Raw genomic sequence first — 288,358 nt, forward strand, 5'->3', positions numbered from 1 at the left:
GGAGAGAGAGAGAGAGCTTTTCTCACTGCTGCCTCTCCTTAAAGCTATTTTACAGACAGTTTAGACGCCATAAGAGTCGAACTGAATAGAAATTAAGAGCGGCCTGGCACGGTGAAGAGCTTTGCTTGACATACCAATTGGTTTTATACAACCGCTCTCAACACTGGAGCAGACTTCCTCGTTGGTTTGGGGTCGAATTCAGGCATAACAGTGGCCTCTCACAGAAGTCCTCCACCTGCGAATCCAAGACCATTATTTTTTCCCTTTGTGGGTGTGGTTCTAAACTATTGGGAAGTCGGAAATCTCTGACTTCCGACTTCAGTGCGTTCAAGACAATTGTGAACCCCCCCGTCTTTCTAGAACTCCCGACATTCCGACCCGAAGATCACTAACGTCATGATTTGACCTCGTTTTTTAAATTGAGTTCTCACCTTTCGATCTTTCTCACCAAGGCCAATCACATCGCACCGAATGTGGATCTAGCGTTCGTCTGCCGATCGTTAAGCGCGCTGTAGACCCCTGAATGCTGACATTTTTCACGCGATTCTATGTATAAAAATCGGTGCTCAAATTACATTCTGAGGTGCTAAGTACTCTCGGACAGCAAACGCTATTGTTGTGTCTAGGCTGATGCCCCCAATGAATCAGTATTTATTGTACTCAAGTCATTATTCTTCCAATTCTATTTTGATGAACAACAATGATATATGAGTGTTCTTCCTGTAGCAGTAATAATGCATTTTAATAATGCCATTTAAATTATTGTATTTGATGATTATTGATAATTGGGTGATGGAAGGCCTTTGCTGCTATAACAGCCAAACTCTTCTGGGAAGGCTTTCCACTAGATGTTGAAACATTGCTGCGGGGACTTGATTCCATTCATCCTCAAGAGCATTAGTGAGGTCGGGTACTGCTGTTGGCGATTAGGCTTGGCTCGCAGTTGGCGTTCCAATTCATCCCAAAGGTGTTCCATGGAGTTTAGGTCAGGGCTCTGTGCAGGTCAGTCAAGTTCTTCCTCAGCGATCATGACAAACCATTTCCATCTGGACCTCGCTCTGGGCATGAGGGCATTGTCATGCAACAAAATTGGAACCACAGAATCGTCTAGAATGTCATTGTATGCTGTAGCGTTAAGATTTATCTTCACTGGAACTAAGGGGCCTAGCCCGAACTGTGAAAAACAGCCCTAGACCATTATTCCTCCTCCACGAAACTTTACAGTTGGCACTGCATTGGGGCAGGTAGCTTCCAGAGGCAGTTTGAAACTCGATAGTGAGTGTTGCAACCAAGGACAGACGATTTTTACGAGCTTCAGCACTCGGGGGTCGCGTTCTGTGAGCTTGTGTAGCTTACCACTTTGCAGCTGAGACGACGTTGCACCTAGACGTTTCCACTTCACAAGAACAGCATTTACAGTTGACCGGGGCAGCTCTAGTAGGGCAGAAATTTGATGAACTGACGTGTTGGAAAGGTGGCATCCTGTTGTATGACGGTGCCACGTTGAAAGTCACTGAGCTCTTCGGTAAGGTCATTCTTCTGCCAGTGTTTGTCTATGGAGATCACATGGCTGTGTGCTCAATTTTATACACCTGTCATACCCAAATTTACTCATTTGAAGGGATGTCCACATACTTGTGTGTGTGTATATATACAGTTGAAGTCAGAAGTTTACATACACCGTAGCCAAATAGATTTAAACTCATTTTTTCACAATTCCTGACATTTAATCATAGTACAAATTCCCTGTCTTAGGTCAGTTAGGATCACCACTTTATTTTAAGAATGTGAAATGTCAGAATAATAGTAGAGAATGATTTATTTCAGCTTTTATTTCTTTCAACACATTCCCAGTGGATCAGAAGTTTACATACACTCAATTAGTATTTGGTAGCATTGCCTTTCAATTGTTTAACTTGGGTGAAACGTTTCTGGTAGCCTTCCACAAGCTTCCCACAATAAGTTGTGTGAATTTTGTCCCATTGATCCTGACAGAGCTGGTGTAACTGAGTCAGGTTTGTAGGCCTTCTTGCTTGCACACACTTTTTCAGTTCTGCCCACATATTTTCTATAGGATTGAGGTCAGGGCTTTGTGATGTCCACTCCAATACATTGACTTTGTTGTCCTTAAGCCATTTTGCCACAACTTTGAAAGTATGCTTGGGGTCATTGTCCATTTAGAAGACCCATTTGCAACCAAACTTTAAACTGATGTCTTGAGATGTTGCTTCAATATATCCATATAATCTTCCTCCCTCATGATGCCATCTATTTTGTAAAGTGCACCAGTCCCTCCAGCAGAAAAGCACACCCACAACATGATGCTGAAACCTCCGTGCTTTACGGTTGGGATGATGTTCTTCGACTTGGAAGCCTCTCCCTTTTTCCTCCAAACATAACGATGGTCATTATGGCCAAACAGTTCCATTTTTTTTCATCAGACCAGAGGACATTTCTCCAAAAAGTACGATCTTTGTCCCATGTGCAGTTGCAAACCATAGTCTGTTTTTTTATGGCGGTTTTGGAACAGTGGCTTCTCCCTTGCTGAGCGGCCTTTCAGGTTATGTCAATATAGGACTCGTTTTACTGTGGCTATAGATACTTTTGTACCTTTTTCCTCCAGCATCTTCACAAGGTCCTTTGTTGTTGTTGTTCGGGATTGATTTGCAGTTTTCGCACCAAAGTACGTTCATCTCGAGGAGACAGAATGCATCTCCTTCCTGAGCGGTATGGCGGCTGTGTGGTCCCATGGTGTTTATACTTGCGTGCTATTGTTTGTACAGATGAACGTGGTACCTTCAGGCGTTTGGAAATTGCTCCTAAGGATTAACCAGATTTGTGGAGGTCTACAAAAAAAATTCTGAGGTGTTGGCTGAATTCTTTTGATGTTCCTATGATGTCAAGCAAAGAGGCAGTGAGTTTGAAGGTAGGCCTTGAAATACATCCACAGGTACACCTCAAATTGACTCAAATTATGTTAATTAACCTATCAGAAGCTTCTAAAGCCATGACATCATTTTCTGGAATTTTCCATGCTTTTTAAAGGCAGTCAACTTCGTGTGTTTAAACTTTTGACCCACTGGAATTGTGATACAATGAATTATAAGTGAAATAATCTGTATGTAAACAATTGTTGGAAAACTTACTTGTGTCATGCACAAAGTAGATGCCCTACCTGACTTGCCAAAACTTTGGTTTGTTAACAAGAAATTTGTGGAGTGGTTGAAAAACAAAACAAGTTTTAATGACTCCAACCTAAGTGTATGTAAACAGGTTAGTGACACAATTTTCCAGTTCAATAATTCCTGCTTGTTTATCATCCCCGGGGCGCTGGCTTCTGAATGAAAACAGACAAGCATATTGCCACAGACAATTCACTGTTGGAATGTGACATGGCGGCGGGGTAGAACATGGAACGTCATGAAAGGTGCCCTAGAATTGTTGTTGAATCGTTTCGTGTTTGACGGTCTTCAAATTCCAACAGGACCGTTTGGCGTACCGATCATCCTCTCTTGGATTCCAGACACAACCTGCTTAACTAGCCTACTGCTTCTGGCATCTACTGTATGGAGAGCAGTGGCAGTTGCCGCTGCTGTTGAAAACTTTGGAATGGTTCTGGACACTGGCTTCCTCCACAGCAGATGGCCCTCATCTCGAAGAGGAGGAGAGAAGTTATTGTGCTTCTATTTGATTAAAAAATCTATTGAGGAGGAAGTCAGGAAGACAATGAGATTTTTCCATCTATCTGCTGTATTGCTCTCCAAGAATAGGCTGAAGGTAATTTCCTCGCTTTCTGTTCCCTGTCCATAAGTCTTAGGGCAGTGTGTCAGCATTTAAAATTATGTAGGCTATGAAGATTTACAATTATGTAGGCCATCAAGAAAGTAAGATTTCATTTTGGATTTGGGAAGAAAGTTTAAAGTTGGTGGCTTGATTTTTGTAGCCAGTGTGTTTGTCATAAGTTTGTACTCTTTCTCCCTCTGACCCCTCTTCTTCCTCCTCTCCTTTTGAGTGCTCTGTAATTCACACGTTGGTGGAGTAGCAGGAAACCAAGAGGGGAGAAGACTGAGAAACAGGGTTAATTCTCTCCCCACCACCCTCCTCTTAAAGGAATATACCACCCAAAACGATCGTTTGGTATTTGTTTCATTAGTCCATTGTTGACATAGTCCCAAAATGTTTTGCTTGTCAGCAATCAAGTTTTCAAAATACGGGGACAATTTCTGTATTTTGAAAGTTACATATCTTGAACACTTGATTGCTGACAAGCAAAACATTTTGGGACGACACTCTTAAAAGAAAAGGTGCTATCTAGAACCTAAAAGTGTTCTTCGGCTGTCCCCATAGGAGAACCATTTGAACAACTCTTTTTTTGGTTCCATGTAGAACCCTTTACATGGAACCCAGAAGAGTTCTACTTGGAACCAAAAAGGGTTCTCATATGGGGACAGCTGAAGAACCCTTTTGGAACCCTTCTTTCTAAGAGTATATGTCTCTCACCGTTGCCACCTGTTATAGACCACCCTCTGCCCCCAGCTGTGCTCTGGATACCATATGTGAAATGATTGCCCCCCATCTATCTTCAGAGCTCATGCTGCTAGGTGACCTGAAATGTGACATGCTTAACACCCCGGCCATCCTATAATCTAAGCTTGATGCCCTCAATCTCACACAAATTATCAATGAACCTACCACGTACAACCCCAAAGCTGTAAACACGGGCACCCTCATAGATATCATCCTAACCAACTTTCCCTCTAAATACACCTCTGCTGTTTGCAACCAAGATCTCAGTGATCATTGCCTGCATCCGTAATGGGTCAGCGGTCAAACGACCTCCACTCATCACTATCAAACGCTCCCTGAAACACTTCAGCGAGCAGGCAGGCCTTTCTAATCGACCTGGCCTGGGTATCCTGGAAGGATATTGACCTCATCCCGTCAGTAGAGGATGCCTGGTTATTCTTTAAAAGTGCCTTCCTCACCATCTTAAATAAGCATGCCTCATTCAAAACATGTAAAACCAGGAACCAATATAGCCCTTGGTTCTCTCCAGACCTGACTGCCCTTTCCCAACACAAAAACATCCTGTGGCGTTCTGCATTAGCATCGAACAGCCCCCGTGAAATGCAACTTTTCAGGGAAGTTAGAAACCAATATACACAGGCAGTTAGAAAAGCCAAGGCTAGCTTTTTCAAGCTGAAATTTGCTTCCTGCAACACAAACTCAAAAAAGTTCTGGGACACTGTAAAGTCCATGGAGATTAAGAGAACCTCCTCCCAGCTGCACACTGCACTGAGGATAGGAAACTCTGTCACCACCAATAAATCCACTATAATTGAGAATTTCAATAAGCATTTTTCTACGGCTGGCCATGCTTTCCACCTGGCTACCCCTACCCCGGTCAACAGCACTGTACCCCCCCCACAGCCCAATCCTTCCCCATTTCTCCTTCTCCCAAATCCAGTCAGCTGATGTTCTGAAAGAGCTGCAAAATCTGGACCCCTACAAATCAACCTGGCTAAACAATCTGGACCCTTTCTAAAATTATCTGTCGAAATTGTTGCAACCCCTATTACTAGCCTGTTCAACCTCTCTTTCGTGTCATCTGAGATTCCCAAAGATTGGAAAGCAGTTGCGGTCATCCCCCTCTTCAAAGGGGGGGACACTCTTGACCCAAACTGCTACAGACCGATATCTATCCTACCCTGCCTTTTCTAAGGTCTTCGAAAGCCAAGTTAACAAACAGATCACGACCATTTCGAATCCTACCGTACCTTCTCCGCTATGCAATCTGGTTTCAGAGCTGGTCATGGGTGCACCTCAGCCACGCTCAAGGTACTAAACGATATCTTAACCGCCATCGCTAAGAAACAATACTGTGCAGCTGTATTCATTGACCTGGTCAAGGCTTTCGACTCTGTCAATCACCACATCCTCATCGGCAGACTAAACAGCCTTGGTTTCTCAAATGATTGCCTCACCTGGTTCACCAACTACTTCTCCAACAGAGTTCAGTGTGTCAAATCTGAGGGCCTGTTGTCCGGGCCTCTGGCAGTCTCTATGGGGGTAATCTAGAAGAAAAAGAAACGCACACCTATTTAGGCGAGGTGCTGGCTAGCGGAGTAGAAAACTTGAAAATAAAAGAGAGCCGCACACAAATTTAATTACCAATGTTTCGACAGCCAAGCTGCCACAGGGTTCAATTCTTGGGCCAACTCTCTTCTCTGTATACATCAATGATGTCGCTCTTGCTGCTGGTGAATCTCTGATCCACCTCTACGCAGACGACACCATTCTGTATACTTCTGGCCCTTCTTTGGACCCTGTGTTAACAACCCTCCAGGCAAGCTTCAATGCCATACAACTCTCCTTCTATGGCCTCCAATTGCTCTTAAATACAAGTAAAACTAAATGCATGCTCTTCAATCGATCGCTGCCTGCACCTGCCCGGCCGTCCAACATTACTACTCTACAAATACCTAGGTGTCTGGTTAGACTGTAAACTCTCCTTCCAGACTCGCATAAAACATCTCCAATCCAAAGTTAAATCTAGAATTGGCTTCCTATTTCGTAACAAGGCATCCTTCACTCATGCTGCCTAACATACCCTTGTAAAACTGACCATCTTTCCGATCCTCGACTTCGGCGATGTCATTTACAAAATCGCCTCCAACACCCTACTCAACAAATTGGATCTAGTCTATCACATTGCCATCAGTTTTGTCACCAAAGCCCCATATACTACCCACCACTGCGACCTGTACGCTCTCGTTGGCTGGCCCTCGCTTCATACTCGTCGCCAAACCCACTGGCTCCAGGTCATCTACAAGACCCTGCTAGGTAAAGTCCCGCCTTATCTCTGCTCGTTGGTCACCATAGCAGCACCCACCCATAGCAATCCAGCAGGTTTATCTCACTTGTCACCCCCAATGCCAATTCCTACTTTTGGAGCAGACCCCATCTACCTAAATCAACAACCTCTTCAATGTTTGTCCTCCCTCATCTGAATGGTTATACTGAAATGAGAATACTTGAAAGGTTATACTTTATTAGTTCATTTCATCTTCAGACACTCTGCACAAGTTTTATGTCGACTTAATTGGTTGTTTTGCCTCACTTTGAAGAGTTTTCTTTCTCCATTATCACAATCTGGTGGTTAGGTGTTTTCTTTCGCCTCGAGGGGTTAACTGTTGTTTTTTACAGCCGTTTTCAATACATTGAAGTGAAGCACCTGTTTTCATTAATTAGGCGCTAACCCTCTATCTTCTGAGGCGTTGGCTAAATGAGCAAAATGTAATGGTCTACTGTCTCTCCTCTGTGACTGTCAATCAAATATGTATCCTTTCACTTTGCCTGACTATATTCCCTTACTGTATCTCAATGAGAGAGATTTATACTGTATATTTACTATTTCTTTACTAAAGCCTGTTGTAACATATTCTGCATTATGAGAGAATCATTGACTTTCTGTGGGAGTGGAAAACAAATGAAGATGATTGTCATCACGCTGTTAATTCTGACTCCCCACGTGAAGGTGAACATTTGAAATGTACTGCCTTTATCCAAAGTGAGTTTTCCTTCCCTTTTATTTAGAATACAAATATTGATAGCAGTTGGCCAATGTTGTTGACCTCCAGGTTATTGCGCTCGAGTTGATATCATTATGAAGTATGCGTAGGTGATTGATAGCTGGTGTATTTGCACTGTGTTCCTATGAAAGTCAAAGGTCATAAAACGGTCCTCAGGTGTTGTGCACTTAAGATTATCTGAGTACTACAGTAATTATGGGTGCAAAAATATTTGCAGCCGCCACACTGGAAAGGGGAGATGTATTGCATTATATAATATGGTGGTGTGTACAATAATACATTTTTGTAAAACTGATAATCCAGATGGTTTAGCTTTCTCAGTGGTTTGATTTCCATTTTGGCTGCTGCTTTTCTGTTAGCTCGAGGTTGTATTGTATTTCCCAATCAATCAACTGTCTAAGAGACACATCAGTGCTGTAAACTGTAAATGGCCATTTGTGTGGAGCCTTGTTTTCAGCTGAGCCAACTCTCTGCAGGTCTCCTAGGACGATTCAGTTGGACTAGTTTGTCAGTGCCCTGGACAGCCAGTTTATCTGGGCTTCCCCTCATAGCCCACCCTTTCTATTTCAGTCGGACCAACACTATAACAATGATCTCTGCTCTGCTGCAGTACAGAGAGTCTGTCAGGCCACACCATGGACAGGAGAGGAGAGAGAGAGAGAACTCTCCCTCTGAGCCTCATTAGGGCTAGATTATGTAAAATACAGGGGAGCTAACTGTGCTTCACTGCAGCCGAGCCTGATTGCTGGAAGAAGAAAAGGGCCCCAGCAGTACTAGAGTGGATATGGTCTGCAGTGCAGCACATGAGATTAAGTTTCTCAGCAATTAAAACCAAAGACAATGTCCCACTCCTTTGAAATACGGCTAAGAGGTTACCGTTTCCACATTCCCTTACCATCTTATCCATGTTGGGATGGCATGTAGCCTAGTGATTAGAGCATTGGATTTGGAACCGAAAAGTTGCAAGATCGAATCCCCGAGCCGACAAGGTAAAAATCTGTCGTTCTGCCGCTGAACAAGGCAGTTAACCCACAGTTCCTAGGCCGTCATTGAAAATAAGAATTTGTTCTTAACTGACTTGCCTAGTTAAATAAAGGTAAAATACATTTAAAAAATGTTTAACATGCAATCAAGACAGAGGTAAGTAGATGGAGCATTCCCACTCGGCACACACTGGTTGTTTCAATATCAATCAAATTTCAAACAAATGTATTTATAAAGCCCTTCTTACATCAGCTGATGTCATAAAGTGCTGTACAGAAACCCAGCCTAAGCAATTGAATTGACGTTTGTGCTCAGTAGGTTGTGACAGTTGTAAATGTATCTAGGCGCTAGGCTCATCAACATCACCCTCAAACCGCTGTCGAGTGCTGTTGGGCTGTGTGTTTAGTGGGGTTATACACTGCTCAAAAAAATAAAGGGAACACTTAAACAACACAATGTAACTCCAAGTCAATCACACTTCTGTGAAATCAAAATGTCCACTTAGGAAGCAACACTGATTGACAATAAGTTTCACATGCTGTTGTTCAAATGGAATAGACAACAGGTGGAAATTAAAAGCAATTAGCAAGACACCCCCAATAAAGGAGTGGTTCTGCAGGTGATAACCACAGACCACTTCTCAGTTCCTATGCTTCCTGGCTGATGTTTTGTCACTTCTGAATGCTGGCGGTGCTTTCACTCTAGTGGTAGCATGAGACGGAGTCTACAACCCACACAAGTGGCTCAGGTAGTGCAGCTCATCCAGGATGGAACATCAATGCGAGCTGTGGCAAGAAGGTTTGCTGTGTCTGTCAGCGTAGTGTCCAGAGCATGGAGGCGCTACCAGGAGACAGTCTAGTACATCAGGAGATATGGAGGAGGCCGTAGGAGGGCAACAATCCAGCAGCAGGACCGCTACCTCCGCCTTTGTGCAAGGAGGAGCAGGAGGAGCACTGCCAGAGCCCTGCAAAATGACCTCCAGCAGGCCATAAATGTGCATGTGTCTGCTCAAATGGTCAGAAACAGACTCCATGAGGGTGGTATGAGGGCCCGACGTCCACAGGTGGGGGTTGTGCTTACAGCCCAACACCGTGCAGGACGTTTGGCATTTGCCAGAGAACACCAAGATTGGCAAATTCGCCACTGGCGCCCTGTGCTCTTCACAGATGAAAGCAGGTTCACACTGAGCACATGTGACAGTCTGGAGACGCCGTGGAGAACGTTCTGCTGCCTGCAACATCCTCCAGCATGACCGTTTTGGCGGTGGGTCAGTCATGGTGTGGGGTGGCATTTCTTTGGGGGGCTGCACAGCCCTCCATGTGCTCGCCAGAGGTAGCCTGACTGCCATTAGGTACCGAGATGAGATCCTCAGACCCCTTGTGAGACCATATGCTGGTAAGGTTGGCCCTGGGTTCCTCCTAATGCAAGACAATGCTAGACCTCATGTGGCTGGAGTGTGTCAGCAGTTCCTGCAAGAGGAAGGCATTGATGCTATGGACTGGCCCGCCCGTTCCCCAGACCTGAATCCAATTGAGCACATTTGGGACATCTGTTGTACCACAGACTGTCCGCCACCTCATCAGGAGTATGTCCAGGCATTGTAGGGAGGTCATACAGGCACGTGGAGGCCACACACACTACTGAGCCTCATTTTGACTTGTTTTAAGGACATTACATCAAAGTTGGATCAGCCTGTAGTGTGGTTTTCCACTTTAATGTTGAGTGTGACTCCAAATCCAGACCTCCATGGGTTGATAAATTTGATTTCCATTAATAATATTTGTGTGATTTTGTTGTCAGCACATTCAACTATGTAAAGAAAAAAGTATTTAATACGAATATTTCATTCATTTAGATCTAGGAAGTGTTATTTTAGTGTTCCCTTTATTTTTTTGAGCAGTGTATATCACTCTCCCTGTTTCCTTTCATGTTAGGGATCATATTAACACACTTATTACCACTGCATGCAATTACCCGGCCGTCAGCGAGGAACATTAAAAAAACACAGCTGTCGAGTTTGCAGCCAACCTCTTCATAAACATGATCCACAGGAGTCTAATTAATCAGCTAATTACACGATCTCTGTCTGAGAGAGAGAGGTGCCATTCATGTGTGACAATCTTTCTGCTTTTTACCCAAGCTGCCTACACTCACTCTGGTAGATCTGAAATAATAATGGATTGCCCTCATCTTTAAAGCGTGGTTTTATATCCTGTTAATTAATGTGTTATCATCACCCTTCACCCGCTCATCCAGCGCCCCTCCCACCACGAGTTACTAATGGTCCCGAATCATTACTCCTTTTTAACCTCCTCCTCCACTCATCTTCTCCACTCACCTTATCTATCTTTTAGAGGCCATAAGTGACTGATGGAAAGGGAGACTAATTGAAGGGATAGACATTCGGGATGTTTCCCTGGGTATTCAGAGGGGAATATGGGGAAAAGATATGGACAGTTTCAATGAGACGGCCTACCACTCACCCTAGCCAACAGCCCCCATCAGGACTCATGGAGTTTAACACTGGTGTGGAGGTGAAGACCGTGATACCATACATTACTAACTCACTATCTCTCCTGTATGTCCTTTGAATCAGGATTCTGCCTGTAAGAGGGTCTATTGTGTGTGTGTGTGGCAGCGGTACTCAAGTACTATTTGAGAAGGTCTGGTCACACAAATGTCCTAAGTGGCAAAGATCCAAATGGATAGTCATTTATCAGCATAGTAACAAGCCCCCACCTCAAAACCCATGCAACCTCAAATTGTTCACACCCACTTGTTGGCATAGAGAAATTGTTGCCGTTTAAAAGCACATTTCCTACAATTCTACACATTTTGCCATTCCTTATGTGTGTTTATATACCAGGAGTCGAAGCTCAACTGAGTTCCCCAAAAAATGACAAAAGTGTCCGCAGTCCACCTGTTGAGCATGGCTGTAATGGTCTTCATGTAAGACTCCATGGACTGTAGAGTAGTGCTTTTAACAGCCATATAATAACTCCAGCCGTGTGGTTGGAATATAGGAGCAGCTAGGACATCAATAGCAGGCATTATATTTAATGAGTGGTGTATGTTTCTCACTTTAAATGAATCCTGAGACCCTGAGTATCCTACGTAATGCTGCTGTGGTAATCTCGCTCCACACCGTACCAAATGGAAACTGTACTGAGTGTACAAAACATTAGGAACACCGTCCTAATATTGAGTTGCACCCCATTTTGCCCTCAGAACAGCCTCAATTTGTCAGGGCATGGACTCTACAAGGTGTCACAAGCGTTCCACAGGGAAGCTGGCCCATGTTTACTCCAATGCTTCCCACAGTTGTGTCAAGTTGGCTGGATGTCCTTTGGGTGGTGGATCATTCTTGATACACACAGGAAACTGTTGAGTGTGAAAAACCCAGCCGCATTGCAGTTCTTGACACACGCAAACCGGTGCACCTTGCACCTACTATCATACCCCGTTCAAAGGCACATAAATGTTTTGTCTTGCCCATTCACTCTCTGAATGGCACACATACACAATCCATCCAAATATTTTGTTAACCTGTCTCTTTCCCTTCATCTATACTGATTGAAGTGGATTTAACATGTGACATCAATAACGGATCATAGCTTTCACCTTGATTCACCTGGTCAGTCTGTCATGAAAAGAGGTGTTCCTAAATGTTTTGTACACTCGATGCATATGACTGTGGGAAATGGATTTAGGTATACGTACACACACACCAACACACACAGGTATACAGACACAGACACACAAAGGTGTACGCACAGACACTATGCAGACACACACATGGTATGCTTAATTCCCTGTTGGATCCACCAAATGCTGTAGATTTCATTCTTTTCATTTTGAACTACAGCAGAATTGTTTCAAGTCACCCACTTGAGCACTGCATTATATTACTATGGGATTAAACATTTATTACGTTTTCTTGCAATGTTAACTCAAAAGTCAGAAAGGGTCCAATTTAAATGCTGTTTTGTATTTTCCTCAAACTGGACCGTCCCAAACATGACTACATCAAACAGCCTCTGTGAGTTGAAGCAGTGACTAGCTTTCAAGTCTTTGAAGATATTTCTGAAAATACTCTCCTAAATCTGTATCTCCTGAGAAGCTGTGCTAGCAGTGGGTTTTCTGTTGACTTTGTGCTTAGCCTGGAGTCTTTAAGTGCAGTGCTGCGGCTGCCTCCCCCAACCTCTCCTTAAGCCCTTCTGTGGCTTCAATTCAGTTCCTGTCTGGCTTGCGGGTGAGGTTAAAATGGCTATTCTTAATCTTTAAGTACCTCTGATATCAGCCAGGGATTTTTTATGAAACTCACTTTGACCTAAAGGCTTTATATAACACCCACTTTTTCTGTTTTCATAAAGTGCCTTGCGAAAGTATTCGGCCCCCTTGAACTTTGCGACCTTTTGCCACATTTCAGGCTTCAAACATAAAGATATAAAACTGTATTTTTTTGTGAAGAATCAACAACAAGTGGGACACAATCATGAAGTGGAACGACATTTATTGGATATTTCAAACTTTTTTAACAAATCAAAAACGGAAAAATTGGCCGTGCAAAATTATTCAGCCCCTTTACTTTCAGTGCAGCAAACTCTCTCCAGAAGTTCAGTGAGGATCTCTGAATGATCCAATGTTGACCTAAATGACTAATGATGATAAATACAATCCACCTGTGTGTAATCAAGTCTCCGTATAAATGCACCTGCACTGTGATAGTCTCAGAGGTCCGTTAAAAGCGCAGAGAGCATCATGAAGAACAAGGAACACACCAGGCAGGTCCGAGATACTGTTGTGAAGAAGTTTAAAGCCGGATTTGGATACGAAAAGATTTCCCAAGCTTTAAACATCCCAAGGAGCAATGTGCAAGCGATAATATTGAAATGGAAGGAGTATCAGACCACTGCAAATCTACCAAGACCTGGCCGTCCCTCTAAACTTTCAGCTCATACAAGGAGAAGACTGATCAGAGATGCAGCCAAGAGGCCCATGATCACTCTGGATGAACTGCAGAGATCTACAGCAGCTGAGGTGGGAGACTCTGTCCATAGGACAACAATCAGTCGTATATTGCACAAATCTGGCCTTTATGGAAGAGTGGCAAGAAGAAAGCCATTTCTTAAAGATATCCATAAAAAGTGTTGTTTAAAGTTTGCCACAAGCCACCTGGGAGACACACCAAACATGTGGAAGAAGGTGCTCTGGTCAGATGAAACCAAAATTGAACTTTTTGGCAACAATGCAAAACATTATGTTTGGCGTAAGAGCAACACAGCTCATCACCCTGAACACACCATCCCCACTGTCAAACATGGTGGTGGCAGCATCATGGTTTGGGCCTGCTTTTCTTCAGCAGGGACAGGGAAGATGGTTAAAATTGATGGGAAGATGGATGGAGCCAAATACAGGACCATTCTGGAAGAAAACCTGATGGAGTCTGCAAAAGACCTGAGACTGGGACGGAGATTTGTCTTCCAACAAGACAATGATCCAAAACATAAAGCAAAATCTACAATGGAATGGTTCAAAAATAAACATATCCAGGTGTTAGAATGGCCAAGTCAAAGTCCAGACCTGAATCCAATCGAGAATCTGTGGAAAGAACTGAAAACTGCTGTTCACAAATGCTCTCCATCCAACCTCACTGAGCTCGAGCTGTTTTGCAAGGAGGAATGGGAAAAAATGTCAGTCTCTCGATGTGCAAAACTGATAGAAACATACCCCAAGCGACTTACAGCTGTAATCGCAGCAAAAGGTGGCGCTACAAAGTATTAACTTAAGGGGGCTGAATAATTTTGCACACCCAATTTTTCAGTTTTTGATTTGTTAAAAAAGTTTGAAATATCCAATAAATGTCGTTCCACTTCATGATTGTGTCCCACTTGTTGTTGATTCTTCACAAAAAAATACAGTTTTATATCTTTATGTTTGAAGCCTGAAATGTGGCAAAAGGTCGCAAAGTTCAAGGGGGCCGAATACTTTCGCAAGGCACTGTATCTGGCCATTCTAGTTTCATTACTTAATTCAAAGTATTATAATGGGGTAAAGTAAGGCCAAACCAAGCCTCCTGATGATCTCTTCTACTGTCTCATTTGTTTGAATGAAATGTTGCCCTGTGGGTGTTTTCATTCGGTGTAATTACTTTGTAAAATTGTTAGGAGTATGAATTGTTATAAACATAAGACGTGTTATATTATGGTCTGTATCTTTTGCCATGGATGGCATTTTCTGAGGAGGCATTCATGGATGAAGTGTAGTAACAGTACAGCATGTTGCCAGCCTGCCTGCTTCCTTAGAGAGCTGGAGTTGCTTAACATCTATCCACGTCCTTAGCCAAATCATGAGGAGGACTTGGGCCTCACCAAAGCCCCTCTTCAAATACATTTAACTATGTACCCATGTGCAAAGTAACAAACTGGAGAGGTTGTCAGGGGTTTATGTGAATTCCTTTGTGTCCTGTTGGCTTTCAGACCAATGGCTCAATTTCATGGCCTCATGTTTTGTTTAACCTGCACTCAATCTGTCTGTTTTACAAATATATCTAAAGAGTTTGCAGTGTGTGACAGTGGGGTGATGTTAAATCACATATATTACTTGGACTTGTAATCAGCTAAGGGGATCCGAAAGAATCAGAAATGGGAGGGGGGGCAGAAACTCAAGGGGAGAAATGTTTGCATAATTTGCCACTAGTCTGTCATTGATTTCAAGATTAAACATTTGAGGGGCATTGACAAGAATAAATAGCAGCTCTTTCCCTGGTAATCACTGGTCATTGGCATTTACACTTCACTGGGTCTCTCTGAAGTGACTGGCAATAAACTGGCAATAAACAAGACCGCAGAGACCTTTACTGCTCTCTCACTGGTCACGTCAGGAGTCTATTGAGAAGACTGAGAGGGTAGGAGAGGATGGATGTGAGAGAAATTTAAATCTAATCAGAGAGGGTCCGTATGAGGTCCTGAGAGAGGCATTGATTTAACACCAGTAGCAACACCAGGACAGTGTTTTTCCTAGTAAGAACCATTGACTGTAGGGTATACGTGTCTAAGTAAAATAAAGGTTAGATTACTTCTTCTTTTTTATACGGAAGGACATACTATCTGAGAATGCCTTTTCACATCAGTCCAGGTGGTAATGTCCATTATTAGATGACTCCTGGGTTTAACTCCTGTGCTATTTCATACAACCATCTGGACTCTTGGTATGAACCATTCCCTTAGCTGCAATTGGATGTTTGCTCTTCATTTCCAAAGGTTAAAGTATTCAGTAATGTTAGTAACAGTGTTTAGATCCCATCTTTCCACCCACACTGTTGTCAACTTGATTAACAAGGCTGATGAACGTCATGCCTTTTACTAAGAAATAGTAATCCACCTGGTATGAAGTGTATCTTCCTACAGACCTGAATGTATCACCCAATTAGATAAGTGCATCGCTGCATGAATCCCATGTTCCAAACAGCTTGTTAGTAAGCAGGTGCACAGAGACACAGAAACATTCTGAAGAGGGATTTTCTGAAATAATTCCCTTATTTGTCAAATGCTTTAGTAATTCTGTGTGTGTTTGTGCGACTGCCTGCCTATAGGTTCTGAGTCAGTAGTTTGCTTGCAACATACCGAAGAAGTAGATTCTCAGATCCATGTGAAAGGGGAGAGTTGTTTCGATTGTGTGCCACGGTGTATTCATAATCGCCTAATTAAACTGGTCTAAAATTGGAAGTAATTGGACCGCTTCCAACTCTCATCAGGACTGTTTCCAATTCTTGAAACGCTTCCCTGCATGTGGTATTCTAAACATCTGATCTCTGTCAAATAGCAACTAGTACCTCTATCTCCACAAGCCAAAATATTTGTCTTTATATTTGGTTTAATAAACACACACACAATCGGCTTCAGATATGTTTTATGATTTATGAAAGAATAAATCCCATCTACCACAATCCAGGGAGATTTGCATGAGTCTCTCACTGCTGGGGCTCTGAGTCCATCAGCTCCTAGGGGTATTTCTCCACATTAGGCCTGTAAATGTACAACGTGTTGGTGTTGTACTATTTTTGCAAACATCCTTCATCATAGGATTACACATTACCCCTTTTTCTCCACGATTTCATGGTATCCAATTGTTTTTTAGTAGCTACTATCTTGTCTCATCGCTACAACTCCCATACGGGCTCGGGAGAGACGAAGGTTGAAAGTCATGCATTCACAACCAAACCAAGCCGCACTGCTTCTTAACACAGTGTGCATCCAACCCGGAAGCCGGACGGACCAATGTGTCGGAGGAAACACCGTGCACCTGGACGACGCTAGGCCAATTGTGCGTCGCCCCACGGACCTCCCGGTCGCGGCCGGTTACGACAGAGCCTGGGCGCGAACCCAGAGTCTCTGGTGGCACAGCTAGCGCTGCATTACAGCGCCCTTAACCACTGCACCACCCGGGAGGCCCGGTATTAATTTTTAATGATTTCTGTGAGAGAACGATGAGGAGTCTCTGAATGTGCTCTCATGAGAATTGAGATACAGGGGAGGGGAAGTTGAATAAGGGATGGGAAGAGGGGGAATGGTAAGGAGAAGGAAAGGGGAAAATGGAGGGAAAGATGGAGGGAAAGACCCCTCCTGTCTCAGCCTCCAGTATTTATGCTGCAGTAGTTTATGTGTCGGGGGGCTGGGGTCAGTTTGTTATATCTGGAGTACTTCTCCTGTCCTATTCGGTGTCCTGTGTGAATCTAAGTGTGCGTTCTCTAATTCTCTCCTTCTCTCTTTCTTTCTCTCTCTCGGAGGACCTGAGCCCTAGGACCATGCCCCAGGACTACCTGACATGATGACTCCTTGCTGTCCCCAGTCCACCTGGCCATGCTGCTGTTCCAGTTTCAACTGACCTGAGCCCTAGGACCATGCCCCAGGACTACCTGACATGATGACTCCTTGCTGTCCCCAGTCCACCTGGCCATGCTGCTGCTCCAGTTTCAACTTCCACCTGACTGTGCTGCTGCTCCAGTTTCAACTGTTCTGCCTTATTATTATTCGACCATGCTGGTCATTTATGAACATTTGAACATCTTGGCCATGTTCTGTTATAATCTCCACCCGGCACAGCCAGAAGAGGACTGGCCACCCCACATAGCCTGGTTCCTCTCTAGGTTTCTTCCTAGGTATTGGCCTATCTAGGGAGGTGCTTCTACACCTGCATTGCTTGCTGTTTGGGATTTTAGGCTGGGTTTCTGTACAGCACTTTGAGATATCAGCTGATGTACGAAGGGCTATATAAATAAATTTGATTTTGATTTGATTTGAAAGATAAAATAAAATATCAGTGGAGTGTTTGTGTGCACTGCACTAAGCAGACTGTCTGGGTTCAGTGGCAGTGAAGTGTGTGAAACAGAGAGAGGGACCGGTACAAGCTGAATAATGTTTTGGCAAAGAGATGTAAACAAGAACAGTGGTGTCTCCAGTCCTGAGTGTGCAAGGTAAATGCTCTGAAGCTTAAGTGCATATAGCCAACCTGTAACGGCTTTCCTCCGTTGAAGGAGAGTCGGACCAAAATGCAGCGTGGTTAGTTCGATACATGTTTAATGAATGAAAATACGAACTAAATACAAAAACAACCAACGGAAATGTGAAAACCTAATACAACCTGTCTGGTGAAAACAAACACACTGAGACAGGAACAATCACCCACGAAAACACTCACAGAATATGGCTGCCTAAATATGGTTCCCAATCAGAGACAACGATAATCACCTGACTCTGATTGAGAACCGCCTCAGGCAGCCATAGACTACGTAGACACCCCACAAAACCCCTAAGACAAAAACACACCACAATAACCCATGTCACACCCTGGCCTGACCAAATAATTAAAGAAAACACAAAATACTAAGACCAAGGCGTGACACAACCACACAAAATTAAACATATGTCTCATATCAGCTCGCTATTTGCATATAAGCAGGACAAGAAATAAAAATGAATTATCAGGGTTGTGTGGAGGAAGGAAAAACACTAATTCTACCCCAACGGATTGTTCTTTCAAATTTAATAAATGTGCTTAATGCAAGCAAACATGCAAATGCAAATTAGAGTGTAGACAGTTTGTTTGTGTGGGGGATCTTAGGACTGAGATGTCATTTTGTAGCTCCCCATTAGCTTCCAGTGAACAGTACAGAACAACAGCATTGTGGCATGAGGTGGCAGCTCGGTCTCTGAATGTACAAACACATCCTGCCAGCGCCCCTCTGATCCCTACTCGAGTAAATGGAGAGTGGGCAATTTCCCACCCGTGTGTGTGCATGTTAGATGTTTTCTTTTTTTTCCAGAGCATAAAAACACAGCACAAATGGAGACCAATCCTGCACTGGGAATTTATGGAGTGCTTTTAACATGGCTGGTTTTCAGGCATTTAGAAGGACCAAGTGAGACAAACCAGAGGGTAGGAGGATGAGGGGTGGAGAGAGAGTTGGGAGGTAGTGGTGAAAATCAAATCAAATTTTATTGGTCACATACACATGGTTACCAGATGTTAATGCGAGTGTAACGAAATGCTTATGCTTCTAGTTCCAACAGTGCAGTAATATCTAACAAGTAATCTAACAATTCCCCAACAACTAACTAATACACACAAATCTAAAGGGAAGGAATAAGAATATGTACATATAAATATATGGATGAGCGATGACCGAGTGGCATAGGCAAGATGCAATAGATGGTATAAGATACAGTATATACATATGAGATGAGTAATGTAAGATATGTAAACATTATTAAAGTGGCATTATTTAATGTGACGAGTGATCCATTTATTCAAGTGGCCAATGATTTGAGTCTATGTAGGCATCAGCCTCTCTGAGGTAGTGATTTCTGTTTAGCAGTCTGATGACCTTGAGATAGAAGTTGTTTTTCAGTCTCTCGGGCCCAGCTTTGATGAACCTGTATTGACCTTGCCTTCTGGATGGTAGCGGGGTGAACATGCAGTGGCTCGGGTGGTTGTTGTCCTTGATGATCTTTTTGGACTTCCTGTGACATCAGGTGTTCTAGGTGTCCTGGAGGGCTGGCAGTTTGCCCCTGGTGATGCGTTGTGCAGACCGCACCACCCTCTGGAGAGCCTTGCAGTTGAGGGCGGTGCAGTTGCCGTACCAGGCGATGATACAGCCTGACAGGATGCTCTCATTGTGCAACTGTAAAAGTTTGTCAGGGTTTTAGGTGACAAGCCTAAAGAATAGGAGAGGGGAGGATAATTGAGCTGTACATCATATCTACTGTATTTGCAGTGTAAAACTAGCTCTCTGGCTTCCTGGAAGAGTTGAAGGTGCTTTAAACCTAGAATCTGCAGTTGAAACAATAACAAAGCTACCACCCCACCTTGGTTTTGGTAAAAATTGAAGGATGGTCTTGGAGAAGTGTAACCACTCTCAAATTCATAGACAGAGCTTTGGATGCAAGGACTGATTAACCATGGTATAAAAATTATATTTTCAACCATGTTTGAGGCTATACAGTGTTAGTTATTTACAAACATTGGAGTAAAAAAAAGCTTATATTGTAGGTTCTGATGGGGTTCGACAGTTGAACTAAGCTCATGAGGCATGTACAAGTTATATTCTTGATGAATCAATGGGTATACAGTATATAATTAATTTAGAAGTAAAAAAATGGATGTAGCAACTAAGGATTCTAGCTTGAAATGAAACAAATAACAGCTGCAGAGTGAGCAGGAGAACAGAGAGAGGAGAGGGGGTGGGAGGATGGGACAGTGGAGGTCAGTGCTGTAGTGCTAACATATCATATATTACAAGGTTGTCATGGAAGGTAAATCAATGGTATACTAGAGCCTATTGTAAGACTGTTTGTGTCTGGGACATTTGTGTTCCAAGGGAAGTTTGTCTGTGTTGCTAGTACCAATACTTTTTTGCAGAGCAATATACTGTGTTTCTCTATACATGGCTCTAAAATTTTTGGTATTTGATGTTGTCACTGCCATAGTTAATTTTGTGCAGCACTGTTGACATTAGTTATTTAATTCAAACACTCTGACTCTCTCTCTCGCTCCCTCCCCCCTTCTCTTTCTCTCTCCCTCTCATCTCTATTGCATTGCTCTGTCCTGCCCCGCCTGTCTTCTGTTCATCTTGTCTTTTCCTCCCCTCCTCTTCCCCTTTTCACTCTGTAATTTTAAAGGTGCAATTCCACACATACACCAGCGCTGGCAAGATTTCTTCCCATTTCCACCATTTCGGCATTGTACAGTCATTGTGATGGGTAATTTGGTGGTAATTTACGCTGGGATGTGGCCCCTGAAGGAATCACATTTCACAGTGATGAAGGCTGTCTCCGGGATGACTGTGTGCCTCGCTGAGCCGCAGAATGGGCTACCCCCCCCCCCCCCGCCTTGCATTTTAGCAGGGATAATTGGCAGTAGCCAAGGCTTTTCCACTGGCCTTGAAAACAAAGTAGAGCAGAGGGTTATACCTACAGTACTATATGTAGCGTTAGTGTGTAACTCTGGAGGACATTCTCAGCACAACTGTCTCAGTCCATCAGATGGAGATATTAAGAATGGATTGTGGTCATGGATCATACCCTGCAGACAGGCATCCTAGCTAAGTGAGCCTGCTGGTATTATAGTTCCTCTGTGTGTGGAGCTGGTCTCTAATAATGACATCCATGGAGAATTGTAGTTAATGGCCACATCATTGACTGTGAGTTGAGTGTTTGGCTCAGTAACAGGGAGGCAGAAGCAGGTGTATATTCTGTAAACCACGTTAAGATGCCATTTTCATAATTATTCTCAGGTTGGGTGCAGTTACATGTAATGTTGTGTGGAGCCGGAGCGGGCAGAGGGCCCTCTTAGTGCTCTTCAAAAGGCCCTCGTCACTCATAATTAGGGGAGACATTTGAAGACGCGCTGAGAAGAAGAAACAGCACCACAAGCTCCTCAAGGGGGACGGCCTCAGACAGACAGACAGACAGACAGACAGATAGTACTTTTTCCCCCACTGCCCCCATAGCTCTCTCTTCGACCCCCTTGCCATCTCTTCCTTCATCTCTCTCTGGCTTGATTCAGTGAGGTTATCATTTACCAACTATATGAGTTCTACTAGCTGCTCATCTCTGGTCTCCTGAGGATGTGCTTGTGCTGAAGGGAGTGATAATGACCACACCACACTACACTACCTTTTCCCGGAGCGCCACAGGATTTACCATCCTCCTCTCCTCCCCTGGCTGTCACTCTCGCCCTCTCTCCCCTCAGCCAGGTGATGTATAAATAAAGCCATGGATCAGTACCGACCAATGGGAGAAATGTATCTCGCCCCCCGTAACCTCTTTGACCTTTAGAAGATCAGTTCAGCGTACTTCTCTACACCCAAGCTCCACTCTGTACCCTACTGAGGACATGGTCTATACTGTGTATCTAGTACTGTGAACAGCCCTCTGAGGACATGGGTCTATACTGTGTATCTAGTACTGTGAACAGCCCTCTGAGGACATGGTCTTACTGTGTATCTACTACTGTGAACAGCCCTCTGAGGACATGGGTCTATAATGTGTATCTAGTACTGTGAACAGCCCTCTGAGGACATGGTCTATACTGTGTATCTACTACTGTGAACAGCCCTTTGAGGACATGGGTCTATACTGTGTATCTAGTACTGTGAACAGCCCTCTGAGGACATGGTCTATACTGTGTATCTACTACTGTGAACAGCCCCCTGAGGACATGGGTCTATACTGTGTATCTAGTACTGTGAACAGCCCTCTGAGGACATGGTCTATACTGTGTATCTACTACTGTGAACAGCCCTCTGAGGACATGGGTCTATACTGTGTATCTACTACTGTGAACAGCCCTCTGAGGACATGGGTCTATACTGTGTATCTACTACTGTGAACAGCCCTCTGAGGACATGGTCTATACTGTGTATCTACTACTGTGAACAGCCCTCTGAGGACATGGTCTATACTGTGTATCTACTACTGTGAACAGCCCTCTGAGGTATGTGCGAATTGAATGTGAGGCTGAGCTGTCTGAGGACATGGTCTATACTGTGTATCTACTACTGTGAACAGCCCCCTGAGGACATGGGTCTATACTGTGTATCTAGTACTGTGAACAGCCCTCTGAGGACATGGTCTATACTGTGTATCTACTACTGTGAACAGCCCTCTGAGGACATGGGTCTACACTGTGTATCTACTACTGTGAACAGCCCTCTGAGGACATGGGTCTATACTGTGTATCTACTACTGTGAACAGCCCTCTGAGGACATGGTCTATACTGTGTATCTACTACTGTGAACAGCCCTCTGAGGACATGGTCTATACTGTGTATCTACTACTGTGAACAGCCCTCTGAGGTATGTGCGAATTGAATGTGAGGCTGAGCTGTCTGAGGACATGGTCTATACTGTGTATCTACTACTGTGAACAGCCCTCTGAGGACAGGGGTCTATACTACTGTATGTATCTACTACTGTGAACAGCCCTCTGAGGACAGGGGTCTATACTACTGTACGTATCTACTACTGTGAACAGCCCTCTGAGGACATGGGTCTATACTGTGTATCTACTACTGTGAACAGCCCTCTGAGGACATGGGTCTATACTGTGTATCTACTACTGTGAACAGCCCTCTGAGGACATGGTCTATACTGTGTATCTACTACTGTGAACAGCCCCCTGAGGACATGGGTCTATACTGTGTATCTAGTACTGTGAACAGCCCTCTGAGGACATGGTCTATACTGTGTATCTACTACTGTGAACAGCCCTCTGAGGACATGGTCTATACTGTGTATCTACTACTGTGAACAGCCCCCTGAGGACATGGGTCTATACTGTGTATCTAGTACTGTGAACAGCCCTCTGAGGACATGGTCTATACTGTGTATCTACTACTGTGAACAGCCCTCTGAGGACATGGGTCTATACTGTGTATCTACTACTGTGAACAGCCCTCTGAGGACATGGGTCTATACTGTGTATCTACTACTGTGAACAGCCCTCTGAGGACATGGGTCTATACTGTGTATCTACTACTGTGAACAGCCCTCTGAGGACATGGTCTATACTGTGTATCTACTACTGTGAACAGCCCCCTGAGGACATGGGTCTATACTGTGTATCTAGTACTGTGAACAGCCCTCTGAGGACATGGTCTATACTGTGTATCTACTACTGTGAACAGCCCTCTGAGGACATGGGTCTATACTGTGTATCTAGTACTGTGAACAGCCCTCTGAGGACATGGTCTATACTGTGTATCTACTACTGTGAACAGCCCTCTGAGGACATGGTCTATACTGTGTATCTACTACTGTGAACAGCCCCCTGAGGACATGGGTCTATACTGTGTATCTAGTACTGTGAACAGCCCTCTGAGGACATGGTCTATACTGTGTATCTACTACTGTGAACAGCCCTCTGAGGACATGGGTCTATACTGTGTATCTACTACTGTGAACAGCCCTCTGAGGACATGGGTCTATACTGTGTATCTACTACTGTGAACAGCCCTCTGAGGACATGGGTCTATACTGTGTATCTACTACTGTGAACAGCCCTCTGAGGACATGGTCTATACTGTGTATCTACTACTGTGAACAGCCCCCTGAGGACATGGGTCTATACTGTGTATCTAGTACTGTGAACAGCCCTCTGAGGACATGGTCTATACTGTGTATCTACTACTGTGAACAGCCCTCTGAGGACATGGGTCTATACTGTGTATCTAGTACTGTGAACAGCCCTCTGAGGACATGGTCTATACTGTGTATCTACTACTGTGAACAGCCCTCTGAGGACATGGTCTATACTGTGTATCTACTACTGTGAACAGCCCCCTGAGGACATGGGTCTATACTGTGTATCTAGTACTGTGAACAGCCCTCTGAGGACATGGTCTATACTGTGTATCTACTACTGTGAACAGCCCTCTGAGGACATGGGTCTATACTGTGTATCTACTACTGTGAACAGCCCTCTGAGGACATGGGTCTATACTGTGTATCTACTACTGTGAACAGCCCTCTGAGGACATGGTCTATACTGTGTATCTACTACTGTGAACAGCCCTCTGAGGACATGGTCTATACTGTGTATCTACTACTGTGAACAGCCCTCTGAGGTATGTGCGAATTGAATGTGAGGCTGAGCTGTCTGAGGACATGGTCTATACTGTGTATCTACTACTGTGAACAGCCCTCTGAGGACATGGTCTATACTGTGTATCTACTACTGTGAACAGCCCTCTGAGGTATGTGCGAATTGAATGTGAGGCTGAGCTGTCTGAGGACATGGTCTATACTGTGTATCTACTACTGTGAACAGCCCTCTGAGGACATGGGTCTATACTACTGTATGTAGCTACTACTGTGTTTCCCTCTCTGAGGACATGGGTCTATACTACTGTATGTAGCTACTACTGTGTTTCCCTCTCTGAGGACATGGGTCTATACTACTGTATGTAGCTACTACTGTGTTTCCCTCTCTGAGGACATGGGTCTATACTACTGTATGTAGCTACTACTGTGTTTCCCTCTCTGAGGACATGGGTCTATACTACTGTATGTAGCTACTACTGTGTTTCCCTCTCTGATGATATGGGTCTATACAGATGAAGGATCTCAATTTGAGCCAGTTTGCTACAGCAGCAAAATAATTATGCAGCAACAGGAAATGTGAATTATCATATGGATTATAATTAATGGCCATTTTTGTCAGGGTTGATACCTTTTTTGTAAGGGAAATTACAAACTTCAGAAGCCTTTTTAAAACCTCAAATACACTACACATTTAACATTTCCTGCATATACTCTGTAGCTAATACTGTGAACAGATTAGGAGCCCTAAATTAGCCTTTCCACACTGCTTTCACCCAGTGTGATGGAATGGAGTCATTAAACAGATTGTGACAGTGCTTTGGGGACTCGTGTGCTGCACGACTTCAACTGGGAATGGAAAAGACGGTAAGCCTTGAGTGAGCAAGATCACTGATTTACTCTTGTGGGTATTAGGAGGACTGATGGTATTCAACTTCAACACTTGTTTGGGAGTGTACAATTGGATAGATAGGCTTAATACTGTCTGTGTACAGCATTGCGAGGCTGAATAAACATTAAAGCCCTCTGAATCCTCTGTGAGAGTCTAATTCCATATTCCATATCTGCAGCAGGCATATATCTCTTCCATAGAATTATCATGAAATCTATATTCTGTCAGCTCCCTGGTGCTATAATTTGGTTCTGAAGTATATTCACAAATAAGGTGCATGTAGATTTGAAGATGTAATTTTTTTTTACTGGGGAAAAATAATAATTCAGTCACTACATAAAAAATAGATGTGATAGTCAGTGAAAGCCCCGCGAGCCAACTAGCAACGGTAGTTTGAACGGGAGAGTGGGTCGATTGCTCACAGAGAAATGTGTGGGAGGGGTTGGGGGCATTCATATACAGAGAGAAGTGTAATTTCCAGAAAATAAAATTATGTTCCAACCTTGATTCATTGTCAATAGTTACTTGTCTGCACCTGTGATTCAAGATGGAATTGGAAAGTGGCATCTCTTTCTTTCTCTCTAAATCATTAGGCTACACAGGAAGAGACTTCCATTGTTTTCTTTCTCTCTAAATCATTAGGCTACACAAGAAGACACTGGCATCTCTTTCTTTCTCTCTAAATCATTAGGCTACACAAGAAGAGACTGGCATTGTTTTCTTTCTCTCTAAATCATTAGGCTACACAGGAAGAGACTGACATTGTTTTCTTTCTCTCTATATCATTAGGCTACACAAGAAGAGACTGGCATCTCTTTCTTTCTCTCTAAATCATTAGGCTACACAAGAAGAGACTGGCATTGTTTTCTTTCTCTCTAAATCATTAGGCTACACAGGAAGAGACTGGCATTGTTGTCTTTCTCTCTAAATCATTAGGCTACACAAGAAGAGACTGGCATTGTTTTCTTTCTCTCTAAATCATTAGGCTACACAGGAAGAGACTGGCATTGTTGTCTTTCTCTCTAAATCATTAGGCTACACAAGAAGAGACTGGCATCTCTTTCTTTCTCTCTAAATCATTAGGCTACACACGAAGAGACTGACATTGTTTTCTTTCTCTCTATATCATTAGGCTACACAAGAAGAGACTGGCATCTCTTTCTTTCTCTCTAAATCATTAGGCTACACAAGAAGAGACTGGCATTGTTTTCTTTCTCTAAATCATTAGGCTACACAGGAAGAGACTGACATTGTTTTCTTTCTCTCTATATCATTAGGCTACACAAGAAGAGACTGGCATCTCTTTCTTTCTCTCTAAATCATTAGGCTACACAAGAAGAGACTGGCATTGTTTTCTTTCTCTCTAAATCATTAGGCTACACAGGAAGAGACTGGCATTGTTGTCTTTCTCTCTAAATCATTAGGCTACACAGGAAGAGACTGACATCTCTTTCTTTCTCTCTAAATCATTAGGCTACACAGGAAGAGACTGGCATTGTTTTCTTTCTCTCTAAATCATTAGGCTACACAGGAAGAGACTGACATTGTTTTCTTTCTCTCTAAATCATTAGGCTACACAGGAAGAGACTGACATTGTTTTCTTTCTCTCTAAATCATTAGGCTACACAGGAAGAGACTGACATCTCTTTCTTTCTCTCTAAATCATTAGGCTACACAGGAAGAGACTGGCATTGTTTTCTTTCTCTCTAAATCATTAGGCTACACAGGAAGAGACTGACATTGTTTTCTTTCTCTCTAAATCATTAGGCTACACAGGAAGAGACTGGCATTGTTGTCTTTCTCTCTAAATCATTAGGCTACACAGGAAGAGACTGACATCTCTTTCTTTCTCTCTAAATCATTAGGCTACACAGGAAGAGACTGACATTGTTTTCTTTCTCTCTAAATCATTAGGCTACACAGGAAGAGACTGGCATTGTTGTCTTTCTCTCTAAATCATTAGGCTACACAGGAAGAGACTGACATCTCTTTCTTTCTCTCTAAATCATTAGGCTACACAGGAAGAGACTGACATTGTTTTCTTTCTCTCTAAATCATTAGGCTACACAGGAAGAGACTGACATTGTTTTCTTTCTCTCTAAATCATTAGGCTACACAGGAAGAGACTGACATCTCTTTCTTTCTCTCTAAATCATTAGGCTACACAGGAAGAGACTGACATTGTTTTCTTTCTCTCTAAATCATTAGGCTACACAGGAAGAGACTGACATTGTTTTCTTTCTTTCCCCAGCCACTTACTCATTTTTTACATAATAGTTTAAATACAGTATGTTCCATGTTTTACATGATAGACAGGTGAATCTGACAGTATTGACCCAGGGTGTCTGTGCAACTTCAGAGACTATTTGAGCTCAGTTAACTAAAGCCCAAGGCATCCGCTCAGGGAGCTAAAATTAACTTTGAGATTTTAGATATAGTTATGTGACAATGTAGTCAAGCAAACTTCCTACACTCCCCTTAACCCCCCTTGAACCACCTCCTCTCCACAGTCATCGCAGGCCATCTGTGTGTCAGAAGACGGGTTAGCCCACTGAACTATAGCCGTACCCACTGGGCAAAAACTGGTTGAATCAACATTGTTTCCACTTCATTTCAACAGACAAATTCTATGTGATTACGGTGAATAATGTGGAAAACTGAATGGATTTGAAAAAGGTAATCAAAGTAAGGGAATTTCTTAATTTTTTCACCCAACGTTTAACACAAATCTAATGACATGGTGACCTTTTTTTGTTGACTTCAAGTTGAATTCAGGTTAGTTGACAGCTCAACCAAATGTAAATCAAAACTAGAAGTTGAACTGAGGTCTGTGCTGTGCCCAGTGGATAGTCATTAGCTTGGGGAGTTAAAGCAAGTTTTTGGTCTCAGCCAAGGTTTTTCATCATGCAAGAGTGCCTCACACTCGGAGTGCCTCACACCTCTGCATTAATGGCTGATACATTACATTGTATCTTATAATGACTCATAGATAGGTCATGCAGTCACCTACCTCTGCATTTCTTATTGTCTACCATTTTTCAGAAGGTAATCTTAGCATTCCCGCTGAGAAAAAAATGATTACTCTTATTAATGAAAGTAGATCAGAGGGAATGATTTGCACGGAATCAAATGGGACTACTGATGCCACTGCAGAGAGCAGTCAAAGCCGACTAGTAATGTTATCATACTGAGCACTGAACACAGCACGGAAGCACATATATTAGATCGTACATAATGAGAAAAGCTTAGTAGTCTGTAAAGTACAGGGGGCGGATGAGGGGGAGGGGAGTTTTGCATTACGCGTAGGAGTGGCAAGTCTAGTCCGTTCCTTGGCGCACAATGAACTGTAGGCTACAGCTGGCTGTTACGTCTAGTCTATGAGACCAGGCGGGGCTACAGGAGGAACAAAACAAGTGGCAGTTTACTGTAGTGGTCTTACCTACTGTTTTAAAACCGCCACCTGATCTGCTATGGCAGCGATCATGGGACTCTCAAATCCAGTTCGGAAAGAAGGTAAGCACAACGCAAACAGAGGATGCCTTGCCCCACTCATGGATAACCACCGAGCCAAAATAACCAGACGTGTTCATTCCAAACTACTATAGCGATAGTAAATGCAACTTATTATTTGTATCAATTCCGTTTTCTGTCAATTTACAGGAATAAGATGTGTTGATATGTGGACACGCACTGGCGACGCGCTCGGTGGTCGTGTTTGATGTAACCTACCTTTAACAGGTACTGGTCAGAGCTCGTGCAGACGTGTCGAACCAAGCACTGTTGTAGAACCGAGGTGAGGTATTTTATTAACTACATAATTATTAAATGCTTAATACAGTAGTAACCCTGCCAACGCTGTATATATGTCCGTAGTAGCCTATATGACTGAATAGACAAGGCTATTAGGCAACCAAACTGGGTTCATGTATGCTCGGGTCTGTTAGGGGTTGCAAACTTTATTTGCTTCAGTTTTGCGTAGCCTTTATGACGCCGAGTTGTTAAGCTATGTGTCTATTAAACTAGATAAATTCAACATGCGGACAAATTCGTTTATTGAGGTTTCCATTTTTTGTGGTTTTAATTCAAATCAGCGGGTAATGTGAGCTAACCTAACCATGTCAATCAGTTAGGCTCTTAAAATGAATACATTTGAACAGTAACTAGTAGGCAACTAGAAGCATAAAACATTTTAACAAATTATTGCGAAAGAAATCCACTTAAATTTGGGTATAAAATTTGACTAATTACAGATGCAATGTTGACGCCAATGAACAATTTAAAACATTGTAATACATTGTTCATTTATAGTGTATTTATTTTCTTATCCTCATTCATCCATCCCCAATTTGTCTACGCTCTTTCTTTCACTCTCTTCCCCGCTCTCTCTCTCGTCTCCGGTCTCCCCTCCCGTTTTTATTCTCTCGGCGGCTTTTGGTGTGTTGCGTTATCGCCCTGTTTTCATGTTGTCTTTCTGCAAGTGAGTGAAAACGTGCCCATATGTTCCTCTTATGCTCCAACGCGTTTCACGCTCGACTAGAATTTTGACAGCTTGTCCAATTCTTTAGCCTACCCAGTACCCACTTGTAAGCTACAATTTTAAACAGCCCCACTCTTCCCAACTGCACAGCATGAAGTATTCGTGCATTATTTCTTACCCCATTATTAACGCGCCTTGCTGCTGTTCGTCATCAACGATTCACATTCTGAATAAATAATCATTCCAGAACTAACAGTCAACTGCGACTATGCCCTGGGCGCTGTGTGTTCAATGTTCTGGCCAATGCAGAAATAGCCTCTGTTTTATTCTAGGGAGGTATACCTTTCCAATCAATTTGTTTTGTGTCTTTGTTTTACAGCATTGTGATTTGTATTCTATTGCTAATTTAATTAAATTACTTGGCATGCATGCCTACACCTAAGGGGTAATCAATTGAGGGGCTATGCGTTCTATGGAAAATAATGAAGGATGTGGAAAGTGGAACTGACCTTCTGTGGAGTTGGATTATTTTCAGAGTTTATTATCCCTTCACCATCCACTGAAGTAGCTAGCAAGTTTACTAGATAGCTACAGTAGTTGCCATGGTGACCAAACAAACAGACTTGCTAGTTTAGCTAACCCTAGCTTGCCATTATGAAAATCCAATTCAACAATGTCAATAATGTTTTCGTTTCATCCTTTGCTTTCAAAGCAGCTCAAACATAGAATATGTAAGAATGAACTATAGCCATTGAATTCTACCGTAGAAATGTACTGTGCGTTATAGGGAAATAATGCACGCTCTAGGATGCCCTTCAAGCCAATCAGAAACAAGTATTCAACAATGCCATGGTATAATTAAGCAATAAGGCATGAGGGTGTGTGGTATATGGCCAATATACCATGGCTAAGGGCTGTTCTTACGCATGACGCAATGCGGAGTTGCCATATACCACAAACCCTGAGGTGCCTTATTACTATTAGAAACTGGTTACCAACGTTATTAGAACAGTAAAAATACATTTTTTGTCATACCACTTTCAGCCAATCAGCATCCTGGAGCCAAACTATCCGGTTTATAATATTATGTTAACACCAGTTGGAGAATTTTTCATTTTTCAAACACCTAAACCAGCTTTTTCCTGCAATCTAGAGTCATAATCATTATGCTTAATTCTATTTTAAATACATTTTCCTGCATATTCTAAGCATATGTCTTAAACTGTATCTTCCTGACTGGGGGTTATTTTTTTAAAGAAACAAAATATGCTTCTCTGCGTCTCTGCTAAAATCTGGGTAAAAGATTGAAAAGAATGTGATCCGAGGGCCACGTGCCACTGTGTCCACTATGGGCATGACTCCTCTGACTATTACCATGTCAGGGGCATGAAGCATCTGACTCTAACCATGTCAGCCTGCCAGGTTTGGCTTTGGACATGGTTCAGTACACCAACAGCCGTAACCTCATAATATATTTTTCATATTTACTTTCCCATAAATGCTGTTAACTACAAATCTCGGCATACATTTTTTGTGATTCTAAACTTAACCTATACGGTTCACAGAGAGAACATTTGTTCCGTTCAAGGTTTAAACATTCTCTCTCTCCCACCTCCTTATCCCATCATCATTCAACCTATCGCTGGCTGGCATTCTATTTCCCTAACATAAATTAAAGGGTTTGCTTGTATCCCTCATCTGCCTGAACTTGTCAATGTGAGTTCATTGTGGTGGAAACGAGGCAGTGAGGGAGAAAGATGGGGAGAATATTAGGGGCTATAAGTGTTGGCAATGACAGTGATTTGATTAAGAATACAGAGGTGCTGCTCCAGCTTACTGCTCACGCTCAGCCACCACAGCCCATTATCAGCCGCACTCAGCAGAGTACCGTGCGTTGGCGGAGGAGAGGATCACGTATTGAGTTGTCCTTTTCACTTTCAAATTGCCCTCAAATGAATGTCAGAAGTGGTTTACGACACAATCGCTGTGAAGAGCAAATAAGTTTATACCATTTAATTCTGTCAATTTGTATTCTGTGTGCGGAGGAAGTGTAGACTAAAACAGGACAGAACCTAACCTGAGGCTTTGATTAAAGATACTAAACGCGGGAAGCGGCAGGACCTCCCACGGTACCGTGCTTATTTACCCAAGGGAACACCAGGATTGTTTATTGTAAAAGAAGCTCCCGTAGTGGGTTTGAAACAAGTGCCAATTCTAGAGCAGTAAATCACTCTCAGGTATCAACCATCTTCCTGAACAAAAAAAAACATCCCTTATTAGTATTCTCTGCAGTGCATTTGTAGCCGACCATTACATCCCATGCCCTGGGACAATAACAAGGGGGCGTGCGGTATATTTGAGGAGGCCAAAGATGTTGAGCAAAGCCCCTGGAGACCCGCTGCACGGAACCTGACTCCCTCTGCCCCTCAGTCCAAACTAAAGCCAATCTACCATGATGTGACTGTGACTAGGGTTGCAAAATTCTGGGAACTTTCAATAAATTCCCTAGTTTTCCAGAAATCCATGTTGGAGGATTTTGGATTTCCTGTTTATTCTTTCCTGATTCCGGGAATCCTCCGACCAAGATTTCGGGAAAACCAGGGAATTTATTGAAAGTTCCAGGACTTTTGTAACCCTAAATTTGTCAGTGTGTCACGCACTACTGTCAATGGCAGATGTATGGAGCGGGTTGAATCATGGTCTGTTGGCCTTTTATGGAGAAGCAAATGTATGTTGCAGTATGTATATTTGAAATATGTAACACCCAGGGGGGCTTTACTGTCAGTATTCATCAGTAATGATGTACAGCACCTGTCACGTTCTGACCATAGTTATTTTGTGTTTTCCTTGTTTTAGTTGGTCAGGACGTGAGCTGGGTGGGCATTCTATGTTTTGTGTGTCTAGATTGTTTTTCTGTGTTCGGCCTAGTATGGTTCTCAATCAGAGGCAGGTGTCGTTAGTTGTCTCTGATTGAGAATCATACTTAGGTAGCCTGGGTTTCACTGTGTTTTTGTGAGTGATTGTTTCCGTGTCTGTGTTTTACACCACACGGTACTGTTTTCGGTTTTGGTTATTCACGTTACGTTTATTGTTTTTGTATGGAGTGTTCAGTTTATGTGTTTAAATAAATACCATGGACACTTACCACGCTGCGCTTTGGTCCTCTCCTTCAAAGGAAGAAAATCATTACAGCACCAGTTAAAAGTTTGGACACACGTACTTATTCCAGGGTTTTTCTTTATTTTTCTTTTCTATATTGTAGAATAATAGCGAAGACATCAAAACTATGAAATAACACATATGGAATCATGTAGTAACCAAAAAGTCAGGAAAATTTAAAGAACTTTGAAAGTTTCTTGAAGTGCAGTTGCAAAAACCATCAAGCGCTATGATTAAACTGGCTCTCATGAGGACCGCCACAGAAAAGGAAGACCCCAAGTTACCTCTGCTGCAGAGGATAAGTTCATTAGAGTTAACTGCATCTCAGATTGCAGTCCAAATAAATGCTTCATAGAGTTCAAGTAACAGACACATCTCAACATCAACTGTGCCGAGGAGACTGCTTGAATCAGGCCTTCATGGTCGAATTGCTGCAAATAAACCACTACTACTAAAGGACAGCAATAGTAAGAAGAGACTTGCTTGTCCAAGAAACACGTGCAATGGACATTAGACCTGTGGAAATCTGTCCTTTGTTCTGATGAGTCCAAATTTGTGATTTTTGGTTCCAACTGCTGTCTCTTTGTGAGACACAGAATAGGTGAACGGATGAGCTCCGCATGTGTGGTTCCCACCGTGAAGCATGGAGGAGGAGGTGTGAGGGTGCTTTGCTGGTGACACAATCTGTGATTTATTTAGAATTCAAGTCACACTTAACCAGCATCGCTACTACAGCATTCTGCAGCGATACGCCATCCCATCTAGTTTGCGCTTAGCGGGACTATCATTTGTTTTTCAACAGGACAATGACTGAAAACACACCTCCAGACTGTATAAGGACTATTTGATCAAGCAAAGTAATGGAGTGCTGCATCAGATGACCTGGCCTCCACAATCACCTGACCTCAACCCAATTGAGATGGTTTGGAATGAGTTGGACCACAGAGTGAAGGAAAAGCAACTAACAAGTGCTCAGCATATGTGGGAACTCCTTCAAGACTGTTGGAAAAACATTCCTCATAAAGCTGGTTGAGAGAATGCCAAGAGTGTGAAAAGCTGTCATTAAGGCAAAGGTGGCTCCTTTAAGATTCTAAAATATATTTAGATTTCTTTAACACTTTTTTTGGTTACTACATGATTCCATGTGTTATTTCATAATTTTGATGTCTTCACTATTATTCTACAATGTAGAAAATAGTCAAAAATAAAGAAAAACCATTGAGTGAGTAGGTGTCCAAACTTTTGACTGGTACTGTATATGAGACAAAGGCTTAATGTGATACATGCTTAAATCATAGCCAGAAAGTCTCATTAAAGGCCCAGTGCAGTCAAAACTGTACTTTCCTGTGTTTTATATATATTTCCACACTAAGAGGTTGGAATAATACTGAAATTGTGAAAATAATGATCATGCACATTCAGCTTAACAGCTGTTTGAATAGACAGCCTGAAATGTCAGCCTGTTTTGGTGGGAGGGAGTTTTGGTGTGCCTGGTGGCATCACCAGGCAGTCAATAACAGCTGGTGCGCGATGTCTAATATTAAGGTAGTCTCGAGGTGTTGCTCGCCTGAGGTATAGTACCTCATGATAAGCTGTAGAGCACACTATCTACCAAGAGAGTTTTCATCTATATTTCGTAGCTTTTCGTAGCTGTCTATTTACCACCACAAACCGGCATTAGCACTCAATGAGCTGTAAGGCCAATAGCAAACAAGAAAATTCTCATCCAGAAGCGGCGCTCGTAGTGGCTGATGATTTAAATGCCGGCAAGCTTAAATCCATTTCACCTCATTTCTACCAACATGTCACATGTGCAAACATAGGGAAAAAAACTGTAGACCAGCTTTACTCCACACAGAGTACAAAGCTCTCCCTCGCCCTCCATTTGGAAAATCTGACCATAATTCTATCCTCCTGATTCCTGCTTACAAGCAAAACCTAAAGCAAGAAGTACCAGTGACTCGCTCAATACGGAAGTGATCAGATGACGCGGATGCTATTGTACAGGACTGTTTTGCTAGCACAGATTGGAATATGTTCATCCAATGGCATTGAGGAGTATACCGCCTCAGTCACCGGCTTCATCAATAAGTGCATCGACAACGTCGTCCCTACAGTGACCGCATGTACATATGTACATATCCCAATCAGCAGCTATGGTTTACAGGCAACATCCGCACCAAGCTAAAGGCTAAAGCTGACACTTTCAAGGAGTGGGACACTAATCCGAACGCTTAAAGAAATCCCGCTATGCCCTCAGGCGAACCATCAAACAGGCAAAGCATCAATACAGGACTAAGATTGACTCCTATGACACCGGCTCTGATGCTCGTACGATGTGGCAGGACTACAAGGGAAACCCAGCCTTGAACTGCCCAGTGAGGGGAGCCTACCAGACGGGCTAAATGCTTTTTATGCTCACTTCGAGGAAAGCAACACTGAAGCACCCATGAGAGCACCAGCTGTTCCGGGTGACTTTGTGATCAAGATCTCCGTAACTGATGTCACCAAGACCTTTAAACAGGTCAACATTCACAAGGCCACCGTGCCAGAGGGATTACCAGGATGTGTACTCAGAGCATGCACGGACCAACTGGCAAGTGTCTTCACTGACATTTTCAACCTCTCTCTGACTGAGTCAGTAATATCTACATGTTTCAAGTCGACCACCATAGTTGCTGTGCCCAAGAAAGCGAAGGTAATCTGCCTAAATGACTACCACCCCGTAGCACACACGTCTATAGCCATAAAGTGCTTTGAAAGGCTGGTCATGGCTCACATCAATACCATCATCCTGAAAACCGTAGACCGACTCCAAATCGCATACCGCCCCAATAGATCCACAGATGACCCAATCTCAATCACACTCCACACTGCCCTTTCCCACCTGGACAAAATGTTCACCTATGTGAGAATACTATTCATTGACTACAGCTCAGTGTTCAACACCATAGTGCCCACAAAGCTCATCACTAAGCTAAGGACCCTGGTACTAAACACATCCCTCTGCAACTGGATCCTGGACTTCCTGACGACCCACCCTCCAGGTGGTAAGAGTAGGCAACAACACATCTGCCACGCTGATCCTCAACACGGGGGCCCCTCAGGGGTGCGTGCTTAGTCCCCTCCTGTACTCCCTGTTCACCCACGACTGCGTGGCCAAGCATGACTCCAACACCGTCATCATATTTGCTGATGACACAACGGTGGTAGGCCTGATTACCGACAACGATGAGACAGCCTATAGGGAGGAGGTCAGAGACCTGGCAGTGTGGTGCCAGGACAACAACCTCTCCCTCAACGTGAGCAAAACAAAGGAGATGATTGTGGACTACAAGAAAAGGAGGGTCTAGCATGCCCCCATTCACATCGACAGGGCTGTAGTGGAGTGGGTCGAGAGTTTCAAATTCCTTGGTGTCCACATCACCAACAAACTATCATGGTCCAAACATACCAAAAAAGTTGTGAAGAGGGCACGACAACAACCTTTCACCCTCATGAGACTTAAAAACTTTGGCATGGGTCCCCAGATCTACAAAAAGTTTGACAGCTGCACCATCGAGAGCATCTGGTTGTATCACCGCCTTGTATGGCAACTGCTCGGCATCTGTCCGTAAGGAGCTACAGAAGGTAGTGCGTACAGCTCAGTACCTCACTGGGGCCAAACTTCCTGCCATCCAGGACGTATATACTAGGCGGTGTCAGAGGAAGGCCCAAAAAATGGTTAAAGACTCCAGTCACCCAAGTCATAGAGTGGCGCAGCGGTCTAAGGCGCTGCATCTCAGTGCAAGAGGTGTCACTGCAGTCCCTGGTTCAAATCCAGGCTGCATCACATCCGGCTATGATTGGGAGTCCCATAGGGCAGCACAATTGGCCGAGCGTCGTCCAGGTTTTGCTGGGGTAGGCCGTCATTGTAAACAAGAATTTGTTCTTAACTGTCTTGCCTGGTAAATATTTTTAAATATATACCTATGAAAAAAATAGGCTGTTCTTCTCTACCGCACGGCAGAGAGAACAGCAGACTGTTTGCTTTGACCCCCCTTTGTTTTTATGCTACTGCTACTCACGGTTTATTATCTATTCATGGTCACTTTACCCCTACTGTACAAATTACCTCGACTAACCTGTACCCCCCCCCGCACATTGACTCGGCACCGGTACCACCTGTATATAGCCGCGTTATTGTTATATATATTTTTTTACTTTAGTTTATTTAATAAATATTTTCTTAATTCTATTTTCTTAAAACTGTATTGTTGGTTAATAGCTTGTAAGTAAGCATTTCACGGTAGGGTCTACACCTGTTGTAGTCGGCGCATGTGACAAATCTAATTGGATTTGATTTAAAATTAGTTAAAGACGTCCTCCAGCTAACTTTAACTGTTGAAAAATCTCAAGTATAAAAACTGTAAAGTACACACACTAAGGGGTAAAAGAATTGTGTTTTTTAGACAAAACTGCAAACTTCAAGGAGTAGGGCATTCAAGGAGTTGGTCTAATGGGAATCTGTGATGTCATCGGCCTCCCCTCTTGCTTGAGGAATAATAGAGGAGCAATAGAGAACCAAATAGGGACATTTAAGATCATGTCTAGCCATGTAAATCATTATGCTCATATCTAATGATGCTACCTACAGAAGCTGTTTTAAAATAAAAATAGCCATTACAACTAATTCTCTGCCCTCCTAAGAGGAAGTTCTCTCAAGGGCAGAGTGTTTAAGTGTGGTACAAAGCCTTTAAAGATGGTGTGTAGACTACAGTGTGAAGTGGGAATGCAGTGAGTCTGCCTGGCTCTCGTTTCAGCCTCACCACTTCCTAATTATCTCCACTCCATTCTCTTTCTTTTCACATCTTATTTCTGGTAGTATTCTTTAATTCCCGTCTACCCATTCTCTCTCCCAACCGCTGTTCTCTTTGGCTATGTAATTTAATGGCTGAGGGGAGTGAGCTCAAGCATCCTCTCTCTGTCCTGGCAAGTCTGTCGGTCTCTCTGTCTGTCTGTGGCTCTCAGTTTGTGCTGGACAGGTCATTTCATCATTATAAAGCATTAGTCTTCAATGAGGCCATTATACCCTCATCATCCTGAGCCAAAATGGGAACCCAGATGAAATGAGAAAAGTGACTAGGGAAAGAGACTGAGGAGCAGGGGAGAGTGATAAATGGAGTGCGAAAATAATAAGAAAAAAGTAGAGAATCACTGGTGCTCATGACAAGATTCTCACATAGGCGACACAGAGAATGAGACTTCATCTTTTCCTCATACTGGTGACATGACATTTCATCCCAGAAGGCTGGCCTCCATCCCTTATCCCTGACAGAACTATTCTTTATTCTGGGTGGCATTAGTGCTGTAACATGCTGTGCCAGTGGAGCTGTGCTGAGGAAGCAGATGCTGCCTGGCTACTCTGAACTGAGGTCAGTCCTGTCTTTAGGATTAAGCCATGTTGGTTGACTGAGCCTCTGGGGAATCTACTGTGATCAGAATGCAAACTTGGAGAGAAGCCTGTAAAAACACACACACTGCTACTAGCAGTAGTGGTACTGGTGTCAACACTAGGCCTAGCACTCACCGATTCACTTCACACCTGGCTGCTCCAGCCTCTACAACCAGTCATCATCTTCCCTCTAGCCTCTCTTCTCTGACCTTTCCAACCACACCTGTCATTTCCTTTCAAACCATTAACCCCTTCTCTCAATCTCTCTTTCTGGCCCTATTAAACTATTCTTTACTGTCTCTCTCATTATCTCCCTTCCTGAAACCCTCTACTCGACTGATCTGCTCGCCAATCAACACTATCATCCTTGCCTTTTGCCCTGTCCAACACTACTCCTTACTCTCTTTCCTTCTCATTTTCACTCCTCATTTGTTTTTCTTCCTATATCTCTTTATCTACTTCGTTCTCTCTGTTTGTTTTCTTGTCCCCCTCCCTCATTCCCTTGCTCTCCCTCCCCTGCCAGTCCTTGGCTAATGTGTCTCTTGCTGTCCTCCCCCCACGTACCCCACAGAGACCTGCATCATTAATATGGCTTTCAGCTTTCACACATTTGCTGCTGACTAACAGGCAACTCCTCATCACACCCACACCTACTGCCAGTGTTCTACCACTGGACAGAGCATGGGGAATGGAGGCTGATCATTTTAAGCGTATAACTTCAAAGAGGTTTAATCGGGAGTGTGTGTGTGGCAGAGAATGTTTTCATCTCAACATCTAAACTCAGGGACTTAATGAATCTCGGCTGTCAAATAGGGGTCATAGGGGGAAATATGCTGAGAGTAGGTGGTGTTGGTAATGATGAATTATTTGTCAATTATAAATGCTGGCTGGTAGTTTATAGAACGGGGGCAGTCTGGCTCAAAAGAAAGATGACTTGAGCATTCACCTTCAATGTGACCATTACTTTGCCACTCTACTCTATAATTAAGATCTATTTATTTCAAGTGTTGGGTGTTTGTTCCAGAAGCTCTGTGCCCTGTAAAAATGTTTTAAGCTACGACACTGCTGAACTGAGAGAGAACAATTGAGAAAGGTGGGAATGAGAGGGCTACTTCCACTCTGTTGGAAAGTGATCACAGCAGTGATTGAATGAGTGTATGAGGCATGAGTTGATCAGAGGCTTGACTTCAGTGCAGGACAGGGGTTGAGGTGTTCATAGACTCAGTGCCGGACAGGGGTTGATGTGTTCATAGCCTTCAGTGCCGGACAGGGGTTGAGGTGTTCAGAGGCTTGACTTCAGTGCAGGACAGGGGTTGAGGTGTTCATAGCCTTCAGTGCAGGACAGGGGTTGAGGTGTTCATAGCCTTCAGTGCAGGACAGGGGTTGAGGTGTTCAGAGGCTTGACTTCAGTGCAGGACAGGGGTTGAGGTGTTCATAGCCTTCAGTGCAGGACAGGCTCATCATGGATGGATGGTGTTGGAGAAGAGCTCAACTCTTCCACTCAGGGCAGGACAGGATTTGACTGGGAAGTCAAAAAAACACAATACACTACACAGTTAGACAAAATAGCTAAGAATGAGATAGTCCATGCAATGAGTAAAATCATTGATGTTTAATAATGTGATTGTTTTTGTGTATGTGATTGACTCTACATACAGTAATGAGAGAAAATTGACAGGGCTACTCAGTGCTTGGAGAGAAAACATTCAATGTGCCAGTGGATGAGTGGGCACATGAGACGTGGCTTCAGTTCATGTCAGGAAAGAGTTGGCAATGTTAGTGGAGAGGTCATCACCTCTTAATCAGGGTACAGGAGGGGACTTAGCTGTAAATAGCATATACATTCCATTACAGCTGCGCCATCGTAGGTTTGGACAACAAGTTTCTACATGAATTCACAAAGTCAAACACAGACTGTGCATCTCGCCCATTTGACACAAAGTAGCCCAAGAAACATTCCTGAATAAAGCCCTTGTAAAAATTGTTCTCCCTGGGGCCTGGACCCTATAGGGTATGACAGTGATTACATCTGGTCTATGAGACCAGGCTGAGCTACAGGACTATTGTAAAAAGGTTTTATATGGGCTATGATAGGACCAGTTTTTCTAATCAGGTCACATGGTTTTTTTAAAAACTCATGAAGAAAACCCTGTCAAACTGCAGCAACCTTATACTTGTTCATATTAATTATACTTAGACTAGACACAGAAACAACAACTGATAGACAATAGAACTCACAGGGCTGATGTAACGGTTGTCGTTGGTGGAAGAAGGAGAGGACCAGGGTGCAGCGTGGTACGTGTTCATGATCTTTTAATTACACTAGCACAAACGAAACAGTCCTGTCTGGTACAGAGACAGAAAGCAACTACCCACAACTCAAGGGTGAAAAAGGCTGCCTAAGTATGGTTCTCAATCAGAGACAATGATTGACAGCTGCCTCTTATTGGGAACCATACCAGGCCATACACATGGAAATACAAACATAGAACAAAAGATAGAATGTCCACCCCAACTCACGCCCTGACCAACCTAAAATAGAGACATAAAAAAAGGAACTAAGGTCAGGACGTGACAGCTGACCTTTTCTTTATGCATGTTTGCAACTGTAGGCCTAATTTTTTGGTTAATTAAAAATTAACTCACAGTCTATGTCATCACTATTATGTTGATTGATTAATTCCAGTTAATCATTTTGGATTGAAAAGGTATAGGCAGCATAGCCAGCCCAAGTTTGAATATAAATCAAATTTGATCACATTCACATTTTCTTCTGACAAACAAATAGGCTATATATACATAACATTACCAATTTGTTAACCCTGACCAGATGGACAGGGCGCATAAGGCTGTATGCACCTGCTATTATTAGTAGCCTACAGTTGATCAGACTGAAAAAAAATCAAATTTTCATCCCATACAGCATGTAAAATCTCTAATGTTTAGGTGTAGCCTAGGCTGCTGAAACATTTATGTAATGAGTTTTTGCTTGTGCCTGTCCGGAGTGATTATGTGTATTCTTTGATAAATAGCCTAAATACCGGATCAGAGTATTTTCATTAAAAAAAGATATATATATATTTCACCTTTTTTTAACTAGGCAAATTAATTAAGAACAATTCATATTTACAATGACGGCCTACCGGGGAACAGTGGTTTAACTGCCTTGTTCAGGGGCAGATTTTTTTCTTGTCAGCTCGGGGATTTGATCCAGCAACCTTTCAATCCCTGGCCCAACACAATGACGGTCTACCCCGGCCAAATCTAACCCAGACAACGCTGGGACAATTGTGCGCCGCCATATGACCCCCTGAATCACGGCCGGTTGTGATACAGCCCAGTATCGAACCAGGGTCTGTAGTGACGCCTCTAGCACTGACATGCCTTAGACCACTGCACCACTCGGGAGCGATGTTAGTACTTGCTACTAAAGTTAGCAAGGCAAATTGAAATAAATTGCACTAACTCCACACAAAAATAAAGTTCTAAAACCAAGAAAACAACATATTATCTACCTCCTCTATCTCCTGTAGTTTGAAAAAACGAATTTGAATGGAATAATATCCTAAAAATGCTCAACTATTACTCTTCACTGTCAATCTCTATCCAATATGTCACCAACTCACCAAGATTCTCAACACATAGAACCCCCATAATGCTCTGTGGCACAACCCCGATACAACACACTAGGTTCGTTCTCTGATCCTAATCCTATGATTTGATGGACAACATGTCTGTTCATATTGCAAAAGTGTTGATTGGTTGGAGGATGTCCTCCGGAAGTGGTCATAATTACCATGTAGGTCTATGGAAGGGGGGTGAGGCCTTTGAGCCTCCTAGGTTTTGTATTGAAGTCAATGTTGCCAGAGGAAGATGGGGAATAGCTGTCCTCTGGCTACAACATAGTAATAGCCTAAAGTGTGTTGTTGAGACAACTGTAGCCCTTCATTGCAAAATAGTGTGTTTTAATCAGGTATTTGGTGACGTGAATATATTTAGAATAGTTTTGTCTAAAAGGATACCTTTTTTAATGTTTCATTATTTAAAATTTTTCTGAAATTCACTTAGTAAGATGCTCCTCCCCTTCCTCCTCTGAGGAGCCTACAATGGTACACACATACGTACACACACGGACACGCATACTCACTCTTGTCATTAGTTTATCTTAAACGCTGCTTGTAGACCTTTATAACAACAGCAGTGCAACGAGCTGACATGAGGTCAGTGAGATTGTGAGAGTGTTGCTGAGGGAGAGAGAGTGTGGCTTTCTGCCCTGTCCCCTCCCCTGCCCCCCCACACTGACCACAGGAGACTGGAACTAGGAGTTTTGAACTCCTGTCAATACAAAGGAGCACATGGCCATGGAGCAGTATCCTTGGACTATCTGAGTAACCCTGAAGCTCACTCCCTCTCACATTACATCTGTTATACTCCCTCAAATCTACATAACGACAAATGAGGAAGCTGAGTTGTTTTGTTTTGCTGGTGGCAGACATTGCAAGTCGCAGTGCAACTAACTGAGATAAGTCTTAGGTTGCTGATCATGCAATCTACATCTCCAGTAGGCTACAACCCATCTGAAGTTCAGTCGTTGTGTGCGTGTGTGCGTGCCAGTGTTTGTGCCCCAGTGTGCATGTAGGAAGATGGGAATTAAAACTGTGAAGTGGTTCTGAGCATAATGAATTACTGGCGTGTTCTCTATTTGGCTTGAGGGTGTCTGCTGTTGCCGATCAATGGCAGAAAGGAACCATGTCTCTGAACCTTGCCTGTCCAGGCTGACAGAGGTGAACAGCAATAATGAGTTGATATGGAGAGCTGTTCATAAAAGCTTGCGTTGGCTCTTTTATATTTTATGATGGATTTCTGGTGTTACTAAAAAAACACCACACCTCATTTCAGTTTGACGTGAAATGTCACAGGTTTGTTGCTAGTCCGCTACACAGTGGACTTTGAATAATCTTTCATGTAAATATGCTTTTATGTTTTCCAGCTAGAAAGCGTACTGTTTGGGGCCAGAAACAGCGACTGTGGCCCATCGCTTCGAGGCCATGAATTGCTTCAAAGGGCGTTTTGGACAGGATGTGGAGAAACAGGACCAAAAGCTGTCAAAACCAAGATGGGATAATACCAAAAACAAGGTGACGGAAGTTTTGATGGAACTGATCAATTTAGCAATAACTTACTTTGTTAAATCACACAGTCATTAACCCTCTTCTTTCTTTCTTTCTTTCTTCCTTCCTTTCTCTCACACGAACAACACACAGGTGCCCACCGACCGGACCATGGTGGTGGGTGGCAGGCAAGGTGGGGGCTGTAAAGGTTCCAACCGTTCAGGAGTTACCCTGAGAAAACAGCGCCAGCGCTACGTGGAGAAGGACGGCAAGTGCAACGTGCATCACGGCAACGTGCGCGAGAAATACCGCTACATGACAGACATCTTCACTACCCTGGTGGACCTGAAGTGGCGCTTTAACCTGCTGGTGTTCACCCTGGTCTACACAACCACCTGGGTGTTCTTCGGTCTCATCTGGTGGCTCATCGCCTACATCCGCGGAGACCTGGACCACACCGACGATGGAGACTGGATCCCCTGCGTCAACAACCTCAACGGCTTCGTCTCCGCCTTTCTCTTCTCCATCGAAACGGAGACCACCATCGGCTACGGCTACCGGGTCATCACTGATAAATGCCCAGAGGGGATTCTCCTGCTTTTAGTCCAGGCCATCCTGGGCTCCATCGTCAATGCCTTCATGGTGGGATGCATGTTCGTCAAGATCTCCCAGCCCAAGCAGCGAGCCGAGACGCTCATGTTCTCCCACAAGGCAGTGATCTCTGTGAGGGACAGCAAGCTGTGTCTGATGTTCAGGGTAGGAGACCTGAGGAACTCACACATTGTGGAGGCCTCCATCCGGGCCAAGCTGATCCACTCCAAGCAGACCAAGGAAGGGGAGTTTATCCCTCTCAATCAGACGGATATCAATGTGGGCTTCGATACGGGGGACGACAGGCTCTTCCTGGTGTCGCCGCTCATCATCTGTCACGAGTTCAACGAGGGCAGTCCCTTCTGGGAAATCTCACAGGAACAGCTGGAGAGAGAGGAGTTTGAGGTAGTGGTCATCCTGGAGGGCATGGTGGAAGCCACAGGTGGGTTCTTCTAATTTAAGGTCAGATTTGCATTTCCTGCCTAATGATGAAGATTCATTCTGGTGGAGGGTAAGCTGATCCTAGATCTGTTGCCCGACAAACTTCTACCTGGAGAGATTTTTATTGTAATCATAATGATGTAGAAAATGATTATTAAAATAACATTAATAACACTATAATTACAGGTACTTTAACATATAATATGAGAATCTAATGCAGGTTTGTGTGACCCTGTTTATAAGCATTCATTCACTTGGTGGGATGAAGAGGATGCAGTTGTCAGGAATCACTTGAGACTTGCAGGGTATCACCAATTAACGTTGGCTGTGAATGCACTTGACCATTATTGCCATTACACTGTCCTAAATGGCCACAGCATTGTCCTGTATGCTAATATCCTCTATTAGGGTCTTCTGGCAGCTGTGAGAAGCAGGAGGGACTCCAGGGAAGCCCGTCTGTGTGTTTGTGAGAGAATCCCAGACCTGTCAATAGTACAGCCTCTGGGAAATTAAACGAGTAGAAGACGTTGAGGGAATTCAGGTTGGAATGGTGATTGAATTGGGTCATTCTACCAATTTGGTGCCCTTTGTGAAGTGTAACTTGGTCAAAAGAAATGTTTGATTTAACCTAATTCTGTCATAAAGAACACATTTTCAATTGAATAAAAACTTGTTTTCCCATCTCAAGGGGATAAAGAAATATATATATACACTATAGTAAGTGCCTATTAAGTGCAAAATAAAGTAACAGAGTTGAACGTAACAGGGTTGTGTCATGGATCCCTCTGGAACTTTCATTGCACACACCTGGTCCCTATTCCCACTGATTGTATTTGTATATATGTGCCCTTTGTTCACCATGGTGGGGTTGATTATTGTTACCATGTCCGTTGTTGCGTGTGAGTATCTGTGCTGTGTGTTTTGGGCTTTCGTGCCCTTGTGGATTGCACAGATGATTACAGGTCTCGTCCCGTGTGTTAAATCATTGTTTGAGTGTGCTATTTATTCGAGGTACTCCTCACTCTTTTGTTTTGGGATTCTACCCTGTGTTTTGTGACGTGTTTATTTGGTCTCCCCCCGTGCCTTTACACGGCACACCGTAATTTGGGTAAAATAAAAAACCCTATTACACATTCCTGCGTCTGTCTCCTGAATCTCTTTATACCAACGTGACAGGTTGACGATTTCTTCTTAAATCAGCCATAAATCCCCCTGTGACAGGGGGAATGAAGCTTGTTGTGTGCAACAGGGAGTGGCAATTGAATGCAAGCTATACAAAAAAATGGTTTTGTGAAAACATTTCTAGCCTGCCTATCTATGGGTAACAGGGTTGACGTGTTATGATCGACCCTTTTAGTTTTCCACCACAAAACACCAGAAAGTGGCTAAGAAGATTAGAACTAGCTCACCTGCTTTTACTCTAGGATTTGACTATTAGATGTTCAATGTTTCTGTTTAAAAGGGAATAGTTTCACCATATTAAAATGAGAGTTCAGTTCACGTAACAGGGTTGACCTTAAAATGCAGGACAGACGTAAATGAATCACTAATCATATGAAATAAATAATAATCTTCAGAAATGACTAGGGCTTTATAATGACGATGAAACTTGGAGACATTTTGGGGATAAGTGGGTTAAAATCTTCCTAGAAGTGACAGGGTTGACAGATTTTGGATTTTGGCACATTAGCAAGCCTTTACTCATTTTAAAATATGGATTAATTGAATTATCCATATGGTCTATATTAAAGGGCACTTCATTTAATATAACATGCTTTTAAAATTCAATATTGATGCACAATTTCTACTTAAAATATCAACGGGACGCAAAAGGCACTCTTCATGGAATGACCCAATTCCCTTTTCCCATCCCACCCACTGTCAATGATTCTCGGTCCAGGAGTGGGCGGTGGCAGTGAACTGAACTACTGCTCAAAGACATACTGCTTTTTATACTGTTCAACATACCTTGTGTCAATTGAAGCTTATCCTCAATACTGACAAAGCTAAACTAATGGTGTTTTCTAATGCAAGAAATAGACCTCTGAACCTTTCACCTATTACTACCTGTCAGGTCAAGGAGATTGAGGTTGTAACCTCATATAAATATCTTGGAATTTTAATTGATGACGGCCTCTCTTTTAAATTGCATATTCAACCACTTACAAAAAAATTGAAGCTGAAATTGGGATTATATTTTAGGAATAAGGCCAGTTTTTCTTTTGAAGCCAGAAGGAGGCTAGTATCAGCTACATTTATGCCTTTACTAGACTATGGGGATATTTTATATATGAATGCTTCTGCTCAGTGTTTGAGATCAATTGACACTCTTTACCATGGCACTTTGAGATTTATTTTAAACTGCAAAACCCTTACACATCACTGCACTTTGTATACCAGGGTTGGCTGGCCTTCTCTAGTCACTCGTAGGCTCAGTCACTGGTATACTTTTATTTACAAAGCCATTTTGGGTTTACTACCTTTTTATTTGTGGATTTTTATTGTTCAGAAATGTGGTGGGTACTCTCTTCGTTCGCTGGACTTTATCCTGTTAACTGTTCCAAATGTCTGAACTGAATTTGGTAAAAGGGCTTTTATGTACTCTGCGCCACCGTCTTGGAACGCCTTACAAAATACTTTTAGACTGGAAGAACTTGTCCCGATTGGTGTTTTTAAATCACTGATGAAGGATTTTGAGGCTGATTCCCTGACTTGTCAATGTTTTTAATTTGCTGTTTTATACTCTTGTGAATTCAATGGTTTTTACTAGATTACTTGTAGTTTTTCATGTTGTCTGTCTGTCATTTTTTTGTAATGATTTAGTGCTGCCTATCTTGGCCAGGGCGCTCTTGAAAAGGAGATTTTAATCTCAATGAGCCCTTCCTGGTTAAATAAAGGTTAAATAACTAAAATAATACTGCAGGCAATTTAGTTTCGATTTTGTTTATGAGGACGCAGACCGTGTGGGTGTTATTGCATCAGATTTGGTTTTGATATTCTACTCAATATATAGACTTATGAGAATGTTTGATCCATCGCACAGAAGGGCTGTTGTTTCCTCAGTATCCCATGTCAATATTGACGGTTTAGTCAAAGGACAAGCTAAAAGCTGATGCTTTATTGAATTTTTTTAATCTATCGACAACAGTTTGTTGTTTTGCTCTTTTCCCTCGGGGATCAAACCCAATCAGGCCTTGAAGTGGGATTTGCCTGAAGTAGGAAAGAGTTTACTGGTTTGCTGTTAATCTTGTAACTACCCATCCCGGATCCGGGAGCGTAATCATCAACTGACACTAAATAGCATAACGCAACAGACATAAATATTACTAGAAAATACTCATATTCATGAAATCACAAGTGAAATATATTGAAACACAGCTTAGCCTTGTCACGCCTTGGTCTTAGTATTTTGTGTTTTCTTTAATTATTTGTTCAGGCCAGGGTGTGACATGGGTTTGTGTGTTGTGTTTCGTATTGGGGTTTGTAGTATTTGGGATCGCGGCTGATTAGGGGTGTTGTATAGGCTTGGCTGCCTGAGGCGGTTCTCAATCAGCAGTCAGGTGCTTCTCGTTGCCTCTGATTGGGAACCGTATTTAGGTAGCCTGAGTTCGCTTTGTCTTTCGTGGGTGATTGTTCCTGTCTCTGTGTAGTTTCACCAGATAGGCTGTAATAAGTTTCACGTTCCGTTTGTTGTTTTTGTATTTATTAGTTATTTCATGTATCGTCACCATTTCCTCATTAAAGATCATGATTAACCACCACGCTGCATTTCGGTCCGACTCTCTTTCGACAAACGAAGAACGCCGTTACAAGCCTTTTGTTAATCACCCTGTCATCTCAGATTTTGAAAATATGCTTTACAACCAAAGCAAGACAAGCATTTGTGTAAGTTTATTGATAGCCTAGCATAGCATTATGCCTAGCTAGCAGCAGGCAACCTGGTCACGAAAATCAAATTAAATCGTTTACCTTTGATGAGTCTCGGATGTTTTCACTCACAAGATTCCCAGTTAGATAGCAAATGTTCCTTTTTTTCCAAAAATATTATTTTTGTAGCCGAAATAACTCTGTTAGTTCTTCACGTTTGGCTGAGAATTAGACCGGAAATTGCGGTCACGACAACGCCGAAAAATATTCCAAATTAGCTCCATAATATCGACAAGAAACATGGCAAACGTTGTTTATAATCAATCCTCAAGGTGTTTTTCAAATATCTATTTGATAATATATCAACTGGGACAGATGGCTTCTTAGTAGGAAAGAGAGAAACAATGGCCGCATGTGTCCCTTACGCACAAAACACTCTGAGAGACTCCAGCTGACCACTGACGCAATGTTGACGTTCAGGCTCATTTTGCAAAATAAAAGCCTGAAACTATGTATTGTGACACTAGACACAGTAGGGAAGCCATAGAAAAGGGAATCTGGTTGATATCTCATTCACTGCTCAATAGGGACGCATAGGAACGCAGAGGTTTCTAAATAAGAGTCACTTCCTGATTGGATTTTTCTCAGGCTTTCGCCTGCAATATCAATTCTGTTATACTCACAGATAATATTTTTACAGTTTTGGAAACTTTAGAGTGTTTTCTATCCTAAGCTGTTAATTATATGCATATTCTAGCATCTTGTCCTGACAAAATAGCCCGTTTACTTTGGGAATGTTATTTTTCCAAAAATGAAAATAGTGCCCCCTAGATTCAAGAGCTTTTAATCTCTCAGGTGCTTAAAGAATGGGAGCAGGGAGTCAGGAAACAAGTGCAGTTGGTGAGTTTAATAAGGAAGAACATGACGATATACAAAACAAGAGTAGCGTACTGGGCATGAAAACCAAGACTGCCTGAAGACTGAGCGCTAAATAAAAGGGAAGTAATCAAAGTACTGAAGTCCAGGTGTACATAACGATGGGGAGCAGGTGTGCGTAATGATGGTTGTCAGGTGTGCATAATGTGGGTTGCCAGGACCGGTGGTTAGTAGACTGGCGACGTCGAACGCCGGGCCGGCAGAAGGGTTGACAGCTGCTTTTATCTCTTATTCACACGATGCTCAAAGGCTTTGTTTCGTTTTTCTAAATGCTTCATGAAAATACGTAGGCTAATTGGTATGTTAATTGTATATTAATATCATCATCAGGCACAGTATGTAGGTATCCCACTGTATACATGATACCATTGAATTACCAGTATTTTTTTTATTCATTTAGTGTGCTGTTTACATTCAAAGAATTACAGCTATATCATTATAATTTAATACATTTGCTGCAGGTGAAATGCAAATTAAGATATACAGTGGGGCAAAAAAGTATTTAGTCAGCCACCAATTGTGCCAGTTCTCCCACTTAAAAAGATGAGAGAGGCCTGTAATTTTCATCATAGGTACACTTCAACTATGACAGACAAAAAGAGAAAGAAAATCCAGAAAATCACATTGTAGGATTTTTTATGAATTTATTTGCAAATTATGGTGGAAAATAAGTATTTGGTCAATAACAAAAGTTTATCTCAATTCTTTGTTATATACCCTTTGTTGGCAATGACAGAGGTCAAATGTTTTCTGTAAGTCTTCACAAGGTTTCCACACACTGTTGCTGGTATTTTGGTCCATTCCTCCATGCAGATCTCCTCTAGAGCAGTGATGTTTTGGGGCTGTTGCTGGGCAACACGGACTTTCAACTCCCTCCAAAGATTTTCTATGGGGTTGAGATCTGGAGACTGGCTAGGCCACTCCAGGACCTTGAAATGCTTCTTACGAAGCCACTCCTTTGTTGCCCGGGCGGTGTGTTTGGGATCATTGTCATGCTGAAAGACCCAGCCACGTTTCATCTTCAATGCCCTTGCTGATGGAAGGAGGTTTTCACTCAAAATCTCACGATACATGGCCCGATTCATTCTTTCCTTTACACGGATCAGTCGTCCTTGTCCCTTTGCAGAAAAACAGCCCCAAAGCATGTTTCCACCCCCATGCTTCACAGTAGGTATGGTGTTCTTTGGATGCAACTGAGCATTCCTTGTCCTCCAAACATGATGAGTTGAGTTTTTACCAAAATGTTATATTTTGGTTTCATCTGACCATATGACATTCTCCCAATCTTCTTCTGGATCATCCAAATGCTCTCTAGCAAACTTCAGATGGGCCTGCACATGTACTGGCTTAAGCAGGGGGACACGTCTGGCACTGCAGGATTTGAGTCCCTGGCGGCGTAGTGTGTTACTGATGGTAGGCTTTGTTACTTTGGTCCCAGCTCTCTGCAGGTCATTCACTAGGTCCCCCCGTGTGGTTCTGGGATTTTTGCTCACCGTTCTTGTGATCATTTTGACCCCACGTGGTGAGATCTTGCGTGGAGCCCCAGATCGAGGGAGATTATCAGTGGTCTTGTATGTCTTCCATTTCCTAATAATTGCTCCCACAGTTGATTTCTTCAAACCAAGCTGCTTACCTATTGCAGATTCAGTCTTCCCAGCCTGGTGCAGGTCTAAAATTTTGTTTCTGGTGTCCTTTGACAGCTCTTTGGTCTTGGCCATAGTGGAGTTTGGAGTGTGACTGTTTGAGGTTGTGGACAGGTGTCTTTTATACTGATAACAAGTTCAAACAGGTGCCATTAATACAGGTAACGAGTGGAGGACAGAGGAGCATCTTAAAGAAGAAGTTACAGGTCTGTGAGAGCCAGAAATTTTGCTTGTTTGTAGGTGACCAAATACTTATTTTCCACCATAATTTGCAAATAAATTCATAAAAAATCCTACAATGTGATTTTCTGGATTTTTTTTCCTCATTTTGTCTGTCATAGTTGAAGTTTACCTATGATGAAAATTACAGGCCTCTCTCATCTTTTTAAGTGGGAGAACTTGCACAATTGGTGGCTGACTTCCGGCGCCGACAGAGATGGCCGCCTCGCTGTGTTATTTCTTACATTAGTACCCCAGGTCATCTTAGGTTTCATTACATACAGTCGAGAAGAACTACTGAATATAAGATCAGCGTCAACTCACCATCAGTACGACCAAGAATATGTTTTTCGCGACGCGGATCCTGTGTTCTGCCTTACAAACAGTACAACGGAGCGGATCCTATGCAGCGACCCAAAAAAACGACTCCGAAAGAGAGGGAAACGAGGCGGTCTTCTGGTCAGACTCCGGAGACGGGCACACCGTGCACCACTCCCTAGCATTCTTCTTGCCAATGTCCAGTCTCTTGACAACAAGGTTGATGAAATCCGAGCAAGGGTAGCATTCCATAGGGACATCAGAGACTGTAATGTTCTTTGCTTCACGGAAACGTGGCTCACCGGAGAGACGCTATCCGAAGTGGTGCAGCCAACGGGTTTCTCCACGTATCGCGCCGACAGAAACAAACATCTTTCTGGTAAGAAGAGGGGTGGGGGCGTATGCCTTATGGCCAACGTGACATGGTGTGATGAAAGAAACATACAGGAACTCAAATCCTTCTGTTCACCTGATTTAGAATTCCTCACAATCAAATGTAGACCGCATTATCTGCCAAGAGAATTCTCTTCGATTATAATCACAGCCGTATATATCCCCCCCCAAGCAGACACATTGATGGCTCTGAACTAACTTTATTTAACTCTCTGCAAACTGGAAACAATTTATCCGGAGGCTGCATTCATTGTAGCTGGGGATTTTAACAAGGCTAATTTGAAAACAAGACTCCCTAAATTTTATCAGCATATCGATTGCACAACCAGGGGTGGAAAGACCTTGGATCATTGTTACTCTAACTTCCGCGACGCATATAAGGCCCTGCCCCGCCCCCCTTTCGGAAAAGCTGACCACGACTCCATTTTGTTGATCCCTGCCTACAGACAGAAACTAAAACAAGAGGCTCCCACGCTGAGGTCTGTCCAACGCTGGTCCGACCAAGCTGACTCCACACTCCAAGACTGCTTCCATCACGTGGACTGGGAGATGTTTCGTATTGCGTCAGATAACAACATTGACGAATACGCTGATTCGGTGTGCGAGTTCATTAGAACGTGCGTTGAAGATGTCGTTCCCATAGCAACGATTAAAACATTCCCTAACCAGAAACCGTGGATTGATGGCAGCATTCGTGTGAAACTGAAAGCGCGAACCACTGCTTTTAATCAGGGCAAGGTGTCTGGTAACATGACCGAATACAAACAGTGCAGCTATTCCCTCCGCAAGGCTATCAAACAAGCTAAGCGCCAGTATAGAGACAAAGTAGAATCTCAATTCAACGGCTCAGACACAAGAGGCATGTGGCAGGGTCTACAGTCAATCACGGACTACAGGAAGAAATCCAGCCCAGTCACGGACCAGGATGTCTTGCTCCCAGGCAGACTAAATAACTTTTTTGCCCGCTTTGAGGACAATACTGTGCCACTGACACGGCCTGCAACGAAAACATGCGGTCTCTCCTTCACTGCAGCCGAGGTGAGTAAGACATTTAAACGTGTTAACCCTCGCAAGGCTGCAGGCCCAGACGGCATCCCCAGCCGCGCCCTCAGAGCATGCGCAGACCAGCTGGCCGGTGTGTTTACGGACATATTCAATCAATCCCTATACCAGTCTGCTGTTCCCACATGCTTCAAGAGGGCCACCATTGTTCCTGTTCCCAAGAAAGCTAAGGTAACTGAGCTAAACGACTACCGCCCCGTAGCACTCACATCCGTCATCATGAAGTGCTTTGAGAGACTAGTCAAGGACCATATCACCTCCACCCTACCTGACACCCTAGACCCACTCCAATTTGCTTACCGCCCAAATAGGTCCACAGACGATGCAATCTCAACCACACTGCACACTGCCCTAACCCATCTGGACAAGAGGAATACCTATGTGAGAATGCTGTTCATCGACTACAGCTCGGCATTCAACACCATAGTACCCTCCAAGCTCGTCATCAAGCTCGAGACCCTGGGTCTCGACCCCGCCCTGTGCAACTGGGTACTGGACTTCCTGACGGGCCGCCCCCAGGTGGTGAGGGTAGGCAACAACATCTCCACCCCTCTGATCCTCAACACTGGGGCCCCACAAGGGTGCGTTCTGAGCCCTCTCCTGTACTCCCTGTTTACCCACGACTGCGTGGCCACGCACGCCTCCAACTCAATCATCAAGTTTGCGGACGACACAACAGTGGTAGGCTTGATTACCAACAACGACGAGACGGCCTACAGGGAGGAGGTGAGGGCCCTCGGAGTGTGGTGTCAGGAAAATAACCTCACACTCAACGTCAACAAAACTAAGGAGGTGATTGTGGACTTCAGGAAACAGCAGAGGGAACACCCCCCTATCCACATCGATGGAACAGTAGTGGAGAGGGTAGCAAGTTTTAAGTTCCTTGGCATACACATCACAGACAAACTGAATTGGTCCACTCACACAGACAGCATCGTGAAGAAGGCGCAGCAGCGCCTCTTCAACCTCAGGAGGCTGAAGAAATTCGGCTTGTCACCAAAAGCACTCACAAACTTCTACAGATGCACAATCGAGAGCATCCTGGCGGGGTGTATCACCGCCTGGTATGGCAACTGCACCGCCCTCAACCGTAAGGCTATCCAGAGGGTAGTGAGGTCTGCACAACGCATCACCGGGGGCAAACTACCTGCCCTCCAGGACACCTACACCACCCGATGCTACAGGAAGGCCATAAAGATCATCAAGGACATCAACCACCCGAGCCACTGCCTGTTCACCCCGCTGTCATCCAGAAGGCGAGGTCAGTACAGGTGCATCAAAGCTGGGACCGAGAGACTGAAAAACAGCTTCTATCTCAAGGCCATCAGACTGTTAAACAGCCACCACTAACATTGAGTGGCTGCTGCCAACACACTGTCAATGACACTGACTCAACTCTAGCCACTTTAATAATGGGAATTGATGGGAAATTATGTAAATATATCACTAGCCACTTTAAACAATGCTACCTTATATAATGTTACTTACCCTACATTATTAATCTCATATGCATATGTATATACTGTACTCTATATCATCGACTGCATCCTTATGTAATACATGTATCACTAGCCACTTTAACTATGCCACTTTGTTTACATACTCATCTCATATGTTATACTGTACTCGATATCATCTACTGTATCTTGCCTATGCTGCTTTGTACCATCACTCATTCATATATCCTTATGTACATATTCCTTATCCCCTTACACTGTGTATAAGACAGTAGTTTTTTTGGAATTGTTAGTTAGATTACTTGTTCGTTATTACTGCATTGTCGGAACTAGAAGCACAAGCATTTCGCTACACTCGCATTAACATCTGCTAACCATGTGTATGTGACAAATAAAATTTGATTTGATTTGATTTGACCAAATACTTTTTTCCCCACTGTATATATTTACATTATGGCTGCTGAAAAAAAGAACTGTTGATACATCACAAGGTTGTGAATCATCCAACCCGGAACCCCTTACTTCTCTTAGTGTGTGTGTGTGTGTGTGTGTGTGTGTGTGTTTGTACATTGGTCTGTCTGCTTTGATATACCCCTGGTGCTGGCTGTGCATAGTCAGTTGGTTTGTTTCAGCATTCCTGTGGATAATATGTACTGTAATTGATGTGGCTCTTCAAGGTTGACTTGAGCATCGGATGAAAATGCTCTCAAGCTTTTTATAGGCAATCCACATATATATATATATTCAGAAAGGTGTGTGTGTGTGTTTGTGTGTGTGTATCTATCTATCTGTATGTGTTTCTGCATCTGTGTGTTTGATGTGTGTACATGTGTGTGATTGAAAGAGAAGATGCACATCTCTGTATTAGAACCACTCTTCAGCCTATTTCCAAAAATGTTTGTTCAATGAAAGGAGTACAGCTCATTTAAAGTAGAGGAGACAAAGCATAGTGAATCTTAATTAGATCCACAAATCACAACGACGCAGCTTGAGTCCAGGTCTTAGTATAGTTCCATGACAAGGGCTTTAAAAATAAACATTTAGATCATACCCAATCACACAGTCATTTAAAGTTCCTATCCTCTATTTCATGTCGGTAATGTCTGTCTCCCTCCCCCTTCTCTCTCCCGCCAGGAATGACATGCCAGGCGCGCAGCTCCTACCTAGACTCAGAGGTCATGTGGGGGGAGCGCTTCACCCCTGTGCTCTCCCTAGAGGAGGGCTTCTACGAGGTGGACTATGAATCCTTCCACCACACCTACCCTACCCCGACCCCCACCTCCTCTGCCCGAGAGCTAGTCGAGCTGGCCAAGAAGGGAGAGGCTATCCCCCTACCTCCCCAGTCCCCACCTCCAGTCCTGGAGCCGCCCCCACCACATCCAGAGAAGGAGGAAGACAGTGGGGAGGAAGAGGTGGAGGCGATAGGGCATGGAGAGGGGGATAATGTTAGCAGTGGGGATGCTAACAGGATGGATGATGGGCATGAATGAGTGTGCATTGGTGAAAACACAGACCGTGTCATCGGATGATGCTGCTCACTGGTTTAAAACAAGCTCATACATGGAACAGAGGCTACAAGAGGCAAGATTTCAAAACCTCAACATCATGAAGTACTTGTGCAAGAAGTACTTGTGCAAGTGACTCAATGTCTCAAATGGCTTTGATATCAAACTTCATCAACTGATGAAGTGTCGAACATAAACTATGATATCCTATAGTTTTTGACTGCTTAATAGCAGGACCAAAAGTAAGTCTTCACTCTGACTCATAATTTCTTTAATACAGCATTTAGTGCCAATATTCTGATCTAAAACAACTTGGATAACTGGGTGAATATGATTTTAAAAGTTTCAAGTAATGGTATGTAAATGATTGACTACTTTGTACTAGACTAGAGCAATGTGTGTAAGAATGAAAGTGAAAGAGGATGAATTAAAGGAGGCCTGGCCAAATGCCCATCCATTTCAAGTATTTTGATACACACATTTTTCTTACATGTGTACATTTTCATGAATGAATATTTACCTTGTATTCAAATCTTAAATCACTAAGTATGAAAGGCCTTTGCCTTTGAATGAATTGTTAAAAGTTATGGTTTGGATTTCTTGCACCATTTTGTTGGCTTCACAAATGGTTCTGTTCAAGGCATTTTGGAAATGTTTGCTATTAGTGGGCATTGCCAACAACCTAATAAATAATTGAGCGCTTATCATGGAAATTGAAATGATTGAAGCCTTTTTTGTTTATTTTTTCATTTTACATATCGACACAGATAGGTTTTTAGAGGTTGATAGGTGTTTAGAGGAAGTTCTGCCATATTGAGTCTTACCTTGGTGAAGATTTCCCTCTACTGGCTGTAGAACGTCATGACAAGCACAACCTGGTCCTCTTGGGTCTCTCTCCAACTTCTTCCAAGCCTGATGAGAAAAATATGAAGGGAAGGAATAATCAGTCTAAATTGTTATGTAATCATATATGTCAGTCATTAATCATCAGACAAGGCGTAAAACCCCCAAACACAAGCATATTGTGATATTGTCAAGTATGGTGAAAGGTGTGTTTATCATAATGAAGCAGCAGGGGTCCCTTAAAACTGCACCCATTCTAATTGTAAACAAGGAATACTGCACTGCCACTGAAAGCAAAATTACATAATACCGTCAAATCACATAGAAATCAAATTATACATAAATCAAATCATACACAATCAAAGTCCTACATGTGATCGCTAAGGTGACAGGCATACTACATGTTATACAAATTGTTGTCATGTAGTCCAGGGCAGAGGTAGCTCTAGAAAACCCAAGGGACCATACCCAGCCCTCTTGGGTTCTCATTTGAACCATTGACCACATTGCGGTCAATGTGTACGAGGCGAAGCCGAGTGGCGTAGACCACCACAGCCATGATAATGCCATTTATTTGGATACATCCATAACAAGGAGCTAATGGTGTGCGATTTCACCTGACATAGAAAATGTGCTCTCTCATCAGGACACTGTTGTTCAGAGGAGCTAGCCAACAACACAGCTAACACAATCTCTTCAAACTGAAGCTGGACAGACTGCAACCGAGCTGCACTTCAGTTCGTTTGACCTGTTTTCTATTGATATTTATTTGTATACATCCATAAAACATTATGCTGATTCATGATTTCGACTGGCTGAGAAAAGCTGCCTGCCTGTCTCATCCCAACACGTTCATTACTGTGCATGCTACATCGAATGGGAATATTGAAACAATGTTGCAAATGTCAGACAGCAATGTTAATACAAATCTCTGCTGTTGAAAACTAAATGTTAGTCTAAAAGAAATGTGAGATAATGTCTAGATGCTTTTTATAGTGGAGAGTTTATAAATTGCCTGGCTGGGTTGATGAGACAGTGGATTGCGCAGTTAGAGAGAGGAACGGAGTAAATAGCCATTTTAAAGTCATAGATTTAGCTGGTGGTATTTGTGGAATAGACACCGGCTGGAATGAGGTTTTAACCAATCAGCATTCAGTATTAGACCCACCTATTGTATAACCTTTATTATAAACTAAGTGATTCGATCCCTGTGGTATACCACGGTCTGACAGTGTCACGACTTCCGCCGAAGTCGGTCCCTTTCCTTGTTCGGGCGGTCGCCGACGTCCACAGACCTTCTAGTCATCACATCATTTTTCAGTTTCCATTGGTTTTGTCTTTGTACCCACTTATATATATATATTTTGGTTTTATGAGCACTTAAACGACTCCGTTTATACCAAGTTCGTTTTCCTGCGCCTGACTTCCCTTCCACTGACATGCACCCATTACAGACAGCTGTGGTATACCACGGGTATGACCAAATATTTATTTTTACTGCGGGGGTGATAAATAAGTTGAGTGTTCAAGGTTTCCAAAACCGTATCAGAATCAAGGATCAGTTGTTTAAGGTAGAGCGTTTCACACTTTGATCAGTTCCCCTCAGCTAAATCAAAAGAACGATTCAATAACTCTAATGCATTGTAGTCAGAAGGGTAAAGCCGAGGATAGGCTCCTTCACACAGAGCTAAATCAGAAGCCAATGGCCTACGTGTAGTGTCTAAAAACGCATATAATCTTAAAGAGAAAATTCTGTTGGATCGTTAGAATTTACACTAAATGCAATTGAATATCCATGGAGAACAACTTTTCGATATCTTGTATGTTGTCACCATAGTCCCTATGGCAGGGGTCATCAACTACATTCAGCCGCGAGATGATTTGAGTGGATGGTCGCAAGAAGTTCAAACAATTATAGTATTTGACAAAAACATAATTTAAAATGATCACATTGTCACACAAAACGGCAGGTGTCACTGGCACAGGGAATTTTCAATATCAGTTGCTCCACAACACTTAACATCACCCCAGTAATCACTCTTTTCAAAGGTGCACTGCTCTGGAGAGCAAAGCAAGTCACAGATCTTGTCCCTAGTCACGTGATGCTCCCTCTGGATAGAAGAAATACAGAAAGTAATCAGAAGTCCACTTCGAGCTACCTTCACCAATTTAACAGTACCCAACCTATTTTCTACCCAGCCTGAGACAACTGTCAGCCAAAAGGCAGGGATCCACTTTCTCCAAAAATGTCTCTCCTTCTGGGCCCAAATCATCATTTGGATGACCATTGGGGTGAGACTCTGAGGTCTTCATCACACCTGCCACCACAGGTAATTCATCCTCACGCTCCTCAGGTTCAATTTCTGAGCCATCAGAGTCAGTCGAATAGGGTTTGTACTTGGCCCAATTCTTAATAACACACATCTTCCCACTACACTCGGCTCTTCTTCTTCCTCGCTGTACATAACCCTGTCTATATTTTCACCACGCACACTCTTGCCACGCTTTCTTTGCTTGCAGAGCATACACTGATGCCATTTCTCCAAAGCCCAACTTCTGTTCCTTAGCCCAAATTACTAGTCTGGCTATCTCTGGCTATCTCTGGCCTCTCCATGATTCCATTTCCAAACCTTCATTACATTGGGATAAAATCAGTAGTGGGGTGTGGGTAAAATCCCTGGGGAAGACCCATAAAAAAGGCATATTACATGTGTTGTGATAATTGCATTGTTTGCTCTATAACCAGCTAATTAATATGCCTTGTGACCAGTATATATAGGCCTAAAGGCAGAGACAATAAGAAGGCACAGTGGCTGAATAAATTAAACCACACATTTGTTTTATTACAAAACCGGAGAGCAACCTCTGCTCGGTGAAGTACACAAAGCACGTAACAGACAGTATGGTCATGCAAGTTAATGTTTACAACATTTTTGGACCACTAAACAACTATTGATTCAGAACCAAAGAGGGTTACTGCAAGTCACAAAGAAAACAGGAGCTGCCTCCACTATACCAGCACCATTTAAACTTAAACATTTCAAAATCATCAAATCACCTCTGCTTAGTCTAATAAAGTGACAACTAAAAGATACCAAAAACAATTTAATCCAAATCAACACAAGCTACATATGAATTGGCTGTCAATGGTTCTGATTTCTGTGTGCGTGTGTAGGTACAGTGCCTTGCGAAAGTAGTCGGCCCCCTTGAACTTTGCGACCTTTTGCCACATTTCAGGCTTCAAACATAAAGATATAAAACTGTATTTTTTTGTGAAGAATCAACAACAAGTGGGACACAATCATGAAGTGGAACGACATTTATTGGATATTTCAAACTTTTTTAACAAATTAAAAACTGAAAAATTGGGCGTGCAAAATTATTCAGCCCCTTTACTTTCAGTGCAGCAAACTCTCTCCAGAAGTTCAGTGAGGATCTCTGAATGATCCAATGTTGACCTAAAGGACTAATGATGATAAATACAATCCACCTGTGTTTAATCAAGTCTCCGTATAAATGCACCTGCACTGTGATAGTCTCAGAGGTCCGTTAAAAGCGCAGAGAGCATCATGAAGAACAAGGAATATTATTGTAATGTTCTGCCCCTAAACAAGTCCACATATGTTTTGTCCGGACCAGACCAAATCTGAAACAATCATAGATTCCTATGCTTCGCAAGTTTGGACATTACAGTACAGCAAACGAGAGCACACTAGAGTACAGCACAGTAGAGTTTGTGCTCTACTGTACTCTACTGTATTTCTAAAAACATGTTTTTGCTTTGTCATTATGGGGTATTGTGTGTAGATTGATGAGGGAAAAAATATTTAGTCAATTTTAGAATAAGGCTGTAACGTAATAAGGCTGTAATGTGGAAAAAGTCAAAAGGTCTGAATACTTTCCGAATGCACTGTATGCATTTCTGTATACATCTGTCCCTTCTTTGGGACAGAACAAACCTCCAAACGAGATTCAATGCCATACAACACTCCTTCTGTGGCCTCCAATTGCTATTAAATGCAAGTAATACTAAATGTATGCTCTTCAACCGATTGCTACCTGCACCCGCCCGACTAGCGTCACTACTCTGGATGGTTCTGACTTGGAATATGTGGACAACTACAAATACGTAGGTGTCTGGTTAGACTGTAAACTCTCCTTCCAGACTCACAGTAAGCATCTCCAATCCAAAATGAAATCTAGAATTGACTTCCTATTTCGCAACAAAGCCTCCTTCACTCATGTTGCCAAACATACCCTCGTAAAACTGACTATCCTACCGATCCTTGACTTTGGCGATGTCATTTACAAAATATCCTCCAACACTATACTCAGCAAACTGGATGTAGTCTTTCACAGTGCCATCCGTTTTGTCACCAAAGCTCCATATACTACCCACCACTGCGACCTGTATTCTCTCGTTGGCTGGTCCTCGCTACATATTCAATGCCAAACCCACTGGATCCAGGTCATCTATAAGTCTTTGCTAGGTAAAACTCTGCCTTATCTCAGATCACTGGTCACCATAGCAACACCCACCCGTAGCACGCGCTCCAGCAGGTATATCTCACTGGTCATCCCCAAAGCCAACACCTCCTTTGGAGGCCTTTCCTTCCAGTTCTCTGCTGTCAATGACTGGAATGAATTGCAAAGAAAAAGCACCACAGACTATCCAGGAGTTGGCGGATGCTTTAGTCCAGGTCTGGGAGGAGATCCCTCAGGAGATCATCTCAATAGGAGCATGCCCAGGTGTTGTAGGGAGGTCATACAGGCACGTGGAGGCCACACACACTACTGAGGCTCATTTTGACTTGTTTTAAGGACATTACATCAAAGTTGGATCAGCCTGTAGTGTGGTTTTCCACTTTAATTTTGAGTGTCACTCCAAATCCAGACCTCCATGGGTTGCTAAATTTGATTTCCATTGATAATTTTTGTGTGATTTTGTGTGATAATTTTTGTGTGACATTCAACTATGTAAAGAAAAAAATATTTAATAAGAATATTTCATTCATTCAGATCTAGGATGTGTTATTTTAGTGTTCCTTTATTTTTTTGAGCAGTGTATTTAGAAATCAAGTTATTACACAGGCAGAATCTATGGACAAACTTAAAGAAGATTTCCTTTTGAGGGGCGCAGGTAGCCTAGTGGTTAGAGCGCTTGGCCAGTAATCGGAAGGTTGCTGGATGGAATCCCCGAGCTGACAAGGTAAACATCTGTTGTTCTGCCCCTGAGCAAGACAGGTAACCCACTGTTCCCCGGGCGTCATGGATGTCGATTCGGAGGGGTTGGGTTAAATGCGGAAGACCCATTTCATTTGAAACCAATTTGTGTGGAGTGAGCCAAGCACGGGGCCAGTTTACATCAAACAATGAAGCCCAACAAAATATAGCAGAAGGAATAGAATTCCTGTAGAAAATATCCCTTAATAAATGAGTGCTGAATTTCTTATCTAGTAAACCTATGCCATTCACCTGGATATCACTTACAATAGATGTTCCAAAATATGCATTATTCTGAAGTAAAGATTTTATCCCACTTTTCCATATGAAGTTGTACAATAGCCTATCTAAGGTGGATTTGGGAAAAAAGATAGCCCCTCAGCTTTGGGTAGAAGCACTCTCCCCCGAAGATTTAAATCCCTCCCTAACCACGAGGAGAATTTATTTCTGATAGATTCAGTTACAGGATTCAAATGAAGTGTTTCTGATGTTTCACCTCTCCACCCCCCTCCAGGTGTCGCCCATCTTCTCCATTTCCCCCCGTGTATATATACCTGTGTTCTCTGTTGCTAGTTTGTTTTGTTCTTTATGTCTACCAGTTTTTTCCCCTTGCGCCTGTCTTTTTCTAGTTCCCGTTTTCCCCTATTTTGCCTGCTGTTCTGTACCTTGTCACACCACTCTGGATTATTGACCTCTGCCTGCCCTGACCTGAGACTGCCTACCTTTCTGTACCTCATGGACTCTGATCTGGATTACTGACCTCTGCCTCCCCTTGACCTGTCATTTTGCCTGATATTAAGATCCTTCACAGCCTTAAGATTTTTGGTGATCATTACACTGAGGTAGGTTATAGTTTATTTTTCAGAGATGTTAATCTGCTGGATTGACAGCTCCTTTCAGAACAAACATCTCACATTTGGAAAGATATAATACCAAACAACCTCTCTCTCTGTGAGCAAGACAAAGGAGCTGATTGTGGACGATAGGAAAAGGAGGGCCAAACAGGCCGCCTTTAATATCGACGGGACTGAAGTGGAGCGGGTCGAAAGTTCCTTGGCGTCCACATCACCAACAAACTATCATGCTCCAAACACACCAAGACAGTTGTGAAGAGGGCACGGCAACACTTTTTCCACCTCAGGAGACTGAAAAGATTTTGCATGGGTCCCCAGATCCACAAAAGGTTTTACAGCTGCACCATCGAGAGCATCCTGACCGGTTGCATCCCCGCCTGGTATGGCAACTGCTCGGCATCTGACCATAAGGCGCTACAGAGGGTAGTGTGTACGGCCCAGTACATCACTGGGGCCAAGCTTCCTGATATCCACCTATATACGAGGCGGTGTCAGAGGAAAGTGTAACGGATGTGAAACAGCTAGCTAGTCAGCGGTGGTGTGTGCTAAATTGCGTTTTAATCGGTGACGTCACTTGCTCTGAGACCTTGAAGTAGTGGTTCCCCTTGCTCTGCAAGGGCCACGGCTTTTGTGGAGCGATGGGTAACGATGCTTTGTGGGTGACTGTTATTGATGTGTGCAGAGTGACGTCACTTGCTCTGAGACCTTGAAGTAGTAGTTCCCCTTGCACGGCTTTTGTGGAGCGATGGGTAACGATGCTTCAAGGGTGACTGTTGTTGATGTGTGCAGAGGGTCCCTGGTTCGCGCCCGGGTATGGACGAGGGGACGGTCTAAAGTTATACTGTTACAAAGGCAAAAAATTGTCGGAACTAGAAGCACAAGCATTTCGCTACACTCGGATTAACATCTGCTAACCATGTGTATGTGACAAATAAAATTGTCAGACTCCAGTCACCCAAGTCATAGACTGTTCTCTCTGCTACCACACGGCAAGTGGAACCAGAGCGCCAAGTCCAGGACAAAAGACTCCGTAACAGCTTCTTCCCCCAAGCCACAAAACTGCTGAACAACTAATCAAATGGCCACCCGGACTATTTACATTTTAAAGAACTGCTTCACAATATAATCTAGTTTGTGACACATTTTTTCCCAAAAAAGTGAGGTGTCATGTGCCAGTTGGGAATATCTTGATCTCTGGCCTAGAATGTCATTCCTTCAAATTGACTTTGATAAACTAAAGAGCATAATGTTTGAGATACTAACAAAAAAGGTGAGATTGGACAACTTTGTATTCCTTTGTAAATGTTAAAACCTTAGTGCACTCTCCTCAAACTATAGCATGGTATTCTTTCACTGTAATAGTTACTGTAAATTGGACAGTGCCGTTAGATTAACAAGAATTTAAGCTTTCTGCCAATATCAGATATGTCTGTCCTGGGAAATGTTCTTGTTACTTACACCTCATGCTAATCGCATTAGCCTACGTTAGCTCAACCGTCCGGCAGGGGACCCACCAATCCTGAAGGTTTACCTTGATGATGTTCCATGACAGTTTGATACAGCTATTGCCACCATTATAAAGTTATAATAGCATCAACAAAAAAATTACCAAACTTAATGCTTAAGATAATCAAAGATAAAATTGTGACTTACGGTATCAAATGCTTTCAGACAATCCAACAGGGAAGTCATCCACTAGATCACAGTACTCAACCAAATCTAACACCAGCCTCAGATTATTAGATATATGGGGCCCTTTCATAAACCCTGATTGACATTCAGCAAACACGATTTTAACATTTTCGCAAAGATTGAGGCTATACTTTTGTATTCGTTATCTAGGAGTGTGATTGGACACCAATAATTAAGAGATCCTTGTGTGGTTTAGGTATAAGACTAATAACCCATTGCTTCAGAGGCAGGTTTATAACCTCATTGTTCAAGTAAAAATGGTGCTATTTTGTCAGAGAAAGTTTTGTAAAATTCAGAGGTTAATCCATCTCAATCTGGAGATTTTTTAATTGAGCAACCCCATATTGGATGTCCATAATGGATAAATCTTGACATCAAGACCGATTGGATTCTTCACTGAGTTAACATTCTCTATAAAATCAAGGAGATCCTTAGTCACTCAAACTGTTCCCTCTCCTCTTTTCCAAATGAAAGTATCTGCTGTTCTTTTCAAGCCATTATTTTCTGGATCTTATAGAGGCTCCTCTAGCTTTTTCCTCATAAAATATATCTAGTTGATTCTGTAAATCATTCAATTTAGCTTTCTAATTAAGATCAAGCTTCTTAGAGAGCTCAGCTACCTCACATCTTCTTAAACCAAGCCGTTTCCCTTAAGTAGTACAGGCTGAGCAGATTTTAAATTTAAGCAGTTCCCAATCGAGTATTTCGTATCATCATTACTGCACATTCTTAGTCAGCCATATGACAGTCATATGACTTTATGATCCGTCAGGCAGTATTTTTGTATTTTTTAAACTCTGGTCTTGGGCTCAAGACTAGAAAGTCCGTAATTATTGACACCCTTGAAAAAGATGAGCGTCCAGACCGTGATGTATCATGGGAAGGAGGAGTCTGATGACGCATGGCCACATTGCTAGGTAGTGTGTGCTGCGTGTTCAGAAGAGGAAGATAGAGAAGACCGAGCAAAACAATTTCGAGCTGTTTTAGATTGAGAGCACAGCAATTTACCAAATATGACACCAGGTAAGTTTATTTGACCAATTGAGTAGACGGGGATACATAATGTTAATACCCGTAAGTCTTACTATTGTGAAGGCCAAATTGTATTGTGAAGTTTCATCTTCCGGCCTGGTGTTGCGAGCAGTAACGTTAGCCATGATTTCTCTCACACAACTTGGACAAGTAAATAGTGCATGTAGCTAACTATACAGTTACACATACGACGTGTTTGTGTTCAATTTCATTATTGATCGTCAATATTAAAGTGTTTGGACTGTCTTTGCTGCTTCTGTGATTTAATGCACATTTTTCGCAATGGTGCAGCCCGCATGGCACAAACTAAACACGTGTTCATACGCACTAACGTTAGTTAATTAGCTTTCAAGCAATCTATGTGGTTATTGTTCGCACACAACACACCTATTCTTATTATTTTGCCTGAACGTGATTTTGATTTGAGTGCCTAGGCAAATATCGGTCAAACGTTATTGGCACATGTGCTCGCAACATGCTAGCATTGGAAACCAGGTCACTAACTAGCCCATTGCATTATCTATATTCATTGCCGGCCGTGTCATGCTGTTTACCCATTATCTTTGGTTTACCACTCAAGCTCAAATGCAGTCTTCTGGTTTGCTGGCAAACTTAACTCCAAGTTCTTTTAGGGTATCAATTCCACCATGCATTAGTTGTTGGCATCTATGATTCTAGAAGTAATCTATACTATAACATGTACCATCAATCTGAAGCATCTCATTCGTTTGTTGCGCCATGTCATGTGCCATACATTTGAAGGTTAATCAAAAAAAAATTCATTCTTTAAGGATTCAGCCCCCGGGGTGGTGATCGAGGAGGCAGAGGAGGCTTCCGGGGAAGAGGGAGCTTTGGAGACAGAGGTGGTGGACGGGGGGGTTTTGGAGATAGAGGTGGACGAGGAGGATTCAGAGGCAGAGGTGGTGGTGGTAAGTCAAACATAGCTAGATTTGATTTGACATGTTTTAGGTTATACGTACATGCCTGTTCCGTCTTGTGTAAGTTTACCTGTCTGATGAGCATTATCACATATTTGAGGTCACAAGACAACCTAATGTGACTTAACACATCAAGTTTTGTGCAATTGCCATGGATGAAAGTTGTTTACTGCACGTGGTTAATTTGTGCACGAACTGGACATTACTTGTTATTTCCCTGTTACAGGAGGTGGATTTAGGTCTCCAAGCGGCGAGGGTGGCTTCAGAGGCCGTGGAGGTGGCCGTGGCACCCCCAGGGGTAGAGGTGGACGTGGCGGCTTCGGGGCTGGCAGGAAAGTCACTGTGGAGCCTCATAGACATGAAGGTGAGTGGAAAAATTGGAGCTGTGCAATACAAGCTGTCTCCAGCAGAGGCCTGTAGTTGCACTATTGTTTGTGTTCAGCAGCAGCAGCCACTCTGTGCAAAATGTTTCTTCTGAACTGTAAACTTCCCAATATATTGGAGTGTTGTAATATCATACGTCTCCATTTTTCCGCCCTCAGGAGTGTTCATCTGCCGTGGTAAGGAAGATGCCCTGGTGACAAAGAACATGGTGATTGGGGAGTCCGTGTATGGTGAAAAAAGGATGAATGTCGAGGAAGGAGAAACTAAGATTGAGTACAGAGCGTGGAACCCTTTCCGGTCAAAGCTGGCAGCAGCCATCTTGGGAGGAGTTGATCAGATCCACATCAAACCTGGCTCGAAGGTCATGTACCTGGGTGCCGCATCAGGGACAACAGTGTCCCATGTGTCAGACATCGTTGGACCTGTGAGTATATTTCCCCCCCCCCACATAATCAGAACTGTCATTGGTTTAGTTGGGCTACTCGATAATGGTCTTGTTTAGAACAATTAACTTCTATCACAATGAAGTGTGGTCCTTCACCCCTGTACATGTAATGAGACTTTTCCTCTGTTTTGCAGGAGGGTCTTGTGTATGCTGTGGAGTTCTCTCACAGGTCAGGACGTGATCTGCTCAATGTTGCCAAAAAGAGAACCAACATCATTCCCATCATTGAGGATGCCCGGCATCCACACAAATACCGCATGCTTGTTGGTAAGTCATCAAAATCATACACTGATGCGAAAATACTGGAAGTTTATGTATATTTTACAAGCTCTGGCTGTACCCTTTTTGTGCAGGCATGGTAGATGTCATCTTCGCTGATGTGGCCCAGCCTGATCAGACCAGAATTGTTGCACTCAATGCTCACAATTTCCTTAAGAACGGAGGTCACTTTGTCATCTCAATCAAGGTAAAACATTGAGACTGTTCAAAAACGGTGTTAATTCAGAGTTAGTGGTGCCATCTTCTGGAATACTATTCTTAAGCAGGCAAACTAAGATATTAGACGTTGAACATTTTGCATTGAACTGCAAAGCTTTTGATTTTAGAAGCAACCTAGATTGCTGTTACTGGGGGCCAGTGCCTCAGTTGCAGTGGGGTTAAAGTACGTTTGTCTCGTCTCCCTCCAGGCAAACTGCATTGATTCAACGGCAGCACCGGAGGCTGTGTTTGCTGCGGAGGTGAAGAAGATGGGCTCAGAAAACATGAAGCCCCAGGAGCAGCTGACATTGGAACCTTATGAGAGAGATCACGCCATCGTAGTAGGAATCTACAGGTGAGGAAATGCTTGTTTCTAAATATACACAGGTCACGTTAATGAAATAACGCGTAACAAGTAGCTTGCTGCGTTTTGTAAATACTGCTTATTGCAATTTTCTGCTCAGACTAATTTTGTTTCAGTTGCACTTTTCCACTCGGGATGGCATATTCAGACAGCGTTCTGGCTGATGTGTAGCTACTTTTCTGCGGTACTTTTCTTGGCGTAACCTACCTTTCTCTGGTAAAATGCAAGATAAACGTCAAGCAAAACATTAGGAAATGTAGCTGGCTAAGTTATTTCTATGATAAACATAGCCAAAAATACCTTGCCTTTTCATTGTAAGCACATTTACTTGTGTGACTGCTAGCCAAATAGCATTGCACTTCTGTTGTCTGATAAATTAAGCTATTTTGTGCCGAGTGTGTTGCTTTAATATATTTTCTGTGATGGAAAACTATAGTTGCATGCCCCTAGTCACTATTGAAGCAACAAACAAAACTCACTAAATTTAAAATGCAGATATTTGTATATGGTCTGCATTTTGATAATTCTGAATTCTGACATGACCAACATGTGGAATGTATTTTGTCGTTATAGTATGAATTCATCAAATATTCCTTCCTACAGACCTGCTCCCAAGAATAAGAAGTGAACTGGCCCTTAGCAGCTGTGGCATAGTGACTTTTTCTGTGGATCCACCTCTGCCATGGGGGGTGCTCAGCACTGGGATTTAGCAAGGCACTGATTGGACCCCCACATGCTTACACCCATATCCAAACTGACCATTTTAGTATTCCTGTCTCCAGAGCTTGGACGGTTTAGAAGTACATACGTTTTTTGGGGGGGTCTGGGGAGAGGGTGTCGGGGTGGAATTCACGTCGCTAATTAACTCTGTAGTGCCATGTAAAGTAGTGTACAGAGGGAAAGCCTGATATATTGATTTTAAAACTTTGTTTGTTTATTCATGTTCATTTGAAATCTAATGCTTTTAAAGAACTGTTTCAGTTTATCATTGAGGTCAAATAATTATTTTCCCCGTGATGTTAAAACAAGACTGGCTTACACCTATGTATGTTTCACTTTGACCTAAATGTGATTTTGTACCTTGAGTTTTTTATTAAAACAGTATGTGATTGTATCTTTATTTAGTTCTGCGCTTTTAAGACATAGTCAGAGGAACAATATGTTTTCATGACATAAGTAATGGTCACTGAGAACTATACTGAACAGAAATCTAAGCACAAGTTGAGGGAGTGTGCAATTGGCATGCTGACTGCAGGAATGTCCACCAGCTCTTGCCAGGGTATTGTCATTCTCTACCATAAACTGACTTAATGTTTTAGAGAATTGAGCAAGTATGTCCGGTCTCACAACTGTAGACCACGTGTACCCAGGACCTCTACACCTGGCTTCCTCACCTGCGGGATCAGCTGAGGAGCATAGCTGTCTGTAATAAAGCCCCTTTGTTGGGGAAACATGTTCTGATTGGCTGGGCCTGGCTCTCTAATGAGTGGGCCTAAACCCAACTAACTCACTAAAATTGACTAGCGTTTATTTTTGTTCAGTGTAGTTTGATATGGGTAAACTTCATGCGAATGCGTTTCTGAATAATATCAACTGTATTCGCCGTTACCAAATGTCGGTTTCTAACTGCTATAGTAGTACTTAAAACGGAACCGACACGCCGATTGTCAGCTCGTGCGACAAAATACAATTTTCATCCCAGTGGTGACCGCCGCCATTTTGAGTGAGTGAATGACCATACAGATTGGTCAATGGTTTTCGTCAACGCGCGAAAGAGGCGGGTAATTTGAACATGATTGGCGGTTAGCCGATGCGATATGATTAACTGATAACTAGTTAGGTGCCGATAGTTCATCGGAAAATTTGGTAGCGTTATACTGTCATGCGAGTTAAGCAACATGTTTGAATTAGGTGCTATTTCTAATTTACCTATATTAAGAGCATATGTAACGGCATGTCCGTGAATCTAAATGTATTCATTTAGCTTGTTACGGTGCTAACCGTATTGGTGGTAACGTCAAGGTTGGCTGTTGTTCAGGAGACATGCACGAGCTTGCTAGCTATGTTACGGCTAGCTAGCAACGTTGGCTTGGTTAACTACCTTAGCTAACTTACCCTTTAAACCCAGTTTAAATGCCGAGGTAGTTTGTATAAAAATGTATTACCGCTGCGTTAGATTATGAACAGGCTTTCCATGTGATGTTTAAATTCGCACCAAGGGTAGTAGATCGTTTGACTGTCGCAGGTTTGTTTTGGCGGCCATTTTGTAGGGGGAATGCAACTCAAACAGGCGGGAACGAGCTTCGTGTCGAGGGCGCGCTTTTCGTGCAGACCCTCATCTAAGCGATAGCTAGTGCAGTCTGGTGTGATCGAGATTAACGGCCAGAGAGGGGGGGTCCCTTGCGAATGCACATCGCTAGTTATAGCGGTGCACCGGAAATACCCCAAATTTATTTTAATCGTTTATTTTTTTATTTAAACACTCATCCCCTCCATCTTTCCGTTCACCACAACATGCAACACGTAGTTGGATATTAGTAGTAACTGTTACAGTGAAAGCTAGTTAGTTAGCCAGCTAACGTTAGCTAGCCTCCCAGACTCAGCAGCTACGATAAACCCAACGTTGCCAGTTTGCTACATGGTTTCCTGAGTGAAAATAGAGGCCACGAAAGAATCAACCATCAACGGCGAGATACGGTCTATTTTGGATGACAACCTAGCCATTGCCATGATACCCTAAGCGGTACCACATATGTTACCTGTGAACTGTTCAATTAGCTAGCTTGCACTGCGCCGGGCGGACGGTGCCGAACCTCCGAGTTCATCCTGCGCTCTTGCTGGACTGCGCTTTGGAGACTAACCTCACTGAAGACCCGTGTTTTGACGGGGATTTATTGCAAAAACGACACTACCCTCTCGTTATTAGGATATCTCACCCATCAGAGGGGTGACAGTTTGGGGGTGGGGGGGGAATTGGTTTGCCGGTTGTTATTTTGCCCGGTACCTGTGGTGGAGGCTAGGACGGAGGGAGAGAGGGAATGCTGATAATGGCTGCTCCGGGAAGCTGGAAACGAACCGCCGCCTGAGGTAAGAGATAAGCTTGGTTTATTCACTCACTGGGTTTTAACTCATTTGTTGTGAAGATGCCGTTTTTGTCATCAGTCGATATGTGTTTGAAGAAGACCATGATGATAAATTGACATCCATACAAACAGCACCTTCTGTACCCTCCCATGTCCTCCAACCTCAGCATCAATATGCCATTTTCAATCACAATGGTGCTAGTTAATTGTACAGGACATTCACTTGGCTTGTAACATTATTTATCGATTCGTACACGTTGTGGACAATTTAGCTAGTAGCTACATTTTCCCCGTAGTGATGCCTTGCAATGTAGATCATCAACGTTGGTTGTGATTCGCCATGATGTAAAACTGCGATAGACAGCTACAATGTATCCGAGGCTAGTTCAGACTATCCTTTAACATCTTTTAGAAATCACATTCTCAGTTGCAATGTAGGAATGACGTAGGATTATCAGAAGTCACCCTGCCCAGTAGTCTCAATATTAGTATGGGCAGTGTTGGCCATGTAAGCTGTCGATGAGCATGCCTCATCATGGATTTATTACGATTTGATGTATGACTGGGATATCCTCCCTTTTCAATGCATCACACAGCCACTGTTCCTACTCGTGGTAAAATTGAGAAATGATGGATGCCATATTCTAAATCACTCCGGCCTAATTTTATCTGCAGTGTTTTCTTTTAACTAGCCAATGCAAATATTTTGAAGAGAATGCCCAAAAGCCACTGCATCGCTGCATTTTAGAATTCACAGCAAGACAGTGAGGAAGGGTAATTGTAATCTCTGATGAAGGCTGTGGATGGTGATTCAAGAAAAAACAATACATTAAAGAATGTCATAATTATATATGTTTCGATTTCGGTATGAAGGATGACATTACAACCCTTGGATCTTCATATGTTCACACGTGTGTGAATTGGGAGTGACATGCAGTTTCTGATGAAATTGCCACCGAAGACTATGAAAAGCAGTCTGTTATAGTGCATTTGTTGGAGTATATTTTCCATTTTGAATAACCTTTGTCGCAAAGTCATACCCTGGATAAATCTCAGTGCCTACACCCTTGATTTCCATGTAGCATTATGAGCAAGCCCTTGCTGTGGTGCTGAAGTAGAAATGCCGGTTCAAAATGGATTCACTTTCCCCTGTCCTTACCATGTTGTCTTCATTCTCTTACTGTTACCACTGTACCGAAGTGAAACAGTTATTACACGTTAATGCATATGTCGTTAAGATTTGTACGCCATTAGAATTTGATGTATTTTGATCTTAATGAATGTATCCCTCATCCACGTCCATCATGTTTGTTAACCCTAACCAGAAAAATCATTCCCTCGTTAGTTTTTAGGTGAAAGGTTGGGTGCAGTTTGACATTGTCTCTAAGCTACTGAGTCATGATTCTTTCTTGTAGTTTTGCATGTCCTCATACATTTGGAGCATTAAAATGGATGATTCTCAGTAAATGCTGTATTTCCAAGTTGCATGGATGATTTCCATTTATCATTCTGAACCACATTATGAGCATTTGATTGCATGTGACAATGACACATTTAATTGGTCAAAAGCTTTGCTGAATACACAGTTGTGATACATTCTCTTACCAAGATATTGAAATACCAATTTGAGTGTGCATTACATCCCTCCATACCATAGCTTCATGTTGTAGGCCTGTACACCCCCCTCTCTAGTTCTCTTTCCCTCTCAATTTGGGGTGAGAGAAAAGCTCTGTTCAAGATTTATTTTGGTACCGGTAGCAGAGTGACACGCTGTTGTGAATGGACTGACTGACTGACTAACTTCATTGTATCGAACCTTGACATAACTGAAGTGCAGCAAGTTGGTGTTGACTGGTCACCAAAATACTGACTGTGTGAAGAGGTGCTGTTTTATGTGTCAGTCAAGCTGAGTGTTTGTGGGAGTGAGATTCCGGGATTATGAGATGCTCGCCTACAAGGATGACTTTCCGGTCATGTTGCAAATATGTATTAGAGCTCATGAGCACTTGGTCCAGTCAAAGGGCATGCCGCTGTTTTACCGGTGAGCATGTGTGTGAAGTTTGTGCTGGCATTTGCAGGTGCAAGTCAGTGAGTGTGCGTGTCTTGAAGCCTAGTAGGGATCATTATGATGGTGGTTGTCTGTCATTTGGACTCTTACTTGAATCTAGTAACTTTAACCTAGGTGGTAGCTTGGCCCCCCACTCCCTTCCCATGCTCTTTTTCTGGTGACCCTGGCACTGGTGAGGTAACCTATCGCTTATTTGTCTTTGGAGAGACCACTTGAGGGGGCCTTCCCCATTCATCTATTGATTTACACCTGAGTTTGATAGCTTAGGGAGGGGAAGCAGGGGATACCCACTCGCACACAAGTTCATAGTTCCCCACCTCCCACGCCTAGCGTTTACACGGTGGAAAACTTGATTTACAGCGTAAGCAGTGTCTTGCCTGTTACAGAGAAGGCAGAGTCCATAGCCCACGGTTTTCGAGGCAGTCCTCTTTGAGCACATGCCCTTAAAGTGTGTTAGAGTGGGACTGGAAGGAAACAGGTTCAGTGAGTTTACTCTAGAGTGAAAGTTTGCTCGTGGGCTTTAGTAGGGCCTGGAACGCTACTCGGACCGGGGTTGATTGAACTGCAGCCTGTCAGTCCCTTATTAAACCTGCCCAACACGCCTTTCCCCCTCCCTATTCTATTCCTGTCCAGCAGTCCCAATGTGACTTTGTCCTCAGTGTCTCTATCTCTCTCTGAGAGGACAACCCCACCCCACTTCTCAGCCCTCTAAAAGTACATTTGATTTTGATCTGGCTCTGAATGAACCCATTTCCTGATGCACAGCAACTTCACTACCTCATCAGTACTCAAGTTGCCCACGTGCAAATTTTTCCCCTAATATCACCCTCATCTCAGCCTAGATATGTTGCCCTGTATCTTATCTTCAATTAGTTTCTATCAAAAATGTTGTTTTTAGGTGCCAATGGATACTGATTTTGGGGCCTTCAGTGTCCATCTGAAGATACAACCTGGGGGACACACTGAGTGTACCAGTACGTTCAATGATGCTCTCTTGGTTACAGACTATATGCTTGCAACCTTTGGTTCATTACCACCCCACCTTGACTGGCACGTGTCTCAGCGAAGTTTGAGTTTCAAGACTGGGCTACCTGCACAATGTAACCACATAGTTGGCTACTAAACCTCTCCTTCAGCCAATTCAACATCTGATCATGTCTGATCAGCTTTGTGTTCTTAGAATTGTGTTTATAACTCTCAGAACCTCTAAGGTAATGTTATGGAAACTGGAAAATGTTGAATGTGAGAGAAGGCAAAGGACATTCCATATGCTAGGTCAGTCAGTAAAATCTGCATCAAGTGAATCAAGTGGCTAGATCAATTTGCAATGGAGGAATGCTTGGAATGGATTCGATCAATGGCATCGCATGTACATTTGTCATCAGTCATTTAAGTGAGCGAGCATAGCGATCATAATTACATGTAACGATTCAAAGAGGAATCAACTCATGTATTAACTACAGTGATTAGCATACTAATACATCTTTTTCATCTAGTTTTGAACGATAACTATTGGGGAAAGCACAGCATCTAAAAAACCGAAGGACACAACTGTAATCCCACAGTTCCAATTTCTCCCCTGCTGTAGCCAGAAGCAACCAGGCAAGCTTCAAGAAACCGACAACCTTTCCTCTCTCCCCCCATTCTCTCCTTCCATTTAACCCATATCCTCCTTTTCAGGATACCTTTTTTTCTTGAACAGATGTGAATCAAAGTATATTTCATGAACTGAGGTGAGGGTTGTCATCTATAAATCAATCATGATACCCACCAAGTCAGAATTAAAGCCCAGCCTTGTGGTACAGACCAGTAACTGAAGTGGAAATGCTGAGTCTGTTTGAAAACGTCTCTTCTAAGTTAATTGACAGCTGCAGACAAGACCACTGAGTAGTTGATTGGTGGTTACTATACAGTACCTGTCAAAAGTTTGGACACATCTACTCATTCCAAGGTTTTTATTTATTTATTTACTATTTTCTACATTGTAGAATGATAGTGAAGACATCAAAACTATGAATTAACACATATGGAATCATATAAACTCAGCAAAAAAAGAAAGTCCTCTCTCTGTCAACTGCATTTATTCTCAGCAAACTTAACATGTACATAGTTGTATGAACATAATATTCAACAACTGAGACATAAACTGAACAAGTTCCCCAGACATGGAACTAACAGAAATGGAATAATGTGTCCCTGAACAAAGGGTGGTCAAAATCAAAAGTAACAGTCCGTATCTGGTGTGGCCACCAGCTGCATTAAGTACTGCAGTGCATCTCCTCATGGACAAGCACGAGATTTGCCAGTTTTTGCTGTGAGATGTTACCCCACTCTTCCACCAAGGCACCTGCAAGTTCCCAGACATTTCTGGGTGGAATGGCCCTAGCCCTCATCCTGCGATCCAACAGGTCCCAGACGTGCTCAATGTGATTGAGATGCGGGCTATTCGCTGGCCATGGCAGAACCCTGACATTCCTGTCTTGCAGGAAATCACGCACAGAACGAGCAGTATTGCTGGTGGCATGTCAGGATGAGCCTGCAGGAAGGGCACCACATGAAGGAGGAGGATGTCTTCCTTGTAACGACTGTGTTGAGATTGCCTGCAATGACAACAAGCTCAGTCCGATGAAGCTGTGACACTACGCCCCAGATCACCGCCAAATCGATCCCGCTCCAGAGTACAGGCCTCGGTTTAACGCTAATTTCTTAGACAATAAACGCGAATCCGACCATCACCCCTGGTGAGACAAAACCACGGCTCGTCAGTGAAGAGCACTTTTTGGTCCAGCGATGGTGGGTTTGTGCCCATAGGCGACGTTGTTGCCGGTGATGTCTGGTGAGGACCTGCCTTACAACAGGCCTACAAGCCCTCAGTCCAGCCTCTCTCAGCCTATTGTGGACAGTCTGAGCACTGATGGAGGGATTGTGCGTTCCTGGTGTATCTTGTGCAGTTGTTGTTGCCATCCTGTATCTGTCCCGCAAGTGTGCTGTTCGGATGTTCTGATCCTGTCCAGGTGTTGTTACACGTGGTCTGCCACTGCGAGGACGATCGGCTGTCCATCCTATCGCGCTGTCTTAAGCGTCTCACAGTACAGACATTGCAATTTATTGCCCTGGCCACATCTGCAGTCCTCATGCCTCCTTGCAGCATGCCTAAGGCACATTCACACAGATTGGCAGGGACCCTGGGCATCTTTCTTTTGGTGTTTTTCAGAGCCCGTAAAAAGGTCACTTTGGTGTCCTAAGTTTCCATAACTGTGACCTTAATTGCCTACCGTCTGTAAGCTGTTAGTGTCTTAATGACCGTTCCACAGGTGCATGGTTCATTAATTGTTAATGGTTCATTGAACAAGAATGGGAAACTGTGTTTAAACCCTTTGCAGTGAAGATCTGTGAAGTTATTTAGATTGTTATTTGGATTTTTACAAATAATCTTTGAAAGACAGGGTCCTGAAAAAGGTACATGTCTTTTTTTTGCCGAGTTTAGTAACCAAAAAAGTGTTAAACAATTCAAAATGTATTTTATTTTTGAGATTCTTCAAAGTAGCCACCCTTTGCCTTGATGACAGCTTTGCACACTCTGGTAAAATAGTTTACCATGGTCCCCAGCCATCAATCTGTATGTCTCTGCTCTCTTTGCTTTGTGGTTATGTTTTAGCTGTGGTGTTCTAGCTTGCTGACCATAACCGTGGTGGTTGGCTAGGCTAATAGCTAGCTAGCCAGCCAGCTAATGTTATATGTTTAGCTAAGATTACTCTATATATCTAATCTTCTTTGATAATAATTAGATGGTGTTCTGTATTGGTTAGATGGTGTTATGTATTTCCAAAACTTTGGTTTACTTTAATGTAGCTGTAAGCTAGGTGTTACTATCAACTGGCAGACTAATGTAGTGCTAACGTAATGTTAGCAGGCATGTAGGCATAACGTTATCAGGCTAGTAGAGCTAACATTAGCAGGCTAGTTGGCTAGCAACCTTGCATGTTGATTTGTAACAATACATTCATAAAGTATTTGGTTGTAAATTGGCTGAACATGTAATTGAAACCAAAAGTCATGAGTGCAAATGATTGGTAGGGAATAGGCTGGCTTGCCGGGTCCTACGTATTACATCACCACCCCGGAAAAAATATTTTTCCGACATGACTTGGACATTCTTCGGAATTCTGATCGGTTTTATAGAATAAATAACTAATGCAAATCCATATGTTACATGTGGTTGCGTTTGTTACTTACCCTTTTTAAAACGGAATTCAACAATATTAAAACATTTATTGAACTTAGTAGGGAATCAACACAAATGTATTAATCAGCCCAAGTTTATCATAAGACAAACCGAATGCAATAGTGATTCGTATTTCCTGCAACTTTCTAAGGCGGCAACAAGAATTCCCAGTTTGTGTATGTGCGCCACATTGTGTAGCCGTTAGCGATGATGCTAATGAAAAGTCTTCTGGTAGATAAAGGTTTCCCAAAAACCTTCTCAATTAAATGTTAACTACAAAGTAGCCTATGCTTATCTGGCAGAATAAGATCATGATTATTTGCATCAATCGAGTGGGTTTTTGTTTTTGCAAACTTCACCATCACGTGTGCTACAAAACACACTAAACAGCCTCATTCTAGGTGTGCACTGGAATTAAATAAACATTTCTCAAACTTTTCCTGTGATTTTCATGTAATTTAAGCATTTTTGTGTACATAGAAAATCCAATTTAGTAGTTTTTCTATTAAAAAAAGGTGATTTTGATAGTAAAAACCTGAAAATATTGGGGAAACGGAAACCTTGAAAAACAAAACGGAGAAAGGGGATTTTGGGGAGAGAACCAAAATGTAATCAGGCAAAATATATAACTGATTTTTATAGGGCCCTACTTTAGGCGCAGATCTAGGATCAGTTTACCCTGCCCAAGCTAACCTTAAAATGCAGAGCTGCTTTTGTACTTCATTCATTCACTCATTCACCGATCTCCCTACATGTCTGTCCGCCATCCTCTTTCATTCATCTGTACCGAAGGAAAGCCACCTGTTTACTGATCAGTTTGGTAGAATCGTACCAGATGTGTTTGTGCAGTTTGAGGAATAAGACACCTGACCCCAGATCAGTGTTTTTGATTAGTAACTTCAAGAAATGACCACGCCAGGCTAATTCTCACTTTCTCTTGCCCTGCCCCTGTTAGTTTCCTGTCCCCTTTAATGCACCTTTCCCTGCTTTTCGAATGGCTCATAAATTACTAATGAAAGGCAACACACTACACTGGTTCCTTCACCACTGGCTGGCAGGTAGAGGAGTGCTCAGCCCTGGCTCCTGACTAGGGGATGGAGAGGGGAGCCTTTAACCATCATCATTCAGGTGACCTGCCAGCCAGGGATATAAGGTGAAATGGTTAGTGGTTGTAATCTTAAACTTGTCCCGTAATGAACAGTTTTGATTTATATTATAGCTCCTTGAGAACTGTATGTAGGCCTACTACTGTGGATTGTTGCAGATCTGTTGATTGTCTTCATGAATCCTGAATAAATTCCAGAAAGCTTACCTCCCTCCACAATTTCAGAATTTTGGCTCTTGAGGAGGCGCTGGGTCAGTAGGTGTATTTACACTATATATTAGAGGTCGACCAATTTTCTTGTTTTCATAACAATATTTTTGGGCGCCGATTTGCCGATTCTTTATTTATTTCCCCCCCACCTTTTATTTAACTAGGCAAGTCAGTTAAGAACATATTCTTATTTTCAATGATGGCCTAGGAACGGTGGGTTAACAGAACGACAGATTTTCACCTTGTCAGGTCGGGGGATCCAATCTTGGAAACTTACAGTTAACTAGTCCAACGCAATAACGACCTGCCTCTCTCTCGTTGCACTCCACAAGGAGACTACCTGTTACGCGAATGCAGTAAGCCACGGTAAGTTGCTAGCTAGCATTAAACGTATCTAATAAAAAACAATCAATCATAATCACTAGTTAACTACACATGGTTGATGATATTACTAGATATTATCTAGCGTGTCCTGCGTTGCATATAATCTGACTGAGCATACAAGTATCTAAGTATCTGACTGAGCGGTGGTAGGCAGAAGCAGGAGCGTAAACATTAATTCAAACAGCACTTTCGTGCGTTTTGCCAGCAGCTCTTCGTTGTGCGTCAAGGATTGCGCTGTTTATGACTTCAAGCCTATCAACTCCCGAGATGAGGCTGGTGTAACCGATGTGAAATGGCTAGCTAATAGCGTTTCAAACGTCACTCGCTCTGAGCCTTCTAGTAGTTGTTCCCCTTGCACTGCATGGGTAACGCTGCTTTGATGGTGGCTGTTGTCGTTGTGTTGCTGGTTCGAGCCCAGGGAGGAGCGAGGAGAGGGACGGAAGCTATACTGTTACACTGGCAATACTAAAGTGACTATAAGAACATCCAATAGTCAAAGGTTAATGAAATACAAATGGTATAGAGGGAAATAGTCCTAGAATTCCTATAACTACAACCTGAAACTTCTTACCTGGGAATATTGAAGACTCATGTTAAAAGGAACCAACAACTTTCATATGTTCTCATGTTCTGAGCAAGGAAATTAAATGTTAGCTTTCTTACATATTGCACTTTTACTTTCTTCTCCAACACTTTATTTTTGCATTATTTAAACCAAATTGAACATGTTTCATGATTTACTTGAGGCTAAATTGATTTTATTGATGTATTATATTAAGTTAAAATAAGTGTTCATTCAGTATTGTTATAATTGTCATTGTTACAAATACATAAAAATAAAGAAAATCGGCCGATTAATTGGTATCGGCTTTTTTGGTCCTCCAATAATCTGTATCGGCGTTGAAAAATCATAATCGGTCGACCTCTACTATATATGGGTGTACATGGGGTCATTGGGGTGGTTGATTTAGTGTGTTTTATTTATGAGCGGTTTATTAGGCATGATGCCACGTTCCCCTGCCCTTGTTTGTGTAGTGGTAGGCACAGTGGCCTTTCTGAACAGTGCTGGGCCTGTTGGAGAGCTGACGGTGTGGTGGACAGGGCCCTGGGTGTGTGCCCTCCCTGAGGTGAGTCACTGCTGGGCTAAGCCTGGCTGGTCTGGGGCTCCAGTCTGTCCATTTACCTTTACTGGAGGTAGTGGACTGGAGAAATTAAATGTTGTTCAATCCTGGGTCTGAAGACTCACAGAATGTGAAAGGCAGACTTTTGCTAAAGCCCAGCACTAACACACCTGACTCAACTAATCAATATATCACCAAAACCTTTAATTTTATTTTAATGTGTTAGCACTCGTCTGGAACAAAAGCCTGCACACCTTTGGTTCCTACTAACCAGGATGGAAGAACTCTGGACTTGAGGGAGCAACTCCACTCATCACAGTCAACATCTCACTGTCACTCTGAGAGGGCCAGACTTTTATGTTGTTGCCAGAGCAGTCCATAATCACTCTAAGTGTAAGGTGGACTCTGTAATCATTGTATCTTGTGGACAACCACAGATGCTAGTTGTTCTGTAGCACAGCTCCCTCCCAACTGAACAGGTATATTATGGCTGGTTAGTTTATAGGTTAGTATTCACTTTGAATGTTGATCAGCTTTATGGTTAGAAAACGTTTGACATCACTATGACTAGGGCCAGTACATGTGTCCGCCTGGCTAGGGCCCTAATCATGCCACCTTTCAGTCCGTAACGGGTGCTTGTTTACTTATGGTATAACCAACTTTGTCAGTGGCTCTGTGGTCTACTTCCATGTTACTGAAAAACCATCCTGTGGAAAAAGCCACAGGATGGTTTTTTTCAATACCATTAACTATTTATTTATTTATATGTTTTTAAGTAAATACCTGCAGTCAACTTGTGCAATACATTAGGAGAGAAAGAACATTGCGTTCTTCATTTCACCTGTCATGTTATTATGAAGATTATGGTAGTCCCCAGTCACGTGTTACGTGGTGTTTGTTTACAAGCACACAACAACTAGAGACTGAATCCTTGTGAGTCACTCACTGTTGTGCAGCATGCACCAGGTGATCTAATTACAGTATGGAATTCACAACTAAATGTTTGCTAGCCAGATATCTTTTAACTATTAAGCTCACTGTCTAAAATGTGCTAAATGCTCTGCAGTTCTGCATTTGGTTTGCTATTTAGTAGCTAGTTAGTGTCTTCCAAAATCAAGCATTTGCTTGGTAACAGCAGAGAATCCCCTTCTGGTTTAAGAGCCTTGCTGGCTAAAATTTGATTTGTGCTTTCAGAAAACGGTGACTATAATTTTTAGTTACTTGTATAGTTTAGGTCAGAAACTGTACAAAATGTTCACAATGCGCTCGATGGCATTCTCTATGGGATTTTACATGTTAGTCTGTAATCCGAAGGTTAGCAATGCTATCAGTGGGGTTTGAAAACAGCGGCCTTTGTGTTCAGTGCCGGTATTTCCGAATATCTCGACATGGCACAAGGTCAGTATGAAGGTACACTATATATACAAAAGTATGTGGACAACCCTTCAAATTAGTGGATTTGGGCTATTTCAGCCACACCCATTGCTGACAGGTCTATAAAATAGAGCACACAGCCATGCAATTGCCATAGACAAACAGTAGTAGAATGGCCAGTACTGAAGAGCTCCGTGACTTTCAATGTGGTACCGTCAAAGGATGACATATTTCCAACAAGTCAGTTGGTCAAATTTCTGCCCTGCTAAAGCTGCCCCGGTCAACTGTAAGTGCTGTTATTGTGAAGTGGAAACGTCTAGGAGCAACAGCGGCTCAGCCGCGAAGTGGTAGGCCACAAAAGCCCACAGAACGGGACTGCCAAGTGCTGAAGCACATAGCTCGTAAAAATCGTCTGACCTTGGTTGCAACTCTCACTACCGAGTTCCAAACTGCCTCTGGAAGCAACGTCAGCATAATAACTGTTCGTCGGGAGCTTCAAGAAATGGTTTTCTATGGCCGTGCAGCCTCAGAGAAGCCTAAAACCACTGCAATGCCAAGCGTCGGCTGGAGTGGTGTAAAGCTCGCCGCCATTGGACTCTGGAGCAGTAGAAATGTGTTCTCTGGAGGCATGAATCGCGCTTCACCATCTGGCAGTCCAATGGGCAAATCTGGGTTTGGGGGATGCCAGATGAACGCTACCTGACACAATGCATAGTGCCAACTGTAAAGTTTGGTGGGTCTGAGATTTGAACCAGCAACCTTTCAGTTACAGGCCCAAAGCTCTAACCACTAGGCTAACTGCCACCCTGGGATGATTTGGAACGCCGACTGTGAGCCAGGCCTAATCGCCCAACATCTGTGCCCCACCTCACTAATACTTTTGTGGATGAATGGAATCAAGTCCCTGCAGCAATGTTCCAACATCTAGTGGAAAGCCTTCCCAGAAAAGTGGAGGCTGTTATAGCAGCAACTCCATATTAATGCCCATGATTTTGGAATAAGGTGTTGGACAAGCAGACGTCCACATACTTTTGGTCATGTAGTGTATGACAATCTGGATTTCGCCAAAGCCTAGTGAACATGTTATTGATGCACCAGGAAGATGCAGAACGGTGTGAGAGAGGTGGGTGGGTGGGTGTGTGTGTGTGAGAGAAATGCATGTTTGTGTGAGTGTGTTTGCAGTGAGCGGCTGCTCTCCTTGGTGCTGCTTTTTCCTCGGCAGCCTGCTGACCTGCTTAACTCAGCTGAGAGGGAGGTGATGGAGAATGAGACAGAGACACTGAAAAGCAAGGTAACAGAGGAAGAAAATAAATAAGGAGACGAATCAAGTTAAGTGGAAAGGTGTTTTCAAGGAGAAAGAGGGAGAAAGATGACAACATTATAGCATGTCAAGATAAAGTGTAGGTAGCTACACTATGTCAGTGTAGGTGAGGGGAGGGAAGAGGGACATCAGCTCTTAAAATAGACCTTACTACTTCATCACTTAAGCAAGCCTTGATCCATGCCTGTACTGTACTAGATTATCCTCCTATGAATAAAAACATCTCTTCATTATGCATATTTTATATATGATGAGCGTTATAGATTTGTCTTATGACGGGGAGGGGAGAGCGTACAGAGACACACAACTTGACTGATGGATTGGTTAATGACTGTTCTGCTGTAGCTTTTGTACATTTCCATGTGACCCAAGGCTTGGAATTCAATCAAACCCACCAAAGCAATGTTTACATTGTTTGTTTACAAACGACTATCCCTGTACTCACCTAAACTGAAAGCATATGGTCATTTCCAAATAAAAGGACCCATGACCATCAACATGTGAAGTTCATAGGAGCATTTCAAATGAAAGCCGAGTCTATTTTTTAGAAAGTAAGGCATATATACATTTTTCAACCATATTCCACCCTAAAAATTAGGGATACGCAAAGGCTTTGTTTTCTGGTCAAATAGACGGAAAATGGGTCTTGGACAATATCTATCAGAAAGTCTTAAAAGGTATTGGAAATGCATCAAAACACAATGTGAAAGTAAAGACCCCTGCCAACTTATATTTTATTTAACTAATTAACATCAGCACTTATATTTTGTTTTCGAGAAATTATTTGCCTTGCAAGGCACCTTGCCTTGTGCGTTTTTGGAAACGGAATTACTTTGGTGTAAGGTATTTTAACATTTCTCTCCCTTTTGAGGGAGGATAATGAAAGTTCACAGAAGTAACAAGTAAAGGTAGACATACCAATTCATTAGTGTTACTGATATCAAGTTTGATTATGAATTATCATGTGACTAAAACTCTTAACTCTGTTACAAAATTGTGGTCACCAAACCACAGTTGGGTCACCTGCTACTGTTCTCCCTTCCACTGGCATACTGTTATTCAGCTCAGCTCAGAACAGTTATTTGATCTTTCTGTCTGGTGATCAAAGCAAGACTGTGAAAACAGTCTGGACAACCCTTCCCTTGCACTCTCTGTCTCTCCAGATGTCACCTCTCCCAGCCCTTACTGACACCTACCCTGTGTTTCCATCTACTGTAACAAGCATTCTCGCCCACTCATCACCGACAAATACCGGATGTCCATGGACGTTGAAATTTGGTCAGTCCGCCCTGGCCAGACCAAATCTGAGTTTGGACTGTACAGCACAGTAGAAAACAGTAAATAAAAGTACACTACTGTACAGTAGCTCACACTGCTATAAACTCTACTGTGCTGTACTCTAGTGTGCTCTCGTTTGCTGTACTGTAATGTCCAAACTTGCGAAGCATAGAAATCTATGATTGTTTCAGATTTGGTCTGGTCCGGACAAAACATATGTGGCCTTGTTTAGGGGCGGAACTCATTACAATAATATGCAAAATAAGGATATTGCATATTTCTACCTTTGTGTACCTATTCAGGATACATCCCCATGCAGGGGTTCAGCGTCAACTCTGAATTCTGGTTTTTCACGAACAAAAATAATCTTGCTGCGTTTATAAACACAGATCTAATATGCTTATTGTCATTTTTGCTCAGCATCAGATTAATTTTGTGCTTCAGTTGCACTTCTCCACTCGGATGTGAATTCACGAACAGGCTTTCAATCAGCAGACTGCGCTCTAGCTGGTGTGTAGCAACTTTTCTCTGGTACTTTTCTCGGTGTAGTCTACATTTCTCCAGCAAAATGCAAGATTAACTTTAAAAAAACATAACAATGTATCTGGCTACATTATTTCTATGATTAACATTATAAATATTATGGCCATGCATAGGTTTTGCAAAAGAAACCTTGCTTTATCATTGTATGCTCATTTACTTTTGTGGCTGCTATCCTAACACCATACCCAAACCGGCCGCGTGCAAATTAATTTTGCGCACACCAAACACGATTACGACACACAGGTTAAAATATCAAAACAAACTCTGAACCAATTGGATTAATTTGGGGACAGGTCTAAAAGCATTAAACATTTATGGCAATTTAGCTAGCTAGCTTGCAGTTACTAGCTAATTTGACCTATTTAGCAAGCTTACTGTTGCTAGCTAATTTGTCCTGGGATATAAACGTTGAGTTGTTACTTTACATGAAATGCACAAGGTCCTCTACGCCGACAATTGATCCACACATAAAACGTTCCAACTGAATTGTTTCTAGTCATCTCTCCTCCTTCCAGGCCTTTTCTTCTTTGGACTTTATATAGCGATTGGTATCTAACTTTCATAGTTACCATGACGACCGACCGAACTCAGATCTTTCAATCACCCACGTGGGTATAACCAATGAGGAGATGGCACGTGGGTATCTGCTTCTATAAACCGAGGAGATTCACTGCGTTCAGAGTCACAAATAGAAGAAAGTTCTATTTTAGCGCTTGGCAACGCAGACGCTCGTTGGCGCACCCAAGCAGTCTGGGTGCAATAATTGAATAACGTATGTTTAAATTTATTTTGCAGCGCACGCGACGTGAGCGGTGTGGTCAGAATGTAATAGCGTTGCACTTCTGTTGTCATCTGAAGAAAATAGCTTAATTTTCAGCGGAATGTATTTTTGTGAAGAGAAACTATAGGAAAACACACCCCTGATCACTCTGTTGAAGCAAAAAAAATACACTGACTTTCAATATAAAACATTGTTTTTACCAGCAGCATACCACTGCTGGCTTGCTTCTGAAGCTAAGCAGTGTTGGTCCTGGTCAGTTCCTGGATGGGAGACCAGATGCGGCTGGAAGTGGTGTTGAAGGGCCAGTAGGAGGCACTCTTTCCTCTGGTCTAAAAAAAATATCCCAATGCCCCAGGGCAGTGATTGGCACTGCCCTGTGTAGGGTGCCGTCTTTCGGATGGGACGTTAAATGGGTGTCCTGACTCTCTGAGGTCATTAAAGATCCCATGGCACTTATTGTAAGAGTAGGGGTGGTAACCCCGGTGTCCTGGCTAAATTCCCAATCTGGCCCTCAAACCATCACGGTCACCTAATAATCCCCAGTTTACAATTGGCCTCTCCTCTCCCCTGTAACTATTCCCCAGGTCGTTGCTGCAAATGAGAACGTGTTCGCAGTCAACTTGCAAATGAGAACGTGTTCGCAGTCAACTTACCTGGTAAAATAACGGATAAATAAATAAAATGGTCTGCGTTTTGAAAATGCTTATTTCTGAACTATAACGTGACCCCTGCCATGAATAGAATGATATTCATATCCATAATTATGCATTTCTGAATATTACAGGTCAATGACCCATGATGTAAATCAACTTTACCCACTGTATTTCAATAACCAAAATGTGTTTGTTTTTTTCAAACACAAGGGGTCATGTCATAGCTGACACCCATTCTTTCTGCAGACATCATTGGTTCTTAATTCTGAGTTTCTGGGAAACATAGTCACACAAAAACAGAAAGGTAAAAAAATAAATAGAAAATTGCATCTGCACGGTTCTTCCAGTAAATGTGTTTTAGTGATATTTTATTTTAAATTGTTCGAAGTAGTCCTTATGCATAGTTGTATGGTTTGTTAATCTTTGAAATGTTTTTTTATTTTATTTTTTTAGCATACATTTTAGAATTAAACATCTGAGTCAGTGTAATTCCTTTAACTGTGGTAATTCCCATCTACAAAAAAGCTGTGTCTACAAAAAAGCTAATGTGTAGGCTAAATACACCATTGTAGATTTTATTGAATTGATCCATAACTTCTTTACTTTAATGGTTTACCTGGAATGTATTGCTGCTGTGGATGACTTGGCACTTGTGGAATGCACTGTACTGTATTAGTTAATGATAGGTTGGTGTATGAAGGACAGGATTGTGACCTCTTACCCCGGCAGGTTCAAATATTACTCTTACAGTGCATTCGGAAAGTATTCAGACCCCTTTACCTTTCCCGAATTTTGTTATGTTACAGCCTTGTTCTAAAATGGATTACATAAAAATGTTCCTTATCAATCTACATACAAAGATACCTTATTTACATACGTATTCAGACCCTTTGCTATGAGACATGAAATTAAGCACAGTTGCATCTTGTTTCCATTGATCATCCTTGAGATCTTTCTACAACTTGATTGGAGTCCACCTGTGGTAAATTCGATTGAATATGATTTGGAAAGGCACACACCTGTCTATATAAGTTCCCACAGGTGACTGCACGTCAGAGCAAAAAACAAGCCATGAGGTTGATGGAATTGTCTGTAGAAGCTTGTGTCGAGGCACAGATCTGGGGAAGGGTATCAAAAACTTTCTGCAGCACTGTAGGTGCCCAAGAATACAGTGGTCTCCATCATTCTTAAATGGAAGAAGTTTGGAACCACCAAGACTCTTCCTAGAGCTGGCCGCCCGGCCAAACTGAGCAATCGGGGGAGAAGCGCCTTGTTCAGGGAGGTGACCAAGAACCCGATGGTCACTCTGACAGAGCCCCAGAGTTACTCTGTGGAGATGGGAGAACCTTCCAGAAGGACAACCATCTCTGCAGCACTCCATCAATCAGGCCTTTATGGTAGAGTGGACAGACGAAAGCCAAAAGGCACCTAAAGAACTCTCGGACCATCAAACAAGATCCTCTGGTCTGATGAAACCAAGATTGAACTCTTTGTCCTGAATGTCAAGTCTGGAGGAAATCAGGCATTGCGCATCACCTGGTCAATACCATCCTTACGGTGAAGCATGGTGGTGGCAGCACCATGCTGTGAGGATGTTTTTCAGTGGCAGGGAGACTAGTCAGGATCGAGGGAAAGATTAACAGAGCAAATTACAGGGGGCTCCTTGATGAAAACCTGATCCAGAGCACTCAGGACCTCAGACTGGGGCAAAGGTTCACCTTCCAACAAGACAATGACCCTAAGCACACAGCCAATGCAGGAGTGGCTTTGGGACAAGTCTCTGAATGTCCTTGAGTGGCCCAGCCAGAGCCCGAACTTGAACCTGATCGGACATCTCTGGAGAGACCTGAAAATGGCTGTGCAGCAACGCTCCCCATCCAACCTGACAGAGCTTGAGAGGATCTGCAGAGAAGAATGGGAGAAATACAGGTGTGCCAAGCTTGTAGCATCACACCGAATAATACTTGAGGTTAGTAAAGTAAAGTGGGTCTGAATTGTTATGTAATTGAGATATTATATACACTGCTCAAAAAAATAAAGGGAACACTTAAACAACACAATGTAACTCCAAGTTAATCACACTTCTGTGAAATCAAACTGTCCACTTAGGAAGCAACACTGATTGACAATAAGTTTCACATGCTGTTGTGCAAATGGAATAGACAACAGGTGGAAATTATAGGCAATTAGCAAGACACCCCCAATAAAGGAGTGGTTCTGCAAGTGGTAACCACAGACCACTTCTCAGTTCCTATGCCTCCTGGCTGATGTTTTGGTCACTTTTGAATGCTGGCGGTGCTTTCACTCTAGTGGTAGCATGAGACGGAGTCTACAACCCACACAAGTGGTGGCTCAGGTAGTGGCTCAGGTAGTGCAGCTCATCCAGGATGGCACATCAATGCGAGATGTGGCAAGAAGTTTTGCTGTGTCTGTCAGCGTAGTGTCCAGAGCATGGAGGCGCTACCAGGAGACAGGCCAGTACATCAGGAGACGTGGAGGAGGGCAACGACCCAGCAGCAGGACCCGCTACCTCTGCCTTTGTGCAAGGAGGAGCAGGAGGAGCACTGCCAGAGCCCTGCAAAAGGACCTCCAGCAGGCCACAAATGTGCATGTGTCTGCTCAAACGGTCAGAAACAGACTCCATGAGGGTGGTATGAGGGCACGACTTCCACAGGTGGGGGTTGTGCTTACAGCCCAACACCGTGCAGGACGTTTGGCATTTGCCAGAGAACACCAAGATTGGCAAATTCGCCATTGGTGCTCTGTGCTCTTCACAGATGAAAACAGGTTCACACTGAGCACATGTGACAGACGTGACAGAGTCTGGAGACGCCGTGGAGAACGTTCTGCTGCCTGCAACATCCTCCAGCATGACCGGTTTGGCGGTGGGTCAGTCATAGTGTGGGGTGGCATTTATTTGGGGGGCCGCACAGTCCTCCATGTGCTCACCAGAGGTAGCCTGACTGCCATTAGGTACCGAGATGAGATCCTCAGACCCATATGCTGGTGCGGTTGGCCCTGGGTTCCTCCTAATGCAAGACAATGCTAGACCTCATGTGGCTGGAGTGTGTCAGCAGTTCCTGCAAGAGGAAGGCATTGATGCTATGGACTTGCCCGCCCGTTCCCCAGACCTGAATCCAATTGAGCACATCTGGGACATCATGTCTCGCTCCATCCACCAACGCCACGTTGCACCACAGACTGTCCAGGAGTTGGCGGATGCTTTAGTCCAGGTCTGGGAGGAGATCCCTCAGGAGACCATCTCATCAGGAGCATGCCCAGGCATTGTAGGGAGGTCATACAGGCACGTGGAGGCCACACACACTACTGAGCCTAATTTTGACTTGTTTTAAGGACATTACATCAAAGTTGGATCAGCCTGTAGTGTGGTTTTCCACTTTAATTTTGAGTGTCACTCCAAATCCAGACCTCCATGGGTTGATAAATTTGATTTACATTGATCATTTTTGCGTGATTTTGTTGTCAGCACATTCAACTATGTAAAGAAAAAAGTAGTTAAGAAGAATATTTCATTCATTCAGATCTAGGATGTGTTATTTTAGTGTTCCCTTTATTTTTTTGAGCAGTGTATATTTTTTATTTTTTTTAATACATTTGCAAATAAAAATAACCAGTCTTTGCTTTGTTATTATAGTGTATTGTATGTACATTGGTGAGGAAAATAATACATTTAATCCATTTTAGAATAAGGCTGTAACATAACAAAATGTCGGAAAAGTGCAGGGGTCTGAATACTTTCTGAATGCACTGTGTTTGAATGCCCAGGTCCTTGCTATCCAGAATTGGAATATTACAGACCAGCCTTCTGAATAATGAGACCCATAAGTTATAGCTAGAGTTAAAGCTCCCAAATCCAGTGTCCTCCTTTCAGCATGCAACAAACACATCTTTCATCAGAGATGACCCTCGAGGCACCGTCAGTGTACCACTATCACAGTGTCTATGGGGAAAGTTTACGAGAGAGGAAGGGGTATCAGGTGGTCCGTTTGACTATAGGTAGTAGGCCTACTTGTTTGTTACTATCACTTTAAAGCTGTTGCTATGGCAGTATCCATCCACACAGTCACTTGCTTGTTGTGAATATTGTCCATTCACATCTCCCACAGCAGGGTGTTTCACTGATGCAGGTCATGTCCTGTTTAAGGGCAAACTCCACAAGTGAACCTTCTTCATTCTATGGAGTATCTCTTACCTCTTACTCTCTCTTAACGTCTCTCCTTGTGCCATTCTCTCCCACTCTCTATATCTACCTCATCTCACTCACCCTCTTTTCCTTTCTCCCCTACCTTCTTCAGCTTGCTCTCGTTTCCACCTCCCTCCACCTTTCTACCTCTTCCTTTCTTATTCCACCCTCAGCTCTGTTTCTCCACCCCTCTCTCTTAGTTTTCATTCAGCCTCAAATTTTAAGAATTGATTCGGCACACTGGGTTTCGGGCTTGCCATGCTGTGTAAAATAAAACATTTCAATAATAATTCTGTGTGTCTGCATACCTTTTACTACTGCGCTCTCTCAGCAGCTGCAGCCACTAGCGGCACCAGGATTCCAATATTGTCTGGCCTAGAGTAATTTGTGGCCATGATGAAACAAATTTTTCTGGGGATTTCAATGTTTCATTACGAATATGCTGGAGTGTACTCGGGAGAATGATAATCCACAAGACCATAACTGGCAGCGCATCACAGAATTAGGAGAAACCCCTATTCCAATGGCATCATCTGTTAACACCGATACATCCTAAGAAATTACACCCTATGACTGCCCTGCTACTGTTCCTTGGACCTTGTAAACTATCAAAAGTAGACCCAATACTGATAAATGTTTTCCTAATCAGGCATAGGCTTCATGCAGTTATTTTGGAATAAAACATGCATTGATGTTTGGCAGAAAATCTATTTATTGTTTAATTATTAAAAGCTCACGTTTTTATTTTCAAAAGAAAATGGTTAATACACTTGATTTATGCTACATAATTGAATACTAAATATTTCTGATCAGTGATAGATGACCAAATGAAAAAATTAGCTACCACCTCCACTTGTTTGCCCAGCCATGTAGAGATAAATTAGTTAAGCCAAATCACATTGATTGTCAGACAAGTCGCAGGCTTTTGTTTGGGTGTAGGACAGGCTGCTACTATGCGAGTGAAGAACAAAATCTACTTAAGCTACATAAAATGAGGGATGCACGATATATCGGTGAGCATATCGGAATCGGCCGATATTAACTAAAAATGCCAGCATCGGCTCAATCTCTGTCTAGGGTTAACGCTGATGTGCAAAACCGATGTCAAAGCTGACGTGGATACCTATATAACAAGTAGATGACGTAATAACGCCACAAAAAATACAGCGCTACACAGAACAAAATCAGAAAAATACTAAGTACACTAACACCAACTAAACAAGTTCAAGTCGAGCAGTCATATGAAAGAGTCAACTCAAATGCGAAATCCATTAACGCCAATATAACGGAATTCATTGCCCTTGACAATCGACCGTCCTCTGTCGTGGATGATGTTGGCTTTTGCCGACTGGTCGAGTCCCTGTACACACTATTTTTCAGATGTTGCCCTACCGGAGTTACACAGTATTGTTGAAACGTACATCTATGAGCTACTTGCTATGGGCGTCACTGCTATTAGCTTCACGGCTTGGACCAGCGACGTCAGCCCCATGAGCATGCTGAGTCTGACGGCACAGTGGGTCGATGAGGATTTCGTACTGAGGAAAGCCGTATTGCATGCTCAAGAATGTGCTGGTTCTCATACTGCTGCCATTTCAATGGCATTTGAGAACATGTTTGTAACTTGGAAACATGAACACACTCCTAGCACCATTTGAACAACTGACTCAAGAAATAAGCTAATCAACTGCGTCTGCATCAGACGTGATACCCTCTGTCATGGCATTGAAACGCCTACTCAACAGAACCGCCGACACAGACCGGGGAGTTAAAACGTACAAAAGTACTCAAGGCTGTGAAGTGATTAGGTGACATTCACTCTCAGCCTCTTTACTGTATCGCCACCATGCTTGATGCTAGGTACAAGGACCGCTACTTCGATGCAGACCAGAAACACGGTTTACGTGAAATGTTACATACACAGCTGGACAAGATGGAAACGGACACCGTGGAAGAGGCCACGGACAGACCGATTTGACACTTCACTGCTTGTCATGTATGATGAAATCCTGGTTGAGAATGAACAAATGAACAACGAAACAGCACAGCAAGTAAGTGAAATAAATAGGTTTTGAATATGTTTTACTGGTAATGGGGACATGCGTAAATGCCAACAAAATAACTATGTGTGTGTAACCTTTTAACTAGGCAAGTCAGTTAAGAACAAATTCTTATTTACAATGACGGCCTACCCCGGCCAGACCCGGACGACGCTGGGCCAATTGTGCGCCTCCCTATGGGACTTCCAATCACGGCCGGATGTGATACAGCCTGGATTCGAACCAGGGACTGTAGTGACGGCTCTTGCACTGAGATGCAAATCAAAGTTTATTTGTCACTTCCCGAATACAACTGAAATGCTTACTTACAGGCTCTAACCAATAGTGCAAAAAATGTATTAGGTGAACAATAGGTAAGTAAAGAAATAAAAAAACAACCGTCAAAAGACAGTGAAAAATAACATTAGCGTAACAGTAGCGAGGCTATAAAAGTAGCGCGACTACATACAGACACCAGTTAGTCGGGCTGATTGAGGTAGTATGTACATGTAGATATGGTTAAAGTGACTATGCGTATATGAAAAACAGAGAGCATCAGCAGCGTAAAAGAGGGGTTGGGGGGGGCACACAGTGCAAATAGTCCGGGTAGCCATTTGATTACCTGTTCAGGAGTCTTATGGCTTAGGGGTAAAAACTGTTGAGAAGCTTTTTTGTCCTAGACTTGGCACTCTGGTACCGCTTGCCATGCGGTAGTAGAGAGAACAGTCTATGGCTGGGGTCTTTGAAAATTTTTAGGGCCTTCGTCAGAGGAATCGATGCATCCTCTACTAGAGGTCGACCGATTAATCAGACTGGCTGATTAATTAGGGCCGATTTCAAGTTTTCATAACAATCGGAAATCTGTATTTTTGGTCACTGATTTGGCGGATTTTTAAAATGTATATATATTTTATTTATTTTACTAGACAAGTCGGTTAAGAACACATTCTTATTTTCAATGACGGCCTAGGAACGGTGGGTTAACTGCCTTGTTCAGGGGCAGAACGTCAGCTCGGGGATTCAATCTTGCAACCTTACGGTTAACTAGTCCAACGCTCTAACCCCTTGCTTTACATTGCACTCCACGAGGAGCCTGCCTGTTATGTGAATGCAGTAAGGAGCCAAGGTAAGTTGCTAGCTAGCATTTAAACGTATCTTATAAAAAACAATCAATCAATCATAATCACTAGTTAACTACACATGGTTGATGATTTTTTTGTTTTGTTTATCTAGCGTGTCCTGCGGTGCACATTCGCGAAAAAGGACTGTGTACCTAACCATAAACATCAATGCTGTTCTTAAAATCAATACACAAGTATATATTTTTAAACCTGCATATTTAGTTAATATTGCCTGCTAACATGAATTTCTTTTAACTTCTCTTGCAACAGAGTCGGGGTATATGCAGCAGTTTGGGCCGCCTGGCTCGTTGCGAACTGTGTGAAGACTTTTTCTTCCAAACAAAGACAGCCAACTTTGCCAAACGGGGGATGATTTAACAAAAGCGCATTTGTGAAAAAAGCACAATCGTTGCACGAATGTACCTAACCATAAACATCAATGCCTTTCTTAAAATCAATACACAAGTATATATTTTTAAACCTGCATATTTAGCTAAAAGAAATCCAGGTTAGCTGGCAATATTAACCAGGTGAAATTGTCACTTCTGTTGCGTTCATTGCACGCAGAGTCAGGGTATATGCAACAGTTTGGGCCGCCTGGCTCGTTGCGAACTAATTTGCCAGAATTTTACGTAATTATGACATAACATTGAAGGTTGTGCAATGTAACAGGAATATTTAGACTTATTGGTGCCACCCGTTGGATAAAATACGGAACGGTTCCGTATTTCACTGAAAGAATAAACGTTTTGTTTTCGAGATGATAGTTTCCCGGATTCGACCATATTAATGACCTAAGGCTTGTATTTCTGTGTGTTATTATGTTATAATTAAGTCTATGATTTGATAGAGCAGTCTGACTGAGCGATGGTAGGCACCAGCAGGCTCATAAGCATTCATTCAAACAGCACTTTTGTGCATTTTGCCAGCAGCTCTTCGCAATGCTTCAAGCATTGCACTGTTTATGACTCCAAGCCTATCAACTCCCGAGATTAGGCTGGTGTAACCGATGTGAAATGGTTAGCGATGGGTAACGCTGCTTCGAGGGTGGCAGTTGTCAATATGTTCCTGGTTCGAGCCCAGGTAGTAGCGAGGAGAGGGATGGAAGCTATACTGTTACACTGGCAGTACTAAAGTGCATATAAGAACATCAAATAGTCAAAGGTATATGGAATAAAATCGTATAGAGAGAGTCCTATAATTCCTATAATAACTACAACCTAAAACTTCTTACCTGGGAATATTGAAGACTCATGTTAAAAGGAACCACCAGCTTTCATATGTTCTCATGTTCTGAGACATCCAACCAGAACCAGAACAAATAGCAGGCCAAACTATCCCTCTCAGCACTGCCTGGACTGCGCAATTATGCAAATGCTTTCCGTTTGAGTTATATTAGGTTTTATTTTCATCGTTAGCTTTCTTACATGGCACATATTGCACTTTTACTTTCTTCTCCAACACTTTGTTTTTGCATTATTTAAACCAAATGGAACATGTTTCATTATTTATTTGAGGCTAAATTCATTTTATTGATGTATTATATTAAGTTAAAATAAGTGTTAATTCAGTATTGTTGTAATTGTCATTATTACAAATACATTTTAAAAAATCGCCAGATTAATCGGTATCAGCTTTTTTTGGGGGGGGGGGGGGTCGTCTTCCAATAATCGGTATCGGCGTTGGAAAAAATCATAATCGGTCGACTTCTAATCCCTACATAAAATGCTATCAAAATGTTCTGATCAGTGATAGGCCTATATGAGCAAACTAGAATCAAGATCATCATGAGCAAACATTTTCCCAGCCTAATTGTAACCAGATATCCAAAGATTCAGTGAAAAGATAAGTCTGACATTGATTTATCGAGACGAGTCCCCACGCTTGTCTCAAAGCTGCGTGATGGCACTGTCCCAATCAAAACAGTGTAGAAATGATCATCTTGTTGACCACACACAGCTATTACTTAAAAATTTGTGTAATGGTTGGATATGACTTTGGGAGTTTCTGAATAAGAAACAATTTGATACATGCATTGTCCTCAATTGCATTAGCCTACTTTATTCCAATATTTTCCATCATTCAGTTGCTCATAACTACAGTGAGTTTTCCTTTCCTCGCTTTTCTAAGATGCGGGCTGTTTCATCTCCTCACTCAGCTGCTTCCCGCCTCCGCTGCATTGTTCTCAACACCAGTTTTAAATCAATATACAGTTCTATAAATCAGGGCCTGGGTTCAGGTTTCAGTTCACCAGGCTGGGGTAAGACCGGGCTCTACTCTCTATACCCCTCACTCTGTCTTTTACCCATCCCCCTAACATCCCAACTCATGCTTCCCAATGTTTGTGACTTATGCAACTCATCCCTCTCCCCTTCCAGTCTGCAGATCCCTTCCTGCATGATGTTGGGACACTAATGCTACGGTGGTGGACAGCAGGGGGGGGTTGTGCTGTTGCTAGGGCTCCCTCCCAGCCCTCTTATGGAGAGAAAAGAGAAAAGTAGAATGGATTGATTTCTGTGGACACACTGTACCCTTCTGTGTATCGGAAAAATGTCAGTGTTAGGACTCAGGAAAAGCAAGCATCCCATTTAAATTGGAACGAGGGGGTTTGAAAAAATTGAATGGTGTAACTGTATATGTAATGTGTCTTCTCTTAGCAGGACGTTTACAGAGCGGTTGTGCATGGTGCCACTGACATGTGTGGCATTGTGACCTTTCTGAGATGAACTGATTCCTGCACTGAGGGGTCTTACATCACTGTGAAGGTAAATCATTGAGGCCATCCCCTCGCATGTAAAGTAGCATTGCTCATTTCCCCCCAAATGAGGACTGTATTGTCAGCATAAGTATCGTAATCTACATAGTAAAAATGTTGCGTCTCCCTGGCCACGCAATAGTTGTAAGAGAGGGGGAAGCTATTTAGTGTGACACCTGCTTATTCCTCAATAGCTCTAAATGGGATGTTGCTGATGGTGACTGTGTGGTTCCTGGGCTTCACTTTAGCTCTAGTGGGTGGTGTTGGGGATGTATCAGTGACCATTGACAAGTCTGCAGTTTCTCTCTCCGTCTCTCTCTTTCTCTCTCTCTCTTTGCCTCGCCCTCTCTGTCTCGCTCTCTCTGTTTCTCTCTCTCACAGCCTGGCTCTTCAGGCGCTGAAGAAATTACTGTGATGTAATTTGACTTATGGAACAGGGTGGCAATGTGTGTCTGTCTATAAGGGCTGTTTGCTGTGCCATAGGATAGGATGTGCACTGTGAGTAGTCCGGATAGTGTATAGGATCTGTATCAGGGACGATGCTGGCTGGGTCACTCTCCTCACAGGGAGCAGAAAGTGGGTCAGCACTGGGGGAAGAGAAGCTTTACACTGAAAACATGCCACACAGAGACAGCCACAGATGGAGTGGGCCTCTATTATTTCATCATGATGCTCTCAAACACAGACGTGACCAGTGTGGTCACCTTTCCACACCCAGGTTGACATGTGAGAAGACCCAGTCGAGGAACAGAAAGATACCCTGATCCCTTTCAGGCCAACCCAGGGGCTGTGTCCCCAAACTGATAAATTGTCTGCTTGCCTCAGCCTTTGATCCCTGAAATAAAAGCATCAGGCTACAGTTATGGGCTTTAATCATAATTGAAAAGGGTTCGATAGAACGGATACGAGGAAAGGATACCAACTTTTTTCAGGGACAAAGTAAAAGGGGCTTAGGAGAGGGTAGAAGAGCCTATGATGTGTGTGAACCTGTGTGACATATGGCCTATTCAAACATTTGACCAATGACGTATACACTGCTCAAAAAAATAAAGGGAACACTAAAATAACACATCCTAGATCTGAATGAATGAAATATTCTTATTAAATACTTTTTTCTTTACATAGTTGAATGTGCTGACAACAAAATCACACAAAAATATCAATGGAAATCAAATTTATCAACTGGATTTGGGTCTGGATCTGGATTTGGAGTCACACTCAAAATTAAAGTGGAAAACCACACTACAGGCTGATCCAACTTTGATGTAATGTCCTTAAAACAAGTCGAAATGAGGCTCAGTAGTGTGTGTGGCCTCCACGTGCCTGTATGACCAACCTACAACGCCTGGGCATGCTCCTGATGAGGTGGCGGATGGTCTCCTGAGGGATCTCCTCCCAGACCTGGACTAAAGCATCCGCCAACTCCTGGACAGTCTGTGGTGCAACGTGGTGTTGGTGAATGGAGCGAGACATGATGTCCCAGATGTGCTCAATTGGATTCAGGTCCGGGGAACGGGCGGGCCAGTCCATAGCATCAATGCCTTCCTCTTGCAGGAACTGCTGACACACTCCAGCCACATTGTCTTGCATTAGGAGGAACCCAGGGCCAACCGCACCAGCATATGGTCTCACAAGGGGTCTGAGGATCTCATCTCGGTACCTGGCAGTCAGGCTACCTCTGGCGAGCACATGGAGGGCTGTGTGGCCCCCCAAAGAAATGCCACCCCACACTATGACGGACCCACCGCCAAACCGGTCATGCTGGAGGATGTTGCAGGCAGCAGAACGTTCTCCACGGCGTCTCCAGACTGTCACGTCTGTCACATGTGCTCAGTGTGAACCTGCTTTTATCTGTGAAGAGCACAGGGCGCCAGTGGCGAATTTGCCAATCTTAGTGTTCTCTGGCAAATGCCAAACGTCCTGCACGGTGTTGGGCTGTAAGCACAACCCCCACCTGTGGACGTCGGGCCGCTCTCATGGAGTCTGTTTCTGACCGTTTGAGCAGACACATGCACATTTGTGGCCTGCCGGAGGTCATTTTGCAGGGCTCTGGCAGTGCTCCTCCTGCTCTTCCTTGCACAAAAGCGGAGGTAGCGGTCCTGCTGCTGGGTTGTTGCCCTCCTACGGCCTCCTCCACGTCTCCTGATGTACTGGCATGTCTCCTGGTAGCGCCTCCATGCTCTGGACACTACGCTGACAGACACAGCAAACCTTCTTGCCACATCTCGCATTGATGTGCCATCCTGGATGAGCTGCATTACCTGAGCCACTTGTGTGGGTTGTAGACTCCGTCTCATGCTACCACTAGAGTGAAAGCACCGCCAGCATTCAAAAGTGACCAAAACATCAGCCAGGAAGCATAGGAACTGAGAAGTGGTCTGTGGTCCCCACCTGCAGAACCACTCCTTTATTGGGGGTGTCTTGCTAAATGCCTATAATTTCCACCTGTTGTCTATTCCATTTGCACAACAGCATGTGACATTTATTGTCAATCAGTGTTGCTTCCTAAGTGGACAGTTTGATTTTACAGAAGTGTGATTGACTTGGAGTTACAATGTGTTGTTTAAGTGTTCCCTTTATTTTTTTGAGCAGTGTATAAACCCTGGATAGTCGACGTTATGTCTTGGCCAATAAGAGCCTTTGAAGCCACCAGGTCGCCATATTCATACTCCTCCTTTCGAGGCTTTGCGTAATGGGAGTGAATCGGGGAAAAACGATATCTCCACATTTAAAATACCCAACTTGTCAAAAACCCCACGATGTACGGCATATGGATGCAGCCAGCCCCAATTCAAGGTATGTGAGAAGACCTTTCATATGTAAGTATTGGAATTATTAGTGTAGAAAATGTAATTGTTGGTCTACTTTGAGAGACTACTCCTGACAGCTTGTGGTCCTGTGTAACCATAGTAACGCATGTGTTCGTGGTTTAGCTAAATTACATTAGCTAGCTAGTATGCTAGCTAGTTTACAAAGCAATAACCCATTGTTGATGTTATTAAGCATTGATAAAGTGGTGATACATGTGTACAATTTAACTGCTGTTATTGAACAAAAATTGTGACAATGGATGTAGTTAATGTTAGCAGCCAGTCTAGTAAGGCCACCAGTGAACCAGTTCCTAGGTTTATTACACTAAGAGTAATTTATTGATCTTGACTCTATTGCGATTTCTTTTTACTGCCTCCGTGGGGGAGTAAATTTACATCAGATTGATCTTAAATTGGTCAACAATATTTAAAACATTTTATGGGATCCTGCATTATGGGATCCTGCATTAACTTCTCCAGCTTTACATTCTAGTAATTAACATTGTGTTGCTTTGTAGGGTAGAAGGGTGAGCTACATGTATTCACTTTAATCAACTTTTTCCATCATTACAAACACTGTAATGCATACTTTTTTAAACGATACATAATATTGTATGAACTGAACAGAAGTCAATCATTTCTCAATAAATATTTTGTGAGTTTGTATGTTGCCGACCCCACTACAACAAATAAATACTTAAATTCATGTATTTCTGTCCTTGAAAAATTGCATTGAAGTACTGTGAATTCCTACGGAGTCTGTGCCTTTATGAGGAGTATCCATATGGCGGAACAACCTCTAATTCATCAGAACAAACTCTAAGTCATCTAATGAATACATATAGAGTACCAGTCAAAAGTTTGGACACACCTACTCATTCAAGGGTTTTTCTTTCACTTTACTATTTTCTACATTGTAGAACTATGAAATAACACATACTACATCATGTAGTAACCAAAAAAGTGTTAAACAAATAAAAAATATAAATTTGATTCTTCAAAGTAGCCACCCTTTGCGATCTCTCAACCAGCTTCACTTGTAATGCTTTTCCAACAGTCTTGAAGGAGTTGCCACATGCTGAGCACTTGTTGGCTGCTTTTCCTTCACTCTGCTGTCCAACTCATCCCAAACCTTCTCAATTGGGTTGAGGTCAGGTAATTGTGGAGGCCAGGTCATCTGACGCAGCACTCTGTCACTCTCCTTCTTGGTCAAATAGCCCTTACACAGCCTGGAGGTGTGTGTTGGGTCATTTTCTTGTTAGTCCCCTTAAGTGCAAACCAGATGGGATGGAGTATCGCTGTATAATGCTATGGTAGCCATGCTTGTTAAGTGTGCCTTGAATTCTAAATAAATCACTGACAGTGTCACCAGCAAAGGACCATCACACCTCCTCCATGCTTCACGGTGGGAACCACACATGCAGAAATCATCCTTTCACCTATTCTGTGTCTCACAAAGAAAATCTCCAATTTGGGCTCATCAGACCAAAGGACAGATTTACACCGGTCGAATGTCCATTGCTCGTGTTTCTTGGCCCAAGCAAGTCTCTTCTTATTTGTGTCTTATTATTTAGTAGTGGTTTCTTTGTAGCAATTCGACCATCAAGGCCTGATTCACGCAGTCTCTTCTGAACAGTTGATGTTGTGTGTTACTTTAACTCTGAAGCATTTATTTGGGCTGCAATCTGAGGTACAGTTAACTCTAATGAACTTATCCTCTACCACTCTGGGTCTTCCTTTCCTGTGGCGGTCCTCATGAGAGCCAGTTTCATCATAGCGCTTGATGGTTTTTGCGACTGCATTTGAAGTTCTTGAAATGCTCCGTATTGACTGACCTTCATGTCTTAAAGTAATGATGGACTGTTGTTTCTCTTTGCTTGTTTGAGCTGGTCTTGCCATAATATGGACTTGGTCTTTTACCAAATAGGGCTATTTTTTGTATACCACCCCTGCCTTGTCACAACACAACTGATTGGCTCAAACACATTAAGAAGGAAAGAAATTCCACAAATGAACTTTTAACAAGGCACACCTGTTAATTGAAATGCATTCCATTCATGACTACCTCATGAAGCTGGTTGAGAGAATGCCAAGAGTGTGCAAAGCTGTCAAGGCAAAGGGTGGCTACTTTGAAGAATCAAAAATATTTTGATTTGATTAACACTTTTTTGGTTACTTCATGATTCCATATGTGTTATTTCATAGTTCTGATGTCTTCACCATTATTCTACAATAGTAGAAATAAAGAAAAACCCTTGAATGAGTTGGTTTATCCAAACTTTTGACTGGTACTGTGTGTCATTGCATTTGACCATGTTTGACCCAAAAAAGTAGCAGGAAAGACATGTATTTTTTCCATGTCATTTCAGCAAGCCATGACACCCACCATCCCAGATTGTTCTGGAATTGTGGAGAACTAGTTGTTGGGGTGGAATTAGTGTGGGGGGGTCCGCCGGTGGCTTTTGATAATTTTATTGGATTCCTCATGTCTTACTCATTATTAGGAAGAATTATGGTCCAAATCAAATGTTTGGTACTATATTTATTGAAGATATTAATCCTATGAATTAAAATGGCCAATTTGGATGCAATCTATATATTTAATTTCTCAAATCAAATTATATTTCAACAAATTTTTCAGGAATGCTAATTTAATCTGTTTCTAATTACATAAACAATTTCAGCAAAATCTGAGATGGTGGGTGTCAAAATTATCTTTCTTGTGCTTTTTTAGGTGGGACGACCCTATTACAATTCATAAATCGGACACCATCAATGCGGAGTAGAGTAGTGTTGTCAAGATACTAGAATTTTGACTTCGATACCAGGTTTAGTATCACGATACTCGATACCAAAACAATACCACAGCATAAAAAGAAAGCATATTATCCAAAGTCGCAAAATAGCACTTGATCCAGACACACTCAGCTACTTCTTTATTCAATCGTTAGGCATCTTTTGAGTTCAATATCAGTACATTTGCATTTTTTTACATCAACGTATGTATTAATTAATCAATTATACAATCATACAATTTTACTTTGTTTTTACTAATCTCATTTCATAATGGTAATCACTTATTTGAATGGTAAATCTCTATTGATAAACTGGATAAATCAATATGTAGCCTAGGCCTATCCACAATACAGGTGAATGCATATTCAATAGTAGTGTGCATGCATTGAATTATTCATTAGGCTACAAAATAAACTTTCCAGTGACACACCCAAAGATGAAGCATAGGCAACTCACCGGGGATGGCCGATGCACTTGTGCCAATATCTCAAGATAAGCTACTTTGAAAGACAGTGCTGTTCGCTCTGACTCACTCAAAAGTTGTTGAGAAAAAAATGGTTAGCTTCCACAGACAGATTAGTCTTCTCTTTTCAGCAGTATCAAATCAAATCAAATTTATTTATATAGCCCTTCGTACATCAGCTGATATCTCAAAGTGCTGTACAGAAACCCAGCCTAAAACCCCAAACAGCAAGCAATGCAGGTGTAGAAGCACGGTGGCTAGGAAAAACTCCCTAGAAAGGCCAAAACCTAGGAAGAAACCTAGAGAGGAACCAGGCTATGTGGGGTGGCCAGTCCTCTTCTGGCTGTGCCGGGTGGAGATTATAACAGAACATGGCCAAGATGTTCATAAATGACCAGCATGGTCGTATAATAATAAGGCAGAACAGTTGAAACTGGAGCAGCAGCACAGTCAGATGGACTGGGGACAGCAAGGAGTCATCATGTCAGGTAGTCCTGGGGCATGGTCCTAGGGCTCAGGTCCTCCGAGAGAGAGAGCATATGTGGGGTGGCCAGTCCTCTTCTGGCTGTGCCGGGTGGAGATTAAAACAACATGGCCAAGATGTTCAAATGTTCATAAATGATCAGCATGTTCGAATAATAAGAAGGCAGAACAGTTAAAACTGGAGCAGCAGCACGGCCAGGTGGACTGGGGACAGCAAGGAGTCATCATGTCAGGTAATCCTGGGGCATGGTCCTAGGGCTCATGTCCTCCTCCGAGAGAAGGAGAGAATTAGAGAACGGACACTTAGATTCACATAGGACACCGAATAGGACAGGAGAAGTACTCCAGATATAACACACTGACCCTAGCCCCCCGACAAACTACTGCAGCATAAATACTGGAGGCTGAGACAGGAGGGGTCAGGAGACACTGTGGACCCATCCGAGGACACCCCCGGACAGGGCCAAACAGGAACGATATAACCCCACCCACTTTGCCAAAGCACAGCCCCCACACCACTAGAGGGATATCTTCAACCACCAACTTACCATCCTGAGACAGGGCCGAGTATAGCCCACAAAGATCTCCGCCACGGCACAACCCAAGGGGGGGCGCCAACCCAGACAGGATGACCACATCAGTGAATCAACCCACTCAGGTGACGCACCCCTTCCAGGGACGGCATGAGAGGGCCCCAGTAAGCCAGTGACTCAGCCCCTGTAATAGGGTTAGAGGCAGAGAATCCCAGTGGAAAGAGGGGAACCGGCCAGGCAGAGACAGCAAGGGCGGTTCGTTTCTCCAGAGCCTTTCCGTTCACCTTCCCACTCCTGGGCCAGACTACACTCAATCATATGACCCACTGAAGAGATGAGTCTTCAGTAAAGACTTAAAGGTTGAGACCGGGTTTGCGTCTCTGACATGGGTAGGCAGACCGTTCCATAAAAATGGAGCTCTATAGGAGAAAGCCCTGCCTCCAGCTGTTTGCTTAGAAATTCTAGGGACAATTAGGAGGCCTGCGTCTTGTGACCGCAGCGTACGTGTAGGTATGTACGGCAGGAACAAATCAGAGGGATAGGTAGGAGCAAGCCCATGTAATGCTTTGTAGGTTAGCAGTAAAACCTTGAAATCAGCCCTTGCTTTGACAGGAAGCCAGTGTAGAGAGGCTAGCACTGGAGTAATATGATCAAATTTTTTGGTTCTAGTCAGGATTCGAGCAGCCGTATTTAGCACCAACTGAAGTTTATTTAGTGCTTTATCCGGGTAGCCGGAAAGTAGAGCATTGCAGTAGTCTAACCTAGAAGTGACAAAAGCATGGATTAATTTTTCTGCATAATTTTTGGACAGAAAGTTTCTGATTTTTGCAATGTTACGTAGATGGAAAAAAGCTGTCCTTGAAATGGTCTTGATATGTTCTTCAAAAAAGAGATCAGGGTCCAGAGTAATGCCGAGGTCCTTCACAGTTTTATTTGAGACGACTGTACAACCATTAAGATGAATTGTCAGATTCAACAGAAGATCTCTTTGTTTCTTGGGAACTAGAACAAGCATCTCTGTTTTGTCCGAGTTTAAAAGTAGAAAGTTTGCAGCCATCCACTTCCTTATGTCTGAAACACATGCTTCTAGCAAGGGCAATTTTGGGGCTTCACCATGTTTCATTGAAATGTACAGCTGTGTGTCATCCGCATAGCAGTGAAAGTTAACATTATGTTTTCGAATAACATCCCCAAGAGGTAAAATATATAGTGAAAACAATAGTGGTCCTAAAACAGAACCTTGAGGAACACCGAAATGTACAGTTGATTTGTCAGAGGACAAACCATTCACAGAGACAAACTGATATCTTTCCGACAGATAAGATCTAAACCAGGCCAGAACTTGTCCGTGTAGACCAATTTGGGTTTCCAATCTCTCCAAAAGAATGTGGTGATCGATGGTATCAAAAGCAGCACTAAGGTCTAGGAGCACGAGGACAGATGCAGAGCCTCGGTCCGATGCCATTAAAATGTCATTTACCACCTTCACAAGTGCCGTCTCAGTGCTATGATGGGGTCTAAAACCAGACTGAAGCATTTCGTATACATTGTCTTCAGGAAGGCAGTAAGTTGCTGCGCAGCAGTAGGCATTTGCTTTACAAACGGTAGGCCTAATGTTTTTAGTAATTGGTCTTTCGACCAATCACATCAAATCTTTTCACCTTAGCTCTTTTTCCGGGCTGATTTGATTGGTCAAAAAGACCAATTAGCGAAAAAATATCAGAATTGGGCTCGATGTGTGAACACAGCCATAGAGATCCACTCACAATTATCCATACCAAAAAGATGTTCAGACACCTGAGGAACCACATTACCCTTGAGCATACTGAGCCCATGTCCATGCATGCGCTGAGCCCATGACAAGCAGACACATGCCAACCTGCCTTGACATATGTCCACCTCCCGCACACACCTCCATGTGCCCACATACCCGAATGCATCCATATGACACTTGCATACAGTGGCAGGGTCCAAATCTTGCCGCCTGCCACAAAGATCCCTTGTTTGGACACAGGAGTGACCAGTAGATCAGCCAGACCACTCAGATCCGGTTTGATTACGGACATAGAGCACCATTCCTTAATCTCTTCCTTGAATTAAACACAGATCAACGATTGTATGGAGTGGTGAAAGCTCTCTCATCCAATCACATATAGATCTGTGATTACCTCTAGGAATAAGGGGGCTGCATCTCAATAACCTTAATAGAGCTCCATTTAATTAATCAGCTCATCTGCAGAGACACGATACCTGCAGCTGAGCCGATACCTGCAGCTGAACTATTGGAACAGGGCCCTAAGAGGTAGCGTTATGTGGGAGTGTCAGGAAGCAGTGTTTGGAATTTCCAGGTGTGGGGGGTAGGGGGGGAAAGGGTGGATGGTGGATGTGCTCCCTCCGGTTGGTCTGCCCCAATGCAACACCCAGCACTTTACCGAGGATTGTCCTAGAGATAAACCCCTACTACAGAAATGGGTTCCACAAAATGTAAGTGGCTTTGGATTAAAAGTGTCATCCAAATAAATACATTTGTTAGCTCGTCAGTCTGCCCAGTAGACTCTAGGCAATGGCTATCCATCTGTGTTAATGATTGTGAATATTTACATATTTTGTCCCTTTTGACGACGTCCTGCGCTAGTACATCTTTTGTGTGCTCCCGTGACAAGGCCATTTGTGCTTGCATACGTGTGTTTGTATGTGCATGTGTATGCTTGTAAGTGAAAGGCCCTGTTGTCTCTGTGAAAGTGTGAGACTGCTCCCAGCTTCAACAATGACAGCCAAAGTGACTGTCTGTGTGCCTGCATGCCTGCACATACCCTTTGCCAGCCACCATGCCAGCTCTAAACTGGCACAGCAAGAATTAAATAGCCAGAGCTTCTAGAGATTATGGCTGGCTTAACAGAAGCTTAATCACATCATATGTGCAGTATAGGGTGAATAGGAAAGGAACAGTGACCAAGAGGGGGAGGGATGTATATATTTTACAGTGAAGACTGGGAGGGGACTTTAAAAGGAGTTGGGAAATTGTTATTTTAGGTACTTTGCAGGCTACAGCTCTACCACTGTGGATTTGAGTAGAATTAATGGTAGGTGTAGGTTCCCCTAATAAAAGCCTGTTTTACCCTTAAGCCAACATTAACTACATTCTGTTTTTAGGGTTTTCAACTCTGGTGCTCTTTGGGCTGTAACACATCTCACAAAGTGTTTTTCACTGCTGCTAGCCGAGTAACTGAAGTCAGAACTCTTCAGATAAACTTGATGACAGCACTCTTCACTCATAACGCAAAGCCAAATGTGCTTTTGTGAGGCAAACCAGTAACCACAGGAGCAACGTGGTCCTTGTTATCGACGGACTGTCAAGCATGATCCTTTAAATTACAGTCAGATTATCTCTTGGACTTCCCTTTATTCCTAAAGTGTCAGTTGGAATTAAAATTGTGCAGCTATTTATAAACCGTGATCCATCTTTACCCATTTTCTCTGTGTAAGTAGTCTCATGTCCGGTGCTGTGTCAGTTACAGGGCAACCTGGTATCCTAGTGCCGACGCAGCGCTGGGCTGGCTGGATCCTTCTAAGTGAGGCAATTATTACCCAATGAATGTGATGATAAGTAGTTAGTATTGATTGGATTTGTATTTGACTACATCCCCCACAACCCCTCTCTCTACAGGAAGAGGCCACATCTGTGAAAGTTACATGTCAATTAACCCACACTGGCCTGTTACCCCGTGTGCCTGAAGTTAATGAAACGTTATTCAATACTCAGATGTGCCTGGTGTGAAACACTGGACATGAGAGGAAGACCCTAATGAAATGCTCCTGCACAGGGTTGGGCTCCTGTGAGGAAAAGACCACCACATTTGAGACTGTACTTCTAGGGCCTTAAGAGGGCTTCTGCCCTCCAGTGCATTTTTGTCATCAGTTTAAAGGTGCAATGTGAAGACATCGCTCTGCTATTTCCTGGTCGTTAAAATTCTAATAGTTTGCCTAATTTCAGTTTGTGACCCAAACAAGTGTAGAGAATCATTGTACCATCTAAACTGCTGTGAAATATATTTTTAATAACCAAAAATATTGTATTTTCAGCTGTTCACTCGTATTTCATATGCCATGATTCATCGATACGTATGCTATGATGTTGGTAAAGTTGGCTCGCGCACCTACAGTGCTGGTCATAAAAAAGCTAGCTAGCTCATGGATGCAAACAATTTTCATCCCCAGCAAAACAACATCTGTTTCAATAGCAATAGTCAGAACCATCCAGAGTAGAGGTCGACCGATTATGATTTTTCAACGCCGATACCGTTTATTGGAGGACCAAAAAGAGCCGATACCGATTAATCGGACTATTTTTTTAAACAATATTTGTAATAATGACAATTACAACAATACTGAATGACATGCAAAGACCCAAACGGCGTTCCATAGAAATCCTGGTTGAGAATGAAACGACTGAACAAATGAACAACGAAACAGCACAGCAAGTAAGTGAAGAAAATAGGTTTTGACTATGTTTTACTGGTAATGGGGACATATGTAAATGCCAACAAAATAACTTTTTGGTGAGTGTGGTGTGTGTGAACTTTCTTTAACTTGGCAAGTCAGTTAAGAACCAACTCTTATTTACAATGACTGCCTACCCCTTCCAAACCCAGACGACGCTGAGCCAATTGTGCGCCACCCTATGGGACTCCCAATCACGGCCAGATGTGATGCAGCCTGGATTCGAACCAGGGACTGTAGTGATGCCTCTTGCACTGAGATGCAGTGCCTTAGACCGCTGCATCCATATGTATGTGTTAACTATAACTGTAATAAAATGCTTAAAAAGGCCGCAAAGATGTTAAATATCGGATATCAGTATCGGCCAAAAATGTAATATCGATGCATCACTAGTTTCCATGTAGTATTTAATTGCAATTTGCACTGGAGTCAGTTGCTCCCCTATAACACAGTGCAGTTGATTGGTGCTACTCAGAAAAGACATCACTCTTCCTCTGGCAGTACCGAGCCAGTGGTTTGTTGTAATAGATAAGGTTGGCCACTGGGGGCAGCAAAGGAGGGACCACCAGACCCTCCTCAATTATCACAACATTTGGCCTGCATCACACCCCTTAATCTACTTCTGGATGTTTATCCTGGTCCTAGAGTCAGCCCGGTGCTGTCACAAAGCCTCAGTTCCAATTCCTCTTACTACCATCAGTTGATTAAAAAATATTTTGTTTTCTCTCTGTATTTGAATGCGAAATGTATGCTGTTAATTTAAATGGAAGAGCAGGAGGGATTTTTTTTGCACACAGACAGACTGTCACAACTGGAACTGTGCCATTGCCTCTTATGGGTATATCCCAAACAGAAACCTGATCTCAAAATAAACTCTCCCTGACCCCTTAAGAAAAAAATAACACTTCATCTTGGCATTGTAAACCATGACATAGTGCAACATTGGAAATGTCCACACGCATGCAGAGGCAACATTGTGTTATGTACAATAGATGCGCATCCTGTCTAACGCTTTTGGGTCTCTGTGTGACACAGTTTCTTGGTATGTGCGATTAGCCCCGTGTGTCTGTGTCCCTGTGTCCGTGCTGGAATGAATGTGTGCTTTTCAGGTGAAAGGTCGAGCAGGGGGAGGGGAGCCTCATCAGGGATTAACAGTGGGGATTCTCTACTGTCTCTCTCCAGAAAAGGGTCAGGCATAAGTGCAAAGACACGTGCATAGTGATGCCGCGTAAGCCCTCTCTCTGTGCCATTATCCCTCCCCCTTTAATACAGACACAGTAATGCACACAAATGAGGGTGGACATGCTCCTGCATGAGAACAGGTTACAAGTTTCTGGCAAAACATTTTTTTCTCAATAATTATTAATGAAATTGGGATAAAATTAGAATTGGTTGTAGAATGCTTTCCTGAATTTTATTAGAATTGATGGTAACTGAGCAGAACACATTTATACCTCAGTCATGTTCAGCGGTTTCATACAGGAAAATGGGGACCTCTAGGTGTCATTAGGAGACATTGAAGGAGATGTTTGACGAGAGATTTTCCTTTTTTTTTGTGATCATGCAAAAAAAAGTTATTTCCTTTTCTATTCAACCGTTATCATTTAGAAGCATCACATAACAAAAACATAACATACCCACATGGTATGGCAAATGCTCGGCATCTGACCGTGAGGTGCTACAGAGGGTAGTGCCAAAGGCCCAGTACACCACTAGAGCCAAACCTTCTGCCATCCAGGACCTATATAATAGGCAGTGTCAGAGGAAAGCCCATAAAATTGTCAGACTCCAGTCACCCAAGTTATAGACTGTTTTCTCTGCTACTGCACGGCAAGCGGTAGCGGAGCGCAAGTCTAGGACCAAAAGCCTCCTCAACAGCTTCTACCCCCAAGCCACAAGACTGCTGAACAATTACTAAAATCGCCACTGGACTGTTTTACATTTGCCCCCTCCCACCTTTTGTACACTGCTGCTACTCATTGTTTATTATATATGCATAGTCACTTCACCCCTACCTACATGTACAAATTACCTCATCTAACCTGTACCCCCGCATTTTTTTTTCATTATTTTTTACTTTTAGTCTATTTGGTAAATATTTTCTTAATTCTTCTTGAACTGCACTGTTGGTTAACGGCTTGTAAGTAAGCATTTCACGGTAAAGTCTACACTTGTTGTATTCGGTGCATGTGACAAATAAAATTTGATTCGATGAGATTATTGGACTTATTGGACAGAAATTCTTTCTGTATTGAATTTCATATTTAACCTCATGGTTACTTGCAAGGAAAAAAATGTCATAACTTTATGACACTAATATTGACTAGATTGCTTAATCTGTTTGTCCAGTATTCCCGGCATGGCCCGAGTATTTGCCTCCCCTTTGCTACACTCCTACACCTGTCCTTGCAGGGACCTCCCAGGTCCTATTTATGGAGGAAGTGCCTCAAACTTCTTTCAGTGTTCAACTTGACTCTCTGCCTGCTCTTGGGTTTCTTGGCAGAACTCTCATGGCAGTAGCAACATTGGGCCATTTTTGTCACATGTAACTCCAACCTTTCCTGTACACTATATAGCCCACTGGGAAACATAACACATGCTCATGCTCATCACCTATGACATGCCTTGCGTCTGTTTTGTAAACGCCTGAGTTGCCGGGTGGATTTATGGGTCATGGCTAGAAAGGATCCAGCTTTTGTCAAATTAATGTAAGAAAGTATATATTTTTTTGCATTTTAGTTAACCCTAAACATTTTCCTAACCTTAACCTAATTCTCATAACCTGCTATGAAAAGTCAAATCTGATGTTAATTTGACAAAAGCTGGATCCCTTCTAGCGATGAACAGAAATGATGCCACATTTCCCATTCCTCCCAGAGGTCCTTGAGCTGTTGTGATGATCAGAGGGGCATGTTGTAACAGGATGAGGCATATATGTATATTTGGATTAACTTTGTTTCACTCAAGTCAAAGTTTGATATTTGAAACTGTTTGTCAGTGTGTTACTTTTAGCAGTTGCAGCTTGATGTAACAACTGAAACATACTGCAAGTTCTAGATAACTTTAATAAATCAAGCATTTTACATCACTTTCTGTTGCATAATTTTCAATGTTTTTACAAAGTAAATTGTATTATTGGCTAATTTTGTTCCATTTCAAAGGTTAGTAAAAGGGTTGGTGCCTATTTTAAAAAGGTGGAGACCTTGGCGTCACAAGGCTCCTTGTAACCTTATTTAGTTGTTAGGATTTCACTGGTCGGCCATGAGAGCTATGATATATATTTGGATATTCTGCCTGTAGATATGGAGGTTGAAAATACAGCAGTGAAGCATGTGATTCGTTGTTGGTAAGGATTCCATCCATCCCTGCGCTAGGTGAGAATGAGTAATGGTTATGATGGGTGAAATCAGTGCTTGTCTCTGGGTCTACTTATCGCTGAAATTAAAGGACATTTAGTTCTACAGTATACACACACCTTATAAAACATCTTCCCAAGCTTTAGCAGAGCTGAAACGCAACCCCGGCAACCTCCCCGCAGTGTAATTGTAATTCGCTGCTGTGTTACCCCTCCGTTCCTCTGGCGCTCGTAGCTTCTTCTGTAGAGTTCGACTACCGTATCTTCCCACTGCATCATGTTTACCTAGCAACACGCATCACCCGCTGCCGGCCCTCCCATTGGTCATTTCAAAACGCACCCGGGACCAATGGCAGGGCTGTTACCATGGTATAGTGTGTAGTTGCCGGGTGGAATTTTGCTGCAAGGCACGTGAGTCCCGGAGTCTTCGCCTTGCGTTTTTAATCTCGGGTGTCTGGGAGCTTTGCAAACGTGATTTATTGGAACCGAGTCACACTCACTCCCGAGAATCAGCTCACATAATACACGTACACATTTATCTACACATTTGTGCTTATATAATCAAAATAGTGTTAATGATACAAGGAGGCTGCACCAGTTCGGTTTGGACTGTATGTGCCTTGCTGTGCCTCTGTTCGGCGCTAAGGAGAAAGGAGGGGGGGGGGGGGGGGGGGGGTTTAATTTGCTGGCTAATTGCTCAACCAAGTTTAGTATAACGTTGCTATTCATATTTGTTGTGTCATATTTTGGAACAAAGATGGAGAGGCTGTGGTGTCTCCAGATCAGATTAGACTGTCAAAGTCCCTGGCATTTTTTTATTTAGTTGTATTGCAGTTTACACATACATTTGGGGACATAATTGTTATTTATTCTAATATATATTAAATGTATTGTTAAGGCTACCTATTTTTATCATTTATATGTTTCTGGTAACACAGGTTTTTTAAATGTTCAGAACATTGAATAATTGTTGTTGGTGACTGTTTACATCCTAATTTGTGGTCGAGAGAACATTCATAATTGAGAAATATAGCAATACCCTGCGACTTTTTAAATTGCCTGTTTTACCAGAACATAGGAAATGCATACACAGTGCAACTGCAGAGCAACCCCAGGTGCTATTGCAAAAGTCATTCTAATGACCTTGTCCTGCATGCAAATTGTACATTTATTTTGGGTGTGAGCACCCACATCCCCCTTCCCATGTCACCCACCACCTTAGTAACACCGCTAACCTATAACCTGTAATTGGGGTTTAGTATTTGTATCAACAGTGCTCTCTAATGGAAGTGACATGTGCTGCATAGCTATTTCAAATATCTCCAGCTCGCAGTTTGATAAAGTTGTGTGCTGAAATCTATCCCAATCCTTGCATGACGACAGTAGCTGTCTGCAGTGAAGTTCAAGTTTTTCTGAAGGGGAAACACGCACATTCACTGGCTACCGTGGAGGATGAATGACGGCATGGTTAACCTCGTTTTGTACATCCCCTCCCATCTCTCCAGTTGCTGTTATTTTGGGGGAGAATATGGAAACGAATACCCAACATGAACACGCAAGGATTCACAACATTCAATCTCCTTGAGAACAGACAATGCTGTTTCGGTTCCACATGTCACAGGGAATTATTTTCAGAGCTTTCAAAAATACCAAGGCTAAATGATCACAACATTACTTAACCTGCCCTTTGTGTTTTACTGGATTGAGATACATATACATTTTTGAAGTCATCTGTTATGTCATATAGATAATAATTTACCCCATTGCCATTTATTGGTGTCACAAGGGTTTAAAATAGTTTTATTTTCTTCCTGTGTTTGATCAGAAGAAGAAATAAAGTATATTTTGTTGATGTTCCAAAAAAGTAACTCAGTTTGATCAGATTGCCAGTGTTTTCAGATATCCTAAATCATGTTATTGCCTGTTTTGCTTACATTATCCTAGTTTGTGTGACTTGCAGGCAAGGACAGAATATTTTAATTAGATGTGAACGGTCACCTGGCCCTATGCTGGCATTCGATATTCTCGTTTAGTTTTTTTGTGCCCTATTCCAGTTATGCATGCTATTTATGGGAAGTTTAAAGTATTGCTTGAACTTTTCTATAGGAAACTATTCTGTAGGAAACTGTTATAGCTTCCTTTTTTTGCATGACTTCGTGAGCTACACCTTTGGTCGCATTTCCAGTGGTCTTACCCCCTTTCCCTGTCTGTCTACCTGAGGTCTTTAACTGTTTCAGCGGGCACGTCTTTCTGCCTCCGCGATGCGTTTGGCGACGACGAGGAGGCAAGAGGACAGGGCAGCCTCATTTTCTATCTCCGCCCAGATATCCAAGTTGACCAATTCAAGCAGCTGAAGGGACGTCGTCTGACCAATCACGCTCGAGCTGCCGTGGCGTCGGATAGCAACAGAGCCTGCGAACGCGCACACACTGGGGGTGGGGAGTAATGGTGCTCACGATCGGGGAAGGCGCGTCAGGGAGAGCGGAGAGTAGTGGCGGTGGAAAGCAATAAGAGAAGGGGAAGGGTTTTGCCAGTATGCGTGCTTTAGTATAGAAAAGGTGAAATCATTCTCAAGGACTGGTAGAACGAAATGAAGCTTGCAGAAATAGACATGGTGAAGGACAGCAAACAAATAGCTGTCTTAGTAATTTTTTTTTTTATAAACTTGAGGAACAGGAAGCCATTTTTGTCATTCATGACATGTAATAAACTTCTGAAAGATAGTCATAAATAGGCTACAGATTCAAGTTGACTCAAATATAGTGTCACAAAATGCTTGCTTTACTTAACTGATTACATTATTCTAAGGTAACTTGTTTGACTCTATCCAATACTTTAATAATTAGTTATAACTCACTTGTATATTTTCCTTATGCTCCATTGGACTCATTATTTTGTTATAGATTGAGATGAGTTGGCAAGTTTTTTCCACAGCATGTATACTAGTATCTCGTTCAGGAATATTGTTGCGGTTATTTTCAGATATTGTGTGAATAGTGGTAAAGGCTTTTGTTTGGGCACGCGCACCCAGTGTTGCCCCATCATTGTAGTCTTTGTCTCTCTGTCTTTCTCTGTGTGTAGATATATATATATATATCTACACACAGTTATTTAAACATGATTTAACTAGGCAAGTCCGTTAAGAAAAAATTCATATTTACAATGACGGCCTAGGAACAGTGGGCAGAATGACAGATTATTACCTTGTCAACTCAGAGATTTGATCTAGCAACCTTTCGGTTACTGGCTCAACGCTCTAACCACTAGGCTACCTGCCCCCTCGAAATATTGAAATATTGTAACACACAGCTACATGATGTCAACCCTGAGACTTTTCACATCCCCCCTTTTCGAGAGTAGTTGCACCCACCAAGTTGCTCCTCTCCATTTATAGTAACAGGCAGATAGATATATATACACTGTATGTATGTGTGTATATATATATGTATATGTGTGTGTGTGTATATATATATATTTATATATAAATATGTGTGTATGTATATATATATATATGTGTGTGTGTGTGTGTGTGTATATAGTGTGTGTGTATATATATATATATATAAATATGTATATATATATATATATATATATAAATATGTATATATATATATATATATATATATAAATATATATAAATATGTATATATATATATATATATAAATATATATATATATATATAAATATGTATATATATATATATATATATATATAAATATGTATATATATATATATATATATAAATATGTGTGTATGTATGTGTGTATATGTATGTATGTGTGTGTATATAAAAATATATATGTGTGTGTATATGTATGTATGTATGTATGTGTGTGTATATAAAAATAATAAAATATGTATGCGTGTATATATACATGTTTATGTATGCGTGTATATATACATGTTTATGTATGCGTGTATATATACATGTTTATGTATGCGTGTATATATACATGTTTATGTATGCGTGTATATATACATGTATATGTATGCGTGTATATATACATGTATATGTATGCGTGTATATATACATGTATATGTATGCGTGTATATATACATGTATATGTATGCGTGTATATATACATGTATATGTATGCGTGTATATATACATGTATATGTATGCGTGTATATGTATATGTATGCATGTATATGTATGCGTGTATATGTATATGTATGCGTGTATATATATATGTATGCGTGTGTATATATACATGTATATGTATGCGTGTGTATATATACATGTATATGTATGCGTGTGTATATATACATGTATATGTATGCGTGTGTATATATATATGTATGCGTGTATATATACATGTTTATGTATATGTGTGTATATATATATGTGTATATATATGTATACGTGTATATATACGTGTATATGTATACGTGTGTATATATATGTATACGTGTATATATATATATGTATACATTTGTGTGTATATGTATGTGTGTATATATACATGTATGTGTGTATATATACATGTATATGTATGTGTGTATATATATATATATCTGCCTGTTACTATAAATGGAGAGGAGCAATTGGTGGCGCAACTACTCTCAAAAAGGGGGATGCGAAAAGTCTCAGGGTTACAATATTTCAAGTACCCCGCGTGTAATGTCACATAAACAGGGAAATTAAAACTATGCTTAATGTCTCCTTGCTGTACTGTGACTCTAGGTAGCCCCGATAATTTAAGAGTTTTAAACATTAATGTGCATGGAGCTGCGTCAACTCCGCTGCTATCGGAGTGTATCTCCACAGCCCCCCTGCGCTCTAAAAGCTGTTGGAACAATCCGCATCGCAGGGTGTGGATCCGGAGCGGTCCAGAAAGGGTAGCCAGCACAGGGAGTAATAACGGGAGAGGGGCGAATATGAGTTAATGCTACCCGGGAAGAACACCACCTCGGAGGTGAATATCCTGCGAGAAAAATCAGAGGATTGAATGAAAATATAGTTAATTGTTTGACCTGGAGAAATCAAAGGCGACAGGAGCGTGAGGAGAGAACATCGAGATACATACAGAAGCTCCGAATTGACTGCCAGCGAACGACTGCGTAGAAGACAGTATGAGAGGGAGGTGACAGTGTTGAAAAGTCTATTGCTTTTGATCATTTGGATCTACGGAGTAAAGTGTTTTGTTTTCAATGCACGTTTTTATTTTACTTTCGCGGGGATCAAGACTCACTTCCGGAAACCCACTTAATTTTTTGTTGAGCTGTCGCTACAGTTTTTGAATCAAAACTGACGAACAGACTCCAAAACCGGACTATTGTACTGTCGTCAATGTCTTGTCAGACGAGATACGTCAATTAAAATAATTAAAATATTATCTGGGAGAGTGCGGACCGGATCTATTGCTATAAATATTATATTCAAGAATTTGACATTCTGTAGTTAACAAATAGCCTTTCCCACCCAAGTGAACTGGCGAGAGAGAAGGATACATTGTTGCTGCGTATGAGGACGCGTCTCTGGCACATCAAATCAAAATAGAATATTCACTTTTTTTCATCATCAAGAGATTCGCATTGACTCTACCTAGATCAGAGGCTTTGGAATAGAGAGCAAGAAACTGAAACTGACACTAAAAACGGTTTTGACTTTTGTTGTGCCTTGGAATACACTTACTTGCACATGAGCACTTTGCTTTGTCATATTTATTTTTGCATGCACGTGTTTATTTCTTCTTCCTGCACACGATAACATTTTTTCACAAGCTAAAGGTTGTTGTCACTCGTGTTTTTAGTTCCGTGTCCCTCTCCTCCCACCTCTCGACCTGGCAGCGCTTATTAAGGGCACCAGTTAACTGTGGACTTCGCTAGTTCCTTCAAGGGGGAAGGGTAGATTTTCATGTTTGTGCATCTGGTGGAGGAGACAAAGACAAAAAGCTTTTACTGTGGATGATTTATCTCTCTGAACTGTACCATTTGTGTCACTGGATTAAACCACCAGGTTGAAGTCTGGGAAAGAAAACAGCACAGATGTTTTGGATTGCTTTCACCTGTTTGTTTTTTGACTGATTAGTTCACAATAGGATACTTACACGGAATCTAAGAGGCAAAGGCTATTTTTAGAGTGATGGGGTAAATGGTGGTAGTTGGAAATTGAGACCCCCACACTCAGCTCACCAACACTTCCAGCTTTAGCTCTGGTTCCATTGTCAGCTGCTGAATTATCAAAACTGGAAATTCGAGTGGGGGTCCTGTCTCAGTCAAGCTCCCAGATATTACATCTCACCCTGCTCAACTTCTTTTTATCTTTGACTGGAAGTAAACTTTTCTTTCAGCACGGAACAAGGAACAATGCATGAGAAACTGCACTTATAAGAAGCAAACTTGAGTAACCAAATATTTTCTTCCCCATATACACAGAGAAGCATATATATATATTAAATAAGAAATAGCTATGAATTATATAAGAATATAGTTTAAATAATTATATTATATTTTTACGTCAGAAATAAGCATTGTTGCCTGAAACCCAGTTCATTGCCTTAGAGAAACATAGTAATAAAGAATACAGAGGAAAGATGACGTGAAACTTTTTTGGAAACAAGTTAATGGTGCCTTTTTAGTTTCGTTGGTTCCTAATGTCTCCACCACTTCAGGATTGAATTGTTGACAAAGAAATATTTTTGTGTGAAACCCTTATATACCTGCCTTTCCGGTTCAAACCTGAGTTTTATTGTTGTTGGATGTATATTGCTGGATTGCAGAGATTTCTGAAGAGTTCTGAGCCGAGGATTACCCCTTCACTCTACACTTGATGCATCCTCATAGTTTTCCAAAGTAATTTTTGGAATCCCCAAATTATAAACTTTGACTTGATTTCTGGGATACAGCAGCCCAACACACAAGAGTTTCAGATGGTGATCACTTCGTCAGTGGAGGAGAAGTCGCAGCCTTCTAACAGAATGGTCGCAAATCTGCCGACCGAATCCTGGATCAACAACCCAGAGCAAAGTCGCTACTTACCAACTCAGTCACACCTACTCCGGAAACCGACAAAAAGTTAGTACAAATATTGTTGGTTTGTGAATGAGTATACACACTCACAGTTGAACAAACAGACACACACTCTCACTCACTCTCTCACTAAGCATGTGTTGTAAACTTTTAGTGGATCAATCTAAGCAAAGATAGTTATTTGTCATACTTGAATAATGAGTGTGGAATTATATGTGGAAAAGTACGTTGTTATTCCATCACCTGTGTAGTTCTCTGTGAGACCCCCTCCTCTCTTCCAAAAGGTTCACCACCTCTGTGGAATGTTGTCATGGAACTTTTGTAGCATGTGAAATCCTCAATGCTTTTAGTTGAGATATGAGTATTGTGTATCCTTACATGTTCATCCTGTATGACGCAAACTGATAAGACCGATGTTCATTATAGCATGAGTTGGATCAAGATGTGTCTGCCTATGGCACCAACTACCTGGTTTCTCTTGGTTGGTTCAATGCTTGTAAATGTTCGATGTTGTGAGCTGAAGCAGTGTGTGGTCTCTGACTTGAGGATTGTTCATGCATAGTTTTGACTTGAGCGCTGTTTTTGCGTAGTTGTCACTTTAGCGTTATTCATGCATAGTTTCTGCGATCTGTGGAGTTGATGACACTGGTGCTTATCATCCTCCTCAAAGTCATGAACAACCACAGAACTGCGTGCCATTGTAATGGTAAAAAGAAAAGAAAAAAAGAAGCAAGCATTATAGTGATGACGTAATGAGAGGAGGGCGAGAGAATGGGGGAAAGACCTATCCATTATTTCCATAAGAGTCGGAGGATTACACTTGAAGCTGCAGAGTTCCATTGGTCGGTGTCCTACTACTGTTCTCATGGATGCATCAAGTACAGTTTTCATCACTGTTGTAGAGCACTTCGGTGGAATAGCATACACATGTTTTAACGTAGTAGAATGGAACTAATACAAATATTGTAATGTTTTGTTACTGGCATAACAATGATGTAATTACAGAATCAACCTGTTCATATTGTTCTGAGTTCATTTTTGAACTCAGGTTGGATAAAACCATTTTTTAACACCTACCTCAACAATAGCCGTGTTAAACCTTTATGCTCTAAGGTTTATTTTAATAGGGCCAGGTATTCCCAGAAATGCTCATCACAAAAACTCAAGCAAACCCCACCTAGAGAAGTTCCATCTCGGAGACCCTAACCCCCTTTCCCCTTCTCCTTTCCCACAATTGTCTCCAGCCACTTGTTCAAACAATTGTGGGAATAAATTCATTCCTTTCAAGGGTACTGTTGCCCAGGTGTTACTACTGCAGTCCATTGATCTTTTAGTCCTAGTGTTTCCATGGATGGACACATGCCTTTTATGTTCTGCACAGCTGTGCTCTACTTGTAAGAGTCATGTGGTTCACACTTCAGCGTGTTTTACCATGGCAGCTGGGAAATCCTAGCAAAGCTGGGAGTTCCACTGTGTGTGTGTGTGTGTGTGTGTGTGTGTGTGTGAGGTTGCAAAACAACTTTATTGATCTGAGTGTTAAACCTCAAAGCCTGTGATGGGGCCCCTCCACCTCCATGTGTCCTATCCTTTTCTAGGGGCCTGATGCATATTGTTTTTAATTCTCAGGTTACGTTTGTATCACCTCTGTTGTGGAGATTCCCTTAAAGTTTCACAGGGTTACATAATATTTGACATTTGGGCAATTCACAGTTTATTTTACGAGTAGCATGACAGATTTATGTTGTTGCTGTTGTAAGTCAAGTGCTTCACGGAATCCCTGCCCCTGGGGAATTGCACATCTTATGTTCTGTCACGTTTCACAGTATCTGACTGTTGTAGATAGATTCTCACTGTCTGGACCTGCTGGTTCAATACAGGTCAATCAAAAGCAACACCTGGACCTACAGGTGTAGGGGTTTGAACTACTTTTGAACACCAGGCATATTGTTGTGTTATTACAAAGGATGTAGCCTGTTTTATTAATGACAAAGATACCTTAGTGTGGTGACATTCAGGCAGTGAACAGCCAGGTCTGTGTTAGTACAGGAAGCAGCTAGTGGAGATGGTGATGCCTATTCAATGGACGGAAGAATACATGTGGAAGTAGAGGGAGAGTTGGGGATGGGGGTAGATGAAGGCATGAATGAATACTGAGTTAGGGAGACAATTGTCCAGTTTTTGTAATGCTCTTCTGTTTATACTTTCATTTGATTATTTATTTGTGTAAGGGTTTCCCATTCTTGCCCAGTTCTGGCATTGGCTCAAGAAGGGAATTCAATTATCTGTCAATCGTTTATCCACTTAATGCCCTTTAGAGATAAATGACTTAATTGGCCCATTTAAAAAAAAGTTTTCAAACAAACAATCTAAAGCTTCTGTGAGGACGACCACACCAGCCACCATCCCCCACTGATCCCAGTCTGACCAGCTGGTCCAGCATGGTAGCAGGGAAGCACTGACACCGCCATTGGTCAGACACTCAATCAGTCAGTCATGCACTTTGTCCATGGCTGTGCCCTTGATGCTTGACATTGTAGCACTTATTTTAAGGTCACAGCTTTCCATGGTGCCATTTATCTCAGGAGTTTCCCATCAAACGTAAGCGAGTTATCGACATGTGGCTGAGAGGCCAGGAGAGGTTGGGTTGAAAAGTGAAGCACGAGGAGAACACTTGTTGAATAGCTGATGGGATTCACCTTGTAGACTGCTTAGTCTACAGTAGTTTAATGCAGATTCGCCCCCATAAGCCTTAAATTGGATTGCAGCTTGGCTCAGGAAAGGGCTGTCTGTGTCCCTCACTGGCCTGTCGTTCCCATCCCCCTGCTGAGAGACTCCCACTCATGACACAGTGAGCCGCCACTGAAGTGGGCACGGTGTCTGGGGGTTACATTGAAACTTAGCTCACCTACTGTTGTCTGTCATAGCATGGCTGCTAGAAGTCTAGTAAATATTAAACAAGGCTTCTGCTTGATCAGAAAAAAAACTTATCATGCACTGAAATAACTTGACTTGGTGAAGTTGGTGGCCATAACATTTTGGCAGTTGGAAAGTTATTTAGTCGCCCCGCCTCCCCTCAACCATAAGTATTTCTCACTGGCCAGACCTCACTCCTAATATTGCTATCTCTATTGGTGGGGGGTAGGGAGATGGTGACACTCCACGTTTACAGCTGAGTGCATAACTTTTATTGTTGCCATTATCACTTCCTAGTAACAGCGATTTAGCAGGCTAATTGTAAATCAACGCACAGCTGTAGTTGTCAATTGTAACTCGAAGCTCCTCTCTGGACTTTAAGAGGTATCAGACTCTGTGAGACATGAGGGGAAAGTGCAGTCTTTATACCCACATATCTGGGTGACTTTTTAGCTATATCCCCCTTTAATTTAAGTTATTTTTATCTCAGTATCCAACTGACTCGTTCTCTGCTGCCTATTTTCGTCCTCACAGTGTGGTGCGGGCTGAGCGGCCATGTGTAGGTTACTGACTTAGTTTTAGGGCCCTGAGTAACTGGGTAAGTATTTCCCTGTTAGTCTACACCTGTTGATTACGAAGCATGTGACAAATAACATTTGATTTAACTGTCTGAAAGATGCTGGAGAGAAATGTATGTAACATGCTTGAGGAAGAGTGTGACTTTCTGTCTGGTTCATTTATTTTCTGTCTGGAAATGTTGAAGATATGATAATAGTTAGGCCTAAGGCCAAAGGTAAAGGCATGGTGGGAGCTTCTTTTCCTGAAGTAGAAGAACAAGAGGGAGAAGATGAGGGCCATATTAGAGCTGGGGAAAGAAAAATAATCTCAGGTTAGGCCCTCTGTTAGTGGAGTTTGGACTGTGAGACTGAAAGCAGCGGTATCTGAAGCAGTCACACAAACACCACGTCCCCACCGCTGCCCTTTGCTCCTTTCCCCCCCTTCATCTTGTTTGATTCCTGCACTAATTTATGGTCTAAAGGTGAAACGTCTTGTCCCCTTGCTTACTGTGGTTGAGTCATGTTTATCTTTCTGACTTTCCAGTAAACAAGATACTGAAGTTATCATTCATTCCACCACTCCAAGAATGTGACTGAAGTGATGCAATCAATGCTCTTGATTGCTGTGTTTTTAACAAGATCCCCAGACAGTATTGCCTGTTGGACTGTGTTGTGTTTGGTGTGGTTACAGTTAGTGGCAGGTGCCTGTTACAATGAGCCTGTCCTCCTATAGCTCCTCCCACCAGCCTCCTCTGGTGTAGAGGAGGTGGTGGGTGGAGTGGTGCTCTATAAGCTGCTGTCCCTTGAGATTGTCCCCCTCTGTGGAATGTGATTCATGTGGAAGTTGGTGTCATGTGGAGGTAAACAAATGCGCCATCCAATAAATCAGTCTGGATTGAGTATCCTTGTTGTTGTAGTTTAGCTGGGAGGAGCTGGTATACAGGGTTAGGAGGGGGGAGACCTCTGCAACGCTCCCAAGTCTGTCAAAATGGCCCTTTAGGCTTCACCCCTCCATCTCCCTCAGACTGTCGCTAAGAGGGAAAGTAATTTTGTTATTTTCTGTGGCTGTGACTTTTAGACTGTGGTGATGAAGCAATAGGGATGTGTGGACTAGAGATTGTTAGGGAGGCGAGTACATAGGCTAAGTGTTTGTGTGTGTGTGTGTGTGGGGGGGGTTGTTGAGGTGATTTGAGGTGATTTGTGTTGTGGTGGTGTTTCGCTTCACACTAGTTAAATACGTTAAAGGGTAGGAAGCATGAGTTTTTACTCACCAATGTAACACAGTGTGGTCAAAGATATAGTAATTTAGTTGGAGTCATGGTTACCTACAAGTACAAACATAGTTATGTTTTTGGGTTATTACGTATGTATAACCTTATTCCTGGATAGCTTCTAAACTACCCAGAATGCACTATTTCTCAGTCATTTGGAGGATCTATGCTGTGCTACTGAGTTGGTATGCTTGCTCAGTAGCTATCTTAAACTGGCTAATGTTAGCCAGTAGCCATGCTAGCATTTAATTCAATTCCAGACCATGTGTTGGCGGTGGTGACCTACAATCCACCAATCACAGGAAGTATGATGTAAACAAGAAGTAGATGGGGCATGTACGGCAATGGACACTGCAGGCTCTAGTGCCTTCATGCAGTGGGCTTGTCTGTTCTCCTTTTTGTTTTTGTCAACTTTTCGGCATGTTCTCTAACGTTAGCTGCCCAGTTAGCTTGCTGGATAAGATAACTGCAAATAGCTAGCATTCTTTAATAACTGGTTAGATGGCGTTATGTGTTTATAAAACGTTGGTTTACTTTAATGTAGCTATAAGCCAGTTGTTATTAGCAACTGGCTGACTCGTAGTGCTAAGATAACGTTAGCAGCCTGGTAGGGCTAACGTTAGCAGGCTAGTTGGTTAGCAACCTAGCAGGTTGATTTGTAACAATACAATACATTCATGAAGTATTTGCTTTGCTTCTAAGTTGTCTGAAAATGTAATTGAATGCAATAGTCATGAGTGCAAACAATTTGGTTTAATTTTAAGTTATACATTGTGTTAGTTTACCACCCCTTCGACCTCCTCTCACCCCCCCCCCCCCCCTTGATGACGCAAGCTTGAAAGGAAAACATGTTATTGTGCAGCAGAAGCAGAGCTCAGTGTGCATGTAGCCTGTACCAGCAGCCCCAGCCGTCCCACATCTTCTGACAGACAACCCCCACCCCCTACACTCTGCACCCCTCCTCCCCTGGCCTCTCCCCTGCTGCGCATCACTCACAGTATCCACGCTGACACAGCCACTTCCATCACTGAAAGCACATAAAACATTTAGCAAGCAAACTCTCCCCTGCTTCTCTGACTCTCTCTCTGACTCTCTCCTCCTCTCTTTCTCTTGTTCTTTCATATGTAAAATAGGCAGTTTGCGAAGCTGTATGTAAGTTCACACTTCAGTGGTGAGTTGTAACTCTTCCCCCTCTGCTTCCTCCACCTGAAGAATCAGACTGACCTCTCCCGTTGGCAGGCAGGACTAGATGGATAGCTGCTGTGTTTACAGGAGCTGACATGCCCAGGCTGCTGCCCACCAAAGGAGCTTGATCACACTGAGATCGATTAGAGCTGGTCAGTCTAATGAGTTAGTCCAGAGCTGAGGAGAACCTGCAGCCGTCCTAAGATGTGAACAAGCCCTTCTAAAAGGGGGATGAGAACCTTTGGGTCACATTTGAAACTTGTTGGTTAAGGGAGTGGTTTAGATGCTGTAAGTTGCTACGTTTTTGGCAACGATGCCAAACATGCCCGTCTGACCTGAGAGGAATGGGAAAGCTTGCACAACATTGTGTGTGTGTTTGATACCTCCTGTTGTGCCATCGGGGGTTTCAGGCAGCAGATTAGCTTCAGTCGTTGCTGACAAGATGGGCATTTGGATTGGCCAGCAGGAAGAGAAACATATTTAAAACAATACATCAAACGCTGGGTACTAAGCACATCCTCATCCATACCAGCTCTCTCTCTGTAGTAGAAGTTGTCAAGCCAGAGCCCAGAAAGTACCACGGCCACAAATCGTCCTGTACCAGGGCTGTTGTCGGCCTTCCTCTCCCAATACATTTGGGAGAGGATTTAGTTATATTTGTATGTACTGTGTGAGCGCTCAATTTACCAGTGTCACTGTTTGATGAGAGAGGTTGACTCAGATGGTTGTTATTTATAGCTTTCAGTCTGACTCAGCTTTGGGGGGCTGACTGTCTATAAAGTTCATTGGGGGTGTAGCGGGTGGTGTTGGGATAGAGGGGTCGGTACGAGGGGGTGACCAGGTATGGGGAAGCTGGCATGGAAACTCTAGTTTGATGACACTGAGAAATTACACCTCATGGGGACTTTTGAGTCACGTACCTGTTACTTGAAGCAGTAGAGGATTTATCATTGTATTTTATGTAGTGTTCTGTTTGACACTGTGGCTGGTCTTCAGAGACCTTTTGGGTGGCTGCATGTTGGACCCCACTGCTACACCCAAACACAGACGCTTCACTGGGGCGTGTGGGGTGGGACATCACTCCCGCTCCTGTTCTGATGAATAATCTTGTTTCCTCCTCCTCCACTTTGACTCACACTGCTAGACACAGGGATGACATCTCTCACTTCCTGAGAATCCTACCAGCCCCCCTTCCCCCCTCCGCTCCATTCCTTGCTGCTAGACATGTTAGGCACAGTCAGTGTGTGGGTGGTCAAGAGGAAATGAGGAAGAGCATTGGCTGCTCTCAAATAAATAAAGCACTCTGTTGCTGCCCGCCAGCCGGCGCTGTGAGCAGGCCAGTGATATGAGGAGGTTTAGCTGGTGTCTGGGCATTGGCAGGTGGAGATTGTCACCAGGAGGACAAGGAGTTTTTCCTGACCTGGACTCAGTTTATAAGCCTAATCTGCAGTCAGTTCACTCCATAGGATGGCTCACACTTCCAGTGAATGCCCAGAACTTCCTCCTTTATCAAACTACTGTGATACTGTGGTCATATGATGATAGGTACTTCCCTCTGGCCTGTCTTCATCCTGTTTGATTGTATCCGAAGCCAAGGTGGTTGTATTTTCAGTCCAGTGATTGACAATGACCAGATGTACAAGCCAGTCATGTCATGACAATGATCTGATGCACCAATCATGTCGGGCAGTGCAGGCTGGAAGTGGACATTACCGCTGTGTCCTGATTGGATTGTTGCCTGGCATGTGGAAGCAAGAGTATGACATTTGACCTTTGAGAAGTAGCTAATGGTCCGGGTCAGTACAGTAAGGGTCCAGAGCCTTTACACTGAGGGACATACTGAGATTCTGGACAACTAGAGAGGTTTCATGTGGAGGGACACACAGGTACATTATGACATAGAATTTGACAGATGGAATGTCATATTCATGATGTACAAGCAGCCAGTCTTGCATACACACATTCTGTCTCTCCCTCACTCTCTCACCCCCTCTTTCACAGTCTGGGCTTGAAAGCGCCGTGTCAGAGTGCGCAGTATTTGTGTCTCAGCTGTGCCTGTCCCTCAGTGCCAGCGAGCCGGCTGTGCCGGGAAAGAGGAGCATGAGTGTCCGCAGTGACCTGACCTGGCCCAGACACAGTGGGCACCACGAGGGCATGGGCTTAGCTTCCCCTGCCACACTCCCTCGCCCTCGCTGGGTCTGCACCCTGCACGAGGTCAGCTCAGAGACAGTTCTAGAAGAAGATTTAGCTTTTGGAACTTTCTATTGACAGTGGTGCCTTCTCTTGTGACCACTGACAATGGACAAGGTTAGTCAGGAAAGTAGTCTGGCTGTCGTAAGCGTGACGACAGGGAAGTGTTCTATTTACTGTTGTTCTAAACACAGAAGTAACTTGTTGGCAGCATTGAGTTGCTGTCTTCAAAGTTCAAGGTGATTTTACCATTCACAGAGGGAGCTCTAACGGTACTGGGTTACCTGCCTGTTACCTGCCTGTTACCTGCCTGTTACCTGGCTCTGTCAGGTGTGCCTGTATGAGAGCTTGGAGATCCTGACCGGACATTGGAGAGGTTGACAACACGGTGGTCCTCCTTGCCCGTGTTGTGGCGGCGAGTGTGTTAATGTGTGTAGTTAGAATGTCAGTGTACCAGTCAGGCAACCACAGTGTCGTTGCATGAGTGGGAGGATAATGGACACCAGTGACTTGAACAGTGGGAAACCGGTGGCCAAAAAGCTTCCTTCCTTCTGCTTTGAAGCATACAGACCTAGCTCTTTACCCACACTCTATCCCTTCTCTCCTTCCATCACCCCCCCCCCCCCCCCCCCCTACCACCTCTTGCCTTTTGCCCTGTGTCCAACTTTGGCTTGGTGGCACCACTACTCCCGTTACCCTAACAGGGTATAAGAGGGGCCAACACGGACAGGGGCGGGGGGAGGGGCGGTGGGTTCAGCTGTTGGCCTTACACCCCCCCCCCCCCCCCCCCCCACACACACACACACACACCATTTCCTTCCTGTTCCTTAGAGACAGATAGTGGGATGGTCTGTTGCTATGGTGACACACTGATTGTCAGCTGTAGAGGGGTGTGGTGGGATACCTCACGGTCCATGCACAGTTAATTGGTGCAAATTATTACTTCAGACACCCCTGTCTGTATATATTTAACCCAGTCCGATTTGACACTTGCATAAGTGAGGATGAATTCTACCCTGTGCAGTACACCTGTGTGTCTGTATATAGATGGCTGTGTGCCCTTACCTACTATATTTTATTAATATCCAGCCCCATTAGAGAAAACATTTGTGTGAGTGCTTTGGCCGGTTGGGGGAGAGAGAAAGAGGTAACAGGCAGAGAGAAATAGAGGAGGAAGAGGGAGGGTGAGAGCGGCATTGTGGGAAGGGTTGCTGATACAGCACAAGCTACCAGGTTTATTTATAGAGACCTCGCCGCCCAGCCCTTGGATACTAGCAGCCAATGAGCAGCCAGAGAGGAAGGGGGTGTCACACTCAGGAAGTTCTCAATGTGTTCACTTCAGCATTTAAAGGCACAGTGTGACATTTCTCAGTGCTCTGCAGATAGCCCTCATAACTATCGTCATATCCCTCCCAACTGAGGCCAGGGCAGAACAAGGCCTCTCATAACAACAGCAGTTTCCGTGCGTTATGAAATTTCTCTTCTGTTTTTTGTAGACCGGTTTTCTACAGTTTTCTTCGCAATTCTTATCCCAGTGCATCTACAGTCATTACTGTAGCATAAAATCACAACATTGCAGGTGCAGCTGTCCTATTTAGTTTAACCATTTAAACTGTGTTGTATTGTTAACCTCTCACAATGCATGGCCAATGCTGATGGAGATTTATTAAACAGTCTTTGCTGTAGAACATGGTCGTATTGATCTGAAAGGCTGATTAACTGTAACACTGTAAGCTCTGGATACAGGTCTGGTGTGAGTGTGGTTACCTGCTCACAATAATGCGATTATTGTGGATAGTCAGATTAATATAATAGTTTGATTAAACTGTTTACATGCTTTGCAAGAAGAAGGATTTCCATAATAATCCTGTTTACATGGACACATCTGAGATCAGGCTTCCTGGAAATAAATCTTATACCACAGCGAGCATATCACATTTAGAGTTTGGACAAAGTTTGTATGTGAAAACGACTTCTAAAACGCATATATTGTTGTTCCAAACACACTTCACTCGGGCTAAAGAGGGAGGCCCGCTCTGCTGGTGCTAGCACATGCGCAGAAGACACCGCTGGAATGTCGGTGTTCACATGTCCTAATAATTCAAAAGATTGCTCAGAAAACCGGGTGTTTTAAGATGAGCAGAGTAAGGTGTTTACATGACAATTGCATTATCCGCCTACTGCCATAATCAGTTTAATATTGAATTATTAGTGTACCGGAGACATACTGTGTGTGTGTTTCAAGTTTTATTAGTCGTATGTACAGGATACACATGACGTACATTGTTCAATAAGGTGCTTACTTGCAGGTTCCTTCTCGACAATGCAACAGCAATAAGAAATATTATAAATATTTGTGTCTGTGTTTCTCTCTGTATCTGTGCTGAGACAGAAAGCAGTTTGAGATGAGTCTGCGTATGTAATGTTTCCTCCTACCTTCTCAGCCCGCTCTTGATGTCGGTGTTGGGACTCATCCTATAATAGGAGGGAATGCGTGCAGTCACCCCTCAGGATTGATGGTGCTCAGACGTGCTGTTTTGCACTTGGTTTAAACTACGGCCATTGATCGGCGGGCTATTTCAAGTTGTAATGTGTCGTTGATAAATTTCACCCCCGTTATTCCTCACTTTAAAAGCCAGTGATAAAAGCATTGGCTGTGAAATATCTCATCACTTTTATATACCCCCTTTTTTCATATTCTTCTTTCTGCACTTTACCGGAGACATGCAATTAATCTGTTGTTCTGGCAGGACACTAGCAAGGTGGTCAATGTTTTCATCAGCAATTTAGGACGTTGCACTGTAAGGGTTGTGTTGAAAGGGTTTTTCACTATAAGTAACCAAACCATTGAACAGGACATGCTGTTGGTACTGTTCAGTAGTGTAAGGTAATTGGTGCCCCATGTCCTCTTTTTAATATTCCTCATGTAACGGATGTGAAACGGTTAGCTTAGTTAGCGGTGCGCGCTAAATAGCGTTTCAATCGGTGACGTCAATTGCTCTGAGACCTTGAAGTAGCAGGGCCGCGGCTTTTGTGGAGCGATGGGTGACGATGCTTCGTGGGTGACTGTTGTTGATGTGTGCAGAGGGTCCCTGGTTCGCGCACGGGTATGGGCGAGGGGACGGTCTAAAGTTATACTGTTACACTCACATCTGGAGGGAAGAACAGAGTTGGAGACGGACAGACTGTATAAATTAAGGGACATCATTACGATGTTTTTTGAGCGTCAGAATTTTATATTAACTCGGTATTTGAGAGATTTACCGGACCCATGTGTATTGGATGCATAACCTGATTAGGGCATCCACCCACAGTGCTCAGAATGACAGAATTCACATTTTACATTATGGTAATTCATATTAACAGAACATATAAGTTGAGGATACAACGATGTGCGTCCTTACTGAATTCTGACGTGCACTTTGAAGATGTTAGAATAACTGCACGTTTATTTGTCCTCAGCCAACAAGAAGAGTAACGAGCAGCAACATCACTAGCCTGTCAATCTACTATCCCCATAGTGGAAAAGTTTACATGTTCTATTGGTCAGCTTGTCGAGAAAGAAATAGCCAATTCCAAACAGACTCTGGGACAGTTGTGGAACGAAAGATCCCAAATTCACACCAGTAGGTTTAGGCTACATGAAAATGAGTGATGCAACCGATCAAAACGCTTAGCTTCAAATGTTGATCAAATATTAGTTCACATTTTAAGCCCAGCAATGCACACAAGGTAATAGGCTTCGCGTGAATGTTCGTTCCGTAATGCAATTCATGGGAAAACACCGTTAGCAAAGCGGTACGCACATGCGAGTGGTTTCGTGTGACAGAGATGGAAATATCTGTTAGAAATGTAGAAAGAGGGATATCTATTGTGTAACAACTAGCGCAGGTTGCTAATAGGACTAGTATTGTGCTTTGGCTACTGGACAATGAAAGAAAAGTTGCTATAAATAATTATCTCGAATATGGTCTGATTTTGGCTAGGCTACTTTGAGGCAAGGTAAGACATGCCTCATATGTAGTAAAATGTTCATGTTTCAAACAATTAAGTATATGTTTTGAAAATGCGTACTTTCTCCAGCTCATTGCAAAATGGTGTGTGACACGCTGATGAAGCCTTCTTTTCGTTTCCTATGCATTTTCTGTTTGAGGCGGTGTCTGACAGATTTTCCACTCTGTATCTGTAAGCTGTACGTGTGATAAATATGACACATAACGAATATACTGTATATGCGCCAATTTAATTCCACTAAATTATGCAAATTAACCAATAGACCGATAAGTATGACCAGTCAAGTGCATTTCCATCAATGAATAGGCAAAAAATCATTATTTTGCATTGTTTTGGCTGGCGCCAATTTTATTCACCGGCTTTAAAAAAATATATATAGCCGTCTACAGGTTAACGGAAACCCTGGTCTAAACGTAAATTTTTTATTCAAACGTTAACCTAGAACAACCAGGATGAACGTCTTGTCTTAAATATTCTACCATCCACAACTAGGTCAAAGTGTAGTCTGACTTCGAATGTGTTTAATGCCAGTGGAACGAGTTTCCTGGTCGGTTTGCTGAGCCACTGGCGGATGTTTTTGTACAAGCGACCAGCCCCCCTCTAGCAAAGTTAGTGAGAGAGGTCAAAATTCTGCGGAGGCCAGGGTTTACCCAGGAGCCAGCGGTCCAAACTGCTGTGTCTTGGCATTGGTGGAAATCAGGCTTGAGCTTGCGGCACAGTCAATACCACCCTCGACTGCTCTTACCAAGCCTGCTGTGTTCCAGCCATTTTAGCTCGACTGCAGTCAAACTGCAGGCAAAGCAAAGTCTCAAGACTGCAGAGAATCTCAGTCAAGTTGAACCTGGGATTCTGACAGAAAAACAAGTCTGGTGGAACTTAATGACGAAGCAAAGCAGCACATTAAACAGTGACTCGTCATTTTTTTGGGAAGGATGATGCAACAGTCTTGTCACACAGTGGTTTGTCCCATTGAAGCTCTAACCCACATTTTCCATATTTGCTAGCTACCTTGATGGAATCAGAAGATTTTAGTGTTCACAACATTCAGCAACAAAAATGGTTTGGTTAAGTTCCATCTTCTATATTTTGTGAGAAGCCACCTCTCCTTTTGTCTTTTCATATAAAAGCAGGAGTTGGAGAGAAAGTTCTGTTTGGAAATGACCTGGTTTTGAGGCGTGTCAATGTGGACTACTGACAAAGGTCTCATATCTTTCTCTCCGTCACACACATGCACAATCTCACTTACAGACAGACACACTGGCTTTGTCAGGTTGACCTGCGCTAATGCTGATTCTTCTGAAATGGGACACCCTCTTGCATAGAGATATTTCACTCCACCATTATTTGTGTGGTCTTTCTGGCAGGGAGCTAAATGGCCCTGTGGAGTGGTACCCTACTAAGTAGCCACCCCACCCTCTTGCTCTACATCCTTGATAGGGTGTATGTGTGTGACTTCAAAGAACAGCCAAGAAGGGTGTGTGAGAGAGCACATGTGTGCTTTTCCTCTGCAGTGCAGTGCTCGTGCCCACACCTACGGCAGTGCTCGTGTATGTATGATGAGTTAGGAAGCTTCATGTCGATGTATTGCTTCTAAAAACCTTTCCCTCTCTCTCGTCCTTTCTCCCCCTTCCCTCCATCTCTCTGTCTATCCTGCGAAGGTGGAAGCAGCTCAGGATGCAAGCCCCCCTCCTCTACCCTCTGCCAGCCTGCCGCCTTGGGCTTCTCCCCCGCTGAGCCAACCATGTCGAGCCAGCACAGCCACCCCTCCTTCAGCAACATCCACTCCATGGCTGAACAGCAGCAGGTACCCAGCTGCTAACGCCCTCACAGGACACTCCTTAATGCTCTGTTTAGAATAATACTCTGTTTAGGAACAGACCTTTATACTGACTCTATATATACACACACACACACCCAATGCTATACACACACACCCTTATACTGACGCTATACACACCCACAACTCATCACGTGCACGGAGGTCACATACTGAATCACATCACATACTGAATGGACATAATGATATACATCCACAACCTCAAACACTTCAGCATCACGTACAATACCGGTCAAAAGTTTGGACACACACTCATTCAAAGATTTTTCTTTATTTTTACTATTTTCAGCATTGTAGAACAATAGTGGAAACATCAAACTATGAAATAACACATGGAATCATGTAGTAACCAAAAAATGTGTTAAACAAATCAAAATATGTTTGAGATTCTTCAAAGTAGACACCCTTTGCCATAATGACCGCTTTGCACACTCTTAGCATTCATTCTCTCAACCAGCTTCATGAGGAATGCTTTTCCAACAGTCTTGAAGGAGTTCCCACATATGCTGAGCACTTGTTGGCTGCTTTTCCTTCACTCTGCGGTCCAACTCATCCCAAATCATTTCAACTGGGTTGAGGTTGGGTGATTGTGGAGGCCAGGTCATCTGATGCAGCACTCCATCACTCTCCTTCTTGGTCAAATAGCCCTTACACAGCCAGGAGGTGTGTTTTGGGTCATTGTTCTGTTGAAAAACAAACGATAGTCCCACTAAGCGCAAACCAGATGGGATGGCGTATCGCTGCAGAATGCTTTGGTAGACATGCTGGTTAATGGTGCCTTGAATTCTAAATAAATCATCAACAGTGTTACCAGCAAAGCACCCCCACACCTTCACACTATCTCCTCCATGCTTCACGGTGGGAACCACACATGCGGAGATCATCCGTTCACCTACTCTGCGTCTCACAAAGACACAGCAGTTGAAACCAAAAATCTCAAACTTGGACTCATCAGACCAAATTTGACCTTCATGTCTTAAAGGAATGATGGACTGTCGTTTCTCTTTGCTTATTTGAGCTGTTCTTGCCATTTTATGGTCTTGGTCTTTTACCAAATAGGGCTATCTTCTGTATACCACCCCTACCTTGTCACAACACAACTGATTGGCTCAAACGCATAATGAAGGAAAGAAATTCCATTATGAACTTTTAACAGGGTACACCTGTTAATTGAAATGCATTCCAGGTGAGTACCTCATGAAGCTGGTTGAGAGAATGCCAAGAGTGTGCAAAGCTGTCATCAAGGCAAAGGATGGCTACTTTGAAGAATCTCAAATATAAAATATATTTTGATTTGTTGAACACTTTTTTGGTTACTATATGATTCCATATGTGTTATTTCATAGTTTGGATGTCTTCACTATTATTCTACAATGTAGAAAATAGTAAAAAATAAAGAAAACCCCTTGAATGAGTTGGTGTGTCCAAACGTTGACTGGTACTGTACTCTATTGACAAGCAACTACAACCACCATCACTGATAGACTGTTCTGTGGCTAAGCAACAGTGTTGCCTGTATACATAGGTTAACTCAAACATCCACAGTTATGTCATTGGAAGTTACTCCTTCCACTCACATTGTATAGTGACCTTTATTTACTTTAGTTCTAATTACCGCTAGTTAGAATACTGCAGGGTTGTCTTGGCCAGTTTTGGGGCTCCCCTCACCACCTGTCCCTTCCAGGTGCTGTCTGATGCGACCATACTGCAGAGGAGGATCCCCCCAAGTTTTAGAGATCCCGCCAGCGCACCGCTGAGAAAACTCTCTGTCGATCTGATCAAGACTTACAAGCACATCAATGAGGTGAGTGGAGTGTGTGTGTCAGCCAGCCATCAGGTCCTACAGGACTCTGCTGCTGCTGTTAGGTGATGTTTCCTGGAGATCACCTCACAGCTTATCCAGTTCGCGGGTGGTTTGAGTAAAATATATATGTTTTTATTTGTATTTATTGTTTCAATATTTTTGTGGGGAGGACTCAATATACTTTCAAATGAAAAACAAACAAATCAAAACTGTGTAGAAATGATATGACCTACATTCATATCGTTTCTTGACTGTCCAGCTCGCTTATCGCTTAAATAAAAGCTAGCAAGTCAGGGAACATCAGAATTCCCAAAACGATGGATAGAGGATTTTTTTTTGCAAAATGGACCGCGAGGAAGTATAACCAATTTTCAGTGCAGCCTTCTGGACCTCGTTGAAGACCAAATGAGGCCTCCAGGGCAAAATTAGTTTTACACCCCTTGTATAAACATTAGATGTACGGTTGTACATTTCTGGTTGCTTTCCCAAATGTCGCTGGTTTTCCAGAAATCCCGGTTGGAAAGTTACCAGAGTTTTGCAACCCTAGGTATATGTAACTGCATTAGCATAAACTGATGTACTAGTGAAGGATATCAGTTTTATCATTGGTTTGGTCCGCCGAGATCTATCCAAACAGTAGTGTGGCAAAATAAGAAACATTAGTGACTTACCCCTCTTTCTCTTTTCCCGCCCATCCCTTCCTCTCTCCATCTCCTCTCTCCATCTCCTCTCTTCATCTCCTCTCCTCTGTGTCCAGGTGTACTACACGAAGAAGAAGCGGCGTGCCCAGCAGGTGCCCCCAGAGGACTCGAGCACTAAGAAGGAGCGGAAGGTGTACAACGATGGCTACGACGACGACAACTACGACTACATCGTCAAGAACGGGGAGAAGTGGCTGGACCGCTACGAGATTGACTCGCTCATCGGCAAGGGCTCCTTCGGGCAGGTCAGTGGGGAGAGGGTATAGGGGAGGATAGGTCAGGGTGGAGGATAGGTCAGGGGGTAGGGGGAGGATAGGTCAGGGTGGAGGATAGGTCAGGGGGTGGGGGAGGATAGATCAGGGGGTAGGGGGAGGATAGGTCAGGGGGTGTGGGGAGGATAGGTCAGGGTGGAGGATAGGTCAGGGGGTGTGGGGAGGATAGGTCAGGGTGGAGGATAGGTCAGGGGGTGGGGGGACGATAGGTCAGGGTGGAGGATAGGTCAGGGGGTGGGGGGACGATAGGTCAGGGTGGAGGATAGGTCAGGGGGTGTGGGGAGGATAGGTCAGGGTGGAGGATAGGTCAGGGGGTGTGGGGAGGATATGTCAGGGTGGAGGATAGGTCAGGGGGTGTGGGGAGGATAGGTCAGGGTGAAGGATAGGTCAGTGGGTGTGGGGAGGATAGGTCAGGGTGGAGGATGGGTCAGGGGGTGTGGGGAGGATAGGTCAGGGGGTGTGGGGAGGATAAGTCAGGAGGTAGGGGGGGGATAGGTCAGGGTGGAGGATAAGTCAGGGGGTGGGGGGAGGATAGGTCAGGGTGGAGGATAGGTCAGGGGGTGTGGGGAGGATAGGTCAGGGTGGAGGAGGGAGAAAGAAGAGGATGGAAGAAAAGAGAAGCACTTTCAAAGTTTAAGGTGAAGAGTTGCATGGGGTGAATGAAGTATGTCTACAGACGTGAGGAGAATAAATGGGTAAGAGGAAAGAGGAGAGGGATAATGACTATTTTTTGTTTGGTGAAGGAGCTTTGCCTTGGCCCCTACCACCTGCAAATGCTACAATCAACATGGCTGCCTGTCTGATCTGTGACCTTTGCCATCCCGCAGGTGGTGAAAGCCTATGACCACCACGAGCAGGAGTGGGTGGCCATCAAGATCATCAAGAACAAGAAAGCCTTCCTGAACCAGGCCCAGATAGAGCTGCGACTGCTGGAGCTCATGAACAAACACGACACCGAGATGAAGTACTACATAGGTGAGGACACACACACACACATACACACACACACACAGCTTTAAGCCCCACTTATGATCTAACGCTATTGCATTATTGCATGTATACCATCTACTAAAATTAATTGATACTGTGCCTCTGACGTCACATGCAACCTGCTCCACATTTAACGTCTCAATTGAAATATAGACCAATGCCCTACTTCTCATATATCCCTATGTATAAGTATCATGCTACATATATATCAATCCAGTAGCCTTTGCAATGATAAACCTGTCACAGAATCACCTCTACCTCACTAAGCTCCTATAGCGCTGAGCGAGGTGATTGACACACAATAATATAATAATAGATGGCGTTTATATGGCCGAGCTGTTTTCCATGTGGTCAAAGCACCTTGCTCTCCACTCCAAGGGCACACTGTCACTCTGGAAGTCACCTCAACCACTACCCATGTAGAGCAGAGCACCCAGATCGGTTACTGCAGTATACTGCTTCCCCTACTAACCTCCCCCCTCTTCCCTCCTCTCCCACTCTAGTCCACCTGAAGAGGCACTTCATGTTCCGGAACCACCTGTGCCTGGTGTTCGAGCTTCTCTCCTACAACCTGTACGACCTCCTGCGCAACACCAACTTCCGCGGCGTCTCTCTCAACCTGACCAGAAAGTTTGCCCAGCAGCTGTGCACGGCGCTGCTGTTCCTGGCCACGCCCGAGCTTAGCATCATCCACTGCGACCTCAAGCCCGAGAACATCCTGCTGTGCAACCCCAAGCGCAGCGCCATCAAGATCGTGGACTTTGGCAGCTCTTGTCAACTAGGCCAGAGGGTGAGGAGACTAGCTGACTAACTAAGCACAGAGATATAGAAGACCCTAATGAACCAAATGCATGTGCTGGGTGGGGGTCAGGGGAGGGGTGTTGAGGAGAGAACACCATTGGGTTAGGAGAGAGGGAGAAGCAAGGGGAGGGAGGACTACACCTTACCAAGCACATCAATATACACAGTCTACTCCTGAAATCAGTGCATTGCAGTTCACCACTCCCAATGGATCCTTTGTGAATTTTTCTGGGTATCTGCGTGCTTCTGTGTATTATATTTAAGATCGACCTAAACCAATGCATGCATCAGCAGTCGACTGTGGTTTAATATAGTAGGCCCTTAATGCGTGCTATATCCCCTCTAGATGCTGGGGGGGGTTGTTGGGTGGAGAAGAAAATTGGAGCAGGGAGGGAGGAGGGAGCTATTGGGGGGGATAGAGACGCAGGGGAAGGGAGAGAATGGTAGAGGTAGAATCAATAAGAGACAGCTTTTTGTAAACCAGATAAATGTTCAATGTATACTAACCTTTTCTAAAAATGTATCATTTGTGTGCTAATGCCTCTGGATATCTCAGGAAGAGGGAGAAGAGAAGGGTGGGGTAGATGGATGGATGGATGAGGGACAGAGCAGGAATAGCCCACAGTTGATTCCATCTCTCCCGTTTCAAAAGAGAATGAGCTCAGTTTTCTGCAGAGGGTAAATAGACATGGAGAGGGAAGCTATGGAGGGAGGCCGTTGCCAGGTTGAATAGGAACTGGCATTCACAGCACGTCTTTGAGGACTCTTGGGAAGATGAGGAAATGGGCCTCACTACAGTACTCAAGTATAGAATCCCAGCGGCTCTGCTGCACCCAGTTTAGATATTTCTACTCAGTTTGGCCTGCCCCGTGTGGATAAACGGTGTCACTGCACCTCTTCCACCACCATCCTGTCTCCCTCCACCAGTGAGTGTGCTCTAATTTAGATTAGAAATGTTATTAAAGGGCCACAGCTCTGTTCTGCTGTAACCAACATACTGGAGCTAATACCTCTCTTTTCTCATCACATTTTCTCCCCTCGTCTCTCTTCTTTTTTTTCAACCTATTTTTGTTTCTTATATCACCTCATTCTGTCCCTCCGTCCTCTCCTCCACCACAGATCTACCAGTACATCCAGAGTCGGTTCTACAGATCTCCGGAGGTGTTGCTGGGCATGCCCTATGACCTGGCCATTGACATGTGGTCCCTGGGCTGCATCCTGGTGGAGATGCACACGGGAGAACCCCTCTTCAGCGGCTCCAACGAGGTAGGCTGTGAGAACACACACAGCATTGGGTGTTGATGCCGAATCTGCCCCTGACCTGTCCTGTTGTTTCTCTCTCTCCAGGTGGATCAGATGAATAAGATAGTGGAGGTGCTGGGGGTCCCTCCCAACCACATGCTGGATCAGGCTCCCAAAGCACGGAAGTACTTTGACAAGCTATCCGACGGCCTGTGGACCGTCAAGAAGAACAAGGACATAAAGAAGGTACTTTACCCCTCGGCCTCCGTGAGTAAAACTCTGCTCTTACTTAATCTTCTCATCTCATCTCCGAACCACATCCGTCCTGTCACTCACAACGCAGTAGGTTCAAGTTCTCCTGTCACCCACAACGCAGTAGGTTCAAGTTCTCCTGTCACTCACAACGCAGTAGGTTCAAGTTCCCCGGTCACACCACAGATCTTGAATCAGATTACCTTGCTCTTACCCCCAAACCTAAACTTAACTGCTAAGGGGATTGAAAGATATTTGACCCAAGTGTCAGTGGTTAGAGGCAAATTCTCAACGAACCTACTTGTATTAACCATTCACCCGTAGATAGAGAATTAGAGATGGGTAGAAAATCCGAGGTGGAGAAGGAAGGGGAGGAGGGTTAGCTTGATATTGGAAAGTAGTTTGTGCAGAAGAGGTATTTTCTCCCTTTTCTCATTTCTAACCTAAACTCCCACTCTTAGGAAGGAGATCTCAGCATCTTCCTCCAGTCATCATCATCTAAACCGTAAACCCCTCGTCACATAAGCTTTCTCTAATTGTCTAGAAAGGTCCTTATCGTTCCATTATTCTGTGTGTATCAGAAGCATTACATAGCCCTTAATAAGATAGAGGGATGAGGTGAAGGAGCAGCGGAGGCAGGTGGAAGGTGGAGGTTGAACAAAGGGAGAGGCCTGGGTTACGTTGGAGGTAAGAGAAAGATTTGGATCAGAGGTTAATTAACTTTGTCCAAAAGGGATTGGAGATGGTGGGGGATCAACCATCTCACCCCAGAGGCAGGCACACCTGGGTGGGTGTGTGAACACGGGTTTACACCTATGGGTGTTGGCATGTATTTTTACTAGACGATTAGGAGTTAAGTGAATGATATAGTGCAGGATAAGACAACTTATTGTTAGTTTTAGGACTAAGAGCTGATGGTCTTTAGACCGGAGAGCATGTAAGGATACATGTTGGTCTCATTCATTACAGCTTCTCATCACTGGCTTGGTGTTATGTAAATAAAGTAGATCTAATAGTGAGTCTATCCATTCATAATATGCATTCTACTGACCATCTACCATTTCACCGTCATAACAACAGGCATGCTTGCATGTGTGAAATTCAACCATAATAATAACTAAGTCGCTAAAACTGCCTCGAAGAAAATGAGAATTCAACAGTGTTTCTCTGCACCTCCCCACATCCATATTCTCCATTCTCCCCCTTCTCTCACTCCCTCTATCTCCCTATTCAGGAGTACAAGCCTCCTGCGACGCGGCGGCTCCATGAGATCTTGGGGGTGGAGACCGGAGGTCCTGGCGGGAGGCGGGGCGGAGAGCAGGGGCACGCTCCCTGCGATTACCTGAAGTTCAAGGACCTGATCCTGCGCATGCTGGACTACGACCCCAAGACACGCATCACGCCCTTCTATGCGCTGCAGCACAACTTCTTCAAGAAGACGACGGACGAGGGCACCAACACCAGCAGTTCCACCTCCACCAGCCCGGCCATGGACCACAGCCACTCCACCTCCACCACCAGCTCCGTCTCCAGCTCCGGTACGGGACACAGCAGTTAGTATACAGTATACCCTTACCATAAGTCACAGTCCACTGCATGGGGAAACATCTGCAGAGGTCAAACCTCAAAAGAGCAAACTAAACATGGGCAGCTTGTTTGATCCCATATTTCCCCCAGATAATTCTCCCCTATGTTTGTAAAAAACACCAAGATTCCTTAGATTGAGAGCTATTGAAAGTCCATTGAAACCGTGTTGGTTAGTACAGTACTGTAAAGGATCTTGTCTGGGAGATCCCTCCCACCTACATAGTCTTCGGGGGAACACTGCAGTCTACTGCGTCATAGTGATGGTGGTTCAATGTTACATCTCAGCCAGCCCCCACAGCCCATCACTCTCTCAACAGCTACACAGTCTCCGTAGAAACAAGCTCCTAGTCACTTCAGCCGCAGCTCAGTCCCTACAGCCTGCAGCACACCGTCACCATAGCAACAGCTCAGCCTCAGCGGCCTCTCCTCTGCCACAGCTACAGCTCCCATTCACCATGGCAACAGCTAGTCATCTTAGCTACAGCACCATGTTCAGCAGCTCAGCAACAGGTTATGGTCCCAGTAGTGATGGACTGTCCGTATGACGTAACAAAACTATTGTGTATTCTGACCGACCGAGTGTCTTTTCCCCCTCTCCTTCCTTACTCCCCCTCTCCCTACTCTCCCTCTCTTCCTCTACTCCCCCTCTACTCTCCCTCTCCTCCTCTACTCCCCCTCCCCTCCTCTACTCTCCCTCCCCTCCCCTCCTCTACTCTCCCTCCCCAACTCTCCCTCTCCTCCTCTCCCCAACTCTCCCTCTCCTCCTCTCTCCTACTCTCCCTCTCCTCCTCTCCCCTACTCTCCCTCTCCTCCTCTCCCCTACTCACCCTCTCCTCCCCTCCCATACTCTCCCTCTCCTTCCCCTCTCCTCCCCTACTCTCCCTCTCCTCCCCTACTCTCCCTCTCCTTCCCCTCTCCTCCCCTACTCTCCCTCTCCTCCCCTACTCTCCCTCTCCTCCCCTACTCTCCCTCTCCTTCCCCTCTCCTCCCCTACTCTTCCCCTACTCCCTCTCTCTTCCCCTACTCCCTCTCTCTTCCCCTACTCCCTCTCTCTTCCCCTACTCCCTCTCTCTTCCCCTACTCTCTCTCTTCCCCTACTCCCTCTCTTCCCCTACTCTCCCTCTCTTCCCCTACTCTCCCTCTCCTCCCCTACTCTCCCTCTCCTTCCCCTCTCCTCCCCTACTCTTCCCCTACTCCCTCTCTCTTCCCCTACTCCCTCTCTTCCCCTACTCTCCCTCTCTTCCCCTACTCTCCCTCTCTTCCCCTACTCTCCCTCTCCTCCCCTACTCTCCCTCTCCTTCCCCTCTCCTCCCCTACTCTCCCTCTCCTCCCCTACTCTCCCTCTCCTCCCCTACTCTCCCTCTCCTTCCCCTCTCCTCCCCTACTCTTCCCCTACTCCCTCTCTCTTCCCCTACTCTCCCTCTCCTCCCCTACTCTCCCTCTCCTTCCCCTCTCCTCCCCTACTCTTCCCCTACTCCCTCTCTCTTCCCCTACTCCCTCTCTCTTCCCCTACTCCCTCTCTCTTCCCCTACTCCCTCTCTTCCCCTACTCCCTCTCTTCCCCTACTCCCTCTCTTCCCCTACTCTCCCTCTCTTCCCCTACTCTCCCTCTCCTCCCCTACTCTCCCTCCCCTACTCCCTCTCCCCCTACTCTCCCTTCCCCTCCCCTACTCTCCCTCTCCTCTCCTCCCCTCCCTTACTCTCCCTCCCCTACTCTCCCTCTCCTTCCCCTCTCCTCCCCTACTCCCTCTCTCTTCCCCTACTCCCCCTGTCCAGGTGGATCTAGCGGTTCTTCCAATGACAACCGGAATTACCGGTACAGTAACCGGTACTACAACAGTGCAGTTACTCACTCAGACTACGAGATGCAGAGTCCACAGGTGAGCAGAGGTTTAAACCTGACCTCACTCTGATGTCTCAGATCTCATCACATGGAACAAGAGGTTATTCCTCTATACATGATATACTGTAGATTCTGCATTCTCTGTTTCTAACGATGACCTCCTCCCCCCCACTGCCAAGGCTCCATCTCAGCAGCAGCTGCGCCTCTGGCCGGGGGGAGAGGGGGGCATGGGTCCCCTGTCCAACAGCGGCAGTAGCGTTGGCGACCCCCCATACCCCCAGCTGCTGCTGCACAAGCCGGCGGCCACCCAGCACTCACGCCACTTCCTGGGAGGCGGTGGCGTCGGGGGCATGATGGAACCCCACCACCCGCACCCCATCTACGGCGGTCACCACGGCAATGGGCGGGGCCTGCGGCAGACTGGGCAGGGGAACCAGCCCCAGGGCCAGGCTTCACAGGGCCAGCAGGGCCAGCCTCTGATGCCCATCTCCTCCCCACAGATGCCGGATAGCATCGAGCTCAGCCTCACACACCACCACCATCTGGGTCAGTCTTCCATCATGCCGCCCCCATCCAGCTTGGACTCCAGCCAGTACGGCTCCTCCAACCTCCACCTGGGCCTCTCTGCCTTTCGGACTAGGACGGTCATGGCCCCCCAGCCGCCCCCCGCCGGCTCCCAGCAACAGTTGGCTCAGCCCCCAGCCTCTCAGGACAGCTTGGTCGCTGCCTCCGGGCTTGGATACATCCCCCCATGCTACCCGGGAAGTAACAACAATAACAACCCTCCCCAGGGTAGCGTGGTCGGGGGCGGGATGCTCACCGGGGGGCCCCCACCCAGGGGAGTAGGGGGCGGTGGGGGGAGGCCGGACTCTGAGGAGTCCACCATGATGGGTGTGTGCGGCAATGGAGGAGGCGGTGGTCAGAACACGGCCAACTCTTGATAAATCTTGAACAAATTCCAAAAGCCATACAATTTTAACAACGACAACATTACAATTTCAACACGCATACATACACTGTATACACACTTGAGTTTGAAACAAATACGGCCACACATACAGTTACAGAGACAAACTTGTGAAATATCAAAGGAGTTTTGTTTTGCATGGGAGAAGGTCGAGGGAGAATAAGAGAGGGAGAGTAAGAGAGGGAGAGAGTGAGAGAGGGAGAGTGAGAGAGGGAGAGTGAGAGAGGGAGAGTGAGAGAGGGAGAGTGAGAGAGGGAGAGTGAGAGAGGGAGAGTGAGAGAAAGAGAGAGAGGGAGAGTAAGAGAGAGAGGGAGAGTAAGAGAGGGAGAGTGAGAGAGGGAGAGTAAGAGAGGGAGGGAGAGGGAGAGTAAGGAGGGAGAGTAGGAGAGGGAGAGTAAGAGAGAGAGAGGGAGAGTAAGAGAGAGAGAGGGAGAGTAAGAGAGGGAGAGTAAGAGAGGGAGAGTGAGAGAGGGAGAGTGAGAGAGGGAGAGTAAGAGAGGGAGAGTAAGAGAGGGAGAGTAGGAGAGGGAGAGTAAGAGAGGGAGAGTAAGAGAGGGAGAGTGAGAGAGGGAGAGTAAGAGAGGGAGAGTAAGAGAGGGAGAGTGAGAGAGGGAGAGTAAGAGAGGGAGAGTAAGAGAGGGAGAGTAAGAGAGGGAGAGTAAGAGAGGGAGAGTAAGAGAGGGAGAGTAAGAGAGGGAAGGCTTTGAAACCATTTTTATCCTTTTTTCAGTTTCTTTATTTTTCTTTTGTTGAAGGAAAGAAACGGGGCTCAGTAGTTGGAATGGAAAGTTTCAGATAAGTTTGTTTTTATTGTTATTATTATTATTATATTATTTGATTTTATGTGATTTAAGGAAAGGTTTGCAGCGAGATTTTTGTTGTTTGGGTTGTTTTTTGGAATGAAGGTAAAAAAGGTAAATGAATGGTTTGAAAAGTGGTAATTGTTGGTTTAGAAGAGGGAGGCACGAGAGAGTACCCTTATGCTATTTTTAAATTCTTATTTATTTTCTTTGTTTTTGTTTAGTTTTTCTGAAGTCTAGGTTTAATTGTACATGTTTTATTTATTAAACATCACTACATGAGGAGGAGGGTAAGTGGGGAGATCGGAAGAGCGCTAAATTGAGAGGTGGTTTATTTATTCATTTTTATTTTTATTTATACAGGTTTAGTTTTATTTGCTGATGGACAGAATACACTTGCGCATACACAGAGAAACAAACAAACTAGGGTCTTTTTAGTTTGTTTTTCAGTTCAGTATATCTCACCCCCGAAACACACACACACACTTTTGTTACATTTTTTTTCTTCTCTCGCTTGACACTGGCTTATATATCTGAAACTACGAAACAGATCATAGAAATAAAATGAAGCAAATGACAAAAACCGTAGTCACCACACAGTGAGAAACTATACGATGAGGAGGCTGAAACATTTGACGAAGTGAGACGCTTTCAAGAGGAGAGGGGGAACAGAACTTCTTCACAAAAGGAGGAAGTGATTCAAGAAGAACAAAAAACAACAAAACATTTTGCCACAAGGAAAACCAAAATGCTTCCCTGTTGTTTCAAAAAAAATAGTCTGCCTTCTACTTCAACATCTAACCAGAATCTTTCACCCTCTTTCTCTCTCTCTTTTCTTACTCACTTTTGTTTTGGACCGTAAACTACAGAAACGTAACACACATTTTGGGTTGGAGTAACTCTGGATATGCTAAGCCAAATCTTGCTCACTCTCTCTGTCTCGATCTCTCGCTCTCTTCTCCTCTCTGCCCCATTTTTCTGTTGGAAGGGAGGGGGGCAATATATAGCAGGAGGGAGGAGTACATACTTATGAGGGGACACTTTCATGCCCTCCTTACCCCCTACAGCCCCAGTGAACTTCTCTGGCCTCTTTTCTTACTCCTGTCTTTTGTTCTCCCCTTCCCTCCCTCCTTCACGACACTCTGTGAGTGCTGTTTGCCATCAAGTTTAAAAAAAAAAGTGAACTACTTCTCTCTCGGCTGCTATCTCCACTTTCAACCATGTTCGGATTGCTGCTAAAGAAAACAAACAGACAGATAAATAAATAAAAATACACTTTTTAACCCTCCTGCTTCAGAAAAAAATGGAAAAATAAACCACTGCATCTCATGTATTTATTACTATTTAACAAGAAAAAGAAAAGGTAAAAATGAACCTGTTTTCTTCTGTTTTTTGTTTGGTTGCCTTCTTCCTGCTGGTGAAAGTTGGGCAGTGACTAAATGTAACAGTTAAAGGTGGTATTAAAACACGGACTTAGTTTAAGTCAGCCACTGGGCGGGGCCTGAATGGGGGAAACTGGGTAAGAATAAAGTTGGATATATAAGAATAAAGAGTATACTTTTGCACACAAAGGTCAAATGCAAATCACAGCTTTCTGCTTTTTTCAGCTTTCAGTCGACAGACCCTCATCTGAGCAATGTGCATACAGTAGCAGGCCTACCACAAAGACAAACTGTTGATGTGGCAAGCTAAGTGATCACTGACATGGCATAATAAATCTGAGATTTGCGTTTGACCTCAAGTTATTTCATCCATTTTTTGTACCTGAGTGTAACTGGTGTTGGGTGTGGTGGGGATGATGTCCATGAAGAACCACAAAGTTGGTGTAGCTACTAATTAACTTATTAGGAATCAGTCTCATTGTTTGGATAGTCTTGTGACAATATTTTATTGTTGCCCATATACAGTAGCAGGCAGCTCTGAGTAAAGTGTAAACATAGCATTACAGCTAGATACATTGATTGCTGGTTTACTATCAATGTGAAAAGGTGCTACTGGAAGTGTTAAAGACAGGTTCTTGTTACCCTGATGGCCTACACTATACCCCTAGCTGTATCTTTGGTCTCAGTTTACGGTGGCACGATCCTCCATTCATCTATTCCGTTGTCAATGGAAATGCTGTTTAGTTCAACATGTTGTCTCTGTGTGTGTGTGTGGGGGAGGGGGGGGGGGGGGGCAGTATGGACACCTATACCATAAAACTACATGCAATTAGAACCAATTTAGGACCGTTTGACTCATGTTCATCAACACATTTGCGCTCTTCCTAGTTGAGAGTTATTGAATATGAATATAACAGGTGAAGGTCAAGTTTTGTTTTCACCCAAGTCACTGAGTAAAATTGAGAGCACAGTTTATACTGGCATCTGGTGGATGGATAAGTGAATTACATACTCAAAGTTTACATTGTAACATAGTAGGCAATGCAAAATACGTTTTCATATGTCATTGCAAATATAATTAATCGAATCATTAATTGATCATCTACGCTCAGTAGCCTACATGCAACGAACGTCGCCGTGTGTTCCAAGTGCGTAATTGTTGCGCCAAAACCAGGTGAGCGCAATTAACACGCGCCTACAACATTCATCTTTAAATGGTCAGTCTAGTTTGCTAACAACAGTGTGTCCACGAGGCGCTCTGGACTACAGAGTTTTATTATTTTTATTTCTGCGGTCACGTTGAACATGGTGCAAGTTGCGTGGATGTTTTGTCTGTTTGCATGTTTTTTTTCTGCCTTTCCATTCACACAAGTATCAGCGGAAGCTGATTTTAATGTTGACCGATGGGAGGGTCAAGTGCATCAAGACTACCAATTCGCGGAGCGGCACCTCCTGGGCAATGTACCAGTGCGTGAGGTGATCAGGCCTCGGATAGGGGAAGACGATGCCATCGGTGCCCAGCGGTCAGAACCACCATACTACTTCCTTCCCATGTTCCAGCACTCGGCGGTTCCCGTCGTCGATAGGGACTTGTTCAGACCAGTCGTCGGGAAAATACGTTTCCCCAGTATCTTGACCACCCTTTTGTTTCCGCCACAAAATAGTCCAGAGCGCAACCACTTCTCTCCCGTGCGTAATCCGCATGGAGTGGAGGTGTGGTGCGGGTACAACCAGATCTCCGTGCGCATCAACAGAAGTCAGCTCAGGTTTAGGTGTCTGGCCTCCATGCTCTTCCTGGGCACTTGCCCCGTCACCCGGGTCACCCCACTTTTCTTTTACTTCCATTATGACTTGAATGACTGTGGCAGTACTCAAACGGTAAGATGTGTTGGGATGCATTTTGCCCTCACTATCCATTAGGAGCAGACTCTTAAACTGACCCTAAAATATGTACTCTTTTTATTCTGTTAATGACTTCCAGACCATGAATGGCCAGCTGGTGTACACCAGCTCACTTCGCTTTTCTCCAGAACCACAAGGGCCAGTGATAAGAGCCATACCTCTCAACCTCCCCATTCAGTGCATATATAACCGGTATAGTGCCCAATAGACTAGTCTACAGTAGGCATTTATACTTCAGTCTTACTACTGTGTGATGAGTGGTTTTTGCTGTTTTTACCATCCATTTCCTTAACAGATTCCACTACTCCTACAAAGTTGGCTATGTACCTGAGGTGCATGACCGCAATCTCTTGAAGAGTATGAATGGCAAACACATCTTTAGGCTCACTGCATGCAATGGTAAGTAAACATGTCCCATTACAAGAGTTTGCAAGTTGATTTAAGGGGCAGAGAATGAGGGGAAAATCTTTCTCTCCAAATGCAGAGCAATGGGAACAATTGTCATCAGAAGAGGGCTATATGCTTGGGGAGCCAATGTACTTCAAAGCCTACGCTGCTTTTGTCCCCAAAGATGAGAGTGTGTTTGTTGATTCCTGCTTTGTTACGACATCCAATGACCCAAATGCCACACCTCGCCTTGAAGTCATTCACAACTTTGGGTAATCAAACACTTAAATTCTCACACACTGATGTAGATATAACATTTGTATCAATCAATTCTAGTGGTGGGTATATATGCGTGTATGTGTTTTTAGATGTATGGTGGACAGCAAGCGGAAAGGCAGTCAGTCCCAGTTCTTCTCCAGAGAGTCAAATGTCCTGCGCTTCACTGTGGATGCTTTCCTGTTTCCCCAAATCACTGCCAAGGTTAGGCTATATCCTTTTATGGCACACAAATGTTTCCACAACACCAGTGAATAAGGGGGTGTGTGTATATATCTCTCATACTCTGTTCCACAGCATCTCTACCTGCACTGTACTATGACTGTCATGAAATCCACTTCTAAGTGGAGCGCCAAGTCCTGCACGTACAATAGCACAGTGGGAAGGTAAACTGTCTTTTTGGAATCTCAACAGTAACCTCGACCGATCTGATGTATTTCTATATCCAGTGGTGGGGAAAAGTACACAATTGTCATACTTGATTAAAAGTAAAGATACTTTTACTTGAGTATTAAGGTAAGTCACCCAGTAAAATACTACTTAAAAATCTAAGTATTTTATTTGAAATCTACGTAAGTATCAAAAGTAAATGCTATAAATCCCCTCAAATTCCTTGTATATGCAAACCAGACGGCACTATTTTAAAATGTATTTATGAGTAGCCAGGGGCACACCAATACTCAGATATTTACAAATGAAGCATTTGCGTTAGTAAGTCTGCAAGATCGGAGACAGTAGTGATGACCGGGAGTTCTCTTGATAAGTCTGAATTGGAACGTTTTCTGTCCTGCTAAGCATTTGAAATGTAACCAGTACTTTTGGGTGTCAGGGAACATGTATGTAAAGTGTAAAGTACATTTTCTTTAGGAATAACTAGTCAAATAAAACATGTATATAAATAGTAATGTACAGATCTCCCCAAAAGGGTTGTACTTCAAAGTGTTTTTTACTTTACACCACTGTCGCTCACAATCATTTACTCAAGAATTACATCACAAGTTACATAGACTGGTCATGATCAATGTGTAGGACACTGATGACAACATAAGTAATTCAGTTATTTCATGCTACATTGTTTTTTGCACTGGTTAACCAGGGGTTTATTCACTAGAAAGCCAACGAAACAGTGAGTGACCTACCTGAATTTGTCCAATAGAAACTCGTTTTTGTTGCAAAATGTTTTTGACTAATGATTACACCCCTGGTTGTTATTTCTTGTTAGGTGGGAGGAGCTGTATGGCCCTCCCTCTGTGTGCTCCTGCTGTGATTCTGTCTGTGAAGTGTCAGAGTTCTGTAAGTATACAACACAGTCAATGCTGGACCACCTCTTTTTTTCTCTCTAATTCATCTTACATTGTTTTGAAGAATTCATCTATGTTGATCTGTAACTTGTGGTTCTGCCTGATGTAACCAGGGCCAGCCTTGACATCTCCTTCAGTGAAAAGCCTGATCACCAGTAAACCCTGGAGAGTGTTGGAGGACAGGGAGAAGAGTTTGCCCGTTCAGGCTGAGGAGAGACAGCCAGATGGTGAGGAAAGGGTGGAGGAGACCTTGGCAGTCACTTATAGAGTGGAGAAGGTGAAGTTTAAAAGCTTGGCAGTGGCTCCTTGGGAGGAGGAGAAAAACATGTCTGTTGCTGTTATGAATAAGGTAGAGGAGGTGCAGGAAGGGACAGTTCTAGGAGAGGAGGGGGTGGTAGCCAGAAAGGAAGGGAGTGTGGAGGAGCCGATTGAGGACAAATGGGCTGAGAAGGAGATGATTGAGGTGGCAGCTGAAGAGATTGGCACAGACCAAGTGACATCAAGTGTAACTTTGGAACATGTACCTGAGGAGAATACTGTGACGGTTAAGGAGGTAGCTCAGTGGAACATGTCGAGTGTCACCATGAATGCTAAGGTGTCAAAGAAAGCTAAGGAGCAGGTTGCTGGGATAGAAGGGTCAACGGTTGAGAGAGTGGGGGTTGGACAGATGCCTTTGGTGGACGAAGCGGCAGCATTTCTGCAGGGGTACATGGAGCCTGCCGAGTGGAGAGAAGATTACCAAGGACCAGCCCTAGAGGAGGAGCTGGGGAGGTTTTGGAAACCATCCACAAAGGTTAGTTTTCATATAGTCTAGTGACTGTTTCAATGCTGCTGCCTTGAGTTTTAATGTCAGTTTAAGTTGCAATCATTTGAAGTTTGTCATACCAGCTGTTTTAAAATGTATCTATTTCTTTTCAGGACAAGCTTGCTGTGCTGGAAACTTCTGTCCCTATTGGAACATTAACTTTAAATTAAATATTTCATAAGAAGAATTACACTTAAGTGTCCTTGTATGATTGCATATTAAATTACCCTTGATATAAGCAATGAACAATGCTCTGAATGTTTATGGTAGCTGGGCATTTGAGGGATGTATATTTGTGGGGGTGTATATTGAAGATGTAAACCTATGGCATTCTCTGAAGGGTACAACTATTTTACACACAAAAATGACAGGGAGCTCAGAGGGAGACTGCAGAACTAGGGTTGCAAAGCCACTGGTAATTTACCAAAGTTCATGGAACATTCTGTAATTTTGTTAACTAAAAGCTAATCTATGCCAACTTTGGTCATTTATACTTGAATATTTATTTTATTTAGCCTTTATTTAATCAGGAAGGTCTCATTGAGATTTAAAATCTATTTTTCAAGAGCGTCCTGGCCAAGATAGGCAGCACCAAGTCATAAAAAAAATGACAAACTTGGAAAAACTACAAATAATCTAGTAAAAACCATAGAATTCACAAGAGTATAACAAAATACCAATCGGGACAGGTTTTTCCAGTTTAAAAGTATTTTGTAAGGTGTGCCAAGACGATGGCGCAGAGTACATAAAAGCCCTTTTACCAAATTCAGTTCGGACATTTGGAACAGTTAGCAGGATAAGGTCCAGAGAACGAAGAGAGTACCCACCACATTTCTGAACAATAAGGTAGTAAACCCAAAATGGCTTTGTAAATAAAAGTATACTAGTGCCTGAGTCTACGAGTGACTAGAGAAGGCCAGCCAACCCTGGTATACAAAGTGCAGTGGTGTGTAAGGGTTTTGCAGTTTAAAATAAATCTCAAAGTGCCATGGTAAAGAGTGTCAATTGATCTCAAACACTGAGTGGAAGCATTCATATATAAAATATCCCCATAGTCTAAAGGTGTAAATGTAGCTGATTTTACTAGCCTCCTTCTGGCTTCAAAAGAAAAACAGGCCTTTATTCCTAAAATAAAATCTCAATTTCAGCATCAATTTTTTTGTAAGTTGTTGAATATGCAATTAACGTTTTTTAATGCATTTGTAGTATTTTTTTAAAATCTATATTTGGGTCCATGAGTGTCTAGTGGATGGACCATATGGTTAATTAGAAAATAACCTAATTAATGAAACAATCTAAAAGATGGCATTATTTTTCAAACTCTGCAACTCTTCCAACTTGACTTTTCACAACTGCCACCAGTCGGGTGCGAACACATTAACAAAGACAAGTTTAAAAAATAAAGTGTATTTAATGCTGAAATCCTCATATTAAGACATGGTATTCTCTAAGTTGATGGTTTATATTTAGGATCATGTTATGATTAATTCATATATTTTGCATGCTAAATAAGGCCATGCAGAGGGCCAGAGATAATTAGACATCTGTGATAATCTGAAGTATCACTATGTCCTGTGATAAAAAATAAAAAAAACTTTAAATTACCCAAATGCTGGTAGTTTACTGGTAAACTTTGAAAGTTACCAGTAATATACCCTCCCGTTCAAATTGTATTGGCCGCATACACATATTTAGCATTAGGAGCTAGAAACAGAGCTGCCATGTCTATCAGAGCCACCTTGGTCACTACATGCAACCTTAGGCAGGACTGATGTAAAACTCTGTTTCAAGCTATTTTGTGGGGATGGTAACAAGTGGTGCATGAACAGTGTCTTTCAGATGCAAATGATGAACATATGTAAATTGCATAGTGCTGTCTGGTTCCAAAGAATATGACATTGATGCCACCAGTAGCATTGAATGCAAGGTGAGCCTTTTGTATAAAATAATAGCCAATCAGTGTAGATCAACTGTGAATGGTCCTGGCACCCACAAAAAAGTGTCAATGGAAGTCAGTTTGGATTTGGCTTCACTCCAATCACATTGCATCGAGAGCAAATATTGACAAACTGGTTGTGCATCTCATTGTATTGTTGTCCTCTGGTGGTTAGCTAGTTATCTAAATTTGTCCCTTTCCTAAATTAGCCATGGATAATAGAGATTTGGACTTGTGGTTTACTTAATTCTCTGTACTGGCCAATGATTATAATGGCGATTCTGATCCAACCATAAATTCATACATTGTGCCCCTGGCCAGAGAGGATGGAAGTTCAATATGTAGCTAGATGTAGAAGGCTAATGTTAACTAGCCTACATTGCCCATGACATGAAATTAGGCTAGCGGGCAAGCATTTTAGCCAGGTAGCCTAGGACAAAAAATGAAAGTGTGTACTGTATGACAGAGTGATAGACCGTTTCGTAAATGTGAAAGAGAGGAGGATGGCATTGGCATTCTCTACAAGTATGGTGAGTCAACATGTTTTTTCTATTTTTACAAACACGAATGACTACATCATATTTATCTTATGTTTATTGGACTAAATAGTTTTTGGTACCTTTTGGTTGTCACTTTATTAGACTAAGCAGAGGTGATTTGATGATGTTGAAGGTGAAATTGTGCTGGAATAGTGGAGGCAGCTCATGTTTTCTTTGCGGCTTGCGGTAACTCACCATGATTCTAAATCAATAGTTCTTTAGTGGTCTTAAAATGTTGGAAACATGAACTTGCTTGACCATGCTGTAGGTCATGTAACTGATTGGTACATGCAATATGCTTTGTGGACTTTACCAGACAGGTTGCTCTCTGTTTTTGTGAAGAAACAAAGGCATGGTTGAATTTATTCTGCCACTGTGTCTTCTTATTGTTTCAGCCTTAGGCCTATGTATCACGGTGTCAAGGCATATGAACTAACACATTATAGAGTAAACAACACAATTATCACAACACATAGGTTGTAATATGGCTTTTTATTCTGGCTTGGCTTCCCCAGTGATTTTACCCACACACCGCTACTGTGTATTCCATTCCATCCATTAATGCGCCCGTCCTCCTATAGCTCCTCCCACCAGCCTCCTCTGGTGGAAATGTCTAATTATTTTCTATAAAGGGATGTGTGAAAGACCTGACAGATATTTTCATAAACCTCAAGACATGTTTCCATAATAGCCTGACCATGGAAAGGTGGTTGTAGTTATCCTGGTATCTGAAGCACGGAACAAAAACAAGGAAGTAGCACAATGTGAAATAGTGAAAGATGATTGGTATCAGTCACCTCGGTAGATGGAGAGCATTTCAGCCTCTGCTCTAACAACTCAGTCTTACTTCGAAATCTACAATGTTGTTTCTTGTGGTGATGGTGTCATTTCACCTGGTGAAACAAAGTGACACATGCTCCTCTTTACCACGACTGAGCCTGGATGAAAAAGTCTGCTTTCACCACTGGGGGGAAAAAAATATACTGTAAATGTCAAACTTTTTTGTTGCACACGTTGACAGTAAAACCATGCAACCTTCTACATCCCAGGTTGACATTTTCCTCAGCAAGCTACCAGCAGATTCAAGTCATGAGGTTTGCTATTGAAGAGATCAACAACTCCACATTGCTGTTGCCTGGTGTCAGCTTGGGCTATGAGATTTTTGACTACTGCTCTGACTTGCTCAGTTATGGGGCTGCTCTGGACTTTCTGACCCAAAAGGGAAGAGGAGGCATCCCCGTGTGGAACGGTACAAACTACAGACCTAAAGTCATCTCAGTCACTGGCCCATTTGGAAGCAGCCAAACCATCAGTGTCACCCCTCTGTACATGTCTGAGATGATTCCAATGGTAAGTAGTATTTTATGGCACAATATAACCTCATGATGGTGCTATTTATACAGTATCTGCCTTGTGTTTGTACTCTTCAGGAATGGGTCTGTAGAACACTGCAATATAACCTCATGATGGTGCTATTTATACAGTAGCTGCCTTGTGTTTGTACTCTTCAGGAAGGGGTCTGTAGAACACTGCAATATAACCTCATGATGGTGCTATTTATACAGTATCTGCCTTGTGTTTGTACTCTTCAGGAATGGGTCTGTAGAACACTGCAATATAACCTCATGATGGTGCTATTTATACAGTAGCTGCCTTGTGTTTGTACTCTTCAGGAAGGGGTCTGTAGAACACTGCAATATAACCTCATGATGGTGCTATTTATACAGTAGCTGCCTTGTGTTTGTACTCTTCAGGAAGGGGTCTGTAGAACACTGCAATATAACCTCATGATGGTGCTATTTATACAGTATCTGCCTTGTGTTTGTACTCTTCAGGAAGGGGTATGTAGAACACTGCAATATAACCTCATGATGGTGCTATTTATACAGTAGCTGCCTTGTGTTTGTACTCTTCAGGAAGGGGTATGTAGAACACTGCAATATAACCTCATGATGGTGCTATTTATACAGTAGCTGCCTTGTGTTTGTACTCTTCAGGAAGGGGTCTGTAGAACACTGCAATATAACCTCATGATGGTGCTATTTATACAGTAGCTGCCTTGTGTTTGTACTCTTCAGGAAGGGGTATGTAGAACACTGCAATATAACCTCATGATGGTGCTATTTATACAGTAGCTGCCTTGTGTTTGTACTCTTCAGGAAGGGGTATGTAGAACACTGCAATATAACCTCATGATGGTGCTATTTATACAGTAGCTGCCTTGTGTTTGTACTCTTCAGGAAGGGGTATGTAGAACACTGCAATTTAAATGTACCTGTACTGTAAAAATCCTTGTTCTCACAAAAGCATTATCGTTTTGTGTTTTACTTCAACAGGTGACTCATGGGGCATCAAGTGTCTAACAGAGCTCCAAAAACAGATTTCCCTCCTTTTTCCGAACCATTCCCAGCGACAAATATCAGGTGGAGTCTATAGTCCGTATACTCCGACAGTTTAACTGGAACTGGGTGGCTTTCATCGGTGGTGACAATGACTACAGCAGAGATGCCTTGACAGTTTTTCAGGATAAGATTAGACCAGCTAATAGCTGTTTGGCGTACCAAGACACCGTTCCCCAAAACCAATCCTTAATAGGGCGTCTATTCAACAACATAGCTATGTTCAATGTCCAGGTTATTGTAGTCTTTGCCAATGTGGAGTTTGTCATTCCTTTCATCCAAAAGGCCATAGATCTCAGAGTGAAGGAGAAGATATGGATCGCTCGTGAGACATGGTCCATGAACCAAGAGTTGATCAAGAAGAGTCAGATTGAGAGGATAGGGACGGTCTTAGGTGTCACTGTACAGAGGCACAAGGACCTGAGAGGATTTGATGAGTTCATTAACAACACAGTAAAATCCAGACATGAGAATGCATGCACTGACATGGACTTAAAAGATGTGGTCAGATTTGCTCTGACTGCAACTCCACCAGTGCCCAGACAATTATTGGAGAGGACCCGACATATATCTTTGTCATCTACTCTGCAGTGTATGCTGTGGCTCATGCACTCCACAGTGCTTTGCGGTGTGGGACGGGGAACTGTGCCAACTCAGAAATCATTGCTTATCCTTACATGGTAAGTGAGCTGCATCTCCTTCAACATGAAGCCTTATGGTCAACCACATCACCAAAAATATGGTTATTAATTGATGCCATCTTTTATTTGACCATTTTGTCTTGCATTCCCAGGCCACGGAGGCACTAAAACAGGTCAAATTCAAATTGGACAATCAAAGTATAGAGTTTGATGAGAACGGGGACCCACCGACTCATTACGACATTGTACACTGGGACTGCAAAAATAAAACATGTTCTAATGTGGACATTGGCTCATACCTTACCAACCCCACACCAAGCCTCCATATTAATCAAACTCTCATACATTGGTTTGAGGGCACAAAGGTTAGTACTAAATTCTTCAAAAGCATGCAAATATACATTACACACCATCAAAACACTGCGTGGTATTCAAATTAGTGATAACTGATGCTGGTCTTTTCCACAGTGATATTTTAAGCTGTTCCTACTTCTTGCAGGCTCCAGTTCTGCAGTGTTCTAGTGAGTGTAAATCTGGCTCCAGAAGAGTTCAAACTGGATTCCACACCTGCTGTTTTGAGTGTGAGATCTGCTCTGATGGAAAGTACATCAACCACACAGGTACTGAGCAACATTGTTTTTGCCTGGAGTTTTTCCTTGACAGGTCAATCCGTCAGAAAGAACACCTGGCACCATTTATTACCTATGAATCACATGACAAAAATGGTTATCTGTACACATCTGTCACCCAGACGTTCTCTTCCCTTCCTCTCCCTACAGCATGACACCCCTGTGGTAAAGTCAGCTGGTGGGAGGCTCTGCTTCTTCATGTGGTGTTGCTTGTCCATGTCCTCCTCCAGTGTCTTCCTCTACATCGGCAAACCCAGAGGCCATCTGCACCTTATGCAATTCTGTGTTTAGTCTTCTATGTGGCCTGCCTGTCCTGTCTTGCTGTTCGCTCCTTCCAGATTGTCTGTATCTTCAAAATGGCCGCCAAACTGCCCAAAGCGTATGATTTCTGGGTCAAGCATGGTGGTCAGTGGATCACTATTATCACAACCACTGTCATAATGCTGTTTCTGTGCATTTTGTGGATAGCCATTGAAGGACCCAAGCCCAATCAGATAACATTGTATAGCGAGGTAATTTTGGATTGCACATATGGAGTCATCCCCATCTTTTATGTGATAGTACTGTTTGCCGTTTTGCTGGGTATTGCATGCTTTAATTTTGCCTACATGGGAACTGACCTGCCCAAAAACTACGAGGGTAAATCTATCACTTTCAGCTTGCTTATCTTCTTCATCTCTTGGGTCATCTCTCTGACGGTGCACCTGTCTACCAAAGGAAAGCACACACTCTCCGTCAATCTGTTCTCTGTGGTGTGCAGTCTGTATGGTATACTCTTACCTAAATGTTTGGTTACTTCTTCCCTAAATGCTATATCATTATCGTTACACCTGAGCATAATACAGTAGCCTATTTTCAAACTGTAATCCAGAGTTACACACTTCAACCTAGATAATGTACAGATGTTGAGACATATGACTTGTGTTGTGTGGCACTAGAACTGCCACGACTGTGTTTTGTTTCTTTTCAGTCTATATCTATATTTTGTAATCCCATACGGTTTTCCTCCTTAAAAGCATTTTAATTGTTTGCCTATTAATAAAACACTTTTGCAATTGTTTGTCCAATCAGATGACAGCAGGTTCAAAGCAAGTAATAGCGTGTATCAAGTGCATTTATTATCCAAAATCCTTTCAAAGTTCACCCTTTCACTCTACAAGAGTACAAAACTACTCTGCATTGTAGCAGGGATTCACCATATTAAAGTCCAACTGAATAACTGAGGACTCTGTGATGAACAAAATAAAGGCTGATTTAGTTCCATAGAGCCTTCCTGTGGTCAGTTAGTTTCCTTGATTGGAGGCAGAGTTCTGACATCTTTACGAGTTTTTCTGAGGGACCTTGATTGTTACCTGAGGTAAAGAATAAAATATGTTTTGAAGCTTTGACATGAACACATTTTGTGAACATACATACAGCTGCTTGTGAGATGTTGCTGTTTATTACGTATGTAACGTGTGGCAACAGCGTTCATACATTTACGTATGTGACCCACTGGGGCCTGAACATTTTCTCCTACAGTATTGTGGTTATGGGGTCCTTACTGTTTTCACTTCAGTGTAGTTGTCCAGGCCATACTCTCCCAGCTCACGACCGTTACCAGAATATTTGTAGCCACCGAAGGGGGCTTGTGCTCCAAACACATCATAGCAGTTAATCCTTAGGAGAAAGAAATGGACAAACCAGATACACAATTAGCTGATTATAAATGGGTCAACTTCAGCCAACCTCTGGACCTTAATACTACGGAAAGAAATGGACAATTTGATGGACATATTGTAAAATAAAGCTACAAATCAGCGTACCAGACAGTGCCGGCGCGAAGTCCGCTAGAGATGTAGTGGGCCTTGTCGATGTCTTTGGTGAAGACAGCAGCTGCCAGGCCGTACTTTGTGTCATTGGCTCTCTCAACCACCTCCTCCAGAGTCTTAAACTTCAGGATCTGCATCACCGGCCCAAAGATCTGAACACAGACAAAGGCAGTGTTATAGAGGAGAAATTCATTTAAAGAATCTAACCTAAAGAGATCGGTTCTCTGAAGAGAACATGTATGATCTTGTCTGGCTACTTTCCTTAGAGCTAGAATACTTAATTGAAACAAAAGTGTTCTCCTCGCCACAGTTTCGCTAAAAAGCTAAGGGATGGAAAAATGTAACCACTCAAATTCATAGACCGTACATAGACGGAAAGGACTGACCATCCGTGATATCCAATGTATAGGTTTAACGATGTTTTGAGGCTATACATTGTTTGTTTACATTTGTTGTTTTCAAACACTGAGGTAAAACAAGCTTATATTGTAAAGTTCTGATGGGGTATGACAGGATATGAACTAAGCTCATGAGCCACACAAATATACTTTAGACAACCAAAATATACAGGCTTTTCATTTTCATGGGTATAGCCAGTAGGGGGATTCTGTCAAGGCAGCCCCAGGAGCCAAAATGGTGAAACTTGACAGACAGTTTCATGAAGAGTGAGTTGTTAATAATGACAATGCATTGCTGTACCTCCTCACGGGCGATGGTCATGCCGTCCTGGACATCTCCAAAGATGGTTGGTTGGATGAAGTAGCCACGGTCTGCAGCCACCCCTCCCCCGCACATCAGCTTGGCCCCCTCACGCTTCCCACTGCTGATGTAGCCCAGAATCTTCTTGAACTGTTCCTCATCCACCTAGATAGGGAACCGTTTTACAGTGGGTGCCTTATTAATGTGTTAGGGAGAGAGCTATAAACCAAACCAGACTACATGTGCTTGTGTATATGCATGCAATGCAAGTGCGTTCTTGTTTTCTGATAAAGGCTCTGCATTTGGAAATGCTGGTACCACAGTTATTTCAGTACAATAGAGTGTGCAGCTCTTCTATTTTTATCCAGTGTCTTATGTTTGGGTGTGCGTCTTCAACTCCTACTCTACTCGTCTGGGTGTGCGTCTTCAACTCCTACTCTCCTCGTCTGGGTGTGCGTCTTCAACTCCTACTCTCCTCGTCTGGGTGTGCGTCTTCAACTCCTACTCTACTCGTCTGGGTGTGCGTCTTCAACTCCTACTCTACTCGTCTGAGTGTGCGTCTTCAACTCCTACTCTACTCGTCTGGGTGTGCGTCTTCAACTCCTACTCTACTCGTCTGGGTGTGCGTCTTCAACTCCTACTCTACTCGTCTGGGTGTGCGTCTTCAACTCCTACTCTACTCGTCTGGGTGTGCATCTTCAACTCCTACTCTACTCATCTGGGTGTGCGTCCTCAACTCCTACTCTACTCGTCTGGGCGTGTCTTCAACTCCTACTCTACTCGTCTGGGTGTGCGTCTTCAACTCCTACTCTACTCGTCTGGGTGTGCATCTTCAACTCCTACTCTACTCATCTGGGTGTTGGTCCTCAACTCCTACTCTACTCGTCTGGGCGTGTCTTCAACTCCTACTCTACTCGTCTGGGTGTGTGTTTGTGCACCATGCAGTATTTCTAACCTGCGGTCCCTGCTCAGTCTTCATGTTGAAGGGGTCTCCCACCACCCTGCTCTTGGCCCGCTCCACACTGCGCTCCATAAACTCATCATAGATGGTGTCCTGCACGTATGTACGGGAGCCGGCACAGCAGCATTGGCCCTGGTTAAAGAACAGGGCAAAGTGGGACTGTTCCACCGCCTCCGCCACTGCAGAAAGAGAGAGAACACAGTCATACATAGCCGATATGTTTCCACTTGACGTTTTGCAGCATTGGACTCCATGAAATTGACACCTGGCCTTGGGGTGAGTAGCTGCCGGAAGAGTTGTGGAATCCAATGGGCTGCTTTAGCATTAGCTAGCCTAGCATGCTGATGAAAAAGGCAGTTAAAAAAACTAGCAGTATTTCGATTTTCCATGTCGGATAATGGGATAATTAGGAATACAGGGACATCTTCCATCCCTGGATTGAGGTACGTGTGACTATCGGCCTTCGTCGATTCCGGAGCAAACATCAATTATTCCGGAGCTAGCAAGCTCCGTCAATCACTCCTGAGTTCCATCAATCACACCTGGGCTGCAGTCACCTATCCGGACCCGTTTTACTGCCTTCGCGGAGCCCCACCGGGCCTTCACAACTGGACTGCCGACGTTATCTACCCGAAGGAGTTATTCGGCTGGCTCCTCCGTCGCGACGTTACCTGAACGCACATCTGCGGCCTGCTAACCGTTAGCTGTCTTACCGGCTGCTATCTGAATAGACAATCGGACAATTTTTTATTATTATTATTATGTTTTCTTCTTGGGCCTCTATAACTATATCTATTGTTTTTATTTTTGTTGTTGTTGTGTGATTTGGATTAATCCCCTCTACCACACGGAACCCCACTAATCTACTGACGGAACGCAAGAGGTGGCTAACAACAGACCTCCATCCTATGCTAGCTTGCTACCGATGCCCTGGCTAGCTGTCTAAATCACCAACCAACCTCTCCACTCACCGGACCCTTTTGATCACTCGACTAAGCATGCCTCTCCTTAATGTCAATATGTCTTGTCCATTGCTGTTCTGGTTAGTGTTTATTGGCTTATTTCACTGTAGAGCCTCTAGTCCTGCTCACTATACCTTATCCAACCTATTAGTTCCACCACCCACACATGCAATGACATCTCCTGGTTTCAACGATGTTTCTAGAGACAATATCTCTCTCTTCATCACTCAATACCTAGGTTTACCTCCACTGTATTCACATCCTACCATACATTTGTCTGTACATTATACCTTGATGCTATTTTATCGCCCCCAGAAACCTCCTTTTACTCTATGTTCCAGACGTCCTAGACGACCAATTCTCATAGCTTTTAGCCGTACCCTTATTCTACTCCTCCTATGTTCCTCTGGCGATGTAGAGGTGAATCCAGGCCCTGCAGTGCCTAGCTCCACTCCTATTCCCCAGGCGCTCTCTTTTGACGACTTCTGTAACCGTAATAGCCTTGGTTTCATGCATGTTAACATTAGAAGCCTCCTCCCTAAGTTTGTTCTATTCACTGCTTTAGCACACTCTGCCAACCCGGATGTTCTAGCTGTGTCTGAATCCTGGCTTAGGAAGACCACCAAAAATTCAGACATTTTAATTCCAAACTACAACATTTTCAGACAAGATAGAACTGCCAAAGGGGGCGGTGTTGCAATCTACTGCAAAGATAGCCTGCAGAGTTCTGTCCTACTATCCAGGTCTGTACCCAAACAATTTGAACTTCTACTTTTAAAAATCCACCTCTCTAAAAACAAGTCTCTCACCGTTGCCGCCTGCTATAGACCACCCTCTGCCCCCAGCTGTGCTCTGGACACCATATGTGAACTGATTGCCCCCCATCTATCTTCAGAGTTCGTGCTGCTAGGCGACCTAAACTGGAACATGCTTAACACCCCAGCCATCCTACAATCTAAACTTGATGCCCTCAATCTCACACAAATTATCAATGAACCTACCAGGTACCTCCCCAAAGCCTTAAACACGGGCACCCTCATAGATATCATCCTAACCAACTTCCCCTCTAAATACACCTCTGCTGTCTTCAACCAAGATCTCAGCGATCACTGCCTCATTGCCTGCATCCGTAATGGGTCAGCGGTCAAACGACCTCCACTCATCACTGTAAAACGCTCCCTGAAACACTTCTGCGAGCAGGCCTTTCTAATCGACCTGGCCGGGGTATCGTGGAAGGATATTGATCTCATCCCGTCAGTAGAGGATGCCTGGATATTTTTTTTAAATGCCTTCCTAACCATCTTAAATAAACATGCCCCATTCAAGAAATTTAGAACCAGGAACAGATATAGCCCTTGGTTCTCCCCAGACCTGACTGCCCTTAACCAACACAAAAACATCCTATGGCGTTCTGCATTAGCATCGAACAGCCCCCGTGATATGCAGCTGTTCAGGGAAGCTAGAAACCATTATACACAGGCAGTTAGAAAAGCCAAGGCTAGCTTTTTCAAGCAGAAATTTGCTTCCTGCAACACTAACTCAAAAAAGTTCTGGGACACTGTAAAGTCCATGGAGAATAAGAACACCTCCTCCCAGCTGCCCACTGCACTGAAGATAGGAAACACTGTCACCACTGATAAATCCACCATAATTGAGAATTTCAATAAGCATTTTTCTACGGCTGGCCATGCTTTCCACCTGGCTACTCCTACCCCGGACAACAGCACTGCACCCCCAACAGCAACTCGCCCAAGCCTTCCCCATTTCTCCTTCTCCCAAATCCATTCAGCTGATGTTCTGAAAGAGCTGCAAAATCTGGACCCCTACAAATCAGCCGGGCTAGACAATCTGGACCCTTTCTTTCTAAAATTATCTGCCGAAATTGTTGCCACCCCTATTACTAGCCTGTTCAACCTCTCTTTCGTGTCGTCTGAGATTCCCAAAGATTGGAAAGCAGCTGCGGTCATCCCCCTCTTCAAAGGGGGGGACACTCTTGACCCAAACTGCTACAGACCTATATCTATCCTACCGTGCCTTTCTAAGGTCTTCGAAAGCCAAGTCAACAAACAGATTACCGACCATTTCGAATCTCACCATACCTTCTCTGCTATGCAATCTGGTTTCAGAGCTGGTCATGGGTGCACCTCAGCCACGCTCAAGGTCCTAAACGATATGTTAACCGCCATCGATAAGAAACATTACTGTGCAGCCGTATTCATTGATCTGGCCAAGGCTTTCGACTCTGTCAATCACCATATCCTCATCGGCAGACTCGACAGCCTTGGTTTCTCAAATGATTGCCTCGCCTGGTTCACCAACTACTTCTCTGATAGAGTTCAGTGTGTCAAATCGGAGGGTCTGCTGTCCGGACCTCTGGCAGTCTCTATGGGGGTGCCACAGGGTTCAATTCTTGGACCGACTCTCTTCTCTGTATACATCAATGAGGTCGCTCTTGCTGCTGGTGAGTCCCTGATCCACCTCTACGCAGACGACACCATTCTGTATACTTCCGGCCCTTCTTTGGACACTGTGTTAACAACCCTCCAGGCAAGCTTCAATGCCATACAACTCTCCTTCCGTGGCCTCCAATTGCTCTTAAATACAAGTAAAACTAAATGCATGCTCTTCAACCGATCGCTACCTGCACCTACCCGCCTGTCCAACATCACTACTCTGGACGGCTCTGACTTAGAATACGTGGACAACTACAAATACTTAGGTGTCTGGTTAGACTGTAAACTCTCCTTCCAGACCCATATCAAACATCTCCAATCCAAAGTTAAATCTAGAATTGGCTTCCTATTTCGCAACAAAGCATCCTTCACTCATGCTGCCAAACATACCCTTGTAAAACTGACCATCCTACCAATCCTCGACTTTGGCGATGTCATTTACAAAATAGCCTCCAATACCCTACTCAACAAATTGGATGCAGTCTATCACAGTGCAATCCGTTTTATCACCAAAGCCCCATATACTACCCACCATTGTGACCTGTACGCTCTCGTTGGCTGGCCCTCGCTTCATACTCGTCGCCAAACCCACTGGCTCCATGTCATCTACAAGACCCTGCTAGGTAAAGTCCCCCCTTATCTCAGCTCGCTGGTCACCATAGCATCTCCCACCTGTAGCACACGCTCCAGCAGGTATATCTCTCTAGTCACCCCCAAAACCAATTCTTTCTTTGGCCGCCTCTCCTTCCAGTTCTCTGCTGCCAATGACTGGAACGAACTACAAAAATCTCTGAAACTGGAAACACTTATCTCCCTCACTAGCTTTAAGCACCAACTGTCAGAGCAGCTCACAGATTACTGCACCTGTACATAGCCCACCTATAATTTAGCCCAAACAACTACCTCTTTCCCAACTGTATTTAATTTTAATTTATTTATTTATTTTGCTCCTTTGCACCCCATTATTTTTATTTCTACTTTGCACATTCTTCCATTGCAAAACTACCATTCCAGTATTTTACTTGCTATATTGTATTTACTTTGCCATCATGGCCTTTTTTGCCTTTACCTCCCTTCTCACCTCATTTGCTCACATTGTATATAGACTTGTTTATACTGCATTATTGACTGTATGTTTGTTTTTACTCCATGTGTAACTCTGTGTCGTTTTATCTGTCGAACTGCTTTGCTTTATCTTGGCCAGGTCGCAATTGTAAATGAGAACTTGTTCTCAACTTGCCTACCTGGTTAAATAAAGGTCAAATAAAAATAAATAAATAAAGGTATGTTTTCTGGCCATATCCTGCATTTGTCACTGCAGTGCAAACATTATAGCTGAGCAAGGTTTTGACCTGAAGCCGAAGGTGTATTTACTGCTGAACCTCAAGTCGAAACATATCGGCCAAGTCAGACACAGCAATCGCAATCAAACAAATAAAGACACACAGGCAAACATGCACACGCCGTAGTAGATTTCAGAGGAGGTACTATAGGAGGACGGGCTCATTGTAATGCTGGAATGAAATAAACAGAACAGTATCAAACATATGGAAACCATTTTTGACACCGTTCCATTGATTCCATTCCAGTCATTACAATGAGCCCGTCCTCCTATAGCTCATCCCATCAGCCTCCTCTGGTAGATGTCCAAGGTAAAAGTAGCAGATGCCTGCTGCAATTGATACTTCATAAATAAAAACAGACACCACACTTTGCTTAAGATATTGCTAAATGATCTGTAACTGACTATCCAAATGAAGTGTTCCCATTTTTAACATATTTCTAACTGGATGCCCATCCCAAAAGTAGAGTCGCCTCGAGCCTTACTCACTGTTGGCATCAGACATGATTATGTTGGGGCTCTTTCCTCCCAGCTCCAGAGTGACCTTCTTCAGGTTGCTGGAGCCAGATGCCTGCTGGATCAGGTGACCTACCTGGACACATAGAGCTGCTTAGACAGTACAGGGTTCATTCTCATACACACACACAAATACACCAAAACACATTGGCCCTTTGAAAGCAGTGACTCAGTTCTTTGAGATGCCTGAGGTATGGGCGGTCTGTCTTACCTCAGTAGATCCTGTGAAAGCCACCTTATCCACATCCATGTGGGAGGCGATGGCAGAACCAGCAGATGGACCCATACCAGGCAGGATGTTCACCACACCTGGAGGGAAACCAACCTGAGAGGAGAGAGAGAGGAGAGGGAGAGAGAGCTTAAGAAGTGTGGTAAGGAGGGTGTGTGTGAGTGTATTAGTGTACCAACCTCCTTGATGAGACTGGCCACATACAGGGCAGTGAGGGGGGTCTGCTCAGCCACCTTCATCACCACAGTGTTGCCTGTAGCCAGAGCTGGCCCCAGCTTCCATGCCTGCATCAGCAGAGGGAAGTTCCACTGAGGGAAGATAGAGGAAGACAGTGAATGGTAGAGTGAAGACAGACCATGTCAAACATGTGCAAAGTACACAGACATAAATCCATGCATGCACTCAACCCATTAAAGTCCAGGCTGCCACTATATTTACACAACACAGCATTGCAGCCCTACCAGGTTTTGGAGGCAGGGTGTCACCTTATATTACCCCTCTCCCTCCTCCCAGTCTCTTTCACCATGAGACTGGTGGGACTGAAGCCAGCTCACTGAAACTGCTCTGCCTGCTCTTAATTCCTCTCCACTCCCAGTCTATTTCACCATGACAAACAGAGCAAACAAACCTGCTCTCACAGGCAAGAGGAAAGGGGCCACAAAATGGCAACGCTGGTCATTCCCCTGAACAGCTTAAGATTCATCAAGGAGGTCCATTCCTAACCCCTGAACAGTTTAAGATTCATCAAGGAGGTCCATCTCTAACCCCTGAACAGCTTAAGATTCATCAAGGAGGTCCATTCCTAACCCCTGAATAGTTTAAGATTCATCAAGGAGGTCCATTCCTAACCCCTGAACGGCTTAAGATTCATCAAGGAGGTCCATTCCTAACCCCTGAACGGTTTAAGATTCATCAAGGTCCATCGCTAACCACTGAACAGTTCCTTCACTCACCGGGATGATCTGGCCACACACGCCGATGGGCTCATGACGGGTGTAGCAGAAGAAGTCTCCATCAATGGGAATGGTCTTCCCCTCCCACTTATCTGCCCAGCCTGCATAGTACCTGTGCAAACACATGCACACACAGACAGACAGTAAACACTTGGACTCAAGAATCCTCCAAAATATTACACCTTTCAAATACATCAAAAGGGATATGGGGGGTGTCAATATTTCTCAACTGCTTTACGTACTCACTACATTCCATACTCAGTAAATACCAGGACACTAGACTCCGTAGGGTTACCATGTATAAATGTTTATTATGAAGTAGAACTGCAGAAACTCTAGTTTCAGATATCAAGAGTAGAGGGAAATTCAGTTATTTATTTTTTCAAAGAAGGAAACTGTAAATGAGTCTATTTCCAATCTATTAAAAGGTAAACAAGCAGACAGTAGATTGAGATAGTGATCGGATCCACAGTGAGTATACAGTAAGCAGTCTAGGTCATGGTGCTGGGTGCCAGCCAATCAAATACAAATAAGGGAGGTTTGGCAGTCTGCAGTCACATTCTTCAGTCACATTCTTCTAAGAACTAATTCACAGTCAGTCTCTTTTCCCCCCCTCTCTTTCCCATCACAGTCAGTCTCACCCTCTTTTCCCCCCTCTCTTTCCCATCACAGTCAGTCTCACCCTCTTTCCCCCCCTCTCTTTCCCATCACAGTCAGTCTCACCCTCTTTCCCCCCCTCTCTTTCCCATCACAGTCAGTCTCACCCTCTTTCCCCCCCTCTCTTTCCCATCACAGTCAGTCTCACCCTCTTTCCCCCCCTCTCTTTCCCATCACAGTCAGTCTCACCCTCTTTCCCCCCCTCTCTTTCCCATCACAGTCAGTCTCACCCTCTTTCCCCCCCTCTCTTTCCCATCACAGTCAGTCTCACCCTCTTTCCCCAGCTCTCTTTCCCATCACAGTCAGTCTCACCCTCTTTTCCCATCACAGTCAGTCTCACCCTCTTTTCCCCCCTCTCTTTCCCATCACAGTCAGTCTCACCCTCTTTTCCCCCCTCTCTTTCCCATCACAGTCAGTCTCACCCTCTTTCCCCCCTTCTCTTTCCCACCATTCTGTCTCTACCTCACCCTACAAACATTCAACCATATAGCATAATGCCACATCTGGCACTTATGATTTATGACAACTTATACATTTTGGTTTGCAGAAAGTAATAATAATAATGTATTACATTTGTAAAGCTTTTCATTATACAGAATAATATCAAAGTGCATAAAAATTTTAAAAATAGAACGTTAGAATGCAACTGACACACAAAGAACACAGCTGACACTACAAGGGTCACCAAGGAGCACAGCTATCAACCGAAAGCCTTCCTAAAGAGAAAGGTTTTTAGGAATGTTTTAAAGGATCCCAGAGTCTGTGGTGCCTTCAGGTGATCCGGGAGGGCATTCCAAAGGCCGCCGGCAGTCGAGCTGAAAGCCTGATCCCCCAAGGACTTAATGCATGCATTTATTTCACTGCTCTCACACATACACACTGCAATGTATATTACTGTGACTGACCTGAGGCACTTGACCACCATGGGCACATCCACGCTGTAGGATACGGCATAGGGCTTCCCATTGTCCAGGGTCTCTAGTTCCTATGGCAAAATAAGGTCAAAGTGTCAGAGTTCCGCCATGGCCTAACTGATGTAGTTTGATTGAGGACAGATAGTAGCAAGGCTGTATTCTGTATTACGAAACATTGTCAAACAAAAAAGGTGTCATTGTACACTGATGATTCATGTTTTCTTTTAAAACCACCATTAGAATCCCTTCACAGCCTCAGAGGATCTAGATACTTTTGCTAACCTCTCTGAATTAAAACCAAATGATGATAAGTGTAATTACTATATTACGTATTGGATCACTAAAAAAATACAACTTTTACATTACCGTGTAGTTTACCAATAAAATAGTCTGATGGTGATGTGGAAATACTCGGTATTCATATCCCGAAAGAAAAAAATGATCTCACTACAATATATTTTAACAGAAAGTTTGCAAAAATAGATTAGATCGTGCTACCACGGAGAGGAAAATACCTGTCAGTTGAAGTCGGAAGTTTACATACACCTTAGCCAAATACATTTAAACTCAGTATTTCACAATTCCTGATATTTAATCCAAGTACAAATTCAGTCTTTGGTCAGTTTGGGTCACCACTTTATTTTTAGAATGTGAAATGTCAGAATAATAGTGGAGAGAATGATTTATTTCAGCTTTTATTTCTTTCGTCACATTCCCAGTGGATCAGAAGTTTACATACACTCAATTAGTATTTGGTAGCATTGCCTTTAAATTGTTTAACTTGGGTCAAATGTTTCGGGTAGCCTTCCACAAGCTTCCCACAATAAGTTGGGTGAATTTTGGCCCATTCCTCCTGACAGAGCTGGTGTAACTGAGTTAGGTTTGTAGGCCTCCTTGCTCACACACACTTTTTTTTAGTTCTGCCCACAAAGTTTCTATAGGATTGAGGTCAGGACTTTGTGATGGCCACTCCAATACCTTGACTTTGTTGTCCTTAAGCCATTTTGCCACAACTTTGGAAGTATGCTTGGGGTCATTGTCCATTTGGAAGACCCATTTGCGACAAAGCTTTAACTTGACTTGACTGATGTCTTGAGATGCTTCAATATATCCACATAATTTTCCGCCCTCATGATGCCATCTATTTTGTGAAGTGCACCAGTCCCTCCTGCAGCAAAGCACCCCCACAACATGATGCTGCCACCCCCGTACTTCACGGTTGGGATGGTGTTCTTTCAGCTTGCAAGCCTCCCCCCTTTTCCTCCAAACACAACGATGGTCATTATGGCCAAACAGTTCTATTTTTGTTTCATCAGACCAGAGGACATTTCTCCATGTGCAGTTGCAAGCCGTAGTCTGGCTTTTTTTATGGCGGTTTTGGAGCAGTGGCTTCTTCCTTGCTGAGTGGTCTTTCAGGTTGTCGATATAGGCCTTGTTTTACTGTGGATATAGATACTTTTGTATCTGTTTCCTCCAGCATCTTCACAAGGTAATTAGCTGTTGTTCTGGGATTGATTTGCACTTTTGTACCAAAGTACGTTCATCTCTAGGAGACAGAACACATCTCCTTCCTGAGCGGTATGACGGCTGCATGGTCCCATGGTGTTTATACTTGTGTACTATTGTTTGTACATAATGAACGTGGTACCTTCAGGTGTTTGGAAATTGCTCCCAAGGATGAACCAGACTTGTGCAGGTCAACAGTTTTTTCTGTGAAGTCTTGGCTAATTTCTTTTAATTTTCCCATGATGCCAAGCAAATAGGCACTGAGTTTGAAGGTAGGACTTGAAATACATCCACAGGTACACCTCCAATTGACTCAAATGATGTCAATTAGCCTATCAGAAGCTTCTATAGCTATGACATAATTTTCTGGAATTTTCCAAGCTGTTTAAAGGCACAGTCTATATAAATGTGTGACCCACTGGAATTGTGATACAGTGAATTATAAGTGAAATAATCTGTCTGTAAACAATTGTTGGAAAAATGACTTGTGTCATGCACAAAGTAGATGTCCTAACCAACTTGCCAAAACTATAGTTTGTTAACAAGAAATTTGTGGAATGGTTGAAAAAAACAAGTTTTAATGACTCCAACCAAAGTGTGTGTAAACTTCTGACTTCAACTTGGGGCGGCAGGGTAGCCTAGTGGTTAGAGCGTTGGACTAGTAACCGGAAGGTTGCAAGTTCAAACCCCCGAGCTGACATGGTACAAATCTGTCGTTCTGCCCCTGAACAGGCAGTTAACCCAGGCCGTCATTGAAAATAAGAATTTGTTCTTAACTGAGTTGCCTGGTTAAATAAAGATAAAATAGACAAAATTAAAAGAGCCTATTTATATAATGAATTCGAAGGGTAGAAATGATTCAATATCAAAGCATTAGACCTCTCACTAAAGACTACATTCATACAAGAGTTAAACTTAATACGAACTGGTTCTCTAGCAGATTAGTAAGAATGTCTCACCACATGTTCAAGAAGGCCCTTTTCCCCTTTATTCAGATTAGAACCTCTCACTTTCGGTTATTTGAAAATGAAATCATCTCCAAAATAATGCTTTTTTTTCAAACAAGCCATAGAAACTTGGTTGCAATTTCAGTTGAATCCACCAGAAAATACAGTAAATAATATTATGGTTAAACTCAAATATACTAATTGATAATATATAAATATATTGAATATATATTAAAAACAATAGGAATAATCTTTGTAAATTATATCATAAATAGGACTGGTGGAGTTGTCACACATGCAGCTAACAAAAATATATAGAAATGTCTACTCTACACAAAATTACAACCAACTAATTGCAGCATTACTGCAAAAATGGAAGAGGCAAGTGGGGAAAAATAAGGAACTTGTCTGTCGGCATATGACAGCTCGCTTGGAGTTCTCCAAAAGGCACCTAAAGGACTCTCAGACCATTAGAAATAACATTATCTGGTCTGATGAAACCAAGATGGAACTCTTTGGCCTGAATGCCAAGCGTCACATCTGGAGGAAACCTGACACCATCCCTACGGTGAAGCATGGTGGTGGTAGCATCATGCTGTGGGGATGTTTTTCAGCAGCGGGGACTGGGAGACTAATCAGGATCGAGGGAAAGATGAACAGAGCAAAGTACAGAGATATCTCCTGAGAGTGTCTCCTGACCCCTCCTGTCTCAGCCTCCAGTATTTATGCTGCAGTAGTTTTTGTGTCAGGGGGCTAGGGTCAGTTTGTTATATCTGGAGTACTTCTCCGGTCCTATTCGGTGTCCTATGTGAATCTAAGTGTGCGTTCTCTAATTCTCTTCTCCTCTCTCTCGGAGGACCTGAGCCCTAGGACCATGCCCCAGGATTACCTGACATGATGACTCCTTGCTGTCCCCAGTCCACCTGGCCGTGCTAGTGCTCCAGTTTCAACTGTTCTGCCTTCTTATTATTCGAACATGCTGATCATTTATGAACATTTGAACATCTTGGCCATGTTCTGTTTTAATCTCCACCCGGCACAGCCAGAAGAGGACTGGCCACCCCACATATGCTCTCTCTAATTCTCTCTTTTTTTTTTCTATCTCTCAGAGGACCTGAGCCCTAGGACCATGCCCCAGGACTACCTGACATGATGACTCCTTGCTGTCCCCAGTCCATCTGACTGTGCTGCTGCTCCAGTTTCAACTGTTCTGCCTTATTATTATTATACGACCATGCTGGTCATTTATGAACATTTGAACATCTTGGCCATGTTCTGTTATAATCTCCACCCGGCACAGCCAGAAGAGGACTGGCCACCCCACATAGCCTGGTTCCTCTCTAGGTTTCTTCCTAGGTTTTGGCCTTTCTAGGGAGTTTTTCCTAGCCACCGTGCTTCTACACCTGCATTGCTTGCTGTTTGGGGTTTTAGGCTGGGTTTCTGTACAGCACTTTGAGATATCAGCTGATGTACGAAGGGCTATATAAATAAATTTGATTTGAGATATCCTTGATGAAAATCTGCTCCAGAGCGCTCAGGACCTCAGACTGGGGCGAAGGTTCACCTTCCAACAGGACAACGACCCTAAGCACACAGCCAAGACAACACAGGAGTGGCTTTGGCACAAGTCTCTGAATTTCCTTGAGTGGCCAAGCCAGAGCCCGAACTTGAACCCAATCTAACAAATAACCTGAAAATAACTGTGCAGTGACGCACCCCATCCAACCTGACAGAGCTTGAGATGATTGCAGGGAAGAATGGGAGAAACTCCCCAAATACAGGTGTGCCAAGCTTATAGCGTCATACACAAAAAGACTTGAGGCTGTAATCGCTGCCGAAGGTGCTTCAACAAAGTACTGAGTAAAGGGTCTGACTACTTATGCAAATGTAATATTTCATTTTTTTATTGTTAATATATTTGCAAACATTTCAAAAAATCTGTTTTTGCTTTTTCATTGTGGAGTACTGTGTGTAGATTGGAGAGATCAGTTTTAAAAATAAATTTTTTGAATAAGTCTGTAATGTAACAAAATGTGTGTATATATATATATATATATATATATATATATATATTTTGGTTTATATGGGGGATTGGAAACCATGCAGACAATTACATTGCTGGAAGCCATCTGCAATGTTAAAGCTGATCTTACCCCATAAAAAATGTTGAATTTAAGAAAAATGCCAGTTTGCTATATACCTTCCTAGAAAAAGCTAATGGATAATCAGTGTTGTACACAGAAGCATACAGTATGTATTTCGAGGTAGGCTCTGTAACATGCTGCTAATGGGCCAAACAGATGTTATACTATAACATTGTCATATCAAATTACAGGGACTATTTGCTGCTACAGGGTGTTAATCAGTTCAGAGTCCAGTTAAACACCAGTAACCCTCACTTTAGTTAGGTCACATTAGAATCCAATATTTTGAAAAACAGAGACCGTTGCACAAGCAAGGCAAACCCCAGGGAATTCATTGGCTCATCGTCAAGAGTGAATCAAAGATTATCGTTGTCCACGCACCATTTATTTGGCTTGGCAAATGGGAACACAAGAGTACATGTGGTCAACATAACACACACTGCAAAATGTATCTATATACAACATTTACAGGCACATACAGTTCATGTTGAGCACATTGGACTGTACATACTTGAACAGATTAGCCAGTCTTACAAGTACTAATGAGTCACTGGAGTTGGCTCTGGACAGACTCCCTCTCACATACACACCATATCCATATTTAACATGTAGGTGGAGCAAGTTCAGTGGAGAGAATCAGTGCTATTTCCAGGCCTGATGGACCTTGGACCCCTGATAAGCCAATCTGACAGGAGTAAATCAAGTCCAACCTAAATACTGTTCTAACAATCCTACTCTCTTATAATACACCTCCCCCCCCCCCCCCCACACACACACTAAGCAGCTTTTTTTCTCTCTCCAAGAACCAATCCTTGCAATTTTAGCAGGGCCTCATTTACCAAGCAAAGTAGGGCAGAGTCCTGTGCGGAGGCCGTTAATTCTTTTATCAAAACAAGCCCAGAGAAACCCTTTCACCACTATAGCCTTTCCCCTATTACTTTCACCAAACAAGCAAAACCTGTAACATAACATCAACAAATATGCTTTGTGTATGTCTTGGAAGAGCAGCACTAAGGAATTATTTTACACCACTTCCACTGCAGATTCTCAGTGTTGATCATGTGACCTAGCCATGACCCTGCGTCTCTATCTCTACCATGTGACTTCAGTGCGGGTGTTGCTTAGGTCAGCAACCTGTGGAATACAGGATTAACAGTGACTCGGCAAAATATGGTGCTGCTGTTTACAAGCCAAATAAATCTATATGAACATACATTTTTTGAAGATAATATTTCTGGGTAAAACGTTTCCACCACTGGAAGGTAACATTTGTCATCAGACAAAGCACTGTGCCACACATGTAAACTCTAATACAACCCAAACAACTGCTTTCTTTGGCATGAGTGCCAGACCAGGAATGTTGTGCATCTAATTAGCCGCTCATAACACCACTTCAGGTTAATCATTTCCATTGACCAGCAGTAATGGGACGGCGTCACTGACCGCTAGGTAGGCTGTGTCCCTCTCGATTGCGTCTGCCAGCCGGCTCAGGAGCAGCCCGCGGTCCGATGCGTCCATGCGTCGCCATGGTGACCCAAACCGGAAGGCCTCCCTGGCAGCCTTCACAGCCTTGTCCACATCTGCCTGGAAAGACGGAGAAGGAGGCCAGAGGGAAAACCGAGGGAGATGAAAATAAATATTAGATAATATAATAAAATAAAAAAATGGAAAATAGAAATGACAACGCCTCACACTGCTGCTCATGCCCGTAGGTGATATTAATTTACAACAACGTTTCAACCCTTCGATCATCAGGCATCATTTAAAAAATTACTTATCAAGTAATTCAATTACAACAGTGTAAAAACACAAAAAAGATGGTCACACACCTGGCCCCTACAAGATTGTGCTCTAATTACACCTGTTGTTTAGGTTAACTTTTCCCCTAGTTATTTCACCCTCTCGTCCTCCTACCACACGTCATGTTTCTGCTTCAGGCAACTTGTTGTTGTCTTAGCATGCCAAGGATGTAGTGTTGTTGTCTTAGCATGCCAAGGATGTAGTGTTGTTGTCTTAGCATGCCAAGGATGTAGTGTTGTTGTCTTAGCATGCCAAGGATGTAGTGTTGTTGTCTTAGCATGCCAAGGATGTAGTGTTGTTGTCTTAGCATGCCAAGGATGTAGTGTTGTTGTCTTAGCATGCCAAGGATGTAGTGTTGTTGTCTTAGCATGCCAAGGATGTAGTGTTGTTGAATACAGAAACAGTGAGGGGCCTGTTCAAATGCTTTGAAAATGCCGCCTTCCTTCCTCCCTTCCTTGAGACAGTCATTACGACTGCATAGGTCCAAGCTATGTAGGCTAGTGGAACCCCTGCTTTCACCAATCCAATTATATTGGATCAGTGATTACTCCAAGGAACCAAGGATGTAAGTCTTGTAATTAGACAGAACAGGGCCAGGTTTCAAGGCAGTTCCAGCCACTGACCTTGTCTGCCTCAGCCACCTGACAGATGACCTCTCCTGTGGCTGGGTTGATGGTGGGGAAGGACCTCTTGCTGACGGCATCCTGCCACTCGTTATTGATGAACAGCTGTAATGAGACAGAGGAGATTTGATTAGGCTCTATGTTTAGATTACAGATGTTATCACAACTCTATCATCCAACAGACCGAAAATAAATTGGGAGCAAGTATAAACACTGTATTGTCCAGTTACATCCCATTACGTCCCTTCAGTTTTTATTTGTGCAGTATTGTAAGATACTGTCTCTGACATAATATTGCAGTGGTATAGAAGTCTCTTTATAAATTCCCCCAAAACAATTTAACAGAAACACATGCATGTACATTATGTGTTGTGGCTGTCTATGTACTAGCTGGTCTTTCAACTCTAGCAAACGTTTTATTAATGCAACCCAGGAAGGTTTCTGGCTGTCTGCCACATTACAGTTTTGCATAACACCATCATACCAACAATTATCTAGTGTATATGGAATTCAGTTGACCCAATGTATCAGATAAGTACGTTCTCACAAGGTTCAATCAGGTCAAGCGTTTTAATGTCAACAAGAGTTATAAACAAGTAGGCTAGCTAGTCAAGCAAAAATAAAATAAATGCATCTAGTCCAAAAGATATTGCAATTCTCACGTAAGCCTAGTTGCCTTGCAATGAATAGCACATGGCAGAAATACACTAAACCGATCATTTCAGTCGTGTGCAACAATGATAATAGCTACTCAACATGTCACTTACATGTTGTGAAATGCTTATCGCTTACCTTGTTGTAATGGACTTCGGGCTGGGCGCTTGGTACCGGGATGGCGGCTGCAGAATACTGACAATTCGAAATGCCAGAGATTCGAGGCAAAGTTCGGGATAACACAATTCGGAGCATCGTGCTTCTTCAACACAAACGTGTGTGTCAACCAGGAGAGCGGGCTTTCACAAAGTATTGTACAGTGAAGTCGATCGTCATCTGTCACCCGCCCCCAAGAGCATGCGCAGTAGAGCCTTCCTTAGATTACGTTTACAAAGTGAAATGTAGGCTATAGCGCCTGCATCAATACCGTTCAATTTCATAAAGAGGAAAACAGTGGTGGAAAACATTACATAAATAAAATAAAAAATAGCAAATGAGACCTCAAAAACACATTTTGTTACAATACTTCACATCATCTTTGCAACAGCCTACCCAACACCCACATTAATTGAGAATAAACTATTCAACCAAGGTAAGGGAAACATTTACAAAGCAATATTGTAAATGAGGGCACATTTTCAACACAATAAATCATGACCAAAAACAAGCAGACAGGTTATGCACACCCCCATTTCTAGTGGTGTAAAGTACCTAAGTAAAAATACTTTAAAGTGCTACTTAAGTATAATTATGTATTTTTGTTGCCGTCGGGGGGGGGGCTGTACTTTACTGTTTATATTTTTGACAATTTTACTTTTACTTCAATACATTCCTAAAGAAAATAATATACTTTTTACTCCATACATTTTAGCTGACACCCAAAAGTACTCGTTACATTTTGAATACTTAGCAGGACATGAAAATGGTCCATTTTACACACTTATCAAGAGATCATCCCTAAAACATTCCTAGAACATGCTCTAGATACTCAACTAGTCTAAAGAAGGCCATTTTGATTGCTTCTATAATCAGGACAACAGTTTTCATCTGTGCTAACATAATTGCAGAAGGGTTTTCTAATGATCAATTAGCCTTTTAAAAGTATAAACTTGGATTAGCTAACACAACGTGCCATTGGAACACAGGAGTGATGGTTGCTGAAAATGGGGCTATGTACGCCTATGTAGATATCCCATTAACATTTCTAAGTGACCCCAAACTTTTGAACGGTAGTGTATGTTTTGAGAGACAAATAGTGCTCATTGTGCAAATGTATGCCTATTTGTTTTCAATAAAAATTTATGCCCAAAATGTGTTTACATGCTGTGAAAATTCTAAGCCAACCCCATCTTTTTTGTCCCATAGTTGGGCACACGTCAGTTTTGTTGCTAAACAACCAACCCACCGATTAGTGAATATGAACCATGTGAACCATGACTAGAGAACTGTGCAGCCATATTTCAGAAGCAGTGCCTTTTTAATAATGGGGTATAACGTCAGACTGTTCAAAAGAGACAAATGTTTACCCATGAAACAGGATCTGGCCTGCCAGCCCAATAAAGTGAGTTAGATAAGGATAGATAAGACAGGTGTGTCTGCCCATGTTTTATCAGCTTCCTGAAAAAAACCTGCAAAGCTCTATTGAGACTCATTGTGTGGCTGTGTGATCAGCAAGGCCTTAGTAGACAATGATGTGTATAAACCCTGAATTGCTAATGATATGCAGTGGCCAGTGAGAGGCTTTGAAGCTACTGGCTGCCATATTGGTACTCCCCAGAAGGAGCCGTTCTCCATAGGAATTAACGGAATTGTACTTTATTTTTAAAAAATGTTCAAAGGACAAAATTACATGTAGTTAAATATTTCTTTGTTGTAGTGGGGACAGCAACATTTGTAAAAAAAAAAAAAATCCTTGAGGCATAGTAATCCTCTATCTGCTGTATCTACGGCCAGGAACAAGTTGTTTCACCCCACCTCAGACAAGGGTGCTGGTTCTAGGCTGAAGCAGTAGCCCAGGGTGCCCAAGGTTCCTATGTGGGAAGGTGGGACAGAGGTGTGGAACTGTAACTGAACTTGAACTAGGAGGACCATGGACGGGACCTCAAGAGATATTTCAGCTTCTGCTAATGTGATGCCTAGTCACTCTACCCCTGCCTTTATGTACATATATGCAAATACCTCATACCCATGCACAGTTTATATTTCTGGTACTGCCTGTATATAGCTTCATTATTTTGTATTTTATTGCTCTTATGACATGTATAATTAGATTCGATTGATTTGACTGGATATTGACAGCAGTGCTCTGCAGAGTGGGGCAACTACACTGAGTGTACAAACATTAGGAACACCTTTCTAATATTGAGTTACACCCCCTTTTGCCCTCAGAACAGCCTCAATTCGTCAAGGCATGGACTCTATAAGGTGTTGAAAGCGTTCCACGGGGATGCAGGCCCATGTTGACTCCAATGTTTCCCACAGTTGTGTCAAGCTGGCTGGATGTCCTTTGGGTGGTGGACCATTCTTGATACACACAGGAAACTGTTGAGCGTGAAAAACCCAGCAGTGTACTACCATACCCAGTTTAAATGCACTGAAATATTTTGTCTTGCCCTTTCACCCTCTGAATCACACATACACAATCCATGTCTCAATTGTCTTAAGGCTTAAACATTCTTATTTAACCTGTTTCCTCACTTTCATCTAAACGGATTGAAGTTGATTTATCAACTGACATCAATAACGGATCATAGCTGTCACCTCGATTCACCTGGTCAGTCTGTCATGGAAAGAGCAGGTGTTCCTACTGTTTTGTACACTCAGTGTATACTGTGTGACACCAAGCTGTTTTTCTGTAGTAACTGTATGTTCATGATGCCACCTTGTGGCATAGATGTTTAACTGTATTATCAAATACAACATTACCACAGAAATGAATTAGTATAGAGTACCACAGTATGAGTCATAATACCCATACAACCCAGTGGTCAAAAAGGGAAATGGTTCCAATAGTTTTTCCACCATTCATTTTCCCCGTAGGGGATTTAGAAACACTTCAAATAAGGGCTTTGTGTAGGCATACGTGACATTTTAACAACTGTGTAAAGGTGACTTTTATGTGCTAATGCTAATTATCTGCTAATGTGGCTACCATATAGAACTACAAATACCATGATAATTTGGATGAGCCTGAAGATTTGAGGCAAAGGTAATATTCTCTGGATTAACTATCTAATGTTAGCTAAATGTAGTAATTAATAAATTGGCTACATTTCTTTAAATTGACAATTCTGTCAACTGTCTTGGGCAAGTTTTAAATTGGCACAATACCTGTTAGAAAAGGTGTCAGCTAGATATGACCTGCAGGAGCTTGCAGGGATTTGCAGTCTTGCATGATGTCTACTTTGATGATAATTAGTATTTTCGAAACTGAGAGTAAATAATGGTGAATATATTGATGAAAGTCAACTTGTCCAAGAGATATTTACATGGTTTTCAAAATGTCTTGCCAGGGTAAGCTTACATGAAACACAGCCCATATTTCCATATGGGAAAAATGGTGGAAAAACGATTGGAACCATTTCCCTGTTTGACCACTATGTTTTATGGGTATTATAACACCTCCACGGTGGGGCTCTATTACACAGAACCTTTAGAATTTTGTTACTGATGTCAACTATAGGCAAGTCTGTCTGTGAATGAAATTAAATAAACACACCTGTGAAAATACATACTGAATGGGTGGGGGATGAGATCCCATAAATAAATCCTTTGTTTGGATAAATTTTTATAATTTGATGTATTTGTTACATTACAGATCACATCACAGTACACCAGTCAAAATGTTACATGTAGGTATAGGAAAGGCATTTTCATTTCCATCTTGATGCTTCACCACTAGATGGAGACATTAGCTTCTGTTTCCTTGTATCGCAGCACCAGCTAATGTCCATGACAATACCTTATTAAGAGGTCCTACATGAGGTTTGCCAATAAAAAACTTTCCTAGGTTGAATATACTGACCATGATATGTATGATACTGATCAAGAAAATGTTGTCAATTCACTTTATCCTTTCCACATGTTAACAGCTCCCTCAACATAACTTTCACAGCCAGAATTATGTTAAAAGTCTCTTTATAAAGAAATTAATAATTCCCTTCACCTTTCCCTTTGCCCATTTACACATTGCTGATATAATTTCCTCTGATTTGACCTCCAACGTCCTGCATTCATTCTTCCTTTTCAACCCCTGAAGGATGTGAAAAGTCACATGTTGGGGATATAAGACTAGATGCCCTGAAGTTAACACGGATAGGTTGGGAGACTTTAGGCAAGTCCTTAGTGATTTAAAAAATCTCCTGTTTATCTGAACATACTCCTTTGGCGATCGTCTCAAACTCCATGATAGACTTGTACTCTGATGGAGAGGGAGATCTGTACAGGTCTTTGGATGGGACGGCTTTGCTGGGAGTGAAGATGGGCACACGGAGGGCGTTCTTGTACGGCAGCTGGTACTCCTTCAGCATCCCACCCCTTGTGCCCATCTTGATCCTCTGACTGGGGTTTCTCTGGACCAAGAAAATAACCACCTGTTTCTGCTTGTAGGTCACCTTTCTCGAGGAGTCATTTTCAAATAATGTGGTCCTGGAGTCGAGCAATAGTGTTTTTTAAAGAGCCGTTTGAAAGTGTCCTGCTGTTCTTAGACACATGATTAGTAAGACCAATATAATCTTTGTGAAAATATGTTAAATTAGTGAATGATGATAATGAATTTGTGGCACACATTGAACATGACCACCAGCACTCGGCTGGAACAGTGATTAAAAGCTAAATTTGATGAAACTATCGATCATGCTAATGTACATACTGTTGTTCTGGTCTTGTTTCCATCACCAAGTCCAGTCAAGTGGCCTGGTAGGACTCCTTCTTCTCCTGGTCCTTCTCCTTTACATCACAACGGAGGTTGTGTGTGAGGTTGTGTGTTGTACTGTGGTTCTCCAGAGCCTCTTATAATGTTAAGGTTCTATTTTTACCCTACTACATCATACCATTGCCAATGCTGTCACTGTGGTTGGCTCAGGTTGGTTGGTGTTTCAGGTTGGTTCACAGCTGTCCTGTGAGGATGGTAACCAGTTGAAAGAGTGACTAACACCAATTTAATTTAATTGAGTTGGATTAGCATTGTATTAACCACACAAACAGGTTAAAGGTCAGTCATGCGCCTCAGACTTCTCAGATACCTCATAGGCTAAATGCTTCAGGATATTTCTCAAGGTAATATGACCTCTGGTACCAGAGTTGAGCACATAGTATACATTGTATTTAATCTTTCACCCAAATGTCAGAGCCAAAGTACAGGGAACATTTTGATCTTCATCTGAATGTATTTAACATTCATTCATCATTCAGAGTCCATTGTTCTTGTATCATGCGTCAAAGTTTTCATCATCAGTGCATGTATTAGTGGACAGATTACCCAGGTATTCCTCAGTAAGGGTTGCCCTGTAGTTATATCGGTACAATAATTCCATGTGATGATGTAGAGGTATAGATCCTGGAAATGCTAGCATGCTATCTGGAAGTTTTGCAATAGATGGACCTCTCTTTACATTGTCCTTTAACAATACTGATTTTGTCACTGAACAGATTGACCAGATTTGAGTAGTAAATAATATATTTAAGATATTTTCGACATCAAGGCCTTTTTAGCGATGCCATACATGCTATCTAGATAATTTTCTAAAGAAAACAGAGAATTGTACAAGTTTATGTGTGCCTTTACTGATCACCAATCATCACTTTGGACAAACAATATGTTATGCCACATTTGTCATAGACCAACTGTGGGTCTCACAAGCAAGTTGTTGTGTATATAGTTCCTTTCTGTTAAACGTGATCTTTGCTTAACACCATTTTAATAACAACATGGTAGATTAATCATCGAAACTAAGAACTGACTATTTAGATGTGATCATTTTCTTCTGATTATAGTTTTAGGGAGGAATACAAACACCAAACTACACTGAACAAAAATATACAGGTACAGCTCATATAGGGAAATCAGTCCATTTAAATAAATAAATTAGGCCCTATTCTATGGATTTCACATGACTGGGCAGGGGTGCAAACCGGATGTGGAGGTCCTGGGTTGGTGTGATTACACGTGGTCTGTGGTTGTGAGGCCGGTTGGACGTACTGCCAAATTCTCAAAACCGACATTGGAGGTGGCTTATGGTCGAGAAATTAACATTACATTTTCTGGAAACAGCTTTGGTAGATATTACTGGAGTCAGTATGCCAATTGCACGCTCCCTCAAAACTTCAGACATCTGTGGCATTGTGTTGTGTGACAAAACTGCACATTTGTTTGTGGCCTTTTATTGTCCCCAGGATAAGGTGCACATGTATAATGATCATGTAGTTTAATCAGCTTATTGACATGCGGTGGATGGATTATCTTTCAAAGGAGAAATGCAAGGATGTAAACAAATTTGTGCATAGACTTTGAGAAAAATAAACTTTTTGTGCATATTTTTTATTTAATCTCATGAAACATGGGACCAACACTTTACATGTTGCGTATATATTTTTGTTCAGTATACATTGATAAATCATGGCTGATGGGTCTATGAGACAGTATAACGGCCTCTGATCGAGGAACATCAAGTGCCCGCTGGGGAAATGATTTGGGGTCATTCTGTAAGGTGCATGGGCAGATTTCAGAGTCATTGCCAGATCAACACAGCCTCAGAAACAGACACCCTGGCTGTCAACCTCGGCAGCTATTCCCCAGCCCCAGCCACTTTCTGAAGCTATGTCCCAGCCAGCCCCTGCGCTATTCCCTTTCTGTCCCACTGAAAAGGACACTATGATGAAACAGCTTTATGCCATGAGTTCAGCAGGTAGGCATGTGAGCAATGATTGATGCAGTGATGGAAGATTGAAAATGTCTCCCTGAACTGACATTCTCTGCATACAGTGCCTTGCAAAAGTACTCATCCCCCTTGGCGTTTTTCCTATTTTGTTGCATTACAACCTGTCATTTAAATTGACTTTTATTTGGATTTCATGTAATGAACATAAACAAAATAGTCCAAATTGGTGAAGTGAAATGAAAAAAGAACTGCATACAGTATGTATTCACCCCTTTGGTATGAAGCCCCCAAATGAAATCTGCTGCAACCAATTACCTTCAGAAGTTACATAATTAGTTAAATAAAGTCCACCTGTGTGAAATCTAAGTGTCACATGATCTCAGTAGACCTGTTCTGAAAGGTCCCAGAGTCTGCAACACCACTAAACAACACCATGAAGACCAAGGAGCTCTCCAAACATGTCAGGGACAAAGTTGTTGAGAAGTACAGATCAGGGTTGGGTTATAAAAAAATTATCAGAAACTTTGAACATCCCACGGAGCACCATTAAATCCATTATTAAAAAATACGGCACCACAACAAACCTGCCAAGAGAGGACCTGGCAAAACTCATGGACCTGGTAAGAAGGGCATTAATCAGAGGCAACAAAGAGACCAAAGATAACTCTAAAGGAGCTGCAAAGCTCCACAGCGGAGATTGGAGTATCTGTACATAGGATCACTTTAAGCCGTATACTCCACAGAGCTGGGCTTTACGACAGAGTGGCCATAAAAAAGACATTGCTTAAAGAAATAAATAAGCAAACACATTTGGCGTTTGCCAAAAGGCATGTGGGAGGCTCCCCAAACATATAGAAGAAGGTACTCTGGTCAGATTAGGCTAAAATTGAGCTTTTTGGCCATCAAGGAAAATGCTATGTTTGGTGCAAACCCAACACCTCTCATCACCCCGAGAACACTACCCCACAGTGAAGCATGGTGGCAGTGTCATGTTGTGGGGATGTTTTTTATCTGCAGGGACTAGGAAACTGGTCAGAATTGAAGGAATGATGGATGGTGCTAAATAAATGTAAATTCTTGAGGGAAAACAGTTTTAGTCTTCAGAGATTTGAGACTGGGATGGAGATTCACATTCCAGCAGGACAATGACCCTAATTATACTGCTGAAGCAACAGTTGAGTGGTTTAAGGAGAAACATTTAAATGTCTTGGAATGGTCTAGTCAAAGTCCAGATCTCAATCCAATTGAAAATGTGTGGTATGTCTTGCTGTACACCAGCAGAACCCATCCAACTTGAAGGAGCTGGAGCAGTTTTGCTTTGAAGAATGGGCAAAAATTCCAGTGGCTAGATGTGCCAAGTGTATAGAGACATACCCCAAGAGACATGCAGCTGTAATTGCTGCAAAAGGTGTCATTTTGGGGGGTGAATAGTTGTGCACGCTCAAGTTTTCTGTTTTCTTGTGTTGTTTCTTGTTTGTTTCACAATAAAAAATATGTTGCATCTTCAAAGTGCTAGGCATGTTGTGTAAATCAAATGATACAACCCCCCCAAAAATCTATTTTAATTCCAGGTTGTAAGGTAACAAAATAGGAAACATGCCAAGACTTTCGCAAGCCACTGTACCTCATACAAACGTTCCCTCTTTCCAGCATTGAAAATGTACTGTCGATGATTCAGGAACAGAACAGTCAAAGTTGATTATGTCACAATTCAGTGCCACATACCATTGTCAGCAATAGGTGCTGCAGCTGTTATCATGCATTGCTCCAGGAAGCTACATTGGTGTCACAAAGCTTAGTACTTCAAATACATCAGCAATTCTTCAGCCCAACTTCACATGGAAAATTAAATGAACAAGCTGTCACAGGCTATGGCGTGGGTTCTTGGCATTACCCTCTAGCCGTGAGGCTGAAACTTAGTAAGCTGGTATTGGGCAATGACAGTTATCTTGGATTCATCCCAATGAGAACAGCCTGTTCTGTTGAATCCATCAGTTCCCAAGGAAAATATGTATGATGCAGAGTTATCATGGCACTGAAAGTAAATGAGCAAAGGTTCATTTCAAACAACAACAACAGAGCATAATGTTACTTCTGATTAAATCTAAAATATTGGTTATCTGTTTCCTCGGATAATGCTTTTTATAACTTTATAACATATAAAATATGATTAATCACCCTCCGGGTATGGTATCAAGACTAATTCAAGGTTGAGTAGGCTAAGTAAGAAGTGTGTCCACAAATGTACTGAAATTTCTATTATATGTAAATGGTTTATGATTGGTGAAAGCCATAATGTAGTTATTTTGCTAGATACTTCACCCTATTAGCAGAAATCGTATTTTTTTCTAAGTAATTTTAGCTGTCGGCTGTGGCGTTAGCTGTTCGGTCTGAACTGATTCAAACTGATTCACAAATCATGGGAATGTATCGTGCTATGCAGACTGACTCCCAGAGGCCGGTGTTGCTAGGAAACCCCCTGCACTTGCGGGGCAGGTGGCCTGCTCCCTTCGTGGCTAAAGCCAATATGAGAAACGTACCATTAAACATTTGTGCTATGAAACAACATAAATACGTGACTCTACCCCACAACAATTATTGGCTAGATTAGTGTTGTTCGACAAAGCAAGGAAAGTAAACTTCAAAACGTTATGTTTTATTGGAATTTGCAGCTGTTGTTGGTAAGTAATGCATCTGCTAGCTTCTGACATGACTTTCTATATCTTTACGTGTCTGATATCGCTCATTAAGACATTTCAATTAGGTCTGAATGGTGAGGAAACATGATAGGGTTGATGGACATAGACGGGGAAAACATGACATAAAGTCCAAGACACGATCCAGTGGGATAATCAGAAGAGGGAAATTAATGTCAAATCAAATCAAATGTTATTTGTCACATACACATGGTTAGCAGATGTTAATGTGTGTGTGTAGCGAAATGCTTGTGCTTCTAGTTCCGACAATGCAGTAATAACCAACAAGTAATCTAGCTAACAATTCCAAAACGACTACCTTATAGACACAAGTGTAAGGGGATAAAGAATATGTACATAAAGATATATGAATGAGTGATGGGACAGAGCGGCATAGGCAAGATACAGTAGATGGTATTGAGTACAGTATATACATATGAGATGAGTATGTAAACAAAGTGGCATAGTTAAAGTGGCTATGTATTACATAAAGATGCAGTAGATGATATAGAGTACAGTATATACGTATACATATGAGATGAATAATGTAGGGTATGTAAACATTATATTAGGTAGCATTGTTTAAAGTGGCTAGTGATATATTTTACATCATTTCCCATCAATTCCCATTATTAAAGTGTCTGGAGTTGAGTCAGTGTGTTGGCAGCAGCCACTCAATGTTAGTGGTGGCTGTTTAACAGTCTGATGGCCTTGAGATAGAAGCTGTTTTTCAGTCTCTCGGTCCCAGCTTTGATGCACCTGTACTGACCTCGCCTTCTGGATGATAGCGGGGTGAACAGGCAGTGGCTCGGGTGGTTGTTGTCCTTGATGATCTTTATGGCCTTCCTGTGACATAGGGTGGTGTAGGTGTCCTGGAGGGCAGGTAGTTTGCCCCCGGTGATGTGTTGTGCAGACCTCACTACCCTCTGGAGAGCCTTACGGTTGTGGGCGGAGCAGTTGCCGTACCAGGCGGTGATACAGCCCGACAGGATGCTCTCGATTGTGCATCTGTAGAAGTTTGTGAGTGCTTTTGGTGACAAGCCGAATTTCTTCAGCCTCCTGAGGTTGAAGAGGCTGCTGCTGCGCCTTCTTCACGATGCTGTCTGTGTGGGTGGACCAATTCAGTTTGTCTGTGATGTGTACGCCGAGGAACTTAAAACTTACTACCCTCTCCACTACTGTTCCATCTATGTGGATAGGGGGGTGTTCCCTCTGCTGTTTCCTGAAGTCCACAATCATCTCGTTAGTTTTGTTGACGTTGAGTGTGAAGTTATTTTCCTGACACCACACTCCGAGGGCCCTCACCTGCTCCCTGTAGGCCGTCTCGTCGTTGTTGGTAATTAAGTTAAAGATGCAGTCCGGGATCTTAAGCACAACACATTTGTAACATATTGTACGAAGTGGATTCATAACATTTCATAAAAATTGCAAAAATGTAACATATCTTACGAAATGAATGACAAAGTACACCATTGGATTACATAGTAAACAAAAAAATGTGTACCCGTTTTGGCTTGTGAGCACTACATTCAAAACTGCTGTCTGAAATTATCCAAAAGTTCTGGAGCATCACTGTCTGATGACAAACTGAATTATTCAGCTCCATTGCTCCTACAAACCAACGTTAGTGGGCGTGGCGTATCGTTTCGCCGGAGCAAGGAGTTTGAGTAGCTAGGCATCTTTAATTCTGCACCATCAGGATGCAGTGGTCGTCCACTTATGGGTACATGATGGAGGTTACTTGTGTGGAAGAAACAGCTGCTGATGGGACAGCGTGAATATAAGTGTTTTTCAAGTTACAGGCAAGTCAAGTGCTATGCTGCCAGACCCAATCCCCCCAGTTGAGAAAAGAGGAATGGGCAGCACATTTGACCAAAATTAGATGGTATAAAATGCAGCCGAGATTGTATGCTATTATTGTGTTGATGACATGTGACCCCCTAAACACAACTTCTCAAACTGTATGTGTCAAGATGTTTCCAGACATCAAGATGAAGATGATGGCTAAGTCCTATGCATGACATTTAGATTTTTGTTTCCGATTTTTGTCCCCAAAATTGGCTACAATATGATACACTGTAGGCCTATGCTTCGTATAACCATTCCTGCCATCTGCTGGTGAACCCAGTCAGTCACATAATACAACCATGATCTGCATTTCCTTGTGTCATTTCATCTGCGGCCTTTTTATGTGAATGTTGTATGTTTAATGTTCAACTTGAATTCTCCCCTTACAGTGAAAAATATAATAATTTAAGAAAAACCATAATTTAATTGTACAAAATTGATACAGTGTTATGATGCATGTATTATCTGAGCTCGAGGACTATCCATCTTGGAATAGTACCACTATAAAATACATAATGTTTGTGGCTACACTGTCTACGCTTGATAATAGCACCTGCATATAACAACGGCCAGTATTTTCCAGGATTGTTACTGTAATGGGTGTTGTATCGAACACCGAGACAGACAGGATGTGGAGCTGAAAAAAAGAAGGCGGAGAATAGTTCAAAGTCGCTGGAAACATTGTCGCAAAATCCGAAAGGATTGCAATGGAACGATTACCTTTATTTAGAATAAACTAATAACGAAAGGGTGAGTGTAATTGTGACTTTTCTGTCCTTGTCTAAATAAATGTTACATTCGAAACTTATCGAGGCCCTTTCCAAGGCACTGAAACAGGGATATTTACTAGTCGCACTTCCCGAAGTTGGCTGCCAGACACGGGGAACAAATGGAGATTCCGAATGCCAATTTGGGTAAAACATGAAGGAACTGTATATTCCCATTCTATTCCATGTAACTGCAGTGTCATTTTCTTAAACCTTTGATAATAGGGTTTATTCTGAAGTAGTTGTTTTTTACTTTAAAAATGAAAAATGAGTGTACGTGATTTGTAACCAAGTCAAAACATTTTACTATTCAATAGCCTTTTCTCAGTGCTATTTTTGTTAGTAGCCTAATTTGGGAATCGAATATGTTTTTTGTTGGCTAAACTATTCCAAATTTACTGAACATGATAGAAACAGTCACGTGGTTCACTATATGCCAATCGATACAGTAGCAAAACATTAGATTGTTTGGTAAAATCATAATAATAATCATTAAATCAGTTTTGATTGATTTGTTTATTGTTAAAGCAATTCTCTCCACAAATCAAACATGTAAACATAAACAAAACAACCATACAAAAGTGCATAGGACTATTGCAGCAGATTAAAAAGTGAAATAAGTGATTTATGTTCTGCAGTACAGCAAATTATACACTTATTGAATGCAAACTGCATGCATTCCAGACGGTGCTTTCTGTGAATGATTACCTGTGTGAGATTAGATGGCGTGGCATGCTCCAATCAGACATTGTTACATACCAGACTTCACAAGACACTTAAAGCTTTAAGCCTGTATCAACAAGCTGATGCTGTTATTGAATTAGTCTGCAATTCAGTGTGCAATTCCACCACATAATCTATTCTCCACTGCAGAAGAGACTGGACAGATGTATTTCTCACTAGCAATAATCCACTCAGATCAATATGAATTATCTGTGTGTAACCTTTATTTAACTAGGACAAATTATTATTTACAATTACTTTGTAAAGTTTATCAGTAAGGTGTTATAAATAGCCTCCGCAGTGAAAAAACATGATATCCTGTGTTTTATACATATTTCCACGCAATGAGATTGGAATAATACTGTGAAATTGTGAAAATTATGATAATGCCCTTTTAATGTAAGAGCTGTTTGAAAACACCACCTGAAAATTCAACCTGTTATTCTGGGATGGTGTTTTTGCCTGCCTGGTGATATCAATTAGTTAATAGAACAATAAGAAAGAGTTCAAAACCTCTCTGCCAATAACAGCTAGTTTTCAGTTTTCCTCTCCCGAATGAGACCACTCCCAGACAGTCCTAGCAAATATCTTTGCTAAGAAGCTACTCATTTTTTTTGGGACCACTTTAATTGAAAACAATCACATTAAGGTACTTAATTGTAACCAGAAATGATTTGAAATTGAGAAAAAAATGCTGCATTGGACCTTTAATGCTTTGGACCCAAACTCCATAATAGCCCTTCAAACACACCAGATAAATTATACTCTGTTCTTTTTTAAAGCTTGGGATTTCCAAACATGCCACCGTGCTGATGCCGTGGTGGCAGATGGGAATGTTTTACCTGTCGTTACTCCTTTTGTCTCCATGGATAGGACCCCAGCAAGCCTAGAGGAATGTAGATGAAGAGTGATTCGGCCTCCAACATAAAGTTATCCCTCCACTGAACAAATTGGGCTGTTTATACACAAAGAGTTTAGCCTAGCAACCGGCTGCCACCGTGATGATATCCAGGCTGGTCTGGGTGTGCCTGGCACTGCTAGGGGCGAGGAGCTGCCACGCCCACAGTCTATTCACCTGTGAACCCATCAAGGTGCATCGCTGCCTGGGGATGCTCTACAACATGACTTTCTTCCCCAACATGATGGAGCACTATGACCAGGACATAGCAGCCAGCAGGATGGAGGTGAGTGTTTTTCACTGTGATAAAACCCTTAGATTTCAGAAACGTCCAGAGTAGTGATGCTGGGCGGGCGGGCAGGTGAGGGCAGCGATCGGTTGAAGAACATGCATTTAGTTTTACTTGCATTTAAGAGCAGTTGGAGGCCACGGAAGGAGAGTTGTATGGCATTGAAGCTCGTCTGGAGGTTAGTTAACACAGTGTCCAAAGAAGGGCCAGAAGTATACAGAATGGCGTCATCTGCGTAGAGGTGGATCAGAGAATCACCAGCCGCAAGAGCGACATCATTGATGTATACAGAGAAGAGAGTCGGCCCAATAATTTAACCCGGTGGCACCCCCACAGAGACTGCCAGAGGTCCCGACAACAGGCCCTCCGAATTTGACACCCTGAACTCTATCTGAGAAGTAGTTGGTGAACCAGGCGAGGCAGTCATTTGAGAAACCAAGGCTGCTGAGTCTGCCGATAAGAAAATGCGGTGATTGACAGAGTCGAAAGCCTTGGCCAGGTCGATGAATACTGCTGCACAGTATTGTCTTTTGTCGATTGTGATATCGTTTAGGACCTTGAGCGTGGCTGAGGTGCACCCATGACCAGCTCTGAAACCAGATTGCATAGCGGAGAAGGTACGGTGGGATTGGAAATGGTCGGTGATCTGTTTAACTTGGCTTTTGAAGACCTTAGAAAGGCAGGGTAGGATAGATATAGGTCTGTAGCAGTTTGGGTCTAGAGTGTCTCCCCCTTTGAAGAGGGGGATGACCGCGGCAGCTTTCCAATCTTTGAGGATCTCAGACGATACGAGAGGTTGAACAGGCTAGTAATAGGGGTGGCAACCATTGTGGTGGATAATTTTAGAAAGAGAGGGTCCAGATTGTTTAGCCCAGCTGATTTGTAGGGGTTCAGATTTTGCAGCTATTTCAGAACATCAGCTATCTGGATTTGTGTGAAGGAGAAATGGGGGAGGCTTGGGCAAGTTGCTGTGGGGGGTGCAGAGTCAACAGCTAGGGGTAGGGGTAGCCAGGTGGAAAGCAAGGCCAGCCGTATCTATAGTAATAGATGCATGCAGTACCTACTGCTGACCGACAATCTGACCAAATGGTCTGTTGGAAAGTGTGCCATAATGGGATCTAGGTATTGTTATGAAGTTGACTCTCCTGTTGCTCTTCTGTTCAGTGTTATTCTATAGGGTTTTCCGGGTTGAGGACTAGCCCTTTCCTTTAGGGGCATTGTTCCTGTTACGATGTCAATGTGCCAATATTCCTCTAGTATTTGGCAGCTTAGTGGTAACACTTTCAGCACCTGTAAGGAAGTAGACCTAAATAGAGTGAAAAACTAGTATATATTTTTAGTATACATTACAAACTCAACTAATGCATTTTGAAGCTAGGATGCCATATTGCGTAGCCAGCCCTTTCCTGCAGTCAAATGACCAAATCGCCGTCTAGTGGCCTCATGGGTGAAATGTTATTCGTATTTTCATAATTTAATATATATATATATTTTTTAAACTGACAGAAATCCGGTGTTTCTATGTCAAACGATTTTGTTATTTTTCAGTCTTCTGTGAAATATATAAAGTGTAATATTGGGATGCAATATTTGTATTTAATACATTTCAACTCTATTTCTGACATGGTACAGGTGTTTTCTTTTTCTAAAGCCCATAACCATGTGTGTGAGGTGTATATTTGTTTATGACTACCAAGAAACACTCTGTGTGACCCTGATTTAGCCCACTGCAGTAAAAGGTTAATTGAGTCATTGCTATCCATAGTCAAGGGACCTTGTGTGGAAATCCACAGTAGAGGGATCAAACTTTTTGAATGAGGATATACAGAGTCCCCAATTCCAATACACTCTAAACAGAAAAATACAAGAAACTGCAGATTGTAGACTAAAAAGAGCTCTTTGAGATGGAGTTTGGAACCTCTAAAGAAGTGAAACAAGGACTCATACAGTCGGAGAGCCAGTTCCCCAGCCCCCGTCTAGATCTGGGCTGCAGCCAGCCTGGAGCTGGGGAAACCTTCAGGGAGAGAACGTTGAATAGTGTGGTTGTTAGATTGGTCCTGTGCTGATGGGGAAATGTTGCTTATACAGTGTAAACATCGGCTGGATTCACTGCCTCCAGCAGTCATAGTTCTTTCTGCATAACTGCATTTGTAAACTGAACAGGACTGTTTGATAACATGGCGTATCTGATCCAAACCAAGTGGCCCTTAGATTAAGATGGCAACATGATACAGTCTGTAACCTTTGAAGGATACAGTTATAATTGTTTTGGGAATGATTTGTTGCAGTAATTTCAGATGGTATCTTAAGCTTTTGGGATATGGTCGTTACTTCGACAAGATCTGTTTATTTGGATAAACTCTGTTAAGCGTGACTCAACAATGCCAAAAATAACCATTCATGCTTTGGAAAGATATGTTTTCATACTTTGGTAGAAATAACTGTGAACTGTTTAACGGTTGTTAGAGCAGAGCAGCAGCTTTACTGTGATGGAATGGATACTGAGCAGAAGCCCAACAGTTCTGTCCATTCCAGTCAACATCCCTATTGACTCCTGGTTTCCAAATAGTCCCAGAGTCATTTCCTGATGCCCACCCCCACCCCCCTCTACTCAAATCTGTTGAAACTGAGACAGCCTGTGAAAGGAATCCTTTGTGTGGCACCATAATACAGTGCATTACAGCCTCTTATGTACTGTAGCCTTTTTAGCTTTTCCAACCAAGTCACGTGTACAGGAAAATAAAACTATTCTATTTCTGGATCTGCCCATGGCAAGGGAACTGCATGGGCTGTATTGTGGCCGTGAGGGACGGTATTAACCTCACGTTGACTGACTTTAATTACAAACTGTTGTGATGTCTAGATGAATCTTGTTGAAATTAATATTGGTTGTTTGTATTAAAAACATGCCTGACCAGTTGTTCAGCTCCACCCTTACAGGTACAGCTACAGGAACATGGTACTAGTATTTGCTAGGGTAGCAAAATCCCGGTAACTTTCCCAGGTTTTCCCAAAATCCTGTTTGGAAGATTCCTGGAATTAGGACAGAAATCCAGAAACTACAACCAGGACTTCTGGAAAACCTTTGAATTGAGGGAAAGATACTGGAATTTTGCAGTCCTAGTATTTCTTGAACCATAAAAATCTGAATGGATCTATGTCTATCTTTTGCTCTCTCTCTCTCTCTTTCTCCCTCTTTCTCTCTCTTTCTCGCTCTCTCTCTCCCTTTCTTTCCCTTTCTCCCTCTTTCTCTCTCTCTCTTCCTTTCTCTCTCTTTCTCTTTCACTCCCCCTGTCCCCTTCCCGCCCTCTGTCTCCAAAGCCCTTCATGCCGCTGGTCAACCTGCGCTGCTCTCCGGACGTACATCACTTCCTGTGTCAGGCCTTCATCCCAGCATGCACTGAGGACACCAAAGTGATCCGGCCATGTCGCGACCTGTGTGAGAAAGTGAGGTCAGACTGCAGGAAGGACATCAGCACCTTCGGCATCACCTGGCCTCCTGAGCTGCAGTGCGACAGGTAAATGTGACTGACTGAGTTGAACTAAATTCTCCAGGTCTGAGGCCAGGTTACTCATCAACGTGGGCGAGGTTCACTGAACCACAACATCTGTTACATACATAGGCGTGTTGTACTGTGCCAAGTTGTATAGATGAAAAGGCACATGCCTGACTTTTTTCAAATGACCAAATAGTAAGCGTTTATAAACTGCTTGCTAACAGGCGGTTGACCAGTTATTACATTTATCAGCACTAAGTTTTGAAATGGTATTAATTTAGTTATGGTTTTGACTCTTTACCCTACTTTTTCTCCTCTAGGTTGGAAGATTGCCTCTACTCTCCAGATGGCTCAGTCCTGCCACCAACCAGAGTGACCACACCCAAGACCTCTCTGTCTGCCAAGAGGGACATGGGCTTCTGGTGCCCCCTTCAGCTGAAGACCCGACCCGGCCAGGGATCCATGTTCCTGGGTGCCGGGGACTGCGCTCCCCCTTGCTCCAACATGTACTTCAAGCCCCATGAAATCGAGTTCGCCAAGACCTTCATCGGGGTGTGCTCCATCGTCTGCCTCTGCGCCACACTCTTCACCTTTCTCACCTTCCTCATCGACGTCAAACGCTTCCGCTACCCCGAACGGCCAATCATCTTCTACGCCGTGTGCTACAGCTTCGTGTCGCTCATCTACTTCATCGGCTTCCTGCTGGGAAACAATGCATCCTGCAACAAGGTCTGTTTATATCTGTGTCTGAAATGGCAACCAATCCCCTGTATTGTGCACTCCTTTAGACCAGCCCCCAGAGCCCTATGGACCCTGGTCTAAAGTATTGTATAACAGTGCATTCGGAAAGTATTCAGACCACTTTTTCTACATTTCGTTACATTAGTCTTATTCAAAAATTATTTAAATGTATTTTTTCCTCATCAATCTACACACAATACCCCATAATGACGAAGCAAAAACAATTTTGCATTTTTTTGGGGGGCAAATGTATTAAAAATAATATCACAAATATCATATTTACATAAGTATTCAGACCCTTTACTCAGTACTTTTTTGAAGCACCTTTGGGAGCGATTACAGCCCCGAGTCTTCTAGGGTATGACGCTACCAGCTTGGCACATCTGTATTTGTGGAGTTTCTTCCATTGTTCTCCGCAGATCCTCTCAAGCTCTGTCAAGTTGGATGAGGTGTGTCGTTGCACTGCTATTTTCAGATCTCTCCAGAGATGTTCGACCGGGTTCAAGTCCGGACTCTGGCTAGGCCACTCACGGACATTCAGAGACTTGTCCCAAAGCCACTCCTGCATTGTCTTGGCTGTGTGCTTAGGGTCATTGTCCTGTTGGAAGGTGAACCTTTGCCCCAGTCTGAGGTCTTGAGCGCTCTGGAGCAGGTTTTCATCAAGGATCATTCTGTACTTTGTTCTGTTCATCTTTCCCTCGATTTTCACTAGTCTCCCTGTCACTGAAAAACATCTCTTCAGAATGATCCTGCCACCACCATGCTTCACCGTAGGGATGGTGCCAGGTTTCCTCCAGATATGACGCTTGGCATTCAGGTCAAAGAGGTCAATCTTGGTTTCATCAGACCAGAGAATCTTGTTAGTCATGGTATGAGAGTCCTTTAGGTGCCTCCTGGCAAATTTCAAGCGGGCTGTCATGTGCCTTTTACTGAGGAGTGGCGTCTGTCTGGCCACTCTACCATAAAGGCCTGATTGGTGGAGTGCTGCAGAGATGGTTGTCCTTCTGGAAGGTTCTCCCATCTCCACAGAGGAACGCTGGAGCTCTGTCAGAGTGACCATCAGTTTCTTGGTCAACTCTCTGACCAAGGCCCTTCTACCCCGATTGCTCAGTTTGGCCGTGGCCAGCCCAAGGAAGAGTCTTGGTGGTTCCAAACTTCTTCAATTTAAGAATGATGGAGGCCACTGTGTTATTGGGGAACTTCAATGCTGCAGAAATGTTTTGGTACCCTTCCCCAGATCTGTGTCTCCACACAATCCTGTCTCGGGAGCTCTACGGACAATTCCTTCGACCTCATGGCTTGGTTTTTGCTCTGACATGCACTGTCAACTGGGACCTTATACAGACAGTTCTATGCCTTTCCAAATTATGTCCAATCAATTGAATTTACCACAGGTTGACTCCAATCAAGTTGTATAAACATTCCAAGGAGGATCAATGTAAACAGGATGCACATGAGCTCAATTTCGAAAGTCTCAAAGCAAAGGGTCTGAATACTTATGTAAATAACGTATTTCTGTTTTTAATTTTTAATAAATGTGCAAAAATGTCAACATTTTTTTCGCTTTGTCATTATGGGGTATTGTGTGTAGATTGAGTAAAAAAATAAATTTAGTCCATTTTAGAATAAGGCTGTAACGTAACAAAAGGTAGAAAAAGTGAAGGGGTATGAGTACTTTCCAAATGCACTGTATGTAAGGAATAGGGTGGCATCGGGATACAGCCCATGCCTTGTGATGTATGTCTTAAGATGATATCTGAAGTCATGTAGCTATATATTGTGATGTTTTATATGTATGCCAGGTATACTTATTTTCCTAGCAAACTTCTCTATGGGACATAAAAGTAGTCATTCATCCGTTAATCTATTTATTCATTAATTCATTCCAGGCGGTGCACCCGGCTGCCATGGACACAGTAGTGCTGGGCTCCCAGAGTAAAGGCTGTACGTTACTCTTCATGCTACTCTACTTCTTCTCCCTGGCCGGCATCGTCTGGTGGGTCATCCTCACCATCACCTGGTTCCTGGCTGCCGGGCCCAAGTGGAGCTGCGAGGCCATCGAGAAGAAGGCGGTGTGGTTCCACTCTGTCGCCTGGGGGATCCCCGGAGCACTAACCGTCATGCTACTGGCTCTCAACAAGGTGGAGGGAGATAACATCAGCGGGGTGTGCTTCGTGGGGCTCTATGATCTGGACGCGCTGCGGTACTTTGTGCTGGCGCCACTGTGTATCGGGGTTGTGGTTGGGCTGTCTCTGCTCCTGGCTGGGATCGTGTCGCTCAACAACGTGCGTCAGGTGATCCAGCATGATGAGAGGAACCAGGAGAAGCTGAAGAAGTTTATGATCCGTATTGGGGTGTTCAGTGGTCTGTACCTGGTGCCCCTGGTCACTCTGCAGGGGTGTTATATCTATGAACAGAGCCAGCGCTCCACCTGGGAAAACACCTGGATCAATGACCGTTGCCAGGAGTACAGCATTCCCTGCTCACACAAGGTAACACACGCTCAGCACTAGAACATTTTCATAATAATTTGATATCTCTATGAATATATGCTGCTGCAAAATTAATCTTAACATTAATAGATGTTAAAAATCATTGCTCTTCTTATGCCTTCTTTCAGCCACAGTAAAATGTATGATTATATTTGGCAGATGTTTAAATGGAAATGGTATCATTAAGCAATAAGGCACGGGGGGGTGTGGTACTCTACAACATCGGTAGAGTATGTCCCTATCTCACACAGGAAGCGGCGCAGGTCCTAATCCAGGCACTTGTCCTCTCCCGTCTGGACTACTGCAGCTCCCTGTTGGCTGGGTTTTCCATTTGTGCCATCAACCCCCTGCAACTTATTCAGAACGCTGCAGCCCACCTAGTTTTACAACTTTCCCAAGTTCTCTCATGTCACCCCACTCCTCAGCACCCTCCACTGGCTTCCAGTCGAAGCTTGCTTTCATTACAAGACCATGGTGCTTGCCTACGGAGCACTGCCTCTCCCTACCTATGCTCAAGCCCTACACCCTAACCCGAGCACTCTGTTCTGCCACCTCTGGTCTCTTGGCCATCCCACCCCTATTGAAGGGCAGCTCCTGCTCAGCCCAGTCCAAGCTCTTCTTCTTTTTTATAATAATAAAATATTCCTGAAACAACAAAATTGCACTTGACCCCCCCCACCCTCTTTCTAGCTTTGCTGATAGCTACTTTATTGAGAAAAGGTGTACTTACTGTGATATGTGGTTGTCCCACCTAGCTATCTTAAGAGGAATAATTAAGAGGAATCTCTCTGTATAAGAGCATCTGCTAAATTACTCAAATGTACATTCTCTCAACCAGCTTCACCTGGAATGCTTTTCCAACAGTCTTGAAGGAGTTCCCACATATGCTGAGCACTTGTTAGCTGCTTTTCCTTAACTCTGTGGTCCGACTCATCCTAAACCATCTCAATTTGGTTGAGGTCGGGAGATTGTGGAGGCCAGGTCACCTGATGCAGCACTCCATCACTCTCCTTCTTGGTAAAATAGCCCTTACACAGCCTGGAGGTGTTGGGTCATTGTCCTGTTGAAAAACAAATTATAGTCCCACTAAGCCAAAACCAGATGGGATGGCGTATAATTGCAGAATGCTGTGGGAGCCATGCTGGTTAAGTGTGCCTTGAATTCTAAATAAATCAAAGACAGTGTCACCAGCAAAGCACCCCCACACCATAACACCTCCTCCTCCATGCTTTACAGTGGGAAATACACATGCGGAGATCATCCGTTCACCCACACCGTGTCTTTGTGACACGGCAGTTGGAACTAAAAATCTCTAATTTGGACTCCAGACCAAAGGACATATTTACACCGGTCTAATGTCCATTGCTTGTGTTTCTTGGTGTCCTTTAGTAGTGGTTTATTTGCAGCAATTCGACCATGAAGGCCTAATTCACAGGTCACATCTGAACAGTTGATGTTGAAATGTCTGTTACTTGAACTCTGTGAAACATTTATTTGGGCTGCAATTTCTGAGGCTGGAACTAATGAACGTATCCTTTGCAGTCGAGGTAACTCTGGGTCTTCCATTCCTGTGGCGGTCCTCATGAGAGCCAGTTTCGTCATAGTGTTTGATGGTTTTTGCGACTCATACTTATACTCATACATACAAACTTTTAAAATTCTTGACATTTTCCGTATTGACTGACCTGCATGTATGATGGACTGTCGTTTCTCTTTGTTTATTTGAGCTGTTCTTGCCATAATAGGGCTATCTTCTGTATACCACCACTACCTTGTCACAACACAACTGATTGGCTCAAACACATTAAGAAGGAAAGACATTACACAAATTCACTTTAAACAAGGCACACCTGTTAATTGAAATGCATTCCAGGTAACTACCTCATGAAGCTGGTTGAGAAAATGCCAAGAGTGTGCAAAGCTGTCATCCAGGCAAAGGGTGGCTATTTTGAAGAATCTCAAATATGAAATATATTTAGATTTTTTTTTGGGTTACTACATGATTCAAATCAAATGTATTTATATAGCCCTTCGTACATCAGCTGATATCTCAAAGTGCTGTACAGAAACCCAGCCTAAAACCCCAAACAGCAAGCAATGCAGGTGTAGAAGCATTATTATTATTATTATGTTATTTCATAGTTCTGATGTCTTCACTATTATTCTACAATGTAGGAAATAGTCCAAATAAAGACAAACCCTTGAATATGTAGGTGTTCTAAAACCTTTGACCGGTACTGTATATGTCTATTATTACACGGCTAATGGCTTGGCCATATACCACAAACCCCCGAGGTGTCTTATTGCTATTATAAACTGGTTACCAACGTAATTAGGACAGTAAAAAGTATTTTTATGTCATACACGTGATGTACCACAGCTTTCAGCCAATCAGCATTCAGGGCTCAAACCACCCGGTTTATAATACAGTTTATAACACTGTAATGTTGTGTTTCAGACTACAGAGTCTGGTCGTCCAGACCTGTCCCTATTCCTCATTAAATACCTGATGACCCTGGTGGTTGGGATCTCAGCTGTGTTCTGGGTCAGCAGCAAGAAGACCTGCTCAGAATGGGCCTTCTTCTTCAACAGGAACAGGAAGAAAGAGTAAGGACACTTCAGTAATGCCTGTCTCTCAATGGCACCCTAAGGCAAAAGTAGTACATTATATAAGGAATAGGGTACCATTTGAGAAGCAACTTGGGTTTTACAGTATGCAACATTTACAGATTGCAGATGATATCATTCTACTGTGTTCTAATTCTATTTCTCTATCCAGCCCCATTAGTGAGAGCCGCAGAGTTCTCCAGGAGTCCTGTGAGTTCTTCCTCAAACACAACAGCCGTGTCCAGCACAAGAAGAACCACTACAACCCCGGCTCCCACAAACTCAAGGTCATCTCCAAGTCCATGGGCACCAGCACTGGTGCCTCAGCCACAGGCAACCACGGCACCTCAGCAGTGGGCAACCATGAGGCCATCCGGGGTCAGGCTTCTTTCTCAGAGGCCAGGGGCTCATCTGAGGCCTCCGCCAGGGAGCAGCTGGAGAGGGGCAGCTCCACCCGTGGCTCCAGGCTGAGGGAGAGGGAGAAGCAGCCCAGTGGACAGGCCCTGTCTGGGGGGAGAGAGGGGGCAGAGAGACGTAGTAAAAAGGGCAGCTCCAGCAAGGTTAGCAGCCGCTCAGAGAGCTTCCACAGAGTCCCAGAGGGAAGGTAAAGACAGATACTTTCACCGTTTTGCCCAAGTACTTTCTGACCTACACATACGTACTTCAAAAGGTTTTGTCCGCTCCACTATTTACAGGTTGTTTTTTACAAACTTGTCTTGTAGGATGACTCCCCGGAGTGAACTATCAGAGACGAGACAGATGCCCAGTGGACAGCACCTGGCTTTAAGCCACTCCCACAGTGGCAGTGTGAAAGGCTCCGTCCCTCACCTGGTTCGCCAGTTACCAGAGGAGAAAAAGGACAAGGAATGCAGCTGTTGAGCCCAACCAGCAGGCTCCTATGATACTTAACACCAACAAAGATGGGTGACTCTGGTCCTCAGGGGCTTGACTGAGTGTCTGCTGGTTTTTGTTCTGTTCTTCCTTTCAAATGAGCAACTGATTTAACCTGTCATACCATACCAGATGTGTACACTCGGAACAATCAGTGATATTAGTGGATCGATTAAGTACCTGAGGGAGAATAGAGAGTTGAGAAAATCCAAAGGACAGGAGTTTTCCTTCACACCACAGAGACGGGAAGGAAGAGACTAGGTGGGCCACCAAGGTCCTAGAGAGTTCCCTTCAGTGACCGACCCAACAGGTGTAGCTACTGTACATCAGTCAGCTTGACTGGATCACTGGACACATCAAGGTGAATGAGGTTAGAGAATCATGCAGCTCTTCAGACCAACAGTTGCATTTCCCTGCTGTAAAACAGTCACTTCGGTTGACATATTGTTTATTTACTTATGAAAGCTGTACTTTTCTGAGGGTAGATTGATATGTAAAGTGTGTAGAATATACACTGGCAATATTTATGTAAACTATTTTATTTTCTATCACTGGACTAGTCTTTACACTGAGTTTAAGCGCTTGAAAATCTGAAAATCGTGAATGTTTCACCAAACAATCAGAACTTCAACGATATCTAGCTGTGGTGGTTAACTGTTTTTATTTTATTTTTGTATTCAAATGGTTAATGTCATGTATATGTAGACAATTCCATCATAAAACAATGAGAAGCAAGCATAGCAGTTCTGTAGTTAAAGTAAATGCAGTAGACAGGAGGTTCTCACTACCAAAACAATCAGTATGCTACTCTACTTTTCATTCCTTTTCCATTAGTGTTTTTCAGTATATCTATAGTTACATAAGCATTTTTCAATTTGCTGACTCTCGTCATTAACTTAATTTCCAGTAAATCTTAGTGGAGCATGTGTTTTTTTATACTACAGTTTTTAGAAGAATGTGCCTTGTGAACTAAATCATGGTTTTCAGATAACCTACTTTTTGTCTGTCTACCTACAGATGCTTTACATGTGTGACAGTCATTCCATGTGCGCATTCATCTCCAGTGAAATATGTGGACAAAGTAGCCAGGCTTATTTCTGGCTCTTGACCTTATGTAAGTTGTTGTAGTTGGACATCTCACTACACTAGAGGAGTTACCACTTAGAGATGAACCCAGTGCAAATACTGAGTGATACTGTACAATTTGTACAGAGATCGAATGTCTTTTTTTGGAGTTTATATTTCTGTTACGCAATTATCTTTAAACCAAATATAGTAGTATGTATACCTAACATAACTGATGATACAATATGAAAACACCAGTAGAAAAATCAGAGACGAAATCCAATCCAAAGCATGTACCTAGTTGAGTTGATCTTTTTTGACAAATGTGTGGGTTTTGTTCAGTATTTCAATTGTCATGATTCTTACCGGTAATCCATGAACTGTGTTTGACAGTACACATTTTTCTTGAAAGCATTTTCCCAAAAGGCCTGTTGGGAATAAGTCTTGTACACTGTATTAATAAAAACCATGTATCCATCCATACATACTCACAATAATTTGATAAGTATTTGAATCCCTCCATGCATTATTGTTTTATTGTCTTTAATCTGACCCTGTCCTTGATCTTCATCCATATCTATTGTATATTATTATGTGGCTATCAGAAGACAAAGGTTCCAGCTAAAGGGAATGTGTTATCTTGCTTCCACTCCTTCACACATTAATAATATAACCACTACTCATCCTTGATTGCATATAGACTTGTTTAGGCTATAGATTTTTTGTATATATATTTTAAATTCCCTATACTTTTTTGTGAACTTTTGTAGTCTTATGTTGTATGTACTATTTGATATATATTTTGTATCAATTATATTTCCTTTTAATAAAAGATTATTGAATAAAATAAAATGTCATTTGTCTCATGAATGGATGCCTAGTTTTGTATTCCCCATACAGATAGTGAACCATGTTGTCATGTTTGTGTTAAATTCCGCGTTCAAAACAACTGGGAACTCGGAAATCCGACTGGGGAAAATCTTTTCGATCGTTCATCCAACTCGGAATTCCAAGTCGGAAACTCTGGTGTCTTTCTAGAGCTCAGACTTTCCGACCTGAAAATAACTGACATCATGATTTGACCTCGTTCTTTTCTGGGTTCCAGTTGTCTTGAAAGCACCAATATACATAACCTATAATTGTTTGTAGTCATCAACATTAATCATCAGCTAGTCTACAGGAAAAATACTTAAGGAAGATTTCAATTAAATAAGCCTCCTTTTCAAAACCCATTGGAGGAGATCAGAGGGGAGGGACCTCTGACTTTCTCATCCAATGGGTTTTGAGTGTTTTATTTTACCATTATTTTACCTGGTAAATTGACTGAGAACACATTCTCATTTACAGCAACGACCTGGGGAATAGTTGGAGAGGAGGGGGATGAATGAGCCAATTGTAAACTGGGGACAGATTGGGAATTTAACCAGGACACCGGGGTTAACACCTCTACTTGTACGATATGTGCCATGGGATCTTTAGTGACCACAGAGAGTCAGCACCCATTTTAACGTCCCATCCGAAAGACGGCACCCGAAAGAGTGTCCCCAATGAGGTTAGGCGAGAGGACACAAGGAGTATGCCATTGAGTTCTTCCCAATTTCATGAAATAACAGACTAGAATACCCACATATAACTGATTCTATACCATGATGTGGATCTACAATAGATGAGAAATGACATAGTTCCATTTTCCCAACCTGTTATTAGTGGTGGGGCACAGGGCAGCCCACAACAACTGTAAACAAGCTGAAGCATAATCAATATGTTGGGTTCTATTCAATCTATAACGCTGAAGTAATTTCCTTTTTTGTTCTTTATTGCTCCTCTAATATTCCTCAAGCAAGGTGGGAGGCCGATGACATCACGATTCCCATCACACCAACTCCTTGAAGTTTGCAGTTGTGTCTAAAAAAACAATATTTTGCTCAGCAACAACAAAATAATCTCCATTTAGTGTGTGCACTTTATGTTATTTATACTTGAGATATCGCTTTTCAACAGTAAAAGTTCCAAATTCGCTGGAGACGTTTGTTGTGAAGCAATTGAGGGGGGAACAAATAGCCTAAAACGGGTCTTGAACAAGTGACCATGTGGTTAACACATGTTCCAGTTCCAGACTAATTGACACGCAGTAGGCTCACATTAATATAATTAATATTTTTAAGTAAAATTTTATTTCCCGCCCATGACAACTTCTGAGTAGGTCCAGACATTTGACAAACTTTAGCGGCAAAAACTCATAAATCATATGCTATATGAGAACACATTTACAGGCAGAGTTTATGCTCGCTCTAAATTTCCCTCATCCCCACTCACTTGAAATACGGCGCAGCACAGCAGCAGGGAATTCTTGCCGTGGTCTCTCTCGATCTTTTGGGAAAATAAAAGATGGTATCAGCTCTAACTCGTCTGCTGCTCTTCACCTGCGTGATTCTACCTTTCAATGGAGCAGAGAAATTGAGAAAGGCACTTGACAGGAAGGATGTTGAATACGAAAAGGTAAAAAAAAAACATCTCAAATAAACTATTTTGGGTTAAAGCTGCACAGCCCTCAAAGTGCCGAAAACTACAGAATCTCATCCCGATTCATTTAACCAATGTTTAAGCCGTTAATTGTTGCAAATATCTTTCATTATTTCATCCTTTAAAATATCAAACGTTTTTTTCAACGATATTTTATTTTCAGTGATTTTCAGTTCCATATCTACTACCATCATTTTGAATGTGCTATGGATGATTGGTGCCACGTTGACCAGTGGCCACTCGCTAATGTTCTTTCAATATTATATGGCATATTGGGCATGACTGACTCAAACAAGAAGCTGGCAAAGGTCCAGCTTGCAGAATAATAAAAAAGACCCAGACAGAAGTCATGAGGGGTCTGGCTGGTTCATTGTTTGTTCACTGGGCACAGACGTCAGCTCAACATCTAGTTTGGATTTACATTTGGTTGAGTTGTCAACTAACGTGAATTCAATAAAACATGTCACCATGTCATTGGATTTAGGTTATACGTTGGGTGAAAAAAGACGAAATGTCATTATGTTGATGACTTTTTGCAAATCCAATTAGTTTTCCACGTTGATTCAACTCATCACATTGGAATTACGTGGAAACGACGTTGTTTCAACCAGTTTTTGGTTGGTAATAACTGAGTAATGTGATTTGATGAACATCATCTTGCTATTATCTGTCTAGTGCACTGGAAACGATGCAGACAAACCAAACTGCACCAGAATCTCTGCTGAATCCAATTCAAAAACCTTTTATTTGAACAACATGGTAATAATCTCATCCTTTCCAGAGCGTATCGTTTTTTTCTTGCCACAGTAACGTTACTGTGTATTCTGTATGTCTTTAGCAGCATGCTCTCAGCCTGGTTTGAAGTCTGCACACGGTTTGCTGAGACGTCACTTTTTTCTCTATGTTGGGTCTTCTTTTTGTCCAGCTCGTTTGAAAAGTTTGGATCTGTGTAAAACCTAATTGAGTCCAAACTTAATGTATGGCGTGTTGGGGATTTCTCAATGTTAGTCCACAGTTACAATAACAGTCACTTTCTCTGTTTACGCAGCAGAAGTGTTTGTCTGTGTAAAGTATAAACACTTTATATTATACAGTGGGCTACTGCAGTTTGTTCAGCACGTTTCGGATTAGTTAATAGGAAAGTCAGCTGTGTAGCTGAGCGGAACAGAGGTGCCTTTCATGGTTTTTGAATTCTCTCCAGAAACAAATCAGACCCTCATAAACGTCTGAGACATCCATTCCGTCAACGGTGGTCTTCTAAGGATATTGGATCCAGTCCTGTATGGCTCAGTTGATAGAGCATGGCACTTGCAATGCCAGGATTGTGGGTTGGAGCACCCATAAGTAATGTATGGATAAAATGTCTGCTAAATGGCATATATTAATAAAGGATAATAACCACATTTTTATAATCACAGAGGCATTTACATATGGTTGTAACGCTCGTCCTCTTCTTCTGACGAGGAGTAAGAGATATCGGACCAATTTGCAGCGTGGTAAGTGTCCATTTTAATATGTACAACTGAACACTACAAAATAACAAAGTGAAACAAACAAAACAAATGAAACAGTCCCGTGTGGCACAAACACTGACACGGAAAATAATCACCCACAACTCAAAAGTGAAACCAGGCTACCTAAGTATGGTTCTCAATCAGGGACAACGATTGACAGCTGCCTCTGATTGAGAACCATACCAGGCCAAACACAGAAATCCCAAATCATAGAAAAAGGAACATAGACAACCCACCCAACTCACGCCCTGACCATACTAAACAAAGACATAACAACAGACCTAAGGTCAGAACGTGACAGTACCCCCATCCCCCCAAAGGTGCGGACTCCGGCCGCAAAACCTGAACCTATAGGGGAGGGTCTGGGTGGTGTCTGTCCGCGGTGGCGGCTCTGGCGCAGGACGTGGACCCCACTCCACCATAGCCTTACTCCGCCTCTTCAACCGCCTCCGTGGTCTCTTTAGAGCGGCGACCCTTGCCGCGGACTGGGGACCCAAGCAATGGGTCCCAAATGGACGGGAGATTCCGGCAGCGCAGGACGGACGGGCGACTCCGGCAGCTCAGGACTAACGGGCGACTCCGGCAGCTCAGGACAGACGGGCGACTCCGGCAGCTTAGGACAGACGGGCGACTCCGGCAGCTCGGGACTAACGGGCGACTCCGGCAGCTCAGGACAGACGGGCGACTCCGGCAGCTCAGGACAGACTGTCGACTCCGGCAGCTCAGGACAGACTGGCGACTCCGGCAGCTCAGGAGAGACGGGCGACTCCGGCAGCTCAGGACAGATGGGAGACTCCAGATGGGCGACTCCTGCAGCTCAGGACAGACGGGTGACTCCGGCAGCTCAGGACAGACTGGCGACTCCGGCAGCTCAGGACAGACGGGCGACTCCGGCAGCTCAGGACAGACGGGAGACTCTGGCAGCACTGGGCAGGAGGAAGACTCTGGCAGCACTGGACAGGCGGGAGCACCTGTAGAGAGGAGACAGAGAGACAGCCTGGTGCTGGGGGCTGCCACCGGAGGGCTGGTGCATGGAGGTGGCACCGGATAGACCGGACCGTGTAGGCGCACTGGAGGTCTCGAGCACCGAGCCTGCCCAACCCTACCTGGCTGAATGCTCCCCGTAGCCAGGCCAGTGTGGCGAGATGGAACAGACCGCACTGGGCTGTGCTGGCGAACCCGGGGACACCATGCGTAGGGCTGGTGCCATGTACCCCGGCCCGAGGAGACGCACTGGAGACCAGATGCGCTGAGCTGGCTTCATGGCACCTGGCTCGATTCCCACTCTAGCCCGGCCGATACGAGGCGCTGCTATGTACCGCACTGGGCTATGCCTGCACACCGGGGACACCGTGCGCCTCTCGGCATAACACGGTGCCTGCCCGGACCACCTCTCTCCACGGTAAGCACAGGGAGTTGGCTCAGGTCTCCTACCTGACTTAGCCACACTCCCCGTGTGCCCCCTCCCAATAAATTATTGGGGCTGCCTCTCGGGCTTCCAAACGCGCTGCCGTGCTGCCTCCTCATACCACCGCCTCTAGGCTTTCGCTGCCTCCAGCTTTGCCTTGGGGCGGCGATACTCTCCCGGCTGTACCCAGGGTCCCTTGCCATCCAGGATCTCTTCCCATGTCCAGGAGTCTGGAGATCGCTGCTGCTGCCCGTTACCACGCTGCTTGGTCCTTTGGTGGTGGGTGATTCTGTAACGCTTGTCCTCTTCTTCTGACGAGGACTAAGAGATATCGGACCAATTTGCAGCGTGGTAAGTGTCCATTTTAATATGTACAACTGAACACTACAAAATACAAAATAACAAAGTGAAAGAACGAAACAAATGAAACAGTCCCGTGTGGCACAAACACTGACACGGAAAAGAATCACCCACAACTCAAAAGTGAAACCAGGCTACCTAAGTATGGTTCTCAATCAGGGACAACGATTGACAGCTGCCTCTGATTGAGAACCATACCAGGTCAAACACAGAAATCCCAAATCATAGAAAAAGGAACATAGGCAACCCACCCAACTCACGCCCTGACCATACTAAACAAAGACATAACAACAGACCTAAGGTCAGAGCGTGACAATGGTCACTTATAGGCTACGGTATTATGCATCACAAATCCCATACATGTGCTCAAGTGCTTTTATAATAGAATACTTGGTTTATCTTAAAGTCACAATCTGTCATTTCAACAGCATGACCCTGGTACTTTGTTTGGTAAGCTGTGGGACCCAGACACATCACTCCCCCAGTCAGAGCAGACCCCCAGGTGGCTCCACCATAGTCACTTAATGGCAAAAACGGACCTGGGTCCGGTTTTCTAATAGCGATGGAATGTAGGCTTGCGAGTGTTTTAACGGTGTATTTTCCTACAAAAGCCGAAGATATATCAGCCGTTTTCCTAATCACCATGCATCACCACGTTTTCCAACGTTTATTGTTTTGTAGTGTTCGTGTTTATCTTTTTGTTATTAAACATGAATCAAAGAAACCACACTGCATTTTGGTCCGCTTCACCTCAGGAAAACCCTTACAGTTAACTGCCTTGTTCAGGGGCAGAACGATATTATCACAGATGGCTGGAAATATTGAGGGGTATTATTCTAATGATAAAATTGCACTAAATCACTGATTTGGCAGATCATTGTGCACAAGTTAGGCTACACATCATAAAATATGTTGAGACAAATTAAAGACAGCAAAATAGAACTCAATTTATTGAACATGAAATGTATTTCAATATGATTGAAATAGGCCTATAGCTTACTGTTTATTTTAATTCGGCCATCTCTCATTTGAAACATATTTTTATAAGTCGCTAGTTTGTATCAATTGCTTGGACATTGGCAACTTTGAATTTTTAGTCAACTTTGTTCTGAAGATATCATGTTCACAGAGACAGATGTGATTTTATGTATTCTGTGTATTCTGTGTATTCTGTGTACAATCTGTGTATTGTGTGAAGTGGGAGGGCAAAAAAACATCTAACGGCTCGCTTAGCTGTTCTATGAGTGGTCTGAGGCAGGCGTTAGATTTCGAGTGTTCAAGTTCAACGTTAATAACGATGCTTTTGAACTTAGTCTTAAGATGCTTTTGGGAAACCTGGCCAAGGGCTCTTCAGGCCTGGTATATTTCTCAGTATACCATTTGTGTCTCGACAGCTGGAATTGAAATACGGCATGTAATTCCATAGCCTACCCCATTTTATATTTGATTTTGGCATTCCTGAAATGCTCATTGTCTAAAAGTAATATGAACAATATCAGCTCAAGTTAGAACAAGTTCTTGAAATAACCAGTTCACTGTAATATAAGCTCACGTTGTCTTTGGTTTCTTATTCGTTATCGAAGACTCAGTCTTTGCACAGCACAGCACAGCACAACCTAGCACAGCACAACACAGCACAACCTAGCACAGCACAACACAGCACAACCTAGCACAGCACAGCACAGCACAACCTAGCACAGCACAACACAGCACAACCTAGCACAGCACAACACAGCACAACCTAGCACAGCACAGCACAGCACAACCTAGCACAGCACAACACAGCACAACCTAGCACAGCACAACACAGCACAACCTAGCACAGCACAGCACAGCACAACCTAGCACAGCACAACACAGCACAACCTAGCACAGCACAACACAGCACAACCTAGCACAGCACAACACAGCACAACCTAGCACAGCACAACACAGCACAGCACAGCACAGCACAACCTAGCACAGCACAACACAGCACAACCTAGCACAGCACAACACAGCACAACCTAGCACAGCACAACACAGCACAACCTAGCACAGCACAACACAGCACAACCTAGCACAGCACAACACAGCACAACCTAGCACAGCACAACACAGCACAACCTAGCACAGCACAACACAGCACAACCTAGCACAGCACAGCTGCATGACTAATAAAAAGCGGACATTTTCCTAGCCGATTCTCAACGGTTACTAATGACTCCATTGAGCACTGGCTCACTTTTTCCAATGTCCTTTTATATCCTTTAAGTGAATGTTCTTGATCTGAGAACAATGCTACATATTTATTCTGATACAATGTGCTTAACTAAGAGTATCACAAGTTTGTATGTTAAATACTGGACTCTAGGCCTAGTACATCAGACAATAGCACAGAAAAATACTTCCTGATTTCCCCCCATTTACATCTACTCAGTTGCTGATTCACCAAGTATATCTACGTATGAGAGTCTTGCAATAAACAGTCATGTTAGAGAAACATGGTTTCTCTCTCTGTGTGGTATGGTTACTCTGGCCAGCCAGCCTGTCTGTATGTCTTTGAGTCACTGTGAGTAAGAGGGAGCATCTGTTTAAACAAAACAGAACTGGACATTGAATCATGCTGGTCTGTCTGTCTCAAGTCACTGACTGACCACAAACACAGGAACACAGATTTACACTCTGAATTCCTGCTTCATTCACTCTGTCACTCACTTCATTTGGTCACAAGAGGCCCAGACATTTGACATCTTCTTTTGCACTTTTGTGATTGGGAGTCAAGTCCCCCTGGACACAAACTGGTTGAATCAGTGTTGTTTCCACATCATTTAAACAAACAAAAATCAATGCGATGAAGTTGAATCAATGTGGAAAACTGATTGGATTTGCAAAAAGTCATCAATGTAAAAGAATTTCAGAAACGTTTGTCATTTTCTCACCCAACTTTTCACCTAAATCCATGACAAGGTTCAAATTTCTGTTGATTTCAGGTTGAATTCACGTTAGTTGACAACCAAATCAACTGTAAATCAAAACTAGACATTGAACTGACGTCTGTGTCCACCATTATCCATTACAGGTCTAGATGTTCATTGTCATGAATGTGGGCACATACATTTGATGTAGTTCATATGATGCTAAGATGACAACCTGGCACTTCTTAACTCTAGGTGGTATGTTATTAGTGTGGTTATTAGAACAGTCTGTCTCTCCCTCTTGTTCCCCATTATAACAGTGTCTCTCTTCCTCCATCTCTTCCTATCTCCCTCCCTCTCTCATTCTCCAGTATAACAGCTGCCCCCAGGGTCCGGTTGGCACCCCTGGAAGGGAGGGTAACCCTGGCACCAATGGCATCCCTGGGACTCCTGGCATCCCGGGGCGCGATGGCATCAAGGGGGAGAAAGGAGAGTGTGTGAGTGAGGTGTTTGAGGAGCCATGGAAACCCAACTACAAGCAGTGTGCCTGGAACTCACTCAACTATGGGATCGACCTGGGCAAAATAGCTGTAAGTGGCAGGCAATGCTCATTAGACAGGATCTGGGGCACAGAGTAATATAGTTACATCAGCATTATTACTATGTTGATCATCCATAATAAGGTTGATTGTGTTTGTTTAGAGAAAAACATTTGTTAACATGTTATTTTCATTTGCTCTTAAGCCTGTGTACTAACAGTGTAATTGCTAGTAACAACATTGTATTATTCACACTGAATTGAAACAAGACATGAATACAAAACATAAAACATTGAATATGCTATCATTGGATGCTAGTGTCTCCACCTCTCGTGTCTCCCCTGTAGGACTGTACATTCACCAAGCTGCGTTCAGACAGTGCCCTGCGTGTGCTCTTCAGCGGCTCCCTGAGGCTGAAGTGTAAGACAGCCTGCTGCCAGCGTTGGTACTTCACCTTCAACGGAGCTGAGTGTACAGGACCTCTGCCCATCGAGTTCATCATCTACCTCGACCAAGGCAGCCCTGAGCTCAACTCCACCATCAACATACACAGAACCTCATCTGGTAATCAACCTTACACTCACTATACACAGAACCTCATCTGGTAATCAACCTTACACTCACTATATACAGAACCTCATCTGGTAATCAACCTTACACTCACTATATACAGAACCTCATCTGGTAATCAACCTTACACTCACTATATACAGAACCTCATCTGGTAATCAACCTTACACTCACTATATACAGAACCTCATCTGGTAATCAACCTTACACTCACTATACACAGAACCTCATCTGGTAATCAACCTTACACTCACTATATACAGAACCTCATCTGGTAATCAACCTTACACTCACTATACACAGAACCTCATCTGGTAATCAACCATACACTCACTATACACAGAACCTCATCTGGTAATCAACCTTACACTCACTATATACAGAACCTCATCTGGTAATCAACCTTACACTCACTATACACAGAACCTCATCTGGTAATCAACCTTACACTCACTATATACAGAACCTCATCTGGTAATCAACCTTACACTCACTATATACAGAACCTCATCTGGTAATCAACCTTACACTCACTATACACAGAACCTCATCTGGTAATCAACCTTACACTCACTATATACAGAACCTCATCTGGTAATCAACCTTACACTCACTATATACAGAACCTCATCTGGTAATCAACCTTACACTCACTATACACAGAACCTCATCTGGTAATCAACCTTACACTCACTATATACAGAACCTCATCTGGTAATCAACCTTACACTCACTATATACAGAACCTCATCTGGTAATCAACCTTACACTCACTATACACAGAACCTCATCTGGTAATCAACCTTACACTCACTATATACAGAACCTCATCTGGTAATCAACCTTACACTCACTATACACAGAACCTCATCTGGTAATCAACCTTACACTCACTATACACAGAACCTCATCTGGTAATCAACCTTACACTCACTATACACAGAACCTCATCTGGTAATCAACCTTACACTCACTATACACAGAACCTCATCTGGTAATCAACCTTACACTCACTATATACAGAACCTCATCTGGTAATCAACCTTACACTCACTATACACAGAACCTCATCTGGTAATCAACCTTACACTCACTATACACAGAACCTCATCTGGTAATCAACCTTACACTCACTATATACAGAACCTCATCTGGTAATCAACCTTACACTCACTATATACAGAACCTCATCTGGTAATCAACCTTACACTCACTATACACAGAACCTCATCTGGTAATCAACCTTACACTCACTATATACAGAACCTCATCTGGTAATCAACCTTACACTCACTATACACAGAACCTCATCTGGTAATCAACCTTACACTCACTATACACAGAACCTCATCTGGTAATCAACCTTACACTCACTATATACAGAACCTCATCTGGTAATCAACCTTACACTCACTATACACAGAACCTCATCTGGTAATCAACCTTACACTCACTATATACAGAACCTCATCTGGTAATCAACCTTACACTCACTATACACAGAACCTCATCTGGTAATCAACCTTACACTCACTATATACAGAACCTCATCTGGTAATCAACCTTACACTCACTATACACAGAACCTAATCCTGCACAGCTAAACCTGCACAGCTCATCCAGTAAACTGAGCTATTGTAGCTAGTGGTAGCTATTTGTTTGTGGTGGTATTTTTGTTATATATCTCAAATGTGAAATCTATTGTAGCCGTTAAAATATGAATAATATCTCTACTATTACTGTTTAAATTCTACTGTGAAGCAAGACATTTGGCATATGCATGCCCACTTCATAGTTTTCCTTCTTTAGCTGCCAAGTTCACCAGTGTAGCAAGACCAAAACAAAGCAATTAACAGCCCTCGTCTTGGCACACATACGGCAGTGTGAGTGTTCAATGTAACTCAGGAAGTTGTCTTGAAAATAAACCCCAATTACCTCCGTGACACTTTACCCGAATTTAGAGTAACTTCTCGTCTTGTCCCAGTCTAAGGGTTGTGTGAGGGGATCTATGACCTGTGTATTCCTCTTGTCTTGTCCCAGTTGAAGGGTTGTGTGAGGGGATCTATGACCTGTGTATTCCTCTTGTCTTGTCCCAGTTGAAGGGTTGTGTGAGGGGATCTATGACCTGTGTATTCCTCTTGTCTTGTCCCAGTTGAAGGGTTGTGTGAGGGGATCTATGACCTGTGTATTCCTCTTGTCTTGTCCCAGTTGAAGGGTTGTGTGAGGGGATCTATGACCTGTGTATTTATCTTGTCTTGTCCCAGTTGAAGGGTTGTGTGAGGGGATCTATGACCTGTGTATTCCTCTTGTCTTGTCCCAGTTGAAGGGTTGTGTGAGGGGATCTATGACCTGTGTATTCCTCTTGTCTTGTCCCAGTCTAAGGGTTGTGTGAGGGGATCTATGACCTGTGTATTCCTCTTGTCTTGTCCCAGTTGAAGGGTTGTGTGAGGGGATCTATGACCTGTGTATTCCTCTTGTCTTGTCCCAGTTGAAGGGTTGTGTGAGGGGATCCGGGCAGGCCTGGTGGACGTGGCTATCTGGGTGGGGACCTGTGCTGACTACCCCAGAGGAGACGCATCTACAGGGTGGAACTCTGTATCCAGGGTCTTCATAGAGGAGCTGCCCAAATGAGGCCTTCTTTATTAAGTGATAGGACCAGGCCCCAGAGAAAGAACCCCTAACAATCCTTCTGAAGCCTTTGACTACACATCAGTTTAGTTTCTGGATGGGTTCCTAGTCTTTGACAATGTCCTCTGGCCAATCAGACAACTTCAGTTGTGGCTAAATCCTACTACAGTATCACTGATGTTCACTTGAATATTTTGTACTACAGCACATGGGTAGGGTCTAGTTTATTGGCCACCTGAAATTAGATTTATTCCTCATTAGTCCCATTCCTGTTTAATAAGGAAAGATTTTGGCTGTGCATGTAATCTGTTGAAGTCGTACATTTTTAAATGAATTACTGTCAATAAAGTAATATTTTGTATGAATCAAGCATTGTGTTACTTATTATACTATAACATGTTTTCCTATCAGAGAATATATTTTTTGGAAAATGTGTGAATTCATAAAGAAATGCATTTAGACATAGTTTTTTCAAGTGACAAGTGAACACATCATAGCTGTTAAATTTAATCTGAAGCAAAGAAAATCTACCAAATGTTTTCCTATCAGATAAGAACATTCTTTGAAAATGGCTTTGTTGTTACGCTCCTCGTTTGAATGAGGAGACCAAGGTGCAGCGTGGTAAGCGAACATCTTACTTTTATTAAAATGAACACCGAAAAACAACAAAATACAAAACGAACATAAAGTTCTGCAGGCTACACAGCAACTATACAAAAATCAAGATCCCACAAACTAAAGGTGGAAAAAAGGCTGCCTAAGTATGATCTCCAATCAGAGACAATGATAGACAGCTGCCTGATTGGGAACCATACCCAGCCAACAAAGAAATAGAAAAACTAGAATGCCCACCCAAATCACACCCTGACCTAACCAAATAGAGAAATAAAAAGTCTCTCTAAGGTCAGGGCGTGGCATTTGTATGACCAGGTAAAATCATAAAGAAATGCATGTGCTGATCCTTTTTTCCAAATGACACGTGAACACAGAACAGCTGTAAAATTGAATCTGAAACAACAAAAAAGCTAACAAATACAAAAGCAACATAAAGGTTGAAACTTGAATAGAATATTTTACCTGAAAGAAATGGACTAATGCCAATTCAACACTGATATTTCAGATGAAGACTTCTGAAATTAACAATATTTCAAAGATGTTGAACAGTGCAATCAGTCTCTGTGATCATTTCCTGTGACATAATCAACATGAAGGTTTACATGCACTACAGTATGATGCCAATAAGTTAAATTAAAACAAATTGGGGGTACATTAGTACCTCCAGTGAGGTCTGCTCTTCTGTGATGCATCCAAGAGACAGAGACCAGTCTTTAATTACCAGCATTGTCAACATCATGTCTCTGAGAATGCCAAACCTCAAATGTATACGATAGACGCGAGTCCTGGTTTTTCATAGTGGTAATAAGATCTAATTCCACCACATGCTTTAGGAGTTCCTTTATGGTTGTTTTGACTCGGATGCCAGAGGTGTATCCAGGTGATATGTCTGCTCCTGTTGTCCAGTTACCTGCTGTGACAGTTCTGGAGACTTCAGTTGTCCAGTTACCTGCTGTGACAGTTCTGGAGACTTCAGTTATCCAGTTACCTGCTGTGACAGTTCTGGAGACTTCAGTTATCCAGTTACCTGCTGTGACAGTTCTGGAGACTTCAGTTGTCCAGTTACCTGCTGTGACAGTTCTGGAGACTTCAGTTATCCAGTTACCTGCTGTGACAGTTCTGGAGACTTCAGTTGTCCAGTTACCTGCTGTGACAGTTCTGGAGACTTCAGTTCATGGCTTATCTTATCTAGCACCACATACACTGTCTGAGTCCCTTCCTTTTTGTGGTCCTTCCATGGCTGTCTCTTTAGTCCTCCTCACTTCTGGCCCATCAGGAAGCGAGACACGTTCTCATAGACCACGAAGGTGATACAGCAGGCTGGGGTGACACGGATCAGGTTGGGCACCATGCCTTTATAGAACCCTACAGCTCCCTCATTCCTGTGGAGGAGGGGCCAAAAGAAACACAGTAGTCACTATGTGGGAGGGAAAAAAACAGATTGAAATGGCAGCATTGGTATGGGCAAGATTTCTTGTGGCTCTCTGTAGAGTTAGAGTTTGAAGCTGCAGATCTTCGTTGCTTCACACTGTTATGTTACCAAATCCCATGAACATGGTTATATGCACACTTAATAGTCAATTATACCAAGTTTTGGCTAGTTAACCTAAAACTAGCTGTTTTCCCTGTATGTACAGTAAACCAACAGTGTGGTCTTGGCCTACCTCCATGTCCTCCTGACCACATCTAGGACTCCATTGTACTTATTATGCTGGTCCTGCAGGCGAGCCCGCACCACCTGGTAAGGGTATGTGGTAGCCACAGCAAATATTTTGGATAGAGCTGCCATTGTGATGTATTCCAATGCATTCTGGTCAGACGGAGAGAGAGTGGGAAAGACAGAGAGGTTGGAGGAATGATGCCTGAGAGTCACTTCTTTCATAAGCATTACGGTAATTCTTCCAGAAATCCTGCAACACTTAGATGTGGGTTTTCTTTATAAGTACTTTAAAGGTTTATTCCCCATATGGTTGAGTCATTCAAACTAGGTGTGGTTATAGAAGTCTTAATGTTTCCTCACTCTGCAGTCTGCACTCACCAGTTTAGCTTCTGAAGGCATTTTCTTGTATTTGTTGTAGTCTCTCTTCAACTCCTCATAGGCCATGAACTGCAATGCCCCGTGTGACGTGCCAAATAAACCAGGAACATACCCCTGGAGGATTAAACACAGGGGTCATTTATCTGTACCTGACAAATACACTTTGAAATGAAATGTTATATATTATCTTCCAAATCCAATTGATATGATCATGGTATTTAGAATATTGAAAAATACTTACAGCTGATATAAAAACACTAATATCTTGAAAGACAATTTATCCTATCGACTACCCAGGCTGTTCCAATTCCGGTCCTGGAGGTCCGAAACACTTCCTGGTGTCCCAGATCTGAATTAGTCCCCCGAAGTGTTTTAGCCCTAGAGGACTGTCATTGATCAGCCCTGCCATGTGCATGATCTAGTCCTACTAACACTGACTTTGCTGATAACTACTTTATTGAGGAAAAAATTTACTTATTACTATGACTGTGAACAGCTGTGTAAAGTAGTTAAGTAAAAATACTTTAAAGTACAACTTAAGTAGTTTTTGGGGGTATCTGTACTGGTTTGGTGCCGCCTGGTTTGCTTAATATAAGGAATTTGAAATAATTTATACTTTTACTTTTGATACTTAAGTATATTTTAGCAATTACATTTACTTTGATACTTAAGTATATTTTAAACCAGAAACTTAGAATTTTACTCAAGTAGTATTTTAATGGGTGATATTCACTTTTGCTTGAGTCGTTTCCTATTAATGTATCTTTACTTTTACTGAAGTATAATAAATTGGGTACTTTTTCCACCAATGACTGAAATGTTGTTGTCTCACCTAGCTATCTTAAGATGAATGCACTAAATGTATGTCCCTCTGGATAAGAGTGTGCTAAATTGCTGAAATGTAAAATGGAGGTACTGCCCCCTAGTGGTAGTCTATAAAACATGCATTCAAATCTTATGCAACTACAGTACATACTAAAACTTCAATAAAGGCTGCACCCTTGTAACCTTTTGGGTAAACCGACCAAATTCACATAGAAATGTGAGTTATAGGTATGTCAGTCATTGAAAGAAAGTCTAAGAAGTGGTAGATTTGTTCTATGTGGCGATTTCTATGATTCTGGTTCTTAAGTTTTGTTTTTGCCTCTTTTACTTTCGGTTTAGTACACCAGCTTCAAACATCTGAAAAAACAATATGTTTGGGTATGGAAAAGCTATTTCACAGCGGTTTAGATGGTAGAATGATTCTCTACACTACACCATACTTGCTTGTAAAATGAAATGAGGCCAACTATTCGATATTTGAGCAACCAGGAAATGGTGGAACAATTTCTGCATAGTGCATCTTTAATAGCAGGGGTGTTTATTTTCTTTAATCACTGAACACAATCTGTGCTTATTAGAGACAGGTTTCTACTTGAGCCAAGCGGCTATTTCGCTAATGCACACAACTTTTGCACATTGAAAAGTTGAAAAGACTACCACACTGATTATTGTGACCAGTATGACCAGTATAAACAGTATAATAACAAATCCATTGTAGATCAGACTTGCAAAGACAAGACTGCCAAATCATACACCCCAATTTCGCCCATCAGCTCCATGGAGAGCTCCATTTGATCTCGTGTTTTCTTTTTGGTGGCGCCAACAATGACAGAATTAAATAAAAAATGTTGATCATGGGAATATCAGAGCTTTGTCCATGGTAACCTCGTAAACAATTCATTTAGACCCAGTGTTTATTTGAAACAGGCGTTTACTTGCTGAAATGTCTGCCGATGCCCAGCTATTAAAAAGGACAGCTATTTGAGACTTTAATTGAAGTTTCATGGTACATTGCCTAATTTTAGGCTGTGAGGGGTCATAAGGAGAAAACATGTTTACATATGACACCATTCACAAGTCCTGCACATTCACTGGACCTGGACTTGACTTATAAGCAGACAAGAGTCCAAATAAGCTCTATTCAGGATACAGCCATCATACATACAGATGACAAAACCTGGGTTATATTGAGCCTCACCCTGTACAGTCCAGGTATCCCCTCATGCCGGTAGATCTTCACCAGTGCATCCATCATCCCTTTATACTGTTTCCTGGTGGGATCAGCGTTATACTGCAGCACCAGGCGAGTCTTAGTCACCCAGATAGGGTTGGTTAGGGTGAGAGTCAATACACCTGGAGACGGAGGAAACAGAGGTGAGTTTCTGAGCTATCACACACACACACACACAAACATGAATTAAACCAAACTACAAGCTCTATGCTACACTACATGGAGCCTGTGAAGCATGGAGCTGGTGAAGACATCCCTATCTCATTAAGTTGAATTAAAGTCACTTGAGGTTGGTAGAACACGACACAGAGCAGTAGTGTCTTTCTTCTCTTTACCATTGTCTGGTAGTGAGTGCAGTGGATTAGTTTATTCCACTGAACTCTCTAACATGATTAGGGTAAATCACATGACTGTATATAGCCAGGAAAATAATAAAATGTCAGCAAATTGACCAGTGACTGTATACATATGTACTTTTTCCTTAGTCAGAGTCAAATATTTTGTTCCAACCAGTCAGTCTGATTCAACTAATCAAAGTCTGGACTAGAGGAGCAGACTATGATATGTTATTTAGCTGTGTAACGGTAACTGTTTGATTGGAATGAAAGCATGGACTGACCCACACTGGTCCTATGCTGATAGATCAAACAGTGTTGACCTTGGAAGTTATGGTTCTAGACATCGTATTGACCTCACGCCACCACCAGTGTGTGTGTGTCTGGGGTCTAGACAAAGGCAGTACTAACCTGCTTGGGCGGCTGACAGCAGGTGTTCTGTGGCACTCAGTTCAGACTGACGCCCTTCCTTAGTGTATGCCTTGATGGCATTGTAACTGTGGGGGAAGTTAACACAGACAGTACAGAAAATTAATTGGACACTTCAATAGACAAATCCCTAAGCTACCATTGCTATTTAAAAGTGCTATTGTCAACAGTCATGTTAAGTTATGAGTTCATATTTGATTGGATAGATCAGAGTTTCAAACTGGGCTACAGGATATCTTCAAAAAAAATGGGGGGGGGGGGTGTTCATGTGAAAAATAATTATATTATGAAATCACTAACTGCAACAGAATACCATCGTGGATACAATTTTTATGACTCTGTGTCCAGTATGAAGGAAGTTAGAGGTAGTTTCACAAGCCAATGCCAACTAGAGTTAGCGTAATGACTTGAAGTCTACATGAACCGTTCCTGATCAACCGACTCAGGGGAAGTCTCGAACTACCACTTTAATATAGAGGAAATTACAGTCATTGGAGCTAATTACAGGGATTTTGCTGTATAGGAAATTCTTAGGCAGGCCGTGGTCATTTTCAGGACAGAAAAACTGTTTCAGTGTCAACTTAAACAACCAAAACCAGATAGAAAGCATGCTATATATACAAAGTACAAAAGTTTGGACACACCTACTCACTTATAACAGAATCAATAGGCATGTGCCCTGAATGCGATATAAAAAAAAATAATAATTGATTCTCCGACTGTCTAGCTATTATTTGACTGTTAGTACTCAAATATGGTATTATTAAAAATATATACAGTACCAGTCAAAAGTTTGGACACACCTACTAATTTTCTAAATTGTATAATAATAGTGAATACATCAAAACTATGAAATAACACATATGGAATCATGTACTGTAGTAACCAAAAACAGTGTTGAACAATTAAAAATATATTTTATCTTTGAGATTCTTCAAATTAGCCACCCTTGGCCTTGATGACAGCTTTGCACACTTTTGGGATTCTCTCAACCAACTTCATGAGGAATGCTTTTCCAACAGTCTTGAAGGAGTTCCAACATATGCTGAGCACTTGTTGGCTGTTTTTCCATAACTCTGCGGTCCAACTCATCCCAAACAACCTCAACTGGGTTGAGGTCGGGTGATTGTGAAGGCCAGGTCATCTGATGCAGCACTCCATCACTCTTCTTCTCAGTCAAATAGCCCTTAAACAGCCTGGAGGTGTGTTGGGTCATTGTCCTGTTGAAAAACAAATAATAGTCCCACTATGCGCAAACCAGATGGGATGGCGTATCGCTGCAGAATGCTGTGGTAGCCATGCTGGTTAAGTGTGCCTTGAATTCTAAATAAATCAGTGTCACCAGCAAAGCACCCCCACACCATAACACCTCTCCCTACATGAATCACGGTGGGAACCACATGCGGAGATCATCCGTTCACCTACTCTGCGTCTCACAAAGATACGGAGGTTGGAACCAAAAATCTAAAATTTGGACTCATCAGACCAAAGGACAGATTTCCACCGGTCTAATGTCCATTGCTCGTGTTTCTTGGCCCAAGCAAGTCTCTTCTTCTTATTTGTGTCCTTTAGTAGTGGTTTCTTTGCAGGAATTCTACCATGAAGGCCTGATTCACGCAGTCTCCTCTGAACAGTGGATGTTGAGATGTGCCTGTTACTTGAACTCTGTGAAGCACATATTATTTGGGTTGCAATCTGAGGTGCAGATAATGCTAATTAACTTATCCTCTGCAGTAGAGGTAATTCTGGGTTTCATCATAGCACTTGATGGTTTTTGCGACTGCACTTGAAGAAACTTTCAAAGTGCTTGACACTATCAGGATTCACTGACCTTCATGTCTTAAAGTAATGATGGACTGTTGTTTCTCTTTGCTTATTTGAGCTGGTCATGCTATAATATGCACTTGGTCTTTTACCAAATAGGGCTATCTTCTGTATACCACCCCTAACTTGTCACAACACAACTGATTGGCTTAAATGCATTAAGAAGGAAAGAAATTCCACAACTTAACTTTTAACAAGGCACACTTGTTAATTGAAATTCATTCCAGGTGACTACCTCATGAAGGTGGTTGAGAGAATGACAAGAGTGTGCAAAGCGGTCATCAAGGCAAAGGATGGCTACTTTGAAGAATCTCAAATATAAAATATATTTTGATTGTTTAACACTTGTTTGGTTACTATATGATTTCATGGGTGTTATTTCAGAGTTTTGATGTCTTCACTATTATTCTACAATATTGTCGCCTTGAAGTAAAAAAACATCAACCTGGGATTGACTACTGAAATAAAAAATAACTGTCAGCTGATGCTTGCATGTTGTCATGTCATCTAGCGTAATATTGTAAAGTTATTATCCCAGAGAAAGTAGACCAGTGTCACTTCTTCTGGTTATACATACAAGAAAAAGTAGAGTCCCCATGATGCCCCAGCACCCCAGATGTTTGGGGTGACTCCTTGGTAGAGTCCTCGGACCCCCTCCTGCTGCCACACATTTTTCAAACAATGGATAATGCCATTATATTTAGGTCTCAAGTCCAGTCCATCACTCACTGCAGGAAAAAGACAAGGCAGGGGAAAACATACACTGTCAGAGTCAACAGAACATCAACTGTCCATTCAAGTTATAGCCAGGTAGCTAGCTACTCCTATGTTATTACCATGTGCCGATTGCATCATTTGCAGGTTCCCAATCGTACACCTGTCAAATGTAGAAGTTAGCTAGCTGCTGCAAATCGTTTTCAGTCCGGACAAATAAACACCTTGTAACTAAGAGTTTTAGAACCACACATTGACCAATACGTTACCTGCAAATCTGATTTTGACTAGGTCAAGAGGGTGCAGCACTAGTGTTGACACGACTCCTCCACTGAGTCCTGCAACCAAATTCTCTATTTTGACATGGCTGTAGACTTGCTGGATATGTCCAGTTATGGAGAAAGGTGTGCTACTTCCAGGGGATTCCGAAGAACCAGGAGCAGGAAGTCCTGTTGCAGCTGTCTCTTGATTTGAAGCAACAGGACTCATGTTTAGCTAGTTATTCTGTGAATTTAGCTAGAAGTTAACATCTACTACTTAATTCTTCAGATGTTATTCAACAGAACGCGCACGTGATCATGCTACAGTAAAATCTAATCCCGGAATCCAAAAAGGCACATACTTGAAATAACCACATCATATTTTAAAACGTTTTAGTGACCCACGTTTTTGTCATGTGGGCAAGCTACCTTTCTGTCTGGCACGACCTTTCCAATGACTCGTTCGCAGCAGTTACGCCGCGTTCAAACCAACTGGAGGTATCCGACTTCAGTAAGTTCAAGACAACTGGGAACGAGCTCCGCCTGATAAAAATCGTTTTGAATCGTCATCCAACTCGGAATTCCAAGCCGGGAACTCGGGTCCCTTACTTGAACTCCGACTTTCCAATTTGAAGATGATTGCCGCTATTTCAGAGTTCCCAGTTGTCTTGAACGCACCAAGATCACCAAAACGTTTTAGGAAATGTGACGCAATGTGGAGGACTTTACTATCCCATAATGCAACAGTGAACGGCACACCCCCAACCACCAGCCACAAATCCTCTAGATGGCAGTCTGTAGATTTACCACAGTGTGTTATGAAGCTCCACTTACGTTGGTGATCTGAAATTGTAAACAACATGAGTTGCTTATGGATGGGTAATGTAAGTCCTGATATGTTATTATAATAACGTTGCATGCATAGAAAACTATCATTAGCATATCCTAGCTCTTGTGTGACTCCCACTTTAGTATGGCTAGTGTTACCAACCCTCAGTGCTACCACCATGCGAGCAACTAGCTCGTTAGCTAATAGAAGCACCCTCAGGCATTTTCATTATTTGGCCAACGTTAACTAGTTCTTGCTCACTGACAAGCCCTAAAGAGCCCTCTAGTCTCATGAAGCCTGTCATTTCCAGGTGATAAAGATCACCAAGTCAGTGACCCTGAAAGTTTGAGAATATGTTCAGTTGAATGTAGCTAGCTAGCTACATTAAGTTACAGGGTGTAGGAAACTTACAGTAGCTAGCTAGAGTATATGTTTTCTGTTCAACTTAAGTGTTTTTCTCTCATCCCCTGTAGCTAGAGCCTTACATGGATGAGAAGTTCATCTCTCGTGCATTCGCCACCATGGGAGAGCTTGTGGTGGGGGTGAGAATCATCCGGAACAAAATGAACTGGTAAGACGGGAGAACATTAGGCTACTGCAATAGAAGGGTTATTTTTTTTGTCTTTGGGAATGTCTAATAGCCACTGTATATTACTATCACTATTCAACAACAGAAGAAATTGCACAAACACGACACGTACATGTATGTGTTTTGGTCCTTCTCCACTTTGTGTAGGGGTGCGGCAGGCTATTGCTTTGTTGAGCTGGCGGACGAGGCCACTGCTGAGAGGTGTCTCAGGAAAGTCAACGGAAAGCCTCTCCCTGGAGCCACACCGGTACAGGGCCACACACACACAGCTCTTAATGATTCCACATTGATTTCCAATCTCGAATTGACCCATACCTCCTTCACCTATCTCAGGCACTCTGAGAAGATTGGATATGTATAGGGCATATGGTGAACTCTTGATATACCCATTAACTTTATTAGAGATAAATAACGTCTGGAATAATCCATTCTGAACAAAACTCTCTTCTCTCCAGCCGAAGAGGTTCAAACTAAACCGCGCCACGTACGGAAGGCAAGAAGAGAACAGGTATGTACTGCATGCCTCTGAACTTACTTTGTCCAGGGACTAACAGCCTCCTTTCATACAGTAGAGAAGGTAGTTGTGTGTAGATGAAAGAAGGCACTTTTACTCCATTCGTTTGGTATGTTCAAGTTGTCTCCCATCACGGATGTAGGAAATATCCCAAATAATCCACGCTTTTCATTCATTACTCATTATAAATAGCATATTGATTTTTAATAAATATTATGTTTATTCATAAAGGTTTTCTTTCCTGTATAAACAGAGGTGGTTACTCAGACAACAGGTACAATCAGCCATACTCATACAACAACAGCCAGTACTACCAACAGTACCCTGACTACTACAACTGGGGCTATGACCAGAACACGGGCAGCTACGGAGGTTACAACTACAACCACTATGACTATAGCAATCAGGTGTGTTCTCCCACCCCCTCTACTCTATCGCTCTTTACATATACATAAGCGGTACTATGTTGTGAGGAAAGATCTGTCTCTTTGTTTTAGGGTTATGGGGAGACTGAAGATGATGGATTGGAGTGTGAGTGCTCTGTTTTCTTTAATTTCTCATTATTCAAAAAAGCGGCTTAAGTATTTGACACTATTTGACATAATGTATTGAACCCAGGCCAGGAGTATAGCCTACAAACTGTCCAGTCTGTCTGATCTTCATGGCTCTCGTGCTGTGCCCCTTTGTCTGTGTTCCTTCTGCAGACCCCATGGTGGCACTGGATGTGGTGGCAGCCAACAGGCAGTACATGGAGGAGAGTGAGGAGCTGTATGATGCCCTCACAGACTGCCACTGGCCTGCCCTGGAGCCTCCTGGTCCTACTGCTGCTGCCCCATCCAAGGCACAGTAGAGCTAGCAGACCCCCTGGTCGACAGACAGCAACAGTCAGACTCTCTCAACCTCTCGATGTGGATTGTTTGGAACAGCCCAGTGTGAAGGTTCAAAGGGTAAAGGCATCTCGTCCTGCCTGCCAAGAGTAGCTGGTCTTCAGTGTCTCGTACACTTGCAATGGGCTAAGCTAAGCGAACAGACCACAGTGTATGATTCGTGTGAACCCAGCTCCAGTGACTGAAAGGATGCCCCCCTCATGTTTGAATGTTTATTTTTATTGCTCACCCCCACTCATTTTTGGGGGGTTATTGGGCACTGGTTTGGTTCCAATTGCCCAATGAACAGGCTTGTTTCGGTGCTTGATGTCTTCGTAATCATATCTTCAAGGACCGCGGTGCTAGTTTGAGCCTGTCTTTTCCCTCCCTCACATAGCTACCTTTTTCATATTTATTGTCCACACTGGAAAATAGAATAAGATTGAAATATAATCCCTATTCGACACCCTATTCTACCTATTGATTATCTATCTAGGGTCACTTGCTTCTTATTGTGGAGTGGAAGACTGTGTAGTGGGTGTTTTAAACCTTTCTCCTCCACGTTATAATTTGAAAGCTGTGGTACAGACAGAATAGTTTATTCTGCTTTATGTAAATACTCGTCAACAGAAGACAATGTGGAAGTGCGTGTATTCACTTTATAATATCTTACATGAATAATACGTTATAAATGCTTAATAAATTAATATAAATGCTTTTACATTTAACATAATGAAATACTTTAATAAATAGGTTATGAATGCTTATTCTTCAGAGTTATTATAAGTGTAACTGTTTCATCGATGTCAAATGCGATGTCCTGTATAGCAGGATATGATGGTATTCTTTATGGCTAGTCTACAGATCGCCTCATATTACTGTAGTAGAAATACAGTATCAGATCAGCTTGTTCAGTGATAATAGCTCCAAGAACACATCCTGACTGCAGCAAAGAATATCAGTATCTACAAGCTCACATCACCAGTGTTCATATTTCTTGCTTTTGACGATAAATACTTGTGACATTGATGCTCTGAGACCGACATGTATTAAAATGTGGAAAAACCTAATTCCGAAACACACTTCAAGGCCCTAAAATAATCTGTTACTCTATTTTGAAAAGATTAACTACAAACCTGCTCTTGTAATAACAAGAGTAGAGAAGCACAAAAACTATGATATATGTATTTGCTCCATGCACTTGAAAATCCATCTTTTACTAGTTTAAATTCACCAGATGCCCAGTAATTAATTGAGGGGAAAGTATTCCTTCCTAGAATCCTCAATTATAGGCTGGAATCAGAATCCTGAAACAATAGTAAAACAGCCATTCAGTTTGCATCTGGCTACCTCAATCATTCCACACACCCAGCACCAGAGAGAGAGTCTATCATTGCAGACTGTTCTCATAGACTCAATGTAACATATTATACGTATGTCCAGAACACTAAAATTAGTATGTTATGTTTAGTTTGGTATGCTTACATAGAAGGTTTCTTATGGCAAAAACAAAAGTAGGTTGGTCAGTCGGTTGGAATGGGTGGGTGGATCATGTGAACGACTTAACACCCCAAAGGTTGCGAGTTCGAATATCATTATGGACAATTTTTACATTTTTAGCTGATTAGCAACTTAGCAACTACTTAGCATGTTAGCTAACCCTTCCCCCAACCCTAACCCTTTTACTTAACCCTTCCCCTAACCTTAATCCTTTTAGCTAACCCTTCTCCAAACCTTAACCCCTAGAGCTAGTTAACATTAGCGTTAGCCACCTAGCTAACGTTAGCCACAACCAATTGGAATTTGTAACATATACGTTTTGCAAATTTGTAACATATTGTACGTTTTTCAATTGGTAACATACGAACTGGATGATGGACATCAACAAATGAATACATACCATATGAAACGTAACATATACTAAATCAGTGGTCACCAAACAGTCGATCTCCAAGGCATTCCTAGTCGATCACCAAACATTTATGTAAAAAAAAACAACGATAAAGCCTTGCGTTCCTATTTTTTGTTTTGCGCTGTTGCCCTAGCACCGGGAAGGCAAAGTGTTCCCATGTTTAACCATTTCATGTGTCTGAAGGTAGAACTCCACCTACCCGGCAGGCCCAGAGAACAACTCAAGTGCATCTATAGGCCTACAGCTGGCCAAAGAGATCGCTCAGATGACTGTGTCTGCACAGTTCCTCGAGCCATAGACGGGAAAAAATAAGCATAAAACGCACAGCAAAGTTGATACTGAGATTTAAAAACTTTTAAGACCATGCCTAGAGAGAGAAAACGGATACAGCAAAGAGCTACTGTTTTTATGTGTAAGTTCATGTTTAAGTTGTTATTCAGCACTGTTAACACTTTGTTCAAAACCGCTATAAGCCATTAAATGTGCATTCTCCCTACTTCCAAACGCTACAAACAGTACCGTAGCTGCAATGAATGAGTATAGCGAAGTGTTCCGATCAACTTGTCTCTTTTAATATCAAGGACTATTTCACTTTCTCTGAACATAGGAGTAACAACATGAATTGGTGCATGAGGCAGAAATAATGGAGTGTGACTTGAGTTCCGCCATCAGCTGGAAGACTGTCCTCTTTTCTCAGCAGTGGGAAGGAAGGTGGAGTGACAATGAGTCGGGTGAGAGGCAGTCTCACCGCTGGTCCCTCCCTCCCCTCAGACTGACCATCAGATGTAGGTCGAAAAATATATATATTATCGTTCTACCCCTGAACAAGGCAGTTAACCCACTGCTCCTAGGCCGTCATTGTAAATAAGAATGTGTTCTTAACTGACTTGCCTAGTTAAATAAGGTTAAATAAAAATGATGCTCACTTAGCAGTGCTTCACGAGTAATACAACAAATTATCTATTACCAGTGTGATCATCTACCAGTTTTTTTCCCTAAATGGTCTGAGAAGAACAACATTGGCAGGGTATTTCCAGCATAACCAATACGCAGTGATAATGTATTGGGCCTATAGCCTACTGCACAAACCTCATTGCTACAGTACTGTTTTTAATTGGTTAATGTTGCATAGGCTTACGTTTTTTAAGTCGTGATTTAAAAAGTCAGTGGTAGATCTCAGCTTTCATTTTGACTAAATGGAATGTCACGGATTTATGTACCGAATAATACGAAATGCTCTGAGACCATGTTGCAACATTTTACCCACTCAATCTGTTCATGTCCTACTAATGGGCCTGACACCGGCTGGTCATGTGAGTGCAGCTCAGTGCAGCAGCCTTTGGGATCCATTATAAGAAGCAGTGTGAAAGTCATGGGACAGGCACAGGGCAGCCTACTACTGCTGGTCTCTATTAAACCAAAAGGCTTAGTTATTCTATCGTTAGTTATGTTGACCTAGATTTTAGGACTGACTGACGGATGTTGCTCATAGTGGCTTGATAATAATGAACCTGCAGATTGAGTTGCACTCCAATCATATCCCAACGCTCATATCAGAGATACGAATCTGTCATCAACAGAGAAAGTAGCCTATAATCTAACATAAACAAATCAGAATTCATAAAATGAGTTACTTTTCTATCGGGATACATTTGACCCGAAGTGGCTATTTTACTTATGTAGTACAGATCTAGTATGTTGTTTCAATTGATGAGTTTTTGTCTGCTGCCTCAGAATATGAGCAGAGTAGCGACTTTGACACAATGACATGCGCACGCTGAAATACTGTGACGTCGCATTATGGGCTCGGTCTTAAAGAAATCTCATAACACAGAGACATACACTGGAAACGACGCGTTATACTGCAATCCCATTGAAAGTAAGGGTTTTATCATACTATTGTATCAATAATTTTACAGATGTAAGTAGAAAACATATTTATATTGATTGTCTACACTGGTAAAACCACCCAGAAAGTAGGCTACGTTGCGACTGCCAGTGCCCCTAACTGTCAGTGATTCAACTGGATAGGCTACGTTGTATCTACCGCGTTCAACACATAATATGGAACTGGTTACAATTGTTTCTAACCCAATGCAAAGTGTAGCTGTTTTCTTAATTAAGTTGAATTGCTTGTCTTCCGCCTTTTAATTATGCTAGTGGCCTATAGGCTATACAACCCATTGAACCCAATAGCCTATATGAGCATGTCAGACTGACTGAGGGCTCTCTATAAAACATGTTGAATGTTATTCCGGCTTGTCGCTGTCACTTTATATTTTTTTGCCGAGATTTCAGATGTTATGGTTGAATAATAGTGTTAGACCGAGGCTATTCTTAAATAGTCATTCATGTTCAATTGGGCTATACTATAACCTACAATCATGAAATGAGCAGCTCACAGTCTAATTAATAATCAGTTAACATGATAACAACGTGACCTCATATCTTGGTCATGGTTGATCCGCTGAATACAATTTCTGGGATATTTTTTTGCAATAGTAGACTACTGTTATCTGGGCCATTATAATGAAGTAGAGTGCCAAATAGACTGGTATTTTTGTTATGTGCACATGGATAGCCAGCCTACAGTCGGCTCGGGTGCCTGCCGAACCTTCGCTCCGATTGTAAACAACCTGCGTTCATGACGAAATGTGGCCTAGCCTATGCGGCAATGTGCACTGTAAGTTGTCTATATATTATAGCCCACCCATGTGGTCAGATGGAGGATAAACCACAACTATTTTTCCTTTCAAGCCTTACTCTTATGTAGCTTCAAGTGATTCTATTATATGTACTCTGATAATGGTGCTTGCTTGAATATTTGAAGGCTGCTATATGTGACTGTATGACAGGTGTGTCCAACAATTCAGTTCCCACTACGGAGTGTGACAGACGCCAGGAGCAAGGATGTCATACGGGAGAACAGACAGCTACCACTCGCAGCCGCGAGACTTCAGCAACCTCACGCAGACATGCAGTGTCAACATCCAGAAAATCACACAGAACAGTGAGTGGTGAAATGAACAAGACAGTGACAGAACCCAGTGTTTTACTGCTGCAAGCGACACCTTGTTGCAATGCACATTTCCCTATATGGTATATTAAAGTAGGCACATTCTATTCTATAACCTACCCTAACACCAGAACACTCACACTTTGGACAATTTACTATCACAAATAAGTCTAGGAGGCTTGATGTTTTGGGTCTATTTGTGTCTTCCACCTACTTCTGATCTCCTCTCTGAAATGAACTAGTATGAGGCAGAGATGTCTGAAGTCAAGAAGAGGACCTTCTGAGACAATAATAGCCTGAGTATGCCTACAGTATATAGTGCTCTATTTAGAGCGAGAGAGAGAAAGAGGGATAAAGAGAGAGAATAGTTGTTCTATCCTGCTTTCTCAGTTCCTCCTTCTCTTAGTTCAGCTCACTTCACAGTGTTTGTTTTGCTATACAGCTGGGCAGATCAAAAACATGCTGTACCAGATGGGGACGAGGCAAGAGACCCCAGAGCTGCAGGACAGACTGTGAGTACTACTGACACTACTGCTGACTACTCCTACAGTTAGTATTTTCCGCCACTGATGGGGACAGCAAGAGCATAACTAATGAAATATATACAGTTGAATTTGGAAGTTTACATACACTTAGGTTGTAGTTATTGAAACTCTTTTTCAACCACTCCACAAATTTCATGTTAACAAACCAGAGTTTTGGCAAGTCGGTCAGGACATCTACTTTGTGCATGACACAAGTAATTTTTCCAACGATTGTTTACAGACAGATTATTTCACTTATAATTCACTGTATCACAATTCCAGTGGGTCAGAAGTTTACATACACTAAGTTGACTGGGCCTTTTAAACAGCTTGGAAAATTCCATAAAATGATGTCATGGCTTTAGAAGCTTCTGATAGGCTAATTGACATCATTTGAGTCAATTGGAGGTGTACCTGTCGATGTATTTCAAGGACTACCTTCAAACTCAGTGCCTCTTTGCTTGACATCATGGGAAAATCAAAAGAAATCAGCCAAGACCTCAGAAAAAAATTGTAGACCTCCACATGTCTGGTTCATCCTTGGGAGCAATTTCCAAACGCCTGAAGGTACCACGTTTATCTGTACAGACAATAGCATGCAAGTATAAACACGATGGGACCACGCAGCCGTCATACCGCTCAGGAAGGAGACGCGTTCTGTCTCCTAGAGATGAATGTGCTTTGGTGCGAAAAGTGCAAATCAATCCCAGAACAACAGCAAAGGACCTTGTGAAGACGCTGGAGGAAACAGGTAGAGAAGTATCTATATCCATAGTAAAACGAGTCCTATTTCAACATAACCTGAAAGGCCGCTCAGCAAGGAAGAAGACACTGCTCCAAAACCGCCATAAAAAAGCCAAACTACGGTTTGCAACTGCACGTGGAGACAAAGATCCCACTTTTTGGAGAAATGTCCTCTGGTCTGATGAAACAAAAATAGAACTGTTTGGCCATAATGGCCAAAGGGGGAGGCTTGCAAGCCGAAGAACAAGATCCCAACCGTGAAGCACGGGGGTGGCAGCATCATTTTGTGGGGGTGGTTTGCTGCAGGAGGGACTGGTGCACTTCACAAAATAGATGGCATCATGAGAAAAGGGGAAAATAATGTGGCTATATTGAAGCACCATCTCAAGACATCAGTCAGGAAGTTAAAGCTTGGTCGTAAATGGGTCTTCCAAATGGACAATGACCCTGTCACGACTCCTACCGAAGGTGGCTTCCCCTCCCCGTTCAGGTGGCGGTCGTCGTCGCCAGCCTACTAGCTGCCACTGATTATTTCCTCCCCCTCCTTGTCTGTTTTTATTGGTTACACCTGTTATGCATTGTGGTGATTAGTTGGGCTTTATTAGTTTCTTTGTGCATGATTGTTTGTGTAACATTTGTGTATGTTGGAGTCGAACGTGTTTGTTCCTGTTCGTGGGTTTTTGCTGGACTGTTTTAGTCCCCGTGTTTGGGGCATTTGTTTTTTAGCACCCAGTGTTTCGTGGGGTGGCCTATGTTCGCCGTGTGAGCATTAAAGAGCACTACCTTGAATTCTCTGTTTCCTGCACCTGACTTCACACCCACGACACCCAGATCGTTACAGACCCCAAGCATACTTCCAAAGTTGTGGCAAAATGGCTTAAGGACAACAAAGTCAAGGTATTGGAGTGGCCATCACAAAGACCTGACCTCAATCCTATAGAAAATGTGTGGGCAGAACTGAAAAGGCATGTGCCGAGCAAGGAGGCCTACAAACCAGACTCTGTTACACCAGCTCTGTCAGGAGGGATGGGCCAAAATTCAACCAACTTATTGTGGGAAGCTTGTGGAGGCTACCCGAAATGTTTGACCCAAGTTAAACAATTTTAAGGCAATGCTACCAAATACTAATTGAGTGTATGTAGACTTCTGACCCACTGGGAATGTAATGAAAGACATTAAAGCTGAAAAAAATAATTCACTCTACTATTATTCTGACATTTCACATTTTAAAAATAAAGTGGTGATCCTAACTGACCTAAGACCGGGACTTTTTACTCGGATTAAATCTCAGGAATTGTAAAAAAAAAAAAAAAAGGTATTTGGCTAAGGTGTATGTAAACTTCCGACTTCAACTGTATGTATGTGTGATGGTGTGTTTGCTACTCACAGCCAACAGGTACAGCACTACACCAACCAGCTGGCCAAAGAGACCAACAGACACCTGAAAGATCTGGGCTCCCTGCCTCTCCCCCCCTCTGAACAGGTTAGTGGAAGTTATATGAATAGATACTATATATTTTTTATAGTTCTTTGGAAGAATTCCACATCTATGAACTGGTCCCAGATCTGTTTGTGTAAGCATATCTGGGACCAGGCTACATCAAAGTCCTACTAATGCTAACATTTTAACTAACTGTATGTCGATATTCTTGTGTTCTGTTTCCTGATACAGTATATCATCTTATCTAACAACCCAAATGTGTAAATCATATCTAACTCTGGCGAGGACATCTCACTATACAGTATATCCTACTGAATCTATTCTATTCTGCTCTGCTCTACTCTATTCTATTTTACTGTACTCTACTGTACTCTGCTCTACTTTTCTGTACTCTACTCTACACTACTCTACTCTAATCTACTTTACTGTATTGTGCGATTGATCCTTCCAGAGACAGCAGAAGATCCAGAAGGACCGGCTGATGAATGACTTCTCTGCAGCGCTCAACAACTTCCAGGCTGTCCAGCGACGGGCGGCCGAGAAGGAGAGGGAATCAGTAGCCAGGGCCCGGGCCGGGTCCCGCCTCACAGTAAACACCCTGCTTTCTCATAGGCCTAGAATTAGCCATCTGTCATAGTCACTCACCAATAGTGTTATTAGAAATGCATTGTCATATTACAGACTTATTAGTGTAATGCAATGTGAATGAGAGTGTTTCAATGATGGGTTTGTTTTTATTTCAGCAGCAAGATGAGGGGAACGTCGATGAACAACTTGTTACATTTGAAAAGTAGGTACACAGTTTAGGTAGAATCCTATCAAATATTCTGTTCGAATAAAAATGTTAAGTTGTAACAAAGGTGTGTGTTTGTGTGTGTCTGTGCCCGTTCGTGTGTGTGTTTGGTGTGTGTGTGTGTGTAGAGATGATGATGACTGGAGTCAGAGTCAGACCCAGCAGCTGGAGGAGCCAGAGGTCACAGAGGAGGACCTGGAGGTCATCAAGGAGAGGGAGACCAACATCAGGCAGCTAGAGGTACTCACCCAGCTACCAGCTCCACTCACATTCCATACAGGAATCACAAAGCCACCCTACATTTACATTTTAGTCATTTGGCATATTGTTGAACTCCAAATCAACCCTTTGCCCAAACTCTAGTCAGTGGAGGCTGGTGGGAGGACCTATAGGAGGACGGGCTCTGTGTAATGGCTGGAACGGAATAAATGGAACAGTATCAAACACATCAAACATATGGAAACCACATGTTTGATACCGTTCCATTTATTCCATTCCAGCCATTACACAGAGCCTGTCCTCCTATAGCCTGCCCTTAGCCCCTATTCCCGAGTATAGCCACTCCTGTAAATCTGACAGGATTGGGGTAGGGGGTAGGGTTCGATTTGGACATCAGCCTAACTAACCCTGGTGGTGATTTTCTCCTTCTCCTCTCCGTCCAGTCTGACATCATGGATGTAAACCAGATCTTTAAGGACCTGGCTGTGATGATCCACGACCAGGGAGAGATGATCGGTTAGTACACTTGAAATGGATTTTCTCCCTCTGGTTTGATATCATGCTGGTTCAGAAGGTTGCTGTCTGTGATGGTTTAGAATTCCATCTGATACTGTATCAGTCCTGGCTCCTGTGACCCTGCTCTTCACTGTGTCACCTCTCCTCTCTGTTTCACAGACAGCATTGAGGCTAACGTGGAGAGTGCAGAGGTCCATGTAGACAGAGGGACCGGACAGCTCCAAAGGGCCGCCTACTACCAGGTAGGTCTGTGACAATCATGGAATGACCACCATTATTGTCATAATTGTCATTTTTGTTGAAAAATGTTTGACCTTATAATGCATCTTTGAAAATTAGCTATAGCATACCTAATGAATACTAGTCTAATAAAAAGCATGAGCTGGCGCACACCCAGAGAATTTTTTTAGTGTAGAGGTGCTGACTAACGGAGAATATACCTAATGTTGTTTTTATACCTAATGAATACAACACAGCTTTGGTGATACCCCTGTCGTGTCTTTGGCTATGCCGGATTAAGTGATATGACATGCTATTCTATAAAATCATTTTTCTGTAATTAACATTACCTGATTAAGCTAATCAGGTAGATAATTAACTAGAAAGTCGGGGCACCACAATATAATGTTTATAGAGCTGTTACCTTCTGAATAAACTCTTAAAGACCTAGTAATCTTTTACATCAGTAACAGTCAATATTTAATCGTCACCTTATTTCAGTCTCATCTGAAAGTTGTAAATTCTTGGTTATCTTCATGAACCCTGGCTAACCAGTTGAATCAGCAATACAAAATTTGCTTTAATCATTTATTTACTAAATACCTAAATAATCACACAGAATTACATATAAACAGAATGTATCATATATTGATTACAAACTATGTCATAAAGGAAAACGTCCCTAGTGGACGGAACAGATGTGACACAGAGAGGGGGTTTGGGTTTGAGTGAAAGAGCTGGAAGACTGAGTAACAAAGGGAGAAGCTGTGCTATCGTAAATACAGTATCTTATGCATTCTAAATCCATTTGAAAAAGGAAAATACATAAAATATTTACTCTGAGCTGCGTAGATTGGTCGTAACTCGTAGGCCGGGTTGTCCAGCATGGATATCTGGTCCTCTGAAGACTGTCTAGTGGTGAACTGGAGCGTGGTAGAATGGATACTCTGTCCATCCTCTCCTAGCCCACGTTTAGCGGGCGGAGGGGGTAGCACTTCTTTAGTGAATAAGAGTTCAAAGTTCACACCAAGTGGTCGTACTTTAAGCTCATGCTATATTCTGGCTGGTATAGTCGAAATTCATCCTTCCGCAGTGTAGGTCGTCACCTTCACATTGAAATTCAATGCCAATTGCGTTAGGTTCTTGCTGATGTTGGCTTAGTTCTGTAAGTGGTCTTTGTCCTTTCAACGTCGGGACTGCCAGTCCGCACGTCCTTGGAACAGGAAGTTACATTTTCGTATAGGAGCTTATATAGGATTGGGAGAGAGGGCCGTGTTTCGTAGTTTACAACCAGTGTCTGTTCACATGGGCGGGGCCACTGAGTTGAGCATAGTTTCTTGATGATAAACCAGGGGGGGGGGGGGGGGTCATGACATCCTTGTCTCAAAAACTAAGCTTTCCAAACGTGCCGTTGTGCTTGTAAAATAACTTTACCCTCTTCATGTAATAATGAAAAACTGCTATTGGGTAAACTATTTCTACATGAAAATAAAGTTGAATCCCCCCTCCTAAAACGTATTAAGACCATTCTGACAATAGTTTTGGTTATTGTCCATACTTGTCGGTTACACAATTATACAACGATTGTGTCAGCCCTACTACCAGGTATCAACACCATCACAACATGGGCTGTGTTTGATTTGTAGATAAGTCCGAACACTCTGTTGATGATCAGCGTCATTCATTTAACCAGGCGAGTCAGTTAAGAACAAATGATTAATTCCAGTCACAAATCACGGCCTGTTTGTGCTCCCTCCCCCTGTAGAGGAAGTCCCGTAAGAGGATGTGTATGCTGGCCATGGTGGTGTCTCTGGTGGTCACAGTCCTGGCTATCATCATCTGGCAGGCCATCAAATGAGAGGACAGGAAGAGCACCTGGGAAGGATTTTAATGTTACATCGCACTGACAGCCTAGAATGGCTTCCAATGGAACGTCTGAGTGAATGTGTGTGTGCACCGGCGTGCTTTCAAGCAAGATATAGACAGAGGCGTAATGAATAGATTGTATAAATTCTCTTCCCCATCTATGTATATTATATACTAACTGTTCTAACACAGCCCTGCACTTACTTCCATGTCAGAAATGCAAATCATCTCTGTCATCATTACATACATTACTGTGTTAGAATATCTCTGATCTAATGCAATATTGCACAAGTTTGTATGTATATAAATGCCATGGGTACGGTTTGATATGGTTTATTTTCTGCCTCCCTATTCTCTTCATGCTGTGAATGTCTGATTCTCATCCAGATGTCTTATAGTCTATAGTATTACCACAAGGACATGATCTAATTGAGATAAGGAAGAGTCCTTTGATAGCACACAAACAACAAACAAAATGTTTGTATAATTATTATGATTATTATTATGCTCACTTTCATTAATAAAATCAACTGTGCAAAGAGTCCCGACTGTGTCACGCAGGGCTATGTACGTTCCACAAGATGGCACTGTTATACCGGTATTATGAGGTAAACTTAAAAGGTTACACAAGAACCATGTAGTCTACCATGCTTTTATTTAGCTATTTAACAAGTCAAGATATACTAAAGAGCGTAGTAGTCTTGCAATTTTGCAGTGGTATTGATGATGTGTGGTAGGTTGGTTAACATATTGGTACCTTAATAAAACATGTTTACCATATGTTTATAAGACACTGTCCTGCTAAATATGCACAAGCTTAGAGATCATTTCCCATGGTACTGTCATGGGGATTTGAAGCGGTGATGATGGTTATTGTGGAGGCTGTCATGCTCGACTCACACCTCTCCCTTGTGATTAGTGTGCTAGCCTAGTTTACCCCTGCTCCAGGTCTATTACCTACGGGTGTTGCCTTTCCAGGTCTTGTCCCAATCCTAGTGCCCTGCTGATTCCAGCTGTGGCACCAGCCTTACAGTCAATGGTCTCCAGGGTGGGGGATAATAAAAACCACTCAGCAAGACAGCTAACTCAGGGGATAGGGTGACCAATAGTTCCCCAGACTCTCCTAGGACTGTAAGATACATTCTCCACTCGGCAACTGTCATTATTAAAATAATTTTTACACCTACAGGTGCACGCCACAAACCCTTCACCTGTGGACCTGGAGTTACTCCCTGTAATGGAATTACTGTTCCATGAGATGAGAGGTATAGTTACCGTCAGGGTTGGGTAGGTTACTTTCTAAATGTAATCCATTACAGTTACTAGTTACCTGTCCAAAATTGTAATCAGTAACAGAACTTTTGGATTACCCAAACTCAGTAATGTAATCTGATTACATTCCGTTACTTTTAGATGACTTTCCCCTTAAGACGCATTAGAAGAAGACAAAAATGACATCTATTTCAGGATAAATCAATGTTAAAGTTTACATAGCTGGCCATAAATGGATGTTAAATTTAATTTCAAACTGAAAGTAAACTGCCTGTTACTCAGGCCGAGAAGCCAGGATATGCATATAATTGGTAATATTGGATAGAAAACACTTAGAAGTTTGTAGAAATGTTAAAGATAATGTATTAGACTATAACACAATTGATATGGTAGGAGAAAATCCAAAGAAAAACCAACCAGAATTTGTTTTATTTTGAGAGCCCATGATCTTACAATGGAAAGCTATGGGGCATATGCAATTCCAGCTCACAGATTGTAATTCCTATGGCTTCCAATAGATGTCAACAGTCCTTGTTCAAGGTTTCAGGCTTGTTTCTTCCCAAATTAGGAAGAATTTTGAGTTTTGGTACTGGGAGTCAGAGTTGGAAATCGGTCTGTGCACGCGCGAAGAAGAGGACATGCACCTGCTAATTTTACTTTCCTATTGAACATACTTCTTTCCGTATGAAATATTATAGTTTAATTACATTTTAGGGTACCTGGGGATTGGGTAGAAACATATTTTGACTTATTTTAACAAAGTTTAGCGGTAGCTTTTTGGATTCCTTTCTCTCCTGTTGAACGAGTGGATTACTCAAATCGATGAGGCCAACTAAACTGACCTTTTGGGATATAAAGAAGGATTTTATCTAACAAAACAACCATTCATGTTGTGTTGTAGCTGGGACCCTTTGGATTGCAAATCAGAGGAAGATTTTTAGAAAGTAAGTATTTAATCGCTATTTGTGATTTTATGAAGCCTGTGCTGGTTGAAAAATATTTTGATGTGGGCACTGTCCTCAAACAATGCAAGGCATGCATTCGCTGTCAAGCCTATTGTAAATCGGACAATGCAGTTAGATTAACAATCATTTAAGCTTTTAAGCAATATAAGACAGTTGTATGTACCTAGATGTTTAATATCCATAATTTGTATGATTATTTATTTGAATTGTGCGGCCTCCAATTTCACCAGAAGTTGTCACTGGCGGGACGCCTAGCCCTATTTATGGGTTGGTAATGTAGGCTTCTTCTAACCTATTGCTTTCTACTACATATAATAATATGATTAAATTATAGCTTTACATTAAAAACCAAAGTATATCAGAATTCCAGTCATTCCAATGTTATACCCCTTACTCTTCAAGAATAGGACATTGAAATATGGAAGTATAGATTAGCCTAATTGTTTTACCTGAGCATGACCCCCAAACTAAGGACTTATTAGCCAGCCCTACTCTGTTGTTTATGATTTTGTTGTCATGGAGGACTGATCGGGCTCGTTGATTTGAGTTGTTGCAAGAACGCAGTCCCCTGATTTCAAAAACAGTGATTGATAGGCAGCTTAAACCTGTTGAATTCAACCATTGGTTCGATACACATTTAGATTGTGAACAGCCATCCACAACAACCACAATCCATAAGGCTCAAATAGCTACATGAGAGAGCAGCAGTGTGATTCACATCAATGCACTATGTAGATATCAATAATAAGTGAAATCCAAGCGTTTATTCAAATTGGATAATCTTTAGATGCCAACAGCACCATTGGAAGATACAGTTGAAGTTGAAAGTTTACAGACACTAGGTTGGAGTCATTAAAACTCGTTTTTCAACCACTCCACAAATTTGTTAACAAACCAGAGTTTTGGCAAGTCGGTCAGGACATCTACTTTGTGCATGACACAATTAATTTTCCCAACAATTGTTTACAGACAGATTATTTCACTTCTAATTCACTGTATCACAATTCCAGTGGGTCAGAAGTTTACATACACTAAGTTGACTGTGCCTTTAAACAGCTTGGAAAATTCTATAAAATTATGTTATGGCTTTAGAAGCTTCTGATAGGCTAATTGACATAATTTGAGTCAATTGGAGGTGTACCTGTGGATGTATTTCAAGGCCTACCTTCAAACTCAGTGCCTCTTTGCTTGACATCATGGGAAAATCAGACCTCCACAAGTCTGGTTCATCCTTGGGAGCAATTTCCAAATGCCTGAAGGTACCACATTCATCTGTACAGACAATAGCACGCAAGTATAAACACCATGGGACTACGCAGCCGTCATACCACTCAAGAAGGAGACTCGTTCTGTCTCCTAGAGATGAACGTACTTTGGTGCGAAAAGTGCAAATCAATCCCAGAACAACAGCAAAGGATCATGTGAAGATGCTGGAGGAAACAGGTACAAAAGTATCTATATCCACAGTAAAACGAGTCCTATATCGACATAACCTGAAAGGCCACACAGCAAGGAAGGCCACACTGCTCCAAAACCTCCATAAAAAAAGCCAGACTACGGTTTGCAAATGCACATGGGGACAAAGATCCCACTTTTTGGAGAAATGTCCTCTGGTCTGATGAAACAAAAACAGAACTGTTTGGCCATAATGACCATCATTATGTTTGGAGGAAAAAGGGGGAGGCTTGCAAGCCGAAGAACACCATCCCAACTGTGAAGCACGGGGGTGGCAGCATCATGTTGTGGGTGTGCTTTGCTGCAGGAGAGACTGGTGCACTTCACAAAATAGATGGCAAAGTTGTGGCAAAATGGCTTAAGGACAACAAAGTCAAGGTATTGGAGTGGACATCACAACGCCCTGACCTCAATCCTATAGAAAATTTGTGGGCAGAACTGAAAAAGCGTGTGCGAGCAAGGAGGCCTACAAACCTGACTCTTTTACACCATCTCTGTCAGGAGGAATGGGCCAAAATTCACCGAACTTATTGTGGGAAGCTTTGACCCAAGTTAAACGATTTAAAGGCAATGCTACCAAATACTAATTGAGTGTATGTAAACTGGGAATGTGATGAAAGAAATAACAGCTGAAATAAATAATTCTCTCTACCCTTATTCTGACATTTCACAGTCTTAAAATAAAGTGGTGATACTAACTGACCTAAGACAGGGGATTTTTACTTGGATTAAATGTCAGTAATTGTGAAAAACTGAGTTTAAATGTATTTGTCTAAGGTGTATGTAAACTTCCAACTTCAACTGTAGCTGTAGTGCTATAAGTGGTCTTCATCATCAAGAGATTATCTATCTGTCATTCCTCCCCCGCTCTCTGTCTCCGTCACCTGCCACTTTGGCTCAATGGTTTATCAAACCTCTTCTCCTCCCCTTCATCTACACTGATTGGGAAAGATTTGCTAAGTGGAAACAATATGGTGGAAGCTCATCATTAGGCTGGCTTTAACGTGGTCAGATCTTTCAAATCAGTGCAATGAAGGAGAGGAGGCGAGGAGAGAACAGACTTTTAGACAATGTAGAGCGAGCCAGTGAGTCAGTCCTCTTGTGTTAGTCACACACACCTCCCTGGTCCTCCTAGCTGTGACTATGCAAGCAGCTTCCTGATTACTGGAGTGGGACCTACAGGTACACTGACTAATGAAGAAGACAAGGAAATGAAGACTTTCTCCTCTGCTCCTGGACATGTGTTCACATGAGTGTGTGTGTGGGAGAGATGGAGAGTTTACTGAGTTTGACTGCAGCAAAGCAGAACCAATGGCTCTAGCTAGCTACCAACTCTGTGAAGCTAGTTGGGATGTTTTTAATGCCAGTACTTTATGTTGGGGACATATTCAGAGTGATGTGTGTGACTGGAGCTTTGAACTCTGGAAAGAGTGTCTCTGTGTTTGTGTGTGTGTGTGTTTGTTTGGTTATACACTCTAAAAAAAAGGGTTATTTGGCTGTCGCCATAGGAGATCTCTTTTATGATCCGGGGAGAACCATTTTTGGTTCCACGCAGAACCCTCTGTGGAAAGGATCCAAATGGAACCTAAAAGGGTTCTTCAAAGGGTTCTACTATGGGGACAGCGGAAGAACCCTTTTAGTTTCTAGGTAACTCCTTTTTTCTAAGAGTGTAGGAGCCATACTCAGAGTTTTGACAGGCGCCATACTCGGAGACACCGCTCACCTTTTCTCTTTTTCTTCAAGTCCAAAAACACAGAAGAGTCTCTTGTTCGTCAGAAAGAATGAACAAATGAATGTCTCTGGAGCACAGAGAGAGAAAAGGCCAGAAAAGAATCCCCCGTCTGAGTCTCTCATTATACGAGAGGAATGAGAGGCACTTCTTTTTCCATATTATCTTTTACCGGAGGCCAGTCCCTTTTCTCCTTTTGTGTGTGTGTGTGTGTGTGTGTGTGTGTGTGTGTGTGTGTGTGTGTGCGTGTGTGCGTGCGTGCGTGCGTGCGTGCGTGCGTGCACATGTCTGTGCGTTGTATAGACCCAGAAACATTTCTGCGAGGCTGATCTGCTGCTCTGATGGACACGTACAGGATGAAGACAACGAGGAGGAGGATGGCCTGTTTTCTCTTCTCCACTACTTGATGCAACAGATTCTCTCTGCAACAGGAAATCAAAGTAGGCTAATACATGGCTCTTTTTGAGGTAATGACAAATTTAAAATTCTCTAGTTCCACTCCCAGGACAATCTCAGTCCTCCTGTCAAATCTGGGCTCTGGTAGCCTATCAATATGTTGCTGGTACCTGTAGTTACATTACTTCATTTGTATTTGTATTTATTAGGGATCCCCATTAGTTCCTGCCAAGGCAGCAGCTACTCTCCCTGGTGTCCAAACACATTAAGGAACTTACATTACTCATTAAACAAAAGATAAAACAGTACATCATGTAACATTATTATCCCACTACATATTTACAATACAAAATGTATAATACCACCATACAACAATATTACAATGTATGTGTATGTAAAGTGTGTGTGCTAGTGTGTGTTGGGTATAAATTAAACACAATATTCTCTTCCTTCATAGAATATGTGCCATAATATAATTGTAAACCAATACTGTCATAGCCTCGTTGCAATATAAGACTTTCAGAGACAAACCCACACCACTTTCTTCGTCTGATCTGCCTTTCATCCCCACCCCAGCTCAGTCCATGTATCTGTCTGTCCCCTCTACTCACCCCAGAAATCTACCTGTCCCCCAGCCCTCCTTACATGCCCCCAGTTCTGTCCCCTTCCTGTAGCTCTGTGTTCCCCTAACACGAGGCAGCAGGCCTGTCACCCTGCATTTGTAGAGCTGGACTGCCTCCTGGGACTGTGTGTGTGTGTGTGTGTGTGTGTGTGTGTGTGTCTGTGTGTGTGTGTGTGTGTGTGTGTGTGTGTGTGTGTGTGTGTGTGTGTGTGTGTTTGTGTTTGTGCTTGTGTTTGTGTTTGTGCTTGTGCCTCCCAGGACAGTCTGACTCATTTGTATGCAGGAATGGAAAACTATCAGTTCCATGGAAACAGGGGTCAATCATAGCAGATCTCCGTCTCGCCTGTCAGTTAATGAGGAAATAATTGAGTTCATCGTCCAGACTCCCAGATGAAGGAAGGGACACAGGAGAGTATGTGTGGTATGTATGTAAGTGTGTGGTTAATAGTTATGGGCTTGTAGGTAATGGCTGCATCTAATGGAGAGTAATGGGACACTATCACAAGTCTGTCCCTTGTCGGACTTATCTTGTCAATCATGGTGTGTGTGTGTGTGCATGACAAAATACATCAGTGTATCTTTGCATGAGTAGAGTCATTAGAGTTGGCGTACAGTGTGTGTGGTTTCCTCAGTCAATCCAAGGTCCAGGGTCTCTATCTGGGGAGTCTCTAAAAATAACCCTAATGACAGTGCTGAGAATTCTCTGAAAGAGATTCATTACGCCTCGGTTTGAGATCACCAGTGTTGTGTGTGTGTGTGCGCATTTGTCTCTGTGTCTGTGTGTGTGGAGTGTCTGTAGGGGTGGGTGTATTTGTCTGACATACTGTATTTTCTCCTAACCAAAGTTAGTACCAGACATCCAGATATCCCTACATGCTCATACCCATTGGCATTTTTCATACCCACCTTCTCTCTCTCTTCCCTCCCCCTCCCCCTCTCTCTTTCTCTCTATCTGTCTCTGACTGCCTGTCTCTCTTTCCCTCTCTCTATCGGTCTCTGACTGCCTGTCTCTCTTTCCCTCTCTCTATCGGTCTCTGACTGCCTGTCTCTCTTTCCCTCTCTCTGTCTCTGACTGCCTGTCTCTCTTTCCCTCTCTCTATCTGTCTCTGACTGTCTGTCTCTCTTTCCCTCTCTCTATCTGTCTGTCTCTCTTTCCCTCTCTCTATCTGTCTCTGACTGTCTGTCTCTCTTTCCCTCTCTCTGTCTCTGACTGCCTGTCTCTCTTTCCCTCTCTCTATCTGTCTCTGACTGTCTGTCTCTCTTTCCCTCTCTCTATCTGTCTCTGACTGTCTGTCTCTCTTTCCCTCTCTCTATCTGTCTCTGACTACCTGTCTCTCTCTCTTTCTTTCTTTCTTTCTTTCTTTCTTTCTTTCTTTCTTTCTTTCTTTCTTTCTTTCTTTCTTTCTTTCTTTCTTTCTTTCTCTCTCTCTTTCTCTGTTTCTCTCTCTCTCTCTCTCTCTTTCTCCCTCCCTCCCTCCCTCCCTCCCTCCCTCCCTCCCTCCCTCCCTCCCTCCCTCCCTCCCTCCCTCCCTCCCTCCCTCCCTCCCTCCCTCCCTCCCTCCCTCCCTCCCTCCCTCCCTCCCTCCCTCCCTCCCTCGCTCTCTCTCTCTCTTTCTTTCTCTCTCTCTCTCTCTCTCTCTCTCTCTCTCTCTCTCTCTCTCTCTCTCTCTCTCTCTCTCTCTCTCTCTCTCTCTCTCTCTCTCTGTTTCTCTCTTTCCCTCTCTATCTCTCTCTCGGACAGATGAAGACCTAAGGGATAGATACTTCTCTGCCAAGGTTGTTTAATGCCATGGCCCAATTAAGACCATCTCTCTCTAAGTTAATGAGGGAGAAGGTCCACCATTTGCCAAACCTGAACTTACACACACACACACACACTCACACACTGGAGTGTGGAGGGTATAGTCCTATTTATAGACAGGTTGTTTAAATGTAGTTGCACACTCACGTACCCACAGTGCTTGAATTGGTCCGGTGCACAGCAACACCTCTAATGTTGTACTGCTTAAGTACAGGTTATGTTCATCTCAGACTGGAGTGTGTCCCGGGGGATCAACACTGCTCCAATATTTGCTCTACAATATGAACATTGACTATGTCGCCTAAAATGTACCAACACTTAAAATGAGTTGCCCCTCTTTTATAATGAGATTGAGTTTGATAACCAGGGTAGTGTGTTGGTGAGTGTGTATGTCTAGTGTTCTGAGCAGCCCGTGGTGCAACCACAATGTTAACCTTAGACTGGAGTGTGGGAAAGGGGATAACCACTCCTAGCAACAAGTCACTCACAACAGCTGAAGCCAGGGTCCGATTCCACCACTACATACCTTCAGACTGTCCCTTACTCTTTCCCATCTCCCATAGACAGCTGTGGTAACCTTCAGTTTGAAAAGAGGGCAAGAATTCCTCAGAGAGAGAGAGGGGGACTGAGTGAGACAGAGGTAGAGGGCTGAGAGAGAGAGCAAATGAGAGAGAGAGAGAAAGAGAGAAAGCACTCATACAAACACAGAGAGCACTGACACAAACACAGAGGATGTATCTAGCTCTCTCTGTCTGTCTGACATACTGAAGGATTTGGACCCAGGGGATCTCTGCATGTGATTGCAGCATGTCCTAAATATTTCACACTTCCTGAGTTTTCAGTCCTCTGCAGCTCTGTGATTCTCAATGTCACCTTGACTGTCTGGTCAGGTAGGCAGCAGCTCACCAGGGGAAACTGCAGTGGGTTCTTTTAGCCCAGATAGATCACTGCTGCCTCCCTGCCTCCCTACTGCTAGTCTACCACTGTGATTTATGATGTCCTGGTCTGAAAAAAACAGAGAGATCAAGGAGTGGAAAAGACACACAGATACACACACAGACACACATACACAACCTCTTATTAAAGTTGAGCTTTTTTATCCACCCTACTCACCTTTACACCTATAACAAGTAGTGGAAGTGTTACAGCCCTACTGAGTTGTTGGAGACCACCTTCTGTCAGAGACCTTGGAGGCTTGTCATTCATCATCACAATCTTCTCTTGATCAGGCAAATTCATAACCCCATCATCACAGTATATGTTTCGTGAGTTTGAGAATGATCTGAGATTTGCATTGAAAGGTAAACATGTTAGGCCTACTTGGTGGTGTTGTGTAATGCCATTTGCTCAGGCTGTAATTTGTTGAATGGGTAATTTGATATCCGTACATCTTATATCTCAATATCGCATTTCAATTATTGGATATATCCTATACGTCATGTGCATAGAAGATATGGTTTGGTTGAGCCCGATAGAGCTTTAATCAGTTGGATGTCAGGACCAAGCGGAGCAGTAGGCTCCTTAGCCACCCCCGTCCCGATACCCGGGTCATATTTTAAGAGGTGATATCATCAAAACTTAGGGCGATTAAATGTTAGGGTGGAAGTCTCCGTGACGTTTCACTTATTAGTTTGCTCTTACCACCTCTCTGTTTTCGAAAAAGTGACGTGCTCCCCACGCGCGACAATGGAGGTGCCAGAATTTTTCCCACCTCCTAAAAACTTAACCGCGGCTGTCGTGCACCCGCTATGCGAAGAATGGAAGGGGGGATCCGAGGTTGCCATCTTCCACCTCACCAGTATCTTCCTTGTTTTGGGGTTCATGGGAGGGAGCGGGTTCTATGGGCTCCTCTACTTGTTTACCTTTCTGACGCTCGGTTTCTTCTGCACAACCATTTGGTCATGGTCGGACGCGTGCACCACTGACACCTTTTTGTGGAATTTCGCTCTCTTTGGGGTATGTGCAGTTCAAGTTGTGCTTGTCGCCTACCGACTGAGGAACGTTACTTTCGAAAAGGAGTTTCAAGATCTGTACAGCTACCTGTTCAAAAAGCTGGGGGTGTCGCTCACCCACTTCGGCAAGATAGTCGCCTGTTGTGAAGGGGACATCCACACTATAGAGAAAGACCACTGTTTTGCCATGGAGGGCAAGACTGCAATTGATAAGCTGTCCGTTCTTCTGTCCGGCAGGTGCATCTGAACTTCACTTTGACATTTTATACAACTGTATTTGATGTTATGTCATATAAAATCGCCTAATGTCCCACTTTTTTTTTTTTTTTTTTACAGAATTCGTGTGACAGTAAATGGAGAGTTTTTACATGACATATATCCTTTCCAGTTTCTCGATTCACCTGAATGGGACTCTCTCCGGCCGTCAGAGGAGGGACTTTTCCAGGTAAATAGTAAACTGATCGAATAATGCTACTTTGGGCTAATGTGTCTGGCATATACACTGAGTATACAAAACATTAAGAACACCTGCTCTTTCCATGACATAGACTGACCAGGCCAATCCAGGTGAAAGCTACTGTATGATCCCCCTCTTGAAGTCACTTGTTAAATCCACTTCAATCAGTGTAGATGAAGGGGAGGAGACAGGTTAAATAATGATTTTTAAGCCTTGAGACAATTGAGACGTGGATTGTGTATGTGTGCCATTCAGAGGGTGAATGGGAAAGACAGAAGATTGAAGTGCCTTTGAAATGGGGTATGGTAGTAGGTGCCCGGCGCACCGGGTTGTGTCAAGAACTGCAATGCTGCTGGGTTTTTCACGCTTAACTGTTTCCCGTGTGTATCAATAATGGTCCAACACCCAAAAGACATCTAGCCAACTTGACACAACTGTGGGAAGCATTGGAGTCAATATTGGCCAACATCCCTGTGTGGGTGCAGCTCAATATTAAGGTGTTATTAATGTTTGGTATACACAGTGTATAAGCGTTAGTGTTTTCTTTCCCAGGTGACCCTGCGTGCAGATAATTGCTGTAGGTACGTTTCTTGGAGACGTAAGAAACTGTACCTACTCTTCGCCAAACACCGCTACATCGCCAAGGTCTTTGCGCTCGTGGTGCGGAATGACATCGCGGACAAGCTGTACTCCCTCAACGACAAGGCGTTCGACAGCCGCGGGTTCCGATATGATCTCCGGTTACCCACCTACTGTCACGTGCCCCCGTTGCCTGAATTAGACCGGACAGATGCGTTCCTACGAGTCCCAGCGCAATATGACCATGGACACCGTGCCCGTGTCCCTATAACTATAACAGCACCGAAAGAGACTGTCTCGTGACTGGAACGGAACTCTTTAATGTTTGTTTTTCATTAATGGATGTTGTTTTTGTCTGTTTGTTATCCTCAAGTGCTTAGGCTATAGATAGGGCATAAGCTATGTAATTTACGCATCAGCATAGAATACATTGTAGCACATCAAGTAACCCTCCACTTGGTTTACCATACATAATGCAATAGGCGCGCGTATGTGTGTGTATGTGTGTGTGTGAGAGAGAGAGAGATTTTCTCTGCATCAAAATACCAGCGAAATGTTACCCCTGATTTCTGCTTATGTTTTATAGTGCACTTTACTATCTGTCTGTCTTAAATTGAGACTGTATTCAATTTCCTTACTGAGTTTTTTTGGTCGATATTTGTGTTTAATCGTAATTAATTATTAACAATGCAATGTAACCCTATACGTTTTGTATCTCGAATAACTTTCATGAAGCCTACAACATTTTCCTCCGGGAGCGTGAATTTCTGTCGAGCAGCCAACAGGTGAGTGTCAATCACTTTCTCGCGCTGACCATGGCGCTGACCTTGGTGCTGATCTCATTAATACCTGCTCTTGTCAACCTCATCACTCAGCTCATGTCACCTCTGGAGGGGGAAGGGGCACTGTTCAATTAGGTTGACCAACATCTCGAAACACATAACACGGTTCACTCGACGGGCTTCATAATATTATTTTCTCGGAGTTGCTGGCTGCTAGGCTATATTTTCAGTTAAAGGGACGTTTTACCTCCCCCTGTTGGCGTGCCCGGACTATGCTGGTGCGCAGCGGCGGGGTAGTGTTGACTGCTGTCCCCTCGCCTTGCCCATTTTAGTCAATGCCTGTCAGTTCACTGGAATGCGCGACTCACATTGTGCAGTCCCCCAGCTCGCGAGGACATACATTTATAGCTCCTCATTACGTGTCCATTGTTTTCTATTCATTATCCTCTCCAGCGACGCCTTTGATCGATTGTTGTCAGATTGGTAAGTTACATCTCCAATTTTCTGTTATCTTACTCTGACTGAGTGGTGAAAGGAAAGTTACCGCTATTTCTTAAGACGTCTGCCGGTGCGTCCCGTTAATTTTCTACAAGCAGAGAATTGTAGCCGACTCATTTCGCACTTTTTCCATTTCCATTTCACAATCTATATCAAATATTGTCGCGCGTTATTCGGGAGATCCGCTCAAAACCCAGTTGAGGTTGATATTTTCCCTTAAAGTGAAACCTTTCAATATCACTCCAGTGCTGTATGATCGGTGTGGTGAATTCCCAGGCTATTTACAGTATTACATATGTTAGTTGATGAATCAAGTATTATGTTGACAGTGTCAGTAGGCCTATAAGCATCTAAAAAGTTATTCTAATGCATAAGTACATCAAAGAAAACATTTTGAAATACAGTAATCTGTTATGAAAATCTGTTGAAACCTGAGGATATTGAGATTGTGACAAACTGATGTACACTATGAGAACGGCAGCAGTGTGAATTGAAATTTCAACTGCAAAAATCTGCTGATTCTACCATCAACACTGTAACACTTAACTTGAAAGGTACCAACATAATAATACATTCATAACCTCTACATACCCCATTCATAAGCAGTACATAAACAACCACAACACCCTCCCCACCTCTTTCTAGGTGAGGATCAGGATGTCTTCCTCTCCAGAGATGACCAGTAGCCTGTTCTACACCACCCTGGCCCCCCTGCGGTCGGCAGTCCCTGGGTCTGTACCCGGGGCTGGAGGTGGAGGTCTGGTGATGACCACCATGGAGCCCAACATAACCTCCTGTGAGGAGTGGGAGGAGGCCCACCACTTGCTCTTCCACCTGGGTAACCTGTCTCTCCTCCTGGGCCTGGTCATCCCCACCACCCTGACCCTGCACATGATCCTGCTGCGCCTCATGCTGATGACAGGTGGGTCCATACTGGCCTCTGCTGGCCCAGATTACAGTCCAACTCGGTGGTCATGAAACGATTTCATTACACACTTTTCAGTTTCATTACCAGCTCTACCACCACAGTATCTCTCCCTTCTCTTCAAAGTATCCACTCATTCACTCCCTCTCAAGGATTCATATGCATTGAATTGCTGTTAGAAATATGATACAAACACTATAGTGAGTGAACGGGTCCATACTTCCTGGAGAAGGGGGAGTTGCTGTGGTAGTACAGCTGGGAAAGGGACTGAGTAGAGTGGGATGATATCATATAGTGACCACTATGTTGGTGGAAGTACAACTGGGAAAGGGACTGAGTAGAGTGGAATGATATCATATCGTGACCACTACAGTATGTTGGTGGTAGTACAACTGGGAAAGACACTGAGTAGAGTGGAATGATATCATATCGTGACCACTACAGTATGTTGGTGGTAGTACAACTGGGAAAGGGACTGAGCAGAGTGGAATGATATTCATATAATATGACCACTATGTTGGTGGTAGTACAGCTGGGAAAGGGACTGAGCAGAGTGGAATGATATCATATTGTGACCACCATGTTGGTGGTAGTACAATTGGGAAAGACACTGAGTAGAGTGGAATGATATTGTATTATGACCACTACAGTATGTTGGTGGTAGTACAGCTGGGAAAGGGATTGAGCAGAGTGGAATGATATCATATCGTGACCACTATGTTGGTGGTAGTACAGCTGCCTACTGGAGTTTTTTCAAGCTAGTTTAAAAATGTACCGCTATAGGGCAATATGAGGATATAATTCAACCAATAATAACTCAAGTGTGCTTTATTACTCCCTGTCCCTGACAGGAAGCTGTCTGTTCATCACCTGGGCAACGCTGTACCGGTGTAACCTGGATGTTATGGTGTGGAACGTGGTCTTCCTGCTGGTCAACTTCATGCACTTCTTCTACCTGGTCTACAAACGCAGACCTGTGAGTTCTGCCCCAACCCAACACAGTCCAGTTAGAGGCAGACTGTGGTCCATTTGTATACCGTACATACATACAGCTTAGAGTAGGTATAAGTTGCCTGGAACAGTTATTTTGATGAGGACTTTTGGAGATGAGTTTTCCATTGTGTCTCTCAGCGGTGAGATAGCCAGTCACATCCCTCTGGCGTTGGGGCCACTCTGTCTCTCTCTACCTAAATGAGATGCAGGTCTTTCAAATGCACTGCTGCCACCAGGGGACTTTCAGTGTGTAGGGGGCCTTCACATACCTGACCACCTCTCCTCATAACGAGGAAGGAAGTTATCTATACATCTATATTGCTGTCCTCTTCACTCCCATGTCTCCACTCCTCCCTCCACCTACTAACACTGAATGACATACATGAGTGAATTATGTCCTATCAATTCAATATCAAGGATGAGTGGAACTAGGTGGCCCTCACTTTATATTGGCTGCTGTGGTGACATTGTCTTAAAGACCCTAAAATATACTTAATGCCTGGTCCTTTATGATACGCCCTGTGGTTATCCACTCTGAATCAGGAGCCTAGCTCAAGTCACGTCAATCATCCATCATAATATTTATATTCCCCTCTACCAGCTACAGACAATGAGCTGTAACCGTGCTGTGTCTTCTGTCAGATTAAGATTGACAGGGAGCTGAAGTCAGTGTACAAGCGGATGTTTGAGCCCCTTCATGTGCGCGAGGCCCTGTTCCAGAGACTGACGGGCCAATTCTGCACCATCCAGAGCCTGAAGAAGGGACAGGTGTATGCTGCCGAGGACAAGACCTCCGTGGATGAGCGCCTCAGTATCCTCCTTAAAGGAAAGTAGGTATCACTCTGAGACATCTCCCTGTCAACTATCTACCATGTCATTCCATCCCCGATTTTCCATGAATGGTGTTTGAGAAAATAAGGTTTAACATTATCTGTGTGGATTTGATCCGTCCATGGTCATCCATGTTGACTATACGTTTTTGTGTAACAGAATGAAGGTGTCATATCGAGGTCATTTCCTCCATAACATCTACACCAACGCCTTCATCGACTCCCCTGAGTTCAGATCAACCCAGATGAACAGAGGAGAAAAATTCCAGGTAACTAGACACTCAGATTATTGAATGTACCATTTATTTATTCATTGTATTTTTTTAAACATTTCTTTTATATATATATAACCCATTTTACCACTTACCCATATTCCAGTTCATAGTGTATCCATACTGGGTAGACCAAACAACACAAGTACTGTTGGCATGATTAGGTCATGATAGGGCAGGTTTGATACCATGACAACCTGTCATGGTATCAACCTGTGATTAATTTACAGGTGACCATCATGGCGGAGGAGAATTGTAAATTCCTGTGTTGGTCCAGAGAGAGGCTCACCTACTTCCTGGAGTCTGACTCCTTCCTAAACGAGGTGTTCAGGTACCTCATTGGCAAAGACATCACCAACAAGCTGTACTCGCTCAACGACCCCACTCTCAGTGACAAGGTGGGTTTAGTCACTGTTCAGAAACTGAGACACTGTAGTTTCTATTTTCTACAAACATACACAGAATGTACAAAACATTAGGAACACCTTCCTAATGTTGCGTTGCACCCCCCTTTGCCTTCAGAATAGCCTCAATTTGTCGGGGCATGGACTCTAGAAGGTGTCGAAAGCGTTCCACAGGGATGCTGGCCCATGTTGACTCCAATGCTTCCCACTGTTGTGTCAAGTTGGCTGGATGTCCTTTGGGTGGTGGACCATTCTTGATACATATGGGAAACTGTTGAGTGTGAAAAACCCAGTAGCGTTACAATTCTTCACACCAGTGAACCTGGCACCATACCTTGTTCAAAGGTACTTAAATATTTTGTCTTGTCCATTCACCCTCTGACTGGCACACATACACAATCCATGTCTCAACTGTCTCAAGTCTTAAAAACCCTTCTTTAACCTGTATCCCCTTCATCTACAATGATTGAAGTGGATTTAACAGGTGACATCAATAAGGGATCATAGCTTTCCCCTGGATCCACCTGGTCAGTCTATGTTATGGAAAGAGCAGGAGTTCATCATGTTTTGTACACTTTGTACACAGTGTAATTGTGATTTGGTCATTAACCTTCCTAAATTAAGAATTGTCTCCTTAGATTCAATTATTATTATAATACTTTTTTTCACCTTTATTTAACCAGGTAGGCCAGTTGAGAACAAGTTCTCATTTACAACTGCGACCTGGCCAAGATAAAGCAAAGCAGTGTGACACAGTCTATATACAGTGTGTGAAAATGAGGTAGGATAAGGCAATAAATAGGCCATAGTGGCGAAATAATTACAATATAGCAATTAAACACTGGAGTGATAGATGTGCAGAAGATTAATGTGCAAGTAGAGATACTGGGGTGCAAAGGAGCAAAATAAATAAATAACAGTATGGGGATGAGGTAGTTGGATGGGCTATTTACAGATGGGCTATGTACAGGTGATCTGTGAGCTGCTCTGACAGCTGGTGCTTAAAGTTAGTGAGGGAGATATAAGACTCCAGCTTCAGTGATTTTTGCAGTTCGTTCCAGTCATTGGCAGCAGAGAACTGGAAGGAAAGGTGGACAAAGGAGGAATTGGCTTTGGGGGTGACCAGTGAAATATATCTGCTGGAGCGTGTGCTACATGTGGGTACTGCTATGGTGACCAGTGAGCTGAGATAAGGCGGGGATTTACCTAGCAAAGACTTGTAGATGACCTGGAGCCAGTGGGTTTGGTGACGAATATGAAGTGAGGGCCAGCCAAGTGAGGGGCTTTGGTGACAAAACGGATGGCACTGTGATAGACTGCACCCAATTTGCTGAGTAGAGTGTTGGAGGCTATTTTGTAAATGACATCGCCGAAGTCCGGGTTCGGTAAGGTAGTCAGTTTTATGAGGGTATGTTTGACAGAATGAGTGAAGGATGATTTGTTGCAAAATAGGAAGCAGATTCACAATTACATTTTTGGATTGGAGATGCTTACTGTGAGTCTGGAAGGAGAGTTTACAGTCTAACCAGACACCTAGGTATTTGTAGTTGTCCACATATTCTAAGTCAGAACCGTCCGGAGTAGTGATGCTGGACAGGCAGGTGCGGGCAGGGATCGTTTGAAGAGCATGCATTTAGTTTGACTTGTATTTAAGAGCAGTTGGAGGCCACGGAAGGAGAGTTGTATGGCATTGAAACTCGTCTGGAGGTTAGTCAACACAGTGTCCAAAGAAGGGCCAGATGTATGCAGAATGGTGTCGTCTGCATAGAGGTGGATCAGAGAATCACCAGCAGCAAGAGCGACATCATTGATGTATACAGAGAAGAGAGTCGGCACGAGAATTGAACCCTGTGGCACCCCCATAGAGACTGCCAGAGATCCGGACAACAGGCCCTCCGATTTGACACACTGAACTCTGTCTGAGAAGTAGTTGGTGAACCAGGCGAGGCAATCATTTGAGAAACCAAGGCTGTTGAGTTTGCCGATAAGAATGTGGTGATTGACAGAGGCAAAAGCCTTGGCCAGGTCGATGAATACAGCTGCACAGTATCGTCTCTTATCGATGGCAGTTATGATATCGTTTAGGACCTTGAGCGTGGCTGAGGTGCACCCTTGACCAGCTCTGAAACCAGATTGCATAGCGGAGAAGGTACGATGGGATTCTAAATGGTCGGTGATCTGTTTAACTTGGCTTTTGAAGACCTTAGGAAGGCAGGGTAGGATAGATATAGCTCTGTAGCAGTTTTGGTCTAGAGTGTCTCCCCCTTTGAAGAGGTGGATGACCGTGGCATCTTTCCAATCGTTGGGGATCTCAGACGATTTGAAAGAGAGGTTGAACAGGCTAGTAATAGGGGTTGCAACAATTTCGGCAGATCATTTTAGAAACAGAGGGTCCAGATTGTCTAGCCCGGCTGATTTGTAGGGGTCCAGATTTTGCAGCTCTTTCAGAACATCAGCTATCTGGATTTGGGTGAAGGAGAAATGGGGAGGCTTGGGCAAGTTGCTGTGGGGGGTGCAGGGCTGTTGACCATGGTAGGGGTAGCCAGGTGGAAAGCATGGCCAGCCGTAGAGAAATGCTTATTGAAATTCTCAATTATCGTGGATTTATCAGTGGTGACAGTGTTTCCTAGCCTCCTAGCCAGTGCAGTGGGCAGCTGGGAGGAGGTGCTCTTAATCTCCATGGACTTTACAGTGTCCCAGAACTTTTGGAGTTTGTGCTACAGGATTTAAATTTCTGTTTGAAAAAGCTAGCCTTTGCTTTCCTAACTGTCTGTGTATATTGGTTGCTAACGTCACTAAAAAGTTGCATATCGCGGGGGCTATTCGATGCTAATGGAGTACGCCACAGGATGTTTTTGTGCTGGTCAAGGGCAGTCAGGTCTGGAGTGAAGCAAGGGCTATATCTGTTCCTGGTTGTACATTTTTTGAATGGGGCATGCTTATACAAGATGGTGAGGAAAGTACTTTTAAAGAATAACCAAGCATCCTCTACTGACGGAATGAGGTCAATATCCTTCCAGGATACCCGGGCCAGGTTGATTAGAAAGCAGAGGTGTATTTGGAGGGCAGGTTGGTTAGGATGATATCTATGAGGGTGCCTGTGCTTACGGATTTGGGGTTGTACCTGGTAGGTTCATTGATAATTTGTGTGAGATTGAGGGCATCAAGTTTAGATTGTAGGATGGCTGGGGCATGTCCCAGTTCAGGTCACCTAACAGCACGAGCTCTGAAGATAGATGGAGAGCAATCAATTCACATATGCTGTCCAGGGTACAGCTGGAGGCAGAAATAACATAATTATGATGATGATGGTGGTGGTGACACCGATGATGACGATAACGATGACAATGTTTACATGAACAGGCAGCGAAGAAGATGGAGCGTCAGCCCAGCCTGTGCTCCCAGGTCTCTATGATGCAGATGAGGAACAGCATGGGCAGCACCAGTGACACCGATGACATCCTGAACCAGATCCACCGTGGAGGCTCCAGTGGCTCTTCACATCGTAAGTTTCACCACCTCCCATCAAGCTGTGATACTATTGGCCCATCTGTCAGTATCCAACAACCTGATTAGCTATTGAGTCTGAAAAGGACTGACACTATCATGCTACCTTTTAATAGTGACAAGTTTTGATTCACGGTGGATCTTTGCCAGGTCAATAGTAGCTGTTAAACAGTCCCTTAATTTACTTAAATCATGAGGCATTATGGGTATCCGCGGTTGAGTCCGTCTTCATCGTTTAGCCCTCATATCCTCTCTGGTGTGTGATGTTAACAGACACTAAATCCTGGTTTATTCGGGGTTTAGCTCCAATCTGACAACATTGTTTACTAGGTGTTGTGTTCTAGTTAGTTATTCTCTGACATTGTTTCTCCTGTCCCCTCCTCCTCCACCTCCTCCTCCTCCTCTAGCTGTGAATCAACCCACTCTCTCAGATCACACCTTGCCCTGAAGGGGGTGTAAGACTATCTCTTTTCTCTCCCTCCCCCTGCCCTCAAATTCACCTTCCTAATGCCTGAGTCCCAGATCCGTTTGTGCTGTCTTGTCAACTATCATTTGACGTGACAATGCCATAGGAGTTGGCAAGACAGTTGAAACAGATCTGGGACTCAGGCTAGTTCATTCCATCAAACCCAACCCTGAATATTTAACCCTACAGCTCTGCACTATGTTGCCTGTTCTAAAACGAGTGATCCCTGGTAACCTGGTTTTGTCGTTTTAACATCTTCAAAGTTCAGTGTTTAAGAGTAGGACATCATTCATTCATATCATCCATCTTGTAGTAATAGTGCTGCTGTACAGCTCCTACTGGAACATGTTCAGTATTTAGACATACAAGACATACTTTAACCCCAATAGCTTCTACATTATCCTGTTGCAATTTCCATATCAAATGTAGGGGTTGAATTGCAAATGTGAGGGATATGTCTGGAAAAGGATTCAGAATGATTTTGTTTTCTTACCATGTTGATTTAACTTCACACTGTCTTCCCCCTGTCTCCAACACAAACACACACTATGTGAAATTAGGGTCTATCTGTGTATTCTGTCAAATGTGTGGTTGTGATTCTGTTTTGTTTTTAAAGTATTATCATATGAGTCAGAATGAAGGCTTGTGGAATTTGTGACCTATGATAACCTTGTTTGTGTCACCTTTAGGGTGTGTTCGTCTGTGGCCATTTGAAAACACACACACAGTTAGATAAAAAAAACACACACACCTCTATTCCCACGCTAACCGGTGTGTCCTTTTCCCCAGAAAAATCTCCTGCCTCCAAGACATCCAAAACGATGAAGCCCATTGAAGAAAAAATAGAAGACGACGTCTTTATTGAGTCTGAGCCAGACTCTCCTGTTAAGAAACGCCACACCCCCACGACAGCCATAGAGGTGTAAGGAGATGTGACATTATCCTACAACAACACCACTGACCACCCACCTATCCTGTAATCTGATACAGGCCCTGGTTAGTTATGGTAGAATAACTTAAACAATAGCTTGAAAAAGGCTTTTACATGATCAAAATATCTATCTACATATAGCTGGAAAACCGAACTGTAGATTTTGGCATCTCACGTTGTCTTGTAGTGTTTGGTATTATTGTGAGTTTGTAGCTGTTGTACTTTTTAAAATCCTGTTTGATTGGATGTTGTACAATGCCTTTGCTTAGCTCTTATACTCAGTGAGTGTTCCAAAAGTATTACGTGTCACAACCACAACATTTTAGTGTAAGCACAACCTCTGAGGAAGGTTTCTTTTAAACCTTTTACTCATTGTGTGTCATATTGTGTGATTAATTATCTTATTTATGCACTGAGCTTCTGCAGTGTTGTGCTTCGATGAATGCAGATTTAACATGTTAAACCTCCTGGTCAATGCTAACCATTTGAGGCTGTTGTGCTGTTTTTTTCCCACAGTGTACAAGTTTGGGATCACTTTTTTATGCCATGATAGTTACCTTATATTAATTACTCAGAGGGAACACTTGAAAAATAAATAAACAGAAATGATGGATAGCTCGTAGACCTCTGCTTTTTATCCTATAGCGCCCTCTAGGAGCTATCATGAGTACTAACGGTTTATTTTCTCAGTCTGAACTACTCTCACTGTTTAAATCAGGTCAATGTTCAAACTCATTCCATGGAGGGCATGTTTTGGTTTTCCTTCCAACTAAGACCCAGACAACCAAGTGAGGGGAGTTCTTTACTAATTAGTGACCTTAATTCATCAATCAAGTACGAGGAGCCAAACAGAAACGCGGCCCTCTGTGGAATGAGTCACATCCCTGAAAGATCAACCAGACCAAAAGAAGAGGTTAGCAACAGGCTTTATTATTTCAGTCAAATAAACCTTTTGAATATCTCAGACAAACCATGATTGATGTAACAAAAAAAATGGCTTTGAATACAATGAATGAATTGAATACAATGAATGAATTGAATACAATGAATGAATTGAACAGGCCAACAGGAAAACAATAAAACAGATACCAGTGCTCTTTTGAGACGTTAAGACTTCTGCTTTGGAGGAACACTTGATTGTATAATACAACCACAGCACTGAAAAAACATACATACACAAGGTTTTATTTTTGAACAAAAACGGGAGTCCATCACATCACAATATGTACTGGATGTGGGCTACACAACAGTCTTTGGGGCATATATCTCCACAATAAGTGCTTTGGATCAGTCTGTATCCACAGGGCTGCCTCAACTGTTACAGAAATGTTGCAGAATAGTTGGGGTCAATTCCATTTCCATTCAGTCAGTTCAGGATGTCAACTGAAATTTCAATTCCATTTTTTCTAATTGCTCTCCAAATGGACTTGACTGAATTGAAATGGACTCCTACCCTGTTACATAACCATGAGGTAGTGAGTCACTGTTGCTTACCTGTTATGAATTGATCATCAATACACATGATTAGATGATATGATCCATACAAGGTTAAAACAATATCAGTAGTTACATCAATCTCTGAGGATCAGAGAGGTTACAACACATAATTCACTGAGGTGTTAAAGTTGTCATATAAACAACAAATATGACTAAATCATACATTTTTTGTCAGATGAGTTTGACAGAAACCACAGTTCCATATGTCCAGCAGTGATTTGATGACAGTAAAAAACATTATGAACATTTCTTACATAATCATCGTTATTTGAATCTAAGGAGGAATTCATAACTTACGATAGTGACGAAATTACAACTACACTTGAGTGTGAAAAACATGATGAACTCCTGCTCTTTCCATAACATAGACTGACCAGGTGGATCCAGGGGAAAGCTCCCTTATTGATGCCACCTGTTAAATCCACTTCATTCAGTGTAGATGAAGGGGAGGAGACAGGTTAAATAAGGATTTTTAAGCCTTGAGACAATTGAGACATGGATTGTGTATGTGTGCCAGTCAGAGGGTGAATGGGCAAGACAAAATATTGAAGTGCCTTTGAAATGGGGTATGGTAGTAGGTGCCAAGTGTGTCAAGAACTGCAACGCTGCTAGGTTTCCCACGCTCAACAGTTTCCCGTGTGTATCAAGAATGGTTCACCACCCAAAGGACATCCAGCCACTTGACACCAACAGTGGGAAACATTGGCGTCAACATCGGCCAGCATCCCTGTGGAACGCTTTCGACACCTTGTAGAGTCCATGCCCTGACGAATTGAGGCTGTTCTGAGGACAAAAGGGAGGTGCAACTCAATATTAGGAGAGTGTTCTAAATGTTTTGTACACTCTGTGAAATAGGCCTGTGTGTAGGATTTCACAGTTTGGTCCTTTGTCTTAGTGATGTGACCAACAGAAACCATAATGTAAACGGAATATAAATGACCAGAACTGACCACTAGATGGTGGTATGCACTTACAATAACACACAGGTTCACACAGATGTGGACATGTCTGTTTACAATGTAACATGGACATAATAACAGTATGTATACCTAGAACTCAGAGGTAGTTACTAATATCAGTACATAAGTCTATAGAGTTGAACACTATATCGATATCACATGGTTTGCTTAAAACAAAAACACATTTAGTTCTATGATGATGATTCAACTCAAAATGAAAAGTAAACTTTTTGGTAAGTTCCCTGAGAACATTCTTCCTCCTGTGAGAAAATATAACACTTGAGTCCTCCAGGGATCTAGTTTGGTTTGTGCTAATGTTTGATTATATATATGATCTATGATTATAACACGTATTCACTGTCAGTAAACATAGTAGAGCCTAGACGTTCAATTCATAGCTGCATTACAGAACATATCTGGGCTTTGTTTCATGCAGTATCATGCCCTTCAAGTCACACAGTCAGAAGATTGAAGGCAACATTTCACCCCATTGATTATTTGTCATCTTACACTTCCTACTAAGGTCATTCGATTAGATAAGAAGTGACTGCTCCGCTGACACACTGAGAATCCCTTTTCACAATCAGTCAGTGCAGCTGTACCCTGTGGGAGAGAGAGTACTGTATGGTCATGATATGGTGTGAGTAAAGTTAAAAGAAACATAAACCATGTCTCCTTATGAATGCATTGAACAAACATCTTAATATTTACATTGAGTGTTCTTATTGATGAGGATGAATGAGACCATGAGGAGGCAGGTATACTACTTCTTCACTGCCCTGAACCGACAAATGATCATATTAGCATTGGGTTAGGTAGAAACTGTTTCCCAGGCACAGATCTAGTCTAGTCCTGGACTAAAAAGCACGTTCAATGACGATCAAGATTCTCCATTGAAAGGGCGTTTTAGTCTAAGACTAGGTTTAATCTTTGTTCGGCAAACCGGGCCTAAGAGGTATGATTGGGTTTGGGTGTCTTTGACTACCGTCTGATGAAAAACGTACAGAGAAAACCAAGGCTTCGAACCGCCCTTCCGTAGTTCTCAAAAATAGAGAAAGAAAATCTAAGAAATAGTTCCCGTTGGAACAGGTGAATGGTGAATCCAGGTGAATCCAGGTGAATCCAGGTGAATCCAGGTGAATGGTGAATCCAGATGAATGGTGAATCCAGGTGAATGGTGAATCCAGGTGAATGGTGAATCCAGGTGAATGGTGAATCCAGGTGAATGGTGAATCCAGATGAATGGTGAATCCAGGTGAATGGTGAATCAGGGTGAATGGTAAATCCAGGTGAATGGTAAATCCAGGTGAATGGTGAATCCAGGTGAATGGTAAATCCAGGTGAATCCAGGTGAATGGTAAATCCAGGTGAATGGTAAATCCAGGTGAATGGTGAATCCAGGTGAATGGTAAATCCAGGTGAATGGTAAATCCAGGTGAATGGTGAATCCAGATGAATGGTGAATCCAGGTGAATGGTGAATCCAGGTGAATGGTGAATTTGAACAGACTGAGCTTTGGGACAATATGGTTCAGATCAGGTAAACAATCAAAAAAGAAAGAACAAGATTGCTTTGGCTGTCTGTGTGTCAGTCCCATTCCCAGTTGTCTTCTTATTGCAATTGATAGTAGAGCGGATGTCAATGAACCTGACTGAGCGATGGAAACAAGGGTGACTGACCATTCCTGTGCTACCAATCTGAGGTAGATGAGGCTGAATCTGTCCCAGGAGGTAGCTAAGAGTATAGGTCTATCTATGTGGAGATGGATTGAGTTGGCCCAGGAGGTAGCTAAGAGTATAGGTCTATCTATGTGGAGATGGATTGAGTTGGCCCAGGAGGTAGCTAAGAGTATAGGTCTATCTATGTGGAGATGGATTGAGTTGGCCCAGGAGGTAACTAAGATTATAGGTCTATCTTTGTGGAGATGGATTGAGTTGGCCCAGGAGGTAGCTAAGAGTATAGGTCTATCTATGTGGAGATGGATTGAGTTGGCCCAGGAGGTAACTAAGATTATAGGTCTATCTATGTGGAGATGGATTGAGTTGGCCCAGGAGGTAACTAAGGTTATAGGTCTATCTATGTGGAGATGGATTGAGTTGGCCCAGGAGGTAACTAAGATTATAGGTCTATCTATGTGGAGATGGATTGAGTTGGCCCAGGAGGTAACTAAGATTATAGGTCTATCTTTGTGGAGATGGATTGAGTTGGCCCAGGAGGTAGCTAAGCGTATAGGTCTATCTATGTGGAGATGGATTGAGTTGGCCCAGGAGGTAGCTAAGAATATAGGTCTATCTATGTGGAGATGGATTGAGTTGGCCCAGGAGGTAGCTAAGATTATAGGTCTATCTATGTGGAGATGGATTGAGTTGGCCCAGGAGGTTGCTAAGAGTATAGGTCTATCTATGTGGAGATGGATTGAGTTGGCCCAGGAGGTAGCTAAGATGTACAGCGTTTGGTAGAGGGAGAGTCTGGGAGGGATTGTGGAAGTAAAATAGATACTTTACTGTCCATTTGGTTAGAAATGTGGATCTGCTTGAGGTTGCTCAGGAGGTTGCTCAGGATGTGTCTGTGTGAGGAGGAGACTGATCAGACTGAAGGAAGGTGGTTTTATTGGACCAGAGGTAATACTAACAGGTGGCATCCGTCCATGGTGGATGTGGATCAGGATTGTTTCCACATGTGGTGTCCTCCAGATCTCCTCTGGATCTGTGCCGGGTCTTCCGGAGAGCTGGAGGACTTGCTGAGGGGGGAGGAACTGCCCTGAGAGGGCTGGGAGTGCCTGTTTCCCTGCCTGGGACTGGGGCTGTAGGAGGTGGTGGTGAAGGTAGAGGGGTACTGGTCCACAGTAGTGCGTCTTCCCTGAGTGGCTGTGGCAGGGCCGGGAGACAAGGGGCCGGGGGGCCGGTGAGGACAGTGGGCCACCATGTGCGTTGCGCTCTGGCAGTAGTGGCACTTCTTTGGCTGGGGCGGCAGGCCACACTCTTTGGCATGGTGGTCTAGTCCTCCACAGTTATAACATCTGAGACAGAGAGTGGAGATCCTTGTCACATTCCAATTCACAAACAAGACATTTCTTTCAACTTCAGGGCTTAAAGTGCATATTTATTCTGAATTGAAAGAATAAAACCTAGAACTTCTTATATGGGATATCATTACATTTTCTCTAGAATGTAATGCATTATGGTACAAATCCTATTATAACATGCTTACTAGATTGGTTTAATTATATTTACCCAAAATCTGTTGGTCCAAATGTATCCTTTAGATGGCAGCATTTCACAATACACCATAGAAAACGCCATAGAATACACCATAGAATACACCATAGAAAACACCATAGAATACACCATAGAATACACCATAGAATACACAATAGAAAACACCATAGAAAACGCCATAGAAAACGCCATAGAATACACAATAGAATACACCAATACTGAACCTAACAGAAAACAGTTAAAGTGACCAATGCAAATACAATACTTCTCAAATGTGCTCTCATCAAGAGAGGACAAATAAAATAAATAGATAAATAGATAATTATTTTCCCTGATAAAATGCGCATTAATAACAGTTGCCAACATGCTGATATGTATAGCTTACTGCCAAATGTATATAGAAATGAAGTATGTCTACAACAGGCCTAAGGCCTGCAATAAATAACCAAGACGCTGCTCACAGGCGGAAACAATGACAAGGCGATACATTGATGACAAGGCGAAACAAAGCAGGGTTCCACACAGGGAACTAAGGCGTGTCACTCCAGCCTGTCACATGGTCTGTTTTACTGAATCAAATAGGAAGCTATTCAATTAACAGGTTAATATAAGAGCAAATCATACCAATTCATTTGCAATAGACGTGATCAGATCATAAACAGATAGGCTCATTACGACATTATTAACTTGCAGGCAGATGTTATACGGCTACATTTCAGGCCGGTCACCCAGTCACCCAGGCCGGTCACCCGGTCACCCAGGCTACATTTCAGGCCGGTCACCCAGGCTACATTTCAGGCCGGTCACCCAGTCAGATGTTATACGGCTACATTTCAGGCCGGTCACCCAGTCAGATGTTATAAGGCTACATTTCAGGCCGGTCACCCAGTCAGATGTTATACGGCTACATTTCAGGCCGGTCACCCAGTCAGATGTTATAAGGCTACATTTCAGGTCGGTCACCCAGTCAGATGTTATACGGCTACATTTCAAGTCGGTCACCCAGTCAGATGTTATACGGCTACATTTCAGGCCGGTCACCCAGTCAGATGTTATACGGCTACATTTCAGGCCGGTCACCCAGTCAGATGTTATACGGCTACATTTCAGGCCGGTCACCCAGTCAGATGTTATACGGCTACATTTCAGGCCGGTCACCCAGTCAGATGTTATAAGGCTACATTTCAGGTCGGTCACCCAGTCAGATGTTATACGGCTACATTTCAGGCCGGTCACCCAGTCAGATGTTATAAGGCTACATTTCAGGTCGGTCACCCAGTCAGATGTTATACGGCTACATTTCAGGCCGGTCACCCAAAAGGTTACATATTGCAGCTTTAACTCTTTCAGATGGAAACAAAGAGTTTCGCATAACTGAGCTGGAGGCTTGCAGGGGGTCCCACACGGTGGCATCTTCAATTAGAACATGCGAGGGGGGAGAGGGAAGGAGAGGAGAGGGGGAAGGGCATTGGAATTTAGGTTTCATCCAGGCTAGTTCGCTTGCTTGGGAGGTTACCTACCAATACCCCCTCCTCCACTCCCCAACCTCATAGACTCCCATTCTAGCTGGTAAGAGTGAATAACCAGTTTTCACAAGACAAGCTGCCATGCTGGTAGTAAAGGTTTCACAATTGTCGCTGAATCTATGTTTTTGTAACATATCAATCACATAGGCAGGCACTGTTTAGACACATGGTTACATAGTTCCCACAACGTTTATGTTTTCATCATTTCTAATACTGCACAGAACAGCAAATCAGCTGAGGTTTGACTTTCAAGTCAACCAATAACTCAAGTGAAGAGAATGTTGTTGGCACAATTTATTTGTAAATTCCAAAATGTTAAAATATTGTCAATGTTTATAAAGATCGGGGAGCCAAGAGTTTAACAGTGTAACACTGTAATACATCAATCCATGAAATAAAAAATATAATAAACCAATATAAAGAATATTAAAAAACCAATTCTGGTGGATGTACTAAAGGGAATGTAGTGTTTATAAAATGTTTTTATTCTGCCTATTTGGATCCAGCCAGAAGCTCTGTTACTGACCCAGAAAGGTCAGGGGTTAGAGGTCAACACACTGACCTCAACATATTTCTATTCCTTCTTTTGAAGAAAGATCCCTCTTACATTATAACAATGGGGACAGAAATTAGGATGAAATGTCTATACAAAAAAACAAGTATACATTGTTAAATAAATGTGATAATTGATGTAGCATAGGCCTAACTCAGGTCATACAATTAGTATCCACCATAACGCAACATGATGCAATATAACATCACCTAACGATAAATAAAAGGGCAATCCTGTATAAAATAGAAAGCCTGTTTCTGAGAATTCCTCTTCAGTCTAAAGTGATATTTGCTCTACATTACAACATTGCATCTGGATGGGAAACAGCTGTTAAAACAGAACCTCTACAAATGTGACCGTTTGACATAATGTAAATAATGCAGCAGGTATAGTCCACACAGAACCTCTGAATCATACACAGGTAAATATGAATATGCAGCTACTGCTAAATAGATTACATCAATGCACACATACACAGGCACACGCATGTACGCACACACACCACTAATGATCACGGCAGTACTACTCTGTTCCTTCCAACATCATCTGTTCTGTTGCCAGTCTCAGTCTCAATTCCCTCCCTGCAGCAGCAGGTCTTACCCACTCTATATTCACCCATAACAGAACATTGACTTGAAAGGAAAGTCTGTGCTAGTAATTCTATTTCTATGGTTCACTCACCGGTCTCCCTTTGGCTTCCATCTCTGCGGTGGGGCCGGGGGTTTGGGTTTCTGTCTCCTCTCACTGCCCGAGCAGGGGCCTCCCCCGGGGCCTGTGACTTGTACAGACTCCAGGCCCCTGGGGGACCACTGGAAGGTAAACTCTAGTGGCTCTCCCTCCTGCAGTCTGCGAAAGCCCTCCATGTGTAGTTTGCTCTGGGATAGAAGGAGGAGGATAGGGGCAGGATAGGGAGAAGAAGACACAGATTACACAGGGATCTCATGGTCTAGTCACACACAGTAAAACCAAATCAACCCACCTCTCCATCTAGGTATCAAGCTCATATTCATCCATCTACATCACGTTTGATAACTTTCTACCATTTATCCAAATACGTGCTTGAGGATGACTTTTATGGCAAAGACAGACATAGCCGTCATAATGGCTGATCCCTACAGTCACTTGCTCCCTGCCCTTCCCTGGGTCTGTCGCTGTGGATGGAGCAGAATGGTTCACTTCCTATACCAGAGGATTCAGATGGACCTTAGCACACTACAGCAGAACACTATACTGTTTTAATGCATTCATCTTAGCGTAGCTGGGCGAGACAACCACATCTCACAGTCGTAGTGTGTCAAATAATATTAATTGCTTGATTGAGGTTCATGAGTTTAAAAAAATACATTTCATCCATCAAAGAAAAGCACAATTACCAAATAGAAAATACTATTTCACAATTATTTTATTATAAACATTTAAATAGTAGGTATATATAGTATATAAATGGTAATACTATTTATGTTTTATCAAATTAAACACAGATCATTTAGGTTTTGAATATATTCAAAATGTCCTAATAATCTCTCAATTAGAGCTTTATTCCTTTTCTTAAACAACTTTTCATAAACAAGTTTTACTATTACCTTTTACTATTTTACATCTAATTACATTTTCATGGATCTTGTCCAAAATGAATGTTTACAAAATTAATTCATACATTTACAGCAACTGTTACCTCAACTACAGCCTTAATTAAGCCAATTTACCCCCAGTTCACAATACATAATAACTTTTTTCTAATACACAAAAGGAATACCACTGATTAAAACAAATTATTTGACTTCTGTGAAAGTTGTTTACAGTAATGTAAATGATTGTATATCTGAACAACTTCAGTGACAAACCCCCTTCCCCTAAAAACAAATAACTCAATATAGCAACGAATAAAAAAAACGGAATAACTCATGAATCCTAATGACACCACATGCAATGAAACTTAACCCTTTACAGAGGCCAACAACTAATCTAGCCCATATTTCTACGAGTCACTCGTAGTCACCGATTTGCGTTTCAACAGAAGTCAAAGCGTAGGTTCAGGATTCTCTGCTCCAGACACCTCGTCCTCCTCCTGACATATCTGAGCCATCAGCCCTCAGCCCAGGCCAGCTCTCTGTTAGCCCAGGCCAGCTCTCTGTTAGCCCAGGCCAGCTATCTGTTAGCCCAGAGAGCTCTCTGTTAGCCCAGGCCAGCTCTCTGTTAGCCCAGGCCAGCTCTCTGTCAGCCCAGGCCAGCTCTCTGTTAGCCCAGGCCAGCTCTCTGTTAGCCCAGACAGCTCTCTGTTAGCCCAGACAGCTCTCTGTTAGCCCAGGCCAGCTCTCTGTTAGCCCAGGCCAACTCTCTGTTAGCCCAGGCCAGCTCTCTGTTAGCCCAGGCCAGCTCTCTGTTAGCCCAGGCCAGCTCTCTGTTAGCCCAGACAGCTCTCTGTTAGCCCAGACAGCTCTCTGTTAGCCCAGGCCAACTCTCTGTTAGCCCAGGCCAGCTCTCTGTTAGCCCTGCTGGAGCCACATAAACTCTGGGCTACCACAGACCAACCCAGCACAGCAGCCATTTTGCCTGTTTTCGGTTGGGGGAGGGTGTAAGTTGGCCTGGAGAATTTGGGAATGAAAACGGGCATAGAAGAGAAGAGAAAAAGAGAGCAAGGAGACAGAGCAAGAGTACAGGGTATATACAGTACTTTCATTTCATTTCTCCAGCACATGGTCTGTTTACTAGCTCTTCCAATAGTGGACAAAGCTTTTGCCACTGGACGGCTTGATTGAGAGAAACGTGATATGAATGAGAGGGTTGGAGAGGCCAGATATGATGAATAAATGACAAAACCCCAGAGTTCAGGCTGGGTTAGGCTTCAGCAAGTTTAACTCCTGAATATACCTCAGGCATTTGTTGAGCTTCAACTGTTTCATCGTCAACAGATCACAACAAATTCCCAGTTTAAAGAGAGATATTCCCCCATTTGAAGCAGTTATTCAGGCCATTCTACAAAGCCATATGCGGTCTCTCCACAGCCCTCTCTACAGAAGCCTCCTGTTAGTCATTTGTTAGTCACATTTAAGCTATGCAAGGAAACCTACAGTATATCAATCCACACAACTTTGTGAAACATTCCCAGAAATCAGTCTCAGATTCATGCACCAAATATTTCCCAGTTAAAATGAATCTGAATTGTAATTGAAGAGTGAGTAAATCATTCATTGTAGTGAGTGGTCTCAAAAGTCTGTGGAGACAGTGATTCAACATCAAACAAGAAGGGGTCAAAAGCACACAGACAGATAACATACTGCAACTGCATTGCTCCAACAGCGTTGGTTAGCAGTTAGATGCACTGCCGTCATATGCATTTCATCAGCTGGCCATAGAAATCAGTCTTCTCTACAATCAGTCCCTCTATCAATAGATGACTCGCTGTAAGGAGGAAGTCACGTGAACACAAGTAGGCATCTTTTTTTTTTCCTTCTCCCCTTTCTGAGGGAACAAAACATCAGGAAGAAACAAAGACTGGTATTAGCCTAGCTCTGGAAAGAAGGAGGAGCCTGCCAAACAAAGTGAGATGAGATGGACTGATGGGCTTTCATAACCAAGGATCCACTCCAGCCAGTCTCCCATCACATCATACACTATGTCCCCCACCACACCACTCCCCAAGCCTATGCTGCCCAAGCAAATCCTACTACATTTACATCTGAGTCATTTAGCAGACGCTCTTGTCCTGAGCCACTTACAGTAGCAGTGAGTGCAATACGTTTTCGCACTGGTCCCCTGTGGGAATCTAACCCACAACCCCGGCCTTGCAAGCGCCATTCTCTACCAATTGAGCCACACAGATTTGGGACTAGGCAAGCGAAATCAAGCACACCTAAAATGTGGCAATATTTGGGTGGATTTGGTGGAATTCGGGCTCTAATTAGGCTGTAAAGTGTCAATGGAATCTTGCAACATGGCACGGGATGATGAAGGAAAGCAGTGCTATAATATACACAGCCCAAAGCTCACACACGAGTGAAATAATGTCCAAGGTTGGCCTAACAGCACATGTTTAACCTGACCACTACCATGCACCACCTGTCTTTTCTTTGGCTTAAAAAAAACCCTCCTATAGAGAGGCCCTTCCCCCGTCTTATGGGTCTATAAAACATGACGAGTAACATCTATCAATCACCCATTTTTACAATGCAAAATGATTTTACTATAACAATAATTTCCCAAATGTTAATTATTTCCTGTAGTCCTACAGACATCCCAAATAACAGCTCATTCACGAGGACTCCTGATGCTACATCTTAGGTGTTGCAATGTTACAACTGCCCCTCAACAATGTCTGGTTGATATAAAAACGATCCAATAGCCTGCACTGTGTGGTCACCTCGTATAGGACAATGTGTATCCAACTCCTGTAGACATGAGGGTTCAGCTTGACTATCTATCAGCTGATTATTTGTATCCATAGATGGTTCAACTTAACTTACTTGGTGAACAAATACATCCATAGGAGGATCTACAGGAGTTCCCCCACGACTAGTCATGGATATAAACCCGAAGCCCATCCGCACATTGAACCACTTGCAGTGGCCTGCGCCGTGCATGGACTGTTGCTGCCCACCCTGCAAGGATCCTGGCTCCTCTCCTCTATCGCCACCTTTGCCCACCCCTCCTGAAAGCAAGTCGAGAATACAATGTTAAAACATCAATGAAATCACTTCCCATTCGTTTCAGTAAAACGTATTTATGCAAATCATTCCATCTTCTGAAATGTATTCTGTCCTGTACACAATTCATTTGCAAAGTATTTATTTTCCAGAGCGGGTAACCAATTCATAAAGAACATATACAAAAACGTTATTTACATGATTTGCCAGCAGATGGAATTTGCTTGCAGTTGCTTTGCTTTGATGGATATCTGATAAATAGCCATCATAGGCTACTTCAACATGGATATTGAAGTGTTTATATATCAGCTATGAACTTCGATCTGCACGTGCGTCACTTTTAATTGTCTTAACAACAAAGGTGAAATAACTTTGTATTTGACGCAAAGGACAGGTGTCCATTGTCACCCATAAAGCTCTGCATAAAGCGCACAAAAAACCTCGAAGTATATAGCAAACGCCGTGGGCGGTAGGCTACATAACACAACATCTTGGAAATAGATACCCAACAACATCTCCGAGGCTAGTCAGTCCCCTCTCCTTTCCCAGGAAAGAGGGACGCCAGAGAGATCTAAGCAGAGCTACATAGAATATAGAATAACCTTCGTCCATGTTTCCCTGCCAAGTTTCCGCTCCAAACTTCGTTGATATAAACTCTGCTGGTCTTGATATTGTTTATTCTTCTGCGTCAGTCGAATATTCTGATTCGAGCGACCATACTTTAGGGTGCATGATCCACCGTGCGTTCCCCCATAGAGTTTCAGCATATTCTTCTATGGATTTCTCTTTCTCTGTTCACGTGACTCTGTCAATTTACATGCTTTCTGGCTACTATTTTGTTTGGTCCGTGCAAACCGGGATCTTTAGCACGTCCCTAACCATTTGAAGTTTACATGTAGAATGGTTAAGGTAATGGTTAAGGATAGGGGTTACTGAGGGTTATGCTTAAGGTTAGGGTTAAAGTAAAGGTAGGGGTTAAGATTAGGGTAGGGTTTAGGGTATGGACGTCCCAAGGATACCGGATAGCACTGCCATTTTTTTCTCCTCGAATCCAGGCAAAATAGTTCATTCTGAGCACAGAGATAACCAATCGTCGTTCCACAAACCGAACATCAACATATTTGTGTAGGACCTATGCCACGTTAATTTATTAATTAGACGTTTCAAAACATAAGTAATTGATACGCAAATGCTTGAGCTGTCATTTCATGCCAATAATAACCTGAATGAGTAGCCTCATTTATATATGGAATATGTTACATATATAGGCATATCCTTAAGCCATGATATTTACAGTACCAGTCAAAAGTTTGGACACACCTACTCATTCAAGGGTTTTTCTTTATTTTTGTACTATTTTCTACATTGTAGAATAACATTGAATACATCAAAACTATGAAGTAACACACATGGAATCATGTAGTAACCAAAAAAAAGTGTTAAAAAAATCTAAATATATTTGATATTTGATCAAGGAGGGTAATGCATCAGATGACCTGGCCTCCACAATCACCCAACCTCAACCCATATGAGATGGTTTGGGATGAGTTGGGCCGCAGAGTGAAGGAAAAGCAGCCAACAAGTGCTCATCATATGTGGGAACTCCTTCAAGACTGTTGGAAAAGCATTCCAGGTGAAGCTGGTTGAGAGAATGCCAAGAGTGTGCAAAGCTGTCATCAAGGCAAAGGGTGGCTACTTTGAAGAATCACAAAGATAAAATACATTTTGATTTAGATTTTTTGGTTACTACATGATTCCATGTGTGTTATTTCATAGTTTTAATGTCCTCGTTATTATTCTAAAATGTAGAAAACAGTAAAAATAAAGAAAAACCATTGAATGACACAACATGAAAATCACAATAAAAATGAATTATTGGCTTTATTATTGAATATAACTAATATGGGCATGGGTGACACTCCAATTAGCATTAAAAAGCCTTTTAGGGAATTGTAATTGCTGGGTCCAAACTTTTAACTGGTACTGTATATATCAATAAAAACTGTGATCACATTCAACTACAAGGTAACTATTGCACTGAATTAGGCTACTTCGTTATTATCTGTTCAGAATGAATCTCTCTGTAACTGTGACATATCACACATATGCCTATCCTTCTTGAAATGTTTATGTGAGTAGACTAGACACAGGGTTGATTTATGTGATAGAATAATAACTCATTAAGATAGGGTATCTGTATCGAGGTCTGAAACATGGTGGCTGACATGAACCAATTTGGTGGGTACAGTCTTTCCGGAGAAGGACAAATCATTAGCCTAACTACTTTGTCAGACACCAAAAATATATATTTATGAGCACCACAGCCACAATGTTTGGGGCATGAAATAAACCTATTTTCACAGGTATCACAGTTGTCTCACAAAGACAAGCCAACATTACTCTCAACTGTCTTTCAATGTGTATTATTGTCTATATTATTATTATTGTTATCACTGTGTTATTGGGAAAGAGCTCTCAAGGTAAGAATGTCACTCTACTGTTTTACACCTGTGCACGTGGCGAATAAACGTTGAAACTTGAAACTCACCAGGTAAAGTGAGTTTAGGCTATTTATCACAAAATATGGAAATCCGTATTTCTTAAAAGCTAATCTGTGTTGACATGTATGAGGCAACAGCAGATTGGCCTAAATATATATCTAACGCGTAAAAGGTAACTAAGGACAAAACATGAACGCATAGATCATACAGGCATGACCTGACATTCCAGTGTGCTTGACATTCCTGTGCTATTCTCGTCCGTAGGTTATCATTTTTAGCAAAACCCATGGAAATATAAAGTTAGCAGAAATATCTCACTGATAGGCAGGCGTATGCGTTCCTTGCATGGTACACATTTAACAGGCCACATAAAGGATATTTGTGCGTATTAACACCTGGTTTTATTAAATATTATCGTCGAATTGTCGAAATAAAAACAATTCCCCGATAATTTGACTATGGCATAAATAACGACAGAGGGTTCAAATCACAAGAGATTGACCAGGGCGAAGGTTAGGGGAATTCTTTATGAAGGGGATTGGGGGAGAAATACTCCCAATACCATCTAAACATGCCCACACTCCCGCATGAATTCTCTGATGGACCCCACCTCACTCTTCAATCCGCCTTCAAATTGTTTGTGAAGATGCAGAATACGAGAGGAATTGGAGCTCAGCACAAACGCAGCATGGGACATTGGGCCAGAATGACCAGGCAGCAGCCGTATCAGATGTTACCGAAGCAGTTATTTTCTCAGGTATCATAGAGGGGAGAAATGCGTCAAACTGAATCAGCGCCTATTGGGAAGATTGAGGAGGATTTGGAAACAGAAAACTCAGGGTATAGCCTTATGTGTTGTGTGTATGATATCAAATGTGAGGACAGAGGGTAAAACATAATCAGACCATGTATAGTCACAGTTATGAGGTGAAAGTATCCATGCATAATTGGTAATGTGATTGGTATAATTGGTAATGTGATTGGTATCAGTTCTTATCTCTCTTTCAACCAGAAATGCCGAGGCCACCAGAGAGCCTCCCTCTCTCTTCCTTTCTCTCATTTTATCGAGTTCATTAGGTTTCATTCCATGTTCTACCATTGAACACTTTTTTGCAGTCTAGCTTTTGAGTGTGACCAAGGTTCATATTGTTAAAAAAATCATTAGGCTGCTACTAATATTAACAACTCTAAGAAATGTAGAAAACTACAATTTAACTGTTTAAACTGCAATGTAAAGTGTAAACATATCAGAATCAGTTTGTACACATTATATTTAGATCGAATGTCTCATTTTTTTAACAGCTTTGTGGAAAAAACATGCGTAAAATGGGCTCTACATCCATATAGTCTTTGCGCAAATGTCGATTGTATTGCCTAAACTTGTAACACTTTCCAAGAATCTGAGATCCTTTCGGAGTGATATTGGGGTACTTATGATGGATGTGTGGTGATAATCAGGATTTTTTTCCCCATGCAAAGTGAGTGGCTGGGAAGGGCCCTGGCATTGATGGAATGCATGTGTAAACTATTGTTCGTTCTCTGAGGCTATCGCTTTGCTAAACTGTTGAGCTCAACGAGGTTATATTTTAGGCTTTAAATCTTTAGTCCATCAAATTTTGAAATACACAATTGTGCCCGATATCAGATTATGGAATTAAAAATGTTATGTTGAAACACATTAAAGGGAAATTAAATATTGGACAATGAATCTAGTTAAACCATATGGTAGAATAACTAAGTCTCAAATATACTGAACAAAAATATAAACTCAACATGTGAAATGTTGGTCCCATGTTTCATAATCTAAAATAAAAGATCCCAGAAATGTTCCATAGGAACAAAAAACGTAGCTACTTTTCTTGGCACAATTTTTTTTACAGCCCTTTTAGTGAGCATTTCTCTTTTGCCAAGATAATTCATCCACCTGACAGGTGTGGCATATTAAACAGCATGACCATTACACAGGTGCACCTTGTACTGAGGCCAATAAAAGGCCACTCTAAAATTAGAAGTTTTGTCACACAACACAATGCCTCTGATATCTCAAGTTTTGAGGGAGCGTGCAGTTGGAATGCCACCAGAGCTGTTTCCAGAGAATTTAATGTCGTTTTAGAGAACTTGGCAGTACGTCCAACTGGCTTCACAACCGCAGACCACGTCTAACCATGCCAGCCCAGGACCTCCACATCCAGCTTCTTCACCAGCAGGATAGTATGAGACCAGCCACCTTGACAGCTGATGGAACTGTGGGTTTGCACAACCAAGAATTTCTGCACAAACTGCCAGAAACCTCAGGGATCTCATCTGAGTGCTCGTCATCCTCACCAGGGTCTTGACCTGACTGCAGTTCGGCATCGTAACCAACTTCAGTGGGCAAATGCTCACCTTCGATGGCTACTGGCACACTGGAGATGTGTGTTCTTCACAGATGAATCCCGGTTTCAAATGTACCAGGCAGATGGCAGTGTATGGCGTTGTGTGGGCGAGCGGTTTGCTGATGTCAACGTTGTGAACAGAGTTCCCCATGGTGGCGATGGGGTTATGGTGTGGACAAGCATAAGCTGCGGACAACTAACACAATTGCATTTTATCGATGGCAATTTGAATGCACAGAGACACCGTGACGAGATCCTGAGGACCATTGTCGTGCCATTAATCCGCCGCCATCATCTCATGTTTCAGTATGATAATGCACGGCCCCATGTCGCAAGGATCTGTACACAATTCCTGGAAGCTGAAAATCTCCCAGTTCTTCCAATGCCTGCATACTCACCAGACATGTCACCCATTGAGCATGTTTGGGATGCTCTTGTTCGACATGTATGGCAGCGTGTTCCAGTTCCCACTAATATCCAGCAACTTCGCAGAGCCATTGAAGAGGAGTGGGACAACATTCAACAGGTCACAATCAACAGTCTGATCAACTCTACAAAGGAGATGTGTCACACACACACACACACACACACACACACACACACACACACACACACACACACACACACACACACACACACACACACACACACACACACACACACACACACACACACACACACACACACACACACACAATAGTATTTAGCTTACATTTCTCACATTTTAGGCATCCAGCTGAGGCCTTGGATGGATCATGTAAAAGCAGCTTTTATTGGATTGGATTGAGTTACACTCCCCATATAAAGACGTACTTATCGCATGCATAATGATTTTAACAGTTTCCTATTTCAGAATAATCCAAGGCATGGTGACCGTGACGCACTTAAGGTTGTCCCCTGCGAGGTCATACCCCTGGATATCTGTGAAGAAGAGCAGGGATGTTTGTTAATTAGACCCAGAATGATCGAGGATGTCTCGCGTCTAGACTACACATTAGCCTCCTACATTTGGGACATCATTGAAGAGGGTGCACTTTCATAACCAGTTGTTGAATGCCCAAGATAACTTAAAGTAAATGTATGAACTGTATGAAATGTGGAAAAAGACAGATTCCACCATTTCCCATTCATATCAACTATAACATATAATAAATTACTCCCCCAAGTGTAACCTAGGGAAATTGACCAAGGATTATTTAAAAATATATATTGTACAATTCAATAAGGCTGAACGCCATCTAGTTCCCGGAGACGGAAACCCTTAATCAAGCTATGGAGGTAGCGGTCTGGCAAGGGTTAACAGCTCAGCGACTGGAGACGGGAGAGTTTTGCCACAGAGTTTCTAAACCCAGAGGCGCAACATCGCAAGACTACTGGGAACACTTGCGAAACAGACCAAACAGACCAGGCCAATGAGTCAATGAACGAAGTAAAAAATGATTCCTTAGTTGTTACTTTTCTCAAAATCTAAAAAGGTACAACCTAGATTCGAGCGAATGTTTTCAGTAAACAAATGTCATTACTCCAAACTTGTGAAAGTGACAAACTGATAGGATTTCATTTTTTTTCAAAAACAACCTATATCGAAGGAGTGCCGTTGATTTGACGGCCGGCACATGTGCAGTTCGGCGCAAGACGACCATTAGACGTGTTTCTATGCATGCACTTGGCGAGCCAACGTCTCCATGACATCGCTTAAATTGGAGAAGCAATTTTAGCCCATCTTCAGCCCTGCCTTTGGTTTCACAGCTGTTTTGCCTATTACCTCACCATCTCTATCTTCGGAATATAGCCTTTTAGAAAGTATAGCCTATGAATTTCAATAGAATTTAGGTAAGAATGTCCACATGGTAACAAACTGGATGCTAAAAAATTGTGTTGATAACAAAAGCCTATAAGAACATGAAATAAATGTAATATTTTTCATTATAGTAACATAATCTCCCCTTTGGCTCATTTGACCCCCTCCAGTCTCTGCATTGCCTGGTCCAAAATCAAAGCATACTTGTATCACGTTTATGGTTCATTAATTGCTGAACATTAGGCAAGAGGAAGAAGTGGGGAACACATATGCATCCATTTAGCTTACCGATTGTTCACCACTGCCTAGAATATAGCAACTGATGGAAAGGCTATCAGTTCCTGAGGAAGGATGGAGAGGGTAGTTTGTATCGATACTAGTCTTGGTAAGCTGTTTGCAGCTACCAGCTGTATGGGGGGTGATTCATGCCAGAATTAAGCCTCATGAAGCTACTGATACCTCTCACCAAGTCACCTAACGTCTTCCTAGCTCCGTAAAATAACAGCATGAATTAACATGGACTGTCAATGGAGACAAGTTTGTTTCTAAGGCGTCAAACTGCCGACGCATTCACGTCATGTGACATGTACACGTCATGTAGACGCAGTGTTCACATTGCGTAACGTGTCACTGACATGTCACGTGCCAGTTGGCGTGTAAGTTTATTATGAATGATCTTACCGTGAACGCCTTAAAAACATCTACATGTGTTACTCATTGTGTTAGTTTAAGTGTCAGTTTAGTTCATCAATTTAATTTGTCGATTTAGCTAAAATAGGCCTATCTTCTCAATGCAAAAAATTATTAGGCTTGTTGATATCGCAGCCCCCATTACTGTGTAGATATGCCTATTTCTCGCATCAATACAAACTCAAGGGCTTCTTGGTAAGCTAGTGGTTAGAGCGTTGGGTCAGTAATCTTAAGGTTGCTAGACCGAATCCTAAAGCCGACATGATAAACTTTTTGTTTGTAATTTTGCCCGAGCAAGGCAGTTAACCCACTGTTCCTCAGGCGACCAATACGTGGATTTCGATTAAGGCAGCTTCCCACACATCTCTGATTCAGAGGTTGAATGCATTGTTGTACAACTGACTAGGTATCCCGTGTTCCTTTCCTTTGTTAGGGGTAGTCTAGGTCTCTAGTGGCGCATTCAAAACAACCCCCCCCCCTTTTGTTCAGGGACACATTATTCAATTTCTGTTAGTCACATGTCTGTGGAACTTGTTCAGTTTATGTCTCAGTTGTTGAATCTTGTTATGTCCAGGCGCTGCTGCCATCTTTGTTCTGAGTGTTTGCAGTGCCAGTGTTTTTAGCTAATCTATGCAGCTCACATTATGTGCCCAGTATGATAGTTTTCTTGCTCTTTCTTAGCAGATAATGACAACTTGACAATAACAGTAGCTGATGTAATGAAAAGTTGGAGGGTGGTTGGTAATGGAGAACATCAGGTGGATCCATATCTGGGTGTTAGGCAGAACCACTAGGTCCTGGAGAACAGGAGCAGAGTAAAGGGAACAGGGTAGGAAACAGACATAAAAAAGCAAACACAGGTTAAATTATTATCAGGTATGTAAAAATACAGTTATTGAATGATTTAATTTAAATGTTTGATTAGACATGCAATAATGTTAATGGCAGACAGAAAATATACCTGGAAAAGATAAAGATGAGTTGTGAGAAACTCCAGGGTGGTGTTATGACCACTGGAGGCATACACCTTAACAGTACCTACCTGACCCAGTGGTTAGCCTTGAGATTGACTATTGGGAGAAACCCCTGTGCCAGTGTTGGTACTGGCGAAGCTGCCCACCTCTAGGCAGCAAATGTAAATAGTTATCATCTGAGATTTTTATATTCACCTTAACGGATGTTGACCCCAGCTAGGAGCGAAAGAGCACCAAGCTTTCCCAGATCTCAACTTCCTTTCGTCCTTCTTCCAAGCCAAGTCATTCACCCAGATGTCGAAGCACTAGGTCCCCTTAATTTCTTCTCAGGTGGCTCTCCTTCTCATGCACCTTGTCCATGTTCAGTCTCACCTTGATTGATAATAGAAATAAATGCAATTATATTTCATATTAATACAAATACATCTTATATACAGTACATCAAAAAGAAATGAGGACCAAGGCACTCTTCATATAATTAATTAGTATGTATTAGTATTAGTATGGCATGTTCAATAGAAACAACGTTTTTTTTAAATGACGCGTTTCGGCTGCACGGTTGGAGTCATTAAAACTCGTTTTTCAACCACTCCACAAATTTCTTGTTAACAAACTATAGTTTTGGGAAGTCGATTAGGACATCTACTATGTGCATGACGAAAGTAATTTTCCCAACAATTGTTTACAGACAGATTATTTCACTTATAATTCACTGTATCACAATTCTAGTGGGTCAGAAGTTTACATACACTATGTTGACTGGGCCTTCAAACAGCTTGGAAAATTCCATAAAATGATGTCATGGCTTTAGAAGCTTCTGATAGGCTAATTGACATCATTTGAGTCAATTGGAGGTGTACCTGTGGATCTATTTCATGGTCTACCTTCAAACTCAGTGCCTCTTTGCTTGACATCATGGGAATATCAAAAGAAATCATCCAAGACTTCATAAAAAAACTGTAGACCTACACAAGTCTGATTCATCCTTGGGAGCAATTTCCAATCGCCTGAAGGTACCACGTTCATCTGTACAAACAACAGTACGCAAGTATAAACACCATGGGACCACGCAACCGTCATACCGTTCAGGAAGGAGACGTGTTCTGTCTCCTAGAAATGAACGTACTTTGGTGCGAAAAGTGCAAATCATTCCCAGAACAACAGCCCAGGACATTGTGAAGATGCTGGAGGAAACCGGTACAAAAGTATCTATATTCACAGTAAAACGAGTCCTATATCGACATAACCTGAAAGGCCGCTCTGCAAGGAAGAAGCCACTGCTCCAAAACCGCTATAAAAAAAAGCCAGACTACGGTTTGCAACTGCACATAAGATCGTACTTTTTGGATTAATGTCCTCTGGTCTGATGAATCAAATATAGAACTGTTTGGCCATAATGACCATCGTTATGTTTGGAGGAAAAAGGGTGAGGCTTGCAAGCTGAAGAATACCATCCCAACCGTGAAGCACGGGGGTGGCAGCATCATGTTGTAGGGGTGCTTTGCTGCAGGAGGGACTGGTGCACTTCACAAAATAGATGGCATCATGAGGTAGGAAAATCATGTGGATATATTGAAGCAACATCTCAAGACATCAGTCAGAAAGTTGAAGCTTGGTTGCAAATGGGTCTTCCAAATGGACAAAGACCCCAAGCATACTTCAAAGGACAACAAAGTCAAGGTATTAGAGTGGCCATCACAAAGCCCTGACCTCAATCCTATAGATCATTTGTGGGCAGAACTGAAAAAGTGTGTGTGAGCAAGGAGGCCTACAAACCTGACCCAAAATTTACCCAACTTATTGTGGGAAGCTTGTGGAGGCTACCCAAAATGTTTGAAGGCAGTTTAAAGGCAATGTTACCAAATACTAATTGAGTGTATGTAAACTTCTGACCCACTGGGAATGTGATGAAAGAAATCAAATCTGAAATAAATCCTTCTCTCTACTATTATTCTGACATTTGACATTCTTAAAATAAAGTGGTGATCCTAACTGACCTAAGACCGGGACTTTTTACTTGGATTAAATGTCAGGAATTGTGAAAAACTGAGTTTAAATGTATTTGGCTAAGGTGTATGTAAAATTCTGACTTCAACTGTATATCTTGGAAGGCCAGAAAATAAATTAACAGCGAACAATCCGTTTTACCTGGTCAAAAACCTCCACATCCTTCTCAGTCCGTGCCTGAAGGTGGTCTTCGAAGGCGTTCTGATCTGGTTCGACAAATTCCACCACATCAGGTGGAGTATCAGTGACCTCAATGTACATTATACAAAACAGCAAAAGAAAAACACTCAATCAATCAAAAAAATGATACTTCATAATGTCATATACAAGTGCATTGTTTACGTTAGTTAAATGCTACGGGTCCCTGCCATATAGCAGGCTATAGAGAGATTACTCTGGAGGCCTGGACACTGCTGTGTTGTGTGTAAAGATAATTACCTTCAGATTGTCCTTCCATCATTCCAGGTACCCGTCAAGGGATTGCCCGTGGCAGTCCCGTTGGTCTGTTCATCCAAACGTGGAGCACCATACATCTACACATTGTATATAAAACTCACTGTACTATCAGTGTCAATTTCGGGGGAAAAAAAACTCTAAATTACTTGACGCCTTTCTGGTCCCTTCCCTCAAGTCAGGAGTCAACACAGGAAGGAGTAATGGATGGATAGTTCATTTATTTCCGAAGCTGCAATCATGGGACACACACAGTATGGATGAATGATGAGTAGTCTGCGGGATATAAATAGCACTCCCACAGCAATTCTCCATAGATCTGTTCTATAATATACTAACAAAAGAACAATTGAAATGTCTATCAAAGTCATTGTGATCGTATAGTGCATTTAACAATTTCTAATAATTTAAAAATATATTCTTATCTCATATTCACAACCTCAGAATTAACTGTCATCCATTTTAGTATTCAAACTTTGTCAAGTGAACCTGAAATTACTCAACGTCACACTCTTGTGGCGAAGAAATATAATACACCTAGAATGTACCAGATATTTTCCTGAACTAACAAATCCAGGCTAATCCGCTGCTGGCTGGTGCTCATAAATGAATAAAACATATGCTTTATACATTTGTCATAATTGGCCTGCAATCATGGGACAAACAGTATGGATGAATGATGAGTAGTCGACGGGATATAAATAGCACTCCTAAAGAAAGAAGATGCAAGTTAGCTAGAATAAAACACACATGGCAAACTGAGATTCGGCAAATAACATATAAAGAGTGGCTTATTTGACGCCAAACCAACAACATTAGTTAAAAATAAGATAAATTACTAATGTACGATGTAAAAGGTGGATTTTATGATGTAATGTCAACTTCATACATTTCTATCCATTCAATTTTCAACTCAATTCAATTCAAGGGGCTTTATTGGCATGGGAAACATATGTTAACATTGCCAAAGCAAGTGAGGTAGATAATATACAAAGTGAAATAAACAATCAAAATTAACAGTAAACATTACACTCACAGAAGTTCCAAAATAATTAAAATGTTACAAATGTCATATGGATATATACAGTATACAATGTACAACTGGTTAAAGTACAAAAGGGAAAAGAAATAAGCATAAATATGGGTTGTATTTACAATGGTGTTTGTTCTTCACTGGTTCACCTTTTCTTGTGGCATCAGGTCAAAAATCTTGCTGCAGTTAGTTTATCATTTTTTTTTATTTCAAATTCTTTGTGGATCTGTGTAATTTGAGGAAAATATGTGTCTCTAATATGGTCATACATTGAGCAGGAGGTTAGGATGTGCAGCTCAGTTTCCACCTCATTTTGTGGGCAGTGCACATGGCCTGTCTTCTCTGGAGAGCCAGGTCTGCCTACAGGGGCCTTTTTCAATAGCAAGGCTATGCTCACTGAGTCTATACATAGTCAAAGCTTTCCTTAAGTTTGGGTCAGTCACAGTGGTCAGGTATTCTACCACTGTGTACTCTCTGTCTAGGGCCAAATAGCATTCTAGTTTGCTCAGTTTTTTTGTTAATTCTTTCCAATGTGTCAAGTGACTATCTTTTTGTTTTCTCATGATTTGGTTAGGTCTAATTGTATTGCTGTCCTGGGGATCTGTGGGGTGTGTTTGTGTTTGTGAACTGAGCCCCAGGACCAGTTTGCTTAAGGGACTCTTCTCCAGATTCATCTCTCTGTAGGTGATGGCTTTGTTATGGAAGGTTTGGTAATCGCTTCCTTTTAGATGGTTGTAGAATTTAACGTCTCTTTTCTGGATTTTGATCATTCGCGGGTATCGGCCTAATTCTGCTCTGCATGCATTATTTGGTGTTCTACGATGTACACTGAGGATATTTTTGCAGAATTCTGCACACAGAGTCTCCATTTGGTGTTTGTCCCATTTTGTGAATTCTTAGTTGGTGAGCAGACCCCAGACCTCACAACCATAAAGGGCAATGGGTTCTATAACTGATTCAAGTATTTTTAGCCAGATCCTAATTGGTATGTCGAATTTTATGTTCCTTTTGATGGCATAGAATGCCCTTCTTGCCATGTCTCTCAGATCGTTCACAACTTTGTGGAAGTTACCTGTGGTGCTGATGTTTAGGCCAAGGTATGTATAGTTTTTGTGTGCTCTAGGGCAACGGTGTCTAGATGGAATTTGTATTTGTGATCCTAGCGACTGGACCTTTTTTGGAACACCATTATTTTGGTCTTACTGAGATTTACTGTCAGGGCACAGGTCTGGCAGAATCTGTGCAAAAGATCTAGGTGCTGCTGTAGGCCCTCCTTGGTTGGTGACAGAAGCACCAGATCATCAGCAAACAGTAGACATTTGACTTCAGATTCTAGTAGGGTGAGGCCGGATGCTGCAGACTTTTCTAGTGCCCTCGCCAATTCGTTGATATATATGTTGAAGAGGGTGGGGCTTAAGCTGCATCCCTGTCTCACCCCACGGCCCTGTGGGAAGAAATGTGTGTGTTTTTTGCCCATTTTAACCACACACTTGTTGTTTGGGAACATGGATTTTATAATGTCATATGTTTTTTCCCCAACACCACTTTGCATCAATTTGTATAGCAGACCCTTACCAAATTGAGTCAAAGGCTTTTTGAAAATCAACAAAGCATGAGAAGACTTTGCCTTTGTTTTGGTTTGTTTGTCAATTAGGGTGTGCAGTGTGAATACGTGGTCTGTCGTACGATAATATTGGTGAAAAGCCAATTTGACATTTGCTCAGTACATTGTTTTCACTGAGGAAATGTACGAGTCTGCTGTTAATGATAATGCAGAGGATTTTCCCAAGGTTGCTGTTGACGCATATCCCACGGTAGTTATTGGGATCACATTTGTCTCCACTTTTGTGGATTGGGGTGATCAGTCCTTGGTTCCAAATATTGGGGAAGATGCCAGAGCTAAGGATGATGTTATAGATTTTAGTATAGCCAATTGGAATGTGTTGTCTATATATTTGATCATTTCATTGAGGATACCATCATCACCACAGGCCTTTTTGGGTTGGAGGGTTTTTATTTTGTCCTGTAGTTCATTCAAGGTAATTTGAGAATCCAGTTGGTTCTGGTCTTTAATAGTTGATTTTAAGATTTGTATTTGATCATGTATATGTTTTTGCTGTTTGTTCTTTTCGTTATAGAGCCAAAAAGATTGGAGAAGTGGTCTACCCATACATCTCCATTTTGGATAGAAAATTATTAATGTTGTTTGTTTAGTATTTTCCAATTTTCCCAGAAGTAGTTAGTCTATGGATTCTTCAATTTCATTGAGCTTATTTCTGACGTGCTGTTCCTTTTTCCGTAGTGTATTTCTGTATTGTTTTAGTGATTCACCATAGTGAAGGCGTAGACTCAGGTTTTCTGGGTCTCTATGTTTTTGGTTGGACAGGTTTCTCAATTTCTTTCTTAGATTTTTGCATTCTTCATCAAACCATTTGTCATTGTTGTTCATTTTCTTCGGTTTTCTATTTGAGATGTTTAGATTTGAAAGGCAAGCTGACACCTTCACTTTTACAGTGAAACGTTTTGGAACGTTTTATCCAGGAAGTTGTCTAAAAGGGATTGAATTTGTTGTTGCGTAATTGTTTTCTGGTAGGTTTCCAAACTACATTCCTTCCATCTGTAGAATTTCTTAATTTTACTCGGCATTGGATGCCTCATGATTGAGTATAGCTTTGTTCAAGTATACTGTGATTTTGCTGTGGTCTGATAGGGGTGTCAGTGGGCTGACTGTGAACGCTCTGAGAGACTCTTGGTTGAGGTCAGTGATAAAGTAGTCTACAGTACTACTGCCAAGAGATGAGCTGTAGGTGTACCATAGGAGTCTCCTCGAAGCCTACTACTGACTATGTACATACCCTGCGTGTGACAGAGCTGCAGGAGTTGTGATCCGTTTTTGTTGGTTATGTTGTCATAGTTGTGCCTAGGGGGGCATATGCGTGAGGGAATGCTGTCACCTCCAGGCAGGTGTTTGTCCCGCTGTGTGCTGAGGGTGTCAGGTTCTTGTCCGGTTCTGACATTTAGGTCGTCACAGACTAGTACATGTCCCTGGGCCTGGAAATGATTGATTTCCCCCTCCAGGATGGAGAAGTTGTCTTCATTAAAGTATGAGGATTCTAGTGGGGGGATATAGGTAACACACAGGAGGACATTTTTCTCTGTTAAGATAAGTTCCTTTTGAATTTCTAGCCAAATGTAAAATGTTCCTATTTCGACTAATTTAATGGAGTGAGTTAGGTCTGCTCTATACCTAATCCCGAAGGTCTGGGGGGGGGGGGGGGTCTCGCTGGTCTGGGCGGGGTGTGTATTGATCTGTTGCTCCTGTGTGAAGTGTTGGGGCTGTGTTTGAGAGCGATGTCCTTTAGAGTCCAGGCGAAGGTGGGCACTGCTGCCTTGTATAGGTGGACCTGGTCATAGAGGCTGTTCAAGTCCAGGGTGGAGTGGTGGGCCAGGAAAACATTTGATTTTGAGGCACAGTCAAGGGAAATACTTGCGTTTACCCGCTGTATGGTAGCAGGGTGGAGATAACCACTTGTGCATTGAGGAAAGTAGAAGAAGCTTTTTCAATCACTCCCTTCAGTGCTGTGGCCACCCTTTCCTGCTGTGTTCTCAGGTTGTTTGTGCCTGTGTGTATTATTATGTGGCTAGGTGAACCTAGTTGGTCCTCAGACAGAAGGTCTAGGGCGTGCTGGGTGAACCTAGTTGGTCCTCAGACAGAAGGTCTAGGGCACGCTGGGTGAACCTAGTTGGTCCTTAGACAGAAGGTCTAGGGAGCGCTGGGTGTTTGGACACCAGAGTTTAGACACACTTTGTTTGGGAACTTTGTTTTCTTGTGTATATTTCCCATTTGAGTCCATAAGGAGTACAATCTGTGTCTTGTGTGTCTTGTGTATGTCCTCAGTGGGTGTGGGGGGTTTGTCAGGAGGGCTATCAGGGTGGCTGACAGAGGGGTGCTCAGAGGGAGTGAGATCCCCTGGGCTTGGGGTTCTTCATTTGTCTGTTCTGTTGTGATCTTGACGCTATGGTCAGGGTCTGATGTGGACTGTTCTGCTGTGGTGTCGAGACTTTTGTCGGGAGCTGAGGTGGGCTGTTCTGCTGGCTTCTCTGCAGGGGGGGCCACCTCTCTAGTGGGTTGTTCTCTGTCACACGCCATCCCCCTCACCCTCTCCTCCAGCAGTCTGATCCTCTCCTCTAGTGCTCTGTTATTCTCCTGGTCTTGTTTTTTATATTGTTGAAGTTGTCTCACCACAGTCCAGAGTGCAGATATGTCACTTTCCACCTCCAGCTCTCCAGGTCTGGTTAAAGGGGTGTTCTTGTGCTGGACTGTTGTAGCCAGGATTAGCTATTTCAAATCAAATCAAACTTTGTCGAATACAACAAGTGTAGACCTTACCGTGAAATGCTTACTTACAAGCCCTTAACCAACAGTGCAGTTGAAGAATTGTTTAAGAAAATATTTATCAAATAAACTAAAGTAAAAACTAAAATAAAAAATAATAAAAAGTAACACAATAACAACGAGGCCATATACAGGGGGTGCTGGTACAGAGTCAGTGTGCGGGGGTACAGGTTAGTTGAGGAACTTAAAACTTTCCACTTTCTCCACTACTGTCCCGACGATGTGGATGGGAGCGTGGTCCCTCTGCTGTTTCCTGAAGTCCATGATCATCTCCTTTGTTTTGTTGACATTGAGTGAGAGGTTATTTTCCTAACACCACACTCCGAGGCCCTTCACCTCCTCCCTGTAGGCCGTCTCGTCATTGTTGGTAATCAGGCCAATGTTGAGTGATCACACATGCCTCAGGTTACTTTGCCTGCTTGCAAATGTGTGCTAAAAGTGGGAATGTTTCATAGTATTTCTGATTAACTCACCACCACCAATGAATTTTATTCTTCACAGATATCCACAGAACCATGACTGCAATATAGGCCTACACTCAGATAAAAATGTGCTATCTACAACCTAACAGGATTCTTCCGCTGTCCCCATGGGATAACCATTTTTAGTTCCAGGTAGAACCCCTTCTGTGTCAAGGTAGAACCCTTTTGGGCTCCATTCCACAGAGGGTTCCAGCTGGAACCAAAAAGTTCTCTCCTTTGGTGACAGCCAAAGAACCCTGTTGGAACCCCGTTCTCAAAGAGTGTACTCAACAAGCTTAGCCTATTAAGTTTATACCATTTGATTCTGTACTCAAACATATGCCTGCTATTCAAGATATAGATCCCAAGGGGTCTTTATTTTCATACTGTATGCTCTTACTCTCATCACCATCTCCTTTGCCATCTTATCAAGTCTTTACTTGGAACACACACACACACACACACACACACACACACACACACACACACACACACACACACACACACACACACACACACACACACACACACACACACACACACACACACACACACACACACACACACACACACACACACACACACACACACACAATAGTATTTAGCTTACATTTCTCACATTTTAGGCATCCAGCTGAGGCCTTGGATGGATCATGTTACACTGATATGGCACAGGGGTATATGTTGTAGTGGAAATGTTCTGTATTTACCAAATCATGAGAGCAAACCACCACACAAGTCAGAGTTATCATAAAGTCCATCTTTAATTATAATGAGCTCCATCACAACCCTGTGACTCTCAGATCAATTCAGTGTCTATATAAATGAATTCTCTGAGAGTCCTTACACATTGCCACTGACATCCTTTATAGCAAAGACACACATAGCCAGACAGCATTGGCTATAAATTATCGTTCAGCTTTGTCTCCTAAACTATGTTCTTATCTCGCCCTTGGTACCACTCAGGACCAGCACCATTACCTCACCCAATAGCATATATCAAATACACCCCCTCCTGGGCAAGATCACAGAGAGACAGTGACTGGCACACAGACATTGTGGAGCCAAGAGATAATTGGTTCCCCCTCAATCATCCCTTCACATGGTTTAAAAGATATGTTTACATATGAAGACAAGCTTGACCTCTCCCCTTTCTGTGGCCCAAGTAACTGAACCCTGACAGAGAACAGATAACTGCAACCGGCCAACAGTATTATCCAAAAGAAGACATTCTAATGACAAATATCTCACATAAGCATGCAATAAAATAAATCATTTTTTTTAGTTATAAATGTTACCTAAAGAATTCTGATTCTGCTACGACAATGTACAGTCATTTTTAGTGTGGTGGCAAAGGAGGAGAGGAGAAGAGGATGTGGTTAATTGTGGAGGGAGAACAATGAGGGGGGTGGGATGAGCACCTACAGTGAAGCTGATTGGTTGCTCTGGCTCATAACATCTTGAATAAAAGAAAGAGATTTAGAAATGAGTTCCACATTGCCATAGTTCAGCAGCTGAAAAGCCATCATTAACATACTCCCAGAGATAGCAATGTATTCACTGAATGAAGTAGCCTACCATCCCTATTTACAATTGTATTCATCAATGTAATAAATGATACTATAGCACATTCAATTACATTATTATTGTAGACTATAGACTACTCCTGTATCTACCTTGTACAATAACGTAATCATTGAATGAAATAGCGTACCCATCCACATTTACAATTTAATTGATCAATTCGATAAATAATGCTAGCAAGCACATACAGTTACATTGTGGTAGAATAGGCTACTACTGTATCCACACTATATTAGGATACCGTTGTGATATTGTCAGGCCTGATTTTAGGTCTTCCATCGAAGTTGCATGTTGTATCTAGTTTCCCTTCAGTGAAAAGTTGTTATTTAATTTACAATTGAATTAATCCAATAAATAAATAATACTAGCACATCAAATTACATTATTGTACCCTAGTCTACCCCGCTATTGACACAGTAAATGATATTGCCTACGTGCTTTCGACAATACGCTAACAACAAAAAAGTATTATAAAATCCTTAGTTTCCTAACTTAAATATAGCCTACTTACTCCTCAATTGGATCAAGGACATCTTGGTGATTATTTTCATCGTCTCGAATAAGGAAACTATCTTGGGCAGACACTCGCTACTGTCACTTGTAAAAAACGAATGAATGTCGTGTTGCCGCTGAGCTCTCAAATACCGTGCCAGTCTCTCACTCTATGAAAGGTCACTGCAATCCGGATTCCTTGGGGCATCCTTACCCTAAACTAACACTAAACTTAAACAATTTACATTTATACTTGATAGAGGTGTGGACATCCTAAAGATCCCGTATAGCATGGACCCTCTGGGAAAGTCTATGAACTGTTCTATTCGACTGAAGGGACATCCCAAGGAGCCTAAAAATAGCAACTATTACCTCCTCTGAAAGCCATGGACACAACTCTCACTGGTTGTCTGAAGTGGAACTGGTAATAATACAGTCTGTGATTGGCTAACAACATTTCGATCTGTATACAGCGAGATAAGATAACATGCCATGAGGTGTTGAGGCAAACACAGATTATCTATAGATTGGGCATAATCTTTTCTCTGCCATTAGCGATAACAGGAAATACACAAACTGTAGGCTACACTATAGTTCAAGTTGGCTTTGTACTGGAAAAATTGTACGTTTCTGGTTTATCATTTCTGGTTGCGATTTAATTAATATAAATATAAACTACGCACATTATGACTTTCATTAACACGCGATGCAGGCATCACGCAGATGTTAGTAGGGCATTGGTATCATGTCATGTGGTACGGTTGCCTAGGCTTATATATGTCCCTTATCACCCCCCATACAGCTGCGCTGTCCAGCCATAGTGCCTCTGTGCAGCCTCACCTTTTGCTACTATCATGACTGATTGGATGCCTGTACAAATAGCGCCAAATTGGAACAGTGAGTGTTGCCCCTAGGAACTCAGTGAAATCATGTTGATATAGGTAACAGCGTAGCACCATCTAGTGTTAATTTCATTACATTGAAAGAAAGCCTAGTACAGTAATG

General features: G+C 42.8%; 12 protein-coding genes and 2 pseudogenes across 29 annotated transcripts; 11 read left to right on the forward strand and 3 right to left on the reverse strand.

The window, feature by feature from the left end:
• Nucleotides 1–28,846: 28,846 nt before the first annotated feature.
• On the forward strand, nucleotides 28,847–56,903 carry LOC109907412 (G protein-activated inward rectifier potassium channel 4). Its single transcript, XM_020505359.2, has 5 exons — nucleotides 28,847–29,081; nucleotides 29,229–29,361; nucleotides 43,629–43,776; nucleotides 43,903–44,782; nucleotides 55,811–56,903. Exons 3-5 carry the CDS (start codon nucleotides 43,687–43,689, stop codon nucleotides 56,164–56,166), a joined length of 1,326 nt encoding a protein of 441 aa, XP_020360948.1. The 5' UTR covers nucleotides 28,847–29,081; nucleotides 29,229–29,361; nucleotides 43,629–43,686; the 3' UTR covers nucleotides 56,167–56,903.
• Nucleotides 56,904–65,636: 8,733 nt separating this feature from the next.
• fbl (fibrillarin) lies at nucleotides 65,637–69,547 on the forward strand. The gene is made up of 8 exons (XM_020505390.2): nucleotides 65,637–65,816; nucleotides 66,617–66,754; nucleotides 66,990–67,127; nucleotides 67,306–67,571; nucleotides 67,727–67,859; nucleotides 67,946–68,058; nucleotides 68,279–68,424; nucleotides 69,037–69,547. The coding sequence occupies exons 1-8, from the start codon at nucleotides 65,807–65,809 to the stop codon at nucleotides 69,059–69,061; spliced, it is 969 nt and encodes a 322-aa protein (XP_020360979.1). The 5' UTR covers nucleotides 65,637–65,806; the 3' UTR covers nucleotides 69,062–69,547.
• Nucleotides 69,548–70,763: 1,216 nt separating this feature from the next.
• Nucleotides 70,764–145,573, forward strand: LOC109907434 (dual specificity tyrosine-phosphorylation-regulated kinase 1B). 8 transcript variants are annotated; one of them, XM_031787230.1, is made up of 11 exons: nucleotides 70,764–71,520; nucleotides 132,400–132,545; nucleotides 134,263–134,382; nucleotides 135,140–135,328; nucleotides 136,183–136,330; nucleotides 136,849–137,135; nucleotides 138,266–138,412; nucleotides 138,494–138,655; nucleotides 139,875–140,193; nucleotides 142,003–142,106; nucleotides 142,249–145,573. In XM_031787230.1, the coding sequence occupies exons 2-11, from the start codon at nucleotides 132,483–132,485 to the stop codon at nucleotides 143,008–143,010; spliced, it is 2,301 nt and encodes a 766-aa protein (XP_031643090.1). In that variant the 5' UTR covers nucleotides 70,764–71,520; nucleotides 132,400–132,482; the 3' UTR covers nucleotides 143,011–145,573. The 8 variants fall into 8 exon arrangements, with proteins under 8 accessions (XP_031643090.1, XP_031643095.1, XP_031643072.1 ...); XM_031787235.1 differs by having other exon boundaries at nucleotides 70,776–71,520; nucleotides 138,494–138,634; nucleotides 139,875–140,178; XM_031787212.1 differs by lacking the exon at nucleotides 70,764–71,520 and adding an exon at nucleotides 116,455–118,656.
• Nucleotides 145,574–146,159: 586 nt separating this feature from the next.
• Nucleotides 146,160–150,081, forward strand: zp3d.1 (zona pellucida glycoprotein 3d tandem duplicate 1). Its single transcript, XM_020497646.2, has 9 exons — nucleotides 146,160–147,096; nucleotides 147,200–147,312; nucleotides 147,416–147,519; nucleotides 147,605–147,779; nucleotides 147,876–147,987; nucleotides 148,081–148,169; nucleotides 149,006–149,076; nucleotides 149,198–149,877; nucleotides 150,003–150,081. Exons 1-9 carry the CDS (start codon nucleotides 146,524–146,526, stop codon nucleotides 150,057–150,059), a joined length of 1,974 nt encoding a protein of 657 aa, XP_020353235.2. The 5' UTR covers nucleotides 146,160–146,523; the 3' UTR covers nucleotides 150,060–150,081.
• Nucleotides 150,082–153,453: 3,372 nt separating this feature from the next.
• Nucleotides 153,454–156,875, forward strand: LOC116356848 (taste receptor type 1 member 1-like; annotated as a pseudogene).
• LOC109907444 (aldehyde dehydrogenase, mitochondrial) lies at nucleotides 156,034–175,732 on the reverse strand. Its single transcript, XM_031787258.1, has 13 exons — nucleotides 175,343–175,732; nucleotides 174,551–174,655; nucleotides 173,571–173,711; nucleotides 167,522–167,601; nucleotides 165,960–166,071; nucleotides 165,186–165,314; nucleotides 164,989–165,102; nucleotides 164,751–164,853; nucleotides 159,499–159,683; nucleotides 158,544–158,708; nucleotides 157,839–157,996; nucleotides 157,578–157,692; nucleotides 156,034–157,385 (listed from the first exon to the last, which is right to left on the reverse strand). Exons 1-13 carry the CDS (start codon nucleotides 175,457–175,459, stop codon nucleotides 157,353–157,355), a joined length of 1,557 nt encoding a protein of 518 aa, XP_031643118.1. The 5' UTR covers nucleotides 175,460–175,732; the 3' UTR covers nucleotides 156,034–157,352.
• Nucleotides 175,733–179,300: 3,568 nt separating this feature from the next.
• Nucleotides 179,301–180,452, reverse strand: LOC109900999 (telethonin-like; annotated as a pseudogene).
• Nucleotides 180,453–187,225: 6,773 nt separating this feature from the next.
• LOC109907453 (frizzled-6-like) lies at nucleotides 187,226–200,660 on the forward strand. 4 transcript variants are annotated; one of them, XM_020505417.2, is made up of 8 exons: nucleotides 187,226–187,376; nucleotides 188,899–189,300; nucleotides 192,625–192,821; nucleotides 193,121–193,529; nucleotides 195,431–196,033; nucleotides 198,492–198,640; nucleotides 198,813–199,244; nucleotides 199,363–200,660. In XM_020505417.2, exons 2-8 carry the CDS (start codon nucleotides 189,118–189,120, stop codon nucleotides 199,517–199,519), a joined length of 2,130 nt encoding a protein of 709 aa, XP_020361006.1. In that variant the 5' UTR covers nucleotides 187,226–187,376; nucleotides 188,899–189,117; the 3' UTR covers nucleotides 199,520–200,660. The 4 variants fall into 4 exon arrangements, with proteins under 4 accessions (XP_020361006.1, XP_020361013.1, XP_020361024.1 ...); XM_020505424.2 differs by having other exon boundaries at nucleotides 188,990–189,300; XM_020505435.2 differs by lacking the exon at nucleotides 187,226–187,376 and adding an exon at nucleotides 187,403–187,540.
• A 2,132-nt stretch (nucleotides 200,661–202,792) lies between these two features.
• LOC109901660 (collagen triple helix repeat-containing protein 1-like) lies at nucleotides 202,793–213,400 on the forward strand. 2 transcript variants are annotated; one of them, XM_031787299.1, is made up of 4 exons: nucleotides 202,793–203,095; nucleotides 209,670–209,888; nucleotides 210,185–210,401; nucleotides 212,448–212,621. In XM_031787299.1, the coding sequence occupies exons 1-4, from the start codon at nucleotides 202,985–202,987 to the stop codon at nucleotides 212,561–212,563; spliced, it is 663 nt and encodes a 220-aa protein (XP_031643159.1). In that variant the 5' UTR covers nucleotides 202,793–202,984; the 3' UTR covers nucleotides 212,564–212,621. The 2 variants fall into 2 exon arrangements, with proteins under 2 accessions (XP_031643159.1, XP_031643148.1); XM_031787288.1 differs by lacking the exon at nucleotides 212,448–212,621 and adding an exon at nucleotides 212,896–213,400 and having other exon boundaries at nucleotides 202,808–203,095.
• Nucleotides 213,401–213,657: 257 nt separating this feature from the next.
• LOC109907478 (mitochondrial folate transporter/carrier-like) lies at nucleotides 213,658–222,023 on the reverse strand. The gene is made up of 7 exons (XM_020505462.2): nucleotides 221,316–222,023; nucleotides 220,910–221,060; nucleotides 218,491–218,576; nucleotides 217,712–217,866; nucleotides 215,689–215,802; nucleotides 215,315–215,460; nucleotides 213,658–215,032 (listed from the first exon to the last, which is right to left on the reverse strand). The coding sequence occupies exons 1-7, from the start codon at nucleotides 221,533–221,535 to the stop codon at nucleotides 214,909–214,911; spliced, it is 996 nt and encodes a 331-aa protein (XP_020361051.1). The 5' UTR covers nucleotides 221,536–222,023; the 3' UTR covers nucleotides 213,658–214,908.
• A 36-nt stretch (nucleotides 222,024–222,059) lies between these two features.
• On the forward strand, nucleotides 222,060–225,186 carry LOC109901671 (tRNA selenocysteine 1-associated protein 1). 2 transcript variants are annotated; one of them, XM_020497662.2, is made up of 7 exons: nucleotides 222,060–222,190; nucleotides 222,609–222,706; nucleotides 222,872–222,971; nucleotides 223,180–223,232; nucleotides 223,492–223,645; nucleotides 223,736–223,769; nucleotides 223,943–225,186. In XM_020497662.2, exons 1-7 carry the CDS (start codon nucleotides 222,167–222,169, stop codon nucleotides 224,086–224,088), a joined length of 609 nt encoding a protein of 202 aa, XP_020353251.1. In that variant the 5' UTR covers nucleotides 222,060–222,166; the 3' UTR covers nucleotides 224,089–225,186. The 2 variants fall into 2 exon arrangements, with proteins under 2 accessions (XP_020353251.1, XP_031643189.1); XM_031787329.1 differs by having other exon boundaries at nucleotides 222,085–222,185.
• A 2,573-nt stretch (nucleotides 225,187–227,759) lies between these two features.
• On the forward strand, nucleotides 227,760–235,898 carry LOC109901682 (syntaxin-12). 4 transcript variants are annotated; one of them, XM_031787356.1, is made up of 10 exons: nucleotides 227,760–227,895; nucleotides 228,872–229,026; nucleotides 229,475–229,544; nucleotides 231,690–231,783; nucleotides 232,193–232,330; nucleotides 232,488–232,531; nucleotides 232,663–232,774; nucleotides 233,197–233,269; nucleotides 233,429–233,511; nucleotides 235,254–235,898. In XM_031787356.1, exons 2-10 carry the CDS (start codon nucleotides 228,927–228,929, stop codon nucleotides 235,344–235,346), a joined length of 807 nt encoding a protein of 268 aa, XP_031643216.1. In that variant the 5' UTR covers nucleotides 227,760–227,895; nucleotides 228,872–228,926; the 3' UTR covers nucleotides 235,347–235,898. The 4 variants fall into 4 exon arrangements, with proteins under 4 accessions (XP_031643216.1, XP_031643201.1, XP_031643210.1 ...); XM_031787341.1 differs by having other exon boundaries at nucleotides 227,793–227,895; nucleotides 232,485–232,531; XM_031787350.1 differs by having other exon boundaries at nucleotides 227,800–227,895; nucleotides 228,890–229,026; nucleotides 232,485–232,531.
• Nucleotides 235,899–245,095: 9,197 nt separating this feature from the next.
• LOC109907493 (popeye domain-containing protein 3) lies at nucleotides 245,096–257,289 on the forward strand. The gene is made up of 9 exons (XM_031787403.1): nucleotides 245,096–245,783; nucleotides 245,883–245,991; nucleotides 246,556–248,784; nucleotides 249,639–249,763; nucleotides 250,423–250,610; nucleotides 250,771–250,879; nucleotides 251,113–251,280; nucleotides 254,650–254,791; nucleotides 256,049–257,289. The coding sequence occupies exons 1-3, from the start codon at nucleotides 245,281–245,283 to the stop codon at nucleotides 246,883–246,885; spliced, it is 942 nt and encodes a 313-aa protein (XP_031643263.1). The 5' UTR covers nucleotides 245,096–245,280; the 3' UTR covers nucleotides 246,886–248,784; nucleotides 249,639–249,763; nucleotides 250,423–250,610; nucleotides 250,771–250,879; nucleotides 251,113–251,280; nucleotides 254,650–254,791; nucleotides 256,049–257,289.
• Nucleotides 245,176–257,289, forward strand: LOC109886884 (blood vessel epicardial substance-like). Of its 3 annotated transcripts, XM_031787375.1 has the most exons (9): nucleotides 245,176–245,783; nucleotides 245,883–245,991; nucleotides 246,556–248,784; nucleotides 249,639–249,763; nucleotides 250,423–250,610; nucleotides 250,771–250,879; nucleotides 251,113–251,280; nucleotides 254,650–254,791; nucleotides 256,049–257,284. In XM_031787375.1, the coding sequence occupies exons 3-9, from the start codon at nucleotides 248,520–248,522 to the stop codon at nucleotides 256,183–256,185; spliced, it is 1,134 nt and encodes a 377-aa protein (XP_031643235.1). In that variant the 5' UTR covers nucleotides 245,176–245,783; nucleotides 245,883–245,991; nucleotides 246,556–248,519; the 3' UTR covers nucleotides 256,186–257,284. The 3 variants fall into 3 exon arrangements, with proteins under 3 accessions (XP_031643235.1, XP_031643244.1, XP_031643252.1); XM_031787384.1 differs by lacking the exons at nucleotides 245,176–245,783; nucleotides 245,883–245,991 and having other exon boundaries at nucleotides 247,690–247,847; nucleotides 248,508–248,784; nucleotides 256,049–257,289; XM_031787392.1 differs by lacking the exons at nucleotides 245,176–245,783; nucleotides 245,883–245,991; nucleotides 256,049–257,284 and adding an exon at nucleotides 255,201–255,248 and having other exon boundaries at nucleotides 247,740–247,847; nucleotides 248,508–248,784.
• Nucleotides 257,290–288,358: the final 31,069 nt, after the last annotated feature.

The sequence above is a fragment of the Oncorhynchus kisutch genome, linkage group LG2 (assembly GCF_002021735.2).
Source record: "Oncorhynchus kisutch isolate 150728-3 linkage group LG2, Okis_V2, whole genome shotgun sequence".
Classification (NCBI taxonomy): domain Eukaryota; kingdom Metazoa; phylum Chordata; class Actinopteri; order Salmoniformes; family Salmonidae; genus Oncorhynchus; species Oncorhynchus kisutch.

Coding starts and splice junctions, on each gene's coding strand:
- LOC109886884 (XM_031787375.1), top strand. CDS start 248,520: ATGTCTTCCTCTCCAGAGATGACCAGTAGCCTGTTCTACACCACCCTG. Junction 249,764..250,422: donor TGGTCTACAAACGCAGACCT/GTGAGTTCTGCC, acceptor GTCTTCTGTCAG/ATTAAGATTGACAGGGAGCT. Junction 254,792..256,048: donor CTCCAGTGGCTCTTCACATC/GTAAGTTTCACC, acceptor CCTTTTCCCCAG/AAAAATCTCCTGCCTCCAAG.
- LOC109907412 (XM_020505359.2), top strand. CDS start 43,687: ATGAATTGCTTCAAAGGGCGTTTTGGACAGGATGTGGAGAAACAGGAC. Junction 43,777..43,902: donor GGGATAATACCAAAAACAAG/GTGACGGAAGTT, acceptor AACAACACACAG/GTGCCCACCGACCGGACCAT. Junction 44,783..55,810: donor GGGCATGGTGGAAGCCACAG/GTGGGTTCTTCT, acceptor CTCTCCCGCCAG/GAATGACATGCCAGGCGCGC.
- zp3d.1 (XM_020497646.2), top strand. CDS start 146,524: ATGGTGCAAGTTGCGTGGATGTTTTGTCTGTTTGCATGTTTTTTTTCT. Junction 147,988..148,080: donor TTCCCCAAATCACTGCCAAG/GTTAGGCTATAT, acceptor TCTGTTCCACAG/CATCTCTACCTGCACTGTAC. Junction 149,878..150,002: donor TTTGGAAACCATCCACAAAG/GTTAGTTTTCAT, acceptor ATTTCTTTTCAG/GACAAGCTTGCTGTGCTGGA.
- fbl (XM_020505390.2), top strand. Junction 66,755..66,989: donor CAGAGGCAGAGGTGGTGGTG/GTAAGTCAAACA, acceptor TCCCTGTTACAG/GAGGTGGATTTAGGTCTCCA. Junction 67,572..67,726: donor TGTCAGACATCGTTGGACCT/GTGAGTATATTT, acceptor TCTGTTTTGCAG/GAGGGTCTTGTGTATGCTGT.
- LOC109907434 (XM_031787190.1), top strand. CDS start 132,114: ATGGCCCTGTGGAGTGGTACCCTACTAAGTAGCCACCCCACCCTCTTG. Junction 138,413..138,493: donor TCTTCAGCGGCTCCAACGAG/GTAGGCTGTGAG, acceptor CTCTCTCTCCAG/GTGGATCAGATGAATAAGAT. Junction 142,107..142,248: donor ACGAGATGCAGAGTCCACAG/GTGAGCAGAGGT, acceptor CCCACTGCCAAG/GCTCCATCTCAGCAGCAGCT.
- LOC109907444 (XM_031787258.1), bottom strand. CDS start 175,459: ATGCTCCGAATTGTGTTATCCCGAACTTTGCCTCGAATCTCTGGCATT. Junction 165,103..165,185: donor TGGCCAGTCTCATCAAGGAG/GTTGGTACACTA, acceptor CTCTCCTCTCAG/GTTGGTTTCCCTCCAGGTGT. Junction 158,709..159,498: donor AGACTGAGCAGGGACCGCAG/GTTAGAAATACT, acceptor TTCCCTATCTAG/GTGGATGAGGAACAGTTCAA.
- LOC109907453 (XM_020505417.2), top strand. CDS start 189,118: ATGATATCCAGGCTGGTCTGGGTGTGCCTGGCACTGCTAGGGGCGAGG. Junction 189,301..192,624: donor TAGCAGCCAGCAGGATGGAG/GTGAGTGTTTTT, acceptor CTGTCTCCAAAG/CCCTTCATGCCGCTGGTCAA. Junction 196,034..198,491: donor GCATTCCCTGCTCACACAAG/GTAACACACGCT, acceptor GTTGTGTTTCAG/ACTACAGAGTCTGGTCGTCC.
- LOC109901682 (XM_031787341.1), top strand. CDS start 228,927: ATGTCATACGGGAGAACAGACAGCTACCACTCGCAGCCGCGAGACTTC. Junction 229,027..229,474: donor CCAGAAAATCACACAGAACA/GTGAGTGGTGAA, acceptor TTTGCTATACAG/CTGGGCAGATCAAAAACATG. Junction 233,512..235,253: donor AAAGGGCCGCCTACTACCAG/GTAGGTCTGTGA, acceptor CTCCCCCTGTAG/AGGAAGTCCCGTAAGAGGAT.
- LOC109907493 (XM_031787403.1), top strand. CDS start 245,281: ATGGAGGTGCCAGAATTTTTCCCACCTCCTAAAAACTTAACCGCGGCT. Junction 245,784..245,882: donor TCCGTTCTTCTGTCCGGCAG/GTGCATCTGAAC, acceptor TTTTTTTTACAG/AATTCGTGTGACAGTAAATG. Junction 245,992..246,555: donor CAGAGGAGGGACTTTTCCAG/GTAAATAGTAAA, acceptor TTTCTTTCCCAG/GTGACCCTGCGTGCAGATAA.
- LOC109901671 (XM_020497662.2), top strand. CDS start 222,167: ATGAGTTGCTTATGGATGGGTAAT. Junction 222,972..223,179: donor CTCTCCCTGGAGCCACACCG/GTACAGGGCCAC, acceptor TCTTCTCTCCAG/CCGAAGAGGTTCAAACTAAA. Junction 223,770..223,942: donor TGAAGATGATGGATTGGAGT/GTGAGTGCTCTG, acceptor TTCCTTCTGCAG/ACCCCATGGTGGCACTGGAT.
- LOC109901660 (XM_031787288.1), top strand. CDS start 202,985: ATGGTATCAGCTCTAACTCGTCTGCTGCTCTTCACCTGCGTGATTCTA. Junction 209,889..210,184: donor TCGACCTGGGCAAAATAGCT/GTAAGTGGCAGG, acceptor TCTCCCCTGTAG/GACTGTACATTCACCAAGCT. Junction 210,402..212,895: donor CATACACAGAACCTCATCTG/GTAATCAACCTT, acceptor GTCTTGTCCCAG/TTGAAGGGTTGTGTGAGGGG.
- LOC109907478 (XM_020505462.2), bottom strand. CDS start 221,535: ATGAGTCCTGTTGCTTCAAATCAAGAGACAGCTGCAACAGGACTTCCT. Junction 215,803..217,711: donor GGATACCTGGACTGTACAGG/GTGAGGCTCAAT, acceptor TTAATCCTCCAG/GGGTATGTTCCTGGTTTATT. Junction 215,461..215,688: donor TGCCTTCAGAAGCTAAACTG/GTGAGTGCAGAC, acceptor CCGTCTGACCAG/AATGCATTGGAATACATCAC.